Raw genomic sequence first — 272,507 nt, 5'->3', positions numbered from 1 at the left:
GGTATTGTTACATTCGCATTCAAACCATGGTAAGTGTACCTCTAGCACACGCCTTAAATATAAGACCATGAACAGGCTCAATCAAACCGAGCCTCCAACATTTACAATTTTGCCGTTTTTGACTTTCTTTAGGGATTCTTATTTTGCCTATTTTATCGCCACATTAGCGTTGTTTGTGCCGTGTAGAGACTGTAAAATGTCGCCTCGTACATTCGATCAGAGATGTCATATTTCCAATCCTTAAAGATCGTTCATCACGGCATTATTGTTGTGTTTTTGGTACTTTTAATTTTCACTTTTCGGCATTTAACTAGTAGGGTGATTCCATTATTCCTACTTAAGTAATGTTGAATCACCCTTAGGATATGTTGCATGCGTTTTGTTTCTCCCTATTGTGCGAATATGTCGAGAATCATAATGCAGTACCAGTAAAAGAATTCTTATTAGCTGGTGGTGGTTAGCATATACATTGATGCAATGGAAAGCCAAGTATTGATGCTAATGAACTCATGTTTAATAAGAAAATATCATTTGTTAATAAAGTCTTGGGAGCAAGCATACCCGTTTTTATTCTGATAAAAGTGACAACATTAATTGCATGCGATAAATAATCAGATTCTTCATTTTAGGGACTGTTTAGAAAAAATATAGAACGCAGACCTTGCATCACGAATCATTTTACTATTTTGTTATAAACGTAGAAATGCAAGGAATATGTTGAAATAGCGTCCTCTTCTGCTGTTGACAGTATGCGGACGTCACATATAATTTTTGTGTGTCAGGTAGTTACGACACATAATGACATTCCGAAGTACATACGTAGATGACATTGTGAAATGCATATCAGAAAAAATATACACTTTTTTCACAATTTTATATTTTTAAGAGTGTTAAGCTCATTCAAAGTTGTGAGTGATATTTTTAATAGAAAATAATAATTATAATTCATGTTATAGCCTTTTAATTAAAACGAACGATTTTAATACAATGCCTTAATATTCGATCAAATTCCAAATTTTATTGTATTTTATTCACTTCTCAGTCGAGTTAATCATATTATATTTCTATCACAAAAATTATTTTTATTTCAAATTAGTTTTCTTAGTTGCATTGGTTGTAAATGAAATGGAGAAACAAGTTGCATGACATGTGTGATATGTTTTTAAAAATGCAGTTTTTGTTTTTAGAGACATCGTTTCCCAAAATATATTAAAGAAGGAAATGATGACAGAACAATTGAACTCATTTTAATATTATTATTCTGCTTTATATCACATACATAGTATGTAAATTTGTATTTTTGTTTATTCTAACGACTGTGGAGTTTAACTTTGTTTCATTCCCGTTGTAGATATTGTTGTATGGTTTTTATTCAACGATACTGAGATGAAGGTTGTGGGTTCATTGTTTTTATTACCGATTGTAGAAAAGTTGTTGTTGCTTTGGTGCTGTATCCGGCGATTGTAGAATAAATATGGATTGTTGTTACTTTGTCTTTTAAAACCGTTTAAAAACTCGAATAAATGTTATTGTTACTTTGTTTTCATCCCATTATTGAAAAGTTAAGATTGTTGCCACTTTGTATCAATTACCTATTATAGAATATAGTACGATATTAATGCTTTGTTTCCATTCAATATCAACAGAGTTTTAAATACCGTTTGTAGAATAAAGATTGTAAATGTCATGTCCTAGAAATAGTACACACCCACAAACACAAAATTAGAAAATGAACTATTTCCTAATTACTTTAAATAAGATACTTATACTTGTGATTTTGTTAGGTTTAATACAGAAAATACTTAAACTTTCAAAATATAATGTCCTTTATATATAAAGATAGCACCAATATCCCTACACAAATTTGTAATCTCTAAAAATATTGACAAGACAAAATGTGTTTACAGTATTGCTCAGATCTGCGTAAGTATTTCAATACTATGTGTATATGACGTGAGATTTAATTAAGACCGATATCTAAATATACTATTCATATTGTATTCGCAAGGACATGTTTTAGAATTGTGAATGAATAACTAATACAGCGATGAGATAAATCAGACAGTAAGCTATTTTCATTTAATTGATAATTACTTTTCAATTAATTTAAATTACAATTAGTTCTTTATGTAAAGATTAATGTTGATGAAAAAGATTAATAATGATGAAAATGATGCATTTAATGAATTGCAATATACATACTTAATCAAGAACGGACAATAAAGTTTGATGCTAGTATAATCATGCACACTATTCAATGTCTTATGGCCATATTGTAAACCAAACTTGAGTTAAGTTATGCTAATGATTAATTGCATAAGACGTCTTGCAGAAGCAATGACTGTCGAGTTAAGGTCATTGACAATGTTTTCAAAGTTTGTTATTGTTACCTGTGAATACAAGTCTAAAATTCATATTGTGCAAAATCAGTTAGATACGGTAACAGAGGGTGTACAACAACCTTTTAATATGTGAAAAATATTTTTCTGCATCCATCGATTTGACTCAATACCAGATCCGCATGTCTCGCCCAAATATTCTTATTTCAGTATTTGACTTACATCATTATTGTGTCAATGTTTATCGATGATTTTGCATATAAACTTTTATGTTGAATTCTGCTTAAGCCGGATCTATGAGGCGTGGACGGTAGTTTGCACTTTCAAGTACCGTGTATGAACAGGCTCAATCGATCCGAGCCTGCAACATTTTACAATTTTGTCGTCTTGGGCTTTCTTTAGGGATTCTGTTTATCTCTATTTTATCATTGGTGATAGTAATAATTTTGTTGGTCTGACCAATGTATCAATTAAATAGTCCATTCATCCCTTCGGATGACTCATTAATTAATACATATCGTATATGAGTGCTACAATAATGTTGCATTCTATCCCTTTTAGGATAATCTCTTGATGAAAATAATCAATACTCATAATAAATATCAACTGACAGATTCAGAGGCTGTATAACTATTATCACGCTGTAAGGACCTTTTTCGAGTTATATTGTACAATGTAATACATGCAGTTGTATACAAGCCGTTTTGTTTCCACCGATTCTATGTCACGAGAACATATAAAATTACATTATTGAACAAAGTCTAGAAATGTGCCGTGTGGCGGCTGTAAAACGTCTCACCGTACATTGAATCAATGATGTTATATTTTTGATCCTCGAAGATCGTTCAGCACGACATTATTGTTGTGTATACATTTAAGATGGTATTTTTAGTTTCTTGAATTTGACCTTTTTCAACTTGGGTGGTTCCAGTTGAATACTGTATTATCAGCCTTACAATATGCTGTCTTCACTTTGATATGCAGGCTTCATAACCTCAGATTCCCTTTCAAAATTCCATTTTATTTTAGTTCCGAAAAATTTTTTTTGAAAGAACTACTAAGTAATTGAAGGCCCATGAAAACCCCCGTAGGAGCAATCTGCTGATGTTTTAAAAATTAAAAATGTCCCTTTTTGTTTTTTAAAATGTTAATTGCAAAACCCGGGTGCTAGGGCGTGGAGGGTCTTGCACTTTTTAGTCCGTTCATAAAACAGGCTCAATCAAAACCGTGCCTCCCAAATTTTTGAAAAAATTTTTGCCGTGCTAAATTTATTTAGGGATTCTTTTTTCTTTTTAAGTCAGTTTTAAAGGTAATTTAATCACAGCAGTCAGTCTGTATAAAGTCTAAAATGTCGAGCATGAGCTCTTATCGTTTACACTTTACTTTGTAAACCTTTCTTTAGAATCCTTTCATTAGCTTTAATAGCGACTGTCACGCTATCTAGAACATGAAAAATATCTTAATATTAAGATCTCCATGTCTAAACTTTATGATAACTTCAAATTATGTTATCTTGAAGATATTAACATTTCCTCCGATATAATTAAGATAATTTAATTAAATCAATTTTTTTTTGGAATTATTAAAAGGAAATATTTGTGACCGATAAATATGATTTAAAAGAAAGGCACGTCTAGTGCCACTCAAAGTCTTTAAAGTAGTGATTCTGATTTATGATTCCTTCATGCAGTTTATTTTCAAATGTTTTATTTGCACACGTATTACTAGGATAGAATAAAAGCCAAGATATGAGATGATACACAGATATACATATATATTCACATTCAAAAACATGCAGTATACATATATTTTATGCATACCTTGCAAGCAACCAGAAATTCATTCCTGAAAATTTTAAATAAAGTAAAGCCAGTCTATTTCTTTGTAATGTAAAAGAAAATATGTTTCCCAATGAAGATAAAAACGGAGGTAAGAGACTTCAGTTGATTGATGTTTTACATCTCCTGTTGTAATTGATTTTCCGCATGAAAGCATTTTCCACCCTGTTACATTCGTGTACGAATGCTAATCCACGATGACGAACATGTTTTATATGCGAAAAGTGTATCAAAGTGTCGCCCATACCCAAATCTCTTCAAGCAAGCTCTCATGCAGATTTAAAAACATGTCAGCTATCTTGAATTGAACATTTAACGTGTTTTTTGTACGATACGCATTATACGCATAATGGTAACATTGTTATTTAACAGCGCCATTGGGTTGCCACAATAGTGAATACTTGCGTGAGAAAGGGTTCTCTTTGCATTGAAAATTGTTATGATTCATGAATTGTGTCTTTAACTTTGGATGCTTTTATAATGAGGACATTACGACAGTTTGAACTAGAACAATTCACTTCTTACAGAAATTATATAACTATAATAATTTTACGAGAGTATACAGCAATTAATTTCATTCCCGCGTGTATCATGAACATAATTCTAGTATATGTTTCAACTATATCAGTTTTAGTATATTGCCTTTTCCGGGCAGTAATATTTTACTTTCTGTATTAATCAACAAATGTCACTTCCTCTTTCCATGCGTTTTTTTTTCTTCTCCCTTTTGTGTGATTATATGTAAAGAATCATGATGCAATATCACAAAAAGCATTCTCATTACTGATGGTGGTTAACTTCTGTTTGCATGAATAGAAAGCTGAGTATTGATGCTAATGGATGCATGTTTACTAAAGGAAGTACAATTTTTAACCAATTACCTTATGAGCGTTTTGTAAAATATTGCTGATTTTATTAAAATGCCTCCTGTTCAAATTGCTATGAAACTATAGAAAAGACTTTGCACACATGTTGACTTGACCATAGCCTTTGTAACGACATACTCAATCTCACATTGCCTGTTACCATGGCAACGCGGGTGCATCTCAAAATTACAAAAAAATCACTATTTTGCTTTGATTTCTCCATCATAACTGATTTCATTAATCTGCAACTTCTCAATGGATTCAGATAGAGTCAAACCTTTTATAGCGTTAGTTACACGTTACCTTAATGTCAACGTGAGGCCATTTTAACCTCTCACAAGTCCCAGATTTTTTTTGAGATTAGGGGGTCTACTGACCCCCTTCAAACCCCAAGCAGAAGGGGGCACATTCCCTTCTGGCATCCCCTTTGATGTATCTATTTGATATGGGATTGCGCCAAAAAGTAATCGCCAAAAAAGTGATCACTTTTTAACACCATTTCTAAATCTAAAAAAACTGTTTATGGTCTAAATAAGGCATTTTTATCACTATTTGAGGTCTCAGGCGGGGGTTGAACAGACGTCTATATGAAATTATGGGTTATGTAATCAGTAGTCTATGGAGCAAGTAAACCTGTCTTCATTCTGACCCTAGTGATATCAATGATTTCAAGTGATTGATAACTAGCATCTTTGCATTTAAAGAGGACTGGTCAGACAAAAGGAACGTAAACTTTGTATCACGAATCATTTCAATATTACATTTAAACCTAAGAAATACAAAGAGTATGTTGAAAGATGTATCCTGTACGAATAGCTGTAACAATAGCGTACTCATTTGCCGTTGATAGTATGCTGACATGGCATTTAATGTTTAGCTGACATGTAGAAAAAATAGATAACGACACATAATGACATTCCCAAGCACTTGTGAACTGTGTATTATACACTATCTTATACAGTTAAACTTCTTAAGATATTTTCTTAAAATTTATTACATAGCCTTAATTTAAATCCAAAGCCTAAATGTTATCTTGATAATATTCCAAAATAAGCAATCTTTTTTAAATTTTATTTACTATTTTTTCGACTTAATCATATCAGTTAAATTTTGACACTAAGTTGCTATTGTTTAAGCTCTGCGTTTGGCATTCAAGTTCCATCGGACAGCATTGGTGAGTGAAATGGAGAAAAGGAGACATGACATGTGACATTTAAGGAGCAATTGATGACAAAGCCTTGAAATATTTTTACATTTATGTTCTGCTTTATATCACATCAATGGTATATAGCTTTGTATTATTCTAACGATTGCGGAATAAATATGATTGTTAAGCTTTGTTTCATTCCCGTTGTAGAATAATAGAGATGATTGTTGTTATGGTTGTATTCAACAATACTTAAATGAAGGTTGTTGGTTAATATTTAGTATTTAATTTACGATTGTATAATACAAGATGCTTTGGGTATTCATCCAACGATTGTAATATATATATATTATTGTTAGTTTGTCTTCAAAAACCGGTTAAGAATTCAAATAAATGTTGTTGTTACTTTGTTGTCATCCAACAATTGAAGAGTTAAGATTATTGCTACGTTGTATTGAATACCAATTATAGAATATATTACGATGTTGATGCTTTATTTTCATTCATGACAACAATTTGAGACCAGAGAGTTTAACCGTGTGTAGGACAAAGATTGTCAATGTCATTTTATACAAATATTATACACCAACAAGACACAAACTTAGAAAGATAAACTTTAAATAGAATACTTATATTGGTTAGTTTGTCAGGTTAAATACAGAAAATAATTACTTTTTTTTAAACTTTAATGTCCTTCATAAATTCAGATATCACAAATACACACAAAACAAATTTGTTTTCTCTACAATATAGACCTAAAAAAGTATTTACTGGCATTGCTCAAATCTGCGTATGTATATACACGTAAATACAATGTGAATATGACGTTAGATTTAATAAAGTTCAATATCTAAATATATTATTTATATTGTATTCGCAAGGAAATGCTATAGAATTGTGAATGAATAGCGGCTAAAACGACGATGAAATAACTCCGACATTATGTTATAATTTTAATTCACTTGATAACTAAGTTTCAAATAATTTAAATTACAATCACTTTTTTTAATGAAATATATGATGTTGATTAAAAAGATGCATACAATTAATTGCAATATACGCACATAACTAAGGACGAACAAATACAGCATGTACAGTTTTATACTAGTACAATAATGCACAATATTCATTTTCTTATGGCCATGTTGTAAATCGAACTTTAGTTTAGGTATAGTAATAATTATTTGTATAAGACCTCTTGCAGAACAAACAATGACTGCCGTAAGATCCTTGAAACATATTTGTAAACAGGAACCAATTAATCATATACTAACATATAGATAGAATACAGTGGAAGAGGGTGAACAGCAATCTTATCTCATGTAATATAGTTTGTTCTGCATCCATCGTTTTAACTAAAACCAAGAACCCAATGTTTCGCCCTAATGTTCTTTTTAGAATATTTTACTTATATCGTATCTCAATCATTATTACTTGAATTTGCATATAAATTTATTAATGGTGATACTGATATTGTGTCAGTCTGACCATTTGGATTAATTTGATTGTCTTTTCATCCATACGAATGACTAATTAATTAATAGCTGTCGTAAAGGAGTGCTACAATAATGTTGCTGTCTATCCCTTTTAGGATAATCTCTTGATGATGTTAATCTATATTCATAATAAATATCAATTGACAGATTCAGTGGCTGTATAATAATGTTCATTCTTTCATTACTTTTGCGATTTTTATTGTAATACATATAGTTATATAACGTCAATTTGTGTTCACTGATCATAAGAACATATTATAATTTCATACTTCAACAAATTCTAGAAATGTGCCTTCCTTTGAAGTCAGAACATATTGAAATTAATCACATCAGTCAGTCTGTATAAAGTCTACATTGTCGAGCATGACGTTTACATTTTACCTTGTAAATCTTTCTTTAGAATCCTTTCATAAGGTTTTATAGCGACTGTCACGCTATATAGAACATGAAAAAATAACTTAATATTAACAACATCATGTCTAACCTTTATGATAAACTAAAATTATGTTATCTTGAAGATGTTAAAGGTACTCCACTGAGGTACGGCCGAATGTCACAAAAAAAAGTAAAATTTCACAAACCGATAATTTTTTGTTACCTGCGTGTTAGGGACATTGAAACAGAATCAGTGATACATTGATATGTGTTCTTTGGATTGGCAAATCGTTTGAAATACACATTTTCTCCAATTTTGTGGGAAAAGCGTTTAAACACCTTTCAGTTTGCAAATCTGAATAAAAACAACGGTCACGTGATGATTCTCGGGATGACTAAAAAGCGAAGCGGAGAATTTTTTGTGTATCAACAGCAACGAAAGTGCGAAAGTGGAATATACCAACAATCCATAAATTTAAAAGCAAATTATGGGTGTTTGTTAAATTTCTTGTTGTTCACATATGTTCTTGTGAGAAAAAATCTTTCAAAAGCAATTTCAATATATATTTAAAGCATTGCATTGTTGTAATCATGTTTTTTTTCTCCATTACAATGATGAATTTAGCTAAACGTACGGAGTTGGAAACTGACATACACAAATTTTACAAATATTCTATGTTAATTTGAGAGCTTTCGTGTAATTCTTAGATATTGTGTATTAACTTTGTAATGGTTAAAATATCATGATATCTAGGCTAAGAACATTTACTTTGTCAATCAGTGTAATGGGTCCTATTTCAAAAGGTCACTTTGGTTTATCTGATACTCGTTCTGGAAAAAAAACTTCGTAATACCTTTTATACAACGAACATGAACTTGAGTATTGTAAGCATAAAAAATCACACGCACACTCAGAATGTTATTCTAGAGATTTCTGTTTAACTCTGATCAAAGCACTGAAAGCACTGGCCTAAATAGAGAATGAATACGGCCTCATTATAGGACATTTAGGCTTCAACTTTATAAGTTTATATTTCTAATGTATGTCTAGTGCATATAATTAAAAAATTCTATAAGAAAAAATCGATCTCCTTTGCTAGAGAGATCTGAAATTTAATTCTTATCATTTTACATACATACTTGCATATTTATCCGGATTGGATGTAAACTTTGTTGATGAGAAGTTTACTACGTTTTAATCTAGACATTCAAAACTATAGGTAATTGATACCTGTTTCGTGCACATGGTAAACATTATCAAGAAGGTCGGAAAAGAGTTACAATCTGGCTCTATTAATATTATTATTATTATCATTATTGATTTAGCGGATACCCTGATAGATTTCTTATTTATTGGAAGGCCTTTGTTCTAGTGATGGGTCAATTGAGCTGTGCTATAATGTTACCAATATATTGAAGCTTCCCAGTGGAAAAGAAATGTAGAGCGTTATAATAGTAAAAAAGGAAAACTGGAATAAAGACAAACAAGGCGACGGCAACGTTCACAGGACGCAGCCCCCGATACAGTCAAGCTTCCACAGCAGGGTTATTGCCGTGACTAGTGAAATAAACTTAAAACTGATTATAAAGTTGTTGTTCTTTAAACCCTAACATTCTTTCAAATTAAAAGAAACAAACAAAATCATGATACTTGCAAGACAAATGTAAAGGGCAGGTAAGTAAAGGTAACTTTAAGAATTCAGTAAGATATTATTAACCTCACCTCAAACAACAACCATTACTTAAACTATGTTTTATAATACTTCGAACTCCTAGACGGTATACAAACCTGGGAAAGGGCAATGCATACCTTAACCATTGTTTTACTCCTTATAGCCTGTTTATCATGGCATACTCATTGTTAATAGTTTTGTAAATATTTTGATAAAAAAGGTCAGGTTCATTTCCCGACTATTTTGGAAAACACGAGTGACTGGTTTCAAAAACTGCAATGGTTAAATATTGATCGGGTGCATTACATTGCATAAATAAGTTAGGAAGAGAACCCTGCTTTTCTTCCTTTATAGCACTAAAACCTTTACTTTTCTCTACTTTTGTCTCTTCTTTCTTCCTGTTTCTCATTTTTTGTTTAGTCTCTTTATTTCTCTTTATTTACCACTTGAAAGCCTGAAATTAATTTTTTCATTGATAATTTAGCTGTGGTCCTGTGTTGCTTGGTCGTGTGGGTGTTGCATTCATTGAATGTTATCATTCCTTTTTGTATTTCTGATCGAAGACCAGGAAATACAAAGCTAACAGTCAATCTCTGACACAGCGGTTTCACGACATCCCTAACAACAAGCATGTCTTAAAACAGCTGAAAACTAGCGATTTAAAAGAAAGAAATATTTTCATTTTGTTATAAGAATCCAACAAATTACAACGCATTCAAAGTTTAAAAGTAGCTTTGGGTTATAGAATTGTCAATGAATGCACATTCACAAATTACGCGGATGAATATCATTTTAATCAATGAAAATGCTATTTTAAGCGATGTCGAGAGCGTATTTCACAAATAAATCTGACTGTCGAGTAGTGGAATATATACATGTCGGACTGTTTTGGCGAGAAGATTTTTGTTAAATGATTTACATCAATGTTAAACAACAGGTTTATCTTGAACAAAAAACCTCAAAATTAATAAGGATTACAAACCCGAAATGCAATGAAAAATCTAAATTTAGTATTACTTGATTTTATTCAGGCATTGTTCCTATATCTTCTCCGTGGTGCGAGGGTAACGCGCTCGTTTAGTGTGTCTGGGGTTCAAATAAAATTCAAGGCAATTATTTTTTATAAAGTTTCTTTGTTAAGGAAATAGCCACGATATGCAAGGGTAAAGTGTGGCTGTCATAAAAATGAACATAAATGATTTTTTTATGCAACTCTAGTCATGCAAAATTCCATATGTATCAAACTCTGGTACCAAGCAAGAAGAATTATAGTACATAAATATAAACGTATACAGGAAAATAATACAGTTATACAGTGCGATTTAGATTGCAAAGATCAGAAAATACCACAGAGCTTACAGCCTTTTGATTTATCTTGTTTTTCGTATGTATGTTCTGGAGATTAGGTTGGTTGTTCTCGTAATACTTTAAGATTTATAAGATTGTGTATTAAAAGCTTTTGTAAATAGTTTCGGAAATACTGGATATCGTTTTGAAAATTTATAGAGCTACAAAAGTATTTTAAACCCATGAACGAAAAATTTCACAGTAAGTATTTCGGTTATAGTGATTATACCGTAATCAAACGTTAAAGGTCTCCTAAGAAATGTTCTTTGGAATTAAATACTAAGTGTAAGCACTAGAACATAAACCACAAGATTGCTTGCAAAATCTTTATCGGCAGGAAAAATTGGTTCACAAAACATGATTTTTCACAGTCATGATCAAATGAACAGACTGTCATTTTCTTCCTGTTACCGAAAGATACGAACAGACTGTCATTTTTAACATGTTACCGAAAAATACACACAAGGAAGATTTCAAGTAGAAGACACGTCACTGACAGAATGTTCTTAATATTTGAATAGAAAACAATTTGCTAAAGCCAATTTATGAAAGAGAAATCTGGGATGCCACTTATAAAATTATTTGCCCATAAAAGAGGGTTTATTTTACTCGTTTAGATTATTTTCAAGAACAAAGTCTCAAAAAACAAAGGTTAGCTGATATCAAAATGTAAACCGCGACATATAAAATTTATTTACCTGTGAAACTGGAGTGAAAATGTGTTAGTTTATCAGGTTTTGTCTTCAGTGCCTTCAGCACTTTGATCTTATATGTAGTACAAGAAAACTATATCGTTTTCACCGAAAAATTATCAAATTCTAAACAAGTTTCTAATAGAATCATAAACATTTATTGTATCATAGTTTGAAGACATTTCTGTTGAAAACGTGTCAGAGTTAAATCGAATTCATATACATGCACAGTGCGTAACTGGAGTGCATGGTATGAATAAGATGTAATTGTGTGTGGAACGTGTATGTACGATAGCCTACGAAACGTCACTCATTACATACACAGATGCCCGTTTGTGCCAGAAACAATTTTGCAAAGGGCGCACATGAGTTCTTACTCCACCAGTAAAACTGAAGAGTCGCCAAAATGACCTACACAGTTTTGTGTTACGTAACCCCCACTTCATTCCAAAAACAATCAAATCAAATGAGACATGTCATTAACTGTATTTGATTTAAATAGATAGCGTTAAATACATTTATTAGTGTGATTACAATGTGCTCGTTATAGTATAAATATTACCGATGCATTATGTTTGCCTTAGAATATTGAAATTGAAACTGAAATGTCAATGAAAATAATTGTACATGTATATTATATCTTTCCGTTTTGTCTAGAAAATGTCCGCTTCGCTGGCGTTTGATTTTTCAAGACAACGAAATTGCTACCTTGATTATCTTTTATACAGTTTTTCTTCGTTATACTCAAGTTATATAAACATGATAGGTTACAGTGTTGAGAAAAAAATCAATAGAATTGTTTACCCCCGTTTACTCTGTTGTTCCAAAAATGTCCGTTGCGTATTTTAGTCATACCCGATGAATTGTGGGTAACTTCTGTACATGCCTGGGAAAACCAACTTTCATTTTTGCATCAAAAGCTAATGTGAAAATGCATTTTCTAGCATACTTGTTGTTAGAGGGTTGGTTAAAGTGTAAGTTATTGTTATTTTAGTTATAATATTGTGATTTGTGAGGAAATTTGTTTACATTTTTTTGGACACCAAATTACCTGTCAGACCTCAGTGTAGCCCCTTTAACATTTCCTCCCATATAATTTAGGATACATAAATTTAATCAATCTCTTATTGGAATGATTGAAGGGAAATAGTTGTGACAGAAAAATATGATTTAATAGAAAGACAAGTCTACTGCCACTCTTGGTTCCGATTTCTGATTTCTTCTAGTAGTCTTTTTCAACTTTGTTATTAACACACTTATTATAGGATAGAAGAGAAAGCTAAGATATGTGATGATACGCTGATATACAAATTATGCAGTATACAAGTACATTATGCATACCCTGTAAAGAATTTTCCTCAAAAATTTTAAATAAAGTAAAGCCATTCTAATTTTTTTAGAGGCTTTATTTGATTGATGTATTAAATCTCCTGATGTAATTGATTTTCAACATGAACGAATTTCCATCTCTATAACGTTTGAGAATGAATGCTAATTCACGATGATGAACATGATTTATTTTGAAAAAGTTTATCAAAGTGTAACCAATCAATAAATCTTTTCAGGCAAGCTCTCATACAGATTCAAAAACGTGGCAGATATCTTGAATTGAATATTTTGTCTTGGTATTTAGTTTGATAGATACTAACTTGGTTGAATTAGGCCAACATGTTTTTAATTAAATGTTTTACGGGACATTTTTTTTAAAAAAATTGGGTCGGGGGATAAATAAAAATTAAAAAAAAAATCAATTTTTTTATCAGTCGACCACAAAATAAAAATAAAATGACAAAAGAGGTGAACTTTTTTTATTTTCAAACATTTTTTTAACACTCCAAAAACAGATTTTTTATCCATAAAATCAATGATTTTATAGTTTTGAAGTATTTTTGACATGATTTTTAACAAAATAATTGAAAAAAATGTTTGAAGTCACTTTTGCTTTTGTTTTATGTAAATATTTAATGCTGATCTAGAATTTGTATTAGTTTGTATTTTGTTTGCATGTAGGGCAAACATGCCACACAAATTCATTGTTTAGTCCCTTCATTCCAAGAGTATCCAAACAAGGTTGTATTGCCACTCTCAAGCTTTACAATACTGACACAAGCTTGCAACCTGATAATAGTGATAGAACAACCAACCTATTATACGCTTACTGATATTTTCCTCATGGGAATCTAAATTAAGTTCCTGACAGGATTCTTATCAACAACATCACACAGGGAGAGTGATTTGAGGTCAGAAACCTTAACCATTCACAGAGGTACAAACATAATATTGTACAATGTCAGTTTCACAAGGTAAATTGAATCAACAACTTCAAATTATCTTTAAGAGAGTAAGTTCTGCATGTGCAAAAGAAATTGCAATTTCTGAAAATTATTCATATTTCAAATGATTAGTAAAATGAAAGCCATTGACAGTAAATAGAAAATCAAATGGCTAACATTGTTACAAAATCAGGGTTTTCTGCAGAAAATTTATTACAGGCAATTTTATACAAAAATGTCAAAGAGGACTTATGCTCATAATCTTACATTGAAAAAAGGACAATTTTCTCAATATTGATCTAGTATAAAACTTCTTAAAATACACATAACTACTGCCTTTAGTCTACTGGTCATGATATAATATAAACTTAATAAATGTTATAGATGACTGTGTTCAATTATAAACAAGCCTTGTATTTCAACAAGACAACAACAACAAAAATCTGTCCACCAAAGAACTTTCAGGAATTTATTATTTTGGTATTAGAAATTAATCAATTGTTTTCAAAGATTCATAATAAAGTTTTTTTATTATCAATTTACTCACATTCTACAATGTAAGTAAAATGCAAGTCCAGATTTTCCCCTTATATTTTTTCATAAAAATCTTTACATGTGTCTAAATTAAAGTGTCGAAGTTTTCTCATGGTCTGTGGTAAATAGAGCAATATTTCATTCTGACACCTTAGTCGATCAACGGCTTTGATCCCGTGCCCATTTAATTTTTACAACAGTTCTGAAAGTGAAGATGATTCAAATCAACTTATGCAATAGATGTTACTTCCCAGTCGTGCTTTCTAACAGCTTTGCAGGCTATCATGTGTGATAAAATGCTCTAATATTTATTACTCAAATTGCCATAGTTGTATTGAAAACAAGTTTCCAAAAAGCGAACTTTCATGACCCGGTGTCGCGTGATATTCACACGGGTTAATTTATTACAAGCTTGTTAAGTTATTGCCATTCCCTTTTGTTACGCCTTTTGTAGCATTCTTGTAAACATCAAAGGGCCTAACTTGTCAGTTCCTTTGCTTTACAGTTAAGTATCGTTAACAATTGAAGTGAAAAACGTGTACCATACCGAGTAACTTTTAATTTTGACAGAAGTGGGTAAGAGAGGTCGGCGGACAAAATGAAAATAAAAGTTCTTGAATGAACTTTTCTTTTTATTTGATTTTCTCTAAAAAAAATACGTTCGGCGGTCCCGTAAACATTTTATAAAAAAATGTTTGCCTTAAGTTAAATATTAGCATAGTTTTTAACCATATGTGACCTGCATTTAACGAATAATGGTAACATTGTTAATTAACAGCGCCATTTGGTCACATCAGTGCATATTTACGTGGGTCCTTTGCATTGTAATTGTCATTATTCATGGATTGTGTCTTTAACTTTGGATGTATTTATCATAAGGACATTACGACAGTTTGTACCAGAACAATTCACTTGTTAGAGAAATTATGTAACTATAATAATTATACTAGAGTATACAGCAATTGTTTTTTATTGCCGCGCGAATCATAAACATAATTCTAGAATATGTTTCAAATATACCAGTTTTAGTATATTGTCTTTCATGGCAGTAATATTTTACTATCTGTATTAATCAACAAATGGTATTTTCTCTTTCAATGCGTTTTTTTCTACTCCCTATTGTGAGATTATGTGTCAAGAATCATGATGCAATATCAGTAAAACATTATCATTAACTGATGGTGGATAACTTCTGATTGCTGCAATTGAAAGCTGAGTATTGATGCTATTGGATACATGTTTACAAAGGAAAAACTTTTTATAACCCATTACCTCATGAGCATTTTGTGAAAAAATGTTTTGTTTTTTTTCATTGAAGAGCATCATGTTATAAGTTCATATTGCTATGTAACTATAAAAAGGCTTTAATACTGTTCAAACTTGACACGACATACTCAATCTCAAATTTCCTGTTACCATGGCAACGAGAGGACATCTAAAAATTGCCAAAGATCACTATTTTGCACTGATTGTTTCCATCAGAACTGATTTCAAAGTGCTGGAACTTCTCAATGGATTGTAACAGAGTCAAACACTACTTTACACGTTACCTTAAGGTCGACCCGAGCCCATTTTTAGCCTCTCACAAGTCAAAATGTTCTTGGAGATGAGGGGGTGTACCGACCTCCTTCAAACCTCAAACAGAAGGGGGCACATTCTCATCTAGCTACCCCTTGATGTATCTATTTGATAGGGAATGGCGCCGAAAAAAACACCATTTCTTAAACGAAGTCAGGTGTTTGGGGTCGTAATAAGTCATTTTTTCACTATTTGAGGCCTCAAAAAGGGGGTGGGTGAAAAGGAGTGCAAATACGTCTATATGAAGTATTTGGTTATGTAATCGGTAAACTATATAGCAAGTAAACCCATTTTCATTCTGACTTTAGCTTATTGACATCATTAATTCCGTGTGATTGATAACCAACTTGTTTGCTTTTAAGGAGGACTGCGTAAACTTTGTATCACGAATCATTTCATCATTTTATTGTAATCTAAGAAATACAAGAAGTATGTTGAAAGATGTATCATTTAAGAATAGCGAACTCTTCTGCTATTGATAGTATGCCTACGTGGCATTTAATGTATAGTTGACAGGTAGAAAACATAGATAATGGTACATAATGACACTCCCAAACACATGGCTAAATGACGTTGTGAAATGTTATGAGAAAAAAATACATTATTTTATACAATTAAATATTTCTTAAGATGTTTTCTTTTTTCTTGAGCTTCTTTAAAATTGTGGTTGATATTCTTAATAAAATGATAATTATTATTCATGACATAGCCTTATAATTAAAATGAAACAAATTTAAATTCAAGGCCCAATATTTGTTTTGATCAAATTCCAAAGTTAAGCAATCATTATTGTATTTTTTAATCATATTAGTTAAATTACAACACTAAGTTGCTATTTTTTCAGTTCTACGTTTACATTCAAGTTCTATCGTTATAGTTATTTAGTTTTCTTTGTAGCATCGGTGTGTGAATTTGATTGTCCTCACATCCATACGACTGGCTTATTAATTAATAACTATCATATATGAGTACTACAAAAATTTTGCTGTCTATCCCATTTAGGATACTCTCTGGGTGATGTTAATCAATATTCATAATAAATAATGACTGACAAATTCAGGTTGTATAATGATTATCATTCTTTCATTACTTTTTTCGATTTATTAGCTATATAAAGTCGTGTTGTGTTCACTGATTGTACATCACAAAACAAATAATTACATACACAACAAATCCTAGAAATGCGTCGTCTTTTGATAAGGGTGAACATCATAAAAGCTAATCACAGCAGTCAGTCTGTAAAAAGTCTGCAATGTCGAGCATGAGCTCTTTGCCTTGAAACCCTTCTTTTGAATCCTTTCATTAGCTTTTATAGCGACTGTCAAGCTATATAAGAACATGAAATATAACTTAATTATAACATCACCATGTCTTATCTTTATGAGAACCTCAAATTATGTTATCTTGAAGATGTTGACATTTCCTCCGATATAATTTAGAATTCATTAGTTTAATCAATTTCTTATTGGAATGATTGAAAGGATACGGTTTTGACAGATAAATATGATTTTAAAAAGGCAAGTCTAGTGTCACTCCAAGCATTTGCAGTAGTGATTCCGATTTCTGATTTCTTCTGGCAGTCGTCTGTTCTCAACTGTGTCATTTGCACACTTGTTATAGGATAGAAAAGAAAGCCAAGACACCGATACGTTGATTTACAAAAATGCAATACACATACATTTAATGCATAACTTGAAAAGAATATTCCTGAATATTTTAGACAAAAGAAAAACCAACGAAAATAAAGACGAGGAAGAAGGCTTCAGTTGATTGATGTTTTAAATCTTCTGATGTAATTGATTTTCAGCATGAAAGCATTTTCATCTCTGTATCTCTGTAACGTTCGCGTACGAATGCTAATCCACGATGATGAACATGTTTTTGGGGGCAAAGTGTATCAAAGTGTCACCCATGTCCGAATCTCGTCAAGCAAGCTCTCGTAGAGATTACATATGTGGCAGCTATCTTGAATTATATATTTTTCTTGGTATTTATTTTGCTAGATATTACGTGCTTGAATTATGTTCAACATTAGCATATTTTTTATCCATGTGCGACATGTATTATACGCATAATGGTAACATTGTTAATAAACAGCGCAATTGGGTCGCACAATAGTGCATATTTGCGTAAGAAAGGGTCCTTTGCATTGACAATTGTCATGATTCATGAATCCTGTTTTCAGCTTTGGATGAATTTATTACAAGGACACTACGACAGTACATTTTTATTTTTTTATTTTAGTGTTTGAATAAGAAGAAAACTTGTCTTTTTATTAAAATTATATCTTTATATAATTATATCAAGCGGAAACTATTCCTCCGTTATTGTCTCGACCTATGTTACGGAACTATTATCAGTTTTATGGTTCTATAAATTTTATTTAAAGATTATGTAAAGAGTTAAATTTCTGTTCATAATTTGGACTCGTCTGGTGGTATTTATCTTGTCATTTGTGTTATATCTTATCTGATACATTCCCCAGATCATCACAGGTGTATAAACTGATAAATTATGTAAACATTAAATATGAAGTTAATAATTGACGTAACCGACTGCTTCGTTTTCTTGGTTTATGTATAATATATAAGTGATATATCAACATGCTTTCCTTGTTGTAATTATTGAAAAGGCATATCCTGTGGTTTATCAATGTCCTATATTCTTTTATTCAACCGGTTTGTTGATGACCGAACTTCTTAATCGCACCACATCTTGTATTAAATGTTAGAAAATAAACACTACAATGTTATGCAATAATAATCGGCCATACATATAGGACTATATCTACTATAATGTAACCAATTCACGCCATTTTCGAAAATTTTGTAAATCTGAATTTATTTTATATGTGGTAGTGACGGCAAACAGTCAATGGTATTTTTTTATTTCAATTGCCGTGTATTGGTGTGTCATAAAAACGTCAGTAACATATTGTTGATGTAAAACTTTCAGTAAGTGTTCCTTCCAAGAAAACAATTCTATTATTTACGATACAGGTTTATTTTCTCTTGTTTCTAAACAGTTTTTTTGTCAGCAATAGATAAAGGGGATTTTGTTGTTAGAGAAAGATATTTCACATGTTTGACCAAATTTCGTCTCACCAATGTAAGTTTTATAGCAGAACTCGTGCTTAAAACGCCAACGTGTCTATACAACGGACTCTCTCGTTGACGCTCAAAGTTGTTTATACATTATATTACAGTTTTAACTTATATTCAAAATATAATCAACATTTTCAATGTACAACCAATAGATATTGGTACAATATTAAAAATGTTCTCCTTGGTGACACGTCTTGTAAAATGAAATACTATGCTCTACATGTATATCGTTACATGTCATTCATATTTAAGACACATACGGACAATGCATAATTTCAAATTTATGCTTTAAACGGTTAATATTTAGTTTAAGGTAGACGATGGGTAATGCATTACCAGTATTCAAATAGACTAGAATCACTTATCAACTACATTTAAATTGAGGAACGTAGGTTCAAACCCCAGAAGGGGCAACTTGTTTTCTTTCTTTCCTTTTTTCTTTTTAACATTTATGTATCTTTCAGATCTCTTATGGAAGAAAAAAATGATATTTTCAAAGTTTAATGAAATAAAAACTACACTGTAAAAGTATTTTATATTTCGCATGATCAACCAAGATACTTTTAAGAAAATTTAGGCAAAGCTTGAAAACAGCCCATCATTGGGTAAATTTTAGGGATATTTTGAATAAGGCTTTTTATATAGGGAAATGGTCAAATAAGTGTTTAAAGAGGGTGGGGTAGGGTTACATTTTTATACATATGAAAAACAGTTTGTTTAGAAACAATCACTTTGCTCGTTTAATTTGTTACCTGACTGTTATTGTTTTGTTTCTTAACAATGAGCAATAGGAAAACATTTTTCATAATGATGATATTATAAATTATTTAGAGTTTCCTCATTCCTGACAAAAGCCGTTCTAATAGCAAAGTTTTAGTTCAGAATTGTATCCATAACTCATGAACAACACGGTAAATTGTATTTAAAGTTTGCAACCAGGTGACCTATAAGACACATAACTGTCCTATGTTGTCAATTTTACAGTTCCGTATAGTGCTCACTACCCATTGTCTACCTTAAACATATTTATTTTAGCTCGATTGCGAAACAAGATCTTGCTACTTATATCAATTCCTTTTCTGTCCACTTCCTGGAACTAACCAGTATTGGTGTCATGTGAGGAAACATGGTCCTTACCAAAGTAGGGCTACAACCCGTGATCCCTAGGCCACAAGGCCACTGCTACCTTTGGTTATTTTACGCCTCAAAAAGACCTATTGTTTCAAATGTTCGATGGTGTTCAGGCACTTGTTGACCTAAAATGTAAGTTAACAATATGTACACCACTGTTTTGTTTAATTGTAGAACACATATCTATGTTTGATTTTGAAAAAAAATATCAACTGCATAAACAATATATTTGTTTATTTTCATTTGATACTATATAATTATAATGATTTATTCCATGTTTTCCGGTGTTTTACTGTTATATATCAGATTATTATATTCAGATAAACAGCTAGTAAAAATTATGAAATATAATTTTCACTGTAGCCGAACTTTATATGAATGCGGATGGAAAGAATATCATAACTAAATGGAATAACAGGCATAAAAATGCCGTCATGCGTAAATTTTGCTTCTTCAGAAAATGAGAGTCGATGTCACCACAAATCATGTTAAAAATGTAACAAAATTAGAGAAATTTAACAGAACTATATTTCAAAATTGATAATGTGACGTCATGATGTGATGACATAAAAAAGGAGAATGTGCGACGTTTCGCAGTAAAATCAGTTAAAATACTCAAAATCACTTATTAAACATGAAATTAAAAGAACATTTATGTGTTTTGCATATAAGATTGAAATATATTTCACTCGTGAACCAATGCTATACTATGCCACTCGTGAAAATATTGCATCTGGTTTTTCACTCAGTGATTATATATTTCAATCTTACATGCAAAACAAACAAATATCCTCTATATATATATTTTAAGTACGTCTTTTATATTTCGAAGAAGGTGTTTGCTAGTCTAAGAGTAAAATATGGGCTATAACAGAATGAAACTGTGTGATAGAAGTTATTTAAATTTTGCAAGACAGAATGCACTTAAACATATCATAAATGCAATTAAATTTCTTCCAATGCATAAGACGATAAAACACGTACAAAACATGAAACGTCTTTAAGTGTATTCTCATTCAAACGAGCTAATTTTATCTCTAGCAAAACCCTTAAATGTAAGACTATGAAATTATTTATGAGAATCAGAATATTGTTGTTTGAGCTAAAACAATGTACTTGATACAAAAAATATAACCATAATAATTATACTAGACTTTACAGCAAATTGTTTTACTGCCGCGTGTATAGTTAACATAACCTTGGTATATGTTTCAAATATATCAATTTTAGTATTTGTTTTCTGGCAGAAATATTCTACTAGTATCTGAATTAATTAATACATGTTATTTCCTCTTACATCGTGACACATTTATTGTCTTCCTTTTGTGCGATTATATGTAGAGAATCATATTGCGGTATCAGTAAAAGATTAACTGGTGGTTGTTAGCGTCTGCATTGATGCAATGGAAAACCTAGTATTGATGCTAATGGACACATGTTTACTAAAGGAAGTACAATGTTAAATGTAATCAGTAGTCTTTGAAGCAACCAAACCCGTTTTCATTCTAACCAAGGTGACATCATTAATTCCATGTGACTGATGACCAGAAACTCCGTTTTCAAGGCGGTCAGAAAAAACACGAACTTTGTATCACTAATCATTTCACTATTATTTCAGATGTATGTAAGGATAACGTCCTTCTTCTGCTGTTGTTAGTACGCTGACGGGACATTAAATGTTTAGTTGTTAGGTAGAAAAACATATGTAACGGCATATACTGACATTCCTAAGCATTACAACAGTGATTCTTGTCTTTTCTGTTATTCTATGACATTATAAATGGTGCTTGAATGTGAAGAAAACGTATCATTTTATTAAAAAAAACGCCATGAGCCTTGATATATATGCGTAAACCATTCCCCTTTGTTATTCCGACGTCGACGTTTGCACTACAAATTGTTTATAAATATTAAGATGTTAATTTTCTGATCAAAATCTGAACTCTTCTGATGGTATTTATTATATTTTATTTGCGTTATATCCTATTTGATACATTACTGTTCCCAGAGCACCTCAAGTATATGATTTGATATAAAATGTAAGTTATAGGTAATCTATCAATACGCTTGTCACATATGGAGGCTATTCGTTGCCAAAAATCCAGCCATGTTGATCTGAGTTGAACAGTTTGTTAACGGACAAAATATAATTGTATTTCTTGGTATGTAAACTCCCAATGTAGCAATACCAAGTGTTCATCATAACATGCGGAATACTAATTGTTCGTGTATACGCTGACAAAACAGAAGTTAGTTACTTTCTTAAAACCATCATGATTCGGATCAGCATAATCCAGCTGTACACGTTCTGCAATAGCGATAAAATAAGCTCTGCCCATTTTCCCGCCCACTACATCACCGTAAATAAACGTATTTATCCGCTCATTTTCGGTATTTACCGTCAGCGACTGGTTCTCGGGGAAAAAGAACAAGCACCGGCGTAGTTTCCGTTAACCACCGTTGCAAATCATGACAGTTATTCACCAAACATAAGTCACTTGCATGATTACCATTTTATGCCTTTATTTAATAAACATCAGCGGACTTTAAATGATCATAGGCTTAAATGTTTTGGAACGTTACAGATACCACAATTCCTTAAAAAAATAATAATAAAAAATAAATAAATAAAAAAACTCACCATCTAACTGGCCAACTTGAAATGGGGTTGTTTTAGGGTAAATAGTTTTCAAGGAAGTTAAAATTACTGCTAAGACTATTTTCAACATGCGCTTTTAAGGACAAATAAATTGTACGGCAGGGATTCCAATTGCATAGGAATGAGTAACATTGACAGGTTGCTACCTGACCACTTTCAAATGTTCATGTCAACATTTGATAGAGATTTTTGCTACGACCAAATACTAATACAGACCAAATCTTGGCTCTTGGCTTTCATAGAAGTAGCATTTACTATTACGTTAGTAACCTTAATAAAAGCGTATGACTTGACAAATAAAAGCTTTTTACAATAGTAAAATTAAAACCAAAGTGGTATGTATCCTTTTGTACAGAACTGTGTTTTTAACCATATTGTATAGATATGTTTTCCCATTTTTACCATATGTTTTAATAATAATATTTAAATGAGTCCAAAGGTAAGCATTTTTATTATAAATATTTGTAAACCTTGTTCATTTTATCTCTAAGAAAGTCACCCCTTACAGAACTTAATATAACTCATGTACAGACTCAATCAAACCGAGTCTGCAATTCTTATGTAATTTTGTTGTGATTAATGCTTCCGATGGATCACTTTCTTTCCAGATTTTAATTATATTCTGTTTAGTATTTCTTTCACATAAAAATAGTTCTAAGAGAGCAAATCTAGGGAATAGCTATGGACAGCATGTATACACAAATCTTAAAGCTGTCATTGATTTAGTTAAATGCATAAAAATATGTTCGCTGAAGACCCTAACCTACGTCAGCTTAAATATATTTAACAATAAAAGCTATGACTCAAAATATCTCCAAAATGGAGGGTAACTGCGGTGACACCAAAGTGGCATGTGTGTGTTTTTATTTATCTCGTGGGAACGAGATACTATGTCGTGACCACGAGTTACAAAGTCGTGGCCACGAGATAATTAAGTCGTGGGCACGAGATAAATGAGTCGTGGGAACCAGATACAATGTCGTTGCTACAAGTTACTAAGTCATGGCCACGAGATAATTAAGTCGTGGGAACGAGATACTTAGTCGTGGACAAGAGATACTATCTCGTGGCCACGAGTTGCTAAGTCGTGAGCACAAGATAATTAAGTCGAGGGAATGAGATACTTTGTCGTGACATCAAGAAACTTAGTCGTGGGAACGAGATAACTAAGTCATGCGTACGAGATAATTAACCAAACAGATTACACTTTATATATATACTGTATGATTTTTAAACTTAGAATAATTTCTGTCACATTTCAAGTCCCATACAATAGACATTTATTTTGACTAAAAAATAAAAGTTATAGCCCTTTGGATGGACAATTCTGTGATAGAATTGGTCAGTTTGTACGTACAACGGCCTGTTAACCTTGTTTATACGATAGCTTGAGAAGGCATAAGTCCTGGTTTATTTATTTGGTAGGGACATTGCCTATGGGCAGTAGATAGCCTATAAGGATGTTTTCAGGCAATTGTCAAAGTAACTATGACACTTCATGTAAAATCCTTGGCCGAAGGAATAAAACATGGTTTATGTAACCTAGAAAGATCATTGCACCTGATTAGTTGATGACACCTAATAATTTTGAGGTCATTGGGGTCACAAATCAGGGTGACAATGATTCTAACTGTGAAATCATTAACCAATCATTAACTTTTATAAATGGCACTTTTACAGGCAGGTGAAATAGGGGCATCCGTGTACTATAGAACATGTCCAGTTAGTAAGGAAAATTCACACGACTTCCTACGACTTAGCAACTCGTGGCCACGACATAGTATCTTGTTCCCACGACTTAACTATCTCGTGGCCACGACTTAATAACTCGTGGGCATGACATTGTATCTCGTGCGCACGAGATAAATAAAAAACTCATACACATGTCACCTTTGTGCAACGGTAGTAAACAGAGATACTATAATACACTGAATATATATTTCAACCTTGAAATGTGACAAATTCACAAGTTTTTTGTTATCCAACGGAATTATCAATATTAAACATTGTATGAGTACGTGGCCATACACTTCAAAATTTTGGAGTTTTTCTACAATCCAATACAGTCCTTTAAAGAAAGAAAACACAAGCTCACTGCTCAGTTCTCTTTATTCATGTTGCCAAAAATGAGATCCATGTATCGCATTCTAGTACTGACTGCTGAATGTAAAACAAATGAGTACGAAAATTTCAACAATTTGAACCGTTATAAGATTCAAGCGATTTAAGGCATGGTGAAAAGCTAGATCACCAGTAAGAGTGGTTTGTGTCCTTATATATGGGAAACATTTCCTGATGTTAATTCATCAACTTTAGTTTGCTCATTACCAGTATTATGACGTTCTGCCAACGTTAGTACATTGTTACATTATATCTTAACTACTTTTGCATTACTTGAATATCCTGCCCTAGAATACGTTTTAACAAAAACAGAGGAGAGAATATTCAAAGTAAACAATTGATGTATGTGACATATATAACAGTTTTATTTAATTTGAAATATTTTTGTACCGTACAGTAAGAATTGCCTCTCTTTATATTCTGCATATAACGAATGGCATATCTGCCTTTAAACCAAGTTTCTCCAGCAGTTGAATGGAGTCATACATGCTAATCCATGTTTGCAGAGTCTGGTGATCGATATATATTTTAGTTCTTGAAGGTGAATTAATTAATCTATTACATCCAGCACCCTTTCCAGGAATATGGGAAAAGCAAAACATATAAATGAACAGTGGCTTCACCTCGATTTGTATTATTTCTATCGACAGAGATTCCGTTAAACGAATCTTGAAACTCCCTGCAACAATTGTAAATATATTGGCAGCTGTTAAAGATGTTCCGTATTTCATCTCCCGTATATGATTTAAATACCATCAGCCAGTGGAAGGCGGCGCGAGAGATCTAGCATTTACAATTGTCTCGTGAACATACTCAAAACAAACCGAGTCTTAATTTCTTATTATTGAGAAATGTTCTCTTTGGGGAAAATGCTTAATGTAAAACAATACATATTTGTCTACAAAAATGTGACAAAAATATCAACAAATAAAGTATTAAATTTACCTTAATAAAATCGAATCTGCCAGTCGAAAGCAAAAGTATAAGTTACAAGTGCTCACAAACATATAATATACTAGTATTCTCACGACTTTGTTTTCAGTGGATTACAAATACATAGGAACTACTATGTAAGGCATCGTGACTTTGGTCTTGATTGTTTGTAAAAAAAACACTGTGTTATCTAAATACTGATGTTTACATCTGTTATGAATATGTATGAACAAATTAAGTTTCAGCCATTAACATACATCTGTTTGTTTGCTCACTGGTCAAATCAAAGTTTTCATTTTAGGATTACATTGTTGCATATACTCTGATTTTAACAATAAATTATGTTATATTTCATAACGTTACTATGGTTTAAAGGTGTACTAAGAAACTTATTTGAAGCTACATGATCAGGTATTGAGATAAAGTTTTTGCTGGTTTTAAACGTCTAATTACAGCTGTTATCAAACTAACGACATGCCTATATGTATATGGTTTATACAGAAAAATTAAAACAAAGTGAGAAATACGTATAATGGTACTATAACGTTGTGCAAGCAGAAGGTTAATTTTAGCCATTTAAAATTAAATAAGTTTTAATTTAATGAACTGAATATGTTCATATTATATTATGTTTTAATACAATATATTATACTATAAGCAAACCTGAAGTCTTTTGTGAGTATTTGAACGACTGGTTTATTATTTCCCAACTTATGATTTAGGTAATCTTAAGTATGCAATCAATTTTGAACAAATAACTATTTCACCATTCAGTTTGTAATACGGCTTATTAAATGACTGGGGTACATTAATCTAACTTCCTGTTGCCTTAATAATATTCTGCCGATGACATATGTTTAAATGGCATGAAACATTTGAACTGATAGAATACATTGATGTTTAAACATAAGAAACGAATTTGCTCTCTAACAAAATTTACGTTTTATATGTTCAATGTTTCAACTCTAAAATGACTTATTAACGAATGATTACCTGTATCCGATTTACTAGACAATCTATTTAAAAATGTTTGAACTTTTAGGCATAAAACTTTGTCCTTTCCTTATCAAACATGTATCCGTCCATCAGAAAACACATAATATATAACATGAAATTGAACTTAATAATATAATCAATTTAACATAAAACAAATGAAGATCTCAAAAGAAATTTTAGGGTCTATTTTTTTATTATAAACAGACATAATTACTTTCTCTTCAGATAACCATGTGACAAAATCAGAGTAAAGTCCGATAATTTCAATATAGATATAGAACTAATATGGTTTTCATTGACGTAAACTGTTAAACATTATTACAGTTATACATAACTTTATCACATTCGTATGTGAATGAAACATATATAATTATATATAATGAGTTACAATGACACTTTTATCAATATTTGTTTGTAAAATATTTCAAAGAATATTCCATTATTTTAAAAAGAAATTAGAGAGGCAGTCACGTACTTTGGTTACTCTGTGCGGATAAAATCAAAAGTTCTTCATTGATCAAAGCATAAACATTTGAAATCAGACTGTGTCTCCCTATTGTAAATGACAATTACACGTGCGCATGAACAAATTTAATTTCAAAGAAACTGAAAACTGAAGGTGCATAACTTTTATGCTTGAAAGTGTAACGTCTTTTACACTGCCTTGTACCGTTTTAATCAGTTTAATATTTTTATGTTAACTTTGTTATTTGTTGATTTTTTTATTTACTCATGTGTACAATATTGTATAAACTGTTACACCGAGCTTTGGTATACGAGTATCTTACATATTCATATGAACAAATAAACATAAATTATTGATATTTAATAGTTGTTTCCTTTAATACATAAGTTGATATCTCGTTTCTTAACTTGATTTATTTAAATAAATTTTCAACCCATTTGAGAAAAATATGAATGTTGTTTTTTTACTTCTTATATATTAACATGAAGTTAATAAATTCTTAATGAAAAATGATGAAGACATTTAAATATTTGTCACAACAAACGTGTGACATAATTTCAAATAGATAACAATAATGTTAAAACTATGCTTTTATTATAAACGATGTGTATTTACTTACACCTTTATGTAGTTTTTCATGTCATTTTTATGGAATACTATTATAATGACATATTTAGTACTTTAAGTACTTTTAAGGCGTACATAATGGTAAATATAGACATATAGCAGACTGAAACTATGTGATAGATTAGTTTAAATGTGCCTTAATCTTAGAATATGCCTTAAAACTATTATGAACGAAGATATATAACTTTCGATGTATAAGACAGACAATATAAAATCATACAAAGCTTAAGAGGTCGATATGTTACATCAAATCTAGCATACGCCTTTAATATAAGACGTTGAGATTAATCATGAGAATCAGAATAGTGTCGTTTGAACTTCAATTTCATACCAGATATAGAAATAATATAACTATAATAATACAATGTAATACGAATATATACAGCGATAATTATATTATCGCGTTTATCTTTGAAGATATATCTCTAGTATATGTTTCAAATGTATACAGTTTAGTATAGTCTTTTTTGGGGGACAGTAATATTTAACTATCTGAAATAATTAACAAATGTTATTTCCTCTTACTCCTGACACGTTTATTTTCTCCCTATTGTGCAATTATATGTAAAGAATCATAATGCTGTATCAGTAAAAGCATTCTCATTAACTGGTGGTGGGCAGCTTCTGCATCGATGCAATGGAAAGCCGAGTGTTGATGCTAATAGACTTATGTTTACTAAAGGAAATATAATTTGTTTAATGTAATCTGTAGCCTTGGGAGCAAGCAAACGCGTGTTCGTTCTGACCATAGTGACATCATTAATTCTATGTGATTGATAACCAGCCTCATTGCTTTCAAGGAGGACTGGTCAGAAAAAAGGCGCATGCCAATTTGTATCGCGAATATTAAACACCTTCGTATTTAATTAAGACATACAAGGACTATATTGAAAGATGAATGTAAGAACATCGCCCTCTTCTGCTGTTGACAGTGTGCTGACGTGATGTATAATGTTTGTTTTTCAGGTCGAAACACATAGGTTACGGCACAAAATGGCATTCTGAAGTACATGCCTACATGACATTGTAAAATGCCTAATTATGAGAAATATATACACTATTTTACACAAAAAAATATTTCTTAAGAGTTTTTAGCTCATTCAAAGTTGCGACTGATATTCTTGATAAACATAATAATTATAATTAATGTCATAGCCTTATTACTAAAAGGAACGAATTATAACTTTAATTGATTTTATTATATTCAAAATTTTAGCAATCATTATAAATGTATTTTATTGACTTCTTAGTTTAGTTAATCATATAAACACTGAGATTCTATTGTTTCAACTCTACGTTTAACATTCAAGTACGGACTTGATATTTCTATCGCATTAATTATTTGGTTTTCTTTGTAACATCGGTGACAGGGCTGGGAATCAAAACTGCGTCGTATCCTACAAAATGTAAACAAACGCCGCCATCTTGGAGCGAAAAATGTATGTTTTTGTTTGTAACTCTTTTTGTTGGAAATGACTGAAAACAAGATATATGTATTAACACGCTACACTATTTTCCGCTTCGTACGGTATATGTTGCTTGCACAACTATTTTGTAAAACAAAAGTTATAGCGAACTTGCAACTCGAAGCGGGGCAGAATTTTTATGAAAATGTGTGGATACGACGCAGTTCATATTGCTTTATCTATCGTTTTGCCATCAAATCAATTATATACTCGTTTTCAGAGTTCACCATAAACGTCAAAACATAATTTTGTATCATTTACTTAACTTTCATTTAAAAGAGATGTTTATTTTCCAAGAAAATAATGATTTTTACAAAATGATACGACGCAGTTGGAAATAAAGTATGATACGACGCAGTTGTATTTTCATTGCAGGCTGAATATGGGTTAAACTATTTAAATTATGTGCTAGGTATGCCAATAACGTCCTACAACATTTCTTGTTTACAACTTAAGTCAAAAGCAGAGGTCACTCATTTGTTTCGTAAAAAAAAAAAAATTTTGAAAAGGTCTCTCGCTATCGGGAATGCGCAAATTGCATGCCTACCGTTGTTACTTGTAATGAGCAATAATTTCCGTCAATTCCGTTATTACTTATGTCTTTTACGTGCCAATTTTATTGTATTCATTTTCTTAATAATCGACGAGGACAGATGAGCTTTATTATTTGAAACTGAACATTAAATTTTTTAAATTATATTATAAATGGTTAAGCTACAATGTATTTTTGCAAGTAGGTTATGCGTTCCGTTTAGTCATTTTATGTTCAGCGCCGCGGAACTTTACCCCTGCGTTTCTTTATCGCCGATGAGGAAAGGTCTACGGAATATATTTTTTCTATATTTGCACTTAAGTATCATTCTTCTCCATCAAAAACCTTTTCAAAATCGAGTTACATATGATACAACTACAAATTATTTTGTAAAAAAGGTGTCCGTTTTGCAAAGGTATTTTACGCTATGCACCGATAAATTTGATACAGATATAGGCAGACATGATCTTTCAACAGTATTGAAGAATTATTAAGTTTTCACAATATTGAACAGAAAATGTCAGATTATCGTATCGAATTTTCAACAGAAGAGGCATGACATCTTAACATCCCTTCATACTAAAGTGTGATTTTTTATTTGATAATGAATTGCCTGAAAACTTAAACTAAAGTTTTCAGAAAATGACTTCACAGAGGATTACCCCCTGTTTACATTGAAAATTTCTCTGCTGTTAATACCGAAATTAGAAATTTAAATTTTATTCTCTTTATAATTATTTCAAATATTTATAATTTTAAAACTTCACGCCAGAAGTTAATAAAAAAGCTGCTTATTTGTACAGCTGACGTTAACAAATTTTGTTGAAAAAACAAATCAGACAGGTGTGTCCGACCGAGGCCGAGCTGTTTATGTTTACTGAATTCAAATCACTTGAACTGAACTGCTATGAATTCGAAAACCACCAGGGACTTTTTATTCTTTTGTGTGGAAAACCTATCAAGCTAGTTTCAAAATGTCGACGGTTCTCTGCAGGTACAACATTTTGCCTGAAATAATGCATAAAGGCGCACCTGAGGTCTTCGCCCCTAGTAAAGCTAATGTGTGTAGTGAAAGTTTGAAAAGAAACCACAAAAAAACAGTAATTACCCAGAACATGCAGAACCACAGTTAACTTAGAGCGTAGCTAGCCAAAATGAATTTAAGTTAACAGATTTCTACATTTTTTTTTTTTGCGAAAAAAAATAGGGATAATATTGAACATACAGGAAAATATAAGAAATTATTTCAGATATTATGATCAATAAGGTAACGTTCATGTTTAACTGAAAAGTAGCTTCCACAATGTAAACTTTCAAATTAAATGTTATATTGGACATGACACATTGTATTCTAAATAATCAACAGAACATTGCTTTACACCGCAAATGATCTGGGTTTTTATCTAGCGCAAGTGATTATTCCATAAAATAGAAATACATTGCCAAAATTATCCCTGTTGAAAAGACTGCCAAAAATACAACTGCGTCGTATCATATTTTATTTTCAACTGCGTCGTATCATTTCGTAAAAATCATTATTTTCTTAGAAAATAAACATCTCTTTTTAATAAAATTTTAGTAAATGATGCAAAATTATATTTCGAAGTTTATGGTGAACTCTGAAACAAATATATAATTGATTTGAAGGAAAAAACGATAGATAAAGCAATATGAACTGCGTCGTATCCACACATTTTCATAAAAATTCTGCCTCGCTTCGAGTTGCAAGTTCGCTATAACTTTTGTTTTACAAAATAGTTGTGCAAGCAACATATACCAAACGAAGCGGAAAATAGTGTAGCGTGTTAATACATATATCTTGTTTTCAGTCATTTCCAACAAAAAGAGTTACAAACAAAAACATACGTTTTTCGTTTCAAGATGGCGGCGTTTGTTTACATTTTGTAGGATACGACGCAGTTTTGATTCCCAGCCCTGGGTGAGTAAAATGGAGAAATAGGAGACATGGCATGTATGATTTTAAAGGAAATACAGTGTTTGTTTTTTTGAGACATTATCGTCCAAAATGCATTAAAGATGGAATTGATGACAAAACGATTGAAGTACTTTCAAATTAGTATTCTGCTTAATATCACATAAATAGTATGTAGGTTTGAATTATTCTAACGATGGCGGAATAAGTATAATTGTTTAACTTTCTCTCATTCCTGTTGTAGAATAAAGATTATTGTTGTTATGGTTTACTTCAAAGATACTTAAATGAAGGTTGCTGGTCCTTTGTTTTTTTTATATTTTTATAACCGATTGTAGAAAAGTTGTTTTTTGCTTTGCTTTTTATTCGGCGATTGTTGAATATAGATTGTTGTTTCTTTGTCTTCAAAAACTGTTTATGAATAAATGTTGTTGTTTCTTTGTGTTCATCCAACTATTGAAGATTAATTACTAAATATAGAATATAGAACGATGTTGATGCTTTCGTTTTTATTCAATAACTAGAGAAAGATTGTTTTAAATACCGTTTGTAGAACAAAGATTGTCAATGTCATATTCTGGAAATATTATACAACCATAAGACACAAAATTAGAAAGTGAACTTTTCCCTATTTTACTTTGAATAGAATACTTATACTTGTGTGTTTGTCAGGTTTAATACAGAAAATAATTAAACGTTCAAAATATAATGTCCTTCATATATTCAGATTGCACCTGGGGTCCAGTACATTCTAAAACAATTCTGTATTCTCTATAAATATTGACATGAAAAAATATGTTTACAGTATTACTCAGATCTGCGTAAGTGTGAAAATACAATGTGAATATGACGTAAGATTAAAAACAAGATCAATATCTAAATATATTATTTACATAAATAAATGTCCTGATGATATTGTGAAACCGGTAGAGGTACAATTAGATTACATAAATTAAGCAAAGGTTTGTTATTTTAACTTTTACTGTTTTATTTTATATTATTTATATATCTATTAAATTTTATATATCTAAATATATTATTTATATTGTATTCGCAAGGAAATGTTATAGACTTGTGAATGAATAGCTGCTAATACAGCGAGGAAATTAATCAGACACTACGATATTTTCATTCAATTGATAATAACGTCACAATTAAATTCAGTTAAAATTAGTTTTTGTGTAAATATTTTATGTTGATTAAATAGAGGATATTTGTTTAGTTCAGTGTAAGATCGGAATATATTTCACCGAGTGAGCACCAAAAGGTATATTTCACGAGTGGCGCAGCCATGAGTGAAATATGAATTTTTGGTGTTCACAAGGTGAAATATATTTCGATCTTACACTAAACTTATCAAATTTTCTTTTTATTATATGCAAAGAAACATTTTAAAAAGACAATAAACCTAATACTGAATGAAAAGCGCGCCAAATAATAATGCAACGTGACGTCATTTACGACGTCATGTCATTAAGTTGGTACCCAGTACTGTGCACGCTTGTATTTCACTGAAACAACGTAAGGGGCTTAAATTCAAAACAGTGAAATTATCAAAGTGGTAATTTCACTGTTTCAAACAGTGAAATTACCAGTTTTACTTCACTGATATATTTCTATAAACCACCGAAAAGCATGTAATAAAAGGTTGCATTCAATAAATTGCAATATACGCACTTAATAATGGACGGAAAATCCAATTTGGTTATAGTACAATCATATACAATATTCTTAGTCTTATGGTCATGAAGTAATGTATGCTAATGATTAATGCCATAAGACGTCATCAATACAGAAAAAATGACGGTCGGAATAAAACCCATGAAAACATTTTCAAAGTTTGTTAGACAAGTAATGGAACCATTTAATAATTTTTTTCCACTGATTCTATATCACGAGAACATATAATTACACACTTCAAAAAATTCTAGAAATGTATCTTCCTTTGATAAGTCAGAACATAATAAAAAATTATTCACAGCAGTCAATCTGTATTAAACCTCAAACGTCGAGCATGTGCTCTTATCGTCTACTCTTTACCTTAAAATCCTTTCTTTAGAATCCTATCATTAGCTTTTATAGCGACTGTCACGCTATGTAGAACATGGAAAATAACTTAATATTAACATTATCATGTCTAAACTTTATGAATGTCTCAAATTATGTTATCTTGAAGATGTTAATATTTCCTCCGATGTAATTAAGAATACATTAATTTAATCAATCTCTTATTGGAATGATTGAAAGGAAATAGTTTTGACAGACAAATATGATTTAACAGAAAGACAAGTTTAGTGCCACTACAAGTCTTTACAGTAGTGATTCCGATTTCTGATTTCTTCTGGTAGTCTGTTTCTCAACTTTGTCATTTGCACACTTATTATAGGAAAGAAAAGAAGAAAGCTAAGACATATGATGATACTCTGATTTACAAAAGAAATGCAATACACATATATTTTATGCATACCTTGTAAAGAATATTCCTGAAAATTTTAGATAAAAGAAAAACCAGTCTAATATTTTTTCTAATGTCAACAAAAATATTTTTCTCAACGAAAATAAAAACGGAGTAAGAGGCTTCAGTTGATTGATGCTTTGAATCTTCTGATGTAATTGAATTTCTGCATGAAAGCATTTTCATCTCTTGTTACGTTTGCGAATGAATGCTAATCCACGATGATGAACATGTTTTATTTGGTAAAAGTGTATCAAAGTGTCACCCATAACCAAATCTCTTCACGCAAGCTCTCGTAGATATTACAAACGTTGCAGCTTTCTTGAATTTATTGTTTTTACTAGTATTTATTTTGCTGCTTGAATTATGTTCAATATTAGCATAGTTTTTATCCATGTGCGACATGCATTATACGCATAATGGTAACATTGTTAATGAACGGCGCCATTGGGTCGCCGCAATAGAGCATATTTGCGTGAGAAAGGGTCCTTTGCATTGAAAATTGTCATGATTCATGAATCCTGTTTTCAGCTATGGATGCATTTATTATAAGGACATTATGACAGTGCTTTTGTGTTTTTTTATTTTATTTTATTTTATGAATGGTGTTTGAATGAGAAGAAAACTTGTCCATATATGTATATATATATAAAACATCATAAGCGTTATATTATGCGGAAACTATTCCTCTTTTGTTAACTCGACCTTTGTTTTTATCAGTTTTATTTATCTATAAATATTTTATATAAAAAGTAATGAAAGATTTGAATTTCTATTCATAATTTGGACTCGACGTGTAGTATTTATCTTGTCATTTGCGTTATATCCTATTTGATACATTATTGTTTTCCCAGATCATCTCAGGTGTATGAAATAATATATTATGTAAACATAAAATATGAAGTTTATAATTGACGTAACCGGACTAAACAAGTACGGCCTCGTTTTCTTGGTATATTTATAATATATAAGTGATATATATCAACACGCTTTCCTTGTTGTAAATATTGCAAAGGCATATCATGTGGTTTATCCATGTCCTATATTCTTTTATGCAACCGGTTTGTTGATGACCACACTTTTCAATCGCACCACATCTTGTATTACATATCAGAAAAATACACTTCAATGTTATGCAATAAATCGGTCATACATATAGGACTATATCTGCCATAATGTAACCAATTCAGCCCATTTTCTCAAATTCTGTCAATCGGAATTTACCTAATATGTGATAGTAACGACAAACAGTCAATTTATTTTTTTTATTTCGATTGCCCTTGGTGTGCCATAAAACGTCACAGTAACAAATGGTTGATTTAAAACTTTAAATAAGTGTTATTTCATTCTATTATTCACGATACAGGTTTATTTTTTCTTGTTTTTTTTAAACATATTAAACACTCGATTCTTAAGAGTTTATGTCAACAATAGATAAAGAGAGAAAGAGAGTTCGCATTTTTTGACCAAATGTCATCTCTACAACGTTTTATTCCAGAACACTTGCTTGAAATGTTAAAGTGTCTGTACATCGGACTCTCGTTGATGCTTAAAGTTGTTTCAACTTCTATTACAGCCAAAACATAATCAACATTTTCAATGTACAAACAATAAATGATGGTACAATATTCAAAATAGCACGTGTTCTACATGGTGACACGTTTTGAAAATTGAAATAGTATGCCCTACATGTATATCGTTAACTGCCATTCATATTTAAGATTAATCCGGAATTTTCAAATTTGAAACTCCCTTTTGTTGTTTTAATTAATTTGCAGGTAAATATGTAAACATATAATTTCTGCAGCAATTTAGTTACATCGCTGGTGAAGTAATCAAGTTCAGAAATCCTTTTCTGTATTAAAGGTTCTGTAATACTTTTTTGTGTAGAAGTGTTCTTCAGTAAAAGAAAGACTCATTGATAGTATGCTGTTATAACGAATTTTTATAACATTTATCACAATACAAAATCAAAACAACAGTTGCTTTCAAATAATCAAAACAACATAATAATAATTTCATTCTTTAAACTTATATAATGGTTGAATGATTGAAACTGGAATTTTTTAATTAATGAATGAGCAATGAGAGAGATGAAATCATTCTGTACATATTGTGACGTTTATACCAGCTGGAGTTTCAAAACATATTTGCGCATTATCTTGGTCGGTCAAATCCTTAACTGCGGTAAGAGAGCTATCATCTCCAGATTTTGTATTACTTATGATAGCAAATGTTAACATTTCAATTTTATTCTTGTCATGTTGTGTATTGGTCGTAGAAGATGACTCCTCGTTTATTGCTTCCATGCTCGGTGCTGGTGTTAATTTAGACATGGGAACAATAGAATTCATTCTGCTACTCTCTTCATTAATCGTAGTGGGAATGCTTATGGTCGCTTCCATGAATGATTTCTTGTGATACGGTTTATCAGTATCAGATGTTTGGTTTTGAAATGTTGGCTGATTAATCAATACCTCATGACAGTGCCTTATCACAGGTGATTTCTTTTCATGTATTTGATCATTTATAAGCTCCTTTCGAAACATGTCTTTATAATTTCTTTGGTGATTGAAAAAATCGTTATTCCTATTTGACGTTCTCGTCGATGTTGTTGACTTAAAACTTGTTCGATTCGATCCTGATGTGGATTTAAGACTGTTGTTACTGGATCGTGAAAATCTTGATGCAGGTTTTGTGTTAGACAACATTCGTACAAACGGTCGTCTGGTTAATGCCGTCGTTGTGTTTGGATTATTTCTTGTACACCTTACAATCATATTCTCCTAAAATATAAAAGCAACAACAAATTATTGTCACGTTAAATCGCAAGAAAAACGCCATCAGAATGTCAAAGCATGGTTAACTGTTTGTAGCCAAGATTTACAAACATATCTAAGGCATCCGTAACGCAATTTTCATAAAATCATAAAATAAATGTAAGATTAAGATCTTATGAAATAATTAAGTTCCTGTTTACTATTTTAGATACGATACGATGATACAGAAACCTAACGTTGTGATGAATTACCTGTTCATTGTTTTAGAATACGATACATTGATTACAGAAACCCTACAGGCAAAACATTTCTGTTCTTATTGACAGATTCAGAAAAGCGATTGACCGGATTGTGTCCAGGCTCGTCTAGAGTAATGACATTGGATGTTCCATTCTTGCAATTATATTTGTTTACTATTAACATGGCCATTTGTAGTAAAATGTTACATTGAGAAATATATCAAAAGCTTTAACCGTAGAAGTTATATTGAGTATTTGTACATATATTGTATGGAAATTTACATTTATTTAATTAGTCTAACCAGTTTCAATTATTTTGCATCAAAGCATCATATGAAAACCTTTTAAAAAGATTTGGATTTTAATAACACTGGTAAGATTTTTTGTAAGATGAAACAATCCTATTATGATAATTACATGCCTAAGGTATTGTTTTGTCCAACAGACAATATAACAACCTAGTTTTATGTACATAAATGTAACAACTGCTTATGTTTTCGATTCAGACATAATGGCTTTCTCTATTAAGTGTTGAGAATATTGAGTACCGCTCAAACTGGTGCTAGGGTGCGTGAGGGATGTTGAACGTGTTCATTATCCGTCATGTACAGACTAAATCAATCCTAGTCTCGATTCTCTTGTAATTTTGTTGTGATGATTAATGCTTCCGATGGATCACTTTGTTTCCAGATTTTTACACAAAAATGAAAGTGATTGAAAAATATCCTATTTGCAATCCTGAATTGATTCACTGGTTTAAAATTATTTGTAAAAGGTAACACAAGTCTGTTAAAATTCATAACGTTGAAAAGTTGCAAAAACGTCTGGAATTTTCATTGTGATATTGACAACGCTATAAAAATATTGCTTAATAATTTGACAAATCGTAAAGAGCAAATTATATGTATAAAATGCTTACATTATATATGCAAATACGTTAAGGAAAGTAATATTTTTGGAAACCCAAACGATCATACATTTATAAAATGGTTCAAGTTTTAAGGAGACGGTCACTTAACTCTATATACTACCATCAAAACCTTAGTCGAAATTAGACGTCATCGGTAGATCCTTAATCTCTTAATGGTTAAAAGTGATAATTACCATGTAGGAAATAACGCAATATCTTGTCTGGATTACAGTTTATTGGACTAAGCCTATATCAAGTAATGAAATACTCGTATACTCATTAGGGAGAAAACCTTTTTGAGAGTACACTAAAAAAAGGCCAATTTAAGATATGTTTCACACCTTGTCTAGGTACATCATATAGCTATGATGTATAATTTTATTGTATGACAGCTTTTGTTTTCAGTTATTTACTGGGAAAAAATGCACTACTGCATTATATTTGACAGCTGAGAGTACCTGCATACATATTAATTAGCGTTGTTCATGCTTAAATGTTGTTCAGTTTATTAATCTTATCAAGTTATTACATATTTAATTAACACTGTGATATAATGATGGGTCACGTCAATATATAATAATAGCAGTATATATTTCCTGACGTTATAAAAACGACAATTATATATGAAATATAGGAGGAAATGTTTTGTACGTTAAATATGAACAAATATTTACTCATAAACATTAGCTTATTTTTACTCATTGCCATGCACAATATGCTGATCACAATGTGAAATGTATTTCAGTTTTTCATTCTTATTCGATATTTAACATTTGACCTTGACAGATGAAATGCTTGGCTATATTAAATGCATGATACGTATTACGAGTAAGTCACATTAAGTCATATAAAAGGAAACATGCTTTTCAAATTTCCACGCAATCTGTACATTTTATAAATGCATGTTAGCAACCCTGGCGTCATATCTAGGCTTTATTTTCATGACCTAATAATCCTCAGTATTAGTTATACTGTTTCCAGGAGAATAATTACAGCCAATGATTGCTTTCGTTAAATGAAAAAAAACATTTGTATAACCGAACTACGGTGATTTAAACTTAATAATTTCTAAAGTTGTATACAGACTTATCAAGGAAGCTTCAGTAAAACAGCGTGAAGCTAATAACGTTATAATTACCTGTCTGGCGGGTTTAAATCTTCTACGTCTACATTTAAACATCCTCAATAGAACACAGCGGAAGCTTTTGCTTGAGTAGAAGTATAGAATTGGATTTAAGGCACTATTTGAATGTCCAAGGAATATAGTGTAAGGCAAAGCTACAAGCAATTGAGTTTGTTCAGGGTAGAAGTCCAAATATAGACTAACACAGTAATAAGGTAACCAACATATGGCAAACAACACTGCTAAAGCTATCAGCATTTTTGCAACACGTTTTCTGCCCTTCATCATTTGTTTAGCCATAACTTGGCTAGTAGCGGATTCAGTCCTTTTTAAATCCTTGTTTTCATTAAAAAGTTCGCTTCCAATTAGTCCATAACATGTACAGATAATACAACCAGGTATTATGTAAACGATCGCAAACAGCGCCAAATCATAATGTTGACGTTGGGCATCGTCAGTCCAATGTTCACCACAAAAGTAAACAGGTTCTGTAGGTATTATATCCATTACAGATATTTCTCTCACAATAATAAGTGGCACCATCAATGCTATAGAGAGCAACCAAACAATAAGAATAAGTTTAATGGCAACTGCGTTCGTACTTAGACGGCGGAAAAGCATCGGGTGTCGGATGGCTAAATATCGGTCTATACTAAGAAGAGCAATAGTGAACACGCTCGCAGCAACCGTGACACCTGGAAAATAAATAAATAATTCCTTAATAGAAAAGTTATTCATAAAACAGTCTTAGCTTATAACAAGAATTCTTAAAACAGCAAGAGGATTATACACCGACATAGGTTCTTTCCTTCTTAAAGGCGAAGGAAGTCATTAAAGTGGGCAGATGGTTTCACAGCAGAACAATGACGGATACTAGATGCTAGCAATGACATGGAAACTCTTATAAATGTTTAGTACTATCGTGAATAGAGACATTTTTATCGATTAGTCTCTTGTAATTACTATATTTTATCATCTTCGCAGAGCAAAGATTTCATCAAACCCACACATCAAGGAAAATTGTGTTTTCTCCTATCAACAAATTGAGTCTCATTTGCACAAACTATTATAGCGCTGTTTCTCCACTTCAATCAGATATCAGAATAAGAATTGTTCACAGTTTATGAATTCAAAATATTTTTAACATTTGATCGAAACAAGCTTTATAAGGATTTAAATCTTAGGGCTTAATTTCGTTTTTATATATAAAACAATCTATATTTGGCAACTTGCAATTTATGAAACTTATATCGCGAAATTTATTTATTTACTTTAAAGTGTTAAATTCACATTAACATTTATTTATTTACTTTAAAGTGTTAAATTCACATTTACATACTAAATGACCAATAAACCAGTAAGAAGAACATAACAGGAAGGGCTGCTGAACATAGTTATGCTAAACAATTTAGTCCTTTTGCATGAATTATATCATATTTATGATACTTATCTTTAAAATTAAAGCAGCACGCCTCGAGATTCATGCTAATTTTCATGAAAAAATGAAAATGTATTAACCGTATAATATTGTGAAGTTACCAAAAGTATGCAAGTTTCACATTATCAATGGCACTTACAATCCGCGTAAATTACCATAAAGAGGTCAAAATGTGCAAAAATAGCCCTTACTGCGTTAGTAACGCAGTAGAAATATAGTTATAAATACTTAAAAAAATCGGTCATTTATCGCACATAACATGTAAATTATTACTCGAATTTTAAATCTTTATACTTTTTATAAAATGTTAGTACATTTTTCTCAGGTTTGATTTTATCGAAATATTTTTGCTCATCTAGAGGCGTGCAGCTTTAAGGTCATTTTGTGGACATTATGTTTATTAACATTGAGATAAAACTGTTTCCCAGATATGAAGTTTACAAATACCGAACATATATTTTTCTCCATTAACAAACTTTTGAAGAAGTTAAGCTTTGTTGAATGTTTGAAACACCGATGAATGACATAGCATATTTAGTGTTTATACTCTGTAATTTTTTACAGAATTATTTAAATCACGGATATTATACGTTCTTTAAGGTTTCAAGGTTTACGAAGAAGGATATGACATAGTGGTTAAGGTGTTTTTACTTTAACTTTAAAACGATAAGTCAAAGATCTGTTGAATAAATATAAGGAAACGGCATAATGAAAAACGTTTCCTGTAAACTCTGGACGTAGGGCTTTGGAAAGAAAAGGCGAAATAAGGTCCGACGCAGAAAATTTTACAAACAAATCTAAAAATATTAATCCCAGAAGAGGCAGTGTTAATACGATGTGTTTGACTCAAAGTTATGTTGCTAATAAAATGGTTACTAACCTTGCAGAAATCCCGTCATTTTACACATGAACTCTCCATACAGCCATATTCTATACAAGGCTTGACCGACCGCAACAGGGATACATATAATCGTTACTGAAATAAACAAAAAAACATTTTAATTTATTTGTATATTTGTACCTCTTATCCTTGATAGATTTCAGTCGTCGCTTTCTATACAACTGATCGTAGTATGTACGACAAATAAGAAAGATGACAGACTATGGAAAGAAAGAAGATGCAAAACAGCAACCTTTATGAGGGTATCTGCCACCAAAACCTGACATAACATTATGCCTGCAACATTTTCAATTTTGCCAGTCTAAGCGTTCTTCACAGATTTGTATTCCTCCCAATTTAGTTATAAGTAATAGAATGTTCAAAAACAGCTTTTATTGCAAAGAAATAATTGTATTTTAAACGTTTATACCTTGTTTTTAATTATATAAAAGAGAACTTAACAATCTACGGGCATAATCATTTAATCACGAATTAAATTGAAATAATTTTTTTTTCACGTCACATGAATCAGTTTATAAATAAGCAAAAATTTTTAATAAATTCATAAATACTCCGGTAATGTATGTTATAGTTTTTTTGTAAAATAACAAGAATAAAGATCAACAAGCCAAAGGCAACGTTCACAGGACGCTGCCCCCGGACACACCCCGGATTATAAGTTTGACTCAATTACCAAACGTCAAAACGTCAACGTTAAAATATTAAAAGATTATATCTTAAATAAATCAGGTGCTTGTAGCCTTATTAATTTTACTATGTCTCACATATCAAAAATCAGTGGCTTCTTCATATTCGGTTTCACACGTCACTTTCCGTTATTGTGTTATAAAGTAAAATTCAATATAAAATGTGATATCTGAAGGGACCGTCATTTCTCATCCAACGAATCGTTGGTGAAAGAGAGGTTTTGAGGGTAGGCCATATTCAAAATAATGACTTTCTACTTTTAAACTTGCACATGTTAGAATAAACATCCACTCTGTACAAGGGACAACAAAATAAATTATCTTGTTCCAATCAAAAAGGTTTATAAAAGAGAATAACTGAGCCCATCATAATAATATTATTTACAGACTACATATATGATAACATGTTTGAATGTAAAAATGCCATATATCATTATCAAATGTTGCTTAACTAAACCGCTATTAAATGGAAACTACTAAAGTATCACTTTTGTTTATGTAGAACACTTTTTATTTTATTAAATAACAAGCACATTGGCTTTACATGGAAACAAAGAGGTTTTGTAGATTTATGTTTTTATCCCCAAGAGACTGTTGCTAAGACACGTGAGAGTGTAACCATTATAAAGCTGCAGATCGACTACTAATCAATGTCATGTATCATTTACCGTGGTTGTTGAGAAACTGAAGACTAATGAAACGTAAAAAAATCGCCTTCATAGCCATATCAAGCATTTAACGTTATGTATTAGATCGATTCATTTATTATAGCAAAGCAAACAACAGATTTCATTTAAAATAACAATATTTCTATGTTTTACAGAAGTATCATTTTTGACGAACAACATATTGTCTGTATAACGGTGTTTGTAAAGTTTCAAATAATCGGTTTCAAGCGCTCAAAAACATTTAAATTTTGTAAAATAATCCCTCGTGAACCGACTCTGTCTTGAAATTTGAATTATTACAAAAAAATAGTTATCTAACTATTCTTAAGCTGAATTCAAATTATCAAATCTTATCTCGAATTGTTTTAGATACGAATTTATCTTAGAGGAACGATTTATTTGAGAGAAAAAAATATATATTCCAAACATTCATTAACGCCTGAAAGAAATTAATCCTAAATACATAACAAAAGATATGAAAATATATGAAGCATAATTATTCTGAATTTTTAATGTAATTTAATTATATGCTAAACGTCAAATAATTTCTATTCTGATCTATAAGAGCATGCATAGAACATAATAATTTTTATATATGAATCAAGTCCAGCAGTAACAAATATACATGTTAGGAGGTTTAAGTAAATATTATAAGGTTAAACGAAGTTTCCGTTTTGTTACATTGTATTGCATTCAGAAGCGATCAACTTTTTATGACAACTGTAAAATTATAGTAATTGTCTCACATTTTGTTACGGTATGTTAACTTACCAGATAAATCGGCTAGTGCCAAATTACACAGAAACAAATTTGTTAAATTCCGAAGTCTTTTTTTACTCAGAATAACCACAGTGAGAAAACCATTTCCAAGTAGACCTGCTATGAATGCAGGAATATATAATACCACAAGACCATATGCAACGGACTCTTTACGATTTATTTGTCCAAAAAGATGATTTTCCAGTAAGTTTCTGACAAAGGTTTGATTTAAAGTAAAATTAAAAAATGTTGAATTGGACGCATTATTAAAGCTTGTTTCTGATAACGAAATAAGATCCTGGTCTTCCATTTTTATTTAACTAAATGTGTATATAAAGTCCGTTAATTAGCTTATCTTCAACTGCGTTTTTTCATGGCAATGTCTCCTAAAACTATTCTGTCCACCTCGGTGAATCTGCGGTAAATGATCAAGTCCTATAGAAAGATTTCCGATAGTCAGATAGTAATCTGTCTTCACCATTATTTGTTCTCCTTCAACGTTCCAATATTGGAAAGGAATAAATCAGCGTTCTTTTCTACAGAGTTATTTTCTTAAGATGTGCAATGAGGGATTACTAATAAAATATTATTTAGAATCAAATGAGAAATGATGATTAACGAAGCCAAATGCAATGTTTGAAAAGATGACAGTCATATAATAACATATTATCTCTCGTTTCCTAATACAATGTACCCGAACGCAATGCATTCATTGTTTTGTAAAACAAGTATTAAGCAGCAAGTTTGGATCGTCACGTTATTAGTAAAACCGCAATATAGTTGTATAAATGTCCTTTACTTATATCAATGCTGACAAACATGACGTCAATTGTGTGCGCTTAGTGTTTTGAACTATTTCTGACATATAATCAAGCACCCACATGCAATTTATATTTCTCAATACTTATATAAAAAAAAATGAATAAAAAGAAAGAATATTATGTCATTTACAAAACAATATGCCAGCCCTATTTTTTTATCATTTTATTCGCTACTGATATTAGATTTGCTTGCCGGTTAAATTGGAAACTTGTAAAGTGGAACTTTAAGAAATAAATTCTGAAGTTTAATTATAAGGAAACTGTCAATGTTATGTATATATGATATTCAATTAATACTTGCAAGGTAAATAAAAGATTTTCAAGCATTTTAATGTGATATTAGAGCATTATTCACCATCAAACATATGTATGTAGTTTAATAAATGATAACAATTTTAAAGATAACATTAAAAAAGTTAATGAAGTAAATATCAATCTTTTTATTTAATTAGTTACATCTCCATGGTGACATTGTGTATTGAGGTTTGACGTTAGAATGAGATATATCATTTGAATGCTTTCCTCAGTTGATTGACAACAACGAGATATATAAATGACAATGTAAGAATCAATGAATGTTCTCTCAAAGCATTATCTGTACCAAGATAATTAAATTGACCATTGTTAGCTGAATCTATAGGTTTAAATGTTGATGTATCAGTAATGATGCGAAAAATAATAGCGTAAACACATCTTTCGTATGATATTTCCATGACAATGCCTTTTTTTCATCTGTTAATCTTTTTTTTATCTTTTTTTAGTAATTACTCAACATGACCTGTTATAAAATAGCCATAAAGATTTTTCTTGACTTGAATACACAACAAAAATGAACATGAGATTGACAATAGAGGCTTATAAAAAGAAAACCTTTAAAAACACTTTAGAAAACGTTCGGTTCTATTACTCCAAAACGATCTTCAAGCTTTTTGGGTTTTCAAATGGTCCGATTATTAAACCTTTTTTTCGATTACCATGTCCATTCGAAGTGTGATTATATCGGGATATAATAATTCATAATTTCATGTGTGTATTTTTTTTTAATTTATTTATCATCAACGAACAAAACTATATAGTATTTATGTAAGAAGGAGATTCTAATTGCCAACCAGTCTGGCACAGGAACACAGCCGTAACCTACATATATTTACCTCTGGTACACTTTAAATGTATGTATGTCGGCCAACATATTTTTTCTTGCTTTGGTTGAGCCTGTTCGTGAAAGAAAAACACTTCCAGTCACACCCTGTATCACCGACGTAAGCTGATATTTTAACATGAAAATAATTGCGATTGTCGATATAAAAATATCTGTTAATGTGATCATATAACGGTTAAGATGGAACATGCAATGTGACACTTTACTTGATTCATTTAAACATGATATGGGCAAGCAAACAATCAGCGGATGTAAAAATGTTTCAAAGTTAAAATCGGATTGGCCGCACGTGCCTAATAATGCAATCAGTCATATTCATTATATCATTTCTCTCTGTCTCTGTTTCACTAAGTGTTGTATTAGAAACTCCGATAAAAAAAGAATTGAAACGAATGAATGCAGCAGGGAATCAAAAATGCGTACAAACTTCGTTTTGAAAATTACTCTCTGTCTGATATTTACGCTAAGTCGATCTCAGTCCTGTCACGCTACGTTTAAACCAAGCTTTATTATCATGAAAGCTTTTAATGGACACGTCAGGAAATGACTTTACTTGTAATGACATTTTTTTCTCGTAGCAAGTCTTAAGGCTTTTCGATACCTTGCCTATCGTTAGTTCAAAAAGTCGTGTATAAATGCTTTTGACAATTAAAAAGACATTTATTTCGATTTTCTGGAGGGGGATATTTTAAATTTATGACAGCAAAATGGTTAAATAACCAGAGTTAAGCATAACGAAAAAAGTCATTGTTGTTATTTATATAGCATGCGCTTAAAACCATTCTAAGATACTTTAATGCGCTAAATGCTCAAGATTTATGATACAACATATTATAATCATATCAATTTGTCCAATATTTAATCAAACAGTATAAATACACTATTAATATTCAAAATATTAAAAATAGATAATAATTCATTCATTGACAAGTGCGTTTCTCTATTCACTTGTTTTTATTCCATTTGACAAACGCAATTAATGTGACATAAATTTGACTTCTTTTAACAGACGGAAACAATCATGAATATGCCAAAAAAGAAGATTGTTGCTTTAAATTTGCCTTCCTGTACAATTTGTGAAAAACATATATGTGGCGCTCATGTAGAAGTCAATTTACAAGTCAACCTATAGATTGAAGCTCCTTAATACAACAATAAATACAATATTTCCCAATCGGGGTCATAAACATGTGGATTTAAAAGGAAACATCAACATGATTGTTCGTTCCAATTAACATGCGAAGCCGTATTATAAGTCAGCAATAGCAGATTCTAGTCATAAAGTCAATGTTCTCCGTCGCTTTGGCGCTTGAAGGAAAACACAAATGTGCTGTCGTGTACAGCCTCGCAGAACTTCTAATGCGATTTTTAGATGAATTCGTATTGATGAATTGCCTGTAAACTCAGTTTTAAGTATTATTATATTTATCCCAAACTTATTCCTATTGGAATTAAATAAATCAAAGCCAAGGAATTCATTTCTTTTCTAATCCAGGAATTATAAATGACGGTAAACGAAAACTCAAAATTTTTATCTATTTTCTATCATCTCATTTGTTGTTGTTTCTTTTTTTAACATCTAACTTTATCATGACATTTTTTTTAAATTAAATGATAAACAGAATAGATAAATAGTCCTAGGTTTAAATTGTAAACACACTTATGTGGATTAGCATCAACATTATATTGCGTACATCTTAAAATGTTTTGACGTCAATGCTTATGACGTTGTGACAACGTTCATTCTGCACCGCTTGCTTAAATATGCATGTGGTGAGCATAAAGTGTTTAATTGTTATAATTATTGTTTCCCTGTAACGAGGATGTATTACGCATTAATATAGTGTTTGTTATATGAACATTTAATGTATACTTTTAAATTTATGGCTTAATTCTTGGTATTTCATAATTGATCATCACTCGTAAATATAACTTATCAGGACATGTTTAATCCCAATCTGTTTTTATTAATATAAACACTCATTTGTTTTACTAATTGGTCTGTCTAGTACAATATGTCATCTATCATTTCAAATAGAGAAGCTTGATTTCTTTTCTATTATGGTGTATATTTTATATAATTGTGGTTACTTTATTGGCCGTTTAACAATGCACATCCAATAACTAGTTTTCTAAAAACTTAATTGTATGGACAAGAGTTTTCTGTGCGGGTGGTTTAAGTTGGCGATAAGATTTGATTTCAGATTTGATTAATCAGTAAAACGAATAATTTGGTAAAAACTACGAAATATCTACAATAAGATATATTTGTAATGTTGTCCGAAGAGGTATCACAGACTTAATTACCAGGGTTTTTATTGCACACAGGCCAAAAATATGCTGTTATTGTCAATAAAAATAAACAATGCATCGGCAGTTTTATTCTTGAATGATGACTCCGAATTTTATTGTATACACAGCTTCGTCTTAATCGCTAAAGCAAAACAAAATAAAATATTTCAATAACAAGCTGTTAAGCCATTTTGACATTCAAGTATTTAAGGCAGGAATCTTAACTTTATGGTATTGAGGTGTATACAATGTATCCTTCTTTTTCAAATATGTCATTACAGTCCTAAGCAATAAAATAAATCACTGACAGACCGTCTATCAAAAACACACCAAACAATAAAACCCTTAGGAGTATATTTATACCATTCCATTGCTTTTGATTATAAAGAGGATGAACAGGCAGAATTTACAGTTGTAACAAGTGATCATTTATAACAACATAAAAAATTTAATAAATATAATTATACCTTTGTTAAAAAGCCTTAAGTAATTTGACGTAACATTTTTTATTACAAACCATTTCATTTTCTCATATAACTACCACTTGTTTGAAAGGGTAGATCATTGGAAACGCAAATGTTACCCAATTCAGTATTTTATTATTGTTTTATTATATGACCATCTAATTAAAGAATAGTGTAAGAGAAATGTTCGATACATGTATACAGTCATGTTTCTTATTTCCAACTGAAGCCGCGCATATCATTTGGCGGACAATAAATTAACTTAAACTTAAGTAAAAAATATAAACGGATTTTTTTACCTATTTTTCTTGCTTAGTGACTAAAAAAGCTGCCAGACATTATTTGTAAACGTTTATTTCGCAACGACAATGCTTTCATTTTTGCTTAGATGATATAAAAAAGTAGGCTCTTGTTTATCACACGTTAATAATCATATTTTGAACTTCACATTTGTTTCATGTTTTTAATTTTATGATTATTGTAATCAGTTGTAATACTCATGAAAATCTAAATAATATTATTATCTGTAAACTGTGTATTATATTCTTTTCATAATTGTAACACTTGTACATGTAAAACCAGTTATATTTGTCTAACTGCAGCGTCATATTTTAATCTATACCGAGAACATGCTTGCTATATTTTGTGTACATTCTAATGATCATAAAAATAAATCTGCTCAGCTAATGTCTAATTTAAAAGATTATTTTTTGTAATTATTCTAGGCAATGCTTGCGCATTATAGGTCTCATATCAAATTAAATGTAATATTTTGAGATATTTCACAGATATTGCTACCTTTAATTCATTCAAAAACAGTATATAATCGTATTTTTTGTCTGATTATCTGTTTTTCATTCCCTTAGATAACAGAACAGCGAGCATAAATGGAATATATAATGGAACTTATTTGGTTCTCAATAGACCATTTCAACAGGAATATTAGAAAATCGTTCTCTATGTGGGAAATCTAAAGTGGCAATAAGTTGAAAATTCAAATGACGTTTTGAATAAAGTGGCTTGTTCAACATATTTAACATGACATTTTTTTACACACGCAGAGGAATAGTGATGTTTTACTAGATTTCGTTTTTCGAGTCATTTATTGAGAGCTTAGCTGCATAATGTTGAACATTTATAATTTAGCAATCGTGTCTGTAGCGTTGAGCATAACATTACCAATACTTAACTTCATAGAAATATGTTTTAATGGTACAATAAAGGTATGGATTGTATTTCTTGTTTTTTCGAAAGAACACAAAGATTGTCACAGTAGTATTATCAATTTATATTTTCCTTCAACGTAAACTGACAATATGGCCAATTAAGAAAAAAGAGCGGATTAATGTCAAATAACACTCTGTGCCATTCTTTGTTTTCGCTTTATTTTTAATTTTAAATGAATGATGAGAAGCCCAAGTATTTTTCTGTAAACAGTATTTCAAACATAACCGATTAATTTATAAAGGGAATTGTGCAGTTTTTACGAGGTACAATAGCGGGGAAAAACGTCAAAAGTGTTTGCGTATTTTATTTTTTACCTTAACATTTGTCATTATTAAAGGTTACTATACAAATTTAGTTTACTATTTAGTTTATAAAGAGTTTTCTTTCGTTTGATTGTGTTGAAAGCTATATGTTTATATACACACTCTCAAAAGCAATAACTTTTTGTCAATAACCATCCAAATTGTCAATCTTTTGAAAGTTGTAGCTAATAAAGCTCCATTTGACATAGACGGAATGAGCATAATATTACTTTAATTACGATTTAAAGACGAAATATAGATATTAATTGAACGAAGCTGTAGTCAATAAGATCTTTTGTTGCAAACATTCATGTATTAAGTGCCCCGATCGCACAATGAAAAAAACGAAATATCACATAATGCTTTTCAAGCAGAAATATCAATTCATTAATTTGACGTACAAATTTGTAAGTGGTTGGCTGGCGAACAGTTTTTATAATTTAACACATTGGTATGAATTATTTATGCTTTTCGTTGGATTACTGATTTATCCGTGAAAATAATGTTTGATAATTTCACAGTGAAAATTGTCTAAATATAATTTCACACTTTCAATGACGAAACTACTTTTTTAAGATTTTCCCAATGTGGTACCTCAATTTTATTTTTGCTAACAATTCTGACAATGTCAGGCTGTTTAAAGAAAAAGCAAAGCTAAAATTGATAAATAATTTAAATGTCAAAAGTAATAAAAAGAAGAAAACTTACTTCTATTCATTCAAATTCCAATCACCAAATTCCGTCTTTAATTTTTTGTTTGTTTCATTTTTACAGTCCGAAAAATACATTCCTTCCACATGCAAAACTGCTCTTGATGACATTTGGGCATATTAAAGTATCTTACGAGCAAAAACTGCCGTATGCTTTATGAAAAATTGAAAAGCAATGACAGCCATCGGCTCGAAGAATAATAAAAAACAACCCAGCGTTCCTGAGCCAGCTTCAAAGTTTTCCATTTGCCTAGCTGCTTTTTATTTTTTGTCTGTTACAATCTTCAAATAAGTTTTCTTTCTTTTGAAAAGGTGTTTGACTAACAAATCCAAATGAAATCCCTCTGAATCAAACAAATTTTTTCCCTCCCGTGAAATACACATCTTTAAAAAATTGCTGCCGCTTACATTTAACAAAGCCAAGTCTTATATAAATTCGCAGTAAGTAACAGAAATATGGATGGATGGCTGGATTTTTTCTCCCATGAGAATTGTTTGTTTTTATTATTAAAACAAGCGATCATTCATATATTTTTTATAAAATGAATAATATCACCGTCATTTAATGTTGATTGTCGAACTTATTTTTCAGCTCAAGACTTCGTGTATTTAATGAAAATTTCCGACTAAATAGGGCTCTCAATGGGGAAATTTTAATATTAACGTTAATATTATAGACATTTCGTTTCAACTTGTTTTTAAGCATAAAATAAAAAGAAAATTTGTTTGATGTAATTTTATTTCATCTCGTCAACTTTAAAAACAGTATTCTCGTGGCTACGCCACTCGTGAGGAAACTGTTTTTGAAGCCCTCTCGATGAAATATAATTTCATCTTACACACAAACAAACAAATATCCTCTATGTAATCCGTCAAGCAAAACATTATTTTGTTCGTGTACATTTAGCATAACATAAATAATCAAAGGTTTTGAGACTTTGCCAGATATCAATAATTGTTAACACGACTTTGTACAAGATGTTGAAATTTAAATGTGCATCCCTTTTAGTAGTTAGGTAACATTACACTTATTTATTCTTAGAGGTAGGACAAGCTTAAATTGTTTAAGGACCATTTTAACTAATCAATCACAAAAGCAATAGGGGTCTTATACTCAAACATATGCAAACTTCCGTAAAAGATACATAAATCCTCATTTATTCTCTCTTAAGTAAATAATTGGGCAGAAAATGTTTTACGGACGTACAGACATACAGACAAACCGGTATGGACTGACTCCATCACAGTAGTCTCTGGGATGAAAGTTATGATAGACATTCAGCGTTCTGCTGTAAAATCAATTATTTATATAAAAGGTATAATCAGGATATTTAAGATTTTAAGCTTATACGTGAACTATTAATTGATTTCCCAGCGGAGTCATTAGCAGGAAACTAAATGCTGTCTTTGATATTTATCAGGTTGATGACCATGCTGTTGATTCTTCACACAAACCGTTACAGTGTATATCTAGGATTTCTTACCAGAGTGAGTGGGGGGTCACAAAATGTAATGTCGGCAAGATGTAATGCATATTCTAGACCCCTCCCTTTTTCTTTGGATCCGCGCATGCTAAATGTATGAGCATCAGAATTATGATATTTACATGCCTTTTAAAAGTAACAAGTGATGCAAACATAACCATACTTATATCAGCCTGCATTGTTATGTTCTGGGCTTAATAAAACACATATGTAACATCCAATAAAATCATATATTTAAAAAAATACGTTTTGGCCTTAACTTGTATATTTATAAATATTTATAGATAAAATTTTTTGTTTTTTTGTTGTTGTTTTTTTCCAGATAAAATATACACAAGTCAAGATAACTTTTCTTATTAACGTCAGAATAACCTAGATATTGTTGTTGATGTTCATAATTCATATCAACCTCAATGTGTTATTTCTCAGCTATTTGTATACCTGCAATTTATTTGCCATCAATGTGGAAATGTTTTTCATCTGAATACGTCATTAAATGGCACTTCTTTTGTTGTTATAGACTATTCAAACAGGAATATAAGCAGATCCTCCTCACTTTATAAAATACAATTTGTTGTACATTAAAATGATGTTTTCCACAATTATGTAGCAAGAAAACAGTTTTTCATACATATAAACCGTTGAAAACTAGGCTACTGTCTCTACAAGCAGACACAATAACGTGTTTATGCGAATGCAAATTATTTCTCTCTACATGTTTTTTATTTAAAGTTTAAAGTTTTAAAATTGAATTTTAAGATGCATAATGCTGATACATGTTTACCTCCATAATGCTTCTGGGATGTTTCATTACACGTAAAAAAGAATCATTAAAATAGCGGTCACGGTAATTTACTCTAAAATCATATGTTTTGAAAAGCTTCATTTAAAGAAAGAAATAACGTAAATTTCGCTATTTACTCTTGATGACATAAAATAGAAATAAAAAAATAGAAAAAAAGGAAAAAAGTACTTAAATACTAAATTCGAATACATGAAGTTTTTTTCTCTTTTTTTTTAGACTTAACAAACCGCATACTATCAGTCAGTGTAATATAAAACTTATTTCCAAATAGAGCTTAAGTTAAAATATCATGCTATTTGATGAAAGAAAATAAAATTATCTTATTATTATGAAAACAATTTTCATACAAAGTCCTAATTGTGTTTTAAATCGAACAATCCAATAAAAATAGCTTAAGCAGGCCTCTTTTAAGTTAATTTCCCATCTGAGCCATTAGCAATGTTGCCTTTGATATTTATCAGGTTGTTGACCATAGAATTATATTTTCAATCATACCTTAGATATAACATACGTAAAGTACACTGTATTAGCAATCAACAGCAGGAGATTTTTAACCATACTATTAAAGTATTTCTGGTCGTTTGTAAAACTAGAAAATCAAAGACTATGTGCCTTTAATCACGCGCTAAAGTTTCATATCATCCTTTTCAGGATAATTCTCCTTTAATGATAAAGTAAGTCACAATTAAGCTATTAAATGTGGAATTCTGAGAAAAAGGAGAGTACGTTTTGGCAAACTAATAAAGCAAAAATAAAGTATTTTTATTATTCTTTCAATTAGTGACTGAATATGAATTGGACGATTCATCGCTGTCTGTTATCGTAGTAACACGACGTTACCATATTTATTTGTAAGTTACAAAATAATTATTATTAATATTTAACTTATAAATCATAATTTATATATTATTTGAAAATGACTAAAAAAGACTTTCTTTCTTTTCATGATATGTCAGTAGCGATTATATCATATCGAAGCGTAGATGCTATGTAGCAACTTTATATATGGTATTGTTTTAGTCATTCCTGATCATTGACTCTCATTGTCTCGCCAGTGCATGTGGGGTGTGCATTTCGTATAGAATATGAATATAGAAATCAATAAAATTAAACTTAAATGTAAGGCATATATGGTGTTTAAGATACATTTAATTAGGCAGTTCGTCATCATGTTGTGTCAAGAGGTATCTGATACAATCATTTTGTAACCAAATAAAGTGCATGTCCAACAATTGTTTTTCACTGTTGTGTCAACCTGATAATCCTCTTTTATACATATCATATGATAGCTTAATTGAAGTTACAACAATTGAACAGGGCAGATTTAATTATTTTTTGACGGATTTTATTCTATAATTCATTATGAAAATGTTATCAATATAATTTTGAATATTCCATGACATAAAATGGAGGCGTGAAATATGTTTAACCTTATATTACCAATCGAACCGATAAAAATATGTATAAATCAATTCAATTCAATTCAATTTTTTATTCAGCATATGAACATTGCATGATCGTCGCCTTTAACATGATGACGGGGGTTTAAATATTTGAGAAGAGCATGGTAGTATATAAACATACATAATCAATTCACATTACACTATGTAAAATTAAGTATGTCTACCAATATCTGTACAAACCGGCTCCAGGTAAGTCATTAAAAAGGTATTAAACCTGTGAAATATGTATACACTTTGGATATTCATTTTAACTTGGTTACTTTCAAATTATCATATCAGCCGGTGTATTCAAATAATGGTTTATATAATTAGTTAAAGCTATGCTACTTCAACAGAGTTACTGTATAGTATGAGAAAAAAATAAGAACGATTTACTTATTGATCACAATTACATATAGAACAAAGTCTTAAACGAAGGGTGCTATTCTAGTATCTTTATTTCATTTATGCATCATATTGTAGGAGTGACCTCCCTTATACTTATGTGCTTATCTTATAAAGAATTGTAGTAACAATTGTATGTATGCAACAAAAATTACTGCAGCATTACTTCATGACTGCACTACCAATGTTTCTTACTTCTATGACATTAATACTAAGCAATAAGACTAGTACGTTTATTATCAGCCAAGAAGACGTATTAAGTTAGTTTACATAACAAGCCAGATTGACTGCAAGTTAACAGTATTTGAAATTTCTGAATAGTTGACCAATGGCAATAATATTTTGAAAGACATTGATTTCTTATGTACAATACAACGGACAGCCAAATACAAAATGATACTCGTCTTTTATGACATTCATTTAACAAAAGATACATTTCCTATCCGCCTTATCAGTTTAACGATAACGACCCTCTTCGATTGCAAGTTTATGACCAGAGCACCGCAGTTTAGTTGATGCTATGATATGCTTATTCATTTTAACACATAACAAGTATTTTTTCAATATCAAAACTTCTTTTTATAATTTATATGTACTAAGTTCAGGCATAGTCTCTAAAATGCCAAAATGTTCTGACAAAATTGACAATAAAGGCATTCTATTACTTTATTTTATTGAAGGTCAGAAACAGACATATCATTCCATAAATAACTGAATAAACAAAATAAAACAGTATACATATTTATTAACAGGCTACATATAATTTGTACGGACCTTTCAGTAAGCCGATGAATGATGAAAATTATTCAATTCTGTTTTCAGAATTTACCCTTCAAGGTGTGTTTATTCTATTTCCATTTGCTTTTAGATGTCGGAATTCTAAAATCCTTATTATGACATTTTGACTTTTAATAATTTATATCTGCATAAAACAATTAGTCTTTGGGATTTTTCACTCACAGATAATAATAATTATATCATTATGAAAGTAAGAAAAACAACAACAACCATAATAATAATAATAATAATAATAATTATAATAATAAATATACATCGTCATCATCATCATTATCATCAAAAACAAGAACTACAACATGAACATCATCAAAGTGACCACCATAATCCTCATTATCAACAACATCATCATAAGCAACAGCACCACAATCATTAGCAACAACGTCAGTTTTTACAACCATAATGATGTTATAAACCATCATAATTACCTAAATCTCTCACGTCTCAAATGTATGTATCATTAGCAAAGAAGATTGATCTTATTTTCTTATATGAATGTTTGACTTTTTTTATCTCTCTTCACAGTACAAATTATTTCAAGTCTCAGAAAAAAGCCAATGCTTGTCTTAAATGCATGCATTGCGAATCATGCTTCATACGTAATATCATCTGATGTAGACAATTAAGTAATGTCTGTTGATCTTTGAATCTCTTCCTTAGATTGCATGATTCTATCTATTATCGATAATGTGAAAATAAACACGAAAGCAACATAAAACGTACCACACTTTAGAAGCTAAGGTAATATATGACATGTATGATGTTGGTACTATGTCTTATATTTCAAGTTTAAAGTTGTTGTTATATTTATCTTACAGGTTAATGACCCCAGTCAGTTCCAAGCATAAGAATAATAGTAATTTTATTGAAACAAAAATAAAATACAGCTGACTTTAATGTTAACAAACTGTGTTTCACACCATCAAGTAATCAGAACAAAAAACATATAAAAAATATATATCATAATTATTTATTTATCACCCCGAAAAATACAATTTGGGTTTAGGGTTTGACTAAGCACTGTTAATTCCAACTTAATCGCTTATGTTTACCAAAATGTATTTGTAAAACATCATCTCTCAAAATCAAAAAAAAAATATGCACAAGATGAAAATATTAATCAGTAAAACTTCATACAAATTTGCAAAATTGCTCAATTGTTTCCCAATTATTATCATAATAATTAAAATATCGATATAATTGTTGGTGATAAAACTAGGACGAAATGCTTTCTTAGAAAACAAATCACACAATTACTATTTAATGAACCAACCTTTAAATATCATTGTAAATAAAATGTTGGTGCTTAAGTTCGTTTATAAAGAAACAAATTGTAAATATGTTATCATGTTATTGCATTGCATTGATAGTGTATTTTTGCAACACAAGATAGCTGTGAATAACATGTTTGTTTGTTTGATTGGCTAGTTGGTTGGTTTTACGGCGTACAAATACAATTTCGGTCATATGCGGGCAAAACAGAAAAAATGATTTTGATTAATCTCAGGTGTTACAAACTTAATGTAACACCAGGGGTCAAATCCACTTCACCTGCTGGACCTAATATACGCATAGACTCAAATCCTTCAACTCGATTTAGTCGCCTCCTACGATAACACAGGCATAAACAGTTGCTACAATTCTGATGCCTTAACCCTTTTAGGCAACCCCGAAGCCACAACATATTTAGCATTTGGTTGACTGAATAACTGTCATGTTGAACTGCGTATTTTCTTTTGTAATGATTAAGTAATATTAAGTATTTATATAATAAACTCACACTAAATCTAGTTAAGATCTTACCACGTTGTTAACAATATACATTTTAGACCAACCTGTCAATGACAATATTGTAAACATAAAAAAGTGGCACATGCCACATAGCTGTGAATATCTTGTTCAAATATACACACGACAGTTTATGGCACTTTTTATTTATAGGACTTTTTTCAAGCTTAATAACATTGAAAAGTTTAGAAAAGAAATTTTAAAAAAGATCACAATTATAACGGTGTTAATAAATTATTTTCGATATCTATATTTTAACAGTTTACATAGTCTGTCAAGTTCTCCGTGTTGTCTTTCACCACCCTTATATTCTAGTTCTACTCTGTATCTATCGTTATGTATAATGAAGTTTGCAGCCATTCAAGTGACCTTTAACAGCTTCCATATCTATGTTTGTATATGCAAGGGTCATTTCACGTTCAGTATATTATAAGATGATATATTATAGTTCAGTAGTTCAGTGTCCTCTCTGTTTATATGCGAATACCTATAAACGTGACTACATGTGATTATATTTGGAATGTTTTTCATGATCTACAATGAATCTCGAAATATTTATTTGAAATGCTGTATTATATCCTATTTTTCCCTTTACAAGGTGCAAAAAGAAGAACATTTATTACAACTGTGATTTTGTGACCTTGAAAAACCAATAAGCGGCTATACTTGCTTAGCTATCCGTTTGCTTACACATTTCCCCCCGATATATCGAACAGTTCGAAACCATGACATACTCACCCCACCGGTAAACAAATTTCTCAGAGTAACAGAGCAATGTGAATTAAACTATTTAACTATAAGCAATCACGGTCCCAAATTAGGCGCCAAATGTCATAAGGTGCGAAATATGTGTTGCCTGACCGGGACTCGACCCCAGTACCATTGGAATACCATTCCGCGGCTCTACCTACTAAGATGTCCGGCCGCTTATGCATCTCACGTAAATAGGGAACAATTCTGAACCGTGACATTTTTTGTCATAACTGTTTTGCTTAGTGTTACTAAATTTGGAGATCATATTGACATTGCCACTGTTACAATGTACTTTTATTGCTCAAAGGTCAAATGTAATCATTAATTTAGTAATATAAATCAATCAAAGTGTGTTATTCTTGTTCTTTGCTGGGTTTTAATTACCGTTGAGGGACGTCTTTCCTTCATAACATTTCTTGTATGAACATAATAAAGGAGTGTGCCACATTGTTTCTATTCGCAATTATTGTAGATTTTCTTAACAAAATACGGTCATTCCAAACAAAAGAAATGGACAATACAGAACATTTATTTGTCAAGCTTGAACATTGACAACTAAACAGTTCCTACAAAAAGTTAAATGTAGTGATACATCCGACCAATGTATGTGTAAGTTAGCAAAAACAGTGCAAGTAACCTGTAGCTTCTTCAATAAATTAATTAAATGAATCCAAAATGTCTATTGCATCTCACACGATTGGTATTACAAAAGTCATATTTATTTTACTCGAGCAAACCTATTAAAAAAGAAATAATACATTTATATTGGTGACAAGAATTCATGCTAAAAATATCCTTAATAGAAAACTATTACGAACTGCTATAGAAATTCGCTGTACAACAATGAACATTCGGGCGAGTTTAAATCCGTGCCAATGAAAACGAAATTTGAAAATGCGGGCGGATAGCCTATATTTTGGAGTTCGCTATAAAAGTGTTATTTTCTGTACTTTTAACTAAATTGGGACTAATTGGGAATTGGGAAAATTAGTTCCTTATAAGCGAAAATTCCCTATAACCGTGTTCGCTATAACCGTATATTTTTATATTAAATCAAGATGGGCAAAATTCGGGCCAAAATAAATTGTTCCTTATAGCCAGAAGTTCGCTATAACCGTGTTCGCTATAAGTGAAGTTTACTGTATTCATTTTCAGATTGACTATTGACATAATAAAAGATGATTTTGTGTTAATATTCAACAAATTCGTGTTCTCAAATGATGTAAAAATAACTGCAAAAAGTTATCCCAGCGTTTCTGTACATACATAAATGTTTGTATCGCAATGTTGTTTAAGCTAACAATACCTGACTTTTATTATTGACCGACCAAAATAAGGAGCTGTTATTTGGCTATAAATATACGAAGGCAGTATTATTGAAAATAGAATAGAAAATGTCCAAGGATTTATAACCTATGCATTCAACTGATCGATATAAACGCAACAGATATATGATATCTTCAAACTTGAACTTATTGAATTTCGCATTTACTTATTGTCGAAATAACCATTAAGAACAGGTAATAAACATAAATTTATTGGGAAAATAAACTTGTTTTGATGTGAGATAAAATGTTCACATTAAAAACTAATTGCAGTAGAAAAAGAAAAAGCGACAATTATCGTTCGTTAACAAGCAAGCAAATCATTCCAATGTCTGTCAAAAATGGATCATATATTTCAGAGCGAGACAACAACAAACCAACAACAAAAGTTAAGTTATGCTGTTGATACTAATTGAAACGTATTAAAATTTAGCGTAGATGATATATAGTGGTTGAGTTATTAAGAGATACTTTTCTGTTTTAATTAGCGTCTTAATGTTTCACTAGATAAACAGATACACATGTGTTTGTATTTTAAAGGGTCAAATATCGATATTGAAACATTAATGTCAACGATATCAAAAACTAATTTATGTCAGTAATGGATGAAAAAGATTAGGCAGTTTCAAAAAATGCACACATGAAACTATTTTATAAATAGGGGGCGTGAGGGATGTTGCACTTATTCATAATCCCTCATGTACAGACTCAATCAAACCGAGTCTGCAATTCTTATGTAATTTTGTTGTGATTAATGCTTCCGAGGGATCACTTTGTTTCCAGATATTTGTAAAAAAAAGACAATATTGAATTACGTAATAATACCTGTTATATATCATAAATACAAATCATATACCAATTCTGCAACATTTACTTTTCATCCATCCGCTATTTAAACGTAAACAAAGTTCTGATAATTATCAAATTTCAGTAAAATATCAACTATCGCACGTGTGTAGTAAAAACATTTTTACACACTATACTACCAAAGTTAGTATTTTACTCAAATAATTTACAGAATGTTCCAATTATTATAATTAATTGCATTTTAATAAGCTATGGAAACAAAGCTGACCCTCTTTTATAAAAGGTCGTCTCAATTTGTAACGTTTTGTACAAGCGTTTATCCGTAGTAACCTCTAAGAAACCATTGAAACACTCATTCAAGAACCCTTTTATAGTTATTAAAGGACAGACTACTCAAAAGATACTTTCCGTTCGGAGGTAATTGCCGGTTCTAATACAAATGACCAGTACAAAGTAATTAAACTATTGAAAAAATAAGAGAGTCACTGTTTTTATACATTAACAATGCTTTTATTAATAGGCACAAACGTTTCATATTTTCGCGACAGAAACCAGGGAAGAATATAACAACAGATATTAGTACTAAATAAAGAAGAATACCTTTTTACAGGCATAAAACAAGTACAAGTGCAAAAACAATCAAGGTCTCATATGAAACAATATTCTTCATCCTTTTATTAACTATGTGACTAAGTTGTGTATATAACAGAGAAAAAATGCACTGTTGCCTACAATACCCTAACTCACTTTTTAAATGATCAGTGAGACTTTATATGAACGAATAACAGGGAGTGTGAAGAAGAAATTATTCGTTTCTGTATATGGACCATTGAATAACCAGTTTGTGTAATTTAAACATAGCAAAAATTAATTTCTTTAGCAAATTATTTTGTTTCTTTTCGAGTGTTGATTAACGCGTGTTTTATGTACTCGCTTTGAATGTATAATTTAAATGCATAGTAAACAATTTATTTTAACTGACTTCAAATACAATCGAGAGATTTCAGACATGATATACTCGCACGTAAATGTTTTGGACAGGCGACAGGAAGAAACCTGTCTATTACATGAAAAAACTATTTATATTCAAATCTGTTTACAGTTCAATGCCATCGACCGTTGTATGATGCCAGACAGAACTCGCATGACTTGCATATCTTTACATTTATTACATCCGACTAATTTATATGTCATCATTTGCTAACTTCAGACAAAAACTGGAAGTACTTTGTAGCAGAACGTTGATAATTCTAAAGGGAATTCCATTTCCCTTTAATGTTACGCATGCCGCAGTTCAATAGAATAAGAAAATAAGCCACCAATCTGATAATAATACGTTGTGTCATCACAAATTATACAATCGTACAAACATTTTATACAACGGCTGTAACAAAATGCCATGTACAAGGTTTGCGCATGTACAGCAATCAATTGATTGAACTTTCACCTGAAGGTGATCCTTTGATCTTTTAAACACTTACAGATATCACACATTTCGTAAGCATGCGTTAAGGATTTTTATTTAACAATGCGTTGAAATAATTGGAACAATTTGTAGCTACCGAATGTTAACATAGACATAAGCTACATTACAAGAGATATTATCCATACAAGTTGGATTCTTCAGCTTTAATATTATGTTACTTTCATTAAGAATTTGACCAAAATTAATTTTTTCTCCGGGGACTTTCGCAAACTTGACCTTTTGTTACCCATAAGGTAGGTAACTACATACATATTTTGTTTCCATGTTTGCTAACCTTTCGATACAATAGAAAAAAAGATTACTTAATATTCAATAAAATAGGTTATTTAATATTCAAACGCTTTATGAAAAATCACGAAATAATTTAACGTTTATCACATATCTCATTTAAGTGCTCATATTATCTGAATAACTTTATATATCATTTTCAAATCAAATTTGTTAATGAGTATTTAATGATTAAAATATAACTAGAAATTCTATTCTTACAAATATTTTCTACCTAGGAAATTGTTCCAAGCTCCCTTATATTTCTGTTACGACTTAAGATCAATACTTTGTATCTGAAAGTGACAGTCGGTAGCTCTAGACACACGCTGTTTTATGAAGTAATGCTGTAGACAAAGGGAAGCAAGTAAAGGTAGACGCTAAGCAGTTTACAGTTACAAGTAATAGCATAACCTTATTTCAAAATTTAATTTGCAGTTTGACAAAAGCCTCTATTTGCAAAAAAGTACTTAATATGTAAATGTTATATACATATTAATGTGAGGATATATTCACGTTAAAGTACGTAATATGTTTATAATGTTTATAACTATGTAATTAACTGAATTGAAAACCATTAATTCAAAGTACATAAATTTGTCTTACACCTTAATTATTCTTGATATATAGTTTTTTCCCTCTCAAAGTAAGTGAAGAGAAAAGGTTTTATTGTGTTTTAAACGATTGGTCTTTTAGCAATTTATTTTAGTTTAACATGAAATAAATCTATTAATTTATTTTAATCAGACTGCCTCCTTAACAATTTGCTACGAGCAACTTATTTGATAAACTTATTTGATATTGAGCCATTTTCTCATAGTTTGATGATTAGCTGATACATCGATTTGATCATAAATTTTAAGATATCTTCCAATGCATCGAAAGAGTTTCAAACGAAACGAAATCAAAAGAGCAGTATTTAGATATGTTAAAGTGTATGAATCTATATCTTATGAAAAAGTTTCAAAAAGTTTATCAACAGTAAAATTATATTGGTTCCATAATTGTATGGTTGTTTCCCGAAACAGATGTAACATAGAATGTCTCTGTTATTTAATATACATGAATAATGTACGTAAACAGAAAAAAATGGTCTGGAACAAAGTACTATTTTGCTATTTTAATTAGGGTTATATCCGTTTAGCAATGACTGTGTGCATGAGCCACTTGCTTTAAGGCAATTTATTGCCATTTTTATTTCATACAAGCATTTTGGAAGTATTATTATATATAATATATTATACACTTTAAAATATCAATTGTTTATCTTGATAAGTGATATAAATTGTTTTATAAAATGTTGTGTTTAACTACATCTATAGCATTTTTCATTTCATGTATTCATTTATTCTTTGCAAAAATATATGGCTTGGTTGAAAGACAAAATATGATATTTGTTGCTGTTTATGTTCTACACTGTAGTAAGCGTAGTTTTTATTAGCGAATAATTAAAGAAATATACAGTGTTACATTGAGATGAATTGTATTTGTATCATGTATTTGTTTTAGAATTTAAGAATTTAGTAAGTCTATAAGACATATATTGCTTAAAAACTTTCAGCAAGAAACAAAACATAATGATTATAATTACAATAAAGAAATAAAAATAACACCCTCATCCCAACCGCCCCCCCCACCCCCCCCCAAAAAAAAACAACAAATGAATAAAAGAATAAAAATAGTAAAAATAATAAAATCAATAACGAAAAAAGAACAAATAAAAACAACACAAGTAAAAAACAACAAAAAAACAACATAAACAAAAACACTACATAGATAATAAATATGATAGATACACATTTAGATTTTGTTAATTCATAGGAAAAGATAAGATAGTCTGAAATGTATGAGAAATCTTCAGCACTTTTGGCGTCTATATGTATAGTTAAATGGCTATAAACATTTTATAATCTTTATTTATGTTACTTTAATGTTATAATAATGTAAAAACCTATCTACTTGTCTAAAAGCAAATGTGAAAATCGATAGAATAGACAAAATTTTCAAAAGCATATAAACACATATATTGCTGTTTTTATACATGAAAGCATTAATTTAATTGTGACAAGCTTATATCGGTAATGTCTTTCAGATTTTAAACACATTTTACCGAATTCGAATTCCTTATTTTCTTTGTTCTTCTCTCAGTGTATCATACATGAAAAAACACATGACGTATATAAACAGTAATAATTTGATAAAACACAGCGGCCTATAGCATATCATTTTATGAACAATCAGAATACATAAATGCTTTTTGTCGATCATATAAAATGTGGGATTTTAAATGTAAAGATTCTGCAGCACAATAGATATAATTATATGACTATATTTCATAGTTCATGTAAAGATGATATTCATTACATTTGACCTCTTGTTAATTAACTCATTTATGACACATATGTATTATATCATAGTTAAACCGATATAATTAACAAGGTATGATATTTCGCTAGAAAATTCATGTAAATTATGAATACTCGTAAATACTACGATAGTACAGTCGAGTTGAGAAATATCCCTTTCAACAGAAAAAATGTTTATTTCAAAGTTACCAGGCATGGACAGAAAAAAATAAATTAGGCTTCGTGCATGTTTATTTACTGAAAAGAAAATTTTTTGATTATATATTTTATTAGTTGTTTACCCAAACAAAATCATGGTGAAACAAATCACGTGAATGATGAACTATCCTAAAGTCATTACGAAAATATTATTGTTATTAATATCAAGTTGAAATTAAATGCGCGCCATATACATTTTTAGCTATCATTTTGTCTTTTAAAATCAGCACATGAATCTGATAATAGATTTTAAAGACGCGGTCCATTCTCGTAACGCACATACAGCCACTAAAACCAACACATTTCAGGTAATGTTATTAAATCTTAATACCATGATGCCTCATCTTATTCCTTAATAAAAAAATAGAGATGTTGATGACCAAAACCTGGTCTGAATAAACAATTCAAAACATGATTAAAACACCGCTTTTTAGTAGACACAGTCAGTTCGTCATTAAACTAAAATTGAAAAGGAATTTATAAGTATAACATCATTTAATGTTTAAGCTTTCCAAATACAATTTGATTTGTATAAGAACAAAATATATAGCCTAATTAATCTACTATTTGCTTAAATCACTGCATTGTACTTGGTTGCCTTTTACGTATTATTTTTTGTATTATAGTTTGATGCTCACGAATGATTTCGTCCATCCACTTTCCCCGTTACAATGCATATGTATGCTTTCTAATGGAAAGCTAATAAACCTGCATGGTCAATTATGTAAACCAACCACCCCCGCTACAACATCAAGAACAAATATGCTAAATAGATTTGATCGTTGTATTTATTATACAACTTATTATATATATCTATCTTTTTAGATAACAGTAGGTTGTATGTTCTGATAGTTTGTAATTGTGACGGCTAGACAGAATTATTTACATAAATTGTAACTATGGTTTATAATATCTCTAACAGAAATAAACTATATTACATAGAAATTTTCTCGAAGATAAGTCGGCATTTAAGGATACACAGTGCTCATCTCTGAAAATAATACTTTTATTGCAGAAATGTATTAAAATCTAGGAAATACGTACTAAAAAATCAATGAAAAGTTAACCATCGCATATTTTCACAATTTATTACACTAAATTTGTCAGTATTTTCCTAAACTAAGTATACAGAATTCCACTATAGTCAATTCATTTTAATAAGCGTAAAAATTCAACGCTACCACAATAAAGCGGACTCTCAATTTGTAACGATTGTACAACCGTTTATTCATAGTAGCCTTTATGAAACCATGCAAACGCTAATTAAAGAAACCTTTTCTATTAATTAAAGAACAGAACTGGAAAAAAGAAGTCTGTTACAGAAGTAATCGCCGAATCCAATACAAATGACTAGAAGTATTAAATAGTAATAAAAATGTGTATAAGTAATGAAAATTGTAGAAAAAACAACAAATAACAGAGTCACTGTTTTTATACATTAACGATACATTTATCAACAAACACAAAAGTTTGAAATTTTCGCGACAGAAACCAGGGGATAATACAACAACACATACAGATATTAGTACGAAATAAAGAAGACTACATCTTTACAGGCATAAAACAAGTACTTAAATCACTTACCAATTTTGGGATCACTTATGGAACAATCAAGGTCTCATAGAAAATAATACTTTCCATCCTTTTATTAACTATGTTATGAAGTTGTGTAAATAACAGAAAAAAATGCACTGTTGCCTACAGTACCCAAACTCATTTACTAAATGATCCGTGAGACTTTATATGAACGAATAACATAGAGATTGAAGTCTGAAGAACTAATGCGTTTCTGTATATGGTCCATAGAATTACCAGTTTGTGTATTTAAAACATAGCAAAGATTTCTTTTAGCATTTTTTTTATTTTCGAGTGCTGATAAACACGTGTTCTATGTACTCGCTTTGGATGTGTAGTTAGATGCATAGCAAACAATTTATTTTAACTAACTTCAAATACAATCGAGATGTTTCAGACATGATATATTTGCACGCATATGTTTTGGACAGGCGACAGGAAGAAACCTGTCTATTACATGAAAAATCATTAATATTAAAATCTTTTTACAGTTCAATTCCATCTATCGATAGCTGTATGATACCAGATAGAATTTGCATGACTTGCATACTAGCATAATTTATACGTCATCATTTGCTTAACTTTAAACCAAAACTGGAAGTACTTTGTAGCAGACTGTTGTTAATTTTCAAAAGTGAATTCCATTCCCCATTCAATCTTACGCATCAGTTCAATATAATAAGAAAATAGCCACCAATCTGATACTTATAATACGATGTGTCATCACAAACTATATAATCGTACGCACATTTTATAGAACAACAATAATCTCAGACTGTACGAAAAGTCATTTACAAGGCTTCCGCATTTACAACAATCTATTAATGGAAATTACACCTGAAGGTGATCATTTGATCTTTTAATCACTTAAATTGTCATTAATCAAACTACCGAGTAACAGATTGTGATCATAAAATATGATAGCACACACTTCTTCAGACATGCATCAAAACTTTCATTTAACAATACGTTGAAAAAAAACAACAACAAAAACAATCTGTAGCTACAGAATGTAAACATAGACATAAGCTACATTACAATAGACATTAGCAATGCAAGTTGGATTGTTCAGCTTATATATCTTTCTTTGATTACTATTTTGGCCAAAATATTTTTCCCGAGGGACTTCGGCAAACTTGACCTTTTGTTAAATATATGGTTTGTTACTTCATTAATATTTGGTTTCCTTGCTTGCAAACATTTCGATACAAAAACAAAAATAAATGTCAATGCGTATTTACTGATTAAAATATCACTAGATATTTTATTCTTTATATTATTTTTTCTGCCTCGAAGGAAATTGTTCCAAGCTCTTTGCTGTTTCTCTAACGACTTGAAAGCTCTAGACACACGCTGTTTTATAAAGGAACACTGTAGACAAAGGGAAGCAAGTCAAGGTAAACGCTAAGCAGTTTTCAGATACTAGTACATGTAAAAGAATTGCCTAATTTCGAAATTAATTTTGCAGTTTGACAAAGGCCTTTATATGACACGTGGATTTATCTGCAATCAATTACTAATGTATTTGATATATACATATTAATATGAGGATATATTCGCGTTAAAGTACGGTATATGTTTCTATGTAACTAACTGATTTGAAAACCTTTAAAGTATATAAATGTGTCTTGGACTTATTTGTTTTCGATATATTGTTTTTTTCTCTCTCTAAAAGTAAGTTACGGGAAAAGGTTTTATTGTGTTTTTATACGATTGGTCTTTTAACAATTTGTTTAAGTTTAACAAGACATAAAACTATTAATTTATTTTAATCTGACTGCCTTCTTCACTGTTTGATACGAGCAATTTATTTGATATTGAGCCATTTTCTAATACTTTGATGATAAGCTGATATACATCTTTTTTTTAACATGAAGAAATCATAAATTTTAAGATACATTCCTGTACATCAAAATAGTTTCAAACGAAACGAAATCAAAAGAACTGTGTTTTAGGTATGTTAAAATATCAATTGTTTATCATGATTATGATACGATTTGTTTTACGAAATGTTTTTTGTTAACTTAATCTATATCATTTTTCATTTCATGTCTTCACGTATTCTTTACAAAAATATATGGCTTGGTTAAAAGAGAAAATATGATATTTATCGCTGTTTATTCTTCTTTTTATTTAGCGTAGTTTTAATAACTGGAATATTTAAAAAAAATACATACACAGCGTAACATTGAGATGCATTTAAAAAAAATGTATTTGTTTTTAAATTTAAAATTTAAATAAGTCCATAAGACATATATTGCTTACAACTTTTTAGCAAAGAAACAACAAAAAAGCACAAAAATAATAAGCAACAAAATAAAGAAATAAAGATAATACCTTCCGCTCCACCCGAAAAAACAACAACAAAAAAACAGTAATAAATAAAGAAATAGATAACGAAAAAAGAACAAAAACAACAATAAAAAGGCACTACATAAATAATGAATATGACAGATACACATTAAGATTTTGTTAATTCATAGGAAAAGATGCGATAACCTGATATGTATTAGAAGTCTGCAGTTTTGTTGGCGTCTGTATGCATAGTTAAATGGCTATAAACCTTTTGTAATCGTTATTTATGTTACGTTCACGTTAGATAAACGATAGAATAGGCAAAGTCTGCAACAGCATATGAACACACATATTGCTGTTTAAATATATGAAAGAATTATCTTAATAGTGACTAGCTTAATTATATTGGTAATACTTTTCAAATTAAAAACAAATTTTACTGATTTAGATTCGAATTCCTTATTTTCTTTGTTCTTCTCTCCGTGCATCATACATGCAAAAAATGAGACATAGAAATAGTAATACTTTGTAAACACAGCGGCCTATAGCAAATCATTTTATGAGAATAATCAGAATTATTATACATTGAAATTAGATTTTTCCGATCAATATGAAAAATACCGGTATTATGACATTTTGAATGTAAATATTTTGCAGCAAAATGAATATAAGTATATGACGTTTTTCATATACAGATGGTACTAATTATATTTGACCACTTGTATTTTACCCCATTGATGACAAATAGGTATTATATCATGATAGTTAAATCATTAACCGGGATAACTTACTAGATATGACATTTCGTAAATTATGAATACTCTAAAATACTTCAATATGCAATCGAGTTTAGAAATTTCCCTTGCAACAAAAATTGTTAAAGTTACCAGGCATGGGCAGAAAAGTATCAAGTTAAGCCTAATGAATTTGCAAAGCTGACATGGTTATTTACTGAACGATAAAAGTCTTATTATGTAGTTGTTAGCCCAACAAGAGATCATAGAGGAACAAGCTTTAAGTCATTGCGAAAACATTATTGTTTATAACAACAAATAATTATTAAAATATTATGCACGATTTATTTTTAGATATTTCATCTTGTCTTTGAAAAATCAGCACATAAAATTAAGAGGCCTAGTAAAAAGACGCGAAAAATTCTCGTAGCACACATAAAGTCACTAATACCATCACATGTCATGTAATCTTATTAAATCTTAATACCATGATGCTTCATCTCGTTAAACAAAAATACAACAACATAAAAAGGAATGGAGATGCTGATGACAAAAACTTGCCTGAATAAACAATTCAAAACATTTTTAAAACACCGCTTTTGAGTAGACACAGCAAGTTCGTCTTTAAACTAAACTTAAAGAACATGCTAGATTAAATAAGAACTAAAACTCACGGTGTGTTTACACAATAAAACTTGTTGAGTAAAAATAGTTTGACTTTTTTTAACATAATTACCGGTTTTCTTTAAAAGACTTTTTATTGGTTTATTGGAGCTCTTTGTGGTGATTTCAAAACAGCTAACACTCGTGACTGGAAATGCATGTAATACAATCATGAATAATGGACTTCCTATGTTAACTTATTATGTCTTCTTCTGATAACTGTAACAGGTAACTTTTATTACTTCTAAAAAGAAAGAAGTGTAACATCATAATTTTAATGTATATGTTTCCCAAATGCAATTCGATTTCTATAGGAAAAATTATAAAGTCGTACAAACCAATTAGTTGCTTAAATCACACTACATTGTACTTTGTTGCCTTGTGCGCATTATTTTGTGCCAACGAAATAAATCGTTCATGCACATTTCCTGTTATAATGCGCATTACTTTTAATGGAGAGTTAATAGTCGTGTAGTGTTAATTATGTAAACACAAGAACAAAACATTTTACATCTACCACCCTCGCTTCCACACCAAGCAAGAACATGTATGCTCAATATATTTGATTTTTGTAAATTTGTTGTGATAAATGCTTCCGTGGGATCACCCTCCAGATTTTCATTTGACAACTAATTATATTCATTTGCCTATTTAAGACAGAGTTGGTTGCGTGTTCTGTTAGTGCGTAATTGTGGCTAGACTGAATTATTTATAGAAAATGTAATTATGGCAAAACATATCTCTAATATAATTTAATCATATTACAAAACGATATTCTCGAAGATAGTTCGGTATTTAAGAATATACTCATCTCTGAGAAAAATACTTTTATTGCAGAAATTTATTTAATTTTAAGAAATGCTTAAACACTTGTTTAATTTGAATAAGACAATATAAACACTTTGTTTGGGAAGCTGCATTACCTAATACTAACTAGTCAAATTACTTTAGTCCTTTCGTTAAAACAACTCTCAGCTTTTAATTACACTATTTATCTATTCTGTGTGACCAACAGTGCACAAAGTTAAACATATCAACACTTCTTTGTTTAAACTCTGTAAATTTTACATGAGAAAAGAGATAGCAATAATCACCAATTTAACATATCACATTTTAGCATAATTGATCTTTAAATTTCAACAAAAATAGTGTGTCTACATAAACATATACTAAGTTATGCAACAGATATACAAATTAAGTTAGAACTTTACATGATGTTATTTTGATATTGGTTTATTTTTATTTATTTCTGCATTAAAAACATTTTTGACAATTGAAATTGTTGCAAAGGTGTAATTTGTTGATTTTGAAAGTTGTGAGAAATACAACCATTTTACTTTTGATAGATAATTTTTACTCCCATTATCACGCGCAGTAACTCATTTCAATGTGTTTTCGAGAAATACAATTTTACCCTTAAAGGAGACGATATGTTATTTGTTTAACCTACAGATAGAATAATGTATGTGAACATAACATAATAATGCTGATATTGACACATTACAAAAACTTATGACAATGAAATATATTTTTAGATACGGAGCAGTGATGACAATAGTATTGTTCATATTGTTAAGCAATACTAGAATAAGGTAGTGTCAGGAGAAGCTTTTATCTGACAAAGACATGATAAAGGGTTTCTTGTTACGAAAAATCACATTTTTTTGCAATAATTTTAGCAGTTCTTATTTCCCGTTTTATGTTCTATGTAAAGCGATAAGAGGTACAATACAGTCGTTTGAACAATATTTGAATTAAAATATTAATTGTAAACAACATTTTACACACTCGTATTAGAATATTTTTATATTGTTAAATGTTCACGTAATTGTGCCGATAACACAAATCAGTAAATGTTGTAACGCATATTGACTAATCAAAAAGGATCTATCATCACAATAACTGTTATTTTCAATTAGAACAAAGCTTACTTGTTTCGTGTTAGATTTGAGTTTACTAAAGATGAAACAATAACTGGTACTGTTATGAATATAAACTGCAATGTAAAGAATACTATTTCTTATTCAGAATGAACATTTTTCAGATTTTATATTATTAAAAACTGGGTAGGAATGAAAAAAGAGAATATGTAATAACACACAAATAATCAAGCGAGCAGGTGCCGTTTTTACAGGATTTTAAACATGCGTGATTCAGGTGTCAGGTAAAATAAGCTGATTGTAGTATGCCTTATGATGCTCGCGGTAGTTGTATTATCAAAGCAAAACAAAGCTGTGACATAACATGACATTGCGCATTTAAAGCATTACGATAAAAACAGTGTATATTTAATAGAGAAACAAATAATATAACACGAAATTTCCGGCTGTAACGTTACTTTTATGCAAAGATATTACTTATTCATTTCTTTTCGTGCAACAACATCTGCGGAAACCCCCGAAGGATTTATTTAATCCGTCGCCCTGTGGGCTCATGGTCTTAATGCTTCATTGCGCTTCCGCCGATGTTATTACACGAAGACAGGTGCAATAATCCACTACAGAGAATTGATGTATTTGAAGGATGATCAGTATTTTCAAAGTGCATTTTTAATGATAAGATAATTATCGAGAAACAGTCATGAACTTAACCATAATTGCATTATGCCAATTAAGTTGAAAGATATTTAGGCAAACATTCAAAAAGAACAAATTAATCAGGTCATCTCTAATTATGATACAACTAAATCAGTCTAATGTTCCTATAGATTTGATTCCTATTTAAATTCCGTATTGTAATCCCCTCTTGTTACATATTTATATTTATACCTGGCTACAAGAAGACTGGTATTATATGCATTCTCTTTGTAATACTTCGGATTCCTCTTTAACTCGTGGGCGATTTTACCAATCTTTGTAGTATTAGCAATATATTACATTTAACTACAATTTAGATTTTTAAGAACTTTTGATATTGATTGATGCTTTGCAAACAGTCTAAAGGTTTCAAAACATTCAATCCTGTGAAAAGATGTGTATGCACAGAAGATAAAACTCAATACAAAAAACAGCATTTCTTTATGAAATAATTTGGTGCATGCAATTATAAGTTTCCTATATACAAAGCAATGACGTTTCAGTTAAATATAATTATATGTAATCCTAAAAAATATCAAGGGTTATTAAACATGGTTGTATTTTTAGGGTGAATAAACCTTCATTAAAATGTATCCGAGGCGACAAGGTAAGTTAAATAAAAAATGTTTCTCATTTCTAAATAATAGTTAACTGTTTAATTGTAATTTAGTTTGTCACATTGGCGAAGACTTAGCAACGTATATGGCGTTTTTTCTTCCTTTATTGATAAAAAGTTGAAGTAGATAAACAAGTCCTTAAACAATCATCGTCGTTAACGAACTATCCCTTTTCGTCGTGAGTTGTACATGTAATATGTTTTAGGTAATGAAAACATAATTTGCATATCAAGCAAATGACTTTGATTCAAATAAAGAATCACTATTTTGACTCACGGCTTGATTGAAACGTAAACGTATGTGACTTGGTTACATGTTTACTGATAAATTCATATTTTGAATAACATCGGGACATGTTATACGATTTTTTATAATTAAAGAAACCCACTAATCTTCATCTAAGAGGCATATTGCTTTCCTAAGTTAATTACTCTTTGACTCTTATGTCAAATAATGTCTTTGAGAGAAGCATGAAAGTCAATTGTCTGGGGAATATTTGTAATAATGACATTACGTCGGAGTATATTCTTAAGAAAGGAGAATGAAAAAGAAACGTAATAACTCTGAAATTGTTTTAGTATTTCGATAAAGTTCTCAATGGAATGAAAAGATGTCTTGTCAGTCAGGTAAAGATAACTAGGGTTATTTGGAAATCAGTGTCAGTCTAGCTTTAGTTCGTGAAAATCGTTCAATGTGTACGAACCCACCATATGTCAGACGTATGCTGACTACTTTCACTCCCGTTTGCTCTGTGTAAATATATTGCATAACGTATATATTGCACTAACCATATATTAGATACTAGGTGTGTGTTTAAAATAAGCGCATAAATAAAAGACCGGTCGCAACTTGACCAATACTTCTACATCAGTTTACTGTGATGTAATGTGCCTGTTTACCCGTTTAAACATTATTCGTAGCTGTACTTCTTACCTTAATTTACTTGACCACTTGTGGTTAAAACAACATTGCGTAAAGCCATAACAAAAAAGATATGAAAAACTTGCATTTATTTACAATTGTTAAGCAACAAAATGCAGCAAAGTTATACGAACATAACTACATAAACGTGACAAATACACAATTAAATTTTAAGTTTAATCTAACTTAATCTGCAAATATAACATGATACATATCAGATGTTTGCAGCCTTATTGGCGTCTAAATACATTGTAAAATGGCTATTAACATTGCTATGAACATTTAATAACCGTTCTTCATTTAACAATACTGCTAGAAATATATAAACACAATTTCTTGTCTAAAAGCGATGTAAATAACAGAGAGTCGAGGTAAGTTATTTAATATATATACTCTTTTTTACAGTAAATGATAAATCGTATATCGTTTAATTTCTCTATGAATATAGTGTCATAATTGCGACTGGTTCATATAAACATTATGTACTGGTAATGTTTTATAGTCGAAATGGAAATAATTACAATCATAACGAAGACAGCTTACCTATTTTAGTATAAACTTGACTGGAATACCGATTCTCGATAAAAATGCTGCAGAATCAATATATATATAATACATATAAAAGTATAATATGTTTGAGTTTAAATGATCTATTTTTATCAAATTTGATGTGTAAGCTTTGAGGTCGTCAACTCAGGCTGACTGTGTATTTAAAGTTATTATGGAACGGTTAAGCCTTACAGAAGCTGCTATCCTTAGAAATGTTGGTATTGAAACAAATCACATGTGAAATGGTAAAGAATCCCAATTCATAAAGAAAATAAGTTCATAAAATCATATGTGAAAATATATTTCTGCAAATACAAATTAAACGATAAATTTGGTTTTTGTATTCTCTAGTAACTGTAGAATATCTTCCCTTGCATTGTTTGCAAATACAATTAATACCAAATGTTGAAGTTCATATTTCAAAAATACTGAAATGATTCATGTTTTTTTTTATTATTTTTCTCTTTTCTTAAAATACAGCAGCGCTCAAATCTGACCGCATAACGACGGGTTCTATTCTCGTTACATACATAAAGCCACTAATACCAACAAATCTCTTGTAATCGTATCAAATCTTAATCTGGATGCTTCATCTTATTCCGTAAACAAAAATATTATAGGAAATGTTGGTGACAATACGAAATGTCCCTGAAGGAAAAGAAACAGCAATTCTTGTTGATGTCCTATCTTCAACGTATCTAACACAGTGTTTAAATCTTTTCTTAAAATTGAAAAATGTAATAAGCCACATAAAAAACTGTATATATCATAAATATGTTTGCAATGATGAATAGAATTTAACCTTGTTGACGAGGAATAGTGTTGAATTTTTCAGAATAGCATTCTAAGTAAAAAAAACAGTCACACAATTGATGGAATTCCTCTGATACTTATTATGTTTTCTTATGATGAATGTTACGCAGTACGTGATGATCGTCAGAGAGCCTCTTTGATAACAGTATACTAGATTAGAAATCTTCTTTACAATATATTAATTAACTAAAAGTTTTAGAGGATATAAAGCTATATCTAATGCAATGTTCTTATGAAATCTTATATGGTAACAAGTATGTTGTTTCCATAATGAATTGGACAATTTGCAAAAGTATTGTGAAATAAAATGTCTCTGTTTTTTCTTACGCATGAAAATCGTTCATAAACTGATAAGAATGTTCCAGAACAAAATATTGTGCAGCATTTTTTGTAAGTTTATAACCGTTGAGAAATTATTTCCTGCATGTACCTATCCGCTCTTTAGGAAATTTACAAACATATTTCTATTACACAGCTATTTTTTAATTCTTCAAAATCAAATAATAATAATACAGCACATATATGGCCTTATACAGTAAAAAAAACCTATTTTGTCAAATGTAACGTAAGTTACGTGATCAAAAGAGCTTTATCGTCTTATATAACACTTCAAAATAAGCGCATTACAATGACTGGAACATAGAACCTTTTTTGACGAAATTTATGCTAAAGACTTTAGATTTAAACAGTTTTATCCAATGTTATTAACATTGGAATTCCTTATTTGTAAAACATGTCCAATGGTAGTCTTTAAAACAAGCCAAGCATGCGTGCAATCCATAATAAAACAAACAGGTTTAAGTTGCTTTAAAGTCTCTGGAATGAGAGAGACTTATGCTTCAATATTAATACACTTTCAATGCTAGTGTTTTTATCTAAGCAGGTAGCTTCATCAAACTAACAGGTTTGTATTGTTTTACAGTTGCAATCATAAGACGTTGCGTTGTGACTTTTTGACCATGTTAAAATGCATTCATTCCATACGGGAAATATAACAGAGCTTTATTTGTTAGCAACAGTAATAAATCAGTGATAAAGCGGTATTACTAGTAGAATTTGTACGCCCACTGTTCCTGTTATAATGTAGTATTGTCAGGAAAAGATTACAATAATGAAAAAGACAAAAACAACAATCTAACAAATACATCAATTAAACCTCGCTATAACGCCAAGAACGGGTGTGTTCTGTGACCTTAGCTTTTTGTCCGTCATTTCAAGGTGTTTTATAAGGTTGTTAAAATACTTGAGATATCTGTTCTTTTGAATTAACTCAAATTAACTATCTTTGACTCTGTTGATATGACCAAATATATCTTTCAAAGTAGTAGTTGCTCGATAAAATGGTACTTCATTAAGACAAAAAATGTAATTAATTCGGTTTCTGAATTAACGTTTCAAAATAAAGCGTGTAAATGTAGGTATCAATAAAAACATGTAACTAATTGAGTCATAATTCATGTTAATGTCATAACTTCGTTTAATATATAATTAATGTTTTAAAAGCAACCAAAACATGCAACAAAAAGATAAATTTCAAGAATTTTAATGTGCTGGAGTATACTATATGTCTTATATGGTCACTTTAAAAGTTGTTGAAATAAGTGCATATGCTGTCCCACTAATTATTCTTACTTATATAAACCAAATATCTTATTACATTCAAATAGTGCTGAATGTGGGAGTCCGTGTTGTTTTTATAACTATCATCATTAATCATCAGTTGACTACATGTGACGACAACTGTACTAACAATTTGTATCAACAATGTGTACCTTGAGACAAAAAATAATATACGTGTGTGCATATGATTCATTCAAAGTTGTCATTTGCAATAACGATTCCTTCAAAGTATATATAATTTTATATAAATGAAATTGTGTCCCTATAAATCTGCATACACGAGGCAACGATCATGATTATACCGCTAATACTGTAATACTTAACTAGAATTTGGCTGTCAGTATGTTTCTGTCTGTAGCCGAGGATGAGATATGATATGTTTCTTGTTCTATTTATATAATTTACAGCGGTTTCTTTTTCACGCCTACTGAAAACAATTTCATTTTGACAAATTAAATAAAAATTAAATATACTTCGTTTCATCATGAGAGTGAGAACATTATACATATTCGTATTTGGTTAACGTTTTTAAAGCTCAATGACCTCCTTTTTTTGCGTTTGGCAACATTGAACAATTTGTAAGGTAAGTTTGATTTATCAATAAAGGAAATTGTATATTATTCTTAAAAGGTTCCCAAATTATTGAAATTATTTTTAATTAAAGCAACACCATATTATTTGTCTTCTAGACAAATGACTGCTTGTTTGGAAATTAATATGAAATGTTTCTATAAATTAGACATGAATGAAATAGATATGTAATGTAATACTGAAAAAAGTACCCTAAAATTATATTCTTTATATGCTTATAAGATGATAAGCTGAGATATCATCATCTTTTAAATCTATAACAATATCGTTCCAAATTATTTGAGACATTTGTTGACACACATTGAACAGATATACCAATATACAATTTTCAATTTTCATTTATGACCAAACATACAAATTTCAGTTTTACGTATTGTATTCGCATTTGTTTTTATTATATCTTTTTTGACAGAACATTACTGAAAACTTCGTCCCTCCTTATTTGAGTATGTTCAATGAAAGTAGTATTTAAATTCAAATTAAATCTTGTTTATGATTGACTTTTGAAATAGTAAAATAGCATTGCTCATAGTCGAAATACGAACATTTATTTGTATTTGATGACAAATTACACCATTTGACATCGTTTGTTTGGATACCTTACTGAATATGTATTATTTTTGGTTGTTGTTTTATTATTGTTTTTGTTGTTTTTGGTATAAGTTGTGGTGTGGAACATCACAATCTTGAATATTACAATCGTTGTCGTCCTCTGTTTTGAAACTAAATATTTGTTGTTGCTTGTTGCTATTTTTTTTATTAAAAATAGATATAATTGTTTATTATATATTAAACAGTAATAATCATATTTGCTTGCCATAAGAGAATGAGATATGCATCTTTCTAACAAATGTTTTAAATTCTATCAATTATGTAGCATAAGTGGTTTATGAATGAAAGCAATAAGTCTCAAATTATATCCAGTATTCCAGACAAATTCGGGTTTTATAAACCAAAACTCATCTTAACTTTTACTCGCTTTTACAAAAATACTGAAGATATAACTTTAGACCCGTTTTAATTCATAACATATAAAACTTAACCTTTACAGTATACATTCTCTATCCAACATTTAATTATTTGTTTTCAAAAATATCAACAACATCATGTCAGTAATGCTAAACAAGCTTTTACAACAACGCATTTTATTTGTCGTGACTTTTACGTTGACAATGTTGCATGCAAGTAAAAGTTTTAGTTTAGTTTTTAGACGGTGTAATCTTTATGAGGGGTGTATTCAGCAGTACTGCAAAAGCAAACATATTCAAATAATTTTGTTTATGATATTACAAAACATATCGTACGTTAAGGAGTGGTGCCTGGTGTATTGCGTGAGTATAGTTGTTTTTAGATCCATCCTATATGTATCCTGTTACGTCTTATGCAAGCACCAAAGTTATAATAATCATTCATAAACTAATAGCATGCTACTTTACTAGACACATCTATGTTAATTCTAAAATTATTAAATGTACACTTCGTCCTTCTTCAGAGAGGTTTCTTACGTATTTGAAATACAACGTTAACATAATCAATGACTCTTAACACTTCTAAATGGTCTTTATATGTTGATTTTTTTGAACAGCAAAGGCTCTATTCTAAAAGAATAATTACACTTTCTCTGAAAATCATTTACACCATCAACAATCAACAAACCTTATGATTTTTTGCTACTTTTTACATTATTCTGTATCCTCTTCTTTTGTAACAATTTATGTGAAATCAAGAAAAAAATGCCTAACTTTTGGTACTTTGTTAATTTTTGTAAAACATGGTGAGGTAATATGCTAAAACAGAAAGAAATATTTGAGCGTGTTTAAAAAAAATCGCGAAGTATAATGATGCAACTAATTCCCAGTAGATAATTACGAACGCAATTCTAGAATGTTTAAGAACCTTCAAGCTAAGCAATAAAATATTTTCCTTTAAGAAACAGAAGAAAAAGAAACAAGGGTTTTTAAAAGGCATGTATCTTTTTATTATTGAAATGATAAAATATTGAATATCATTTTAGACGGTGCTAGGGGCGTAGTTAGTGTTTCACATTTCTTTGTTCTATTACATGTATAACCGGAATAAGACGATTCTAGAATTTTCACATTTTTAAACTGTGCCCATTGCACTTGAGAAAATCTCCCCCGTTTCATATGTTTATTTAGCATATTTATACAATATGTTACTGAAAATAAATCTCACTGTGCTTCACGGTTCGCTATTGCTGTTACTGGTCATTGTTTGAAAGGGGGTTGCTGAATAGAAAAGAAAACGGGTTTTAGTTACTTATTCACTACACAAATTTTCATAAAATACAAAAGACAACTGATATTATTCAAGCATTTTTATATAAGCTTTAAGACAATTTCTGTGCTATATAGAATAACCACTCATTTTTTTACAATTGAATCTAGGTTCAAAGCAAAATACTTTGTGAATACAGTATTGAAAATGTTTCCAATGTTATTGTGACAGAACAGATTTCTTCTGACGTTTACAGTTCAAACATCTAATGTGTAAAAATGTTAAATTCTATTTGCGGACATGTAAGCAATAAATAAACTTTAAACGCTATATTATAAGAAATTACCTTTTCAGAGTCGAACAACAAATGTAATAATTTACAAATTTGCAATAAAACGTAAGCTACAGGTCGACAGACACTGTATCAATTCTATGATTTGTTCGCCCACTCTTGATATCGCAATGCTATTTGTGGCAGAGAAGAGGTATTAATCGATCAATTTAATGAAATAAATGACACTAAGAACAATCTGGTATATCTAATTAAGCTTAATCATTACGTCGGATGAATTATACGTTCTTGTTTTTTATGTTTAAACTCACCTGGGTGTCTTTAGTATTTTTTGTTACATTTGTTACGACTATTATAAATCATGAGTTTCGTATTTGGCGAAATAAGGGACAATTACATTGAGTCTCATAATAATATGCTTAATTTTTATTTGAAAAAAAAATCATGTTTGTTACTTACACTATGCATACCATATAATTATCAAAACATAGAAAAACGAATGAAACTAAGAACTTTGCAATATGATGTTGTTTCTACGTAAGAAACTCAGTGAAAATTTGTTGTTTTTCTTAATAATGTGCTAAATGTGTTGCATTTAATGCAGTAAATACCTTTAAATTCGCTTAACAATTTGTTGGTGTTTATTTTCTTGACAAGGTTTTACGGTACCCCCATTTATAACAGAAACGTTGGCCGAAGTATTTAAGTCATCTGTCGTTATTATATTTTCCTCCATTAGTGATTACATCAAAGAAATAATGACTAAATTATTATGGAAATAAGTAAAAAAGCTTTCATAGCATATGAATCCGTAATTCATTGTATCATCCCAAGGGAGAAAGTTTAACTGATAATATAATGCTATAGTTATTGCTTAATGATCTTCAGGTTTATCATCAAATGCTTCTTAAGTTTTTATTGGAAGTAGGTCGATAACACTACGAAAAACAACCAACTTTTTTTTCAAGGATATTTATTTGAGAACAATATTTTAATCGAGTATTGGATTTTATAGTTTTGAAGATAATTTCTACAGATATCAGTTTAATTACTTCTGAAATATAGTTATTAGAAGTCTGAGAGAAAAATTATTACAGTATGTAATGAACACTCATTATCGGCTACTGTTTAGAATTGTAACTGAGCATTATATGTTATATCGTTTGTTGCATAGTTTGTTTTTGTTAGCGTTAAGCTAAATATATTTCTTAGACTGAAATAACAATTACTATTTACCCATTTTCTCATAATATTCTGACTTTGTTCGTGAATGAAAAGTATCCATGATATCATGCTACATTTAATGTGAAACTTTGGCAATAAAATGTTTGTGAAATATTTGAACATGCATTAAACAAATAAGTGTCTGTGTATGTGCGTATAAAAGGTTGTAACAACCTTACAATTAAACGTATATGACTTACCCGACAAATCGGCAAATGCAAGGTTACAAAGACAGAAATTTGTTGCATTCTGAAGACTTTTCCTCCTCACAATAATTGTTGCAAGAAATATACAACAATATTAATCCAATGTGGACAGAATTATTCTCCTTTTCCAGTAAATGATCTTTAACAATTTTTCTTACAAATGTTGCATTTAACGATGTATTACTAAATTCTTCGCGAAATGATGTAAAATTATACGCTTCATCTTTGAAACTGTTATTATTTTCCATCGTTTTCATAATTCCGAATTTATTCGATGACTATTTTGATTCATCAAAATTAACTTATCCTTTTTAAGCGTTTTATATTTTCATCCTTGCACACGCAAATCCAGTTCAAATCGATTAATTACAGAGCCCAATAAAGTAGATAATGTCTAAAGCATTATTATGGCCTGTGAGATACACAACAGAAGATTTCCAATACTTGTTTCCGCCACTAGATGTTCTTTTATGATTACAAAAAGTACAAACGCGAAAATACGCAATGAAATTATCAAACGCAAATGATGGTTTATGTTTTGCCTTTTATAATTCTTACAGACGGAAATCAAAGAATTCTAGAATGACAGGTATAGTGAAAGCCCTCTATTGCAGACTGGCAAATTGCTGCAATTTTATGTCACTGGGGATTCAAGAAATATGTTGATTGGCTGTTGATGTCAATACCTGATACCAGATTCGTTTAAACCTGTAAAATTATCTTAATGAAATTTGTTTTCATTTTTTAACATTCCAGATCATAATGAAGGTCCATTGTAGCTGAGATGAAATTATAATTATTTTCTCTCTTTAGTTAAAACAAATGATGCACCTTTTCAATGTCGATTTTCATTGCATAATCAGTATATATTTTCAAGGCTGTTGAACATTTGGAAATTGACTCGTAAAGGAATGTCAAAGAAGACAGACTGTTGATAGGTCACGTGACCGTGTAAAAGAATCATTTTCCATTTTACAACCCTTTATAATGGGCTTTGAATTTTAGAACTTATGTAATGTATGTTTCGTCTTTCAGGCATCACACACAATTGTTCTATTTTATATGATACAATTAAGTAATAATTCATAGACAAATGTTGTATATGTAAACGCATGAACTTTTTAAACCACACTAAATTGCAAAACATAAACGACAGAAAAGCACCAGCTTATGAATGTTTTAAATAAACAAATAAATTAAAAGTTTAAACCCCGCCTTTCCATATATTAACCTGTTACAAAAACCTTCAAATTGCATATTGTTTGTACATGTAATTGTTGTGGACAAATACTCTACTCAAAGAAAAGTAAGAAAGATTTAGCCTAATTAAGATTTAATTTAAATTAAAAAAAGAACATGAATTCAATAACTTTAATATCGAGTTCCATTCATGTTGACCTTTTCTTAAACAGCAGAACTTCGTTTTGATTGACCAAATGATAACTGCATTGCTTTCTATACGACAGCAATTGTTATTCCAAAAAATAAAATTACGGAAACGATAATCGCGTCGTTGGCATATTTATAAAGCGACAACAAAGAATTGAGTATCCATATCTCATTAACTATTTAGAATTACAGAAATTTCCTACATCGCATACTTAGTAACTATAAATGGTTATAAATTAAAAAGAAAGACTGAATCAGTTTAAACTCATATCATTCCTACTTCTTATCGAACTTGAAACTATGAAAGCTTATATAAACTGCCCTTTCTAAAGATAATGTTCAGTTTAAAGTAAAGTAATGAAAGTTAATTTCGTGTTAAAATGTGGATGCAATTTGTTCTCAATTCATTTTTGTTGACATTTTTGCGATAACAGTAGGTCAAGAAAGACTTAAACAAAAAGCCAGAAATTATGTATGTTCGTATAACGTGAAATAAAATTTAAAAGTAAGTATTAAAAAACGAAACAGTTTAATTGAAACTTATTTATCAGTGTAATTAACACGTCTAATGTCAATTGCACGTTGGAAAAGTAATTTATATATTCACAAGGCTATAGCAGGACATATTTCCATAGTTCACTAATGGAACTTTCAATGTAGTAAAAAGCCATTGTGTAAAACATAATTGATGGATGCCGACTATGATATTGGTATTGTAGAAAACAGTGTATGCAGAGATAATGAATAGAGTGTAATAGAGTGTAATAATAAAATTATCGAATGTCAACTGATATTTTCATAATGTAGATACATTTACATTAGAATGAACTTTAGAATATAATATAAATCTGTAATGCATACCAAAATTTAAGATGATGTCATACAATGTATAAAAAGATACTGTCAAATGCAAAAAAAAGTTTATACTGATCACATATGAAGAATGGTTTTATAATTAATGATATATAGAGAGTTTAGAATAACAATTGTTGGATGAGTAATTTTACATTGATTGGTTACGGTGTATTGTGTTTCAAGAAAAAAACATCAATGGGGATAAATGATTCCCATACTTAAAGAACTGAATTTTTAATACTGGTAACATACTATTTTATGCTTTTTTCATGAAATCTTTAATGAACAAACTTAAACAATTCGAATCTGCAATTTTCATCTTTTAATGTTCGTTTTCATTGATTTAACATTCTAATAATCAGTATCGATGCCGCAGTCTCGGAAATATCTAAATGTTACTATAAATAATAAATTATTTATATAATATTTGGTAGATTGTTTAGCTATTGATGAAATTACAATGTACTCGTGTGCTTGAGGAAAAGAATGAATCATCTTATACACCTTAGATTGGGTTAATTCAATTTCAAGTCGATAAATCGCCTCAAAACCCGAGGAGACCTACTTTTCTGCGACATGACTTAATTGTAAATCAATTAATTTGATACTATATGTCTAATTCTTACTAAAATTGAACAATTTTCTAGGCGGATAAAATTATCAAAAGACTGGTGTATTATAGTTTAGGCGTTGCGTTGGCGGATATTACCGGAAACAACGACATGAGACACAGACTGAAACTTTCAATTTAATAAATTTTACCTTGCAATTTATATCCATGTGAACAACTTTTTATCCCACAAAACTTTACTTGGGGACCATATGCCGCCATGATAACCGCCATATGAACACATCTGCGGATGTTTCTAAATTCAAAATTGTACCAGTTCATGTTAAATGTTGAATTATGCTTAAGCCGGTGCTAGGGGGCGTGGACGGTAGTTGCACTTGCCAGTACCGTCAATGAACAGGCTCAATCAAACCGAGCCTGCAACATTTTCAATTTTGCCGTGTTTGGCTTTCTTCAGGGATTCTTGTTTTTCTCTATTTTAGCTTCATTTATTGTGGCGTAGGAGAAAATGATTTACACAGATTGGATTTCAAACCTTATTTAGCTCTGTTGCCAGATATGAAATGGACAAGAAACCACTTTAACAGCTTTGGTACAGCATTTTGCAATAAATATACCAGGTAATGTTTTTATAATTCCCGACGTGGTGACACAAAAAAGATGTTATGATGAAAATGTGTTTGACGGAAGACCGGCTGACAGTTCAGTGTGCTAAGCTGAGCATAAAGCGTTCATAGCAAGAACGCTTTTAAGAAATGTTTTGAATTTGCAAACAAACAGGGCCAATAAATTCTAATTAATTTCTGAGTACAAAAATATCAGAGAATTCTGCGCTCAAATTTTGTATCGTTTTAATAATTCTAGAATCGAAATCGTAACACTTATATTTAATTAGGCAATCTCGTACTGAAGTTATAAGGAATATTAGTATAAAAACAAATACCAAGTTATCAAAACATTTCTGTTACAGTTCGGCAATAAATATTATAGTTTTCCAGCAAACTAGGTGTTTTATTTTCATCTAAACCTTTAGTTATTCTCGTTATAAAATATGAACACAATTTTTAGATACTATTATGCGAAACATCAACACTATTGTTGCAAATTGAGGAAATGAATTGAAAATATTTATAATTATATGAAATCTCCTATGAACAGTTCAATGAACGCCGATTGTTTTAAAAAGGAAGACAATGCTTTTAATGGAATTGGATTTCTATTGTTCTGAGTGTTCATCAATAATTTTTTGATTGATAAATTGGACAGAATTGGTTTATTTTTGCCTCATTATTAAAGCACATTAAGAATAAAATGCTAATTCTTTTATTTGTCACAACCGTTTCATTTTTGGTGTCATGTTTCAGTTTCCAAAACGTTACTCATTGACCATATGGAGCCATTTTTGTAATAAATACAGTTATATTGATTTAGTGGTTTGTATGGAAGTAGCAATACTACTTTGATTACAATAATTGTGTTACCATTATTACTTATCATATCACATTTCGTCAGTTAGTAAACATCCGACATGTTCTAAATTTGTTAAAAAAAACTTCATTTAACACACGTTTGTCTTTGTACAGAAAGAAAAAGAATACTTATTTATGAGGTCTTTAATGTTATAAATGTTATGGTCAAATTAACTAAAGTGACTCAAGTTAAATGACTACAATATGAGAACTACAAAGGGATGTAACCAACAGTCGTTTTTGCCGCATAAAGTTCTAATATCTTAATGGTTAAAACAGACCAGTGGTGAAAATGCTTTCAACAAAATCATCAAACGCAAACTATTTTATATGTACAGCCTTTCATAATTACAGCATAAGGAAATCAAGGAAATCTAGAATGACAGATATAGTGACAGCATCCCGTGGCTGTCTGAGTTTGGCAAATTACTGCACATTAATCCCACTGGTGATCTTATAAATAATTTGATTGTCTGCTGATGTCAAAACCTGAAACCATATTTGTCATGACGCGTTAAAATATCTTGATGAGATGTTCCCAACTTACTTTAATTGTATCAAAGTTTGGAGTACCTTCTATTGAAATGTATCAAAGTTAAATCGTATACCCATAAATGCACAATGCGTTAACTGGAGTGCATGTATTAGCTATCTGCACTCGATAATAGTTATTTGCACGCTAGTTATCACATTGCTTGTTTGGAATAAAAATAGAGCATGCTCGTTGATTGGCAACATTGTGTCCGGGGTTTAATTATTGTGACGACAGGAAAATAGAAAAAAGATATTAAAGTCATGTTCAGATGCTCGTACATTGGTTCATTTATTCTGGGGTTCCATATTGCTAAGCAAAAGATAAAAGTCAGCATTGGAAAGTAATATTTGACCTATCTAAAGAGTATTTTTGGTTTACAGCTTTTTCTAACGTCAATATTTACGTTTAATTTTGGACGTACAATCTTTTATAACTACACATAGTGCAATTTGTGCTGAACCAATGTCTTTATGTCTGTATTGAAAGTGAAAGTAGCCATTTTATTGCAAGTGTCATTTTAAAGAATATAGTAAATAAAAGGAAAGAATAATTATAATAGCAAATAATTTATCGTCTTATTATATATTTTATTTTTTAATGTCTTGTAATCCAAAAATTAATTTTCATTTTCAAACATCATTAATAACAGAACACTTAAATGTCCTTTATTTCCCTATTAGTAAATATATGATATATATGCATACCATTGTTATATATTAAATATGTGCCTGCATAAATATTCCTTTAAAATGCAAATTGCTGTAACATAAATATGGATGACGATTTAATTGTTAATGTTATTGAGATTAACAATAAAAATAGAAGTAATTTTCGGACAAGAACCTTATTATTTATTATTATATTGTGTGGTTATTACATCAAAGTTCTCATATTGTTCTGATATTTCCAGATTACTGATCATAATTTCAATAGTATTGAATAATAAATATGATTTAGGCATTTTCGATAAATCATATCAGCAGACACAATAAAAAATCAACTTTTGATTAATGGTCTCTTTGCCCTCGAAGAGTTTTTACTTTCTTTTACGTTTCAAATGCTTTTTTGTTATTTTTGACATTTATAATTTATCTAAGTAGACCAAAGAGACCTGCCTTTCAGAGACATGTCTTAACTGTAAATCAATTCATTTATTATATGTCTAATATAATTCGGTCTAAAGTCAATTATATTTTCTTGTCTGTTAAATCATCAAGAGACTAAATTGCAATATTTATTTTACGTTGCGTTGGCGTATATGACATGCACCGAATAAAAGAAAAATTGGCCACGGGCTTATGTCATTAACTAAAATAAAAAAAATCAGTTTAGAAGTTTCTTTTAAATCAGATTATTTTAAGATTTATATTACAATACAATTAATGTGTTATATTGTTTCAAGATGAATACTGCTAAATTATCATGTTTTAAGGGAGTTACATTCTACTTCATGCATCTGGTCTCGCCTTTTATCCTTTATTCCTTTAGAATCATAGACGGAGCTGAATTGTACATAAATAGCTTATTTTTTCACATATATAAATAATATAAACACATGATAATATAAACACACTGTTATCAAATCTAACCTAAAAGTCAAATACGATGTACAATTTAGTTATAATTCGGTTCGGAACTGTTATATGTACAGAGAACAAAATAGCATAATCGTTTAGGTGTTGACTAAATTACTTAAATGGGAAGAGGCATTATTCAATTTTTGCTTTTATGTTTAGATCAAAATCAACAGGGCTGTCGTGAAATTATTACTTTACATACACGTATCTGCGTCGTGGTATGTAGATATTAACAATTTATTCACGCTTTAAGCTGAATAAATGACACACAAAGCCATCTGTGGCGCCTGTAGACGAACACAATGAACACTTGATGTGATATTTCTAAACGCAACCTAATTATATAAATAAAAACGTATAACATAATATTGTTAATGGAAATGAAACATATCGTACAGTTTGGAATATTGTGTATTTTGCCGTAACTTTATCAATTATGATAGACGCGTTTTACAATCTGTCTTTTCTTACCAGAAACACACATACTGAATGGGAAAAGAAAGCATCTTAACTAACAATGTTCAGTGTTGTAACGTTTTACATAGTTATGTTATTGTAATCTTTTAGGGTACATAGACAGGAGATTTATTTCCATTGAAATCAGAATACCATCTTTAGCTAGTCACAACTGATGAATGAAACAATGTCGTCCATTACCTTGGAACAAAAACAAAATAGGGCGCTTGTAAAATACTTTTTTTGAACAAGTAAGCTTTAAAAGTTGCCAATGTATGTCTGTGTACCTAAGTATCTAAGTATCAAAGGATTTCTTAAGGCCTCAACAGACGGTAGGATTTAGTTGTACAACACTTATTAGAGATATGATGTACAATTTATAAAGCAATACTACACTTGCATTCAGACTGTAATTCTGCATTGAAGGAATCATCAGGTTTCCCTAAAAAACAGTTCCCTCCCAATGGATACTTTACATACTTTACTCACTAAAAATATATATTTTTTTGTCCATGAGAAATGATTAAAAACCTCCATTTTTTATAAAAAATAGTGTATAATTGTAACAGGGGGAGATTAATGTGCAACCTGACCGAGACCCAAACCTGGGACCCTCGGAATACCGAACTGCAGCTCTACTGACTGTGTAACAGGGGGAGATTAATGTGCAGCCTGATCGAGACTCGAACCTGAGACCCTTGGAATTCCGTACTGGGGCCCTACTGACTGAGCTATCCGGCCGCTTACAAACTACCCACCACCTCAATTAGTGAACAGTTCAATACCGTGACATTATCATTTTCTGAATGATTTGGTATTTGAGCATACCACAACTTTGGGTCTTCTGAAGAGTTTTTCAACATCATTTTTACTCCATCTTACTACTTTGTTTACATTTTAGCCCTAATTTTTCTGGAATTTCATTCATTAAATTAAAAAACATTATCAGGCGATAATTGGGAAATATGTTATCTGTCCTCGTGGGAGATCTATACAACAAGTATTAAGAGATAGAACATGTCCTATCCTGTAAATCTTGTATTAAGTTGACAATGTATGAATTCAAAAAATAGTAGTCTTCACACATTAAGATTTGCTTGTACAGCTTAGTTTTAATTGGTGTTATACCGCAAAATCCTACCGTCTGTTGAGGCCTATCATTTCTTTTTCTCCAGAAATGGTTATCTTATTAAGCACGTATTCAAATGGGCAATCATATTATCAAGCCTTAACACCTGGTGTTTTCTGCAAAAATCATAACATTATCAGAGATTAAAATAAACTGTATTTTCATTATGTAACGGTACTTTCTATTATTATATTCTATAAAAGTGCTGCAGTACTTTCTCTTAATATGACAATGTGTGTATCAATAACATCTGAGGTTTAGATATCGGAACACGCGATATGAAAAGTACAGACGAAGGCATTATAGCAGCATGCCTCCAGATAAATGCTTATTTTCGTGAAAATTTTTGAAAATGTTATTAAAAGTATAATGTTATTAAGTGAACAAAGAAAGTAGTGATTTACACATTGCAAACCGCATTTATAATACACGTCTAACTATATATTTGAATTGTTTGCAGCATTTGGTACGTTTAGTGGGTAAATAAATTCCTCCGCCCAAACACAAACCCTCAATCCCAGATACCTAGATAGCAGTTTTCTTGATAATATGATTTATATTTTAATATATTTTTACATGTTTTAAGGACAAATATATAACAGACACATATGTTACGAAATGTTGCTGAATCATCATCGTCATTCTATGCTATGTTTGATTTGCTACCATTCGTTGTATTGATTTTAATTATTATACTATGAGTAATTGCTTTTAATTACATTATAGTGACTTTCCGACAAGAAATGCTTTGGTGAAAACAAAGTAGATTAATAACTATAACGATTGTAACAATCTCAATCGATACACCTACATACAATAATTTAATATGCCCCTATATATGTGTATTATATAAAATTTACAAAACAGAACAGAGCTCTTATAACAAAACATAACAAAACACTAATCATAGCTAACGTTTATACATTGCTTTCATACATTAGCATCGTTTATTATTAGCATCACCAGACAATCTGTCTGAAGCTTATGCAATACCATTTAATGTCAACGCAAATAAAGTAGGGTTAAAATGACAGACTTAATGAGAATTTACTACCGCTATCAAGACTATTTAGTCAGTGATCATCCAGCAAATGTTTTGATTTGATGCAACTGTTGCCAAAGATTGATTCCAGCTATGTCTGGGTGTATCATTTCTACACTACGTTTTTCAGCTGACATTTCTTTTTTGAGATGCTACATTCATAGATTTTTTAATCTTTATTATTATCATTTTTGTCAACACCAAAGAAAATTCAAATGAAAATGATATCAATAATATTTGCGTGTAATAGTATAAAGGCAATGCTTGTACTGCCAATATTTATATCAAATGCAGACATCCTTCTAAACATTGTAAACCTTTGATCATATAAACTTTAATCATATGGAGAACATCAAAGCGAAGCAAGGTTATTAAATTTCAGGACTCATGATGACTTAAAAAGAGTAAGCTTTGATTTCTGAGAAGGGAAGGTGAACATTATTATTTCCACTTACCAGCTGATAGTTTGTTGATATACTATTACATGTATATCAATTTAACATGTACGTGTATCTACAAAACATGATTAATTATATTTCATATTTAGTTTAACAGATCTGAAAATGTCTTCACAGAACACATCTATGTTTTGTCCAATTATGTTTCCCGTTGAACTTGTTTTTACCCATTAAATATCACATTTGTTGACAGAAAACTATATTACATGTCATAAACAATTTAATCAACCACAAAAACATTAAAATTAATACATTCACGTTGTATAACTATAACTTGAATTTTATGTTAAGATATTATATTTCACTTCTTAGTTCTATCCAATGTTTTGCAATTGTTCTTTATAATATGATTCCTCCTCCTTTTCTGCAGGAAACTTAAAGTTTTTTTTTGTGGCTCACACATTTAAGATTTCAATATAGCGTTATGATTATTCTACGCACGTTTGGATATACTCTAAAATGTCAATTACATCGTTGAAGATGTATCGAAATGTTGCTAAAGATTAAAAGGGATTGACTCTAGACATAGGTTTGAAAAGAACATGAATGCATTACGTCATAGCAGTGTCATCGATCATGTTAACTGTATACACTTAAGTTTCGATGTTACGCCAGTACACGTATCTTGCTGGGATATGATAGTTAGTAGAACTACATTTTATTAATAAACACTGGTTCGAAAACAGGGATATTTTAGTTATAGATATCTTGAAATTTGACTTAATTGACCTATTAATTTTCTACGGAAATCCTCTAAATTTTCCGAAAAGAATAACAGAGGAGGCTGTACACAGTTTCGGCCGTTTTGTTTCGAATTGGCTAGGGTCAAATTTACAAATAAGATACCATTTTGTAATTGAAGTTGATATTTGAGCTTCTAAATATCTAAAATATGATAAACAAGATCAACAAGGAAAGGCGGCGTTCAATGAACGCAACCCCCATATGACCCAGCAACAAGAAAGTTGCCATATTTTAAATTTGAGTGGCTAGTATTGTGTTTCAGTTATCAAGTTAACTTTTAGTGGTGTTTGACCAATACATTGACCAATACCTGTCAGATTCGAATGTATGATCCATAAAGCTAGCTCGGTAATCAGCTCTTCAACCTAAAAGGTATGCAGATAATTTAAAATAATGAAAAAAGTAGCTGCATGTCACCCCATTTGGGTGTCATTTTTAAGTTGTGCATTGCTTAAGAAGGAAAACACACTGTAGCTTGTGATTTAATTCTTTAACGTTAATATTGTGAATCCCCTAATCCACTCATTTTGTCGTTGAATTTCGCGACCAAAACAATGAAAAACACAGGGCTATGTGTCAGAAAACTAAAAGGTGGACATGCAATTTTAATTTTTTGCTGTGAGATACAAATGTATATGTTAAATATGAAATGCATTTATTTCAGGTGTATGATTACAGACTTGTGTGTAAGGTTTGGATTGTTGCGCAGTCAGTTGTTTGCCGAGAAGCCTAGAAAACTGTGAATTTCGCCAAGATGCTATCACAAATCGTTTCAAATACATAAATCCCAGAGTCAGGCTCGAATATACACGTAGGCTCACAGCTTTAGAATTATAAAAAAAGAAAACCAAAGGTAAGCATGGCCCAGGATTCATTTTCAATAACCATGTTACCAATACAAAGTCGGTCCATTTACCATTTTCTACATGGCTTTTTAAAACTTTCATAATTTGTATGGGGACAAATGGAGAGGTCGCTCCCCAATACATAGTCTATTCTTCTTTGAAAATACAATCAGTACATTTGTCGTACAATATCTGATTGACCAACATGTGGTTGAACTTAACAACAGCAATTTTTGCCCCAAACATTTAAGTATATTTTTTTATTTTCATTAGAATGAGCAGCTACACTACACTTTATCCCATTTAATACAATAAATAAATAAAATATTAAAAACAATGTGGTGAAAGTGGTACCTGGACCTCCTTTTGAATTGTTTTTTTTTTTGTGTCATGTACATTACAAATGTGGCATGTTTTATGCACTGTGCCTCAGCATCTTAAAATTTTCAAGAACCATAAATTGTACTTTAATAGAATACACAAATATTTTATAATGTAGTATGTGTTACTGTGTGGTTGGGTATTCGCTTTCAATAAATATGAAAAATTGTAAGGTAAACACATTTTTATGTATTATGGAGTCATACACAAGCGATTGCTTGAAAAGGTCAAAGCTTTTGTAGTTTCCTATTCAAGTCTAATATGTCTGGAAGACTGGACAATGTTTCAAATGATATAATAATGATAAAAACATCAATTTGACTACGAGAGAAAAACGGCTGATGTCCTAAGCATTCGGATAATGGAATCTTTATCAAGACTGCATTTCGACTTGATTGCAAAGAGTTATATAGAGTGTCTTCTGTGTTGTATAAACGAAAATAAACATCGAACATAATGCATGGATCAGTGAAACAGTCATTATTTAGGGCCCCTCCCCTAAAATACTGTCTGTTATGTTCTTTAAAATAGAAGGGAAATAGACATATGTAAGGTATGATTTATTAAATTTAAATCTTATTAAAAATTACTAGAGAAAAAAAATGTGATAAAATACATTTTATGATATTTTGAAAACCACCCGGCCTACTTACAACAGCAATTATTACTATGAATTTCGACAGTTGTCAGTAGCCTTACTAATTTGTGCAGAATAATAAAAACAAAGTATAAAAAAGATCAAATTTTGTAAAACAATCGAAACTTGTTCGTCCTTTAATAAAATGATGAACATGATGAAATAAAAGCATGTTTGAGAATAATCTAATGTATTTATACCAAAAAGTAACTTTCGTGTACTGAGAGAATGGAATTCTCTTGTATTACTAAAACGTTCTATCTTCTGATGACAATATTTTTGGCATTGAAATAAAACAAAAGCGTCCTCTTTTAAAGCACCGTATTCACATGCTGGATTTTGTATAATATGATTGTTATATAAGTCTGAGTTTAAATATCTGACCTGTATTGTGTGCTGTTGGTGAACACTAACCGTTTAAAAAGTAAGACGGAATAATGTGAGTTTATATTGCCTGACATTTCATGATGAATTTTTAAGATTTAGAAAAAAGGAAATCATTCAGGTTTTCAGTGTTAAACACGATCAAAGCAAACAATAGATAAATACAGAATCCCTAAAGAAAGCCCAACACGGCAAAGTTGAAAATGTTGCAGGCTCGGTTTGATTGAGCCTGTTCATGGACGGTACTGGAAAGTGCAAATTACCGTCCACGCCCCCTAGCACCGGCTTAAGCAGAATTCAACATTTAAACGTGAAATAGTAAAATTTTGAATTTAGAAACATCCGCAGATGTGTTCATACGGTGGTTATCATGGAACCTTCAATGTGACACTACCGTGCCATTCCATGAAAAGCGGCGTAAACCATTTCCATACAACATCGTGACGAAATTTGATAGGTGTAATTTGTCTTCCCACTGCATTTCTGAGGATTCTGCATTCAGTTTAATGTTACAACACAAATATAATATTACACTTTAATTACGATTTCGTGACACGTAATATTTTGATATACCCAAAGCATTAGATATTTTAAAATAGGTTGTGCATTTGTTTTAACATGTGATAATCTGTCAAAGATGAGAAATGCACTGTTTAAGTACAGTCTAAATAAACACGCTTCTAGTTTATGATATCCAAGAAAAGTTTGATTATAAAACAAGTGCAAAAAACCCATTAAAATGATTGCATATATTGTCCCGTTAGACAGAACGAAATTGCATTTTAGAACCGTTTGATTGATACGTGTCTTTAAAGGCCCATGAGGATTAAAAATGCAACATCTTTATTTTCCATATGCTTTTTATTTCGGTATTACAATTTCTAAAAAAAAGTAACTCATTGACCATAACACTGAATCATTTCTTCTACTTTTGCGTTTGTTGGTCAGTTACAGTTATAGTTATTAAGCATATTGTAAGGAAGTCAAAATACAACTTTGCTTTTATTTTGCTACCTTTATCACAAATTATTTAAGCTCCATTCTCTACAGGAAATAAACATCTCACATGACTGCTCTAAATTCATTCAAAGATCAACAAAGCAGAGCCTCATTCACCAAATAGATAAATACAGAATCCCTAAAGAAAGCCCAACACGGCAAAATTGAAAATGTTGCAGACTCGGTTTGATTGAGCCTGTTCATGGACGGTAATGGAAAGTGCAAGTTACCGTCCACGCCCCCTAGCACCGGCTTAAGCAGAATTCAACATTTAAACATGACATAGTAAGTAAAATTTTGAATTTAGAAACATCCGCAGATGTGTTCATACGGCGGTTATCATGGAACCTTCAATGTGACACTTCAGTGCCATTCCATGAAAAGCGGCGTATGGTCCCCAAGTAATAAAAAGCGTGTGCCCTAAACGAGAAAACAATGGGCGGAACTAAATAAAATGGAATTTTGAAAGGGGATCAGAGGTTATGAAGCCTGCGTATCACAGATAAGACGTCAAAAGACAAATTTAAAAAGCAGGCAACATATCCTAAGGGTGATTCAACATTATTCAAGTAGGAATATTGGAACCACCCAATTAAAAAATGCCGAAAAGTTGAAACTAAAAATACCACAAGCACAACAATAATGTCGTGCTGAACGATCTTCAAGGATCGAAAATATAACATCATTGATTAAATGTACGGGGAGACTTTTTACAGCCGCCACACGGCACAAATAACACGGATGTGATCATAAAATAGATAAATACAGAATCCCTAAAGAAAGCCCAACACGGCAAAATTGAAAATGTTGCAGGCTCGGTTTGATTGAGCCTGTTCATGGACGGTACTGGAAAGTGCAAGTTACCGTCCACGCCCCCTAGCACCGGCTTAAGCAGAATTCAACATTTAAACATGACATAGTAAAATTTTGAATTTAGAAACATCCGCAGATGTGTTCATACGGCGGTTATCATGGAACCTTCAATGTGACACTTCAGTGCCATTCCATGAAAAGCGGCGTATGGTCCCCAAGTAATAAAAAGCGTGTGCCCTAAACGAGAAAACAATGGGCGGAACTAAATAAAATGGAATTTTGAAAGGGGATCAGAGGTTATGAAGCCTGCGTATCACAGATAATACGTCAAAAGACAAATTTAAAAAGCAGGCAACATATCCTAAGGGTGATTCAACATTATTCAAGTAGGAATATTGGAGCCACACATAAACATTACCATAAACATATCTTTGCCCTTTCCACAGAATGAGAAACTCATACATTACTGAGGCTAAATACACCTATAAGTAGAGCTATGTCCAATATAAAGATTTTCCTTATTACATAAATGTCGTACATTGTGGGAAACATTTGTTATTAAACTATAATATTCCTGACAGCATTACAAGATACAGCACAAAAGAAAAGAGATTATTATATTATCACAGGGGGGAAATTTATTTGGCTTTTGATGTAGAGTACATAGCAAATTAATCTTTCATGCAGAGTAATTTAAAATTGGTACAACAAACTATACACAGTTTTAACTTTTTATATGTCTGCATGTATTATAAATAACCTTATTTTAGCTATTTATAAGACACATGCATTTGAATACAAATCCAATGGACCATAAAAGCATTAGGTCACCAACATTATATAAAGGATACTTAGGTGTATGCATTGTTGTTAAACCAACCTTTGTTAATTAGCCATGATGTTAAGACTATTCGACGTAACGAGAAGGCGAACAAATTGATCGAGAAGCCAATGCATTTACAGTTAATTGCCTTTCAAAATTGCTAAGGTAAATAAAAAAATTAAAAAAATAGTTAAAAAAAAAAATAATACAAAAAGATAAATTTTTAGTTTAAAACCAGTGTGGTGTAAGTGTCTTCTGTATACTTCCAATATAATTTTGAGTTTTAAATAGTTGAAATTGCAAAGAGGAAAAACAAATAAACCATTAATCAAAAGTAGGTACCTAATGTGATTATAATAAGTTTCCAGACGGTGCTAATGTATCAATATTATTGTAAGAGGACTAGTACTATTTTACAATTAAATTTCTTTTCTTGTTTGTTTTACACTTAGATAAGTCAGGTTTATGAATTATATTGATAACATTCTCGAATTATTATTTACTTGTTCACGAATTAGTTTCATTTTACCTGTTAAGGGCGTTCTTTAGGGAACCTGTTTTTTTTCTTCTCAATTTTATTTACAAATATGATTTTTAACTAAGTAAAGGAGGGGCCTAGAAATTATATTGATAATCGATGAATCCAAATTAAATTGTTTTTGAGAAATTAAGACGGTAAAAATGTTTCCTTATATCACTACCTTGTAAGTAACAATTTCTTTGGCTTGGCAAAAAACTGCTTTTAAATTACTCTTAATTAGTAATTAAACGATCATAATGAACACATGACATTGATGGTTAAAGTGAAACTCCGACATTGAACAAATATGGCTTTTCCCAGCCTTGCCCGGGGTGCAAACAAACTTTTACAGATACAACATGGTATATATTTCAGTAAATAACTCACTATCTTTCTATTGTGAACGTTTGTGCATCTTAAAACTTTTATGGTAACACTTCATTTGTAACCCTGGTTAGGATTGAAAAAATGCCAACAATTGTTGAGTACCGGATATCATGTATTATGTCTCAGTTGTTAAAATACATATTTTCATTTATGAGCGGTCATTGTATTATCTAAGATCTCAACCTAAACATACTCTAGGCATGGCTTGAAAATAAAAAGTGCACAAGGTTGACGTCTTATACAGTCTATTTATTCACGCCTACAGTGTCTCGAGGACCGGACACTGTTTCCTTTTAGTGCATTGTAAAATGTTAGATATTGGCAGCTAGAAATGGCTATCTATTTAATTAAGGTAAGCATTAATCTGCTAAGCGATATCTTGATTTCTTGATAATATAAACAAGATGACTGTATTAAACCTAAAAAATTTGTTAAAAGGCATCATGTGTTTTAGACATACATAACCAACAAAATATTAACTAATTTGATGATCTGAAATTTCTTTCCACAATTTTTGACAGAATCAAAATATTATTATTTACATACCACATTTAGTAGGACCAAAGCAGTCGCCTATATATTCAGATTATAACAAACAGTTGCACAACTGCATAAAAATATTTAATTTACATCTCTATTCGTGTGTTTACTGGCAAAACAAAAACGATTAATTATGAAATTAAAAAATATCCGGATTTTGATAATGAAAAGTCATAATCTAACAAAGACAAACATCTGCCTGAAGTAACATATGCACAATAATATGTGACTTAATTAAACTAATGATATATGCCCATAAAATCGCTATAAGTACATAATTATTTATTTGATGCAAGTACAAAATGAAAGGGCCTTAAACTGTTATTAGTTCTATATATATATCATCATCATAATCTGCGGGGGTATTAATTAGTATTATTTTTATTTTCAAACATGCATTGCTCATTTATCAAGACTGTTTTGATTAAACAAGGCTATTTTCATTAAATATTTTGTAATCAACAGATGCCAACTATTAATTTTCCGTTTTCTTTTCTCGATTTACGACAAATAACTAACACAATTAAATTAAAAGAGATTTCAAACCATTACTTAAAAGATGTTTCAAAAGAAACTCTCTTGTGCCTTTCTTTACAAGAAATACAACTGTTACAATCAAAACGCTAGTGTTGTGAAGAAAACATATTTTGTTCAGTAGTCAGAAAAAGGATTTTTTTGTATTCAACACAAAAGGATATTATAGACATACTTTGTAATGATACAATGATAAAATATACATACTTTGTAATGATACAATGATAAGATACCACATGTTTATCTCAGATTCATAATCATTTTATGATATTGCTTTGGAATAAATTTGAATGAGCTCAAATCTAAGAACACACAAAGACATTTAAGTATGTATTTTCAAATTTGTATGACATTTTAGAAGTTTATTTTTGATCACCATTTATAAAGTTTAATTGTTTTTGTTAGATTATTTCAAAGAACGTTAAGTCGTTTACAACTATTAAAGTATGTTTAAGAAACACAGTATCAATATTCAATACTTATAAACAGATATCATACACTGAAAGTATTGGCATGCAAGAAGGAACAATGACTTGCAAATACGACCATTATAGAGCTTAGTCACAGTCCATTTTGTTATTATTAAAATTTTAACAATACTCTCTTTGTTTCCCGTTTTGAGCATTTTGATGTTCTTTTCACTAACAATAAAATGAATAGTTAGTGCAGATCAAAATCAATTCAACAAGTAAAGGAGTTGGGAAGTATGTAGACATACATGCGTAATTGCATAGAGGTAGGTTTTACACATCAATTTTAGAGAGCTTTACAGACGGAAGTATCGCTGGTTAATAGCAAGCAACAATTTGTAGCACTATACTCATGTTGACTTATATAGTAATAAACAGTTTGTGACGTTAAGTCAAGATCAATAAATTTAAATACAAAATTGTTTCTGAAATATCATTTGTGACATACATATATTAAATGGCTTAAAACGTTCAATGCCCCACAAGCAATTTTCAAAAACAGATTATGCTGACCTAGCGGGTTAATGCTTTAAATAGATTATTTAACACTTGTATTTATAGAATGGAAACGAAATTTAATTATTTACGACACAACAACTTAAAACAAAAGCGACTTAGGACTACAAAGAATGAAAAAGTTTGCTTCTGACGGATACCAAAGACAGTATGTCTCTTTTAATTTCTTTAGAAACAAAATCTATTTTAACAATTCCCTGAGGTTGTATAACAGCAATTGCAAAACGTTTCTTTATTTGAAAAGCATTCACCCCATGTTGAAATCAAAAAGTCAAGTGTGAACTTTAGATAATGTACTAAGATATGCGATTTAAATTTATAACTAAATGATGTTTACATATAAGAAGTTGTTTAAAATTTCTTCCAGTAATATTTTACTAGAAATTCAATTAAAAATTTGGATTGTCCGATATACTTTATCATATGGACTTTTCAATCTTCTATATAAGTTATTTCCGTTATCAATTTTGCGGATACAATGATGAAACTTTCGGTGAACAAAGAGTAATAACGCCTGGTTTACCATTCCTAACAATGGCCACAATGTCGGTAAATTTCTCAGTTTCATCAGAATCCCTGAATATAGTGTGCATATTTTGCTTTCCTTGAAGTATTCCGATATTAATTATTCCGATGATAAGTTGAGTGTTTTCTGTTTGTGATAATGGTTCGTAATGATTTATTATAATTGAATAGAAAATTATACGAAAACCAATTATTTAGAAACAAACGGACAACGGCAAATTTTTTTAATTTATTTTTAAATTTTTAACCACGATGACAATTTGTTTTAACTATATGTCCTTATCGTACCTGTGTACATTGCTGTATATAATATCTACAATTTCAAAACATTTGGTTTAAAGTTCACTTTTACATCGATAATTTTTAAAAAAGCACTTTCGAATTGCGTAAGTTTTTATGTTTTTTTTTTATTTCATAATATGTTTTTATTGTTGAGTACAATTCTATAAATACATGTATACTATCCGTGATAATAATTTTAAAAAGTGACCACGTTTATTATATAAAGAAAATATGCATGTGAATATGTTAATAATGATTATGATGCAAAATAACCACATGAGTATGACAACTTTAAGAAAGCATGTAAAGCCTGTTAACTTCTACTTAAATTTCTGACATGGACACCTGAAAGCAAGGAAACATCATTTATTACAGAACAAATTAACTGAGGGAAAATTGAATTGATTTTGGCAGTTAATCCCTCAACTCATGCAAACAACGTTGAAAAACACCTTGTTTTAAACAATTGTCGAAATCAATAACGTTACAGATGATATATATCTCAGCATACGCATGCACATAAATTCATGAAAGCTAAGGGGAATATATAACTTTTGTTTTTCTAAAATGAGTTATTGCAGCTTGATAATGATTCATAATTTGAAAATAATCTAATCGCACATAGGTGTAAAACAATTGTTCATTACAACAAATGACATGTTAAGCAGTAGAAAGAGTTCATAAATACGCCCAAATCAACAAAATGAATTTTGAATATTGTAGGACCGATTTGAATAAACCTGGTCACAGACTTAATTAGTGGTTAATGCAAGCTTCCGAAAACATCAACATATGTGTTAAAATCAAATTTGAATTTCAAATAAATCACAAAAATTAAATATTAGAAGCACTTTAAGGGATGTTGAAAGACAACCAACAGTTGTTGTTGTTGCAAAAATATTCCTTTTTTCATACTAACAAATTTCATTTATTTCAGGTTTTGCCTACAACTGATACTGTACTAACATACTTTCTAACATGAACATGTTTAAAAAAATATTTGTTTTACCATACATCGAACAAGTATATTCTGCTAAGGTGTTCATATATCATCACCATCTTTCCGAAAGTAAACATTTGACTCGGTTATAAAATATGAAAACAAAGACCAACAAGGAAGATTGGCATTCAAGTAATGCACTCCCAACAAAAGCAAGCAACACAGGACCAACAGCGAAAAGCAACCCAGCAGGAAACAAAAATGATAGCTATTCTGATATAGCAATATATTCATATAATTATGTGAAAGGGTTTTTCAATTCAAATAAAACAATTTTGTATGTAAGTTTGTATCATTTAGTGTCAGATATCTAATATTAAATCATTCTAAGTCAACATAAATGCAATTCATAGAATGTTTCTAAACGGTTTTTAGAAAAGTAGTACAAGATAAAGAAAATGCGAATCTGCAACAAGTCCTGACTTAATGGATACTCACAGCATAAACTGAATTATATAATGATGTGCATAGATATCAAATACTTCACTTATTTCACTCTAATGGTAAATTCTTATAGGGTATTGCAACATAAATATTATCTTTCCATTTATGAATAAATTATGCCAATTAATTAATAACGTTCATTTTATTACGCTGATGGTTAATTTTTAATATTGTGCCATCTGCTTTTTTTCTGAAATGTATGACAGTCTGACATTCAGCCTCTTGTCAGAATTAAAGGGAAAGAAATAACAAGAATTCTTTCATCAAAACGTCAATAGGAGTTGTCGTTAATTGATATACGGAAGATGAAACTACTTTCTACAAATTTCGATAACACAGTACACATACGTTTTCTAGTTTTGTCTCCTGTTGAAGTTTCGATATATCTTTACGAAATAATGCTAGATGAATGAAATGTAGAAAAAGAAGAAAACAAAAGGGATAAAAAAAAATATGTTAAACGTTTTTTCTATTAATTATCAAATGTTATACATGTAGTTACACACAGAATTGCAAAATAATTCGTTATGCAAGTGTCATGGTCTATTCATAAACCAATCAGTATACATTACTTAACTACACCCGTGAGAATTATACTGTTTAATTTTAAAAAAATATGTGTTGTTTTAGTGTATTTTAACTGACTGTTTGATTGAAGCATTTACAGTAACATTACAAATCAATATGCAGTTGTAACATAATTCTTAAAACCATTGTTTTTTTTTTAAATTTAAATGATGACTACTGCTTCAGCCGGTGAGGGCTTGGGAAAGACTGCAGAAACCTTGAGTTACTACTGCCGTATATTATGAGAATCAAGTGTTTTACTACCTTTAAGATTATTTTATTATTGTGTTTTCATATTACTAATTTTAATAAAGAAGCTATGTATTCTTTGATCAAGAGACATCTAAGTTACTTTATAGAGTGCACTTAGTCTTGTTTCTTTTACGTTAGGACTACTTATGTCAATACACCATAGCACATTCCAATTAATCTAATCCTTGCCAAGATGATAAGAATCCATCCGATCGTAAAATTAGTATGGTTGTCTAGACTAAAAACATGTTAGTCAATAATGTTCCCAAAGTATTTCTTCACAAATGCAAAACAACACTAATTGCATTTTCCATAATCTAAGTTGTTACATTCCTTCAAATTTATTCCTATTATTGTCAAGACATTATACTACCGTTTTTTTTCATCATCATCAGCATCATCATCATTATTATTGTTATTATTATTATTATTGTTAATATTATTATTATCTTCTGCAAACATTAATAAAAACACCATTTTATTTACCTGAAAATGAATGTTATAAATGCTCTCATTTCGAGACATAACAAGCACTGTTGTTGAAAACCCGAATTGGCCTTGTTCACTTATAATGGTTTACTACGATGAAAACAGTTGGCGTATATCAATTTCCTGTTATTGGTGTAATGAATCTTTTGAAGGTAAGATAGAGAACTGCAAATCACTTGTTCTTGATTAATTTAGCAGACAATAAAGTCGCAGCTATGAAAGGCTTTAGAAAGTATTACACAATTAATTATTTGTAGCCTGTGGCGCATAAAGTTATCGGAATATAGCTTTTATAAGAGGAGCTATTCTAACTGTCTCCTCTGGCTATAATTTCATCATTTTATCAAACCGATTAAGATGTGGTTACATGCATAGAAATCTGATATGTATAGAAGAAACAATATAATCATATAAAGCCATGTTTAATTTTAATACACACACCACTTCACAACTTGAAGTGATGCATTTATTGATTTTTTTTAAATAAACTTATATAATTATGCCATATGTTCTATATACAGAAAAATAAAAGTAAACACCAATGCATTAAGAAGTGCGCTCAAAACAAATGATAGAAAACATTAAAGCCTAATAAATACAGTTTCAAATAAGTATTACAGAAACTTTGATTACATGAACATTGAAATAGCAACACGTTTATAAACTTTGAATCTTACGATTATTAAAGATCCTGTAACACATTTTTTCATGGTTTTATTTCATAAATATGATGCTTAAATTAAGATTTGTCAATATTGTAAGTTCCAATAACCATTATTTATAAAGATATTACCGAACTTAACATTTCATGTAAATAAAGGGAGGAAATAAGAAATTTATTTTCTAAAAATTTTAAGTCAAATTTTCCTATAAGAAATGAATGCATTAATTTATTGATTAAATATAATGTGCACAAATATACACAAGTACACATTTTACATATTCTTCGATGTTTGAAATGAAAATTGTTTTATTTGCATAATTATATAGTATTACATATAATTTTTGTGTGGTATACATACAGTAACAATATCAATCACAAAATATACAAGATCTTTAAATGTATTATCCTATAGACCTGTTTTCAGGTTTCAATATATAACAAGTTCATCATCACTTTAAACAAGGTCATAGCAATGAACAATCGTAAATTGACAGTCCCTATTTTGTAAACTCAACAGAAATGTTTGCTTGTTTTACAAATAACATGCATACACACGAAACTGTATCGTTGGTTTGGATGTTATTTAGATTTTTATTATTCTGCACGTTTGTAAAGACGCTTTTCATTGGCTAATCGTGACGTTTATACACGGGTGAAGAAATATATTTTTTGTTCGTCTTGAAAAGGAAGTGTCTTGTATACTACTTGTATACTACTCAAAATTTGCTAAGGATCACCTTTTTGACATTGCATATTTTAGTCCTATTATCATCATATTAAAATCATATTTCCACTAACAAAACACCTGTACGGGGACCTCATAATCGTGTACTTAAGTTATCGATTTGTCACGTACACTTTGCACGATAAGCACGTTGAAAAGCATACCCATGGAAATTTGGTGTTTTATGGTCATGTGCTATCACTTAAACGTGTACAAGCAGCAAGACTTCTCTCGTTTTATTGTGAAACTGTGTTCAAAATTAATAAACTATGGCAAATCGACTAGTGAAGATGAGATGGACAAGGGTATTAAAATGTTGGAGGCTGGCCGGTCACAAAGACAAGTTGCCCATGTCCTTGGGGTATCCCAGTGCGTTTTCTCCAGGATGCGGTTCTCGAACGCTACGACCTTACGTACCGACTTCCAGAATGCAAGAGGTGTACGTATAAGCACACAAACTGTTGGAAACAGGTTGCATAATGCTGGGTTGAGGTCATGGTGGCCAGCATTTGCATTCTTTTGACACAACGCCATATTCAAGAGCGTTTGCAATGGGCGCAGACTCATGTTACATGGACAGTTAATGATTGGACCCCGGTTCTCTTCACTGATGAGTCGTTATCAGTTAAATGTTTTTCTTCCCTTGATATTAAACTGATCTGGTCGTATTATAAGTTTAACAACAAAACATATAATCCTGTAATCCAGTACCGTTAGCATTCAATGACCTTAAATATCACCGGTTTCAATGACCTTCAAAAACGGGATTTTCAAATATATTTAGACTTAAATATAAATATGTACTTTTTTACAACTTTGACACCTACACACATCTGTATTATCATAGGATGTCATGACATTAAATAGATAGAAAACTATTTATGGATATTTGACACCGTACCGTCCTTTGAACCGTCTTCTCGCGAACTGATTTCGGATTGAAAATGCAATGCACATGACATTCAAATTAAATTGCTGACGATCTCGTTTGTCTAGAAGTGAACGTAGAATGATTTTTCTTTCGAAATGTAGGCCGTCAAGTTTGATTCTAATGGATGTTAAAAGTTGGTTTCAGTAATTGGAAAACAATTTCAATAAAATTTAGAGAGATTTAAGATGACAATTTGCAAATATAGTTTTTGAAGATTAGCAAAAATGCTGATTATATGTTGCTGAAGTTCCGATGTTAATGGCTGGATTTCCGTGTTGAATAGGAATAAGACAATTTAAATCAACGATATTTAATTCTGAAAAATAAAAAAAATAAAAAAAGAAGCAATAAACGGCAAAAACATTTTTCCGTCAAGGTCCGTTCATTTGTTCATTTCCAATGCACGATTTTCAAGGCCATTTTGTTAATTACGTTGACAGCGAAGTCTTACAATGGCTAGTGTTTTACTTGAGCAACATATCATTATTCCTTTCAGTATTGACCGATACCTTGTCTCATTAATCGTTCACAATGTTTGACCCTATTACTCCTATATCAATATAGATTTATAGTTTATCTTAAAACATGGCAACCAAATATTACCAGCTTACAATCTGCGTAGGCATTTCTCAGCACTGAACAATACATTACAAGGAAGTCAACACGGGTGTCATATTGAAAAAACACGTATCCAATTAATGTAACCTGTCGGACACTTTCAAATTAAATAGAAAACCGTCGCACATATGTTATTTTTCAAAGCGTCATCTGTATTATGATGATACAATTAAAGGTCACCACTTCTAAAGTTTTGATTAATAATTAGAATAGGAAATGCAGCATGTATGCGGCGTAATAAGTGCAAAGGAATTGGGGTATAAAAGGTAAAAGCATTGTGCAAAACATTAGATATTTACTGCATTAAAGAGCTTAAGGGCTATGCATTTCGGTAATTTTTTAGTAACGCATGGATACCAACTGTGCTGTTGATGCATAAGTCAGTACAATTAAAATATGTAAAAGTTAATAAAATATAGTGTGTTGACATTTGTTTTACATCAAATAAAAATACTGCAACTGTTAAATGCATCTTTGCTTTGACAATGCAACTAAACATATAGCAATATTATAAAACAATAATCATTACAATAAATATATTTTGTCGCATAACTGAAAACACATAATTTATAGCAAATCAATGCAAAAAAATGCAAAGTTAGTTACAAAAAAAATCAGGATACATGTTAAGGTGCGTCTTTGTCATGTTATAATTTATTAATACCAATGGTGGTATCACGTTTTGCACGGTATGCATCAACATGTGTATTTTAACGTGCTATGGGAGACATGCTAGCACGCATGTTGTGTTAGGCATTGTAAAACAATACTATATAATTTGTTCAAATTTCAAAACGAATGTAGTTTTGTGCACCTACTGATCTGATTAAAATTCTGAGAACATTCTCTTATTAGTTGATAAATGTAAGGTACAGGCAAATCAAGCCAGACTGACGTACAGTTATTATAAACGGTCACACGTGTAAATAATGCCGAACGAATTTCAAAACATAATGTTAATGCGGCAAAATAAAGTTTGATTTTGCACATATACTTTATAACATTATTTCCACTTTATTACCACTTTAAAATAATACGTAATTATAAATATTTGATCACTATATTGTTGTTTAATGCAATATCTATCAAGATAAATCTGTAAGAAGGGTTAAATTGGTGAAGCCGACATGAAGATATTTTAGTTTAACAGTATTAGCCAAGATCAATATAAATTACCCCCCTCCAACGGAATTTTGAACTATTGTTAGAACAGCTCGAATATATCAATGAAGTCACAAGTATCAGTTTTAATATCCTATTCTGAAGAAGTGTTGCACTCACGTCCTATAAAAGACGCCCCACTTGTATTCTGTGATTTCTGTTCAAACATTAAATAAGATAAATGACATAATTCTTATCATAGGGTAGTCTGTGTTACAAATACATACAAGTCGATTGAAAATTACTAAGCTATACATACTACCTTCACAAATTTCTAATAAATTAAACAGGAATGGACATATGTAAGAATATTTGACATAAATTTCATATATATGTTGCATACACTCGTTTTTAAGGAAATGTCAATACGATGAGCCAAAGTTGATATCTCTACACTCCAATTGTACCTTTTTAATTATGTTATCAACAAATCTGATTTAAAAAACGATACCAAGTAATTGCGTTTGGTGAATATACTGTCAACAATTTGTCCTTTTGGCATAAAAAAGCAAACATTTTAATATACACTTTATTTTATATTAAAAAAATCATTAATACTTCTGTATATCTACGTATGACCCCATTCACTCAAAGCATTTTACCACGTTCATCGCATCAGTAATCCTATGAATCATATTTCCAAAAGGCGACCGCGCCACAATTACTCTTATCGATTGTAATAATGCTATAAAAGAGGAGTTAAAATATCAATGACTGATGACGTTTATGTAGCGATAGATATACCATTAAGTTAACGTATTAACTTTTAGCCGTATGGTATAGATTGGCACAGGATTTATATCAGTATATTGTCTGTCTGAAGAGCAATATTCTTTCTATCATCAAGAGCATCGCACAAGTTTAGTCTGCACTAAGTGAATGGTAAAAAGAAGTTTATATAAATTGAATTACGTAAAATACTTTTATTACAACTATGTAAAAACTGCGTTGTAATGCGAAGATAGCCTTTTGAATCATTTACAAAGCATAACAAGTTTAAGCAATTTACGTTCTACTAGACATGTAACACAGTTAGTATACAATATTTAAACGAAAAAAGATGAGCTAAATAAAACAACGTTCAGAATTTCTTTTAATAAAAACGGAAAAGAAAACTTAAACTAAAAAAGTTTTGTTTCTGTCCCTTTTCGCATAAGATGTACCCTTCCAAAAGATATATTTGTAAAAGGTACAATACAATCAAATATCGTTAACGTCTCATGTATCTTATAGAATTGTAATAGACCTGTTGAAACGCACTATTAATAGAATATAGAATTGAAAACCATATATTGATTTTGATGATAACTTGATCATGCATTTTAACGGAATAAATACCTTGCTACCACAAAAAATTGGCAATGCAAAAAACAAAATAGACAATGTATAGTTAGTTTGCTTTTGAGTTGCTAAATGGAATTATCTCATTCAATTTAAATGTCAGAGAGGGATTATCTTCTTTCATATCTGAAGACAAAACTCAAGTGTCGTTTATTTCTGTTGATGTATTTATTGATCATGTTTTTAATCTTTAGAATAGTGATTAATTTCATTTTTCCATAGAGAATTAATATTTTCTGTCAAATAAATAAAGAAATGAAAATTTACTTATGGTCCTTTTACCTTTCAAGTACAGGATAATTTTATTGTAATCATTTTCGAAGCCTTATGTGTTATGGCTTATCAAATGTATCTTGACAAGATTTAATCACTTTATTGCAAAGTGTTCTGTTCAATGTTTTTTTTTATCTTTTTCAGTTTATAACAGTTCAGTCTACAATGATCTACTTAACATGCAGACGTCCTGTAAAAAACAATATTTTATACGTTTTTGCCGACATCAGACCGTGATTGTTAACGTTCCCTAATGAAATCACTGCAGACTTTCCCAGACGGAAAAATATCGGCTTCCTCTTTTTGAAATTTAAACTTGATTTAGAATTGTCGGATTTATTTAATCTTACGTGTGTTTATGAAAAGTTGTCAAAGTCTATGTCATGTGTCAGCAACGAAATGTCAATAAATCTGAAAAATCCTAGGAAGAAATGAAAACATTAGTACCATATGAAAATTGCAGATTCAGTGTCATTGTGCTTTTAAATGAGAGTTAACGTGAAGGTGCAGCATCTAATACGCCACCTAGAACTGGCCTAAGCCGAAAAGTAAAATATAATAAAAAAAACATAAATCTTATAAAATGATTGTTTACAGCATGTATACTTTAACTCAAAAGTTAAATAAAAAAATATAAGCATGACACAAGTAAATAATTTTATGACATACCATAATCAATCTTGTAAAACAGTAATGAAATATTGGTTCCTGTAAAGGTGTACATTTGTAATCTAAATATTTAGGACAATGCAATAAAAATTATTCGGATATTAATAGCATATTTTATCTTATTGTCAGTGCTATTTAGACTTATACTAAACATTAATCAGTAAAACAGGTAGTTCATGATATGAATAATAACATTTTTCTTCACTTAATTAAAAGTTGCTTTCTGCTTAAATAAAAGCCGGTGCCATGGAGGTAAATTTCTCACCACCTTCTTTTAAGTGACTCAGCCAAGCTGAGTACATTTCTTTATCTGGATACATTTGCGTGTTCTGATATATAACAGATAAGTGTCCAAAATATCATACTCAACTCATCTTAACAGTCGACTACTTATTTGTTATTACATTTGGCCACTCTTAAGAATTACAGTTCCAAGCAAACTGGTGAATAAATAGGTAATTAATATTTGTTACAATATCTGGTTGTAGGACCTGTTACATGTACAAGGTAAGCATGATGTAAAATGAGAACTGTTGGCACTTTAATAAATGAAACAGATCGGTATGTCATTGATATTTACATCTATTTGTTGACATACGACATTTATCATGGGGGGGTTGCGTTCATTGAACGCCGCCTTTCCTTGTTGATCTTGTTTTTCATATTTTATACTGAAAGGCATAATTGACGTAGGAACAATAAACGCGCGAAGGGTTTTAAAAAAGGGTGGCGGCTGTAAAAAGTCTCCCCGTACATTTAATCAATGATGTTATATTTTCGATCCTTGAAGATCGTTCGGCACGACATTATTGTTGTGCTTGTGGTATTTTTAGTTTCAACTTTTCGGCAATTTCTAGTTGGGTGGTTCCAATATTCCTACTTGAATAATGTTGAATCACCCTTAGGATATGTTTCCTGCTTTTTTAAATTGTCTTTTGACGTCTTATCTGTGATACCCAGGCTTCATAACCTCTGATCCCCTTTCAAAATTCCATTTTATTTAGTTCCGCCCATTGTTTTCTCGTTTAGGGCACACGCTTTTTATTACTTGGGGACCATACGCCGCTTTTCATGGAATGGCACGGAAGTGTCACATTGAAGGTTCCATGATAACCGCCGTATGAACACATCTACGGATGTTTCTAAATTCAAAATTTTACTATTTCACGTTTAAATGTTGATTCTGCTTAAGCCGGTGCTAGGGGGCATGGACGGTAACTTGCACTTTCCAGTACCGTCCATGAACAGGCTCAATCAAACCGAGCCTGCAACATTTTCAATTTTGCCGTGTTGGGCTTTCTTTAGGGATTCTGTATTTATCTATTTTATGATCACATCCATGTTATTTGTGCCGTATGGCGGCTGTAAAAAGTCTCCCCGTACATTTAATCAATGATGTTATATTTTCGATCCTTGAAGATCGTTCGGCACGACATTATTGTTGTGCTTGTGGTATTTTTAGTTTCAACTTTTCGGCAATTTCTAGTTGGGTGGTTCCAATATTCCTACTTGAATAATGTTGAATCACCCTTAGGATATGTTTCTTGCTTTTTAAAATTGTCTTTTGACGTCTTATCTGTGATACGCAGGCTTCATAACCTCTGATCCCCTTTCAAAATTCCATTTTATTTAGTTCCGCCCATTGTTTTCTCGTTTAGGTCACACGCTTTATGTTACTTGGGGACCATACGCCGCTTTTCATGGAATGGCACGGAAGTGTCACATTGAAGGTTCCATGATAACCGCCGTATGAACACATCTACGGATGTTTCTAAATTCAAAATTTTACTATTTCACGTTTAAATGTTGAATTCTGCTTAAGCCGGTGCTAGGGGGCATGGACGGTAACTTGCACTTTCCAGTACCGTCCATGAACAGGCTCAATCAAACCGAGCCTGCAACATTTTCAATTTTGCCGTGTTGGGCTTTCTTTAGGGATTCTGTATTTATCTATTTTATGAAACAGATATGGTTTAAATTGATGTTAAGAGGAGAGATTTTAATTTAGACATCCAGCGGCAGGCTATCGTTTAACTGATTCTTAGTGCCCGCCAATTTTTCTAAGCCAATCACCGACGAAGATTTTTCAGGTTTCAAATCTTAATAAAACAGATTTTATATAAACTGGACGTTTTATATCATAAACGCAAGTGGGCGCAGCTAAGTTTCGAAGAGCGCTAAAGTGCAATATACGCATGTGCAGAGATCTTGAAGTTTACTCCTCCTACTAATCAATATTTATGCATCATGTTTTTTCCGTACACGCACATGTATATCGTCACTACGGCATAGATTTAACAAAAAAAAGGTTCAAAACAGGCAAAATAACAGTACAAAAGTTTTATTACCTACGGAACCAGTATCATTTTATAATAACAGTAAAAATGTTTTATTACCTACGGAACCAGTATCATTTTATAATTTCCAAATAAAAAGTTCACTTTATTCCAACAATTTTTGTCACTTTAATCCAAACATTTAACACAATGTAAACATATGTTTATTTTCAGTTATCATAAAATCCACTTGATTTTTAGCTAAAGATCCTGTTTCAAATAAAGTTAAACATCCATAGCAATTTTGCGACCATCTTTCATCAGAACTATTTTTTTACAAATTTCGGCACTAGAGTTGTGAGTGTACTGGCACTTGAATCGTCCTCGGACCCCGTACGATCAGAGTGCAATGGCACGGGGGATTCTGATTTAACGGGCGGTAGATATAACTAGATAAATATTTCAGATCAAGTAAGTTTGTAAAAATTGGTTAGTGAAATAAATTGTCAAGAATTCTGTTTTAACTAATGTGTAGGGGTGGTCGCTATACGTTTCCATTTTTTACCTAGACAGAAAGCGGGAATTAGCTATGCAAAACACGTAACCCGACAATGTGTACCGCTTCCGTCTTCCAAATATGGTTATACACATTTAGGCTATCGTGTGACGTCACGCAGTGTGTTGGGCGGAAAAAATTGGGCGGAGCACTAAGCCGGTTAGAGTGCATATTGGGTGTTCTTCGTAAATAAGAAAGCTACAGTCGCTTCGCAAGCTCCGCTCCTTTTTAGCTTTCTTATTTACGAAGAACACCCAATATGCACTCTAACCTTTACTTCTAAAGGAAGAGAAATGAATAGTTTTTCTTCATTAAAGTGACCTTATGCAAGTGCAAGAGTAAATAAATTTTTACTCATAAAAATTCAAAAAACTTGACATTTGGCAAAACATGTTTTCAAATTTACATGTTTGCTATGGTGTGACGTCACGCAGTGTGTTGGGCGGAAAAAATTGGGCGGAGCACTAAGCCGGTTAGAGTGCATATTGGGTGTTCTTCGTAAATAAGAAAGCTACAGTCGCTTCGCAAGCTCCGCTCCTTTTTAGCTTTCTTATTTACGAAGAACATCCAATATGCACTCTAACCTTTACTTCTAAAGGAAGAGAAATGAATAGTTTTTCTTCATTAAAGTGACCTTATGCAAGTGCAAGAGTAAATAAATTTTTACTGGTAAAAATTAAAAAAACTTGACATTTGGCAAAACATGTTTTCAAATTTACATGTTTGCTATGGAAAAGAAAAACACACACAATAACCCATTTGCCCAATTGAAAGTGTTATACATACAGGTAACGTTCAATTATTTAAAAAAAAATGGGCAATCATTTTTATAATTTAGGTAGTTTTTATTTTGTATCAAAAACAATTTTCAATTATTGATCAATCACATTTAAATATTCAATCTTTTGAAATACATTTCCAATTCGTCTCAACTTGTCGGCGAACAAATAAGCATAGAATTACTTTTCCTGACTATCGTTGGTTTGAGTACAACAATCTATACACTTTATTAGTGTAATGATATATTTTCATAAATTGATTCAACATTGAATAGAATATAATTCAAGTCTTAATTCAAAGTTTAACATTGACTTTTTCAAATACTTCCATTACTTACAAGAATAATCGTTAAATGTGTTTCAAATTTATGTTCATGTATATGTGTATCATTTATTTGTTAAATAAGCTATATGTGCTGCGAAATATTATCAATGTAGTACATGTATAGTTTAACCTTAACGGTTTGAATGAATAAAAAAAGTTTCCAACACAAAAGTTGATAAAGCGAAGTGAATGAGCGAGTGAGTAGGCGCTTGGTCAGTTAGTTTGTCAGTAAGTTTGTAATTAGAAAGCTTGAGGCCGCTTGATCAAACTCGAACAAGGTGATATTTCTCCCGGGCATTGAGTGAATTTTGTGGAGAAGTCTTTGTAGAAATTTTATATGCAGCATCCTTTCAATTAATGTACGTTAATATGAGTCTTGTCAATATTAATACAGAGGTTCAGCCAATAACTGACAATTCAGCATAGCAATATACAATTTAATAGTTTGATTATCTTAAAATATAGAGACGTTAATGCACCACATTGACAGATTTGTCAAGAACATGATATGTCAGCCTAGACAAAACGTCTGCTATAATCTAATTTAAGCTATAGTATGTATTTAAAAAGGCTTGCCCCCGGGCATGGACATTTTATTATTTGATATTATTTTTTAATGAATAATGAAATTGAAACTAGATGTATTTACAACAGTAGTGATCTAACAGACACTTACCGTTCATCTTATATTCAAACTTGCCTGTTCGGTCTGTGTTAAAAAAAGGCTTTCTCATGAGCATGAACTTTTTATTGTTTGATATTATCTTTTTTTTAAACAAATCATAAAATAGATACTAGATGGGTTTAAAATAGTAAAGCATTAACAGAATCTTACTTTCATCATATATTAACATGTGCCTGTTCTGATCGTGTTAAAAAAGGCTTGGTCCTGGGCATGAACTTTATATTATTTGATATTATTTTTATTTTAAATTAATCATAAAAAAGATACTGGATGTGTTTAAAATCGTCATGAATTATCAGACGCTGATATTTCATTTATATTTAAAATTTATTGACGGATGATTATTTTCCATAACATATTTTAGCTTAATTTTACTGAAATGAATTCATTAATGGCTAAACAATTTGAAGCACTTCCGTTTGTAAACTATGTTTTGCAGCTAATAGATGAACAATTGTTTTTAATTCTTTAAAAAGGTAAGTGACAATGTTGCAATTGAAAAATCTTATCAGTTTTACATATAATGGCAAATTATAATGGTAGTTTGGGTGTGTCGGGGGGGGGGGGGGCGCTACGTCCTGTGAACGTTACCTTCGCCCTGTTGATCTTTATCCTCTTTTTTTTCTTCCCGTTAGGATTTCCATTTTTTCGTAATTGTTGTCGTATTTTATAATAGTGCGATTTAAGATTTTGATTTTGAGAATGAAGTTAATTAGCCTAATTAATTCGGCGTGAACGGTTTGACCCATTTTACAGATTTTTTTTTCTTACTGTCAAACCGTTACGCCTAATTTTAACTGTCAGTTTTACGCACGGAAAATCATCGATAGTTTGGACTGATTTTTACCGCTTAAACATGAAAGTAACTTCAGTGTCCTCTAAAAATCAATAGAATATAAATTCTTGTACTAACTTCTCCTAGAAAAAATATTAGATTGTACCTGTCTTAACGCATACATGCGATTTATTTCAAATTTGTACTGTCTACATTATCTTTGGCGGACATGTTATGACGTCATCGTAAAAAATCGATTCCGTGAAAGCTGGTAGTACCTACCAGTGTGTCTAGCAGGTAAGGGTAACGCAGGAAGATTAACTTGCAAAAAATAAAGGGGAAATAAATCTTTTCATTATTTTGTAATAAATTTGTTTATTATTAAATACTAATGAAAAAATGCCAATGTGTTTAACAAACAATGCAATGGTAGTAAATAGGCTCTGTACAAGTACTGTTGTTTAATATTTTTTAAATGTTTTAATTTACAGTAACATATGTGCCTTCTTGTTTACTGCTAATGACTGCCAATGTCACTCTCGCATAAAATACTGACTTCATTTATACATGCATATTTATATGAAAATTAAGAACGTAAAAGAAATTTAATATTTATGGAAACTTTTTGAATGCACATCAAATTATTCAGTATTTGTACAAATAATATTTCAAGAGTTCTGAAAAACTTTTTCACCAATTGCCGATAAATAATACCATATCAAACCTACTGATGAAGATTAATGTCTTCTTGACATAGTTACTTTATTAATTTACTAAAAGGAACTTTATTGTGATCCAGCCATATGCTGTGTAACTACTATAAGGGTTAATTGAAATAGATTTTAAAAAGAGGATATTAAAAAAGGTCATTGAGAAGATAAAAATTTTCAAATGAACAGATTAAGAGACTTGTACATGTTTAAGGTGTATGTCTTGTTGTTTTATACTGCTTTGGTGCACTTTTGTTTGTGTCCTTTGTTTTCTCGTCTATGGTAAGTGTCTTCCTTTTGCCCCTAGTTTTATTTCTTTATTTCGCCCCCTCCCCCTTCCTTGAATTTCCTATCCCCTTCCCATGTTCTCGTTTACTTAGAGGCCCTATTAATCATTCATTTATTTATTTTCTTTGATTTTGATTTCCTTGTCAGTTACCATTATTTCTTCATATGTATCATTTTAGTAAAAAGCCTGACCGTGCTCTCCCTTGCGCCCTGTCTTGTTTTTGTTTAGGATCCTCCTGGGTTCCTTGCCAATGGTTCTTGTTCGTGGGTCGTGTTGAGGTTGCGTTCATTGAACGTCACCTTTCCTTGTTCATCTTGTTTAACATATTTTATACATGTATACCGAACCGTAACAAACACATAATGATTATTGATACAAGGTTCGGCAAGCAAGCAAAGAAATGTAAAGAAAATAGAAAAAACTTATCCACCCATCTCCCCGTCTTAAAACCCCCACAAAAAACGCCTAAAACTGCAAAACCGAAACATAAATACACATAAGTGCCCAAGACGGCACTGTTAGGTGCAAGTGCTCCATTGCGACGGTTTAAACATAACTTAAACATAATAATGTTGAATTTTTTTAGTCAACACCCACAGATGTGTACAAAATACGGAGATAATCATGGAACTTTCAACGTGACACATTCGAGGTGCCGTTTGAAATGAAAAGCGGGCACTAGATAACATGGAATTTTGCGACAGTCGTTCTAACAGACGACTACAATAATTTAAGCAGACTATCTGTCTTACATTGTTATGTTATTCTACGTCTAAATTACGGTCACTAAATTCCCACTTGCTGCGTTTTTATCATGAACCCCGTCATATCTGTGCGACAATTGCATTTTCTGAGAGCTGTAATTTCTTAACTTGAGAAAAGGCCAGTCTGAAATTTCATTTTATAGTGTGAAATTTTTAGTTGTTTTTTTCAGAATTTTAAGTTATTTTTGGTTACTTTGAACTTCTTCTCCTACGCAACTGTCCTCAATATTGTTTTTAAGATAATAAACTAGAAATTGATATGGAGTATAATACAAATTGAAATTTTTCTTTGCTTCATCATGTATAGTATTGATAATATAATTCATTAAGATGTATCTACAATTACATTGTATTTTCGTATGTGGGGAATCAAAGGCAGTTCAGAAATTTCACCTAATGATCACAGATGTTGGAAAACCCAACTGTATAATATCTAATTTGACAGTTTTATTTAAACGGACTTAAATGCAGTATGATCCTATGTCGGACATCATAAACTTATTTAATTTCTAAGTAAGGTTATCAGAATTTCCTTTTTACATTTTATTTTTAATGCTGAAATATTCGTGTGTGAATATAAGAGTTATTCCTGCAATAATTCACACCAATAACATAAACAATTGTATTATAAGGCTTGCGTATACAATCGATTGCCACCGATACCTGTGTTACACCATGAAATGTCACAATTTTACCAGGACACCGCTTCCAATATGGCCGCTTTCAATAATGTTCAGCGATTTAAAAAAATAAAGTGGAATATTTAGACTTCTGTTTGCATTTCAAGTATGATAATTTGGAACCTTATATAAAAAACGGTCCTCTTTCAGGTAATGTAGGCTGTTTCTTTAAAACTTTTCTAGTTTTCGCTCCCAACAACTTCTAATTGGGAAGCGTCCGTGCATAAAAATGCAGTTCGTGGTTGGACTTGGAAAAAAGACAGCGCCCGTCCAAAATTATCTCGGTGTCTCTTTGACAAGTCTAATTAGTTGGACTAGAAGTTAATATGCTTAGATCAATAGACATCTTAGTGACTTTTATTAAAAAGTGTACTTAGCCTTGTTTCGTCTACATTAAGACTACTTATGTCAATTCACAATTAAAATAATAGCGAATTCCAATTAATCTAATCCTTGACAAGACGGTTAGAATCCATCAGACCGTAAAATTAGTATGTTTTTTTTTAGTCTAAACTAGTCAATAATATTCCAAAAGTATTCCTTCACAAGCGCAAAAACAACCCTAATTTCATTTTTCTATAATTTTAATTGTCACACGCCTTCAAAGTTATTCACATTAATGTCAAAATGTTATACTACGGTTTTTGCTTTATTATTATTATTATTATTATTTATAGCAAAATGATAATAATAAAATCACCTTTACATGGGAAGGAATGTTATATATGCTCTTATTTTGAGACATAGCAAGCACTGTTGTTATTAACCAGAATTGACCTTGTTCATACAACGATGAAAACAGTCGGCGTATATCAATTTCCTGTTATTGGTGTAATGAATCTTTTGAAGATTAGATAGGGAACTGCAGATCACTTGTTCTTGATTAATTTAGCAGACAATATAAACGCTATGAAAGGATATAGAAAGTATTAGGCAATAAATTATTTGCAGCCTCTAGCGCATAAAGTTATTGTTATATCGTTATCATAAGAGGAGTATTCTAACTGTCTCCTTCAGTTACTGTCTCCGGATCTAATTTCATCATATCTTGTGGTAACATGTATATAAATCTAATTATATAAAAAAAGAAACAATATATAAAGCCATGTTAAAATTTTAACACACACACCACTTCAAAACTTACTAAGTGCTGCATTTATTGATTTTGTAATGTGCTTAAATAATTTTGTCACAAATAAAAACAAACAGGCATTAAGAAATGCGCCAAAAACAAATGATAGAAAACATTTCAGTTTATGTCTGTTCAAATACATGTTCCAAAAAGTATAACAGAAACTTTGATAACATAATCTTTGAAATAGCAACACGATTTTAAACTTTGAATAGTATGGTAATTTCGAAATAATAAGTTATAAATAACAAGTATTATCCTAAAGACATATTACCAGGTTTCAACGAAAAGTAAAATCTGGTAAATCTTAAAAAGCATTCGATAGATCAAAAGATCAAATTTATATATAACAAGTTCATCATCACTTTTTACAAGGTAGCAATGAACAATCTTAAATTGACAATCATTATTTTGTTATCTACAATGTTTTCCGAAAAGCATGTACAATGTATACACAAAAAAACTGTATAGTCTGTTTAGATGTTTTTTAATTTTTTATTTTTCTGCACGTTTGTAAAAGCGCTCGTGACGTTTATACACCAGTGATTTTTTTGATCGTCTTTAAAGGAAGTGTGTTGTATTATGAATTCGTTATAAAGCTTCTTGGCGGTTCGGGTTATATATGCAAAAAAACGTTTATATAAGGGCAACATTACCTGTCAAAAATATATAACAAATAGTGTGAGACCTCGTATTTTTTGACATTACGCTTCAATCGTCCGAAGATTCTCAAGATTTTATTATTGGATGATATTTAAGAACGCCACTGTCTGATTGGTTCCATCAAAATGCAAACATCTTAATATAAACAATATGACAATAGTGTGAAACTCATATTACAAAATAATACTTTTAGATTAAGTTTAAACGAAACTGGCGCTATAAGTTATATGTTTTTCTTTCCTTCTTATTAAACTGATCTAGTTGCATTATAAGTTTAACATCCACACATATAATCCAGTATTCCAGTACCGTTAGCATTCAATGACCTTAAATGTATACAGGTTTCATTGACCTACAAAAACAGGAGTTTTGAATTAAGTAGACTTTAATACAAATATGTTGGGAACTTTTTAAACTTTGAACCTACACACCTGTATAATCATAGGATTTTATGACATTTAAATGGGAATTAGCCTCTTTATCGATGTTTGGCGTCGTGCCGTTCTTTGAACCTACTTTATCGAAAAGAAAATGCAATGCAAATGATATGCAAATTACTCTGTTGACGTTCTCTTTTGTCTAGAAGTAAACGTAGAATGATTTTTTTCATTCGAAATGAAGGCAATCAAGTTTGATTCTAATGGACGTTGAAAAATGGTCTCAGTAATTGGAAAACATTTTCAATAAAATTTAGACAGATTAAAGATAACAAATTGCAGTTGAAACGGATTCGAGATTGTTTTTAAAGATTAGCAAAATGCTGATAATGCTGTTGAAGTTCCGATGTTTATGGCGGAATTTCCGTGTAGCATAGGAATAAGACAAACAAATTCAACAATTTTCAATACAAACAAACAAAAAACAATACACGGCAAGACAAATTTTCCGTGATACGTGATATCCAAGGCCACTTTTGTTAATTAACGGTGGCAACGAAGCCTTACAATAGATAGTATTTTATGTGAGCAACCTATCGTTATTGACCGATAATCTTGCCTTATTAATCGTTCACAATGTTTGACCCTATTACTTCTATATCAGAATAGATTTATATTTTACCTTGAAACATGGCAACCAACTATCACTAGAGGCTTTTCTGGGCACTGAACACTATATTACTATCAGGAAGTAAACACGGGCACACGTATCCAAATAATGTTACATGTCGGACACTTTCAAGTTAAAGGAAAATTGTTGCATATATGTTATCAATCAACGGATTAAAAAAGACAAAATGGTTCTACGTAGTATGCCATCTACCACGTTCTATACCAACATTGATGCATAAAAAGGTTACCACTTTTAAAGTTTTGATTAATAATAACAATATGAAAAACTACATGCATGTTGTGTAATGATTGCAATGATTTGGCGTATAAAATAAAGGTGCATATTTGTGCAAGGCATTAGATACTTACTGCATTGAAGAGATGAAGGTATTATATAATACATAGCTATGCATTTCGGTAAGTTTTAAGCAAAGCATGGATACCAACTATACTATTGATGCATAATTCAGTACAATTGAAATATGTAAAAGTGAAAATATATTGTGTGATGACATATGTTTTACATCAAATAAAAATACTGCAACTGTTAAATGTATCTTTTCTATAATAGGGCAACTTATAATATTTTTAATATAATAAAACAATAATCATTACAATAAATGTAATTTGTCACATAACTGAAAACCATAATTTATAGCAAATTAATGTAAACATTCAAAACTTACAAAAAATAATACATGTAACTAAATATACAATGTATTTTAAAAAGGAGAAATTCGTTCCCCCTTTTAAAGCACTATTTTTACAATTTTCTTCAGTAAAAGTAATGGTATTGTTTTGTGAAAAGTAAAAGACGAACTGCCAATTTGAAATTAACATCCATTTTTTTCTCTTTGTTTCTTTTGCAAATGTTTTCAGGAGAACCGTTCGACTTAAGAACGAAAGCCATGTACAGAATATAACATAAATGCAATAATTCAGAAATAAGCGATACATCATGCTTCCGAGGGAACCGTTCCGTCATCAAATTAAAAAATAAATTTCAAACCTTATCTCTATCGTTCCCCCCAAATCAAAAAAATATAAAACAATTTGATCAAATAAGATGCAATAATTTAGCAATACGAGCCACCCTACCGCTAAGAGGGAACAATAAAACAAATTTCAAAACTTGTCTTTTACCCATTTTCTAAAGTGGTACCGTTCCCCCTTAACATAGAATTATGAAGATTCGACTTTCTAATGTTAAAATCCACGTTTTAGACGGTATGCATCAACATGTGTATTTTAACGTCCTATATGAGACATGCTCGCACGCATGTTATGTTAGGCATTGTAACACAATACTATATAATTTGTTCAAACTTCAAAACTAATGTAGTTTTTGCACCTACTGATCTGAGTAAAATTGTGCGAACAGTATCTAATTAGTTGAAATGTGAACGGTAAATGAGGATCAAACCAGACTGATGTACATTAATTATAAACGGTCACAAGTGTGAATAATGCCGAACGATTCCAAACAATAATGGAAATGCACTTTTTGTGTAATTCCGGCGAAACCAAGTTTAATTTTTCTTGCATTTCATTGATACATATTTGGCACATATATTTTGTAACATTATTTCCACTTTGTTACTACTTTAACATTATATGTAATTATATATATTTGATAACAAATATTAATGTTAATAATATATTTATCCAGATATATTTGTAAGAAATGTTGAATTAGTGAAGCCGATATGCAGATATTCCAGTTTAACACTATTAGCCAATATCAAAATTAATTACAAATCCATAGGAATTTGGAACTATGCTTAAAGAACAGCTTTAACCCGAATACATTAATCCGGTTATTTATGCTTAAGATAATTTGCATGCGCTTATGTCCTACAAAAGACATCTGAGTTGTATTTCTTTAAATTCTGCTTAAACATAGAATAAGACATAATTCTTATCATTGGGTTGTATGTTTTATGTAAACACAATGAAAACTTACAATGGTATATACAGTGCACACACGTCTAATGATTAAATTGGTTTGGAAATATAAAATAATATAAGTAGTTTGTACATAAATTTCATATGCATGTAAAAGTTGCATACGCTTTTACCTTGAAGGAAATGTCAATTATTTAAGCCAAAATTGATATCTTTACATTCACATTGTACTTTATAATGATGTTTTTAACAAATCTGATTAAAAGATGTACATCAATTAATTGTGTTTTATGATTATTCTGTCAAAAAATCCTTTTGGAATACAAAGCAAACATTTACAACACTTTCATTTATATTAAGAAAATCATCAATACGTCTGTATATATACACCAATTTGCTCAAAGTATTTTATCTCGCAGCGGTAATCATGTGAGTCGTCTTTAGAAAAGGCAACCGCGCAACAATTACCCTCATTTATTGTGATAATGCTATAAATTGGGAGTTAATATATCAATGAATGATGACATTTATGTAGCGATAGATGTTCCAATGAGTTAACGTATTAACCTATTGCCATAGGGTATTGTTTGGCACATATTTTATATCAGTATATTGTCTGTAAGAAGAGCAATATTCTTTCATCGCAAAAATTTTTCTTCACTTAGTTAAATGTAAAAAGTTTATTTGAATTAAAATAAACTTTCTTTTTCATTACAAATATGTCAAAACTGTCAGGTAATGCGAAAACAGCCTTCCGGAACATATACAAACAATAGAAAGAAAGTTTAAGTTTAAGCAATGAACGTTCTACTATAACACATGAAGTAAACAGAAATATTTATACAAAACAGATGAGAAAAGCAAACCCAATGTTCAGAATGTCTTTTTAAAATATTTAATGGAAACGAAAACTGTAACGAAAACTTTTTGTTTCTGTCCTTTTTCGCATACAAATCTTCCCTATACAAAAGTTTATATGACAAAATGTTGTAATAACTAAACGATACCACCAAATATCGTTAAAATCTCCTGTATCATAAAGAACTATAATAGACTAGGGGACTTGCACAATTACTCAATAAAAAATTGAAAACTATATATTTATTTTGGTGTTAACTAAATCATGCATTTTAACGAAAACAATACTTTGCTACCACAAAATATTGGCAGTGTATGGTTACTTTGCATTCGAGTTGCTAAATGGAATTTCCTCATTTATTTTAAATGTCAGAGATTATTTTATTTCGTATATGAAGAAGGAACTCACGCAACGTTTCTTTCTGATGAAGAAAGATGCATTTTAATGATAGTGTACTAAAATCTTTCTTTTTTCTTTTTTAGATTTACCCTTTCTGTCAAATAAATGAAGAAAATGGAAACTTACTTACGGTCCATAATTAGCGTCTTTTCCCCTCAAGTTAAGGGTAGTTTATTGTTGCTCAAATCATTTAAATCAATTTCTTTCTAAGCATTGTGTGTTATGACCTATCTTGGTTATCTTGATAAAAGTTAATTACTTTATTGCAAAGTGGTCCGTACAATGTTTCTTTTTTTCTTTACAGTTTTTAACAGTTCAGTCTAAAATGATCTACTCAACATGCAGACGTCCAGTAAAAAGCAATATTTTATACGTTATTGCCGACATCAAACCGTGGTTCTTAACGTTCCCTAATGAAATCACTGCAAACTTTCCCAGACGGAAAAATATCGGCTTCCTTTTTGAAATTTATACTTGATTTAAAATTGTCGGATTTATTTAATCTTTTGTATGATTATAGAAGGTTGTCAAACTCTTAAGTCATGTGTCAGCATAGACATATCAATGAATCTGGAAAATCCTCGGAATAAATGAAAACAACAGTGTAATATAAAAATTGCAGATTCATGTTGATTGAACTTCTTAATGAGAGCTGATATAAAGGTGGAAAATATCTTACGCCCCCCTACCACTTATATAAGCTGCAAAATAATGTTTAATGATAAAAATAATTCTTGCAAAACAGCAACAATAAATTCAAAATACAAATAAATAATTTCAAGGCAGATCATAATCAATCTTATAACACAGAAATGACATAATGGTTTCTGTAAAGAATAACATTTGAAATTTAAACATGCAGAACTATAGAATCATCAGAAATAGACTTCTTTATCGTATATTTTTTCAGTTATTTAAAAGGGAAACTGTTGGCACTTTGATGAATTGAGACAGATCGGTATGACATCTATATTGACCTCTATTTGTCGACATCCGACATTTATATCACTTTCATTGAAAGGCATAATTGATTTAGGCACAATATACGCGCAAAAGGTTTCATGAAAAGGATGTGGAATTTCTTCGTAATTTAAAAAGGATGTTAAGGCAACAAGAAAAAACATATCGTATAATTAGTTCTTCTTAAGGAAGATGAATGAATTTTTTTTCCTTTATTAAAGTGACATTTTGTTAATGCAAGCGTAAATGTTCAATGTACTGGTAAAAATCAACATAACTTGACATTTGGCAAAACATCTTTTCAAATTTTTATTTTGCTATGAAAAAACGGCAGTAAACGATTAATAAATCCATTTGACCAATGGAAATTGTTATACATACCGATAACGTTCAATTCTTCAAAAGAGCTGGGCAGTAAAATTATAATTTAGGTCGTTTTTATTTGATATCAAAAACAATTTCCATTATCAATTATAGGTCAAACACATTTAAATAGTCATTTATTAAATATATTTCCAATTCATCTAAACCTGTCGGCGAACAATGAGCATTTTAAACTTTCAAAACATAAATGGCTTTCGTAGGACGAACAACAATTCATACACTATACGAGTGTTATGATATCTTTTATAAATTCATTCAACATTAAATAGAATAGCTTTTAAATTTGAATTCAAAATTATACATTGACTTTTTCAAATACTTCCATTACATATAAACGTTATTGTAGGTACGTATTTCTTCCTTTTTACATCCTTTTTATGTATATGTATACAAATTTACTTGTTATATACAATTTTATTAACCCCAACCTCTGTTATTGACGGTTTGAACGAATAAAAAGAAAGTTCCAACATAAAAACTGATTAAGCGGAGTGAATTAGCGGGTCCGGTCAATAAGTCAGTAAGTTAGTTAGTTAGTTAGTAATTAGTAAGTCTATCCTCGGACAACATATTTGACACAATTGATCTCGAACATTGAATGATTTTGTGGACGATTCTTTATGCAGCATTCTTGTATTTCAGGTACCTCAATGTGATTCCTGTCAAAGTTAACACAAAGGTTCTGCCAATAACTGACTGTATACCATAGCATTATACAATTTAATATTTTGATAGACTTATAACAGACAGACGTAAATGCACCACATTGACAGATGTGTCAGGAAAATGACAGCCTAGACTTAAAGTATTTTAATCTAGTTTTATCTTGCCGGTTAAGTCTGTGTTTCAAAAAGGCTTTCTCCTCGACATGGAATTTATATTATGTGATATTATTTTAATTTTAAATTAATCATAAAATAGTAAGGTAAAAGGTACCAAAATAGTAAAAGTAACTAGATGTACATTGTATTCAAATTGTACTGAATTAACAGACGCCTAAGTTTCATCATATATTAAAGTGTGCCTGTTCTGTCTGCGTTTAAAAAGGTTTGCATGGACTTGGCATGGCGGATGATTATTTCCAATAATTGTATGTTGTCATATTTTACTTAAGTGCGATTAAGATTTTAAGAATGATTTTTTTATGCTTGGGTCAAGAGACTTCTTAGTTACTTTAAACAGTGTGCTAAGCCTTGTTTCTTTTACATTAAGATAGAGAAAAACAGAATCCCTAAAAAAGTCCAACACAACAAAATTGAAAATGTTGCAGGCTTGGTTTGATTGAACATGTTCATGGACGGTACTGGAAAGTGCAAGTTACCGTCAACGCCCCCTAGCACCGGCTTAAGCAGAATTCAAGATTTAACACAAAAATGGTGAAATTTTGAATAAAAAGACATCTGCAGATGTCTTCATACGGCGGATATCATGGAACCTTCAATGTGACTGGGGAGTGTCTTTCCATGAAAAGCGGCGTCTGGTCCACAAGTTAAAGAATGCTTTTGACCTAAACGAGCAAGCAATGGGCGGAACTAAAAAAAATACTAAGTCTTATGTCAATACACAATTGCGAATTACAATAAATCTAATCCTTGCCAAGATGGTCAGAATCTATCCGATCGTAAAATTAGTATGGTTGTCTAGACTAAATCCTTAGTGAAGTCAAAAATGTTCCCAAAGTATTTATTCACAATCGCAAAAACAACCGTAATTGCATTTTTCCATAATCTTTATTGTTACACGCCTTCAAACTTATTCCTATAATTGTCATGACATTAACGTCTACCGTTTTTGCAGTATTATTATTATTATTTGCAATTATAATATCACCTTTACAAGAAAAGGAATGTTATATATGCTCTCATTTTCAGACATAACAAGCACTGGTGTTATTAACCCGAATTGGCCTTGTTCATTTATAATGGTTTACTTCGATGATAACAGTTGGCATATATCAGTTATTGGTGTAATGAGTCGTTTGAAGATTAGATAGAAAACTGCGGATCACTTGTTCTTGATTAATTTAGCAGACAATATAAACGCAGCTATGAAAAGATATAGAACGTATTACGCAATCAATTTTTTTCACAAGTTATCGAAATATCGTTATCATAGGAGGGGATATTCTTACAGTCTTTCATTTACGGTCTCCAGCTCTTTTTTCATCATTTCATCAAACCGATTTAGATATGGTTACATGCATATAAATATAAATATATATATAAGAAAATATATACATATATATATATAACAAGACGATTAAATTTCAATACACAAACAACTAATTAAGTGCTGCATTTATTAACTTTGTCATATATTTATATAATTATTTCACTATCTCTATGGACAAATAGAAACAAACCCCAAACCATAATGAAATGTACCCAAAACAAATAAATGAAATAATTTCAATCTATATTTTTCTTCAAATACATGTTCAAAGAATTATTGCAGAAACTTTGATAACATCATTGAAATATCAACGCGTTTTTAAACTTTGAATCTTATGATTATTTTGAATAAGCAATTAATAGATAATAAGTTTTATTTTTAAGACAAATAATTGGTTTAATCATAAAACAAACGAATATTACTATATCTGCCAATTAAATAAATGTCATAAATTATTTTGCTTTGAATATAACAATTTATTTAAATTTACAAAATCTGCGCGTCAATGGTTTTCATTGCACAGAATTCTAATAATGGTATGTTTGTTATTTTATTTCTATAGTGATATCGCGAAAAAAAATTAATAAAGGTATTTTAAGATATGTGAATAAAAAACTCTAGTTATGATATTTACAATAAAAGGAGCATACAACATTTATTTAAGGTACCAATTAAAAGTAAAATATGTTGCTAGATCATAAAAAGATTAAAAAGAATTCTTATATTATACGTTCATCTTCATGTTTTACACGTCGCAATGAAAAATCATAAAATTACAATTATTATTTGGTTAATTTTGCATCAATATTGTTTGCTTGCAACAATATTGTTTGCTTTGTTTTACATATTACATCAATACACATAAAATCTATCGTCGGTTTGGATGTTACTTAGATTTGTATAATGCTGCACGTTTGTAACGTCGCTTTTCATTGGATAATTGCTCCAATTTTTGAAGAAATCTCCTTTTTTGCCTTAAAATTACTATCATTAAGATTATAAAGCTTCTTGATGGGTTATATGGTCTTGCAGCTCCGGTTATATATGTAAACAGCCGTTTATATAGGGCCATATTACCTATCAAAAATCTTTATAATAACTAAAAGTGTAAGACCTCTTTATTTCTTGACATTACGCGTCAATCGTCTGAGGATTCTCAAGCTTTTATTATTGGATGACATTTGACTATGACATTTGTCTGATTGCTTCCATCAAAATGCCAGCATCTATGAAAAATATGACAATAGTATGAAAGTCATATAACAAAATAAGACTTTTCATCTGATTTTAGGCGAAACAGACCTTACGAGTTATATATCTTACGTCATAGGATTTTATGACATTAAAATAGGCAGAAAGCTATTTATGGCTGTTTGGCACCGTGCCGTCCTTTGAACCTTATTCGCAAAAATAAATGTTTGAATTACAGTTTCGAAATGAAAATGAAAATGCAACGCATATGATATGCAAATTAATTTGTTGACGATCTCGTTTATCTAGAAGTGAACGTAGAATGATGTTTCTTTCGAGGCCGTCAAGTTTGATTCTAATGGATGTTGAAAGCTGATTTCAGTAATTGGAAAACATTTTTTGTAAAATTAAGACAGATTTAAGATAACAATTTGCAGTAAACACGGACTCGAGATCGTTTATAAAGATTAGCAATATGCTGATTATGTTGTTGAAGTCCGATGTTAATTGCTGAATTTCCGTGTTGAATAGAAATAAGACGATTTAAATCATGACAACATGACAACAGTTTATTCTGAAAAAAAATCTCAACCGCCCCAAAAAAAACACCACCAACAAAAAAGGCATAACAAAATTACCCTTTAGCTACACTCATTTCAAATACATGTTTAATCTTCAAGGGCATTTTGTTAATAACAGTGACAAATAAGCCTTACAATATGGGTAATAACATATAGTGAGTTGACATATGTTTTCATAAAAAATACGGAAATGCTAAATATATCTTTTCTGTGACAAGCTAACTTAAAAGAAAATGATGTAATACAAAAGTATCATTACAATAAATGTGAATTGCGTTATTGCATAACTGAAAACAGATTATTTATAACAAGCCAATGCAAAACAAAAGTTGCAAAAAACAGGATGCATGTGAAGGGATGTTTGTTATAATTCATTAATACAAATGGTGACATCACGTTTCTAACGGTATGTATAAACATGTGTATTTTAACGTGCAATGTGAGGTATAGTAAAACGCATGTTGTGTTAGGCATTTTAACACAATACTTTATAATCTGTTCAAACTTCAAAAGCAATGTAGTTTTGTGAACCTACTGATCCGAGATAAAATCTGAGAACATTATCTTATTAGTTGATATATGCAAGGCAAAGACAGAAAAGGTCGGGATGCATTTGGTTACCAAATATCATTAGGTTGTGATGTTACAAAAATGTTTACCATTGACCATTAATGTCGAAAATTTAACTAAGTTTTTAAACAGGAAATGGAGTAGCAACAGACCTGAATTCAAAACATACTTTATGGGACCACTAGTTGATGCTGAATGCCAATTTTTAAGAGGTGATAAGTAGTAGAAAACTGTTAAAAAAATTCCTATCATTGACCATTAATGTCGAAACTTTAACTAAGTCAGTAAACAGGAAGTGGATGAGTAACAGACCTAAAATCGACTCCCATAGTATGGAACCATGTTTCAATGCTGTATGGTAAATATAAAGATGCTGTGATAAGTAGTTGCTGAGAAAACTGTTACGAAAATTTGTGACCGCCCGCCCGCCGCCCATTATTAACCATACTATAACCCGGTTTTAAAAATGTGAAACCCGGCCATAAATCATTATACTCGTACTTCTGCATATCTACGTATGACTCCATGTACTCAAAACATTTTATAACAAAACATCGCAGCAGTAATCCTATGAATTATATTTCAAAATGGCAACCACCCTACAATTACTTATTGATTGTGATAATGCTATAAAAGAGGAGTTTATATATCATTTATGTAGCGATAGATGTTCCATTCACTTAACGTATTAATCTTTTACCATAGGGTATAGATTATGTATCCGTATATTGTTTGTCTGAAGAGCAATATGCGTTCTATCATATAGAGCATGACAAACATTTTTTTTACACTTAGTGAAAGGCAAAGAGAAGTTTATTGTTAAATCAGAATACCAAATGTTATTTCCAGCAAATATGTAAAATGTGTGGTTACGCGAAGATAGCCTTTCGGAACATTTGTAAAGCATTAACCTTTTAAGAAATTCACATTCTACTATAACACATGTAGTAAATAGAAATATTTATACGAATAATGATGAGAAAAACCAATGTTCAGAATGTCTTAAAAACAGAAAAAGAAGGTTATGTTTATGTCCTTTTTCCTTTTACCCAGTACAGAATATATGTTTGCAAAATTTCTAATAAAAATAAAATACCACCAAATATCGTAAACGTCTCATGTATCTTAAAGAATTGTTATAGACCTGTGGAAATGCACAATTAATAGATATTGAATTGAAAACCATACATTGATTTTGATGATAACTTCATCACGCATTTAAACGGAATAAATACCTTGCTACCAAAAATATAGGCAATGCAGAAAACAAAATGGAAAATGTATTATAGTTACTTTGCTTTTGAGTTGCTAAATGGAATTTCCTCATTTATTTTACATGTCAGAGATAATCTTATTTCGTATCTGAAGAAAGATTCTTTCTAATGAAGAAATATATATTTTATTGATCATGACAGTTATGTTCTTAATCTTTAGAATAGTGTTTAATTTCATTTTTCTATAGAACATTAATATTTTCTGTCAAATAAATAAAGAAAATTGAAACTTAGTTATGGCCTTCAATGTGTGTCCTTGGCCTCTCAAGTAAAGCATTATCTAAAAAATGTTCAAATAATTTTTTTTCTAAGCCTTATGTGTTTTGAACTATCAAAATATATTGACAAGAGTTAATTACTTTATTGCAAATTGCTTGTTGTCTTTTTTTTCATTTTAGTTTATATTAGTCAACTCACTACAATGATCATCAACTATTCAACATGCAGACGTCCTGTTACTAGCAATATTTCATACGTTATTGTTACCGTTATTGTTAACGTGCCCAAACGAAATCACTGCAAACTTTAACAGACGGAAAAATATCGGCTTCCTCTTTTAAAATGTATACTTGATTTAAAATTGCAGACTTGTTAAATCTTATGTGTGTTTTTAGAAGGATGTCAAACTCCATTTCATGTGTCAGCAACGACATGTCAATAAATCTGGAAAATCCTCGAAAGAATTGAAACCAATAATCTTATATGAAAATTTCAGATTCAGGAATGACAGATAATGTCAAGGTGCACCATATCTTACGCCCCCTACCACTTACATAAGCATGACGCAGTCAAGCTGTGTACGTTCCTTTCTTTGGCAACATTTACGTGTCGAAATAATTACCAACAATGTGTACAAAACACCTCACTAAGTTCATTTTAACTGTGGGCTATTTATTTGGTAATACATTTTGCCATTGTTCAAAGCAAACTGGTTAATAAACACGTAATTAATATGTTGTTAAAGGACTTGTTACAAAATAAGCATGATGTAAAAGGGGGACTGATGGCCTTTTATTAATGGAGAAAGATCGGTATGACATTTATATTGACCTGTATTTGAATGCTTACATCCGACATTTATGAGACTTTTTCTGAAACGCATAATAGACGAAGGCACAATTTCCTTGAGAAAGGTTTTATGATAAAGATATGAGCTCTCTTCGTAATTTAAAAAGGATGTTAAGAAGAAAATATTTAAAGTGAGATAGCAAGAAGCAGGATATTGTGAAATTGTTTCTTCTATAAGAGGATGAATGAATAATTTTTCTTCGTTTAAAGAACATTATGCCAATGCAAGCTTATATATTAAATGTACTGGTAAAAATCAGAATAACTTGATATTTGGCAAAATATGTGTTCAGATTTACAGTTTTCTTTTTTTAAATCTATTTGACCAATGGAAATACGTACCGTTACCGTTCAATTGTAAAAAAGAGTTTGGCAGTCATTTTATAATTTAGCTCGTTTTTATTTTGTATCAAAAACATTTTCATTATAATAATTGGTCAATCATATTTGAAAAGTCAAACTATATTAACAATGCATCTCTACCTATCGGCAAAGAATGAGCATATTATCGCTACTACTGGCTGTCTTGGGTCCGAGTATAATAATTCATACACCATATTAGTGTAATGATATCTTTTCATAAATTGATTCAACCTAAAATAGAATAGCTGTAAAGCCTTTATTCAAAATTATAAATTTACTTTTTTCAATACTTCAATCACTTAGTATAATGATTTTAAAGTTTATAAGTACGTATTTACAAAATTAAAGTGGTCAGGTGTGGCACAGCCGCGCTGCCAATTTAATTTTGTTTATACTTACTTATAAATTATAACAAGCTTAGTGTTTTAAATTATTTATATGAACACTCGATAACAGTTTGCCGATTAACTGCAGTAAATGTGTGGCGATTCATTTGAAATACTGCAATCCTATTGGACAACAAATAATTTCAAACACTAACAAGAGTAATTGTAGGATTGTATTTCAAATATCTCCTTTTTATGTATATGTGTACTATTTTATTTGTTACATGAAATGTTTGTGATACAAAATATAATTAATGTAGTATCGTTTAACATCAACCTCAGTCATTGACGGTTTGAATGAATACACAAAACCTGATTAAGCGAAGTGAATGAACGATTGAGAAGGCGGTCGATTAGATTGTTAGTCAGTTAGTAGTAATCTGATGGTCAAAGGTCGCTTTCCTACAAGGAGGTTAAACATATCCTTGAAAAGTGATCTCGGACACTGAGCGATTTTGTGAGACGATTCTTTATCGAAAGTTTTACAGCAGCATTCTTACAATTAAGGTACCAAGATTTACAAAAAAAATCTGCTAATCACCCGATTTTTCAAATGTTACGGAGTTCTTATGATAACTTTTGTTACTGCCAGTGTGTTTCTTGTGCTTAATTACGGCACGTTTAAGCGTATTTTATTAGTAAGTAAATGTGTAAATCATTATGAAGCATAGTTCGCTTATCATTTGCACAAAAATTTGGTTATATAACGTTGGTTTTGATCGTGTTTTAGTTCCTAATTAAATTTGTGCGAAATCACATTGACATTATAAAACCCAACGAATGCACTAAATGTTTAACTGTGTATACTGTTCGTCAACAAAAGTTTTATGTCATAAGTTTCCGCAAATGCAACATTGAGGCCATGTGGCAAAATTAAAACACGGTCATTCAATATATCTGCAGAAGACATGAAACTGCCCTGGTGTACAGTTTACATAGGATAAACAGGTGCTAAGCTATCTTCAGGAACGACCGCCTCCGTGATCGAGGGGTTTGAGTGCAGTTACCTCTCTGGCGTGGGTTCGATCCCCGGGAGATGCTTTGGTAGTTTAGCACAGAGGAAGGTAGTCTAGTACTGGTGTAACTCTCCAGGAACGATGGTTAGGAAACTACCCGCCCATATGACTGAAATACTGTTGGGAAAAGGCGTAAAATGAAACAAACAAACAAACAAAACTCAGGTTTTCAGGAAAACCTGAATCAGCGGTAACCTGTATTCAGCAGTAACATGGCTTAAACCGCCAAGGAAAAATTGTTTTAAACTTTTTTTCTCAGTTACATGTTTTGAGCAACCGCCTTTCTAAAGCAGACAATAAGTAGTTGGGCTTCCCTCAAGAAGCGGCTAAGTAAATTGTATCATTATATACCATGTATCGTATATAACTGGGATATCCTTCACACCCATGCACCCGAAATGTTTGATCTTTTCATGCATAAAAATCAACCGATTACTACCGATCTCTTCGACAGATTGCACGTGCCCTACGGGTTCGAGCGAAAGAAGTTCAACAATATATTTTTGTAATCAATTACAGCAAAAGTTGTTGCAAAATTTCCACTAGCACTCCAACTTTGATAAGAAAAATGTATGCAGTAATTTTCCGAAATATGGAGATTGCTGTACGTTACGTGATGCTACATTGGATTTATCAGAGAAAGGAACAAGGTCGATAAACGGCTTGAACCTTACGGTGACTCAAATATCTTATTGAAGACTTACTTTCTATCTTCATATCAATGTCATAGAACTTTATACGTTTCTATGACAAAAACTGATACCTTTTAGAAATTGAAATACCCGTTGAAACATAAAGACGACATCCACCTCATTAAATTTAGATAAAGGTAGTGCATACTACCTCCTATTTTGCTGAAAACCATTACATGCATACCGATAGCATAGTTAATTAAAGTTCTCTATAAATGCCAGGAATAATGTATACATGACGAAATCATGATTCAAAGCGTATTTTTATCCTGTAAGTAAATGCTCTACATCAAGTATGTTAACAGTCATTCCAATAAAATATTTTTTAAAAAAAACACACACACAAAAAGACCAAAACAAACACAAAAAAAACCACAAGAAACGGAGGTAAGAAAAATATCTCTTGAACTGAAAAACACGATCAAAACTAACGTTAAATAACCAAATTTTTGTGCAGATGATAAGCGTACTATGCTTCATAATGATTTACACACTTATTGTCTAATAAAATACGCTTAAACGTGCCGTGATTAAGCACAAAAACACACTGGCAGTAACAAAAGTTATCATATGAACTCCAGGACATATTTTGAGTTATCGCAAGAACTCCGTAACATTTGAAAAATCGGGTATAAATTTATTAGCCCGGGCTTTATGTTTGCAACTCTCCAAAATAATTAGGTGATTATGTATAGCAACGAAGAAGATCACACATGAAAAAGTCAATATGTACGAAATAGCAAGTAATTTGGAAATTTTTCTCAAAACTTCCAGATTTTTTTAAACGGCCACGAAAGATAGACTAAAAGATTTTTTCTGAAACATAATACAATATGTAGGGCAAGCTTAATTATCAAAGTTTAATTTAGCACCTCAAACTCCCCATTTAAAGTTAAAAATAACCATTTTTTACGCGAGTTCTCCAAGTATATTGAAAAGTTTTCCACAGAAATCCGTAACGTTTTCCAGGAACTCCGTGACAGTTATCATAAGAACTCCAAACAAGTTATCATAAGAACTCCATCCTTCGTGTAACACTTCCTCCCCCGTGAATAACTGACAGCATGGCGTTATTCAATTTAACAAGACAAAACTAGACAAAACGTTATAATCTAGTTTTAACTTCAGGCAATGTTAAAAAATAAACTGCTTGGCATGGATTTTATATTATTTGAAATAATTCTTATTTTAAATAAATCATAAAATACATACAAATTGTAAATTGTACTTAAAATAATAATGAATTAAAAGCGCTTACTTTTCATTATATATTACAAAATGCCTGTTCTGGGCTTGTTCAGCGGCATGGAAATTATATCACTTGATATTTTTTATTTTAATTAATCATATAATGGATACTAGATTGGTTTAAATTGTAATGAATTGAAAGACGTTTATTTTTCATTGATATTTATGGTGGCATATTTCTGCCACCAGATAACCCTATAACTAACTAGTTAATTAAAATGCTAACTAGTAACGTAACTAGTTAACCTCTTAATTAACTAGTTAGTTATCAGGTTAACTAGTTACGTAACTAGTTAACCTCTTAATTAACAAGTTAGTTATCAGGTTAACTAGTTACGTAACTAGTTAACCTCTTATTTAACTAGTTAGGTATCAGGTTATCTGGTGGCAGAAATATGCCACCATAGATATTTAAAGAGTTATTGACGGATTATTTTTTTCAATAATATTTGCAGGTACACCAATAGGCTAATAGAAAGACAAAACAATCGTCTTGAAATGCTGTTAAATGTAAATGACAATCTTGCATTCAGTTTTACATATGATGGAAAAGAATAGATTTTCAATATGCAAGATGTTTATCATTTTCATTCTTACAGGATGGTTTTTGTCTCCCGTAATCTTCATTATTATATTGTGCAGACGAAGACTTTCTGGTACAAGCAATGTTGCATGTAACTGTTTCACACATTAATTTGAGAAGTTCCCTTGTGAGTTGATGAAAACTGTAAACAGACGTTAATGGGTATGAAATTTCAAAGAATAAACTTAAAGTGGTCTTTATTTCTCGCTTTTTTATCACACATTAAAAAAAACCCAAAAACATTCAGTCATTTCTTATCAAACTATAATATTATGTTATTTGTAAGTTTCTAAAAGATAAAATATTATGGTGATATAAAAGCTTTAGCACGTTTCTGCTTGCACAATGCTAATATCAAACCTGCAAAGTGTAAGCTAGCGAAACAGTGTACTTGATATATTATTTAACATTTAAAATTATAAATGGAAATAATATGTTGCATGATGTAATTAAGATAAATCATTTTACATGTTCTGGTGATATTTCATAAAATACAAATAAAAATAATAATAGTCTAAAAGAACGCCAAGAAAAGAAATGTTGCAGGCTAGGGATTATTTGAGTATGTTTAGGTAAAGCATGCTACGGTCAAAGACGTTAATGACGTTAATAAGATATTAGTATTTTGTGAATTTTTTTTGTTCATAAAATGATAATCAGAGATGTTTGTCTTTAACACTATTTGTGTAACTGAATAATAACACATGTTTAGACTGTTAGGCCTAGAAATGTTTTTGATAAAAACATGTTTTTGTCTAGCAAATAATACGCCATATAAAAGAAAGGTCTCACATATAGGTATTTCCATTTATATTTTTTTGTTATTTTGTGGGTATAACTAATTTCCCGAACAATCGGAATTAACACGATGCTTAGAATTGAGTATGTAAGTTTGTTGTTTTGCAAAGTATCAAAAATAAAAACAAAACAAAAATGTTTTTTTTAAAGATAATCGGCCGAAGTAAAACTGGTTAACATGCAGAATTATGTTATTTCTAAGTTTTCAAAACAAAAGGAAATATTTGTAATGCTTGCATAACAATGTCATAAAAAATATTTCTTGTAGCTAAGAAAAACTCCAATTTTGTAAACATTTGGATTAAATTATAGCATATTAATACTGATAAATGTTAAAAGTAGGGTCCCTTTAACTTGTTTTACGTTAGACATTATAAATTCTGTAATCATAAAAGATAAAAAACTATCCTCATTCTTGTACATTTTTTAGAACTATCATTTGCATTTTATTTTATAGAGGCAAAAACTATCCCTAACATTTAGTTTCAGTACTATTCTTAAAATGTATTTTAGAATAGTAAGAACTATCCTTTACATTTTAGTTAAGTATGGTTGGAACTTTCCTTTACATTTTATTTTTAAATGACTAATGACATTCACCGATTTCAGTTTGTCCTTTTAAAATGAATAAATGAAAATTATTGTCTTATTTTGCACTTCCCGGTAATTTTTATTTGAAGTCAAACTGATAACAGACGGACTTCGTCAGAAAAAAGTCTGTGAAAACTGTGGGGGTTGCGTTCACATAACGCAACCTTTCCTTGATGATCTTGTTCATCGTATTAAATGACCACACTTCACATTTGTGTTTAATGTATGCACATATTAAAATACCGGAACAAAAACGCACTCGAAACGTTATTATGTCGAGTAAGTTCAGATAGAACGCTCGGTTATATTTAAAATAGCATATGCCTACATTTCATAACCCAGTTTAATAAAATTTGATTTTGACTCTTTTAAACATATTTCATACCGTGCAGCCATGTGATCCTACTGTCCTTGACGATTTCATTTTTGCTGAAATAGCAATTTCGTGGATAAAAAATTGACTTGCTTTGAGAAAATTGCATTCCTTATTCCAGGAATAGTACAAGGCTTCCATGTGTAATCGAGTGTCTCTTGTGTGTAATTACACCGCCTGTTCAAATAGGATAATTCATGTAAATGAAATACTTGTTAAATTTCAGAAAACCATTTATCATTTGAAAAAGACAGGGATTGATGTTTGCAACTGCATAGAAAATGACGAAAAGCAGAAATGCTAGTCTCAGTCAAAAAATATGTTTATTATAAGCATTGCGTTATGTTTTATCAAAACGTGCTGTACTTGGGTTGTTTTCAGATGAAGTGATGTAACTTCTTATCAAATTTATAACAGTCTGCAACATCTACGTAGCATTTACAATGTAGGTATCCTGTAACAAGCAATATTTCATATATTCACTGTTTCTTATTTATAGTAAATCAAACATTTGTCCATACTTTCGGCTTCTTATTTGTTAATACATTTTTCCATTATGCATTTACAGTTTCCAGAAAAAGTTCAAACATACTTGTGAATTAATAGGTAATCAATATTTGTTTCAGTATCTTGATAGGGCAACTATTACAAGATCAGCATGATGTAAATGGGTACTTGTGACACTTTAATGAATGGAGACAGATAGGTATGACATTTTCATTGACCTCAATCAGTTGACACATCCGTTCTTTATCGGACTTTTGCTAAAAAAAATAATTTACGTAGGTGCATTGTACGTGTGAATGGCTGTAGGTTTCCTAAACACTGAGATTGATTTATAATATATTAATATTGAACGGATGCTTATTCTGGTTTCGTATAGTTGTTGTACGAACAGTTTACCTAATATTTCTTCATAAGCAAGTTATATTGTTTCTGAGTACAATCATCTCTTGCACAAAATAACTGTTTACAATGGTCAAATGATAACAAGTTACAAATTGATTCAAGATTGAGTTAAGTTTAAGTTTAAAAGTCAAAATTGTTCCTTTACTTACAAGAATAGTTAGTTGGAAGGTGTTTCAAATATTCTTATATTTTTTTGTTTCAGTACGAACTTTATCCTCATTGTTATATACGATACTTATTTTGTTACGAAAGAAGACAAACTAATATACTTTCAAGGTGCCAGACCTAAACCATCAACCGGATCACTTTTGTCTTTTTTCACATTTTCGTTTATCATATTGCGCAGACAAATACTCTTTTGTACCGGCACTATTGCAAATAACTGCTTCACACATTTATTAAATATTATCCCTTGTGAGATGATGAAAACTGTTAACAGACGTTAAGTATCACCTGTCTGTCTCGTGAGGCATTATAATGTCAGGTTCTGATGCATGTGGAGTTATAACAGACTGACTGATTTCAAAATAATATAAGATATTCTTAAACGAAAAACAACGATAAAATGTCATAACTAATCAATTTACTAAAGACAAAAGACCGTAGCCTACAATAATACATACAAATGGATAACAGAATATGAAAGAATGATGCAAAGTACGTTTTTCACCCGCAGGGGGGTAAAGTCGTTTCTTATAGTAAGTATGATTGATATATAACGGAAAGAGATGGAGCCTGGAACAATCATGCAACACTTTTCTTTTCGAACAATAAAAATTATTGTTATGTACAATTCCTGAAAGCTACATTTATTCCGGCACCAGGAATAGGATATTGAAACAACAATATCTGTTGGAACGGATCATTGAACATACTCTATCTGTTAAAATGGAAACTGATGTAAATCAAGTTAAGAATGAAAGGTCGCATGTTAAAAATGAATTCATTAAATTGGTACCTGTAACACATATATGTATTTTATAACGTTATTTTACTTACACTTTTCTAAGAAGGTTTATGGTAAAAATAAAAAATAAATGAATGATAAAAAAACTAAACACTGCCGAAATGACAAACTTGATAATATAATAACATTCGAGAATGGGCTTGCATAAGCTTGTTCGTAAACAGTTGCGGTAATTGAAAGCTACAATCAACGCCTTAAACGACATTATTTAGAAACAAGCATTTGTAAATGATCTTAGATCATATATTGATAATAAGAAAAGTGTTTACTTAATACTCTGTCCTCGTATCTGAATGGATAAAAGCACCTATTAAGACACTTGTGATCCAGACAGATATTTTACAAAAACTCTTTGCCTTGTGTCGAGCATATGAAACTCCGTTCTGAACAAAATGCTTTCTCAGTTATGTGTTTTTGTCTCACTAATTTCGATTGTCTATACAAAGGATTTGAAGACTACAAGCTTGCTCATATACATAATCTGTTATGTTGCAATTTAGTAAGTTGAGCAAAATACCAAAATTAAGTAACGTTTTGTCGCTTTAATATGTTTTACAATATGTAGAATTTCCGTTGATAGATATGTTTGATTTAAGATAAAACTGACAGACTTTGGCGAATACGAATGAGGTGACGAAAATATAGCAAAGTTGAATACTTAAAAAGAAACATTTACGAGTATTTACACAATCGGATTTTATGACCAAAAACAACATGATGATAGTAATCTGTGCAAGGTCAAAAAAATTATGAAACAACAAAAAAGTGAGTGTGTTGGGAGGGGGGAGTGAGTGAATGAGTTAATTGATTTTTTTATTAGTTAGCTAGTAACTTCGTTTGTTAGTGCGAAAAAATCCCTTAACGCTGCATTGTAAGTGCGAAAAATTTCGTTAAGGCTGCTTATTATTATCTGTGTAAGCAAGTAAAGCAAGTGCTTTTAAACTGTCAACACTTACCAGATAAATCACATATGATTTACCTGTCTATCTATAAAATCTTGTCTTCTTTATATCAGAATGTGTGTACTGCTGTACCTTTATTACGTACAGTGGAATGTTTTGTACGCATTCCTTAGTTCTTCGGTCGGCTTTATATCTTTATGTAATGGAAATGTCCAACGGATATATAGTGATAGAAATCTTAAGTACTAAAACTTGTACAGATAATTACCTGTATACTAACACAATAATATGATGATTAACAAATGAGTAATTGACAACAAAAATACAGGTTAATATGTGAGCAAAATATTGGTAAAATATATTGTAGTTTTCGCCATTGTAAAGGTATCGAGATATACCTTTTTTGAGTTTAACTTAATTTGATTGTAACATAACGCATTCACAAAAAAACTACCAAGCTGGGCAAATTATTCAGGTGATACATGTAATTAGGTGTTTAAGAAATAACAGAAATATACCACCATAGAAAGGCTGAATTTGTGTACGATTATAGAAGTACACTTTTCATACCTTGTTATGTCAACTCTCGGATATAGGACAGAAATATATCTTTTTTAATTGTTCAATTGGAATCAATGTTTTAGTACATATTACGTGGAAATATCATCTAAAAAGTCCATAGTTGTGTTATATCTTACATAGATGCGCATGTATATGTCCTTACAAATTTGAACTTGACTTGTGTTTGTAAGTTGAACTTAATTGATATGGTATGTAGAATATGAAACTTGTGCATTTCAACATTTAATGATAATTAAGGATAAATAAATAAAGCACTTTGAAGGTTCCGATGTAATGTGCCTGTCTAATTATTATCATAAGCAGACCGTGTAATTAGTAAACATATGTAAAGATATGCCAAGAACATATGAACATACGCCAGACAAAAAGTGCATAAAAACGTCACTTTGATTGCTGTCTTATGTCTTTTGCAAGCTTCATAAATCGTTCGACAGATCATAAATCGTTCATAAGCCTTGATAAACAAGATCACACAGAAATAGTAGCATGTGCCATTTGTTATTGCATAAGTACATCTGGAAGTGTTGTTACACATTCTTCATTGTTTAAAAGTACATTATGCCGGAGAGATTTTTTTTTTTAAATAATGTAGAAATGTCGAACATGTGCTTAACAATGCTTAAATATGATATGACAAATTGGATCTAATTAATGAGAGGGAATAAAATTCAAATATTCTAAGTACGAAGCTTCAATCGTAACGTTTTGTTTCATTTTGTTTATAAGTTATTTATTTTTTGTAAGATAATAAATTGGAGACACTATTTCTTTCTGGTTTGTTTTCAGTTTATTTAATTTTTTTTATATTTTATTTTAAAACAAAGTATTATTTTGAACTAAATACAAAATAATAATCACTTAAAATATACCAATTGGTAAAGCGCAAAAGGAGCAAAAAATACTTTACCTTTATGGTGCAATGAGTAACTTCTTTTGGAACTGTAAGATCAAAAAAATAAATTTGAAGCTTTTGAGAAGACAATATTTAAGGGGATTAATAGGCCTTTTAAATAGTAACACTTGATAACACTTGGCAACCTCACACAAATAACAATTGCTCAACCGTTGACACTATGAAAGAAATCAAGTTCTTCTACATAAATTAAAAGTAATCAAGCTCATAATGTAAAATAAAATCCCCAAAGAATATATTTTATAGAATGTCATCCTATACTTAAAAATGATACAACAGGATGATTTAAGACGTTACGATGACATAAAAATTGCATGTCATATGATACAGACATTAACTACTGATAGAAATTTACGATTTTACTAGCAAAGGGCACGGCAAATAACTTTTTTCTTCTTGAAAAATTAAGATAATGCATTATTTATGAGATCATTGAAATAAAAAAGTCAAATCGTTTTCTTTCCCATCCTTTTTCCGTTGATATTTTCAAACACACTTTTACAGCTAATACGGTGGAATAAGTCGGTGCTAGGATGCGTGTGAGATGCTGCATGTTTCATTATCGTCTATGCATAAACACAATAAAACCGCACTTAAACTTCCAATCTTATCTTCATTTGTTCCAATTCGCTATGCTTATAATTGTTATTGTGCAAGAAGTTTAAATTATTGCCAAAAGATTACGCAAATGCCTGAGAAGTTTAACTCTTCGTGTCAATGCCGATCAAAAGTGTCAAGTATCATTTATAAGCGTTTGCATATTTGAAAACAGTCTAGGACATCTTTCTTTTGTATTAACGTTTATTATATAATCGAGATATAGCTGCAATCTCATTGGTCCAAATAGTAGTCCACATAACTTTTTTATAAAATCATATTCACTAGGTGAAGTATCATATTCACTGGCTGAATCGGGTTTTCCCAGTTTAAACTAGATTGAGACTCATATTCAATGAACATACATCGTAGACTGTTACTTGTGCGTGTTAATTAAATAAATTTTCAGCTGTCACACCATAAATAAAGTCGAACGAGTAAGGGCAAATGAAGCCTCAAATTATCCAATTATTATTGAAGCACGAACCATGTAATATTTTTTTATATTTTGTATGACTATGGCTATTATGTCACTTGCTCTATTGTCTTAAAGTTAGGTAATGTCATTTAAATATTTTGTTGCAATCAAATACATGCTGAAGAAAAGGCTTCATTAAATGGAGTATAATCAACTTTGTCTGAATAAAGTTGTACGATTTTGTGTCAAATATTTGTTTAAATTTGAAAAAAAAAAGTTTGATATACTCGATTGTACGTAAGCACACTGGTCAAATGCTGCTTTCTCTTGCTCAACATTATTCTGAATATTGATAGAAAGTATCTTTGTACCACATGACCCAAAAGTTTGTAATGAGAGCTAGAAAAAATTTGTATGACTTAGCAATCAAAATGTTAATAATTATAGAGATTGTCCACTTAAGACAAATATAATTGTACACACTGATTATAATGACCACGAACAGCCTATAATTTGATCTGGAACCATCACATGACAGTCTTTGACTTAGCTGTTAAGTCAATTTAATCACCTAAGCAAATGCTTGATCATATTATATGCGATAATGAACTACCGATATAAAATGTTAAGTTATAGTACCATTGCTTTAGTTCTGAGCGCAAAAAATGTTAACACCTTAAATTGTGAACTTTTCCCAAAGTAATTGTATCTGTCAATTATAAAATGATATAAAATATTACGTTACCCTTTTGTTAGATATACTTCTTTTATACGAACAGACAGATGTGTCCAGACAATGATGTGTTAACTTATACAATTTATCTTATAAGGCATCTTTTTGGTTGATTAATAATTGTGGGTGTTCACGTTTAGAAAGTATTTACAAAATCCTTATAGTAATATGTAGGAAAACTACAAATATGTAGAATTAATTATGTGTTTTAAATCTTATAATGAACTAAATGTTTTGATTGTGCATATTTGTGTTTGAAGTCGTTTTATTTTCAGAAATTGCTGAAAATAAGGAATAATTTATTATCAAATGTTCTTTGTGCAGCCTGAGAGTCCTGATTCAAATATTTTAATTTGGTTAGGATCGACAAGATTGCTATCCTTTCTATAACAGCTTTAACATTTTATTGTTATAAATGCAGTCATGTGTTACAGGAAGAAAACAAAATTTTAAACGTGATTTATTCTACAAAAAATTAAACCACATCCAAATGTATTTGCTTTTGGGAATTAAAGCAATTTTGTAGAAGGAAAACATAAACATTTCGCTATTTGATTTATCGATGTAAATTAATGCTTTATAATATTATTTCGCTTAAATGTTAAACTGTTAAAGCAATACATCAATTTGATATTGCATTTAATAAAACAAATATCTTTATTGTTATATGGTATGTTTAAATTCATTTCAAATAAGATGCAAGTAAAAGGTTTTCAAAAAAATGTTGTTGAAAAAGCATTGAAGACGCTGTCCGGTATTTTATTTCTTTAACAGTATAATGTACATATTAAAATTTCAACAGCCATTAAACCGCCTCCGTGGTCGAGGGGTTAGAGTCGATGACTTCTAATCCAGTTACCTCTCTGGCGTGGGTTCGATCCCCGGGAGATGCTTTGGTAGTTTAGCACGGAGGAAGGAAGTCTAGCACTTGTTAACTCTTAGGAAACTTCCCGCCTGTATGACTGAAATACTGTTAGGAAAAGGCTTTAAATGACACAAACAAACAAACAAAATTATGTAATGTGTTGGATATGCTACAATACAACCCGCATTCTCTTATCATCTTAACTTTTTTATCTATTTAATCAAATAATGTAATATTATATGCAAAAACCATCCGTATAGAAACTAAATGCACTTTTTACATTTTTGTCCGTACATTTAGACTAAAAAAGATGATATTAAACTTAGTGGGTTGAAACCGTCTCCGTGGTCGAGGGGTTAGAGTCGATGACTTCGAATCCAGTTACCTCTCTGGCGATGGTTCAATCCCCGGGAGATGCTTTGGTAGTTTAGCACGGATGAAGGTAGTCTAGTACGGGTGTACCTCACCAGGAAAGATGGTTAGGAAACTACCTTCCTATATGACTGAAATACTTTTGGGAAAACGCGTAAAATGAAACAAACAAAATCAATGATATTATGTAATGTGTTGGATATGCTACAATACAACCCGCATTGTCTTATCTTCTTAGCTTTTTTATCTATTTAATCAAATAATGGAATATAAAATGCTCAAACCATACGTATAGAAACTAAATGCACTTTTAACATTTGTGTCCGTACATTTAGACTAAAAAAAGATGAAATTAAACTTAGTGGGTTGAAAAGAGACGAAAATAATAATTTAATAAAGAAGACCTTTTATTTCTCCAGAACAAAAACCTCTATATTGCTTTCATCCTTTTAAAGACCTCATTTAATTAATCACTTGCGGAAATATTTGGAAAATGCTCGGGAAATGCACCAGTTAACATGTTCAGTTTAATAAGGATGATATTTGAAAATAAAACTAATCAAACAAAAAATTTAAGAAAATGTGATGCTGCACAGCGTCTGCATGTAAAACAGTGATGTCGTAGCTATCACACTAAATATTGTTACAGCCTTCCAAATTTGTCATGAAATATTAATTCTTAGTTTGCAAATTCAGACTTTGCATTTGCCGAGTAATAATTGAATAGTCATTACATGCTAGGCAGTGTACGTGCAACATAAAACATAATAACATTGTGTTATTGAATTGATTTTATGTATTTATATGACATGAATTCATAAATGGTTTTATACAAAGCATTACAACTGACAAATAAAATAATATCCTCGACAAGATTTTTTACTAATGATACTCCTATATAATCAGTTCAATGAAAACAAACGCTTTTTTATAAATGATACTCAAAAATAGATGATTTTATTATAAGTTGTCTACAGTTGATTCAAGATTTTCATATCCAAAGGATGTGATTCTGAAATAAAACATTATTTTAAATATTTCTAATGCTTTATATAAATCATACACGAAGACAGTAAAATTGTATTATAAAAATCTGTAAACAAAGTGATCCCTCGAAAGTATTATCGTTAAGCCGCATTTTCCTAAACATGTTGTGGTAAATATGTTCCAATACTTTGTTGATATTTTTGTTTGTTATATTTTGTTGATATTACGCTGGAGTTTGAGTTTTACAGCCAGCAAAATTTTAGTTCAGAGGAAAATTACATTTAAGTGGGTTACATTGATACCGGCATGGGATAAAAGCGTTTATTTTCGGCATGTCAATGTCAAATACACAATTATATTTCTTATAAATGACACCGAACAATTCTTGAAAATGTAATTTTAGTGTGTTCTGTAACATGGCATGTTATTTCTTTTTGCATTTGCAAACTGCCAATGAATTTTATGAATAAAAAACGACAATATTTGCATTTAAAAAGGCACGAATTTAAATATTAGAATTAAATCTTTGTAAATACATTTAACCTTATAAGAAGTAATTGACTGTTGAGTTGTTAAACATGCTGAATTTTGTAATTTTGAATATGACATCTCAATTTATGAAATCAAATGCTGTTTCACATCACAGTAAAGTTAGAGCAAAGAATGAAGTATAAATCGGTTTATTTTTATTTATTTATTTTTCTTTTAACGAATATTTTGCAAAATCGCAACATACAAATGAAACATTCGTATACTATGGAACGCCATAGCTGCCTTATATAAACACTTCTAAAGTGGTCATGTCCTTTTGACAGATATTGCTGTGGTTCTGATAAATGGTTATGTGGTTTTAATAAATGGTGATGTCGTTGTGATAGATGGTCCTGTAGTTTAAATAAATGGTCCTGTGGTTTTTAAAAATGGTTATGTTGTTTTGAAAGATGGTGCTGTAGTTAAAATAAATGGTGATGTTGATTTAATAAATGGTGCTGTGGTTTTGATAAATGGTTATGTCATTTTGACAGATGGTGCTGTGGATTAAATAAAGTGTGCTGTGGTTTTCATAAATGGTTGTCGTTTTGAAAGATGGTGCTGTAGTTTAAATAAATGGTGCTGTGGATTTAATAAATTGTGTTGTGGTTTTGATAAATGGTCATGTCGTTTTGACAGATGGTGCTGTGGATTTAATAAATGGTGTTGTGGTTTTGATAAATGGTTATGTCGTTTTGAAAGATGGTGCTGTAGTTAAAATAGATAGTGATGTGGATTTAATAAGTGGTGCTGTGGTTTTTATACATGGTTATGTCGTTTTGACAGATGGTGCTGTAGTTTCAATAAATGGTGTTGTGGATTTAATAAGTGGTGTTGTGGTTTTGATAAATGGTTATGTCGTTTTGATAGATGGTGCTGTAGTTTAAATAAATGGTGTTGTGGATTTAATAAGTGGTGCTGTGGTTTTGATAAATGGTTATGTCGTTTTGACAGATGATGCTGTAGTTTGAATAAATGGTGTTGTGGATTTAATAAGTGGTGTTGTGGTTTTGATAAATGGTTATGTCGTTTTTACAGATGGTGCTGTAGTTAAAATTAATGGTGTTGTGGATTTAATAAGTGGTGCTGTGGTTTTTATAAATGGTTATGTCGTTTTGACAGATGGTGCTGTAGTTTGAATAAATGGTGTTGTGGATTTAATAAGTGGTGCTGTGGTTTTGATAAATGGTTATGTCGTTTTGACAGATGGTGCTGTAGTTAAAGTAAATGGTGCTGTGGTTTTGATAAATGGTGATGTAATTATGTATATGGCGCTGTGGTTTTGATACATGGTGCTGCAGTAATGATAAATGGTGATGTCGTTTTGATATATGGTAGAGTCACTTTGGTACCTGGTGTGGTCAATTTATATACGTTGTTGTTGTTTTGATAACTGGTGCTGTAATTTTCATAGATGGTGCTTTTGTTTTGATAAATGGTGCTGTGGTAATGATAAATGGTGATGTCGTTTTGATATATGTTGGTGTCACTTTGGTACCTGGTGGTGTCATTTTATATATGGTGCTGTTATTTTTATAAATGGTGCTGTAATTTTGCTATATGGTGATGTTGTTTTTATAAATGGTTATACTATTTTGATGTATGGTGATGTTCTTTTTATAAATGGTGATACTATTTTGATATATGGTGATGTTCTATTTATAAATGACGATACTATTTTAATGTATGGTGATGTTATTTTTATAATGGTTATACTATTCTGATGTACGATGATGTTCTATTTATAAATGGTTATACTATTTTGCTATGTGGTGATGTTCTTTTTGTACACGGTGATACTTTTTTGATGTATGGTTCTGTTATTTTTTATTACGATGATGATGATCTATTTATAGATGACCTTTTTGTTTACTGGAACATTTTGATCGGTTATTTTAAATTATGGAGACCTGTGTTTTTCGCCAACTTTTATACACTCTAATCTGAGTTTCATCATATCTTGACTGTTATTTATTCTAAAGTATTTCATTTCCTGCATAGATAACTTGCAGACAAAATCAGGCATGATCTTTTCATATTCAAAAAATGTCCACAAGTTAAAGGTTTTTTCAAAATTGCTTCCATTGTTTTCATCAGTTAAACATTTCAATTTTAATTTTAATTTATCAATCTCAGAGAAAAACATTTAACTCTTTCCTTCATGAGCATATTGTGAAAAATGACCGTTTTCATTGAAAAGCCTCCTGTTACAAGTTCAACTGCTATGGAACTATGAAAAATGCTTTGATACTGATGAAAATTGGCACAAGTGTTGACTGGACAATAGCCTGTGTCTTAAATTTCCTGTAACATTGGCAACAGGGGAACGTCTCAAAATTGCCAAAAATCACTATTTTGCATTGTTTTTTCTTTCCATCAAAACAAACTGAGTTCAAAGTGCTGCAACTTCTCAATGGATTGAGATGGAGCAAAAGGCTTTTCAGCGTTGGTTACACGTTACCTTACGATCGACCTGAGGCTATTTAGCCTGTCACATGTCCAAAGTTTTCTTGGCAATGATGGCGACTGTTGCCTACTTCAGCCGCCCCCCACCCCCCCAAAAAAAAAACAGAAGAGGGCACATCCCCTTGATGTACCATTTTGATGGGGGCGCCGCCGAAAAAATGGTCACTTTTTTAACAACATTTCTCAAACGAAAAACAGTGTCTAGGGCCTAAATAGGGCATTTTTTCACTGTTTAATGCCTCAAAAAGGTGAGGGGGTCTACAAGCCGTCAAAACACGTCTATATGAGGTAAAGGGTTAAAGGAGGTTTCGCCATATTTTTCTCAGAAATAAGTAAATGACCATCTCCACAGTTCAGAAAGACATCACCATGTACAAAAAACACAGCACCATGTATAAAATGACAACACCATATACCAAAACAGTATAACCATATACCAAACGGCATAACAACATTTCAAAACGACATTACCATTTATCAAATCCATAGCACGGTCTATTGAAACGACATAACCATTTATCAAAATTACAGCACCATCTAACAAAACGACATAACCATTTATCAAAATAACAGCACCATCTATAACAACCACAGCACCATCTAACAAAACGACAAAACCATTTATCAAAATTACAGCACCATCTATAACAACCATAGCATCAACTAAAAGATCGACCTAACTATTTATCAAATCGACAGCACTATCTAACAAAACGACATAACCATTTATCAAAATAACAGCACCTTCTATAAAAACCACAGCACCATCTTACAAAACGAGATAATCATTTATCAAATTCACAGCACCGTCTTTTAACATGACTGCACCATATATCTAAATTACATCACCATCTATCTGAACGACATCACCATATATGAAAATAACATCACCATCTATCAAAACCATAGCACCATCTATAGAAACGACATCATCATTTATCCAAAGGACATTACGACTTGATAAGAGTAAATATAAGGCAGCTATGGCGTTCCATAGTATACAGTGTTCTTAGAGTAACAAGGCAACCCTGTTACATAGAAACAAAGGTAATAAACAAAGGTAATAAAGAGCAGATTGCAGATAAGACTGAACAAAGGCAGACTATTGCAAAAATGCAAATAAATTAAAACAAATCCGACTAAGAGACAGATATGACTTTTCTAAATGGACCCCTACTGACTGAACATTTGAAACCGTATACTAAAATTTCAAGTAGGCCGGTGTTAAGGATGTGCATTAAGTCCGGTCTTCTAGCAAACAGGTCATGATTCTTTTACTTTTGGTGACATTCAACAAATTTGGCTTCTTATTTGTTAATACATTTTTTTTCATTGTACAGTTACTGTTCTAGAAGAAGTTCAAGTACATTTGTGAAATAATAGGTGATCAATATTTGTTGAAGAATATTTAAAGGGAAATTATTACAAAATCAGCATGATGTTGATGGGTACTTTTGACACTTTAAGGAATGAAGACAGATCGGTATGAAATTTCCATTGACCTCAATCTGTTGATATCCATTATTTATCGGACTTTCGCTATAAATATTAATATACGTAGGTGCAATGTACGTAGGCACTATGTACATGAAAAGGTTGTATAAAAAGTACAGACGTTTCCTAAATACTGAAATCGATTTATAAATGCATGTTTATCAATATTAAAAGGATGTTTATGCTTATGTTATCTAGTTGTTTCGTCTTAGGTGAGGCGATTTGTTTACCTAATATTTGTTCATAAGCTGGTTATAATGTTTCTGAGCACAACATCTCTTGCACAATATAACTGTTTACTTCGGTCAAATGATAACAAAGAAATAGAGAAAGTAAGTACGAATTGATTCATCATTTAGTTAAGTTCAAGTGTTACTGCGTTCATGTATATCAAAAGTATACATTCGTTTAAAAGTTGTTCTATTACTTACAAGAGTAGTGTACGTAGTAGAAAAGTGTTTCATATATTCGTTTTCTTGTTTCAGTACAAACTTTACACTCTTTGTTATTTAGAAAACGTATTTTGATACGAAAGAAGACAAATCTAATTTACTTTGAAGGTGTCAGACCTAAATCATCAACTAGATCACTTTTGTCTTTTTTCACATTTTCGTTTATTACCGTATATTGCGCAGACAAATACTCTTTGTACCGGCAATCTTGCATGTAACTGCTTCAAACACTAATTTGAAATGTTCCTTTTTAAGATAATGAAAACTGTTAACAGACATCAAGTATCACCTGCCTGCCTCGTGAAGCATTATAATGTCATGTTTTGATGCATGCTGGAGAGACAACAGACGGAATGATTTCCAAACAATATCAGATATTCTTAAAAGAAAAACAACAATAAAAGTTTATTTGTAATCTAATCGTCTTAGACTAAAGAACAAAGACTGAAAACAATAAGAATACATACAAATGGATAAGAGAATATGATAGAAATAACTAAAAGGGTGCTAATCAAATCATGAAACAGAAATTGTTTCGAATAGAAGGTGCGATTATTGGATACGTGAAGAAATATTTCTTATCGAACTATTAAAAAGTATTGTTACATGAAAGTTCCTGAAATATGCATTTATGCTGGCACCATGTTAATATCGAAACCACAATATATGTGGTAACGGATCATTGTACATACTCCAACTGTTGAAATTTAAAATGATTTAAGATTCAGTTAAAATGTAAGGTCACATGTTAAAAGATTACTTATTAAGTTGATACATGTACAAATATATATCTTTTATAACGTTAATATGTTTAAACTTTCCTGAAAAAGTTTATGATAAAAATGAAATAGATTAATAAAAAAACAGAGTCCCTTAAAACACGGCAGAAATGACAAAACAAATAAACGTATTCGAAGTAAATGAAAGCTACCGCCAACGCCGTAATCGACATTATTTAGAAACGAGCATTGTGTAAATGATCTTCGATTATATAGTGATAATAAGAAAAGTGTTAGCTTAATACCCTATCCGCAAATTTGAGTGGTTAAAGCATCTAATATGACACTTGTGATCTAGACAGATATTTTACAAAAACTTTACTTTGTGTCTAGAAAATGAAACGCCATTCTAACGAAATAGCTTTCTCAGCTTTGTGATATTTGTCTTACATATTTTCGATTATTTATACAATGGTTTTGAAGACTACAAGCTTGCTCATATGCATAATCCGTTTATCATTACTTATGTTGCAATTAAGACAATTGAGCAAAATCCCCAAAAAAGTAAAGTTTTATCGCTTAAATATTTTTACAATATTTTGAATTTCTGTTGATAGATATTTTTGCTTTAAGATAAAATTGACAGATTTTGGCAAATACGAATTAGGTGACAATACATTTAATGTAAGCTAGATACTAAGAAATATTAACCAGTCTTATCACAATATGATCTAAACGATGCTATCCATTGAGTGTCCATGCTTGCTTTGAAAAAAATTAAACTAAGCATTAGTAGCACTTTATGACCAAACACAGCATGAGTTTTGTAATCCATGCAAGGTAAAAAGAACAAAAACAAAACAAAAAAAAACTAGAAAAACTAACCCAATAAACGAATTATGACAAGTAAAAAATGAGTGTGTGGGGGAAGTGAGTGAGTGGATCTGTTGATTAGTTGGTTAGTAACTTCGTTTTTGTAGTGCTCGATATTTCCTTAACGCTGCTAATTATTATATGTGCAAGCAAGTAAAGCATATACTTTAAAACTGTCAAAACTAACCAGATAAATCACATATTATCAATCTCTGTATCTATAAAATTCCTGCTGTCTTTTTAATATCAGATAAGTACGGAATTCCATAAACGACAGCCTACTGCTCACTACCTACTGCTAACTGGACAGCCTGCTGCTCACTGCCTCCTGCTAACTGCTTATTGACAGTCTAAGTCTATGTATGGATCAAATAGACGTATTCCGAATGTACACACATGTGCGCCCGCCATTTTGTTGAAGGTAAACTTTGCGGAAAACAATGGTAAGTAAATTAAAAAGGATTATTTTATAGCCTAATAATTTGTAATTTCGAATTCATTGCAATGACTTGTGTATGTCCCACCATTGCACACTGCTTTGATTATGTTATGAAATGGTTCCACGTGCCTCTTGCACAGGTGTTTATATAGGACTCATTTTAGGGTAAATCAACTTAATAATAAATTATTCACAAAGAATCTGTGTTCAACAATCAACATTGACGGGCCTGAGCCCACTATTCCTCGGTTGAGAGGCGGAGATCTGGACCATTATGTCAACACTCCCTTATTTTATTTAAAATTTCAATGTTTATATAACTTTCATTTGACAACATTTCTAGAAGAATATCTGTAATATACTGGTGAAATCACTGGTGAAATTTAGGCTAAATATTCTCTTATTATCAAACATGTGTGAGTTCATTTACGAGATCATTTTGGTTCAGTTTTCATTGGCTCTTAGTTATAGCTTATAAATGTGTAATTCCTTAATATTAGATGTTATGTTATGCTTATGTAATGTTATGTTATACGTGTTGGGCTTTCTTTAGGGATTCTGTTTTTCTCTATTTTATGCATTTATGTTAAGTTGATTGCTACTCTTGATAGTTTATGTTGCAAATATATGTGCTTTGAAGGTAATTATAGAACCAATTTTATTCCAGTACAGAGGATGATAAATCTGACAGAAACAGTTCAATGGAGGAACAGCCTATAGTTCATTGACTTCACAGTCAAGTAACAGAACCAATACACCTGTATGAAAATATTGAAATAACAGTGGAAGAGGAAAAGGACTACATAAATGTATTTGTGCTTATAGACGAGTTTAACTGGCTTCCTTCTGAAAGCATAAACAAAGACAAATTTGGCTGCATTCAAATTTTTTAAAAGACTTTCAATATTTCAATGACATAAAGAGTGCAAACATGCATGAAGTGATAAATTACAGCTGGGATCAGCATAATTTTCTTTTATGAAAAGCCATTGTGTTATTGAAAAACTCTGAAAAATAATAGATTCTTAACTATTTACATTTACTTAAAAATTTCTAATAGACAAAATGATCATGTTAATGTTACAACATATTTTTTGACGTGTTTGTTTTAAAATCCATCTTTAAAATTTATATAATGTTTATAATTATCTTGTTAACAAACACACTTAAAAGTGAACTTTAAGGTTGGTTATTTTTTCTACTTCTTTTTGCAATTACCGCAAGTAAAACCAATGAGCAAATCTGCCTTCGTATTTGCCAGAATCACCCAATGAAAGTCATTACTATTTCTATCAGGGTTCTAGAAGTTTGACAACTAAAGCTACAGTCTCACTTACATCCCGGCAGATCCCCGGTAGACGTCCGGGGTGATCCGGGAACGACCGGGGTATGACCGGGAACAACCGGGGTACATCCGTAACTCTGCCGGCAACGTCCTGGATGATCCGGGAACATCCGGCATTCGACCCCGGATGGAATAAAATATTTGATAAATATCACCGGGTGGTCCGGGATGATCCGGGAAGTTATAGCTTTGCCGGCTTCATCCTTAGCTCTGCCGGGAACGACCGGGGTTATACCGGGAAAGCACCGTAGCTCTGCCGGCACAAACCGGGGATGATCCGGGGTATGATATAGCCGGTAGAGCTACGGTAGAGCTACGGTAGAGCCCCGGTATATGCCGGCAGAGCCCCGGTAACTACAGGCAGAGCCCCGGAGGATAAAGGTAGAGCTACGGTTGATCCCGGTAGAGCCCAGGCAAATCCCGGATCATTTCAAAAGAATAACGACAATTTGCGATGATTGCATTAAAAGCTTTCCCATTTCCCTTCTATCCAGTATGGCATAAGGATTTTTTTCAGAAAATCATCATGAATTACTATTCTGGAACAATAGATAATATATTAAATAAAAATTATGTATCAATGTTATCATTTTCGGACGTTTTCAATCCACCGGGGTTCTACCGGGGCTCTGCCTGGATTGTCCTAGCTTTGCCGGGACTCTGCCTGGATCGACCGGGGCTCTGCCTGGGTCAACCGGGGCACTTCCGGCGTCATCCGGGAACGACCGGGGAAGCAATGGCATGAATCGTAGCTTCACCTGGGCTCTGCCTGGATGATCCGGAGCGCATCCTGGGTGGTTAGTAGGGAACTACCGTAGTGCTGCCGGGGAAAGTGTAACCGCAACAATAATTTCATCCCGGATCGTCCCGGATCATCCCGGTAACTTACCGGGATGGTCCTGGGCTCTGCCGGGAGTAAGTGAGACCGAGGCTTAAGGTAAACAGTTCTAAGACATCGTGATAGTGTAGAGCTTTTCTTACAACATGTATATCAATTAATATTGCAGAGTATATTTACATTAATATGATTAATCTCATAACAATTATATAATTCATAACATAACTTTGAATTATAATCCTGCTTTTATATTAATTACTTCCCTGAAACTTTACAAATTTGTTATATAGATTTTGAATTTTTACAGGCGTGTAATAATTTTTATTTTTAAATAACGGTGTATACAAGAAAATATGAGCTTACTGGTCTCATTATTGGGACCAAACACTTTTTTTATGTGGTGTTATAATCAATAAGTGTATTTTGTTTTTCATTTAAATTGTAAATAAAAAATTTCTTTAAAAATAAAATATCATAATTTTCTTGTAATTTTGTTTATGTTTAGCTCCCCGGAAAACAAAATTATGACAAAATTAAATGAAAATGGTTATATATATATGTGAACCATGAAGCAAAATTTGTTTGTTGAATGTTGTGACATGACCAAGTTGGAAAAAAATAATATTCAACATTGTCCACATTTAAATAGTGTCTTAGTCTATCAATTTTAAATGCACAGGATCGCGAAAAGTATGTATTAGGAAGATGAAAATTACGTTATATTATTAGTTCCATAAGAAATACACATGGAGCTCCAATATCTGGCAAGTTAACTGAATATTTCTCTTCAAAACAGCTTAACAAGTTAACATAAAGACAATGAAATAAAAAGACAGCCGTCCAGCAATATTGATTGATCTGTTTTCTTTCCTGTGGTTTTAATGCCTTTATCATAAGTCATAAAAATCAGAATGGAACACAGGCAAAACTGCAAAAACTTAAGAATTACATGCGGAAGGCCTCAAATTTAGGATACCGCAGTTCATCATATCGTTAAACAATTACTTATTAAATAATAATGCCCACGTAACTCAAAGATCTTTCAATGATTTTATTATGCATCGACTTTCCAATTATAACACAATAATTGACATGTTAGTCATCTTGCTTCTGTCGAATATTTTTTTAACATCTATTAAAGAAACATTTTCTTGGGGCTTTGTAGAAGTACGGTCTACAATCACCAGAACAAGTATTAACTTATTAGATACAACTAAACGTTTCCATGCATGATTTGGTATACTCTCCCAGTACGTTTAACGGTTATCAGAATGAACTACTGGTAATCCGAGACGTGACTGGTATATATAATTTTGTCTAAAAATCGTTTTGAGCACCATTATCTAGATAATTTTCGAACAAAATATGATAGCATTATTTTCAAAATGCGAACATAAAAATGACCGTTGTAATTTAAATGTAAAAACAACGACGCTCTTTAAATTACAAGGCCTCCGTTTTAAAATATCTTTAAGCACTATAGTTATAGGATAGGGTCAATATCATCTAATGAACAAATATAATAATATAATGTATATGTTATATGGTAGATGTATCTAAATGACTGTCTTTTACAAGCTTGAACAGGGATACACATGTATAAATAATTCAACTGGCAGTTTTATTTGGTAGCTCAAAATTACCGAACAAGATTCAGTGACAGAAAAAAACTTGTAATATTTGGTTTGATAACATTTTATAAAGTTAACAGGTCTATGATTGGGAAAAGTTCCAGATGCCCGCAAAGATATATACTTATATTTCTGCTTAGTATAACGAGAATTATACATGTACATGTATAAATGTAACGAGTCCCAAGGTTTCAGTCAAAGTCTTCATAAATGATACAGAGTACTGTAATTCCTTGACCAATACTGTTTAGTAACATATAAACACATTGGAAGAAGTACGTAAAAAGCCAACATTTACTTTCAGGCTGTTTTGGGTATTTGACAGGTGTAACAGTTGGCATACATCAATGAACATCAAGTAAGCATTAAACAGTCGCTGTAAGCATTAAGCAGTTGAAAGTAAGCAGTTGACAGTATGCAGTTGACAGTAAGCAGTTGACAGAAGGCAGTTGACAGTAAACAGTAGGCTGTCGTTTATGGAATTCCGTAGATAAGAATGTGTGATACTCGCTAAACATTACCTTTATAACGTACTGCGGATTGTTTTGTACGTACGTAATGGATTTTTCCAACGGATATCTAGTGATAGAAATTGTAGCTAGTTATACTTGTACACATATTTATCTGTATTTGTAATTACTAACACAATAATATGATGATTAACAAATGAGTAATTGACAACAAAAAATACAGGTTAATATGTGAGCAAAATATTGGTAAAATATTTGTAGTTTTCGGCATTTTAAAAGTTTTCGAGAGATATCTTTTTGTGTTTAACTTAATTTAATTGTAATATAACGTGTTCACAAAAATTTACCAAGCTGGACAAATTATTCATGTGATACATGTAATTAGATGTTTAACAAATGGCAGAAGTATACCACCATAGAAAGGCTAAATGTGTGTACGATTATATAAGTACATTTCCTTACCTTGTAATGTCAACTCTCGTATATAGGACAGAAATATATCTTTTTTAAATGTTCAATAGGAATCAATATTTTCAGTACATATTGAGAAAAGTGTCATCTAAAAAGTCCATATTTGAGTGATATCTTACATTGATGTACATGTATACATGTATGTCCTGACTAAAGAGAACTTGACTTGGGTTTTGAAGTTAAACTTTATCGATATGGAACGTAGAATATGAAACTTGTGCATTGTATTATTTAATGATAATTAAGAATAAATTAATATATCACTTTGAAGGTTCCGACAGTAAAGTGCATATTCAATTCATGTCATAAAGCAGACAGAGTACTTAGAAAACAAAGTAAAAAATATGCCAAGAACATATGAACATACACCAGAACAAAAACTGTATAAATACGTCACATTGGCTGCTTCCTTATGTTATTTGCAAGCTTCATATATCGTTTGACAGATCATATATCGTTAATGAGCCTTGATAAACAAGATCAGTACAGCAAATGTAGAATGTGCAATTTCTTATTGTTTAAGTACATCTGAAATTGTTGTTACACATTCTTCATCGTTTAAAGGTACTTTATGCCTCAGATATCTTTTTTAAAACATTATGTACAAATGTCGATCCTGTGCTTAATAATGCTTTAATAATATGCTAAGCACATATCATATGTTTAATAATTGGCAAAAATAGCGCTGGACATGCAACAATGTATGTATTAAAATTAATTTCTTTTATGTCTTCATAACCTGCAAAAGGTATTAGTTTTACATAGAATTATGATATGACGAATTGGACCCTACCTAATGAGAGCGAATAAAATTCAAATATTTTAAGTTATTGGTACGAAGATTTAATCGTAACGTTTGTTTCATTTATAAGTTATTTATTTGTTGTAAGACAAAGAATTGGTGCCAATATTTTTTTCTGGTTTGTTTTCAGTTTAGTTTATTTTTATATATTTTATCTTATAACAAAGTAGAATTTTAACTTCAATACAAAATACTAATCACTATAAATATACCACTTGGCAAAGCATAAATGAAGCAAAAAAATGGGTATCCTTTACGGCAAATGAGAAACCTTGACGTAAAGGGGCCTTTGAATAGTAATACGAGTAATATTTTTTAATATTACTATTTTTTAATAATACTGAGACGCACACGCCTCAGTATTTTAAACCTTCGGGTCAATACAGAGTATCATTTCCAAGCGTTTACATATTTGAAAACAGTCTAGGACATCATTCATAGTTTATGACTATTCTAATCGTCAAAATGTTTTATCAAAACCAATGTATAACTATTTTTTGATAAGATGTATTATTAAGACAGAAAAAAACATACATATCACGGTATACCAAAGCAGCAAAGTAAGTAACGTATACAATACTTAAAAGCATTCACAAACATAAAAGGCAACTTGCGTTCATTTCCACTATATGCTCGTACAGGCTTGATTACAACTTTGTTTTTATTAACAGAAAAGAAAATATAGAAGATTCTTCTTTAGAATCAGCGTTTATTATATGATTTAAATATAGCACCAATCTCACTGGTCCAAACAGTAGTCAACAGAATTTTTTATTAAATCATATTCATATTTACTGGGTGTAGTATCATATTCACTGGCTGAATTAGATTTTCCCAGTCTAAAATAGATTGAGACTCATATTAAATGACCAAACATCGTAGACTGTTAATTGCGCGTGTTAATCAAAAAAATAATTATTGCGTTTTGTTCTTAACAATAAATTGCTAGATTAAAATATCAATACTTTACTTTTATACTCAAAAGCTACACCGCAATGATGAGCATAAACTTCAATTACTTTTGTAAGCGCAGCGTTCATGTAGTCGTTGCACGCCTTAAACGTGCTTCTGCGTTCCTGTGCTTTAACCTAGGAATCATCTCTCACAATTATATTACACAACAAATTAAAGAATGTGACTGTAATCGCCCTGTTTCAGTCTAAATGTGTAACGAGATACTAATATATTAAATATATTACTGTCATAAAGTCAAATTCTACGTGAAACAATTGATTAAATCTTCTTAATAGAGCTAATATAGTAGCAAAAACATCATTTATCAGTCCCATTCTACTCTTAAAACGGGACTTGATTAAACAACCTACAAAGATAACAGGCAGATATTCCGGAGAATCTTAACTGCTTGCAGATATAACCGTAAAGTGTTTTAATGTCCCGTATTTAACTATGACCGAATAAAATACATCTTAGTTAATTTAAAACGCTAATTTATCAATCTTGTGAAAAGCCGAGTAAATGGTCCTATCTCTTTTACATGGTATTAGATTAATTTAGAGTTTATAAACCTAAAGGCATAAATTTACGACATTTTTCTGAATAAAATAACTGTTCTTTTCTTAAGTCGCTTTTTATAGTGTGTCCTTATCGTAAAATGCGTGAAATTTATTGAAATGTAATGTTGTTCATTACAATTATGATTGTGGTATGCAGTTTCGGGCAAAACCACGAACTGATTTAAATGTAATAAAAATGTATATCATAATCCCTCACCGTATTATAGCTGATTCACAATACTATAGCCTATTTACGATTAAAAATAGATTATAATTATATATCAAATAGCTTTTGCTACCTGCCATTTGTGCTTTGGTTTTTATCAATTAACTTTCATCTTAACTGGCATGGACCATTAATGTATATGTGACCTTTACAGGACCACTGAATGTGTTAAAACAGCGTTTATTTTCATATACCACCACTGCATTGAAGAAGAGTAGAAAATTGTATTTATCAATCGTGTGTTATTTTGTTAATTCCAATACATTAACTGTATAATACGATGATGTATTTTACATATTTTAAAAGATATCTTATTTTAATATCATCCTTTTTAGATTATTGTTTACGATATGGATGTGATGATAATTGCATTGCTTGATAAAGGTTAACGTTTTAACTGCGATACTAGATTGAACTCCATTGAAACAGGGTGAACGACACGTGTGTTGTATATCAGTATGATTCATTACCAAATATTGACCTTTTGTACTACTGCTTCTTGAAACTATTATAAAATATATATTTTTGCAAAATTATAAATACCTGATGCTATCATTTAGCAAAATGATTTAAATATTCATTCATCATTTGATTCACATATGAGAGGCAAGAAGATTTCTAGGTAAAATGAAGACCACATAGAAAAAAGTTGTATGACTTAGCAATCAAAATGTTAATAATTATAGGGATTGCCCTCTTAATGCAAATATAATTGTACATGCTGATCATAATGACCGCGAACATCCTGTAATTTGATCTTATTTCATTTGGGAAACACTATGATAGTCTCAAAAATAAGCTGTTAAGTCAATCTAATCACCTTAGCAAATGTCTTAGAATATTATGTACGATAATGAACTAACAACATAAACTTTTAGCTTAAAATAATATTGCTTTAGTTCTGAGCGCAGAAAAATGTTACCATTTTAAAAAGTGAATTTTCTTTCAAAATCATTGTATCTTTCAATCATAAAATGATACATATTACGTCACATATTTGTTTTACATTTTGCTAGATAAAGACTTGTTCTAATACAAGCTGACAGATTTGTGAATCAGCATTTCTATTATTGTTATGATTGAAAACTATTTACTCATTACAAATCTTAACATTCCTTTTCAAGACAATGTACTTTCTGTTATATATTCTAAGTATCATATTGCACTTTTGTATTATCATGATCACGTGATGTGATAAAATGTTTATTTATCTATTTACAAGTCTTAAATAGAACGTATATTCCTTTGTGTTCTCATATGTTAACCAATGTAATTTGTCTTATTAAAATGTTTTTGGTTGTTAAATAATTTAGTTTGTCCTTGTTCACAAATCATTTCCAAAATGCATATGGTATTATTAAAGACAATATCAGATAGTAAAATTAATTAAGTTTTAACTAGAAATGTGTCCATAGGACACTGATGCCCCCACACGCCACTGTTCTGTCAATCTTATGACTCTAGGTCAAATAGTTTTTGGACTACATGTGCCACAAGTTGAAAACTAAAAATCAACAAAGGGCCATAATTCTGTTAAATTTGGTTGCAGCAAAAAATCCTTCCTTTACTACCATCTACACATTAAGGTTGTTCATCCCTGGAAGTTTAAGCAAAATCTGCCATCCGGTTTAAGAGGAGTTGCGTTCACAAAATTTCTATATAGTATATAATGAAAAAATCAACAAAGTGCCATAATTCTGTTAAATTTGGTTGCAGCAAAAATTCCTTCCTTAACTACCATCTACACATTAAGATTGTTCATCCCTGGAAGTTTAAGCAAAATCTGCCATCCGGTTTAAGAGGAGTTGCATTCACAAAATTTCTACATAGTATACAGTGGAAAAATCAACAAAGGGCCATAATTCTGTTAAATTTAGTTGCAGCAAAAATTCCTTCCTTTACTACAATCTACACGTTAAGGTTGTTCATCCCTGTAAGTTTAAGCAAAATCTGCCATCCGGTTTAAGAGGAGTTGCGTTCATAAAATTTCTACATAGTATAGAGTGAAAAAATCAACAAAGGGCCATAATTCTGTAAAATTTGGTCGCAGCAAAAATTCCTTCCTTTACTACCATCTACACATTAAGGTTGTTCATCCCTGGAAGTTTAAGCAAAATCTGCCATCCGGTTTAAGAGGAGTTGCATTCACAAAATTTCTACATAGTATATAGTGAAAAAATCAACAAAGGGCCATAATTCTGTAAAATTTGGTCGCAGCGAAAATTCCTTCCTTTACTACCATCTACACCCTAAGGTTGTTCATCCCTGTAAGTTTAAGCAAAATCTGCCATCCGGTTTAAGAGGAGTTGCATTCACAAAATTTCTACATAGTATATAGTGAAAAAATCAACAAAGGGCCAGAATTCTGTTAAATTTGGTCGCAGCAAAAATTCCTTCCTTTACTACCATCTACACATTAAGGTTGTTCATCCCTGTAAGTTTAAGCAAAATCTGCCGTCCGGTTTCAGAGGAGTTGCGTTCACAAAATTTCTACATAGTATCTAGTGAAAAAATCAACAAAGGGCCATAATTCTGTTAAATTTGGTCGCAGCAAAAATTCCTTCCTTTACTGCCATCTACACATTAATGTTGTTCATCCCTGTAAGTTTAAGCAAAATCTGCCATCCGGTTTAAGAGGAGTTGCGTTCACAAGATATCGGGACGTACGGACGGACGGACGGACTGACGGACGGACGGACTGACTGACTGACTGACTGACGGACGGACGGACAAGTGCAACGCTATATGCTCCCACATTGTGGGGGCATAAAAATCTAATCTAATTATGAACTAAATGTAAGTAAATGTAATTATTAAATTTTAACCAATGAAATATGGTGCTATATCAGTCAAATATATTTCATATTTTTAAAAAAAATAAATATGAAATATAAATATGAAAGTGGGCGGAGTCAAAACTCATAAATTTATTTTAAGGGACTTCTTTCGCCGTTTTGTTTGAAAAATCTGATAAATACAAAACAACTTTTTCTTGAATATTGTTTTGAAAACTATCTAGCATGATAGAAAATGGTCTAGCAAAGAAATTAATCCGAACACCAATATCTTTAATTCAGTAATTAACGCTGTACAGACGTTTAAAGAGTTGTTTACATGACGTCACAATGTAGCGCCAAACAGCGCGTGCTTACGCATAAATTACTGGGCGCTGTACAATTGCAGATGGTAGCAAGCAAGGGGATTCGTTTCCATTTTCTTTGATAATGAAATTAAGTAAAATGGTTATTTTTTCGTTTTTTGTGAAATATGATATATATGTTCACGAAACATGATAAAATGCCAAATATTTTCACCTGCCGTACCGGCTCGTGAAAATATGTGGCATTTTATCATGTTTCGTGAAAATAAATTCCATATTTCACGCAAACGAAAAAATATCCTCTTAGTATTATGCATTGGTTTGAAGTCGTTTTATTTTCAGAATCGCTGAAAATAAGGATTTATTTATCATCAAATGTTCGTTGTGCAGCCTGAGAGTCCTGCGTTGACTATTTTAATTTGGTTAGGATCGACAAGACAGCTTTAACATTTTATTGTTATAAATGCAGTCATGTGTTACTGGAAGAACTCAAAAATTTAAACGTGATTTATTCTACAAAAAGTTAAACCACCTTCAAATAGATTTGCTTTTGGGAATTCAAACAATTTTGTAGAAGGAAACATAAACATTTTGCTGTTTGATTTATCGTTGTATACTAATGCATTATAATATTGTTTCGCTTAAATGTTCAACTGTTAAATCAAACAAATACATCTTTTTAACATTGCATAAAATATCTTTATTGTTATATAGTATGTTTAAATGTGTTTCAATCCAGAAACAAGTAAACGGTTGTTAAGATTTTATGCTTAAAAATGCATTCAAGACGCTGATCGGTATTTCATTCCATTAACAGAATAATGAGTATATGTGTCTATCATGTTCCTGAGTTGGTTGCTACAGTACTACACGTACTGTTTAATCTACTTAAATTCTTTATTGACTTAATTAAGTTATTGAACAATTTATACACAACCCATTATTTTCCCGTTAAGGGTTCTACTATATACTCAGTTCAATGAAAACAAACGCGTGTCATCAATTATTCTATAAAATAGATAATTTTATTATAAGCCTTAAAGATATTTCAAGATTTCCATATCCAAAGGATGTGATTTTGAAATATGATATTATTGTAAATATTTCCAATAATGTATATAAATGATACAGGAAGTAAATAAAATTATAAAATAAGACACATATTCCTAAACATACCGTGGTAAATATGTTTGACATTTCATTTCACATACCTCGATTTTACAGATTGTCTCATTGCTGAATCCTCTGTGACATTTATTGTTGATATTACGCTGGCGTTTGGGTTTTATTGCAATCAACTTTTAAGTTCAATGGGAAATTACATTTTAGTGGAATACATTGACACCGGTATGGAGTTAAAAACGTTTATTTTGGGCATGTCAACGTCAAATTCACAATTATATTTTTTAACAATGATACCGAACAATTCCCCGAAAATGTAATTTAAGTGTGTTTTGTAACGCGGCATGTTAATTCGTTTTTGCATTTGCAAACAGTAACTGCCAATGAATTTTATTAAAGCAATAACCAGACGACAGTATTTGCTTTTTAAAGGACACGGATTTATATAATAGAATTGATTTTTTAAAATAAAATAAATACAACTGAATATATGTTCATTAGTTAAACACGCTATAATCTCAACTCAATTTTAAACTTGCGTTTAAATTCATATATAAGATATATTGCATTCGGAATATTGGCAAACTTTGCATCTGCTTAAACTTATACTTGTACTTGTACGAAGAACGAATCTGTAATTTTTACATGTAATTTATACACGCAAAAATACCAAAAATCAAATAATTATAAATATACAATTTCACTTTACAAATTATAGAACAAATTATAGAACATAAAAAAACAACATTTTTTGTTGATTGTATCGTATTTTATAATAATGATATTACTCCTACTTTTACAAAAATAATAGTTAAACGTTAAAGTATATTGGTTGTTTCAATATTACACAGCATCTATCCCAGACAAATTATATACTTCATGTTTTATAATCATATTAATTACAGTTCCTATGACATAATCAATACTTAAGCCAAAGATAAAATGCATATTAGATATAATAAACCAATATTTACCATCGGATTACTGAAGCGGACGTTTTTGTGTCCTCAAAAAATTGCTTTGACTAACAAAGAATCATATCCACATGCACATACAGGTGTGGTCGTACTCATCATCGTAATATCAATCAATTTTGATCCATTCCACATCTATCTCTATTCATACAAAATTTTTTCACCAACATCCTTTTAAAATGACAATGTAACCCTTTTTTAAAGAAACAAATTGCTAAATATTTTGTATAATGTTTGATTACCGAAAGACGCAATACACGTTGGTATGCCTACTGGTCACTTCAAGTTGTCTTTACAACTAAGTCTTACTCCGAGTATATATTCAATTAAGAGATGCAACTTAAATGTATGAAATCAGATAATTAAATTAAACGATAGAAAATGACAAAAACTGTCCAATTTGTTACGTGAAAATACATAAAATGCATTAACTTCGATATAAATTGATTTTTTCCATTTAACCTATATATTGGAACGACAAAAAAGTGGGAATTGCAGCTAGATATGTTTGTATTACATTATCAAAATAGCAATACATTTGTTTAATTAAGTTTATTGTGCACGTCTTGATTACCCTCATATTTGGAAAAATCTGTATGCAGTGTCCTTAAAAGTAAGCAAGATAATGCTTGGACAAAGATTCAAATGTGATAAAGATCAGTTTGCTGATTAGTCTTGACAAAGGCAGACTATTTGCTATGCACTCGTAGTTTTCTTATTGAATTTATTGCGTCAGAACATTGTTATTAGTGCGCTACAGTAAAGTTGTCTGTGCCTGATAGTCTACGATAAAATGATATGCATTTAACTTGTTAATCAACTCTGTTTCAGATGTTTCAGTTACCTGGTCATTATCATGGCTTTCGTAATTAAAACAAATTGATAACAACGTTTATGTCAGTTATAAAACCGTTACAATACCACGGCGATGCTTTTAAAAATAATTACTGAGTAAAATGCCTTTAATTATGTCACAGACAATTCATTTAACTACAGTTATTATGGTTATTTTTTATCGATAGTTACTTGATTTTTGATTGAACGTGTATTTTACATGTATTTTACAACCTAATTGCATGACTGTGTTGGTACTACATTTTATTGTAGGAAATAATATATTTTAGGAAAATCATTTGTCTATATATCGAACTAATACATTATTCTAACAAACAAACAAATGGTAAAACACGTCTGCAGAGGCCACGATATAAGCCTGGTAAGATTTTATACTATAACTTTTCTAGTTGGGTGGTTCCAATATTCCTACTTGAATAATGTTGAATCACCCTTAGGATATGTTGCCTGCTTTTTAAATTTGTCTTTTGACGTCTTAGCTGTGATATGCAGGCTTCATAACCTCAGATCCCCTTTCAAAATTCCATTTTATTTAGTTCCGCCCATTGTTTTCTCGTTTAGGGCACACGCATTTTTTTACTTGGGGACCATATGCCGCTTTTCATGGAATGGCACTAACGTGTCACATTGAAGGTTCCATGATAACCGCCATATGAACACATCTGCGGATGTTTCAAATTTCTAAATTTTACCAGTTCATGTTAAATGTTGAATTCTGCTTAAGCCGGTGCTAGGGGGCGTGGACGGTAACTTGCACTTTCCAGTACCGTCCATGAACAGGCTCAATCAAACCGAGCCTGCAACATTTTCAATTTTGCCGTGTTGGGCTTTCTTTAGGGACTCTGTATTTATCTATTGCTATCAAATTGCTACAGTTTAGATCACTATAAAAACTGTCGAAACAAAAATCACAGACATTGTGTAATATCCTACAGAACAGTTCAAAACAAGATTATTAAATGGCCAAACGTGAATATTCCTGTGTTCTAGAACAAGCTTTATATCTAATGTACAATGCCTAACAATGCTTGAAACGAAACAAATCTTTTTCAGCCGTACTGAATTCATAATTAAACTGAAATTAAAAAGAAGCTATGAAATATTTGAATGCTAATAATATGACTTTGATTGTTTCCCTTTTATTGTAGACAAACTGATTGATGAACTTAATGCATACATTCATCCCTGGAGAAGCAAGTGTACCAATGGTCTTGTTTTGCCGTCGTTGAAGTGTACATCTTTTGGCTGACCTTTGACTGTCTAAAAGTTACACAATGCAATAGATTTTAAAGATGACTTTAAATATATTGTTGTTACTTAATCTGATCTCATAGTTGGTGAAATGTTTTCATGTTTGGGTAGGTTTTCTTGTTATCACGACGATTTTAACACAAATGTTTGTATATCTAACTTAACTTAAAACAGCTAATAAAACACGACTTACGGATAATTTAAGATTCATCTTTTATGATTTTATAATTGTTGGTAAATATATGCTATCAGTGAATTTATTTCCAACCCACTTAATTCAAGAAGAAACGCATCGGATTAGTAATCAAGGGGTCGCTGATTCATTCTTCGGCAAGGCGAAATTTTTACTTCACATTTTTTACCTTGGATATTTAATGGTCTAATGATCCCCTGTCTCTAACCGTGATTCAAAATCTTGTTGGATTTGAAATCAGTTTCTTTAGAGGAAATCGGTTGGACCGATTGATTTATTAAATGAACGGTATTTGTATCAGTACTAAACATTCCCGTGCATCACAATATAACGTACCTTTCAAACGTGTAACTCTCATTCATGTTTCACTGCCCTAGATCATATTTCAAAGATAAAACCGGAGATAAAAATACGCACGTATCACGCAGTTGTTGTACCACATGACCAAAGATATTTAATAACCACTGGTTAAATTTGTATGACTTAGAAATCAAACTGTTTGTTATTGTCAGGTTTTGTCGCGTATTAAACCAAAAATACTTGTATATGCTGATTATAGTGACCTAGAACATTCTGTAATTTGAGCATGTTTATTCGAGATACAACCATGAAAGTCTTTGAATAAGACAATTAAGTCACCTAAGTACATGTCTCATCATTGCTATTAATTAGGATTATTAGCTACCAATAAAAGGTTTTAAGTAACAAAAATAAAGTTTTTGTTTTGAGAGGAAAATGTTGAATTTTGTGCAACGCTATTCATCTCATTATCATGAAATGACAAATGTTGCGTCACAGATTGGTTTTATGTCCTGTTGGTAAAAGACTAATCCACTTCAAGCTGACAGATGTGTCAAGACAATGATATGTTAACCTATACAATTTTTCTTATAAAGCGTCATTTTGATAGCTTAATATTTTCGTTTTGTCTACAATCACATCTCATTTTAAGACGGACAAGTTGCTCTTGAGAGTGAATATATTTTTTTATATAAACGATCCTGATGGCAGGTATTATCAAAACCGTTTACAGATATATAAACTTAGTGATTCTTTTGTTGTTTTTATTTGGATGATGTGAACCATCTTTGAATTTGTTATTTAGTTTTAAGGAAACTGCTAAAAATAGTAATTATCAAACAATCTTTCTTTTGCCTCAAAGTTCCGGTTCAAATATTTTGTTCTGGGATAGAATGGAGAAAAGTGCTATCTATAACATCTTGAACATTGTATTGTTATAAATGCAGGCATGTGTTACTTGCAGAATACACGCATTGAAACATGTCGTATTCTAAAAAAATAAAACCACCTCCAGAAAATATTTGCTTTAATTGCGGAAGGAATACTTTGCATCAATCATTCCTCTATTGACAGTAAAACAAATTATAAAATAAAAAACAAATGCCACTTTACAAGCAACAAACACTTAATACAAGACCAGTAATGAATTTACCCAATTTTTTGTCTTGCGCTGGTATAACATTACTAAGGTAACTAAATGACCATTCCTTTACACGACACGCCGGTTACTCCGCTTTTTCTTTTGTTTTCTTATTTGAGACAGATATCCCCTTCAAGTAATTTATAATTCATGTTTTTCTATCAATAACTCTGACGACAATAACTGCAGTGCACAAATTTTTTGGACAACCCTCGTATTATCGCTATGAAATTTATCAATGTTTATTTATCTCTTGCAATATCACTGCGGTATACCGTACCCCGGATATTGCTCGATATTATGAGGACTTTCATCCCATTTCGCGACTTTGAACGGGGAACGAAGGTAAGTTCAGCGACGATATTTTCCAAACTAATGGCTATTTCATTTATCTAAACGGGTTATATATATCTAGAGGTATTTTTGTAGCTCTAAAAGACGTAAAGGTATTACAGGTATTTGTAAAATTTATTAAACTACCTCTAAACGATCCGCTGCTCACTAGCAAATACTGACCGCGATACTGTAGAATCGTTAGAAATTATTATATTACCAATATAAAAAAAATTGAATCGAGCAATTTTTTTATTCACAACCCAAGTATGCCTTGTCCAAATTTCAGGCAAAAAGTGTGAAAGTACAAAAAGATACAGGCTAAAAAAGATACAAGACAGTGTACCGAGTATTGATTTTAAGTGTACAGAGTATTGCAAAATAGCCCAACTTTAGTGTACAGAGTATTGCAAAACAGAATGAGCACATTAGTATGGAAACTCGATATTTTTGTCTTATTTTCACGTCTGTTTATCGATTCAATTTCATTTTTCTGATAATGTACTGTTTATATGATATTTATTAAAAAATTTCAGATTCAACAGTGCATTTTCAGTGTTATTACTGTTCTTTTCCTACGGGCAAATACAGAGATTTAATTTCCAATTTGGTTGAAAATCACACTATGGATGAAATTAAGTGTGTGCAGGGTCGGAAGCAGGGTAGAACCATCAAAATTGACGATAAAAAACTTTAAATACATGTCTCAAGACACTTTGATCAAGGAGACCCATCTCTGAAATGGACAAGAATAAAAAAAAAATTATTTAGATGACATTGATAATAGGTTTTTACAGGGCATGTTTGCCTTAAGAAACATATCGACGCACTTAATAAAATATTGGCCTGAGGGCTTATGCCGTCCAAGCATGCCGGCATCGTCTTAACCTTTTACTGCATGAGCATAATGCGAAAAATGGCTGTTTTCATTGAATTATAATTAAGCCTCTTGTTACAAGTTCAAACTGCTATGAAACTATAAAAAATGCTTCAATACTGATCAAACGGGGCACAAATGTTAGCTGGACCATAGCCTGTGGAATAGCATGCTCAATTTTAAATTTCCAATTATCATGGCAACGGGGTAGGGGCGTCTCAAAATTGCCAAAAACCTCTATTTTGCGTTGTTTTTTCCCATCAAAACTGATTTCAAGGTGCACCAAAAGTCTTAGGTTTTCGGCGTTTATTACACGGTACCTTTAAATCGACCTGAGGCCATTTAGCCCCCCACAAGTCCCAAGTCTTCTCGGCGATTAGAGGGGCTACTGCCCCACTTCAAACCCCCAAACAGAAGGGGCACATCCCCCCCCCCCTGCGTAACCCCCTTGATGTACCTTTTTAATTGGGGTGGCGCCGAAAAAGTGATCACTCTTTTGAACAACATTTCTCAAACGAAAAAACCGTGTTTGGGGCCTAAATAGCGCATGTTTAAAAGGGGTGGGGTGTAAAGCCTTCAAAACACGCCTTTATGAGGTAAAAGGTTATAAGGAACATAACCTTTTTATTGCATCTGCTGCCCTTTATCATAATCTTATCAAAATCTATTATTTTTATGCTGTACCCGCTCTGCAGTCATACGGTAACTCATTGCTAATGGCGTAACAAAATTTCACGTGCAGACGATCTGCCGTTGCTAGAGTGCAGGTACAAAATGCCCGAAAGTTACCTTTATATGGATTTTTGGCATAGTAGGAAGTCGGTTGATATTAGATATTGGCACACTTGCTCAACACCGTCTTATATTGACAATATTGAGGCAGTATTAATGCACTTTGGATGCATTTTTTTACTATTTAAAGTAAGATTTGCAATAATTATTAACAAATTCTGGAAAGGTTGATCCTTCGATAGCAACGAGAACATTTTAAACACAGAAAATTGCTGAGTTCGTTCGGCTGAGATTTTTCACGAGCAGGAATGTAAATCTGGATTAATCGCAGATGTTTCCAGTAAAGTACCTCCGAATTCTGCATATTCTGCACATATAGTGTAAATAAGTATACACAGTAAGAAATATTTAAAATTAAATGTGGTAAATACTTTGTGTTTACTACTTGCATTTACTCTTCATTGATAACCAATACTCGTTACACTAAAAGCAATACTCGTGACACCGGCGGGCAACTCCTACGCAATTCTCGGTACACTGACATGTGTATTTATTCTCAAAATGCACTGTCATCTGAGGTTCTATTGTTGATTGAACATTTACAACATAAACATTATCACCATTATCACATTTCACTCGATTCAAGTTTTTCTTTTAAGTATATGCACAAAAACATCAAATTTGACTGATCCGAGCTCATTTATCACGTGAGCAAAGAGACGAATTTTACCTCCTAATTATATTTCAAAGCTATTTCTCAACATTTTTGGGGTTTCAGTAACTAGAGAAATTATCGTAGTATTTATGTTTCTACAAAATTTACATCAAACTAATTCAAAATGACTAAATATCGTCACTAAACATACCTTATTTCCTCGTTCAAAGTCGCGAAATGGGATGAAAGTCCTCATAATATCGAGCAATATCCGGGGTACGGTATACCGCAGTGAATATTGTTCATTGTAAAGGATAAAATTTAAACCACAACATTAGACCGACATATTGACAAACTATTTTTTTGTTAAATTTGTTTTGTCGACAACAGAAAACATAGAAAAGGATTTAACCCTTTTATCGGTATTTCTTTCCAACAACATTATTTTTCTTTGGATTTAGCTCAAAACAGTATTGGTGCAGTACCTCTAGACGCTTGCAGAAATCATGATCACAAAATAGACAAATATCGTTTTTTTCGCCGATTTTTACATTTTTCATTAATTATCATACATAAATCGGTGTAAAAAGATGAATTAAACCTATTTCAGTTCATTCCGTTGGTTGAAAAGGCAAGCTTTTAGTATTTTATGATTCAAGCGCCTTGCCCGGTATATACCGGAATACGGTATTTAGTGTGGTGCAATCCTTTTTTTAGTCTCACTCTTTTTCTCTATCGATTTCATGGTCATGTAGTAAGTTAGATCTACTAAAATACTTCCCACATTCTATAATATACCCATAGCGTATTGCTTGATTTAAAAAGACAATGATAAGTAAGATAAATCGAGACAAACTATTTGTATAGACACCGGAACTTTTTACAGTCTGTTGTCAATATTTATATGCTATAGTTCATTGTTCTGTTGACTTAAATACGGTACATTATATATAAGCGATAATGACATAAACAACGAAAATCATTCCTCCCATCTCTTTTGAATGTCTACCATATAATATGTTGGTTTGTTTTTATTTCATACATTGATTCCTGAGTGCCATTATAACACTGTTTAAAACATAAATTTCAAATTAATTAAGTCTGGTAAAATTTTGTGATTTTGTTACATTTTAAAATTAGACACACAACGTCTTGAAGTATGGTGGTGGTTTATAATGTTTTGATTCAAACAGGAACTATCAAACTAAGCTCAAAATAAAATGATGTTACATTTTTTAGCAAATTTACGTTCAGATAGTTACATGTAATTGTACTTTTATCAACTACAAAATCAATGCCCCCTTTAAAAAAGTACATCTTCTCTCCTAATAAAATTCTTATGTTGGCCGTTTTCGGTATCATGTTTTTTATAACAAGCCATCATTTAGAAAAAAAAATAATGAAATATCATATTTCTTGAAGGCGTTTATAATTATAGTAAATTTAAATATTGATTTATTTAAAAGATACAAACATTATTTTTATTCCTTTTCTTTTATAAATATTTCTTTTTAAAGAAAGAAAACTTTTATTTTGAAATAACGCCTTTAGAGGCCTTATAAAACAAATTCACTTGAGAGAATATTTGGAAAAATGCGCGGGAAATACAGCAGCTAACTCGTGCTGTTTAATCAGGTAAATACGGGTGATAAATGCTTTTTGTCAAATAAATCAGATTAAACAAAACAGATTAATAAGGTCTGATGTTAAAAAGGGTCTCCATGTAATACGATGTTTATTAAAGGCTTATCAAATTTGGCATGAGCTGTGTATGCATAATTTGAAAATTCAGACTTTGCATTTGTTGTATTATAATTTCAAAACTATAACATGTAAAGTAATTCACGTTACTTTTACCATATACTTATCATTAATTTTATTTAATTAATTGGTTTCGCACTGCATATGATTATTTTTCGTATATACTACATTACAAATATTGTATGATAAATAAATCATACCATTGGCAAGTCATTTTATTTTGACACTCCAATGAAAAAGACTGGATATAAGAAGTTTAAAAGTGATTCTAAATTTTCATGTCAAATGGACGTAAAAAAAAACATACTTTTTTAATTCTCTTATCATATGTTTACAGATTGACTGACAGTGAATTGATTAATAAGCTGCATTTTCATTGATGTCTTAAACATGCTGTGGTAAAATATTATATGTCGTCATTTTAGTGCAAAAACAGGTAAGAACCTTTCAAATTTGATAGGAGTTGTTAATCAGTTATAGCACTAAGGTGACAATTTTTTATTTCCAAGTACTCGATTTTACTGAATATCCGAATGGTTATATCCTCTACGACATTAATGTTAATATTAGGCTGGTGTTTGGGTTTTATAGCAATCAACTGTTAAGGTCAATAGCAAATTACATTTAAGAGGATTACGTTGACACTGACAGGGAGCTAAATCATTTATTTCGGCATCTCGATGTCAATTTCACAATAGTTCTTTACAATTAAACTGAATGATTCCATGAAATAATTATTTTGGTGTGTTTCGTAAAGTGCAGTTTTAAACTGCCAATGAAATTTATTAGTAAAAACAGACGACAGTATCTGCATTTTTATGTAAAAAAGACATGAATTTAAACGTAAGAATTAAGGGTTTTTAAAAGCATCAAAAATGTAAGAACTCAGTTGTAAAGCGTTTATTTATGAATTAAGGCTAAGCCTTTTGATTTTAAAGATGAAACCTCAATTTATGAAACTTAATACTGTTTTACATCAGATGATTGTTGAAGCAATGAATGAAGAAAAAAAATTTCATTTTCTTTATGTCCGTTTAACAAATATTTTGCAAATTTGTGACATAATTATGTATAAGATAATTGTTTTACCGAGGAGATAACTAAACCGTAACACAATCGGCCCGAATGTGATAAGCCTTTGCTACTTGTTAACATATACATTCATGCAGTCTGAGATTTTTATCTAAAGATCATCAATTTGTATGGATCTATATCGTAAATCTGATGCTCAAAAGAAGATTAAACTATATTGTAAGTTCCAAAAAGTCATAATTGGTAAAGATATAACCGAATTTACATTTCATGTTAAATAAAGGGAGGTAATTAGAGATTTATTTTCTATTAAGTGTAAGTCAAATTTTTCAATAAGAAATGAATGCATATATTTCAATGATGAAATATAATGTGGGTACATATTTGCAGTACATATTTGACATATTCTTCGATACTTGAAAATTGTTTTATAAAAAATATGTACATACATAAAATTTCATTTCAGTGCGGTAACAATCTTAAATAAAACATACAGGATATTTAAGGTAGCTCAATGTATGTACCGGTATATTCATATTCAGTCAATTAAACTTTACAGCTTTACAGGTGGAGAAAAACCTGTTGTGTCCCACTGTACACAAACGGGCACCTCAGCAGAATCACCGACGTTCAATGAGCTGGTTGGATAGCTTCCACATGAGATTTCCGAAAACGGTGGCGGGGCTTGAACCTGCAGCAGTGACATGCAAGTGGTTTAAAGTCAAAGACGTTTACCTTTTGGCATCTGACGGCCATCTATTAACGTTTAAATGAGTTGTAATATCAAATTTAGAGCAGGCAAACAAAAAACAAAACCTGACCGTTTTAGATAAAATGCAGGTATCGCTTTATTGGATTCATTTTGCTGACGATAAGCAAAAGTCACTAATAGGGCAAAAATGTCATTAATAGTTTGTCACGTACTAAATCCCTTTATGACCTATGTGTAGTGCAATAACTTGTATTGAAATAACGTTTTATTTCACACATTATGAAAAATAACCAATGCACTTTCAGCCTTTGAACCACTGTATGTTCTTATTGAAATCTTTATCTGATTAACCAATATATGTATATGCTCGTTTACATTTCCATAGTACATACAATGTAACATCTATATCCAATGCCTAATAATATGATAAAAACTTGTCATTGAATTACCAAATTGAAGCACTTGGTCCAAAACAAAACAAACTAAAACAGGGATTATTGAGGCGTATATCTTATTATTTGACAGATGAAATGAAACGGTTATTTTATGATACATATACAAAGTCATAAATAAAGAATAAAAAGAAAACAATAATTGTATTCAGTTATTCAATTTTGAAATTGAACGTTTTGTTTTGTTGATTTTAATTCAAATATCATTTATTATAACGATATTTGACGAATTTTTCGACAACTATATTAACCGTGGGATTAATTTTTGGAAAAGAAATATTTTATTCGAAATAATGGCACACTTTTAAGTTAAAAACGTCTACATGTATATAAGAACAAAGAAATGTGTGAAAAGAACGAGTCTGCCCATAGACATACTTTCAACATCTATTTTAAACAAACAATATTGACAAAAAGATAAATATGTATTATGATTTGGTAAATTTAAATTCCACGTTAAATTTCCACAGCATATTTTAATTTATTTATTTAACTCGACCATATAGTTCTCCTTTTACCAAAAAGTGATTTATTGAAAGATTAACATCTCTTTGTTGCTTAATATTAATCTGTATCTTTTCCAGACAACAAATGTACTTCATATTTATGATGATCATAGAAATTTTACGTTCCTATAAAATAAGAATATTTAAGTCAAAGATAAAGAACTTTATAATGTTATTAAAATGTTTACTCTTGATGAAAGCGGAAGAAATTTCTGAACAAGCTTCACACAATCATAATAAGTTTGTATTAGAACCAAAACAAAGATAATACATTGTTATAGGAGATACATTATTTAAAAGCGTAATGACCGTCCGTAGATAAGCTGTTAAACACATGAAAACATAAAAAGAATTGCACCACAAACACACACATGACTGGTGTGGCGTTATACATGATTTCGATAATAATAAAGTTTGATTTATATTTATCTCTCATTTTATCTATAAAACCAAATTTAACCAACACCCTTTTAAATATAATCGTGAACATATCCTGTAAATGAAAGTTTAAGGAAACAAATTCTAAAATGTAAAATATTTTCATATACTGTTTGATTGTCAGTCAACAGACATGTTCTGCTTGAAGTTATTGGAAACGTCAATAATAACACGGTATCATTATTATTGGTATCGTCAGTTTGCTTTTACAACTAGGTCGATTAATAATTACTTTTCCGAGTGGTAGGAAATCAAACAAATTACAAATCAGAAACTGAAATGAAACAGGCACAGGATGTCCAACACTTTTCTCATTCATGTTTAACTGATAAGAATTTAGAAACTAAAACGTCAATAGTTTATTTTCTATTATTTTTATTTTCTTATTAATTCATTATTTTTTTGTCATTCAACCTCAGACAAGGAAAGAATGCGCCCAAAAGTGTCGGTAGCAACTATATGGATTTATGATGATCCATTATTTACAGCCATAGAGCTATAGAACATTTATAACCCTTGGATTTCTAGGTATCCGCCGTCTATGGTATACCAAACTGATTATAGCTTAAATGCTGATAAATGTATGTTGATTTAATGTATATGTTTTACGTGCACAAAATATGAATGATTTTGTAGTAATACTTTTGTGTATGATAACTTTGACATTAAGTACGAAATATGTCAGAACCTAGAGAGAAATAAAAAGAAAACTAATTAATTTTTCACATTTTAAACAAAACTGAAGTGTCCCCAAAAGAATGCAAGATTATCCTTAGGCAAAGAAAGATGAGATGAAGATCAGTTTTAAGATTAGTCTTGACAAAAGAAGACTATTTGCTGTGCACTTGTAGATTTTATTATTGAATGTATGCTATCTGTTCACTGCAGTAAGCTTGTATGTGCCTGCTTTTGCACGATAAAAAGATATGCATTTAACTTGTTAATTAACTCTCTGATATTCTTCTGTTTCAGATCTAACCTTACGGGAGCTTTGTTTCACTTGTTTCGTACCAAAAACTTCAGATTTGATCACAACGTTATGACACTCTATTTGTTAAGACATAAATTGTTACAATAACAGTAGTACTTTTAGAGATTTTTACTGAAATTAATTTGATCACAGTCAATAAAACAAAAAAATAACGATATTAAAATTGAGTAAAATGACATTTTGTCCAAATTCTTAAGCAAGCTTTCAGCTCTGAGCAAAAATGCCTTTTATTATTGTTTAAAAGACAATATTGAACTTTTTTTTTATCGATAGTATATTGGTGATTGTACATGAATAATGCAGCCCGCTTTAAAGACTGTTTGGTAATACAATTTGCTTTACTAAAATTCTGTGCTTGTAAAAACAAGCGTAATACTTCATTCCAGGAACTAATGAAAAATATGTTTGCATCGATACTTAGAAAGTAAATGTTTTTGACTCGTCTGTATATTGCTATAAGATTGCTTTAATTTAGATCACTATAAAATAGTTCCGGCAAAATTCAGAGACAATTTTTATATACTTCAGAAAAGTATTAGAAAATAACATTTTATTTAGTGACACAATAATGGTAATCTCAAGTTCTAGATAAGCTTTGTATTATTCTGTATGTTTCATTTTAAACAATACTTTATACATTTCTGGCAAAATCAATTATTTTAGCCGAAAAGGGAAAAAGAAAGTTAACTTGCAGCATGTATTCTAAGATTTAAGTCATGTACTTGTACCCACTGATTTTAGGTCTATTTATTATAGTCTTCGGGTCGTATATACCCACGTCGCCGTTAAACACAAACAAATGAGATGTGTTACATCTAAGTACGTTCCCTTTAAATGTAAAAACACTGTCTACAGATTGTTTGTTAAACATATGCACTGATTCATTGCACAGGCAGCAAGTACAGTGAAGTCACGTCTCATGTCAAGTCTCAAAGGATGGTCCACCCGAACGGCATTCCTTGAATAATTTACCAGTAGTTACCAATGTTCATGCAAGTGACCAACTAATTTTCCGAATGATTTCTGAAGCAACGGTAAGAGAATTATTACCATAAAAATGAATGTTTAATATCAATTGTTTCAGAGGAATTTCGAAGATCGAACCAGCAATCACTTGATTACAAATTCGATCCTTCCTTGTTTAACAAAGCAGACGATATAATTTGAAAATGCTTATTTCTACATTTTCTTGTTTGAATGTTGAAGTATTCTTAAGCCGATGCTACTTGGCGTAGACAGAAGCTTGCACTTCCCGAATCGTCCTTTAACAAGCTCAAGAAAACTGAGCAAGTAACATTACATTGTTGTCGTTTAGGATTTTCTATAAAGGGAAGTTTTGAAAAACTGAAATGATGGACGCCATTCACGTTTACATTTCAGGTGGATAGAGTTCCTTCTTTGGAGTATGAATTAAACACTATCGTCTTATTACTAAGCAGCGTTGACATTTAAATGGCACTTCAATGGCATTGTTATATGTGAACTGGAAACTTTCACATCCAAATGAAATTACAGCACAGTGTTCAAAATAATTGACGTTTAACCGAAATACTAAAAGAAAAAACATCTTTATAATGAAGAATGCCGGCGATATCTTATAATTTAGTATTATTCAATTCAATATTTTTAGGTAATACTAAATCATTTTAGTTTGGTTCTGGTTAATTGAAATACTCTTGACTCCGTTCCCGAATCCAACCTGTACTAAGCAAAGAGTGTAACGTTTCCTGTCAAACGGAAACAACGGTTTACCCCTGAGAAGGTTTAAACCCGAGATTTCAGCAATCCTTATATAACGCATTCGATTTGTAACTATTAGAGCCACACCACCAACATCTCTATTTTTGCATTCAACAGACTGCCGCAACTGTCATACCGTTTTCATTTGTATAACCCCTTTTCGTCAGATCTTGTTCTTAATTATTATCAATACACATAAAGCTGTCTATATCTGAGATATACAGAGAGTGATAAATTAATTAAGAAAAGGACTCAGTCATGAAATTCTACTGTAAACCACACACAAATAAAGTGTCTCTTTATTAGTCTGTAAAAAGCAGATTACAATAAACTGGATTCAGATTTAACATGACCAACTTTCACGTCAAGCTGTTATGTATTGATGACATATAAATTGATCTTGCAAATCATTTTAATACATCATTTAACTTAAAGTGTTACATGCTTTGAAACGTGTGGTTATAGCTCTTAATAAAAATAAATGTACATGTATCTCTTATGATAAATATTAAGTCTCAGATTGGTTTTATGTCTTGTTGGTAAGTTACACAAGCTGAAAGATGTGTCAAGACAAGACATGTTAGCCTTTACAATTTGTATTATATGGCGCCATTTTGATTGCTTAATATTTTTTGTTTGTCTGATTTCACAAAATATTTCCATTATTATAAACAATCCATATTGTAATGTAAAGACATTTAGAGATATTTAGATTCCATCAAGTCTTGTAATTTCTGATAAGTTATGCAATGTGCTGCATATATTTTTAAAGCTGTTTTGGTGTCTCGGAAATTACTTAAAACGATACCTTTGCTGTCTCTGAGTTCTGCTTCAAATATTTTAATTTGGTTAGTATCGACAAATCTGCTATCTATAACAGCTTTAACATTTTATTGTTAAATATGCAGGCATGTGTTACTTGAAGAATTTATAACATGATAATTATATTCCTTAAAAAAACATTCTTGGGAAAACATTTTCTTTAGAGAATAAAAGCAATTTTGCAGAAAGGAGACATAAACATTTCGCTGTTTGATTTTAAATTAATATTGTTTATAAATGCTTTGTAGTATCTATGAATTTAAATTAAACCAGCAATATGTCAATTACATCAAGATTGTTGAATATTTAAACCAGTGAACAAGAAGCATTTAAAACTGATTGGTATTTATTTTATTGACAGCATTTTATATCTATTTCAACGGACAGCAGACACTGGATGTACTACACATACACTACAACACGTCAATACTACAGGTATTGTGGTATATACTTAGCTCCTTTATTTATATAATGAGATAATGAAAGGAACAACAATCGGTACGAACCATTCGTTTAGAAACTTATTGATAATAAGTTTTTAATTTTGCTAGCATTTTGAGGTTACAAAGATGAAATTATCTGGAATTTGCACGGATTGGGTTTTGAACGCCTGAATTGATTGTCTCGCAAGTATTATTATAAAACAGAAAAACAATGAAATCTCTGGTCTAATTTTAGAATAAAGCTTAAATAAGAACATTGAGCTGACATTGTCTTTCTTCCATTTTCAAATTCAATAAGTTGATTTAATGTGTATGCCCCTTAAAACAATGAACATACATCTGTTTCGGTACGTCCCATTTTTGTGCTATTTAAAAACTCTTTAAAACCGATTCGTTATTTTTAAACTAAAGTAAAATATTATATAAATGCTTTCAAAATATTATTTATTTTGAACTGAGCTGATTGAAAGTCATCAAAAGGAAATCGGTCCTTTCGATTTTGTCAGAAAAAAAACCTTTCAGACTGACATTGGTTCACAAAAATAGAGGAAAACGAAATCCAAAAGATGGTGTTGTAAAGTGCAACTTACCGTCCACGCCCCCCTGGCACTCGCCTAAACAACATTCTACGTAGTGAGTATTTGTATTCAAAAAAAATATGCAGATGTGTTTACACCTCGGATTTTTCGGGCCGTTCTATGAAAAGCGGCATATGGACACAATGTAAAAGAGAACGTGTGCCATAAACGAGAAAACAATGAGCAGAACTAAATAATATAGGATTTTAGAAGGGGATTAGAGGTTACGAAGCTTGCATATCGCATTGAGACACCAAAAGAACCATATTTTAACACATTCACATTAGGTAAACTGAACACACCTAAGTTGAAAAACGTCAAATAGGGATGACTCAAATACCACAGACTTGGCACACATGACAAAAAAGACGCACTGAACGATTTGAAAAAGACCTCATTAAATTTATACACTTGGGAAAATGTCTGGTAATATTACCAAATATAACCAAAGCGGAATGTGTTTGTAATCAAACAATTATTATAAAGAGTATGCATTCAACACAAAAATGATAATGCATTTTTGAAATAGATTATTTCAAAAAGCGAATTTACTGTCAGCCGATACGCTGTTGGCCACAAGAAAACATAGAAACAAAGTTTCACCATATACTTTTTGGTGGTATTAACCATTTCGATAAATAATAAATACAAGATTCGTAAGCGAAAAGCTAAGAAAGATATTAAGAACTTTCAAGTAGTTTCGTATACTTTTTGATTTAAGAACAACATGTAATTTGTTATAATTGAAGAGCATATCAATTATAACAATTAAAACACGGTTTCAAGATTTTTACATTCCTCACTTTAGGTAAAATTTTACAAATTTAAAAATGTTTAATCTAAAATTGAGATTAAACAAACAAAACCTCCTCAACAATTGTTTAACGTTTGTATAAATATATAAATTCAATTACGTAAAACATCGATTTAAGAAATAACATCAGCCTGAGAGGTGTATATCGGCTATTTAACACCGGTTTGGAGTTTTGATGCGTAGGAATTGACCACGAAGGCCGTAGGCCTGAGTGGTTAATTTTGTCGCACCTAAACGACAAAACCGGTGTTAAATAGCCAATTTACACCTCTCCGGCCGATGTTATTTCGATTCTTACACGATAAAATAAGGAAAATCACTAACGTTATTTTTCAAGCGGAAATAACTTCCGGTGCCGATTTTCGTATAACGCTGTTCAATGTTCGCACACTACTGTTGCAAAGATATATAAATTATTAAACAAAAGAAATAATAATAAAAAAAAAACGTTATTTTATGAATTTTTCAAAATAAAAACTTACGTCGTATTGTGGTTACATCAGTGCCCCATTTATCATTCTTGTTATATGAAATAACGTCAGCTTGTTTATGAATGAATTGTTTACTTAGGATGACGTCATTACGCTGCTTATGGATTGGCGCCGTTTTGTCAAAATATTTATTAACTGATATGGATCTAATATGTGACGTTAGTGTATGTGAGTTATTATTTTGGTATTGTATGAAAAGAAAAAAAATATACGAACTGAAAATATAAATTTAAATGCTTTTTATTGTTGCTTTAAAATGCTTTGTAAACTATACAATCGAGGGTGAAAACATAAGAGCGCATATACAAGTAGTCCCTAAACGGTGTTTATTGGAAGTTTAACACCAGTTTTTTCCTTCTTTGTCTAACGTGACAAAATCACGTGAGTGTTCGAATGTATTTTTGTCATTCTACCTAAAGAAAATACATAATGCGTTTAAGGAGAAATGTGTAGCAAGCAACTATGGATATATCATTAACATCAACAAAATATGAACTATTTTATAATAATAAGAGGTTAATACACGGCAGGAGAGGGCCGGAAGGTGATAATCGGCCCGCAAAATGAATAATGGACCCGAGGGTTTTTTATGTGAAACTGTGATAACTCTTATTTATGAAATATTTAAGAAATCGGAGGATGAATAAAAATGATGAAAACAAAATTTGTATGCAGTGTCCCTAAAATTAAGCATGATAAGAAAAATGTGAAAACGGCCAGTTTTAAAATAAGTCTTGACAACTACTATGCATTCGTAGCACTTTTATGGAATTCATTGCGTCAGAAATTGTTATCAGAGCACTGCAGCAAGTTTGTCTCTGCCTGATACTATACGATAAAAATATACGCATTTTACTTGTTAATTAACTCACCGATTTTCTACTGTTTCAGATATAACAGTTGACGCGTTCCTTATCGTGGCTTTGTATAACTTGTTCAGATTTGATAACAATGCGTATGTCAATTGTAAACAATGTTACAGTAACGGTGGTGCTTTGTGAGATTTTTACTGAAATTAATTTGATCGAAGGCAGTAAAAGAAGAAAATATGACAACAATGCATCTTGTAATTGAGCACATATGAGAACACGAGTATTTTGTATAATGAATTTAAAAGGTTAAAAAATAGGGTAATTTTTTATTTAATTATCTTGCCACAGCAAATTTAATTGACTATCAGTATTAAAGTATCCTTTATCGATAGTATACTTGGTGTCTGCTAGTACATTTATCAGGCAGCCTGTTCTAAAGAATGACATTTTACTTAATATTATAAGAATAATTTGGTGAGTGTATACGTATCCATTCCAAGAAATGATAAACAAATGGTTTAACACATCTGCAGAGACACCAATATTAACCTAGAAATGAATTTTATTGGTTCGTCTGTAAATTGCTTTAAGATAGCTACAGTTTAGACCGCTATAAAATAAACTAGATAAAAACGTAGAGGCGTTGTAAAATCTTCACTCAGAAAAGAAATACGAAAACAACATTGCTAATTATGTCACAAAACGTTTAGTAAAATCGTCTCCTACAAAAATGTGTTTAATTTGAACAATACTAGATACGAAATAATATGATATATGATATTGCATGCTTACTATGAGTAATATCAAACAAAATGACATTTTTAAAGTACTATTGCATTTCAAACATGTTGGTAATTTTTGTTTATTCACTTTTTCTTCAGTCAGCTATGGACAACTAGTAAACTCTTAATCACTAATTGTATAAAAGCAATTTGAATCATACATTTTACTACACCAAACCGCTTTATTCAATACGGAGAGCTTCGGGTTTGTAATAAAGAGGTTACTGGTTCTCTGGACAGGTACGATATTTGTACGAGAAGATTTTTTCTATATATATCTTCTCTCAAGAAATCAAAACTTTTTCGGCTAAAAAGGTTTATTTGAAAACGCAATGCTTCACTTGATAAAATATTGGAACGTCTAAATTAATTTAAAACAGAGAATTGAACAACAAAACAAAATTGTGATACAATTTCTGTTTTGAGTATGAATTGAATGCTATCGTCGTCTTTCTAAGACGATGCTGACATTTAAATGGTAAAAGTCAGTCAATAGTATTGTCAGCTGTGAACTGGAAACCTTCACATAAAAATAAAATTACAACACAGCATAAGAAAGTGTGAGGTTTAACAAAAACCAAAAAATACCAAAACATAAAGCAAGTTAACGATATTTTATTTTCAAGGTTTATATACATACAACTTAGTACACAATTTTGCAAATGATAAAATGACTTCATAGTCTAAGTTCAAAAGGATTCTCGTGTTTAATATATATACAACACAGTTACTTTGGTCATTTATTCACTTACTGTTTAGTTACCGGTTTTACTTTTTTTCAATCTTGACATAAAATTGTGTTACATATTAGGGAATAAAGCTTGCATGCATAATAGAGTTTTTTTTTTAAAGAAAAGTATATCGTTAACATTAAATAGACATTTCTACCTTTAACTTTCAGCACACGGTCGTAACTATTATCCCATTTACCTTTGTCTTATCCATTATTGTATAGAATGAAGCTTTTCATCAGATTGCATTTTGAATCAAATATATATATATTATCAAATATGTAAACATTATAGTATAATATAAATAAGATGTGATACATTCATTGCTAGGGAAGGGGAACACAATCTCGAAATTTTCATCTAGCGATTGTTTGTTAAATAACCCATCATTGTATATATATTTTGCTGATTTAACTGTTAACTGTTAATAACATTACGTGATGGAACACAATGATACTGAATTGGATTACATTTTGACATGATACACTTTAAACGTTTACCGTTTAGTATAGACATATTAATTGTCGATCTTGCAAATTGATTGGAAGGCATCATTGCACGTAAGAGTGCAAATGCTTTGAAATACAAACAACGAGTCCGTAATTTAAAAATGGAATATATATTTCACTTGAATGAGTTGGTTGATATTTGATAAATGTCTGAACGACTGTCTTTTCTAAAGAGGAAACATTCATAAATATCTGCACAGAATATGCAATTTTCCAACGTATCAATCTATAAATTTTGTTACTACCGCCTACGATTGAACTTTCAAAATCGTTACGTGTCGCATTACCATAATTACTTTAATAGTTTTGATTTTTATATCACAATAAATCAGGTTTTCTTTATATTAAGACTCAATTCGTAAAAATTGTGTTCAAATTAAATTTTCATTTTATAACTTATTACACCTGATCACTACATGTTATTTCTTTAAATATAACAATTGCAGAATTGTAGCATAGATTCCTTGTCGATGAAATCTAATTAAACTTCCTGTAAAAAAGTTAAAACTAAGGATAACATTTCTCTCCTGTCTAGCAAATTTGCATCAAATTAACTTAAGTACCAACAGTCTGCTGATAATAATGATGAATTAATAACAGTGCTTTTAAGCTATTTACATTTAAAAAGGCTAGTTATTTTATCTGAAAATATTTGTAAGTGATAGATAATAGATTAGGTACACCGTGATATATAATTTTGCTTCGTAAAAGAAACATATACTTTGATTTTCAAATCGATATTAGGCTTTCATTTAAAGACATTAAAGAAAATATTGCTTTTTAAAATATTTGTTATTTACACTAGGTTGATAAGTTAGTAATAAAGTTCTTCACCTTTTACGACTTTCATCTAAATAATTTGATATCACCCAGTCATGTGTTTCGGAAGAAAAACAAAATTCAATTTGGACACAATATAAAATATCATAATATCAACAAACACTATTATTAATTGCATGACACATTTGCATGCGAATATATTAAAATTTCAGTCCGTTGAATGATTTAAGTAGTATACTGTATCTTTGAAGACTTAAAAGCTTCGATTTTCTTATAATAATAAAATAGAGATTCCCTATAGAAAGCCTAACACGGCGAAATTGAAAATGTTGAAGGCTCGTCGGTTTGGTTGCGTTTTTCATGGACAGTATTGGTAATTGCAGGCTACCGTCCACGTCCCCTAGAACCGGCTTCAGCAAAAAGCAACATTTAACATATACTGGTAATAAAAACCTGAATTGTGAGACATCCGCATATGTGTTCATATAGCGGTTATCATAAGTCATACTTTGTACATTTTTGTAGTTTGATGATAATAAAAATCGAAAAAGAATGTAAGCCTTAAGGCCAACAGGTCATCGAATACATATAGCAACATTGGTATTTAATATCTTTATTGAAATAAAAGCATATAATACAAACTGAACCAACATTTACATAACATAACATAACAGTATATGTCAAAACATTTAAAGGTAGACAAAGATGCAAAAAAATATCCCTTCGTGTAAGGTTTAAAACAGAACATGCATGCAATGTCTCTGAAGCATAAATATTGATACTTAAAATAGCACAATAAAGAGTATTTTGCATGATAAGTATTGACATAGAATGAGATTTAATTTCAGCAGTCATCTTATATCTAATTATGTGTTTTGATAAATATGGTGCCATAACTATTATTATAGTTTATCACTATTGTCAAGACTTTGTCGTTAGACAGAACTACCATTCGTCATGTAAGTTTATAGTATGGAATTTACTGACGTTCTCATTGAAATAAGAAATCTGAGAAAATAAACGTACAATTTCAGACACTGTCAGGTAGGGTAGATCTAATCACTGTATTCTATTAAGGATGGGATCTAACTTTTTGTCACGATTTTTGTTGGAAATAGTTCTTACTGGTGAAACCGTTAAGATGAAAAGTTTCTTACCTGCCGATGAGATAAAAAAAGGATAATAAGTAAAATTATAAAAAGAATAAAAAGTATAAAAGTATTAAAATGTAATTCCTCTTAAATTTAGAAGGAAATCGATGAAAAGAATAATTTCCAGAAGTTATACAAGCTAATATCTGCAACGCATGTGAAGCAATATTTATGACAAAAATCATTTAGCTATTTTGTAAACGTAAAATCGGAAACATGTGTTTATTTTGCTCAAATTTCAACAGTTCATTTCTAAAACATTACGCTTTCATGGACTACCAATATAAAAAGATGTTAGGTCTTTGTTAATACGGCTCATACCCACAGTAACTTAGCTACAAAATAGTCGACTTAAGGAGTTGAAATATGACTAAATGTTTAAAATCCTTCATTAGCGAATTTATTGTTATCAGTTTCATAATTATTTCATTATGTATCTATTTCTCTCAAGGGATAACCCTTTGACGTTTCCAAGAATTACGCCACCCACTAAAGTACCCTTATTTTCTGCTGATATGTTTTAGTTTTCGTCTGCATAAAGTGTACCATATTTTGTTTAAATAAACATTTTAGACAACCTTTGACAGTGGAAAACTGTATTGAAACTGTATTCTCATTTTTAAACATGTTCTGTTTTATCATGAGTGATTTAAAAAGTCTCTTATTTTAGATCAGTTATTTAAATTACAATTTGTTTCCACTCAACTTCACTTCAAGACAAAAGATGAAAGAATAGGTTTACGAAAATTTAAGACTTACATCTAATTCCGCGGGATGTAACTTCGCAAATTTAGCGGAAAAAATGTTGATTGCACGCCTACACTCTACTCTAATGAATGGTTTTCACATGGCCATCTCTTTACAATTCATCAGACCATTGTCGACTTTTTTCCAGTAGCAATCAGACAATAACATTATTAAACGTGGGTTCAGAAAAAAATGTCTACAAAGACCTTAGATATTCAGGACTTATACGAAACTGAACATATACAACATATGACTTTTAAAGAACTTTATTGCACATACATCTCTGACTATTCAGTCCCAACCAAATCGAAGAAATGACAAACGTTTCTGGCATACATGCAATGCTTAGAAAATTTCCGAATATTTTACAAAGCAGCAGATTTGGTACACTATTCTTTACATTCAAGTATTAAATTCGAAATAACAACAGTGTTAAGCGGAAGGGAGCCGATGCAGGCAGCTAGCAATTTGTCCGCCGTTTTTAAGACAAGGTACAATACTTATACTGTTTTTGAAATATTGTAACATTTGCTTACCATCAGAGCATTTTTACTTTTACATTCACAATTAAATGACAAACATGAATTGTTAATTTTCAATTAGTTTAATAATAATTCGATTGTGGATCACTAAAATTCAATAGTACGAAGGCAAGCAGAAAATTTGCCACGTTTTTTAAATGTTCTACATGTTTGAAATGAATAACGTTTACAAACTGCGCCGTTTAAATCATAGACATCTTGTTACATGACAAATAAAAATAAACATGATTACTACTTCACGGAAACAAGCAATGTGATCAAGGAACATAAAACATACTTGTAATCTTATTCATATGTATGGAATAAACGATATTGTCCAAAATAAACAGGACTAACACAAATCGCGTAAAATAATTGTTTTTTTTTATTATTCGATAATTAACGTCGATGATAGGGAATGTGTTTACACATTCTTGAAGTCTTTATTATTGTTATTATTATTCTAATGATACCAATATTATACTTATGATAATGGTGAAGATGCTGATGACAAAGACACTGGCGTGTGCGACGCTATTGATTCTTTTCCAGAATCTTACAATGTAGAATTAAACAAACAGACTTGTCAGTTCCTTCTCCCGTATTAAAGTCGTACCTTATTTGCCGATATAAAATTAAAAATAAAAAACATGTACAAAAGAGAAAAATAATGCCTATATCACGTATAGTAAAGTTAAGAATGCCATGTCAGCATATATATACAATCAGAGTTCAGCAATAGTAAAATTACGTATTCAACAGTTGTTGTGTAGAAACGAAGTCTGCTGCAAACAAAAATAATCTGAAGAAGCAAATTATGAAAATCTGACTCCTCCCGATTTTCTTATGAGAGAATAATCAGTTCTTAACAGAAAGTGTTTACAGCAAATTATCGTGGCATTCAAAACAGCATTGCACTCGTTAGTTTGTTTTGTATTAATTTATTGAGGGTGCATATGCTATGAGTTATGTGCAAATCGGTGTGTTATTTCGTAATATGATTAATGGCAACATACGGTCCGTAAAACAACATTTACATTATTTTATTTTCTCTCATTCTTTCCCTACGCTAAACTAAACAACCATTTGCATATAACAATGCTATTACGATTTTACAAGACACTTTTTAAAGACCAAATACGCAATACAAGTCATTATAAAACAAAACAATTTATATTCATTTTAACAATTTATATTTATTTCTATGATTTATGTCCGATAAAACGTGTATTTTAAATTACCATGCAAAGATTAAGAAGGAATAATTTGGAAATCGAAATAAAGAACGGTTAGTGAAACACAAGTACTATTTTCTTACAAAGCTGTTACCTACAGTTGAGACAGATATATTTTACAGTTGTGTAGGAAGCTTCGAGCAAGCACGTCTTTAAAAGATAAATGGTTACAATGAAAGATATTAGATAGGGTTTTATTTTACAAAATCCTCAAAATATTTTAATGCCTTTTTTACATTTATTTAGTTAAAAAGAAATTTATTGAGCCGAGGTATTTTGAAATTTTTAATGCAGATCTTAATGATTATATATTCCATATTTCCATTTTCATGGCAAATATGTATTAGATATACAAGATTTTAATGGCTTTTTTATTTTAGACAATGAGACAATGAGATGTAACTCATACAGTTTTGTAGATATATTTTTAAGACACGCGTTTCGGCGGCAACTTGTATGTACTAAGCGCAATACTCTAGGAAAAAGACTTTCCAAATTATGTATAATAGAATGACAAAATTGACAAATTATACGACCATGAATCTTTTATTTTCAGCATCCTATTTTAAGAAATAATAGATCAGACAGTTGTCATAATTCTAAATGACAGAAAAAAATACGTTTTACTTTTAGAAACACGAATTATACTATAAATATACATACATTGTATTGTAAAGCATTGAAACGTTCACATGACATTCAAAATTTTTATACTGTGGCTTAAACCGCTTTCATGTTTTCTGGAACAAAGTATGACTTCAGATTGTCTACCAAGTCTTATATTCGTTTTTTTTTTTTTCGCTATATTTTCAAAATAGCTTCTTTAGTAGCTATTTAAAAATCCCGTCATTTACGAACAAATCATAAAAAGGCACCATTGCGTTTGAGAACAATCATCATGTTAAGCTGTATCAAGAGAATAAAATCATTTTGTAAGCGCTATATTATTTCCATTCCTTAGTAGCTAAAAGTACTAATCAATAAGCACACAGACAAACAAACTTCAGAAACATGTTTTATTACTGATTTACTTTAAACCTTAACGAAAATAGACATTTATACTAGTAATCAAATTCTAACCGGGAACAACTAAAAATAAATGGCTTTTAAATCGGTTGCGTAATACTAGTATCTATTGTTAAAATTTACTTATTTAAACTGAACATAAATTTATGCCCTAGAGTATCATTGTACTTATTTTCTGTGCATGTTTATTATTGCATTCTGCCATAAGGTGAAGTGAATGGCTGTAATTTTCCTCTTTATTAGAATCTATAAATTGTTGTATTAATCTAATTCAAATAAAATAACAACATATTTACGTTTCAATAATGATTTAATAGTTATACGCTTATCGTATTTACGTTCGAAACAATTCTATAATTGCTTAAAAGGCGATTACTAGTATAAAGTAAAAGGGCATATGTCCTTTTATGTGCAGCATACACATTATTGCAAGAAAACATTGCTCTTTCTTTGTTTTATTTTCAGAGAAAAATGTATTTTTAAAACTAATTTAAAATCAAATGTATAAATATAATGTACATTATATTCAACAACGATTTCTTTACTTTTATATAAACATACAACTCTTGCATTTTTATAATTATCTTGCATTTATTGGAAGAACACATATTAAAATGGGAGATAAATTTGATAAAAATGTCGATGTGTTGATTCTTAATTTTTACTTCAAGTCTTACTTTAAAATAGATTTCTAGTGATTATTCAAAGAAAAACGAACATTCAATAACTACATTCTCAGGACTATGATTGTATAATCAATATTGTTTTTAAATCATAACATAATATAGCCGTGTCCATCTGTTTATTTTTTATAACGTTATTTTATTGAATATAAATATAAGTAACACGATGAGTTCGAAATTAGAAATAATGTTACTTATCAATAATTAATTCCCATAGATTAAATTAACTAAATGTTTTTGTTTTTTTTTAAGATTTAATTACTGTTCGAAGCTTAACATTTTTCATTATGTATATTCTAAACATTCATGTTAAACTCCTGTTTCACGTCGATTTTCTCTAAACAAAAACTTCAATGCAATCAGAACAAAGAACATTAATAACATTTTGATTACAGTTGACGAAAGGAACAATAATAAACTGTTTATAAAGCTCACCAAAAAAGGCTTACCACGTTATATTATAAGAAGCAAAGATGTAAAGATATCGTATGACCTTTTTCGATTGTATGCTGTGGAATTTGTCGTGCTGTTTGTCAGTTATTATGCCAGGAAGAAGTATACTACAGTATCAATCGACACTAGCAAATTTATACAAATTATACAATTGTTCTTTTTTTATCTTTGCGTGCAGGGATACACAATTATAATAATTATGCAAATGTTTCCCCAATCAAAGTGTCATAAAATTAATATTTGCTGTATGGCATCTTGCAAACGTAGATTAGTCAATTCAGTTTTCATTGCAAATAGCTTGAGTGCAAATAAATATATTGCATTGTTTGTTCTGAGAAACATATGTCATTCGTTAATACATATTATCAAAAAACATATTGACAGTTTCTTTTTTTGTTATTCACTTTTGAATATATAATGTTCTTTTCAATTTATAAAATTGTTATAACTTATGAATATTAAATGAAGCTCGGCGAATCTTGAGCAGAATAAATTAACTTTATTACTCTAAACTGATCATGACTTTGTGATCAAATAATCGTTCGAACCTTTAAGATTCTCCAGTTTACAGGATTCTGAATAGATATGCATGATAATTGTGAAAATCTGAATACATAGAAATGATAGATACAATCAGGCCCAGTATTCAAATTCACTCACTTCTTATGTTTTCATTGTTATTGTGTTATCTCTTTTATCCACAAAAATAAAACAAAATTGTTTATTGACACTTGGAATTCAAAACTTGATGTAACGACATAAAATAAGTTGTAGACGCATCTTGATTAAACCATCATTATGGAAATAATATATATTGGCGTATATCAATTAACTACCGACAGTGACAAAATATGAAATGTATAAAGTTATAACATGCACATAGAGCCACAAAAAGGTTATATTATATGTACAAAATTTGTGTTTTACTTATAACGCAGTCAAGGCTATTTTTTCGAAAAGAAAGTAACATTGTCTTTTTTTTCTGTATCAGAATAAATTGATTATAATTGTTAATTTGAATTGCCATGAAAAGCAAATTACATGTATACATCCAGGTTAACGTGAAATATATGTTTTTTTTTTATAATAATTAAAGAGCACCATATATTTTTATCTTCAAATGTTTAAGATCCTGTTATTCAACTTTTTTATGGTTTTATTCTGTCCAGCGTCCTGTGAACTTTGCCTTGTTGATCTTTATTCTTCTTGTTTTTATATCATAACCAAAATGCTCAAATGAAGATTTATCAATATTGTAAGTTCCAAAAATCAATATTTGTAAAGATGTTACCAAACGTACATTTCATGATAATAAAGGGAGGTAATTAGAGTCTATACAGTATTAGTGAAGCTTTTCAGTAAGAAATGAATGCAAATATTTTAATGATTTCATATAATGTGGACACATATTTACAGTTCATATTTTACATATATTTCGGTGTTTGAAAATTGTTTTAGAAGCATTATTATATACATATAATATATATAAAATTTCATTTAAGTGTGGTAACAACCTAATTTCAACATACATGATCTTTAAAACACATTTTTAAAGATAACGAAAAAAGACGCCAATAAGAAGTAAACATGTACGATAAAATTGGTATTTTACAATTAGACACAGATAAATGTATTGCATTATAGATTAAGATACTTAGAAATGAGCAAAATTGGAAAGATAGCTTCATAAAGATTTAATTTTCACTTAATCCAAATACTACAATACAATAAGTATGCCAGCTTATGTCTTTGTCACTGGTGTCATTTCAAATTATTCATTGGTTACCATTTAATTATAACTCTCTTAAAGAGAATAGCATAGTTCAGTATTCATTACGCACAATTTGTCTTTTAATCAAATGTCTTATTTTAATCCATTTTAAGAAAATATATAACTTTATATATAAACGTAATTTTTGGTTATCGTTATAAGGGTAAAAAACATTCGTGAAAGTATAATCCTCTGCAAAACTATACCAGTTAAATTGTATTTCTCTGTTAATTAAATTTATGTTTAAATTGTATGACGCTAATTGTATGTAATTCCATGACAATTTGCCAAATGGTTGTTTTAAAAACCAGTCTGTAAAAGTAGACAACATGATTTGTACTTTTACAGAGAACACTTCAAGACTTTCTAAGTGAAACTAATTTGTAAAACAATGATTCTAATGAGCTAGGATTAGAGCAATATAAACAACAGACAGAATAAAACGACTTGTTTCTTACTAGAATTCGCCTATAGTTATTTATAGCACTTTCCGTCCTTGAATTATAATAAGATCTCTATCAGGCTAAAACCTTTAGACATGATTCTCATAAACAAGTTTTAAATGATACGGAAAAATGTTTTGCGGTAAGGAACAAGGAAACAAGTTGCTAATTCCAATTAATATTCTCTGCGTTTGATGATCTTTTTTATGTTTTTACAAGCAAAACTCAAACTTTTGCCTGAACCAGTTAATACGTGCAATAAGCTAGAGAATATTTTGGCCAATAAAACTTACATGGCAACAACCAATATTAATACATCGAATACTCCTGATCTTGGTATGTTTATAACAACTTTGGATACATTAAAGAAAATAGCTAATTTATGCGTTAAAAATGTGTTTAAAAATGTTATGAAATGTTTATCATGTAGCATACACATTTCATGACCTTTTGCATATATTCCTTTAGGTTTGTAGTACACATGCGATTAAAATCAAATTGAAATATTATTTAATTAATCTAGGAAATTACTCTTTTTATATTTTATAAATGAAATCCTGTTAAATATGAAAGACTTCATTAAACATGTTGCAATTTTTTCTTTTCAGTTTTCTTTTCAATTCTCCATTAAAACCTTGTAGAGGAGATTATAGAGGTTATAATGAAAGACGATGACATATTTTAAGCGGACAATAGTTCATTGATACCTTTAATGATTTCAAAGGTAAATTTGCACAGTTAATTAACTCAATGAATATTTTATATAATAAAATAAAGTAAAACCTAACTTCATTAATCATAAAATATCAAAACTAAGGTACAATTTTATATATTCTAACACAATTCAAGTTCAACTATAGCTTAAAATAGAAGTTTGGTATCAGCGAGTTTATGAATGACTTTTGACGTCAATAAATTATGTGCGACTATATTATTGGTTAATGGGCTTATTTTCTTTACAGGGTGATTTTCAAAATAGTATGTCATATTTATAAAATACCTTTTGAATGTAGTTCATGAAAGTCTTTGCTTGTATAAATTTGCATTGCTTTCACTGTTTTTTGTTTTGTTTTGTTTTTTTTATGGTATGCCTTTCCTGACTTAAAATGCTATATAAATCAGTAAATTAGTCAGGTGTTTTGAAACATAAATTATTTTTCTTTAAAGATTCTTTGATCTGATGATACATCAAGAGAATTAAAGACGGCGATTTATTAAATTGCTTATTAATGTTGAGTTATCAGATTCCTTAAATATGTTATCAAGTAAAAGATGAAAGAAATTTATTAAATTTACCTGCATATAATATTTAAAGTCGCTTCATTATCTGTTACGGTTTAATAAAATAACTTATTCATTGAAAGCAATCAGTTTCCTATTTTTATACAAGAAGGGTTAAAAAATATAAAGATATATCTTTTTAAAAGCAACCAAATCTGTTTTACATTTCATTAGCTCGTCTGGGTTTGCTGGAATTTGTTTGTAGGTATAAATTTTCAATCAAGGGACCTTGTCGTAAAAGCTTATCAGACGGTATATAAAACGATTTTATCATGATCAATTTAATTATAAAAGATTGCGGGAAGAATCCCTTAGTTAAACCATTATAGCAAAAGAAAAAATCAAATTATTACAATCGAATGTTTACATTAAAATGACTTATTCAAATAATGATTTTTGATAGTAATTGCCAAAAAAATTGTTCCAAAGCACAATACATTTTTAAGTTATTACCTGAAAGGTCTGCCATTGCCAGGTTACAGAGTAAAAAATTAGTAACATTCCTAAACCTCCTTCGAGCCAATATGACAATCGCTAATAAACTATTGCCAACAAATCCTGCTAAAAATGTTGGAACATATAAAATCACTAATCCCAGAGCAACACTTTCGTCTTTATCCTTGTGATCTAGGAAATGATCCTCTAACAATGCACGCAATAATGTTTCATTTAAAGTTCCATTAAAAGAAGTGTTACTTAGGGAATATTTATCCATAAGAGATTCCATAATCCGTTGGTTTCCTAAAGCACTGGTAGCACTTCAAAGCTAAGAAAGTTCTGCCTCTTAACGACTCATTCGAGGCATCACCAGTTGAACGTACTAGGCATGTGTCTTTGTTTTCCGATAGCTTTAAGAACACTGGAATAAGAAATTTGTATCTCTGTTTGAGAGAATTGTGCTGTTGCGTTACATCTTTGTTAAATCAAAACATTTGACATTGCATTAAAATCACATTATTAGCGTCTGTAAACCTAATGTTTCGCTGAGATAACATACAAATCTTATCAAATGTAGCATATCTGTGTCAAACAATAATAATATATTACATAAGTACTATATAATATAAAAATATATTGCAATGCTATTTAATATAACGATAAGAATGCTCTTAGCAATTTCGGAAAAAGAATAGAATACAGGCAAACACTTTAATTCTTGAAAATATTTTTTCATGAATATTAATATATGCTGTTGTTGTTATTTGTGTTTGTTTGTTGTTAATTCATTCTCTTTTTTAAAAACAATACATTCCAATTTTGCCGTTTGTTAATGATTCCGTTTTGTTTGACATTACTCACTGCAAATTTTTAGACATACGATGGATCTGTCCATGAAGCAAAAATCCAAGCAGCGGTGAAGTTTAGCGTCTGTATAGGGAATTGCCTTCAAGTAATAAAGCCGGTTTAGGTGACGTTGATAAAAATAACATCAAAGACGACTGCCTTTGTTTTTCGTAAAAGCTACGGAAATTCCATATGGGTCTGCATGTTTGGCTCAAACTTTTCTTTTCATTTATTTTATTTTTCAAAAACATATAAACACAATCATTCACATTTACATAGAAATTCAACACAGAAAAAAACAACAAAACTTTCAAAAAATTCAGAAAGAACTTAAAAAACTATCATTCTTACACTAAACAAAACACACACACACCACACACACACAAGACAGGAGGGAAAAAAAAGACAAGTGAATCAGTTTCATTTAATTTTTTACGTTTTATGGTTTATACGTTTAATTTACATAATATTATTGTTTTAGTCATCAGTATTGTTTGTTAAAATGTTAGATAATTTACTCCATTTTTGTTTGTACGATTCAATTTTATCATTTAACAGTGCAATTGCTTCTTCAATCTGTATCCTTAACAGCAAAAAGTTTTTAAAAATATCAAAAGTGGGATTTCTTCCTTGATATTTCATTTTTAAAATGTAATATTTCATTAGAATAATGATATAATTTACTACATTACTATTTATATTGGTTGTAAGTTCTCCAAAAAACACTGTTTCTTTACTGTATGAAAAATGAAGATTAATGGATAAGAGAAAGGAATGCAAGTTTGACCATAGATTTTGCACAATATTACATTCCCAAAATAGATGATGAAGTGTTTCTAAACTACTGCAGCAAAAATCACACAAATTTGAATTGCATAGATTATATTTGAAAAGCATAGTGTTTGTTGCAGTAAGTCTATGGATGAACTTATACTGAAAATTTCTTAATGTCACATCTATAGTACATTGTAGTGGTATAGTGTATATCTTTATCCAATTCAATTCTATATCTATTTCTTTTTCCCATAACTCTTCATTTTTATTTTTTTCCTTCTCATCATTTTCAAGTTGGATATTATATAAAAGTTTATTTATTGTTTTGGATTTTTGAATTTTATAGAGAAGCGTATCTTGTTCTTCCATATAAGTTGTGTTATTTTTTAGTTTCTCAAGGTATTGTTTTGGTATATTGTTTATTAGCATAAAGTATCTTAAATAATCAGCATTTTCTATTCCGTAAATTTCTTTAAAATCATCATATTTATAAAAGGCTTTTCTCCTATAATCATAAAGATGTTCTATACAAAGTATGCCTTTATCATGCCATGTTTTATAATAAACCAGTTTGTTGTCAATTTTAATGCTAGAATTATTCCATACTATGTCTTTAACATTATCTTTGTTTTTATTGTCCTCATGCTGAATGTGAAACCAAGACGAAAGAACATTATTCATGAACGAATTATGTGGATATAAATTATTGATATCATTTTTTGAAAGATTACATTGGAAGATAAAATCATTACCATTTTGCTTTATCTTGTGTTTTACAAAAAGTTTCCATGAACTCTCATTATCTTTGTTTATATACCTTTTAACCCAGCTTGCTTTTACTGCATTAAGATAATATGTAATGTCTATCATTTTTAGTCCACCATTTTTTATATTAAGTTTTAAAGTTTTGCGTTTTATTTTTTCTGGTTTTCCTGCCCATAGAAAGTGAAACATCGCTTAAGTTATTTCTTTCATCTTATCATTGGATGGGTTTGCTAAAACTGAAAAAGGATATATTAATTTTGGCAATGCAAAAGTTTTTATCACTATTACTTTTCCCATTAACGTAAGCTTTCTGTGTTGCCATTGCTTTAAGCAATTGAAAAAATGTTGAAGTTTATGATCTAAATTTATGTTTGTATTTTTCTTGTAATCTGACGAAAATAAAAAAGCCTAATGTTTTTGCTGAATCAGATGTCCACTTAAATTTTCTATTTTTACAATATCCCATGTTAGTATCTTTAAATGACCCGACTCGTAATATTGTTGATTTCTTTGAATTAAGGTTTAAACCGGAAAATTTTCTAAATTCTGATATCACATAGACAAGTTTTTCGAAAGACTTAACTGAACCATCGTTTGCGAAAGTTACATCATCTGCAAAGAAGGATTGTTTTATTTCTTTGTCCTTAACTTTTATTCCTTTTATTTAACTATCTTTTTCTATGTAATTGGATAAAATTTCTAAACAAACGATGAATAATGATGATGATAAAGGACATCCTTGTCGAACACCCCTTTCTATGGTAAAAGGTTCTGAGAAATGACCATTATTTACAATAATACTTGAAATTTGGCTCAAACTTACCAACATTTGAAACGTTCATAATTTCGCTGGTCTTCTCGGCTCTTCAGTGAATCTGATATGATAACATGCGGTGAAATATGGGTATTATGGTATAACCGGAAATGAAACAGAAGTTTGTTATATAATTAGTGTATTGAATGATAATTTGCTTGTGGTTCTTCATCGCATCGAAACAATTTAGGTTATATGGCGCCGCAACAGGACATGTATCTGGTGTTACAAACTAAGGGCAACACCAGTGGTCAAAACTTCAAAAATAATGTCAATAATTTTGCCAAGAATACAAAAATGTAAGCATGATTGATGAATTGAAAACTATAATCATAATAAACATTATTCACATTACATCAGACCGTCAGGTTAAGAAATATAAATGTTAAGATGTGTGTAGTTTTGTGAAAAATGATATATCTGCTAGATATGCCTTATTTATACTCACATTAATATAATAAACAGTAGACATAGACATATTTCTTTATGATGATGAAGATGAAATTTGACCATTGTTCAGATTTCCCAAAGGAATAAAAATGACTAGTAATCAAGATAACATTGTGTATAAAAGCAAAAAATAAACTATTGATACCTGCACTTCTAACAATTCTATCTGACCCGTGCTATACTAAACATCTTACATTGTCTTGTTTTTCCTTAAATTGTTGTTCCTCAAATTTCGTTTTCGTCTAAAAAAATTTGGCTGACTTTATGTGAATTTAAAGTGCTTTATCTACAATGCATATTTGTATGAAATTCATGACAAAAGTACATACACAAATGTTTTGATTCAGAAAAAAACGAATGTGAAGTAAATTTTATAGAAAAATCAAGGTATTGCATTGATAATTTAACTTCAGTTGCAATGATTTTTGTTCCAGACCTTTTACGGTTTTAATATCACGTTTTATAGTACTAAATATTGTTAATCATTTTACGTTTCCTTCTTTATTTTACGAAACATTGTTTTATAATATTTAATTAAATAACTTGATGTTCACCGACAGACGTAGTCTATGTCTCGAAATAAGTTTCAAGTCCTGTGTCTACTTGTACGTGTTAACAAACAATTGCAAAATCTAATTCAGGTTTATCAAATGTTGCAGATTTTAATACGCAAAAGTTTCTTTTTACCTAGAGCATTTATTAAATACCTACTTATCATTGCGTTCAGCATATATCACAAGTTCTACACAAAAATTTACTCATAAAAAGTTAATGCAAATATATTTCGTCTAACAGCAAATGCCATGAATTTATTTTATGTCTTTTCTTATAAATGTTAATAAATAGGTAAAATTTAAAATGAAAAATTGTTTAAGGCGTGCAGAGCCATCTTTGGTGCTTTGAGACTAATTAAAATCAAATTTTATATCAAAATGATAATTGTATGGCATGAAATGGCAGAAATAAATAAAATTCTTAGGGCGTATAATGAGCCACAGTCTTAAAGAAAACAATTTCAAATTTACAAACTGGTTATAAATATTACAAATTTATAAGTTATATGACAATTTAGATAAAATATTAATTTTGCACATCTGACGTTATGTTTAATTGTTTATTCCTCCATTTAAAGATGAGAAATATACTGTTTCTTTAATTAAAGTTACGTACCTCCAGATAAGCTCAATGTGGAAGAAAATCAAATATGGCAACAATGTACTACGATTTTGAGAAAAGTAAAGGGATTCACGACTCAAGTGATAGTTTACATGTGGTGTGCGACTAACGACTGATTTTACAGTATTTATCACCGTATTTCTGCTGCGTGACAAACAAGGTAGGGACTGCTTTTTGAATATTTTGAACTCGTTTTGTTATGAAAGAAGAAAAGAAAAACTTGCCTTCAGTAATCTGATAGTAAATATTGCTTCATTATATCTAATAAGTGTTTTATCTTTCTTTGCCTTAAGTATTGATTATGTCATAGGAACTGTAATTAATATGATCATAAAACATGAAGTATATCATTTGTATGGGATAGATGCTGAGTAATATTGAAACAACAAATATACGTTAAAGTTTAACGAAATTTGACTTAAAATATGATATAAGCCAAAATATTTTACTTTAAGATGTTTTACGAGTTTACATCGAAAATTGAATTTCGGTATTTTTGCTGGTATAAATTACATGATGAAAGTGCAGATTGGTTTTTCGTACAACTACGAGGTTTTGGGAAATGCAAAGCATGCTAATATTCAGAATGCAATATATCTTATATATAAATTTAAACGCAAGTTTAGAATAAGACTGAAATAACGATTCAAAAAATAGTATTAAATGATATGTCAATTAATCAAGAAGTTCAATTAAATATATTTTCTTTCAAAGGACGGATGGCAATGGAACAGCATCGTCTTGCTTTTCATATTTATCACATAGGTAAAATAGTAAATTTCTTTGTTATTAATATTATTATAAGTATTAATATTAGTTTAACCTTATGCACCATGAATGGATTTAGTATGTTAAATATTTTCTATCACATGTACTTTGATCTCTGTTTCCACCTTAACCAGCTTGATTTAGGATATGAAGGTGTCTTGTTCTAAATGGATAATAACTATACAAGTAAAAATACATGGTCTTCATAAAGTATAGAATGGCGGCGTGGCCGAGAGGTTAACGCTTGGGACTAGTAATCTAAGGATTGCTGACCGCGTGGGTTCAAACCCTGTCAGGGGCAAACCGTTGTTTCCTTGAGCAAGAAACTTTACATTCATTGCTTAGTACTGGTTGGTTCCAGGAACGGATTCGAGAGTGTTTCAATAAGCTTATAGCTTCCAACACAATCGAACTAAAATAAATTTGTATAAACTAAAGTATAGAACATAGTCCGACTACACTTACCACCTTCAGTTCGAGCATGTAATTGGTAAATGCAATGTTGAGATCTTTAATCAAACATTTATCTGCATGTATTTACCCCACCTTTTTCATTTGTAGGTCGCGATGTTTTAAAATATTCTTTAAAGAGAAAAAGAAAAGAAATCATTTATTCTTCATCCATCGCTGATGTTAACAGCATTTAGTTTCACAAATTGAGATATCATCTTCAAAATATAGAGTTTAGCATGTTTAACAACTCAACACTAAATTAGTTTTTAAAATCATTTTTTAAGATTTAATTCTAATTTAAATTCGTGCTCTGTTAAAGGCAGATATTGCTATTTTTTATTCATAAAATTCTTTGACAGTTTGCAAATGTAAAAAAAAGAAATAAAATGCCACGTTACAATACACACTTAAATTACATTGTCAGGAAATTGTTCGGTAGCATTGTTAAGAAATATAATTGTGAATTTGACATTGAAATGCCGAAAATAAATGTTTTTATCTCCCTGTCGGTGTCAATGTAATCCAATAAAATGTAATTTTCCCTTGAACTTAAAAGTTGAGTGCCATAAAATCCAAAAGTCAGTGTTATATGAACAAAAATGTCACACAGGATTCAGCAATGACAAACAATTGTAAAATCGAGGTATTTGAAATGAAAAAGCAAACCATATTAACAACAGCATGTTTAGGAAAAAGAGGTTTATTTAACAGCCTTTTAATGTTTCATTTATATAAACCATTAGAAATATCTTAAATAATATTTTATTATTTATATTTTATATCGAAATCACATTCTTTGGATATGAAAATCTTAAGTCACCTTTAGACACATTATAATAAATCATCTTCATTGGAATATCATTAATGAAATGGCTTGTCGAGGATATCAATTTATGAGTCAATTTTAATGCTTTAATTAAACTATTCATTAATTCATGTAATAAGATAAAAGCAATTAAATAACAAAATGCTATTTTTGTTTCAAGTTGTACGTAAACTGCCTAGCATGTAATGACTTTACAGTTATTTTTCGGCAAATGCAAAATCTGAATTTACAGATTAAAAATTTAATATGCAACATCACCTCTTGTTATTTTTTTGTTTTGTTCGATTTGTTTTATTTTAAAATATCATCCAAATTAAACTGAACGAGTTAACTGATACATTTCCCGTGCATTTTCCAAATATTTCCCTAAGTTAATAATTTAATTAGGTCTTTAAAAGGAAGATAGCAAAGAAGAAGTTTTTTATCTGACAAAACAAAAGATCTAATTTATTGGTTTCGTCTCGTTTCAACCCACTAAAAAAAAACATCATCTTATTTAAATCTAAATGAACGAGAAAAAATGTTAAAAGTGCATTAAGTTCTTCATTGACGTACTGGAAACGGAACTGATATAAATTGTAAATAGCTTTAAAATGGCCCACCTAAGATCATCAATGAAATCATTTTTAGACTGTTAGCGTTAAAATCAAATAATCAAAATAAATGTTATTGGCCATAATCTAAAATTTAAAAATATATACAATTATAATTTCTGATTAACTCAAAAAATGTTACAATTTCGATTCGATAAGGTCTACGAAGTGATCTTTCTTCTCCATATGAGGTATATTATATAATGATATCTTTTTTTAATAAAAACAACTTAACTGTGAGAAAGGTTAACTCCTATACGATCTTAGAAACTGATTATTATTGTGTTATTCTTCTATGTTATTTCCGTCATCCCATAGAATATACTGAAAATTGTTTATCCATGGTTTGTAACATATACGAGTCAACAGGTCATTTTAAAGCTAACAAAGGTAAATACCACAATTTTATATACGGATGGTTTGTGCCAATTATATTCCATTATTTGATTAAATCAGTACTGAAGCTAAGAAGATAACACAGGACGTGTAGTATTGTAGCAGAACTTATTAAATAATATCTTTGTGATCCGTTGAAACATATACACATTATACTGTTGATTAAATGATATACCGATCAGCGTCTTGAATGCCTTTTTCAATATCAAATATTAACACTCTTTCACTTGCATCTTGGTTAAAAGTAATGAAAACATACCATACAAAAATAAAGAATTTTGTTTTATTAAATGGATTCTTTTTCAGATGAATTGGTTTGATTTATGTTGCCGATTAACAATTTAAGCAAAACGCTATCATAACGCATTAATATACAACAATAAATCAAAAAGCGAAATGTTTATCTTTCCTTTCGCACAATCACTTGATTTCCCAAAAGCAAATACATTCTGGAGGTGGTTTATTTTTTTGTAGAATAAATCATGTTAATATTTATTGTGTTCTTTCAGGAACACATGACTATATTTATAACAATAATATGTAAAAACTGTTATAGAAAGGATAGCAATCTTGTCAATCCTATTCAAATAAGAATATTTGAATCAAGACTCTCAGGTTGCACAAGGAATATTTGATAATTAAGTATTCTTTGTTTTCAGCTAATTCCGAAAATAAAACTCCAAACAAATACATACACGACACTTACATTTAGTTCATAATTATATATTTAAAACTTAATTTATTCTACATATCTGTTATTGTTGTCAGAATAATCGTACAATTTAACTGTAGATATTTTTTTAATCCTACAGCGTTGAACCGAAGTGCAGTGTATTTATTTATAAACCTGTTGCTAAGCTTTAAATTTCTACATATAAATGTCACATAGAAATATGCGAGTTTTGGGGAAAGATTTTACATCAGTTTAGGAGAGACACACTGATAGTGTGTAGCGTTCTTTTTTATCATTTATTAGAAGAGAATTTGTTGTTTTGACGGGAGTTTTGTTGATTTGTCGAAGTTGGTTGAATGTTATTGTGGTGATCTTAATTGATCAAGGTTAATTGGTTGTAATTAAGTGTTTTGGTAGTTGAGTTATATCTGTTTGGTAAGATATACTTCGTTGAAATGGGTTGAATGTTTGGAGTGATTTTGTCTGGTCAAGATTATATTAGTTGAGGCTTTATTTTGAGGATATGTGTCTACATTTGGTGCTTAAGCTGGTACTGACTAGATTTTGTGAAGATTATACTGTTGGTTGAATGTTTGTGGTTAAAACTGTATCTTAGAGTTGTATAAATATTCATATTAATTTTGTGTTACTCATTTTGTGATGATTTTATTGTTTTGTTTGGCCATAAGTTGTTAAGAGCTTGGGCTCGCCAGGTATCTAGTATTGTTTCGTATAAAAGGCATATACGTGGAAAGATATTTCGTATAAGTGGTTGATAAATGATGTGTGTTTGTTTTTGGTGTAAATAATAATCAGAGTTTGTTACTTAAATGTATATATAGATTTGAGATAGAAAAGATGAAAATACCAAAAAAAAAGTGTTAACTAAACAATAACACGCTAGTCCGGCGGTGCTGCCCAGCGCCCATATCTTGGAAATTGGTTCTAGTATTTATTACTAAATCTTTCCTTAGATTGAATATCATCAAGGCAGTCATTCTCCTGACAATTGTCTTAGATATTACCATATGGATTTTGGAAATGATTTTTGAAAAAGGACATACACAATTATCAACCAACAAAAGATGCCATAAAAGACAAATTGTAAAGTTTAACATACCATTGCCTTTACACATCTGTCAGATTGTATTAAAACAAGTGTCATCTAACAAATCGTTTAAACCAATCTATGAAGTAATCTTTATCATTTTTTGATTGAAAGATACAATGCCTTTGGAAAAAGTCACTATTTAAATGCGCTCAGACCTGTGACAAGTGTGCTTCCATATCAAGCAAATTTATTATGCTAAACAATAAGGCATATTATCAAATGTCACAATCTTATAAAAATTTACAAGGCTGGAAATTAAATAGGTAGTATTTCCTCGACATTTATCATTCTAACTTTATATACAGCTGTTTTATCATTAATAAAAGTATGATATGAATGATGACGTCACTCTTGTATCAATACATGTCAGTTAGTGCAGATACTATATGAATTTGTATTTCTCTTAAATCAACTCAGATATCAATACGGTGGCACAAAGGTGACATGGGTGTTTTAATTTATCTCGTGCGCACGAGATACTATGTCGTGGCCACGAGATACTAAGTCATGGGGACGAGAAACTATCTCGTAGCCACGACTTAGTAACTCGTGGCCACGACATAGTATCTAGTGGCCACGACTTAACTATCCCGTGGCCACGACTTAGTAACTCGTAACCTTTGTGCCACCGTTAATCCACTATGCTTTATACTTCTGTAATAAATACAATCGCATTGTATGTATTATATATAAAGATCTAATTTCATAGGATAGACAAAAATGTCCCATAATGTGGTTTTCATTTTACTTTTATTCAAATCGAAAAAATGTTCATGCCTACAATATGCGGTACTAATGAATTACGAGTATTTAAATCATTTTGATAAATGATAGCATTAGCTATTTATATTTTTGCAACAGTGTAAATCTATACTAGTTACAAATTCAAATAGCAGCAGATAAGAAGAATAAGTGCAGAAGCTCATATCAGGTCAATATTTGGCAATTCATCATGCTGCTCAACACCACAAAAGTATTTCATTCCTCTTCACAGTGAAGTTTAAACGTAGACCATTATGTAAAATACTTATAAAGCAATGAAAATATTATCAAATAAATATCGTTCACAATAATCTAAAAAGGAACATATAGCATTAAAATAAATGTTCTATCCCATATATAATTTTACTTTCATCATATTTACAAAGTAAATTCTCTACAATTCTCCAGTGTAAGGGTAGTATCTTAAAACGAACGCTGTTTTAAAACATTTAGTAGTCCTTTAAAGATAACATGTACATAACTTGGAAAATGGCCCATGTTAAAGAATTTTGCATGAATGTTAGAGCATCTGCACCGATGAAAATTGATAAAACAATACTAAAGCAGAAACGACACAAAAAGCAGGTAACAAAGGTCATTTGAGATATTCGAATCTAATTTAAATCGAACATCTCCTTTAGTATGGTGGAGTCCAGAAAACAACGATTTTAACGCGAAACTACGGAAGCATGGAGAGGACATAGTCGATTTATTTTAATAATCTGTGGGAACAACTTATTTGTCGAAATATTTTTTATTAATCTGTGGGAACAACATGTCTTGTGAGAAAAATCTTTTTTTATTCTGTGGGAACAACATATTTTGTGAGAAAAATCTTTTTTTATTCTGTGGGAACAACTTAATTTGAGTAAAAAAAAAAATTATTCTGTGGGAACAACTTATTTTGTGAGAAAAATCTTTTTTTACTCTGTGTGAACAAACTATTTTCTGCGATATTTTTTCAATATCTTGTTTCCTCAAGATAATAAGTTGTGCGAACAAATTAATTATGTTGTTCCCACAACATAATTCAACCAATCAAAATAGCGATTGCCACAAAGAGTGACTGCAAAGTTAAGTCCCTTTTTAAAAAGTCGCCATTTGCACACAATTGCAATAATGGCAGAAGAAATGTTTAGAAAATTATTAGAATTCCTACGTTCTAGAGAATTTGATTGGTTGAATTATGTTGTGGGAACAACATAATTAATTTGTTCGCACAACTTATTATCTTGAGGGAACAAGATATTGAAAAAATATAGCAGAAAATAGTTTGTTCCCACAGAATAAAAAAAAAAAAATTCTCACAAAATAAGTTGTTCCCACAGATTAAAAAAAGATTTTTCTCACAAAATATGTTGTTCCCACAGAATAAAAAAAGATTTTTCTCACAAAATATGTTGTTCCCACAGAATAAAAAAAGATTTTTCTCACAAAACATGTTGTTCCCACAGATTAATAAAAAATACTTCGACAAATAAGTTGTTCCCACAGATTATTAAAATAAATCGACTATGTCCTCTCCATGCTTCCGTACGAAACTGCATATTATTGATATAAATCAAAACACAACAAAAACATTAAAAAATGTTCTAAAGTTATGGGACAATTTTAGTTGATATTTCAATTAATGTTACGCATTAACGTAGAGAATACAATTTAAAAAATCGACTTGAGGAAAAAAACAATTATTTATACAGAATTGTGTCGTAAATGTACGATTTTAAGTTCAAATTAATATAGTATGACATAATATGTTGTAGTTCGCTAACAAGATTAGATTATTTACTCAGCTTGTTACAAGACTGAAGAATTCATATTTTAAATTAACGATGATGTATTTAGTATTGTTATGATTAAATACAAAAACGTTTTGACATTTTTCGGTTAGTTGTGCAAGCAATTTTATAAGCATCTCGGGAATATCTGTCAATCTGGTTTAATCAAGTCCCGTTTAAGACTAGAATGAAACTGATTATGTATGTTTTGCGTTATATTAGTTCTATTAAAAAGATTAAATATATCGTTTCACGTAGGATTTGACTTTATTGCAGCAATATATCTAACAAAATAGTATCTTGTTACACTTTAAGACTGAAACAGGGCGATTAAAGAAGTGCAAACATATACACACTCAATTACTTTGTATACATTTGTGAGAACAGAACCTTAAAGAACGACCAAAACGCAAAACTGAAAATGTTTCAGACTCGGTTTTATTGAGATTGTTCGTGGATGGTACAGGAAATTGCCAGCTATCGACCCCTCATCCAGGACCGGCTTAAGAAGAATTTAACTTTTTTACATAAAAAAACAACATTTAGACATAAGGAGCTTAGAAATATCCGTTATTTGTGTTCAAATCCTTACATTCCATATAGTATTATTCTCTACAATTAGCAATATTGATCTGATAAATGTTTCCTGATTTTCAGATTATTTGAAAATTCACACAATTTCAACTAAGAGCACAGCGTATCCCATGTCCTACTCAAAACAATTTTAATATTAACACTATTGAATGTTCTATAAACTTCCATTCCAAAACACAAAGTTTTACGTATTTGTAACAATCTTGTTATTTCACTTCAATATTTAGTATAGTTGGAACTGTTCTAAGTATATCTAAATACTAAAAGAATAGCTAACTTTTTCTTGTTTTAATAGTGGTTTGAATCAGTATCAGCTTATCTTCATCTTCATTAAATAGTCAAGTTTTGCAATATTTTACTGCACAAGTCTTTTTTATTCATATATGACTATAATAATTTCGAAACTAACAAATACTTTCGCATATGTTCATCTTTATTCTTAATAACTTCTCAAATTTTGAAAGTTTAATTGCTGAAAATGTTGTTGTGATACATACATAATCGCGCTTTGATTTCGTAACTACAACTTCTTTTATAAATGTTGATCATTTTATTGTCAAACTGCAGACATAATTTTATTGCAATTTCTTCTCATAACGAGTTTTACAATTAAACGAGATAAGGGTTTCGTAGAATTAAAAATATATTAAAACAAAAATGTGTCCTGAATGAAATCACAATAAATTAATCCTAACGTTATGATATATACATAATAATGGCGCGAGCAAAATCTAAACATACAAGATGTATATGGATATTTTATAGAAAAAGACGTTTGATCGCAAAACTGGTTGTGAGGAAATTACAACAAAATTATGTAATCGCTTTGAGTTTTGCATTAACTTTGTCGACATATGCTGGCTACTGTAGTTGTAAGTTCCTAAATTAAATACGATTATGTACATGTACTATGTATGTTTCACAACAATGTATTTGGCAAAAGAAATTTTGCAAAACTTGATGATAAAGATGAACTGATGCTGCATGAAATTCATTATCTTAACATATATTGCAATTAAATATAAGTGTTTTGTAGCAGGGAAAGAAATTTATAGACGCGACAGAAATTACTACATATAAGTCATTGAGAAAATCTATGTGAAACTAATATTTTGAATATAATTTAAACATAGAATTTCATTTTAAAACTGGTTGTGATAGAATTGCAGCAAAATTATGTCATCAGAACAAGTTTTGCCATAAATGTGTTGCAGAACTCGTTTTATTGCGAACCCGATTGTAACAGGGTGGCGTTCAATAACGCAACTTGCTTTTAAATGTTGTCACTGCTTTGAAGTATTACATCAATAATGTCGGTACTTTACTTTTACCTTTTTATAAAAAATTAAGAAGGTCAGCATTTATTAGAAACGATTGGTATTTTATTTCATTATTTTAAACATTTCGTATTTTAACAATTATAATCACGTCTTGAATTAGGGAAGATTCCTCTAGAAAAATGAAATCAAAGTTCAAGTGCGGTTTTATTGTGTCTATGCATAGACGATAATGGAAAATGCAGCATCTCACGCGCATCCTAGCACCGACCTATTGCACCGTATTAACTGTAAAATTGTTTGAAAATATCAACGGAATAAGGATGGGAAAGAAAGCGATTTGTCTTTATGTTTTAATGATCTCATAAATATTGCATTATCTTAATTTTCTTAGAAAGATTAAGTCATTGGCATGCCCTTAGCTAGTTAAGTCGTAAAATTCTTTCAATTATTAATGCCTGTATCGTATGACATGCATTTTTATGTCATGCTAACGTCTTAAATAACCCTGATAAGATGATATATTGCTTTAAGTAAAGAATGACATTTTATGAAACATATTCTTTGGGGATTTTATTTTGTGAAAAAAGCAAATTTATAAATAATATAAAAAGCAGTTCTCAACAATAGCTTAATTATACTCATAAGTGCAATAACATCTGTAGATAAATGTGAAACCAATTTTTGTTGCAGGTTTTAAAGACAGAAACACTTTTATTTTCACAAATCTATTGTAACATTTACCCAATATTGTTGCATGTCAAGCGCTTTTTTCGTCAGTCATTTAACATCTTATATGATCTTAACCTATTATTGAAGGATTGTTAAGCACATGTTTAACATTTCTACAGAATCAAATAAGAAAGTAAAAGAAGAATTATGAGGCTAATGCACTTTTAAACAATGAAGAATGTGTAACAACACTTACGAATATACTTTAGCAATAAATAATAGCACAATTTATTTGCTGTACTGATATTGTTAATTAAGGCACATAAACGATTTATGATCAGTCAAACGAATTATGAAGCCTGCAAAAGGAATAAGGAAACAGTCAAAGTGATATTTTATACTCTTTTCGGCTGGCATGGTTTATCATGTTTTTGGCATATCTCTTAATCTGTTTTATTATTATTTTGCTTGCTAAATATAATAGGAATTGAAAGTGCAATTCTTGTCGAAAACTTATTAAATTCTTAATTATCTTTAAATATCAAAATGCACTTACCATAATCATCATGTGATATGTGTTGAAAAATTTGATTTCAATTGAAACCTTAGATCTTAGATCTCTCCTATATTTAGGAGTTGACAATGCTCAGCTTGGAATAATATACTTATATAATCGTACAAAAATGCAGCCATTTTTAATGGTGGTGAATTTTTCTAAAGAATCTTATTGTTGGTCTGAGACAAATATTTCTAGAAAATAAAGCATTTTGATTTACCGGTTTACCGGCACCCCCTCCTTTTTTATTTATTTTTATGTGTTTGATTTTTATCTCAATAACAGTTGTTTTGCTGTCATTTGTTATTCGTTTGTTTAGCAAATCAGCCACAAACTAACTTGTATACTCGATGTAAGCATGGAGACTTACCTGCTTGTTTCATTTTACGCCTTTTTCCAACAGTATTTCAGTCATATAGGCGGATAGTTTCCTAACCATAGTTCCTGGAGAGTTACACCAGTACTAGACTACCTTCCTCCGCGCTAAACTACCAAAGCATCTTCCGGGGATCGAACCCACGCCAGAGAGGTAACTGGATTAGAAGTCATCGACTCAAACCCCTCGACGCGTATATAATACTTTATTGAAATACTCGTAGATTAAATGGAGACAAAAAGTATTCTTATTTCTTTCTTTTTTTCTTTTATTTCTTTTTTCTTGGTAGAAAAGATATTATGATATAGCGCTTTCAAAGACTTCATAAAACTAATCCATTTAAGAAAATATCTGTAATATGCCCGGGAAATACAGCAAATAACTCGGATAAAGGATAATATAATATATAGTTTTGTAAAAAAAAGATTAAACACAACAGCTTTAAAAGTTGTGATGAAACAAAGCCTATTCATGTAATGCAATATTTATTTAAGGCGTTTCAAATTTGTCATTATTTGAAAGACCAGACATCGCATTTGCTGTGTAATCATTTCAACGTTATTTTGTGCAAGGCAGTTTTTACTTTTTTACATGGCATTGGTTTCGCATAGTTATACTATGATTATTTTTCTTATATACCGCATTACGAAAGGCATATGATAAGTAAATCATAAAATTAGCAAGTTTCATTTTTGACACTTCGATGAAAAAGACTGGAATTAAGTAAGTCAAAAGTGATTCTATATTTTCATATATAAGGGACATAAAAAGAAATTATATTTTTAATTATCATATAAAATATTCATATATTGACTGACAGACAGTAAAACTGTTTAATAAGCGACATTTGTCGTGAAATTTTTGATATGCTGTAATAAAAGTTTCGATTTTTATTTCCCTAGACTCGATTTTACTGAACACCAGGATGGTTAAATCCTGTACAACAATGTTGTTAATATTAGGCTGAGTTTTGAGTTTATATCAATCAACTGTAAATGTCATTAACAAATTACATTCTAGAGGATAACATTGACACTGACATTGAGATAAAGCATTTATTTTTTGACATCTCAATGTCAAATTCACAATAGTTCTTTACAATTAATCTGAAAGATTCACTGAAACCATTATTTTGGTTGGTTTTGTAAAATGAAGCTTTAAACTACCAATGAACTTTTATCAGTAAAAACAGACGACCGTATCTGCCTTCTTTTTATTTAAAGTCGAATAAAAAAGACATGCATTAAAATGTAATAACGTTCACAGTAAATAAGATAAAACAATTCATAAACTTAATTGAAAAGATTTACTCACAGATAACTTAAGCGGAATAATTTTGTTATCAAGCTCAAAATATCATAAAAGTTGTGCATTGAAAACAAAAATGATACTACTTTGTTATAAGAGATGCATTATTCTAAAGCGCTTTGAATGTCAGTAGATAAGCTGTTGGACAAAAGGAAGCAAAGACAAAAAATACACCACAAACACACACACATGCCTAGTGTGTTGTTATACACGGTTCCGATAATAAAATAGTTTGAACATTATTCATTTCTCAATTTATCTTAATATCTATAAAGCGAAATTTAGCCAACACATTTTTATATAATAATTGTGAAACTATCCTAGAGGAAAGTTCTGAAATATACAATATTTTCATATACTGATTGATTGTCAGACAATAGACACATTCTGCTTTAAGTTATTGGAAACGTCAATAATAACACGGTATCATGATTATTGGTATCATCAGTTTGCTTTCAAAACTAGGTCGAATAATATTTACTTTTCCGATTGGAAGGAAATATAACAAAATACAAAACAGAAACTGAAATAAAACAGGCACAGACTGGTCAACAATTGTCTTATTTATTTATAATTGGTTAGAATTCATAAACTTTCAATGATTGTTTTGTCATTCAACCTTTCAGACAGGGATAGAATGCGCAAGTGAAAAGTGTGTATGACGCAACTTTATGGATAACGTGTACGAAATATGAACCAATCTGTAATAATATTTTTGTGTATGATAACTTTTAAATTGACATTTAGTATGCAATACGCCAGAAATCCTTGAGTGAAATAAAACCAGGCAAAACTGCAGTGCAAGATTACTCTGAGGCAAAGACAAATGTGATAAAGATCAATTTTGGTTCCAGATGTTTTAACATAGGGAGACTATTTGCTGTGCGTTTTTATTGAATGTATTGCGTCAAAACAATGTTATCTAAGTTTGTATATGCCTGACTGCATGATAAAATGCTTTTAACTTGTTAAGTAACTCTCTGATATTCTACTGTTACAGTTAACATGTTCCTTATCGGGGCTTTGTTTCACTTGTTTCGTAACAAAAACTTCTAATTTGATTACAACGTTATCGAACTTTATGTGTCAATTATAAAAGTATAAAATAGTTACATAATAGTAGTACTTTAAGAGATTTATACTGCACCGAATTTGATTACAGTCAATAAAGTTGTCACAAAAATATCAAACTATTTTTTATCGATGATATACTTGGTTTTTGATTACAGCCCGAAATACATTTTGTTTACAAAAGTTCTGTGCGTGTAAATAAAACCTTAATACTCTATTCCAGGAAGTAATGAAAAAGATGTTTATACCGATACTGAGAAAGTAATTATTTTGACTCGTTTGAACATTGTCATAAGATAGTTTTAATTCAGATCACTATAAAATAGTCCCGGCAAGACGCAGATACATTAGAAAATTATGAGAAAACAACATTGCTAATGTTGTTAGTGACACAACGTAAGTAATCTTTTGTTCTAGATAAGCTTTGTATTATACAGTATGTTTTTATTTATAAACAATACTTGATACATTTCTGTCTAGCCAAAATAGGAAAAAGGAAGTAAACTTGCAGCAGGTACTCACATACTTTTACCAACTGTTTTTGGGTCTACTTAATATCGTATTCGGGCTGAATGACAAGTAATGTCCCCCGTCGCCGTTAAACACAAACAAATGAGATTTGTGATATGTTAGTAGATTTCCCTTCGAATGTTAAAACATTGTCTACAAATTGTTTGTTAAACATATGCATTTATTCACCGTACAGACAGTACGTATAGTGAAGTTCACATCTCAGGTCACGGCGGTCGGTCAACCATAAACGACTTTTCCTTGAATAAATAACCAGAGTTACGAATTTTGCGCAAGTGATTAACTACTTTCCCTATATGATGATATCTGAATCAGATTTCTGAATCAGATAATCTTTGAGAGAAATACCATCATTAGACTGAACGTTTAAGATCGATTTTTATGCAGGTATTTCGCCTTGTTCCAAGATCGACTCAGCAATGCCTGATTACGAATTCGAACCTTCCTTGTTCAACAAGGCTGTAGACTATATAACTTAAAATAGCCTTTGTTCACCATTTGCTTGTTTGAATGCTAAATTCTTCCTCAGCCGATGCTACTGAGCGTGAACGGTAGCTGGCACTCCCTGTATCGTCCTTAAATAGGCTCAATAAAACTGAGCCTTCAACATTTTATTATTGTCGTTTTGGACTTTCTGTAGGGATTCTGTTTCTCTATAAAGGAGAGATGTAAACACTGAAATGATGAACACCATTTATGTCTACATTTCAGGTAGAAAGAATTCCGTTTATTGAGTATGAATTAAACACTAACGCCTTATTACTAGGCAGTATTGAAGTTTAAATGACATTTCAATGGCAGTGTAAAATGTGAACTGGAAATTCTCGCACCCAAATGAAATTAAAGCGATGTGTTCAGAATAATTGGCTTTTAAGCTTTTCTTAACTATTATCAATAAAAATATAGCTGTCTAGATCTGAAATATACAGAAAATGATAAATTGATGAAGAAAAAGAAAGAGGACTCAATTATGAAATACCAACTAGTGAAAGCCATACACAAATAACGTTGTTCTTAAATAGTCTATAAATAGCAGACGACAATTAACTTGATTCAGATTTGACAGGAATCATCTTTAACGTCAATCTCTTAAGTACAGATGAAGTATAAATCGATCTTACAAATCATGATCAGTTTTAATACATATTTAACTGAAATGGTCAGATGCCTTGAAGCGTATGGTTACAGTTTCTTCTGAAATGAAGTTAATGTATCTTTTATGATAAATATTGTGTCACAGATTGGTTTCATGTTTTGTTGGTAAGTAATACAAGATGAAAGATGTGTCAAAACAATGACATGTTAACCTTTACAATTTGTCTTATACGGCGCAATTTTGGTTGCATAATATTTTTTGATTGTCTGCTTTCACAAATTATTTCCAGAAGGACACGTTGCATTTATTATACACAATCCATAAAGTAATATCAAATACATTTAGTGATATGTAGAATCAATCAACGTCTTTAAATTTCTAAAAGCATTAAGCGGGATGCATATATTTTTGAAGTTGTTTTGGTGTCTCGAAAGATCTCTATTCTGCCCCCGATTCATGCTTCAAATATTTTAATTTGGTTAGGATCGACAAAACTGCTATCTAAAACAGCTTTAACATTTTATAGTTTTACATGCAGTCATGTGTTACTTGAAGAATTGAAAACATGATATATTCTACAAAAATATAACAATCACCGGAACACATTTGCTTTAGAGAATAAAAGCAATTTTGCGGAAAGGATACATTAACATTTGGCTATTTGTTTAAATGCTGTTTCTTGTTGCTGGGTCATATGGGGGTTTCGTTCAACGCCGCCTTTCCTTGTTGATCTTGTTTATCATATTTTATAAATGCGTATATGAAATTAAATTAAAACAGCAATATGAATAGGAGCAACATATCAAAATTGTTTGTTAAAATAAATGTTGAAACTAGTAAACATAGAGCATTAAAATTTTTGATTGGTATTTATTCCATTAATAGTATATTTTTTTATCTATTTCAACTGACAGCAAGTATACTCTTTTAATAATGAGTTGGATGCACTAAATTAATGAACGCTCGTATTATCGTTTCTACTTAGCTACTTTATTGAGATAATGAGATAATGAAAGAAACCGAGTTTCGATAGCATTTAGATGTCAAAAAACGATGAAAATTTCTGACATTTGCTCTGATTGAGTTTTGAACGCCTGAAATGATGGTCTCGCAACTATCATTATAACACAGAAAACACTTGGTCTCGTGAAATATCTGCTCATATTTTAGAATTAAGCTTAAACAAGCGTATTAAGCTGAAAATATTTTTCTTTAATTTTCAACAAGTGAACGTTCAAATAGTTATTGTAATAGAAAGAGCATCAAAACAGGAGGCTATCTCATTTGTATGAGGGGGGCGTAGCCCCCGAGTATAAATCAGATTACGAGTGTTTTAATGTTCTTTCTTTTCTCTTTTGCAATATAGGCAAAAATAAAAACACGTGCCTCATTGTCACAATATCAGAAAACCACAGAAAAAAGTAACACATGAACGAGCATCTAAATATTATAATTCTATGGCAATCCCTTTCTCTGCTGTCACAATATGTAAACCCCAGAAAAAATGAGCCAATCAATGGGCATGATCTGCAGTTTTTGTAACTCATACCTGCATTCCGGGTAACGCACTGTGTATGTATATGTATTTGATTTTACACATTTTCATCAGAAAGGTCCTAAAACAACGATACAATTTTTTTCATATTCTTTTAAACAATGTACATACCTCTGTTCTGTTGGTACAATACTACATTTTTGACTGAGCGTCAAAAGTTATAAATATATTTTCTGTTTCCGGTATGACCAATGTATGTGCTTTTGAAAACCGATTTGTTATTTTTAATCTAATAAATAAAAATTGAAGGCTTTCAAAATATTATTTATTTTAAACTGAGAGGTTACGAAGCTTGCATAATGTCGTGAGACGCAAAACCATAAATAAAAAGCAGGAAACATATCCTTAGGAAGATTATACAGTATTCAATTAGGAATACTGATAGCACCCAAGTTGGAAAAAAACTTTTAATAGTGGAAACTAAAATACCACAAACATGTACACATAAAAGAACTGACGCGCTGAACGATCTTAAAATGACCTCATTAAATTTATACACTTGGGAAAATGTCTGGAAATCTAGCAGTTGCCCCAAACACTTTAATCCGTTAAATAAGGACGACATTGTCAAATAAATCAAATTAAAGAAAAAAAGATGTGATGCAGCACAGCGTCTGCATGTCATTAAATAATCTTCAGATCATATTGATTCCACTATCACCCTTATACAGTTTCCTATAGCCTTTCATCACCAAATTTCAATTGCAAATTCAGTCTTTGAGTTTACTGTATAATAGTTCCCAGTCATTACATTTTACTCATGTAATGCAAATGTACGTACTACTTATTTTATCAGTAGCATTAAACAGTTATTAACATGTATACCACATTAGAAATATAACATGGCACATAAATTTATTCTCGACAAGTCTTATCATTTAAAGCATTCCAATGAAGATGGGTTTAATATAAATAGTAGTCTAAAAGTCATTCTAGATTGTTATGTCCAAGGGACTCAATTTCAATATTATAGTAATATTATGTTGGGTATTTCTAATGTTTTACATATTGATAAATAGTAAAATTGTATAATAAAAATCTGGAAACAAAGTGATCCTTCGGAAGCATTAATCACAACAAAATTACAAGAGAATTGCAGACTCGGTTTGATTGAGTCTGTACATAATAAGCCGAAAATATCTTAACAAGGTGTTATTTTTTTCCTTCTAAATTCTCGATTTTCATTTCTACATCAGTGTTGATATTACTCAGACTACTTTTAAGGTCAGGGGAAAAATATATATTTTAGTGGGTAACACTGACACCGTCATATGTCTAATTCACAATATTTATTTACAATTGAAACGGAAACATTTCTTGAAAATATAATGATTGTGTGTTTTGTTGCGTGACATGTTATTGTTTGCAGTTGCAAACTGCCGAAAACAGACGACAATATCTGTATGTTTTGTAAAATTAACAAGAGGATACGTCAGACATTAATATTTCAATTCATCACATTTGAAGAGTTTTGAATTTAACCTAACAGTAATAAAACATTGTTGAAAGGTATTATTTCAGAAACGTATATACTGTCAGCAGATAAGCTGTTTGACACATGAAAACACAGAAATAAAGTTTTACCATTAACACACAAAACACAAGTGTGGTGTAATTAATCACTCCAATGAATAATAAATATTCTATTTTATCCATATCCATCCCTTAACTTTATGTATACCAAATTGCACCAACATCCTTATAAAGTTCACAGTATTACAAAATTCGTAAGACGCAAGTTAAAAAACATATTAAGAACTGACAAATATTTTCGTTAAGAATGAAAATGTAATCTAGTTTAATTGAAGAATATATGTCAATTATATCAATTAAACACGGTTTCAGGATTATTACATTTCTCACATAAGGTAAAATAACACATTTAAAAGAATTATTAATGTGAAACTGAAATTAAACCAACTTTCGTCTAACGTATGTGTAAATAGATAAATTTAATTACATAAAAACATCAATTGTATTCTTGTCATTCTTCCAACAGAAATAAAGGAATGCTTGTCATACATATATATAACATTGATCTAAAACATTCAATTGTATAACCAACAATCCCTCTTAACTGATTCAAAAATCATATAAGATAAGAAGTTAGTTACTTGCTGATGTAACTACCGGTTACTTGTTAGCGTGGATCAACACCTAGATATGACTTCAAAAGTGTTCCTACATTTAAACGTTTACCTACTGACTTTTAACAAATCTGATATATCATTTGCATACTAATATTTATTAAAGTACTATAACATTTCAAACATGTTGGAAATTTGTGTGTATTCACTTTTTCTTCAGTCATAGATCGACAACTAGATAAACTCTTAATCACTAACAATATAAAAGCAATTTAAAAAATTTAAATTAACAAATTTAATAAATTTTACTACGCCAGACCGCTTTATTCATTACGGAGAGCTTCGGGTTTGTAATAAAGAGGTTTCTGGTTCTGGAGACAGGTACGATATTTGTACTAGAAGATTGTTTTCTTTATATAACATTGATCTAAAACATTCAATTGCATAACCAACAATCCCTCTTAACTGATTCAGAAATCATATAAGATAAGAAGTTAGTTACTTGCTGATGTATCACCGGTCACTTGTTTACGTGGATCAATACCTAGATATGACTTCAAAAGTGTTCCTAAATTAAAACGTATACTTACTTACTTTGAAAAAATCTGACATATTTTTGCATCATTTCACATTTTCTCTCAAGAAATCAAAAACTTTTTCGGCTAAGCAGGTTTATTTGAAAACGAAATGTTACACTTGGCAAAATATTTGAACGTCTAAATTGAATATAAAACAGAGAATTGAACAAGAAAACAAAATGACTGCCGACATCTATGTCAACACTTCAGATAATACAATTTCTGTTTAGTATAAATTGAATGCTATCGTCTTCTTACTAAGACGCTGTTGACATTTAAATTTTAAAAGTCAGTCAATGGTATTATTGTCAGCTGTGAACTGGAAACCTTCACATAACAATGAAATTACAACATAGCATGAGACAATACGAGGTTTAACAAAAATCTAAAATTACCAAAACATTCAGCAAGTTAACGATATTTTATTTTAAAGTTTTATATACATACTACTTAACTATACAAGTTTGCAAATGATAAAGAGACTTATTAGTCAAAGAGCAAAATGATCTTTGTGTTAAATACGTATATTAACAACACAGTAACTTTGACTATTTTATCATTTACTGTTAAGCTACCGGGTTTACGTTTTGTTCAATCTTGACAACAACAAATTAAAATTGAAACATATTAGGAAATAAATCTAACATAGATATTAGAGGTCTTTAAAAAGCATATAGTTAACATTAAATAGACATTTCTATTTATTACTTTCAGCAAACTGTTGTAACCATTATCCCATTTGCCTTTGTTTTATTCATTATTGTATAGAATGAAGCTTTTCATCAGATTTCATTTTTGAATCATTATCAAATATGTAAACATTATATTATAATATAAATAAGAAGTGATATATTGCTAGTGAAGGGAAACACAATTTCGAAATTTTCATCTTACGATTGTTTTTTAAATGACACATCATTGTATATACCTTTGCTGATTAAAAGCTGTCAATAACATTACATGATGGAAAAGCAAACACAAATAACCTTTCTCTTAAACAACCTTTAAAAACAGATGATACCGAACTGGGTTACATTTTGACATGATCCACTTAAAACGTTTACCGTTAAGTATAGATATTAGATATTATTCCACGATTTTGCAAATCGATTGGAAGGCATCATTGCACTTAAAAGTGCAAATGCTTTGAAATACAAACAACGAGGCCGAAATTAAAAAATGGAATATATATTGCAGTTGAATGGTTTAAACCTCATGATATTTGATAAATGTCTGAACGACTGTCTTTTCTAAAAAGGAAACATTCATAAATATCTTCACAGAATGTGCAATTTTCCAACGTTATTATCTTTAAATTTTGTTTACTACGTCATTCGACTGAACTTTCAAAAATGTAACGTGTCGCATTACCATAATAACTATTATAATAGTATTGATTTTTATATCAGAATTAAACAGGTTTTCTCTATATTGAGACTTAATGCGTAAATATTGTGTTCACTTTAAATTTATTACTTTAAATATTACATTTGTAGAATTGTAGCAAAGATTCCTTTTCGATGATTCCTGTAAAAACAGTTCAAACTATGGATAACATTTCTCTCCTGTCTAGCAAATTTGCATCAAATTAAGTTAAGTACCAACAGTCTGCTGATAATAATGATGAATTAATAACATTACTATTAAGTTATTTACATTTAAAAAGGCTATTTATTATATCTAAAAATAATTGTAAGTGGTAGATTTTTGATTCGGTACACCTTGATACATAATTTTGCTTCGTTAAAGAAACATATACTTTGATTTTAAAGCCGCGATATTCGGCTTGATTCAAAATAAAAGGTTTTCATCTAAAGACATTAAGGAAAATTTTGCTTTTTTAGAATAATTGTTATTTACACTACGTTGATTAGGTATCAATAAATGTATTCACCTTTTACGACTTTTATCTAAATAATTTGTTATCAGAAGAAGAGAAAAAACAATTCAATAGATAAATACAGAATCCATAAAGAAAGCCCAACACGGCAAAATTAAAAATGTTGCAGGCTCGGTTTGATTGAGCCTGTTCATGGACGGTACTGGAAAGTGCAAGTTACCGTCATTATGGAAGCATAATAAATTATCATTATATCAACAAACAATATTAGTAATTGCATTACACATTTGCATGCGAATATATATATAAATTTAAATCCGTTGAATGATACAGTAGTACACTGTATCTTTGAATACTTAAAAACTCCCGTTTTCTTTTTAAAAAATTAGATATAACAGAATCCCTATAGAAAGCCTAACACGGCGAAATTGAAAATCTTGCAGGCTCGGTATGGTTGCGTTTTTCATGGACAGTAGTGGTAATTGCAAGCTACCGTCTACGGCCTTAGCAGAATGCAACATTTAACATGTACTGGTAAAAACCTGAATTTTGAGACATATGCATATGTTATTTGTACCGTGTGGCGGCCGTAAAATGTCTCCCGTACATTTAATCAAAGATGTTATATTTTCGATCCTTGAAGATCGTTTAGCACGACATAATTGTTGTATATTCATTCCTAATTGAATACTTTCTAATCACCCTTAGGATATGTTGCCTGCTTTTTAAATTACCTTTGACGTCTTATCTGTGATATGCAGGCTTCATAACTTCAGATCCCCTTTCAAAATTCCATTTTATTTAGTTCAGCCCATTGTTTTCTCGTTTAGGACACACGCATTTTTTAATTTGGAACCATACGCCGCTTTTCATGAAATGGCACTACAGTGTCACATTGAAGGTTGCATGATAACTGCCGTATGAACACAAAATTTCACCAGTCTCGTGTTTAAATGTTGAATTCTGCTTAAGCCGGTGCTAGAGGGCGTTGACGGTAACTTGCACTTTCCAGTACCGTCCATGAAAGACTCAATCAAACCGAGCCTGCAACATTTTAAATTTTGCCGTGTTGGGCTTTCGTTAGGGATTCTGTTTATCTCTATTTCATATAACGGTTACTTTGCATCAATAATAAGTACATTTTCTTAGTTTGATTATAATAATAATCGAAAAAGAATGTAAGCCTAAAGGCCAACAAGTCATCGAATACATAAATCCAAATTGGTATTTATATTTTTATTGAAAAAAGCATGTAATACAAACTGAACCAACATTTACATAATTGTTAAGGATACATGACTCCTTTGTGCATGACAGTATATGGCAAAACATTTAAAGGTAGACAAAGATGCAAATAATATTCCTTAGTGTAAGGTTTAAAAGAGAACATGCATGCAATTTCTCTGAAGCATAAATATGGAGACTTAAATTGCACAATAAAGGGTGTTTGCATGATAAGTATTGACATTGAATGAGGTTTAATCTCAGGAGTCATCTTACATCTAATTATTTGTCTTGTTGAATATGGTTCTATAACTATTATTATAGGTTATCACTATTGTCAAGACTTTGTCGTTAGACAGAACTTACAATGTACATTCATCAAGTAAGTTTATAGTATGAAATTTACTGACGTGTTCATTTGAGATCAGGCATTTTAGAAGACAAACGTACAATTTCAGACTCTGTCAGGTAGGGTAGATCTAATCACGGTATTCTATCAAGGATTTTTGTTGGTAGTAGTTCTTACATGTGAAACCGCTTAGTTTGTTTGCTCCTGGTGAGATAAAAAGCATTACATAAAAATGTTATTCCCGTTAAATTTAGAAGCAAATCGATGTAAAAAATAACTACCAGAAGTTATACAGGCTAATATCTGCAACACATGAGAAGCAATATTTATGGCAAAATTCATTCAACTATTTTGTAAACGTTAACTGAAAAGATGTGTTTATTTTGCTTAAGTATCAAACACAATTTTCAACAGTTCATTTCTAAAACAGTACGCTTTCCTGGCCTACCAAGATGAAAAAAGATGTTAGGTTTTTGTTCCATACGACTCAAATCCACAGTAACTAAGTAACAAAATAGCCGACTTAGAGGATTGAAAGATGACTAAATGTTCATTATCCCTCATTAGCTAATTTATCGTTATCAAATTCATAATAATTTCATTATGTTACTATTTCTCGCAAGGGATAACCCTTTGACGTTTCCAAGAATTACGCCACCCACTGAAACACCTTTATTTCCTGCTGATATGTTTTAGATTTCTTGTGCATAAAGTGTACCACATTTTGTTATAAGACAACCTTTGACGGTTGAATACTAGTACTGTATTGAAACTTATTTTATAAACATGTTCTATCTGAGCGTTATTAAAAGGTCTCCTATTTTAGATCAGTTATCTAAATTACCATTTGTTTTCACTCAACTTTACTTCAAGAAAACATATGTTAGAATTGTTTACGAAGACTTATATCTAATCCGCGGGATGTAACTTTAGTGGAAAAATGTTGATTGCACTCCTACACTCTTCTCTCTAATGAATCGTTTTCACATGGCCATCTCTTTACAATTCATCAGACCATTATCGACAGTTTCCAATAGCAATCAGACAATGACAATATTAAACGTGGGTTCAGAAAAAATGTCTACAAAGTCCTTACATATTCAGGACTTATATGAAACTGAACATATACAACATGTGACTTTTAAAGAACTTTATTGCATATACATCTCTGATTATTCAGTTTCTAAGCAAATCAAGGAAATGACAAACGTTTCTGGCATGTTTAGAAAATGTCCAAATATTTTACATAGCAGCAGATTTGGTACACTATTCTTAACATTCAAGTATTAGATTCGAAATAACAATAGTGTTGAGCGTTAGGGAGCCGATGCAGGCAGTTAGCAATTTGTCCGCCGTTTTTAAGACAAGGTACATTACTACTACTGTTTTTGAAATATTGAAACATTTGCTTGCGATCAGAGCATTTTTACTATTACATTCACAATTAGTTGACTGACATGAATTGTTAATTTTCAATTAGTTTAATTATCATACGATTGAGGGTCACTAAAATTCAATAGTACGAAGGCAAACAGAAAATTTGCCATGTTTTTTAAATGTTCGCCATATTTGAAATGAGTTGCGTTTACTAACTGCGCCGATTAAATCATCGACATCTTGTTACATGAGAAATAAAATAAACATGATTACTACTTCACTGAAACACGCAATGTGATCAAGAAACATAATGCATACTTGTGTAAATAATAAACGTTATTGTCCGAAATGAACAGGACTAACATAAAAAGCGTAAAATAATTGTTTTTATTATTATTCGATAATTAACTTCGAGTATAGGGAATGTGTTTAAACTTTCTTGAAGTCTTTATGATTGTTAACAATAATAATTATTATTCTTATAACACCAATGTAAAATTATGATAATTGTGAAGATGCTGATGACGAAAACACTGACGGGTGCGACGCCGATGATTCTATTCCAGAATCTAACAAAGTAGAATTAAACAAACAGACTTGTCAGTTCCTTATCCCGTATTAAAGTCGTACCTTATTTGCCGATATGAAATAAAAAAAAAACATGTACAAAAGAAAAAATAATGCCTATATTACGTATAGTAAAGTTAAGAGTGCCATATCAGCATATATATATACAATCAGAGTTCTGCAATAGTGAAACTACTTATTCAACAGTTGTTGTGTAGAAACGAAGTCGGCTGCAAAAAAAATCAGAAGAAGCAAATTATCCAAATCTCACTCCTCCCGATTTCGTAATGAGAGAATAATCAGTTCTTAACAGCAAGTTATCGCGGCATTCAAAACAGCATTGCACTCGTTAGTTTGTTTTTTATTAATTTATTGTGGGTGCATATGCTATGAGTTATGTGCAAATCGGTGTCTTATTTCGTAATATGATTAATTGCAACATACGTTCCGTATAACAATACTTTAATTATAATTTACATTATTTTATTTTCTTTCATTCTTTTCCTACGCTAAACTTAACAACCATTTGCCTATAACGATGCAATAACGATTTTACAAGGCACTTTTTAAAGACCAACTAAGCAATACAAGTCACTTAAACAAAATACAATTTATATTAGTTTTATCAATTTATATTTATTTCTATGATTTATGTCTGATAAAATGGGCATTTTAAATTACCATCGAAAATAGAGAAAGGCTTTCTTAAAAAGCTGTAACCAACAGTTGAGACAGATATATTTTACAGTTGTGTAGGAAGCTTCTTGTAAACACTTCTTTAATAGATGAATGGTTATAAAGAAAACTATTTTAAGCTCATATTTAGATAGATTACAAAATCCTAAAAATCTTTCAATCCCTCTTTTACATTCGTTCAAAAGAAATTTATTAAGTCGAGGTATTTTAAAATTGTTACTGCAGATCTAAATGATTATCAATTCCATTTTCATGGCAAATATGTATTAGATATACCAGATTATAATGGCTTTTTTATTTTTGACAATGAGACAATGAGATGTTAAACATAAAGTTTTACAGATATATTTTCAAGACACGCGTATCGGCGGCTACTCGTATGTACTAAGCGTAATACTATAAGAAAAAGATTTTCCAAATTATGTATAATAGAAAGTCAAAATGACAAATAATACGATCATGAATCTTTTATTTTCAGCATCCTGTTTTAGGAAATAATAGATCAGACACTTGTCATAATTCTGAATGACAGAAAAAAAACCGTTTTACTTTAAGAAACACGAAAACTATAAATATACATATAATAAATCATTGAAAAGTTCATATGACATTCAAAATATTCATACTTTGGCTTCAATCGCCTTCATGTTTTTCTTTAACAAAATATAAATGCAGATTGTCTACCAATTCTTGTTTTCGTTTTTTCCGCTATATTTAAAAAAAACTTCTTAAGTAGCTATAATTTAAAAATTGCCCGTCATTTACGAAAAAACATAACAAATGTTTTTGAGAACAATCATCATGTTAAGCTTTATTTTACTTTTTATTCAAAGAATACAACGATGCTTTTGAAGCGCTATATTATTTCAATTCCTTCTATCTAAATGTACTAACTAATAAGCACACAGGCAAACCAACTTAAGAAACATGTTTCATTACTGGTTTACTTAAAACCTTTATGAAAATAGCTATTTATACTATTAATCAAATTCTAACCAGGAGCAATCTAAAGATACAACGCTTTTAAATCGGTTGCGTAATACTTGTATCTATAGTTACAATTAATTTTCATAAATTGAACATGAATTTATGCCCTAGAGTATTTTCGTACTTACTTTCTGTGCATGTTATTTTTGCAGTTTGCCATAAGGTGAAGTAAATGGCTGTAATTTTCCTCTTTATTAGAATCTTTAAAGTTTGTATTTATCTAATTCAAACACAATAACAACATCTTTACGTCTCATAAATGATTTAATAGTTATACGTATATCGTATTTACGTTGGAAACAATTCTATTGTTGCTTAAAAGGCGATTACTAGTATAAAGTAAAATGCCATGTGTCTATTTCTGTGCAGCATACAAATTATTGCAAGAAATCATTGCTCTTTCTTTGTTTTAATTTCAGAGAAAAATGTATTATTAAAACTACTTTAAAATTAAATATATAACATTATATTCATCAACATTTGTTTTATTTAATAAACTTTAAAATGGGCGATAAATTTGATAAAAATGTTGATGTTGTGACATTTCCCAGGAGAAAAAAACGATATAGCTTTGGAATAAAATAGAAAATCAATAGATAACTAAATATGTCCTGCTTTATTTAAATGGACAAAATTTGATTCTTTGATTTTACTTCAAGTTATACTTTAAAATAAATGTCTAGTGATTATTCAAAGAAAAACTAACATTTTGATTTATAAATTTACTTTTTAATATCTACATTCTCAAGACTATGATTGTATAATCAATGTTGTCTTTAAATCATAACATAGTTTAGTCGCGTCCATCTGTTTATTTTCTATAACTTTTTTATTGAATTGGTCTAAATATAAGTAACACGATGAGTTCGAAATTTGAAATAATGTTACTAACCGATTATTAATTCCGATAAACTATATTACCAAATTTTCATTTTTTTTCTTTTTAATCAAAGACCTTAATGACTGTTCGAAGCTAAACAATTTTCATTATGCTTATTCTAAAAATTCCTGTTAAACTGCTGTTCCATGTCGATTTCTCTAAACAAAAACTTCAATGCAATCAGAACTTAAAACATTAATAACATTTTGATTACAGTTGATGAGAGAAACGATAATAAACTGTTTATAAAGCTCATCCAAAATAGCTTACCACGTTATATTATAAGAAGCAAAGATGTAAAGATATCGTATGACATTTTTCGATTGTTTGTTGTGAAATTTGTCGTGATGTTTGTCAGTTAATGTGCCAGGAAGACGTATACTACAGTATCAATCGACACTAGCAAATTTATACAAATTATACAATTGTTCTTTTTTATCTTTGCGTGCGGGGATACACAATTATAATAATTATGCAAATGTTTCCCCAATCAAAGTGTCATAAAGTTTATATTTGCTGAAAAGCATCTTGCAAACGTACATACGTTAATTGAGTTTTCATTGCAAATAGCTTGAGTGCAAACAAATATATTGCATTTGTTTGTTCTGAGAAATATATGTCATTCGTTAGATATATATATATTATCAAAAAACATATTGACAGTTTCTTTTTTTTGTTATTCTTTACAATTTATAACATCGTTATAACTTTTGAATATTAAATGAAGCTCGGTGTATCTTGAACAGAATAAATTGACTCTTTTACTTTTAACTGATCATGATTTTGTGATCAAATAATCATTCAAACCTTTAAGATTCTCCAGTTTACAGGATTCTGAATAGATAAACATGAAAAAGATCATTGTGAAAATCTGAATACATAGCGAAATGATAGATACAATCAGGCCCAGTATTCCAATTCACTTATTTATTATGTTTTCAATGTTTTTGTGTTATCTCTCTTATTCACAATAATGAGACAAAATTGTTTATCCACTCTTGGAATCTACTGGGATACCCTCAAAAATAAATGAAACGGCATAACATGAGTTGTAAACGCATCTTGATTAAACCATCATTATAAAAATAATAGATATTGGCGTATATCATTTAACTACCGACAGTAATAAATTATGAATTTTGTAAATAGAGCCACTGAAAGGTTATATTAAATGTACAAAAACTGTGTTTTACTTACGCAGTCAATGCCATTTTTTTAATTACAAGTTAACTCTGTATTTGTATCAGATTATAATTGGTAATTTGAATTGCCATGAAAAGTAAATTACATGTATATATCCAGATTTACGTGAAATATGTGCTTTTTTATAATAGTTAAAAGCATCATATATTTTTATCTTCAAATGTTAAAGATCCTGTTACTCAACTTTTTTATGGTTTTATTCTGTCCTGCGTCCTGTGAACTTTGCCTTGTTGGTCTTTACTCTTTTTAATATCAAAACTATAATGCTCAAATGAACATTAATCAATATTGTAAGTTCCAAAAACAATATTTGTAAAGATGTTACCGAATTTATATTTATGATAATAAAGGGAGGTAATTAGAGTATTTTTCTATACAGTATTAGTCATTTTTTTCAGTAAGAAATGAATGCAAATATTTTAATGATTTCATATAATGTGGACACATATTTACAGTTCATATTTTACATATTTTTCGGTGTTTGAAAATTGTTTTAGAAGCATTATTATATACATATATAACAATTTCATTAAAGTGTGGTAACAACCTTAATTACAACATAATTACATGATATTTAAAACACATTTTTAAAGATAACGGAAATAGACGCCAATAAGAAATATACGATAAAATTGGTATTTACAATTAGACACAGATAAATGTATTGCATTAAAGATTAAGTTACTTAGAAATGATCAAAATTGGAAAGATAGCTTCATATAGATTTAATATTCGCAGCGTTTAACGATCGTTTTATGTTTTGACAAGAAAAACTCAAACTTTTGCCTGAACCAGTTAGTACCTGCAATGAGCTAGATAATATTTTGGCCAATAAAACTTACATGGCAACAAACAATAATTATATATAATTTAAATTAGTAAATTAGTTAGGGATTTTGAAACATACATCATTTTTCTTTGAAAGATACTTTGATCTGATGATGAATCAAGAGAATTAAAGACGGCGATTTATCAAATTGCTTATTAATGTTGAGTAATCAGATTCCTTAAATATTTTGTCAAGTAAAAAATGTAAGAAATTTATTAAATTTACATGCATGTAATATCTGAACTCGTTTCATTATTTTTTTCGGTTTTATAAATAACTTATTCATTGAAATTAATCGGTTTCCTATTTTTATAAAAAAGGGTTAAAAAATATAAAGATATATACTTTTTAAAGCAACCAAATCTGTTTTACATTTTATTAGCTCGTACGAGTCAGCTGGAATGTGTTTGTAGGTGTAAATTTTTAATCAAGGGACATTGTCGTAAAGGCTTATCAAACGATTATATCTGGAACAATTTATTCATAAAATATTGCAAATTTAAGCTGCGTGAGATTCCGGAAAAAGAAAATATGAACCATATAATTATATGAATAGATAGTTTTTATATGTGGTTGAAAATGTATATATCCATTCTTTTTTTAAACAAATTTATTTATGCTGTTATTTTTCTAATTTTTCCTTTGATATGAAACTACTTTTGGCAATTATTTTGGAAGAAGCATAGATTTCCAATAACTTTAGTCCTATGCACGTGTTTAAGATGAAATAGAGAAAATAAGAATTCCCTAGTTAAACCATTATAAACAAAACAAAACAAAAAGTTAGCTGTTATCTCGTTAGCTACATAAACTTATCAACATCAGTGACAAAATTAAATACTGGTTGCACTTTTTCACTGTGTGAATTGATTTGTCGCACAAGCACAGTAAAGGCCATATAGCGACTTTCCAGTTTACTGTTTACCGACGTTCGGTTAGCTAGCTGGATAGATACCATGTACTAAGTACGATTTTAATTGGAAAGGTAAGAGGTTGAGCATGCCTTTACTAACGAATGTTTTATTGTTTGTTTGTTTTTTTACCGATCGAATTTTTCATTGCATCACTATAATATTTCATAACTTGAATTTGTGCATTTAAAAATTTATATCAATTTGATTAAAGATTTTAAGAAATGTTACAATTAAGACAACTAAATTACGTGCCACGGAACAATATAATAATATTACTTGATGTTTGAAAGCAATTCAACTATCTTTCAAATATAGATGCAATATGGTCTTGAAAATAATTACTATTGTGAAACAAAATATTTATTGGGAATTGATTAATTTAGTCAAAGATTGTGAATTTTCCGAGTCATATTGTTTTTCACTGGTTTGGTGTAAATGTTTTACCTCAAAATCAAACAAATTATTACGATAAAATGTTTACAGTAAGAGCACTTTTTGTAATAATGATTGTTGCTAGTAATTGCCGAAAAATTGTTCCTAAAGCACAATACATTTTAAGAAATTACCTGAAAGGTCTGCCATTGCCAGGTTACAGAGTAAAAAATTAGTAACATTCCTAAACCTCCTTCGAGCCAATATGACAATCGCTAATAAACTATTGCCAACAAATCCTGCTAAAAATGTTGGAACATATAAAATCACTAATCCCAGGGCAACACTTTCGTCTTTATCCTTGTGATCTAGGAAATGATCCTCTAACAATGCACGCAATAATGTTTCATTTAATGTTCCATTAAAAGAAGTGTTACTTAGGGAATATTTATCCATAAGCGATTCCATAACCCGTTGGTTTCCTAAAGCGATGGTAGAACTACAAAGCTAAGAAAGTTCTGCCACTAAACGACTCAATCGAGGCATCATAGCTTGTATCACCAGTTGAACGTACCAGGCATGTGTCTTTGTTTTCCGATATCTTTAAGAAAACTGGAGTAAGAAATGTGTATCTCTGCTTGAGAGTATTGTGTTGTTACGTTACATCTTTGTAAAATCAAAACCTTTGACATTGCATTCAAATCACATTATTAGCTACTGGAAACCTAATGTTTCCCTGAGATATCATACAAATGATATCAAATGTAGCATATCTGTGTCAATGAAATAATGATATGTAATGTAAGTACTATATAATATAAAAAATATATGGCAATGATATTTAAGATAACGATAAGAACGGTCTTAGCAATTTCGGAAAAAGAATAGAATACAGGCAAAATCTTTAATTCTTGAAACTATTTTTTTTTCATGAATATAATATATGTTGTTGTTTGTGTTTGTTTGTTGTTTATTTATTTCTCCCTTTTCATTATATTTTGAATTTATACCCCAATTTTGCCGTTCGTTAATGATTCCATTTTGTTTGACATTACTAACTGCCAATGTAAAGACATCCTATGAATTTGCAATACTGCAAAAATTTCCAAGCAGCGCTGAAGTTTTTCGTCGGATTAGGATTGTCGGCTACCAAAAAGAATACGAATTTGATAAAGGTTGAATACAAAGGATACAGTCTTCTGAATACTATGTTCTTCAAGTAGTACTATATTAAACTTTTTTCTCCATAATCTAAAGTTCGAAACATAGTTTGACAATCAGTTACTTGATTTGCCATCAATTAATAGAGCCAGCTTAAGTGACGTTGATGAAAGATAACATCAAATACGACTGCCTTTGTTATTCATAAAAGCTACGGTAATCCCACGTGGGACTGTCTGGATCAAACTTACCCAAACGTTCATGAATTAGCCGGTCTTCTCGACTATTCAGTTAATAAGATATGCTTATTTCATGCGGTGAAATATTGGTAACACGGCTTAACCGAAATGAAACAGAAGTTTCTGTCTGGGTTGAATGATAAATTGCTTTTGGTTTTACATCGCACCAAAACGGTAATATATGGCGCCGAAAAAGGAAAGGTGATTTTGGCTAACCTCAGTTGTTTCAAGCTTTCAGCAATACCAGTGGTCAAAACTACCTCGCCTGCTAAAGATGGAGATGCACAGACTCCAGTAATTTATTCGAATTAATTAAGTCAACCATAAGGGGCTTAAATGTACAACATGCCGTTTTAAAAGCTAAACATAGGTCGACTGCTGCAAATCCATGTACAATATCAATTTTACTCTCTTATCAAGTAATATTCTGATTTATTATATACATGTACTTAAAAATGAAATATTGAGAAATATTGATGAAATAAAATGCGTAATTTCATTTTTATATATTTTCACAGTAAAGAATTGTTTTTCACTGCAGTGAAACATATTTTCAATGGTGAATGTCAGACTTCTTTTTTCTAAACTCTGCCAGTACACAAAAGGGAAATTATTTTGAAATGTAATGTCAAAAAGAAAAATGTATATGATAAACAGAAGATTCGTGTATTATTCTATAAATATAGTATATATTTTCATATTTGCCGTATAGACATTATCATATTTCACTCGTGGCTATCGGAACTTATGAAATATTTATTTGTATACCACTCAATGAAAATAAATCCTCGATAGAAAATGCTTAAATATCCTCTATACATTGTATATTTATTTAGGTTGTTTCCTGCTTAGGAAATATGCTACACTAAACATAAACTTAATATATTGATATTTCACACATTTCGTTGTCAGAAATGGTTATAAAATAAATTGAAATTTCCACAAAATAAGCATAAATGATTTATCAGTCTAACAGATATGAATCTTAACATTCAATGCAATACATGCATATCACAATGTTGTATTTTACATTGTCTTCAAAATGCATGCACTATATTTATTTCCTTATAAATTTTCACTTTCAACTTTACTCAATAAAGCTAGTATTATTAGATTTGTAAATGTTTTAAGATCAATTATGTCAGTGTAACTCCGAGTCATTGCCAATCATTCCCTAATAAATGTAATTTCATTGAATGTACTCAGCCTGAAGGTATACTTTAATTTTGTTTCCTTAAAATTATATAGAACACTCTTTCTTGAAGCCAATGACTTGCTGATTTAGATCATGTTTTATCACAATGAATCAGGAAGTAAAATATTTCTAGAATATCAAGGCAAATGTCGTCTGAATAATGCTGTTTGATGTTATTTTTGCATGTAGGTCTTGCTTAATCTTTTCAAAATACATATTTGTATTTTTTTGTCTTTTAAATGTTTTTCTTGCAGACGTTGAATCAGATTAACTTAAATGAAACTAAAGTAGAAACAGAAAATCCATTTTCTTCCTCACCGGTATTCGCGTTAAAACTTTTCAACCAAAATATGCATTTTTGTGATACACATTTACATCTGCGGTATAAGAAGTGTTGTTACAAATTTTAGCACTTCTTGAAAAACTAATTGATATGTTTAGAGTTAGTATTATTCGTTAGGCAATTTGTACTGAAATATGATGTTTTAACTTAACATACGCATTTGATTACCTTTTTTGACAGACTATTTTACTAATTCTTAGTTTTCCGTACTGCTCTTTTTAATGCATCTTTAAATTAAAACAGTTCTTTCCGTATTCATTATTCTAATCTGTGTAGGCACAGTTTTACTGATAACAAATAAAACTTTAATTTAATTTTTTTTTCAATCCACGTAAATAAACGAATTAATAAGTATAACCATGAAAAACACTGATAAATGGAAGCGTGGGATGTGCTTAACGTTTTACTTCCTTTTTTTTCAAGGAAATAAAGAATTGATTTACAAGAGAGACAATTTAAGACTATCTTTATTCATCATGAAAATTTAAACTTAACTGTTAGAGAGTTTAAAAGTACAAAATGTTATAAACAGTCATTTTCTTGTGTTGATTAATTGCATTTACGTAAGGAACACATGATAAATTATCCAATAAATGTTTTAGGGACATACTATATATTTTTTATATTTGATTAAGGATAACACATTCATCATGAGTGTTCATCATCAAGTATAACTTTAACACAAGTTTGATATGTGCTTTTGTCCTTAGATATCTTATATATTATACTTTTTCAGTAATCTAACTTAACGTTTAACTTCCTTAATCAAGAAAATAAGGAATTGGTCTACAAGAAAAACAATTTAAGACTATTTTTATTCATCTTGAAAATTTAAACTTAGATTTTAAAGAGTTTAATGTAAGTACAAAATGTTATAAACAGTCATTTTCTTGAATTGATTAATCGATTTATGTAAGGAACACATAATTATTTATGCAATAAATCTTTTAGTGAAGTATTATACAAACTTTAAGTTTGATATGTGCTTTTGTCCTTGGATATCTTATATATTATACTTTTGCAGTAATCTATTGAAAATGTTGAACGCTTTATCCATATCAAACCCAAGACAAATATTTAATTCGTATTGATTTTTTATCCTATTCATAAAAGAAATGTTTCTTACATTTCGTTCTTTCCTCGAATAATCTCATTGAAACATGATAGGCCTCTGAGAAGATGACATTTTCTACAAAATGTTTTGATTCAGATGTTAAACATTTGATATGCTATAAGAATGAACAATTATTATCATACAGAGCATACTAAATTTAATGAGTGGGGACAGATAACAACTATTAGTCGAGATAATTAAAGGATATTAGTGTGAAAATAACTGTTGGGGCTAAAATTTTACTTCGAGATACTGAAAATATCAAAATAAATATCGAAGTAAAGAAATATATTTAAATTATAGAGAAAGAAGGAAGAAATCGGGACTTTCAAAATTTCATCGAGATAACGAAATATCGAGAAAGGCAATGTCGAGATAACGATAGTTGACCGTATATCATTTTGTAATTTATTCTTGTGAGAAGTAAACTTCTGACGTGATTCATCTTTATTAATTAAGTACTCACACATTGTTAGAAGTTTTGAGATAAAGTTTAGTTGCAATAGCAAAGAGGGAACATAATATGAAAAAGGCAAAGCCTCAAAGCGAGCTCGATTATCTTTTACCGTAAATTGTTTAAAATAATGCCGGCTCGCCACGGCGAGCCGGTATTACGTTAGGATTTTACTGAAAAACAACCTAAAACTCCGAATCCATCCAAACATTTTATCGAAGCTTGGCTTCCAGCTTTCTACAAAATTTATCTATCAAGGCTAGGATCCAAAATTATTTAGCCAATCAAATTAATCTTACATTGCGTCAAAAAACCTTCAATTTTCACGCCATTTTTAAAAAGCAGCAAGTATTATATTGAGCGCAAAGATATAATGATGATTAAAATGTTTGTTTTCATGAATTCTTATCAAAAAATCATATTTACACTGACTTTTGATTTAGCGACCTCACCTGTTCCTCTGTAGTAAGTTTTCGTTTGGTTAATTAACATAAGTGTACATCTGGTTCTGTGCATTTTTTTCTTTTTCCTTTTTTTCCGGTCATTTTATCCTTTCCGGGTTTTAGTGTATATATTTACTGGCCGGGATCCGGGACGCCTGGACTGGCCGGGACGCCCGGACTGGCCGGGATCCGGGATCGTACAAGATATAGAGGTAAAACTAATAAACTATATTTGTGTTGATTATTGTCGTAATGAAAGGACATTAAACGTTAAGTTTTTTTATTGTATGTAATGAACGTTAAATTAATTAAACTTATGATATAAATATATTTAGAGCTATTTATTAACAAACTTAAAATGGGGAAATCCCAATACTTATAATTATATGCCTAATTAATTGGAAAAATCAAAGACTACATTCTTGAATTGGTCAAATCCCGGGATCCCTTTATGTTTTAATGCGATCCCAGCTTTTCTGAAAACTATATTCTTGAACTGGCCAATTCCTGGGATCTCTTTATATTTCAATACGATCCCGGCTTTTCTGAAAACTATATTCTTGAACTGGTCAATTCCCGGTATCCCTATATGTTTTAATAGGATCCCGGCTTATCTGAAAAACATCTTAGACTGGTCAATTTCCGGGATCCCTATATTTTTAATAGGATCCCGGCTTTTCTGGCTGAATTGATTGACAACTTGTGTTTACTTTAGGACTTGTGTCTGTCACTCATTCCAATACTAAATAACATATTACAACATAACTTCGTAAAAAGACACATCTTTATGAATTCTACCTATCTAACATTTATTTGGTCAAGGTCAACAGGCCATACAGTAAATGTGCATAGACATAGGGACTTCATTCTATCTGTTTACATGCATCTTCATATATACTCATATTCCTCTTTGTTAAACTGAGAGAACTGGCTTCCATAACTTTATGTCACTTTTATTTTGATGTTCGCTGAAGTCTCTTCAGTTAACAGAACTGTCATTTTTACATTTAAACGCACCCCTGGAAAAAATTACAAAGCGAGTCGCTACTAGCTTTTTTAAAAGCTAACCTTGTAATCATTTTTATTTCACATTTTCCGTTTTAAAATTGTCATTCGGTATTTTATACACTGCTTCCGTTCATTCTGGTTCCCCCTTTCTAATATGGCTCCTATATAAGTGCGCAGGATAACATTCAACGCTTCCGTTTTTAATCAGAGTACATTTGGCTTTTATCGGTTTCTTGTAATTCGAAAAGTTGCAAAGTGTCAAATCGTACTTCGGACGAAAGCTTTCAAATCCATCACTTAGCAGGTACTCGCGTTACCCTTCAGGTCAGCTCGTCGAGCTCGCTATTACAGTAAACAGTTATTTAAAAATGTATTCCTGTAAAGCGTTTTACCCTAAAATATGATAGGTGACAATATAGGTATATATATTTTAAATCTAGATAAGTAACTTGTACAAAAACGCAAGATGAAGCATTGTTGTCCACAAATACACATATATAATTAGTTACCCCTGAATTGTTTTGTATGTTTATAAAACATAAACTGCAATACGTTTCTAAAGTAAATTAAACCATTAATTAAAAATATATCCATGTGTTGCTATGATGTTGAACTGAATAACTTAGTTAAATGTGGGCTCTAAAAATGATATTTTCCGCATTTTTGTTGGTTGCTTTGTCCGCATTTTATCATTGAATAAATATATTTCCACCAAAATAAATTATGACTTAAACTAAGATATTCAGGTTAAGATAAGGTTTTTAATGTCACTGTTATAGTGTACATCATAAGAATTAATGTTTTGATACATATAAGGCGGAAGAGAGCGGTAAATAAAATAGAATGTACAATTATATGAATTTAAAGATAAATATGAGTATAACTGTTCGTAAACTCTTCCTAGAAAAAGTTTAAAGGAAAAAAAAATAATGTTTTCTAACCTACATAAAAACAATAAGATATATAGCACACAACTTCTTTAATTTTTAAATTACCAAAAAAACACATATTGAAAATAAAAATCCAAACAAATGAAGATATAAATGAAATCGACAACAATGAAAGAAAATGGAAATTATAAAACAGATTTTTTTGTTTTTGGTTTTTTTTTGTTTTGTTTTTTTCTTTAAAACAATTTTGCAGCAACTTGTCGCAACATGTTTCCAAATAAGAAACAAATAAATAAATGAAAAAGAAGTAAATAATAAATGATGATTTCAAATAACCTAAGTTTTAAGTGCACTACCCGCTGCTTTGTTCAATAATTGTATTTATACTTGCTTGACTAGTTTATCAATGCCATGCTTTAACGTCACTTAAAAAATGATGACAATGATTTTGCCCTGATTAAAAAATGTTGATGAATATAAAAATAATAATAATATAGAAATAGATAAATACAGAACATCATTTACATAACATCAGACCTTCCGATTAAGAAATGTGAACCTGTGAGGATGTGTTCAGTTTTTGACAAATGATTTATCTTCTATATATGCCTTACTCATACTTTCATTAATATATAAACAGTAGACAGGGACATATATCTTTATGATGATGAAGATGTCATTTGGCCATTGTTCAGATTTCCCAAAAGTATAAAACTGGTACCGTGTTTGTTACTAGTAATCAAGATTACGTTGTATTTTATAGCAAAAATTAAACAATTGATACGTGCACATCTAACAATTGTATCTACCCCTGCCACACTAAACATCTTAGATTATCTTGTCATCCTTTTAATTGGTGATAGGAGAAAAAATGCCTTTTCGTCTTAAAACAATTTGGCTGACTTTATGTATGTGAATTTGGAGTGTTTTATCAACGATGCAAGTTCGTAGAAAATTTATAGCAAAAACACATACACATTTTTTATTGAGAAAAAAGAATGTGAAGTGAATGATTTGAAATATCAGTTTTTTTCAAGGTACTATACTGACAATTTAACTTCAATTGCAATAATTTTTGTTATAGACTTTTTACTGTTTTTTAATCTCAAAGCTGTATATAATAATACTCAATATTGTTATTATATTACGTTTTCATTCTTATTTGACAAACTTTTTGTTTATACTATTAAATTAAATATATTGATGTTCACTTACAGACGTAGTCTAAGTTTCAAAATAAATAAAGAGACTTATGTCTATGTGTTAACGAACAAATGCCAAAATCAAATTCAGGTTTATAAATTGTTACAGATTATAATGCAAACAGTTTTATTCTCTAAAGCATTTATCAAAAACCTATTTGTCAATGCGTTCAACATATATCACAAATTATACACGAAAGTTACTCACTAAAAGTAAATGCACACATATTTCAAAAGGGTGACATCAAACCGCAAATGTCATTAATTTATTTTATGCCTGTTCTGAAGAATGCTAATGGAAATGAAATATGCAGAAACAAAAATGTTTAAGGCGTACAGAGTCATCTTAAGTGCTTTGAGACTAATAAAAATCGATTGTTTTATCAAAATAATGATCATATCAAATAAATTGGCATATATAAATAAAAATCATAGGGCGTATAATGAGCCACAGACTTAAAGAAAACAATTTCGATTCCACAACTGGTCATAATATTACAAATTTATACGTTATACGTATCTTAAAAATAACAATTTAGATCAAATATTAATTTTGTACATCATACGTTATGTTTTATTGTGCTTCCGTGTCTCGACAAGGAATTTCTCGATACATAGGTGAAAAATATTATGTTTCTTTTATTAAAGCTGCATGTTTTCAGATAATCCAGAACATTGCACGAAAATCAACAACAATAACAACAATTTCTTTGTTTTAGTAATGATCAAATGTTATAATAACGCTCGAAAGAGAGTTAAAATGTTGTCTTTAAAGGCGGTATTTATATGATATAAAACAAAAAATGCAATACTATAATGTCTGTTTTGTCATAATGTACAGAATATAACATGAATATATGGCATCCTGATTATATATGCAGACACTTTATGTCAAGCAATTTCTGAACTATGATATGACTGATTTCTGGGTAGGCTAATACTCTGAAGTCGCTTAATGTTATATGTTGATTTAGTTTATTAAGAAAAGCAGTGTTCTCCATTGTTTTAGATATTAGCAAATTATTGGCGTCTAGGTTCGGAAAGCATGATTATCTCTCTTTTTAAAGCGATCGGATCTGTTGAAATTTATTTCATTTGTGTCTGTGATTGGTTTGTACGGATATTGTTTTTATCAAATACAACACCCAAATCTGTCAATCTAGACAACTTCTTATATCTTATATACATATTAAGTTTCTTTAAACGATGAACACTTGTACACTTTTAAAATATCGGATGGTGTTTTAAAGTAACTGATAAAATTACTCAGTATGATATTTACGTGTACATCAATAAAATGCGACGTCATTGCCAAAGAGTATGATATAGGAACATTCCTGAATCTCCTTCGAGCTAACATAAACTTGTTCTAAAAATCCCACAAAATAAGTTAGAATGTTGTTAACATTTTTTTAAACGAAACATTTGACATGTATTCAAAATAATATGGACAGCATCTTAAAACTTAGCTTTCATGGCATGGCCTCTTTGTGCCATATTGAAGGTTCTATGATAGCAGCAAAATATTCATGTTTGAATTCAGCTTAAGTCGGTGCTTGGGGTTGTGTACGGGAACTTGCACTTTAAAGTACCGTCCATGAACAGACGCATTCAAGCACTCTGCAATATGTTTGATCTTGTTGTATTGGGGTTTTTTGGTGTTCTTTACTGATTCTTAATTTTATTTACTATGACATATTTCTTCTTTATCAAAATAACGAAGTTATATCAATTCAAAAGATAGATTAAGTGTCCTTGTACACAATTGTTATTGAACTCCGAGTCATTGCCATCAACAGAAATGCAATTTTAAAGGAAATAACATTTTAGATAAAGATCTCAACTTAACAATTCAAACTTGATGTTAAAGAAAAAATAGCTTTTCAACAAAATGAAGATACATTTCAATGAGCTTTACACTTTTCACTTAATATTTTAAAAAGAAAAGACCTGTAAAGAAAGTTCTATAGATCCTTTCTGCAAATACGATATCGTATATCCTAGGCCTTGCCAAGTGCACATTCATTATAAGCAACTAAGCATAGATTTATACATTTGTCTTTTTTTATAACAGTATAAAGATAAACTGCTTTTAATCTGAACTTCATTGACAAAGTTGCTGACTTATTAAATATTTATTTTTCTACTGAGCGCTCAAAGGCGGTGTCCCTCTATATTTCTTCACACAAATGTCTTGTGTTGTTATATGTGGTTCGGTGCCCAACTGGGTGACTGATTGTGTACTGTTTCTTTTGGACTGAATAACTCACTGTCTGAATTTCATTTAGCGAAATTGAAAGAAAAACTTTTTTCTGCAACAAAATTTATCAACGATAATATTTTTTTCTGTGGTCACTTTAACAAATAAGCACACACCCAAGGATTAGACTGATTTTACGTTTTAATTCTAATTCAAAGCATATAAACAAAACCGAATAAACCTGAAACGGAACGAAGCATGGGATCTTATTTTCTGATTGTTTTCCTAATATTTCCAATAATTCACGGTTAACTTTGAGAAAACTTTGATATGGTACAAAATTACGTCAGGATACAGACAATTTCTGATTAATTAGTTTTTAATTTATTTTCCAGGAAAATTTATTTAATAAATAGGTGTAATACATCATGAGCACAAATGGTACTTCTGTATTCTTAAGGAAATAATATCTTTTTATCTTATTTAATCTCCCCCAAGATATTTCTTTTAAATATTAATAAATTATAAAACATCCAAAATACCATAAATTATTCTAAACTATAAGAGAATGATAGCAAAGATCAACAAGGCAAGGCAACGATCACAGAACACAGTCCTCGACACAAAAATGCAACACTAGCACGGTACTCAGAATGCACCGAATCAAAAAACGGGAGGAGACACAAGGGCGGTGAAAGGAGGGAGGGACGTGTAATAAGTGAAATGATATGAGCTAACAGGACCAATACGGGTAAGAATACGACAAGAATTGGGTTTTAGGAAAAAGGGTGAAGGGCACACAATGGACACGAGGGAGGGATTAAACGGAGATACCACTAAAAACAATTTAAATGAGTTCAATAAATATTTACTGACCAAATAAGTTGTTTAACTTTCAAATAAATTACCTACCGAATGACCTACATAATACTTACATATTTCTTTTAATCTAAAACAAGACAAAATACCAGTTGCTGTAAAAGATGTGGGAGTATAATTATTTTTCTTCTTTGAAAATACTTCTTTGTTGTGATGTTTCTACGTTTGTGTCTAATCAATATATAATTTTCAAGTTGTCACTGCAAATCAAAGGCAATGTCATCATAATATGGCAAGTTCTCGAAATACAAGACGGTGGATCCAGATTCGCAGTCTACATTGAAAAAGAACAGACATGACTGTATCATTTGAGCAAATCATTTAACTTATTGAGCTTATCCACGCAAAATAGTTCGTTCGTTTTTTATGAATGATGTATAAAAGTGCTCCATAAATATTTAATATGAAAACTAAACGCTTTACAACTATGATATAAATCTCGTTTAATAAAAAAATATGCTATCACTGTGAAAACAATTAAAAGCCTAAATTAATCGAACATTGATATAACAAAGACTACAATAATTTATGCTGTCGTGTTATAAACTTTCTCTGGTGAAAACTTATATCACTTTGACCCAAAGGCTGTGTTTCATCAATGTCTTTCAAAAAATATTTGATATGGCAGAAACAATGAATATAAAACGCATAATCTAACACAAGTAGACCAAAATACCCTACAATGTCCCTGTAAGACGCAAACAACAATGATTATATAATAGTAGAACAATAAACATGAATGTACAGGAAATAAAAGACAAAATATACATAATGATTTAATTACATTGCATTAGTAAGATGTATTTGAAATTCTAAGCTTCAATTAACATTAAACCGATGCATTACATTTGTGTGTGGTTCAAACTATAAACCTTCAAAAGTATTATATTGTGCACTAAATTTTGTTATACAATTATGTTTATAAGAACACAACATATTCAGATGAATTATATAAATTGTACATTATTTCCGTATATTATACAAAATTTACAGTTATGAACGTATACGAAAAGATGTTGCATATAAATCTTTCTTATAAAGCTTTTTATATTATCTATAGGCATTTCTTAAGGGAAGCATTTATCTAGACAAATGCATATTGAATATCTCAAAATCTATATAAGAAACTTGTACAATGATACAAGTTTAAGCATGGTATTCTAGACACATAATTCAAACCAAGATAGCTAAACCTCAAATTTATGAGGATATATCTTAAGCTTCAATTTATATAGAAACTAAAATAACATAAATTTAACTGGTAAATATATAAAACCTTTGCTTAAAGGTAATTACCTTCAATAGATAACGATTGTTGTCTCCTAAAGTATGGTTTTGCACTTGGTATGTGGCTTTCACCATTTTTACACCATGTAGAACAAATTATACGCGTATAGCTTCCACTCGATATGTGTATGTTATTGTATCTTTAATTGTATCAATAAGACCAAAGTCTAGCTAACAAGATGTTGACTTCGAAAGAATGGCTTCATTATTTGCCTCACTTGGTTTTCAACATCTTGACTAATAATTTGTGTGCAAACTTTCACATCATCTGCCCATAATAATTATTCGAATTGTGAGAAACGACCCAAACTTAGAAACTTACAAAACATTCACTAACATCGGACTATAAAAAACACTAAAATACGATTTCCAATTTATTTTCGAGTATATTTGTAAACTATCTATTACATTTATTTTTGTTAAAAGTGCACCAGCTGGTCTATATAAGAAATGATTTTTTTATGATTTAGGCTTTTGGACCTTAGTGAAGTTCCTTGGACATTTTGTTACATTAATAAAAGAGAATATTTAGCCATCAAAGTAGCATTTTGTGCGTCATCACAAAACACAGATTTGCCCTTTCTGTTTACTAGGTGGTTAACTGTGTTCATGGCTGATGCTCAATTTGCCTATTAATCTAAAGATTAATAAGTGAGATTTTCAATGAAATATTTTAAGAATTTTGTTTCAATTTAAAAATAGCATTTGAAAATGTAAACTAAAGTTATCAAGAGATTTGGTTCAGGAAATTATGATGATTAACGTTGACAATCAGGTCTTCATCCTAATTTGCTAGTCAGAATTCAAAGACAATTAAAATGACAGTATCTACATAATTTATTTTCCATTTTGATATCTTTTTAAAGATACCTTTAAAGTTGTTGACGGTCAGAAATCAAATATTGTGTAATATTATTAAATCATAAATCAAATGATCGACAGCGAAAATACATATACATAAAATACATAACTATGTACGTTCATGTAAGCAGAGCCAGTGATGCACATAGTTATATTTTTTATTCTAGTTCATATGGAGAATATGTCTCATTGTTTTCCTGTTTTGTAACAGCATAAAAATAAAGAACAAGAACAAAAAATAAAAATACCATGTTGTCTTTTATCATTTTAAGTGTTCACTAAATGCATATTATGTTATTCATTTCTTTTATATCATCAATGTTACAAAGGAAATACATCAATATTAAATAAAAGAAATGTATAACAAATTGGTCCCAAACCAGTGTAAATTCGTAGACTCAGTTTTTTGAGCCGTTTATTAGATTGCAAAACTTGAAGGAAGTTAATGTTAACGCCTTGCCAGACATAGTTTGATGGATATTTGGTGCGTTATCCGTTTTACTACACAATACGTTGGGATACTCAGAAATTTGTTTATCTTATATCAGTTCGAAAAAAAGTTAATTTTATTCTGTAAATAAACTCCATTTCTCGTTAACAAATCAGATAAATCGGTATTGGGAAAATGCAAATGAGTGTAGAAAATAAATCTTTTAACTTAAATTCAAAACAAAAAATTATTAATCGACAAGTATGGACATTTTTGTCAACAAATAAAAAGAATAACCTCTGAACAGAATTGGATGAAATTGAAAATGCTTAACTACTTTCCCTCTATCCATAAAACGTGTTGACTTTACGATACGACTTCCTCTAAAAACCTTTAATGACACAAAACGTGTGAAGCAGAAACAAAGAATGTACTGATTAACCGCCAGAGGGATGAAACTCTAGTTACCTAGTTTTTTGAAGTTATCTCGATTTCCATTAAAGAACGTCAAGTCAAAATTTGTTAGATGTTTGAAGATACTAACAATGGAATATATCTTATTTTTAAGTCAATGTCTGAGACATATACTTAAATATATTTTACATTCAAGCAAATATTACTGGATTTATTTGTTTTTAATAACCTTTTGATAGTTTTCTTGATATGAAAATACCATAAATATTGTATGATTAATTCACAGCCTTTACTTGTTGGTTTTGTTTATTATATTTTATAAAGTCTTATTACTTATAGTAAAGTTTTGCATTCTATCGTACGTTAGCAAAGGAGATTTAGCCGAAGGTTTGACACAAGCTAGCACTGATGACGTGTCATGTGATTTTGAGTGATTTAATAAGTACAAAATACAAATTAGTTTAGACCGTCTTATCAAAATTTATATAAAAGCTCTTAAATAGTTTAACGATTTGATTTTTATTTAACTGATATTTGTTGAAAAGTGGCAAATATTTCAGACAAGTAAGATATGTTCAAATGATAGTTTTGAAAAATGTATAATTATATTAACTAGTAACAGAAGGTTGAAGGCTGGAATATGTAATGTGGCTATTTAGTTGATTTTGAAGATTTTTATAACAAACGAGGCAATAATGTACATAAAAACATAGTATTTCCTTGCAACTTTAACTGGTCGTTTGTGTGATTTGAATACTTTGATCCAGAACATAACTGAAATCCGGCAGTGAGTACAACAGTCGTATACTTTATAAAATATGCTTAAATCATAATAAAGTTAACATGTATGATCTAAAATACATAACATATTTATGTCTTAGCATTTATAAATTCAGGTTTTTGTTTAAATTTTTAGAGATGTATAATTTAGTGATTTTAAAATTTAAAATATAACTTTTATCCATTTTTATGCATAATACATTGAATTGCCGACAAAAGGCACTCATAACTGCCTATTTCCTCCTCAGGATTGTTCGTTCATAAGGGTGATTACATTTTTAAATACTCGCTATATGTCACATTTGCCAAAGTCAGATAAACTGCTGTTATAATGATGCAAACTGGTTATTACTCAGTATGGTGTGATACAAATAAAATGATTGTAAGCTGTGCGTCGCATATGTATGATAACTACATATTTATTTGTATAAATATAATAAAACTTTAATAAAATGTATTTCAAAATAAAGATAATCGACGTAACTGCAACAATTATCATTGTAAAGATACACACACCTTGACAGTGGTTACCTTATTTCTGTAATCGAATATTGAAATATTTCATTTCTTCTATAGAATATAATATTTAAAGTACCTTTTTTATGAAATAACTTATATAATGAATATGAATGGAGGAAGTGCGGAAATGATGCTTTGCAGCGAGTAATGTCAACTTTGAGCAATATGCATCATTTTTTATTGTTACAATAATGAAAATGATTGATCTTATGAAGGTACTACCATAACTTATTGTTATATTTCATTTCCTTCTTAGCATTTTATAATCTATAATTACTTCAAGTTACCTCCTCTTTGTAATATGTTGTATTTTTGCTAGAATGCGAAATAATAATTAGATTCCCGCAATGCACCTTGCTTATAAAACGGTAACGCGATTATGCTTCCAGGAATTTTAAGTAAGAGATATAAATTATTACTTTCATATTCAATTCTTTTTCAGTAGAAAACGTAGGTGATCATAAGTACCGGTGACATGTAATAAATAATAACATCCATATTTAAAGGTTTAGAATGTACAAATTCACATCATTATAAGTAAATTGTACGATCCATATTTACAGCAGTAAATTAAAACAAAGTGTCCAATTATGTGAATTTATTGATAAGTATCTCCTTTAATTTTCTGAGAATATTAATAAGAAATAGTTTATAGAAAGAACGATATTGTGTCAATGTAAGAAACATGACAATATTATTTTTACAACTTCACATTATTTTTTACTAGGAATATTGTATGAGCCATATGTAAAAGACTCCTAAACGAAAAATGAAATAAATTAATAAAACAATCGGTAAGGCATCCTCCCCGACAATTGAGCTGATAAAAGGTGTTCTTTTAGAAAGTGTTGGGAAGAGTCAAAACCACCCTATCTGCTGGAACTAAGAGATACATACAGCAATGATTAGAATCCATTTAGTAGCCTGTTCCGATAAGGTAAGGATGATGGCTGCAATTCTGATGCCACAGCTATAAAAAGACAACGTCTTAGCCACAAGAAGAAAATAATGTTCAGATTAAATTTTATTTTGGAAAACCTGATCGCACATAAGTGTATATATACATGCTAGATTTTGATTGACAATTTCATGACCTTCATTATTAAAATACACTCACATTGATTTTGCGTGGAGATTATAAATCAAATAATAATAATCGCGAATATAATGTGCAGTTCTGCTGCTTTACTGGTACAGTAGAAGCAATTTTAATGTGTCTAATCAAGGGACAACTGATGTATCTTTTGGATATGTCGTACTATTACTAACATTAATATATCAACATTAGACTTAGACGAATTTCTTCATGTCGATACAGATGTCATTTCACCATTGTTAAGATTTCCCAAAAGATTGAAACCGATACGTTGTTTGTCTCTAGTTACTCTTAAAAGCAACTGTTAATGGCAACGAAAATATACCGATGAACAATGTGAATGGCTAACATTTTAATACATAATATTGACAGTTCATTTGGTCATTCAAATTACAATTATACTAGAATATTATATTAATCCTTTATCATACAACATGAAAGAATGTACTATTTAACTTTAACGTTAATCTCGCTCATATTTACATGTCATATATGTCTAGTTTTATTTTCTTTATTTATCACATTGTACCTTCGTGGTGTACGTTTCTTTAACTAATGTTTGTTAAAAATAATAATACTATGCAGGAAGATTTTTATTTGGCGACAATAATGACAAATGAAAACATCTGTAAAATGATTTGTGATGTAAAAGAAGGACATAAATTAGAATAAGCAGATATATGTCAATTTTTCTGCATTTCTAGTTAGAATATTGCTATATTGTATCATAGTTTGGGGACCTTTCTATTAAAATGTGTAAGGGTTTAGTTACCCGCACTCGAGAGCATGCCCATCGATTGGCTCATTTTTGCTGGGGTTTACTTATTGTGACTGCAGACAACAGAAAAGCAATAGAAATATAATATTCAGATGCTCGTTCATTGGTTACTTTTTTCTAGGGTTTAATATTGTGGCAACATGGAACGTGTTTTTATGTTTGACTATGATACAAAGAAATCAACATCAAAACACTCGGCAATCAAATAAATACTCGGGGACTACGCATCCTCGTACAAAACAGATAGCCTCGTGTTTCGATGTTCTTTCTATTACAAAACGAGTTAAAAGTAATTCACTCCTTCTTATTTTCTACATTTCAAGTTTCTTTTATTTATCTCTTTAATAAATCTGTACAAGAACTCATTTAGAATAAACGTTACATTTCCTTTAAGACAAATATATAAACAGAAAAAGCTGGGACAGCAAACTGCAAACTAATCGATTGCATTGTTAGTATTAATAAATCTGGATTCCATAATTTGTTTGTGTGGAAGATTTAAATGTGTATGTTGTCGACAATTGTATATCGCCTTGCAGCAGTGAAATCAATTAACACATTTTAAAACAATTTATATAGATATAAGAGATAATAAGATTTTGAACAATTTTAAATAGGAAGTCTAGAATTCTTGCAGACTAATCAATCACTCAGTGAATGTTTTGAAATGTTTTGAACGTCTCAATATACTTCGAGGAATTGTTTTAGCGATTTTACTTTTTAATAAGTATTAAATACAATAACTTTTATTCTAGACGTCTCATTATATCTACTTCAAACTTTTTTGATAAAATAAACTTTATTTTATTTCACTTCCTATAAATCTTAACAAGATATTGCAAGTCAGATAAATAAAATAGTCTACAATAATTATTTGTTTTCCAGTCATGTTCTATTATCAAAGGAAACATAAGCTGACATATGCAATAATAATAAACATGCACTATTGCAACATTAATCAAATTCGTTCAAATTATACATTTAAGATACCAATACACGTACAAATTTAAATGTACAATTGGTGCAGAAAAATGAATGGCGTCTTAACTACTTACTTGTTAAAGATGTGATATGCTTCTATAAATTTTATATAATTGGCCAATAATCAATTTAAATGAAAGGAAAATGCAAGGAAGCTCTTATGAGCAAACACGATGTAAGTGTCGAATTGTACACGCAAAATACTTTGAAATATGTGTAAAATGGCTTTGCATCGCGGATAAAACAATTGCGTTGTTGGTTGTACATTGTTCATACTTAATCAATAGTCACTATCAAAGTGTCGCAATACATCAAACGTAATACGAATCATTTACAAGTTCACGGAGTAAACACATGATTACAATATCTCTAAACAATTTTAATGGAATGAATTCATGAATTTATTTAAACCCATAATTGCTTGGTATTTATTTTGAATAGGCAAGTGTTAGATAGAGTAATATATTTTAAGTTTGAAACCATTAAGAAGAAGAAGATAAACGGTGTATCTGCAACTTGATACAGAGTGTTTCCTTACTTTACAAAAATAAACATTTTATTTGTTTTACATATATGTAATCAGGCTTAAAGTTGCACTGTGGGCTGCAAAGTAGTTAACGCGTCGGATTAGTAATCTTAAGATTGATGGTCGCTTGGGTGGTACAAACCCCGTCAGCTGGTGGAAGCTGTTGTTTCCTTGCATATTCTCATTTTTCTTAGAACTTCTTAGAACTTCTTGACTCCAGAAAGAATGTTTACATTTATTTGCTTTAATTATTCTCCTGTGGCATATGCATTTAAATGTTTAATTGTTAATCAACCAAAATGGTTTCCATTATATGATATATGTTTGAAAGAAAGACAATATTTCATTACTACCGCAAGATATACGACCCCGCTCTCAATCATTGTCGGAATTACTTAGTAAAAGTAAACATAAAAATTCTTTCATTGATAATAACTACATCACGGAGTTGAGCTATTCATATCTAATACTGTAGCAGTAAAATGATGTCATTTTATATTTTCTTTGATAATATATCTTTATGTCATGATATCTGCTGAATTGAGACATTCAAAGCTATAAGGACTTTAAATTGTCGGAATAATCGGTGTGTTTGGCAACACGAAAATTTCTTAATTTGAAAATTATACGTGGTATCGGTTGATTTTCTAAACAAGATAACATAAAATGCTTTTGTGCATCACTGTACTTTATATATGCAGATTTTGATGATAAATTCACCATCAGATAGCTGAACATAGCTTGGAACGGCCAACATTTACCGACAAAACAGAGAAACAACCTGCTCTAGGATCTGCAATTAGGGGCATAATTATTTACTATTAGAAGATTATTTCTCAGAGTTAATGCGTAAAAGTGCATCAGTAATATCTGTAGAGCCTGCACGTTGTTAAATTGTTTGTTTTCTTCCGAATAACAAGTACTGAAACGTGTTTATTACAATTTAATTTTGAAAACCGTATGTCCTGTATTTGCTGTTTAATGTATTCTACTTTGATACATTTTTTCTTTGCTTGCACCGGGATAAAATATCATAGGCTTAGGCTTAGAATTGCTATATACTTGTAGTTTTCAAATTAAATATTGAGCACTTTATAACGAGAATATTGAAAATGATATCTTATTTTGCTATAAATGTATCCTAATTATGCACTTTTGAACTATTCTTGTCATTTCGGGTAGATGCTTTTATTTTTAATTTAAAAAAAACGAATTCGACAATTTAAAATTCATACTTTCTATCAAAAATGCAAATTGTACTAATTTATTTTAGGAAATAACAGTCGTCTCTTAGATGATATGGCCATTGCGGAACAACTCTTTATGTGTTATTTTTATAAGGATTTTGAAATATAATAATACTTTTAAAATATGTCCTTTTATATTTTTTAGATTTATGCAATCAATTTTGCATATTGATTAAAGAAAACCTATTACCTTTTAATGAATTTGAAAGTTTTGTGTTCAATAGCTAATGCCAGTAAAATTCGCTGAACAAGATGTGAAGACAATTAAACAATCGAATTCTTTTTTAATCTTATTTCGTTGAAAATGCTTGACTTTAATTGCAAAGCAACGATCAATCGTCGAAAGATGCCGAAGGGTGTAAAACGTTTTCTGTAGGAAACAAAATGTGCACATTTGAAGATTTATTTTAGGACGTTTTTCAATGACATTGTATTGTTTTTGAGATTATACAAATGAATGGGGATTGGCATAATTTAAATTTGCCTCATTTCGAAATTGAGGCATTTTATCAACATAATTAATAATATAATAAAAGCTGTAATAGTATATACATTTATATGACAAACATTTTGATTAAATAAATATTTTATGTCAATATGAAAAATATGTAAATGAAATGAGCTCTATTGTTTTCCAAGTTAGAAAAAGGTTTTCATGTTTTACAAATAATTATCATGCATCTTAACTTTTACGTATTATAGTTATGAGTTAACAAAACATTTTGCAAACCGACGACCAAAATCTTATGCAATGAACTAACTTGTATTATAATAAAAATAATAATTACATAAAATAATTATTTTCCGATAAAATTGTCAGATATTAAATTGATCTGTAAAATTAAAAGACTTTAAACTATTAAATTGCAAGATAGCACTGTCCTTCTATAACCATTAACGCTTACAAAAGTGAAATATAAAATATTGAATTCATCATCTGCTTTTGCTTAACAGCTGTTCCATGTAAGTTCGCTTTTGATTACTTTTTGTAGTGTATGTGCGTAGTACTGTCTGGCGTAATGGCAGTATTAAAGGTTATTCACTATGCTATTTGTATACAAATAGCCTGAATCTCTGATATAAAATGTTTATTCCAATGCCGCTATGCAAGTGTCATTTGAAAGGACACTGAGAAGGGTATTCAAATTTATACAGGTCTTTTCGAGAAATATTCCTACAAATTATGCCATGATGAAAATATCAATATAGTGAGACATGGCCTTCATGTGTTGCTTCATTCGTCACACCATTGCCTGTTAACAATTTAACCAATTTAAATTCTGATGTTATATCTTACTACGTATACAAGGGTTGCTTACCAAAACAAAATTGGCTGTTATAGTCTCGTAAATCTACAATCAATACTATCTGGAAAACACAATTTATTAAGTTCACTATCGTCGGAAGCCAATTTGCCGTTAAGTGTTTAAGAAGAATAAATTCCTTATTTTTGAACCTGAGTCTAACAGCCTTCGAATTATATCGCCTTATTGGTATCTTGCTGACCAGTACGAAAACAGAAGGATAATAATTTAGAAAAACCAACATATTTACGATGATTTAAAATATGTCAAGATACATTAATCAGAATTGATTTACAACCAGTTTTCTGATTAAGAATATTTAAAAATTTGAATTGTTTGGAAATATTTAAAATATTGCATATAAATCTTTCTTATTCAGCTTTTTTATGTTATCTATAGACATTCCTAAAGAGAAGCATTTATCTAGACAAATGCATATTGAAAATCTCGAAAGCTGAATAAGAAACTTGTACAATCATACAAGTTGAAGCAAGCATGGTATTCCATACACATAATTCAAATTAAGATTGTTTAACCTCAAATTTACGAGGATATATCTTAAGCTTCAATTTATATACACACTAACTAAAAAAAAAATTAACTGGTAAATATAAAAAACCTTTGCTGAAAGGTAAACGCCTTCACTAGATAACGATTGTTGTTTCCTACAGTATGGTTTTACACTTGGTATGTGGCTTCCACCGTTTTTATACCATGTAAATCAAATTATACGCGTATATGGGTATGTTATGGTGTCTTTAACTGTATTAATAAGACAATAGTCTAGCTGAAAAGATGTTGAATGCGCAAGAATGGCTTCATTGTTGCCTCACTTGGTTTCAATATCTTGACTAATAATTCGTGTGCAGACTTTCACATCATCTGCTCATACCGTTTTTCCATAATAATTATTCGAATGGTTAAAAATGATCCAAACTTAAAAAGCATTCACATAAACCGGTCTATAAAAAGCACTATAATACAATTTCCAATTATTTTCGAGTATATAACTATCATTCACATTTATTTTTGTTAAAAGTGCACCAGCTGGTCTATTTAAGACATTTTTATGTTTTTAGGCTTTTGGACCTCAGTGGAATTCCTTGGACGTTTTGTAACATTAATAAAAGAGAATATTTAGCCATCAAAGTAACATTTTGTGTATCATCACAAAACACAAGTTTTCCCTTTCTGTTTACTAGGTGGTTAACTGTGCTCATGGCTAATGCTAAATTTGCCTATTAATCTTAAGATGAATAAATGAGATTTTCAATGAAATATTCTAAGAATTTTGTTTAAATCTAAAAAATAGCATTTGAGAATGTAAACTACAGTTATCAAGAGATTTGGTTCGGGAATTAAGATGGTTAACGTTAATCACATCTCCATCCTTATTTGCTTGTCAGAATTCAAAGACAACTTAAATGACAGTACCTACCTAATTTATTTTCCATTTTGATTACTTTTTAAAGATACCTTAAAAGTTATTCACGGTCCGTTATCAAATATTGTTTAATATTATTAAATCATAAATTAAATGATCGGCAGCACAAATTACATATACTTAAAAATACATATCCCTGTCCGTTCATGTAAGCAGAGCAAGTGATGCACATAGTAATATTTTCATTCTGGTTCATACGGGTAATATGTCTCATTGTTTTCCTGCTTTGTAACAGCATAAAAAGAATAATCAATAACAAAAAAAAAATAAAAATACCAGTTCCTTTCATTAATCATTTTCAGTTTTCACCTAATGCATATGATGTTATTCATTTCTTTTATATCATGAATGTTACAAAGGAAATACAACAACATTATATAAAAATTGTTGTCAAACCACTGTAAATTTGAGACTCGGTTTTTTTAGCCGTTTATTAGATTGCAATACTTGAAGCAAGTTAATATATGTTAACGCTTTTCCAAACATAGCTTGAGGGATATGAGGTGCGTTATCCGTTTAACTACACTATGACATTACACAAAACGTTAAGATACTCGGAAATTTGTATACCTTATATCAATTCAAAGAAAAGTTGACTTTATTCTGTTAAAAAAACTCAATATCTCCTGCAACATTAGGGTTAACCAATCGGATAAATCGGTATCAGGAAATGCAAATGAGTATGAAAAATAAATATTTTGACTTAAATTCAAAACAAAAAAATATTAATCGACAAGTATGGACATTTTTGTGAACAAATAAAAAAATAACGTCTGAACACAATTGGATAAAATTGAAAATGCTTTAACTACTTTCCCTCTATCCATAAAACGTGTTGACTTTACGAAACGACTTCCTCTAAAAACATTTAATGACACAAAACTGGTGAAGCAGAAATAAAGAATGTACTGATTAACCGCCAGAGGGATGAAACTCTAGTTTCCTAGTTATTTCATGTTATCTCGATTTCCATTAAATAACGTCAAGTCAAAATTTGTTAGATGTTTGAAGATACTAACTATGGAATATATTTTATTTTTACGTCAATTTCTGAGACATATACTTTCATATATTTTACATTCAAGCAAATATTACTGGATTCATTTGTTTTTAATAACCTTTTGATAGTTTTCTTGATATGAAAATACCATAAATACTGTATGCTTTATTCACAGCCTTTACTTGTTGGTCTTGTTTATTATATTTTATAAAGTCTTATTACTTATAGTAAAGTTTTGCATTCTATCGTATTGATTGATCTTATGAAGGTACTACCATAACTTATTGTTATATTTTATTTCCTTGTTAGCATTTTATAATCTATAATTACTTCAAGTTACCTACTCTTTTTAATATGTTGTATATTTGTTAGTATGCGAAATAATAATTAGATTCCCGCGATGCACCTTGCTTATAAAACGGTAACCTGATTATGCTTCCGGGAATTTTAAGTAAAAGATATAAATCATTACTTTCATATTTAATTCTTTTTCAGTAGAAAACGTAGGACATCATAAGTACCGGTGACATGTAATAAATAATGGCACCCATATTTAAAGGTTTAGAACGTACAAATTCACATCATTATAAGTAAATTGTACGATCCATACAGAAACAGAGCCGTAAATTAAAACAAAGTGTCCAATTATGTGAATTTATTGATAAGTATCTCCTTTAATTGTCTGAGTATTTAAATAAGAAATAGTTTATAGAAAGAACGATATTGTGTCAATGTAAGAAACATGACAAAATCATTTTTACAACTTTCACATTATTTTTTACAAGGAATATTGTATGAGCCATATATAAAAGACTCCTAAACGAAAAATGAAATAAATAAATAAAACAATAATCAGATAACATCGAACGGCATCCTCCCTGACAATTTTAGAAAATGTTGGGAAGAGTCAAAACCACCCCATCTGCTGGAACTAAGAGATACATTCAGCAATAATTAGAATCAATTTAGTAGCCTGTTCCGATTAGGCAAGGATGATGGCTGCAATTCTGATGCCAAAACTATAAAAAGACAACTTCTTAGCCACAAGAAGAAAATAACGTTCTGATTAAATTTCTTTTAGAAAACCTGATCGCACATAACTGTATACATACATGCTAGATTTATTTGACAATTTCATGAACTTCAGTTTTAAAATAGGTTCACATTAATTTTGCATGGAGTTTATAAATCAAATAAACATAATAATAATCACGAAAATAATATTAGGGTTAACAAGTAAAGTAGGAGCCATTAAATTATGTGCTTTTTTGCTGCTTTACTGGTTTAGTAGGAGCAATTTTAATGTGTCTTTTCAAGGGAAAACCTGATTGCACATAACTGTATATATACATGCTAGATTTTAATTGACAATTTCATGACCTTCATTATTAAAATACACTCACATTGATTTTGCGTGGAGATTATAAATCAAATAATAATAATCGCGAATATAATGTGCAGTTCTGCTGCTTTACTGGTTTAGTAGGAGCAATTTTAATGTGTCTTTTCAAGGGACAACTGATGTATCTTTTTGATATGTCGTACTATTACTAACATTAATATATCAACATTAGACATAGACGAATTTCTTTATGACGATACAGATGTCATATCACCATTGTTAAGATTTCCCAAAAGATTAAAACCGATACACTGTTTGTCTCTAGTTACTCTTGAAAGCAATTGTTAATGGCAACAAAAACACACAGATGAACAATGTGAATGGCTAACATTTTAAAACATAAACAAAAGTTTATTTGGTCATTCAAATTACAATGATACTTGAATATTATATAAATCCTTTATCATACAACATAAAAGAATGTACTATTATATGGAAAGCCATGGCTGTCTGATATTGTTCTTTTTCAATTTATGTAACCATTTGGATAATATATTAGTTCACTTCGACTATATATGAATTGAAAACACATTCTTATTTAACCGGAGTCCATTATATTAATTCACAGTTACAATATATGAAACCATACTGTCAGTGAATGAAACCGAGTTAGCAATATATAAGTTGATTTTCTCAATATATGATTCCAATTCTTCAATATATGTTACCAAAGTAGCCATGTATGGAACCAGATGTCCTTATATGAAACCGAATTATCAATATATCAATTCATTTTTACAATATATGAAACCATTTTATCAATGTATGGAACCAAAGTAGCAATATATGAGTTGGTTATACCAATTTTTCAATATATGGAACCAAAGTAACAATGTATGGAACCAGGTGTCCTTATATGAAACCAAATCATCAATATATTAATTCATTTTTACAATATATGAAACCATTTTATCAATGTATGGAACCAAAGTAGCAATATATGAGTTGGTTATTACAATATATGATACCAATAATTCAATATATGGAACCAAAGTAACAATGTATGGAACCAGGTGTCCTTATATGAAACCAAATTATCAATATATTTATTCATTTTTACAATATATGAAACCATTTTATCAATGTATGGAACCAAAGTAGCAATATATGAGTTGGTTATTACAATATATGATACCAATAATTCAATATATGGAACCAAAGTAACAATGTATTGAACCAGGTGTCCTTATATGAAACTAAATTATCAATATATTAATTCATTTTTACAATATATGAAACCATTTTATCAATGTATGGAACCGAAGTATCAATATATAAGTTGATTATCACATTATATGATACCGGATCTTCAATATATGGATCCAAGTAATTCATTTATGGAACCAGATGCCCTTATATGAAACCGAATAATAAATATGATAAATCAATGTTACAATATATGAAACCAGTTTATCAATATATGTAACTGAAGTAGCAATATATAAGTTGATTTTCACATTATATGATACCAGTTCTTCAATATATGATACCAAAGTAGCAATATATTGAACCAAAATGTCATTATATTGACGGGACTTTTTTTAAAGGCTGTATTCTATCCTTGCACCGGTATTACAGTTTCGCGCCAATATTCCTTGTTTAAAGAACAGCGTGCTTCACTGACTACATACTGCACATTTTCTGAATAAGGAAATATTTTAATTTAACGTCACATTCACTTAAAATGGGCTGGGCAGGCAAAACTTATTGTTATATATGTAGGAGTTGTATGTCATAATTTCAGCTAGTGAGTCGAACTGGCCATTAACAAAAACATATTTAAAAAATAAGTTGATCTCAAACTTTACCTTTGATCAAAAATAGGCATGGCCAGAAGTACACATCAATGTTAATCTACTCACAAAGTTTAAAAAATAAGCAGTCAAATAATAATTGATTTCATGAAAAAGTGTATGCATTGTAATATCAGAACCCAGTGACCTCGGCCTTTAAATTGTTGACTTGAAAATAGGCTATTTTTGTTCCATATAATGAAAATTGCTATCATAGAATGTAACATCAACTTATATACTAGCTGCTACTTTGGTTCCATACATTAATAAAATGGTTTCATATATTGTAAAAATGACTTAATATATTGATAATTCGGTTTCATATAAGGGCATCTGGTTCCATATATGGCTTCTTTGGTACCATATATTGAAGAACTGGTATCATATAAAGTGATAATCAAGTCATATATTGCTACTTTGGTTCCATACATTGATAAATTGGTTTCATATATTGTAAAAATGAATTAATATATTAATAATTCGGTTTCATATCAGGACATCTGGTTCCATATATGGCTACTTTGGTACCATATATTGAAGAATTGGTATCATATAATGTAATAACCAACTTATATATTTCTACTTTGGTTTCATAAATTGATACATTGGTTTCATATATTGAAAAATGAATTAATATATTGATAATTCGGTTTCATATAATGACATCTGGTTCCATACATGGCTACTTTGGTAACATATATTGAAGAATTGGAATCATATATTGAGAAAATCAACTTATATATTGCTAACTCGGTTTCATACACTGACGGTATGGTTTCATATATTGTAACTGTGGATTAATACAATGGATTCCGGTTAAATAAGAAGGTGTTTTCAATTCATATATAGTCGAAGTGAACTCATATATTATCCAAATGGTTACATAAATTGAAAAAGAACAATATCAGACAGCCATGGCTTTCCATACTATTGAATTAAAACGTTGATCTCGCTCATATTTACGTGACATATATGTCTAGTTTTCTTATGACAAGAAACAAACGGCGATCTTGCGCAAAAAGAAAACAGCAAAAGACTCATAGTTATTATATAATAATACATGTAGGTCTATTGTTTCTTCCTAGGTACCTTCCATTTTTATATGCAATAAAATACTAAAAGGATTACAATGTCTTTAGTAATATTTTACAATTCATATTTTAATTGTTTCAGTCAATTATTTACTTATGGTAGACCATGGGTAATGTATTACCTCCACTTTGAAAAGTAGTCAAATAGGCTAGAATCACTTGTCAACTGCATTGAACTCGAAGGGCATGGGTTCAAACCCCAGAAGGAGCACCCTTTTTTCATTTTAACACTATTTAGGTATCTCTCAGATCCCTTATGGAAGAAAAAAAGTATCTGATTTTAATTATGTAATAACTGTAGGTATTTATTTGCTAACTAATGCCAAATTTAATAGCTAATATGATACCAGATATTTTCAAAGTTTAATCAAATAAAAACTACACGGTAAAAGTATTTATATTTCCCATGATCGTCCAATACACTTTTAAGAACATTTAGGCAAACTTTGAAAACAGTCCCACATTGTGGTAAGTTTGAGGAATGTTTTGAGCAGGGCTTTTTAATGGTCAAATTAATGTTTAAAGTGGGTGGGGTAGGGTAACATTTCTATGCATATATAAAACATTTTGTTTAGAAACAATCATTTTGCTCATGTAATTTGTTACCTGAATGTTATTATTTGTTTCTTAACAAAGAGCAATAGGAAAACATTTTTCATAATGATGATATTATAGATTATTTAGAGTTTACTCATTTCTGAAAAAAAATTCTAATAGCAAAGTTTTAGTTCAGAAATATATCCATCAGTCATAAACCGCACGGTAAATTTTATTTAAATTTTGCATACAGGTGACCTTCAAGACATAGAACTGTCCTATGTTGTCATTTTTTCAGTTCCTTATAGTGCCCATTACCCATGGTCTAACTTAATACTGAACATTTTTATAACGATTAAGACAAAATATGTTCAAAAACACTTAAATAAAGAGCTACTTTTGAGGAACATGGAAAGCAAACAACGTTTATGTGTTGCAGTAAAGAGTTGCCAAGTTTCTTATCAGAGTGTTGTTACATTATTCTGATCGTCCGGTGTGATTGATTCCAATTCATTAAGCAGCGTGTGTTTATCCGGTGTTTGGGGAAGGGCGTGAGAAATGTAAAACTTTCCATTTTCTCATAGAAATACACTCATTTACACCTAGCCTGTAACTGCAAACTTTTTCTGTTTGAATTGCAATCGCGGGAGCCCTGTTTTCAGATTTAGTCAAGATTTACGCTTCAACATCAGAGTTCATATACGTGCAATCTTTGATATAATATTTGAATTGTTAAGAAGTGGAAAAATAATGTGTTTTCCTGATTTATCACATTGTATAGATAGATAGATTTATTTCGGCAAAGGAAGCATATACATAGTTGACAATATAACATAGGATAAAATAATGAGCATTATTAAATACTATATCACATATGAGTAAAACTATGACATGCTCACCAAAACCAAGGATAACACAAAAAAGGACAAAAAAGCTCTTATTTCCATTGTGGTCCTTTGTATTGGCGGCATGACATAGAGAGGCAAACCTTAATATAATCATGTTTTAAAAATACTAATAAATCATAAAAATGTATATCACAGTCAAATCTTGAGTTAATGATACTCCTGTTTACAGCTAGGATTTAAAACACATTACTAAAATTGTAATAAGATAAATGGCAGACAATTCAAAATCCTGAGCCGAAATATGTAAAAATATGTTTAAATTTTTTTTTTTTAAATACTGTTCATAAGATGACTTTTGATGGCAACCTTAAAACTTTGTAACCTGTTGATCTCCGTTAACTTTACAGGTAAATCATTCCATAATTTAATACCAGAGAAAGCAAATGATTTAGAACCCTGGCCTTTGACCTCAGGTAGACAATATCCACCCTTTTGACTAAGTCTTGTACTATAATTATGAATGGAATCTTGTGAAATAAAGTGTTCAGACATGTAATCCGGAGATAGGCCATTTTTTATCTTAAAAACAAGACACAACATTATCTGTTCAACTCTTTTGTGGACCGGTAACCAGTTAAGGGACTTTAAGTGGGATGGGTCAATGTGGGCTCTACAGTCCAAGTCAAGTACAAATCTCATTATTTTGTTTTGACAAGTTTGTAACTTATTTTTTTAAGACTGTGTCAAGCTATTATACCAAACAGAGCATGCGTAATCATAGTGACACTGAATAAGAGACATAACCAGAAGTTTCTTGGTATGCTGAGTAAGGAACTCTTTCTTGCGGTAAAGAAATTTTAACCGAGAGTTGGCCTTCTTAAGAACAGACTCGGCCATGGCGCAAAATGACAGATTTTGGTCTATTGTAATCACAAGATACTTGATAGATGAAGTTGATTCAATGGATGTACCAGAACAGGTTATATGCAGGTTAGATTGTGACCTAAGTTTTTGCCTGGACCCAAATAAAATTGATTCGGTATATTCGTGGCATGTGTTTCTTTACCTAATAATTGTTAAAAGTAATACTATGCAGGAAGATTTTTATTTGGCAACAATAATGACAAATGAAAACATTTGTAATGATTTGTGTTGTATAAGACAGACATAAATTAGAATAAGCAGAAGTATGTCAATTTTTAGAATATTGCTATATTGTATCATAGTTTGGGGACCTCTCTGTTGAATATGTGTAAGGGTTAAATCGTATTCGTATACGTGACCAGTGCGTTAACTGGAGTGCAGGTATTACTTACCCGCACTCCAGAGCATGCCCATTGATTGGCTCTTTTTTGCTGGGGTTTACTTATTGTGACTGCAGAGAACGGAAAAGCAATAGAAGTATAATATTCAGATGCTCGTTCATTGGTTTCTTTTTTTCTAGAGTTTCATATTGTGGCTACATGGAACGTGTTTTTATGTTTGACTATGATACAAAGAGAAAGAACATCAAAACACTCGGCAATCTAATAAATACTCGGGGGCTACGCCCCCTCGTACAAATCAGATAGCCTCGTGTTTCGATGCTCTTTCTATCACTTAACGAGTACAAATGTAATTCACTCCTTCTTATTTCCTTCATTTCAAGTTTCTTTTATTTAATTAATTAATAAATCTATACAAAAACTCATTTAAAATAAATGCTACATTTCTTTTAAGACAAATATTCAAACAGAAAAAGCTGGGAAAGCAAACTGCAAATTAATTGATTGCATTGTAAATATAAATAAATCTGGATTCCATAATTTGTTTGTGTGGAAGATTTAAAAGTCTGTTGTCGAAAATTGAATATCGCCTTGCAGCAGTGCAATCAATTAACACATTTCAAAACAATTATTATAGATATTAGAGATAATAACATTTTAAACAATTCTAAATAGGAAGTCTAGAATTCTTCCAAAGAAATCAATCACTCAGTGAATGTTTGGAAATTTTTTGAACATCTCACTATACTTCGAGGAATTGTACTAGCGATTTTACTTTTAAATAAGTATTTAATACAATTACTTTTATTCTAGACGTCTCATTATATTTATTTCAAACTTTTTTGATAATAGAAATTTTGTTTTATTTCATTTCCTATAAATCTTAACAAGATATTGCAAGTCAGTTAAATAAAATAGTCTACAATAATTATTTGTTTTACAGTCTTGTTTTATGATCAAAGGAAACATGAGCTTGCATATGCAATAATAATAAGCATGCACTATTGCCACATTAATCAAATTCGTTCAAATTATACATTTAAGATACCAACACACGTACAGATTTAATTAAATATACAGTTGGTGCAGGAAAAGGAATGGCGTCTTAACTATTTTCTTGTTAAAGATGTGGTATGCTTCTATAAATTTTATATAATTGGCAATTAATCAATTCAGATGGCAGGAAAATGCAAGGAAGCTCTTATGAGCAAACACGATTGAAGTTTACTGTTGTAAGTGTCAAATTGTACACGCAAAATACTTTAAAATCTGAAATGGCCTTGCAACGCGGATAAAACAATTGCGTTGTTGGTGGTACATTGTCCATACTTAATCAATAGGCACTATCAAAGTGTCGCAATACATCAAACGTAATACGAATCATTTACAAGTTCACGGAGTAAAGACATGATTTCACTATCTCTAAACAATTTTAGTGGAATTAATTTATGAATTTATTTAAACGGACCCATAATTGCTTGGTATTTATTTTGAATAGGCAAGTGCTAGATAGAGTAATATATTTTAAGTTTAAAACCATAAAGAACAAGAAGATAAACGCCTTATGTGTATCTGCAACTTGATACAGAGTGTTTCCTTACTTTACAAAAATAAACATTTTATTTGTTTTACATATATGTAATCAGGTTTCAAGTTGCACTGTGGCGGCAAAGTGGCTAACGCGTCGGTTCGTAATCTTAAGATTGATGGTCGCATGGGTGGTACAAACCCCGTCAGCTGGAGGAAGCTGTTGTTTCTTTGCATATTCTCATTTCTTAGAACTGCTGGACTCTAGATTCGAGATTTTGAAATAAGCTTTTAGCTTCTAAACAAATCGAACTTAAATAAAATCATAAAGACTAAAACATTTTGCACTATAACACTTCTACACAAAAAACAACTTGAAGTTGTTAAACAATTTTCGTAAAATTAATGTTGGACACTCTGGCTACTATTTTGTTATCTTATTTATTATTTGTTATCTAATTTATTATTGATTTACGTAGTTTTCGTAATATGAAGAAACATATTAAATAAATGTTAATGAAATTAGGAAAGTAAACAGTTTATCAAGGAAATTTTTCTGGTTACTTTATTTATTATTGTTATTTTACCGTTTAGTACTGCAGAGCTCATAGCGCGTTGTTAACATTTATTTGCTTTAATTATTCTCCTGTAGCATATACATTTAAGTGTTTAATTGTAAATAAACCACTATGTTTTCCATTAAATGATATCTGTTTGAAAGAAAGACAATGATGCATCACTTCCGCAAGTTATACGACCCCGCTCTCAATCATTGTCGGAATTGTTTAGTAAAAGTAAACAAAACAATTCTTTCATTAATAATAACTACCTCACGGAGTTGAGCTATTCATATCTAATACTATAGCAGTAAAATTATGTCATTTTATATTTTCTTTGATAATATATCTTTATGTCAAGACATCTGCTGAATTGAGACATTCAAAGCTATAAAGACTTTAAATTGTCGGAATAATCGGTGCGTTTGGCAACACGAAATTTCTTGATTTGAAAATTATACGTGGTATCTGTTGATTTTCTAAACAAGACAACATAAAATGTTTTTGTGTATCATGAATATTATTTATCATACCATTCTATGCGAAGATTGTCTGTACATATATGCAACAACGTGAAATTTTAAGACAGCGTACACTGAACTTTATTTATGCAGTTTTTGATGATAAATTGACCATCTGATAGCTGAACATAGCTTGGTACGGCCAACATTTACCGACAGAACAAAGAAACAACCTGCTCTTGGATCTGCAATTAGGGGCATAATTATTAACTATTAGGAAGTTGTTTCTCGGAGTTATTGCGTAAAAGTACATCAGTATTATCTGTAGAACCTGCACGTTGTTTAATTGTTTGTTTTCTTCCGAATAACAAGAACTGAAACGTGTTTATTACAATTTAATTTTGAAAACCATATGTTCTGTAATTGCTGTAAATGTATCCTACTTTAATGAATAAGTATGCGAGTATTCAAGCAGCTTAAACAATACATTGCACGAATTTTTGTTTTACAACAGTAATGTCGATATATTCAAAATATATTGCTAACGCCGGAATAAAATATCATAGGATAATCCTTAGCACTGCTTTATACTGGTAGTTTCAAATTAAATATGGAGCAAGTTATAACGAATACATGTTACTCCTAAATACCGAAACGCAGCGATAATTTTTTCCAAGAATCAGAACAATTTGGAGAAATGTTCCGGGAATTAATTTGGGAATTTTGAAAATGATATCTTATTTTGTAATAAATGTATCCCATTTATTCATTTTTGTATTATTCTTGTCATTTCGGGTAGATGTTTTTATTTTCAATTTTAAAAGGTCGAATTTGACAATTTAAAATTCATACTTTCTATCAAAAATGATAAATTGTACTTATTTCTTTTAGGAAATAAAAGTCGTCTCTTAGATGATATGTGCATTGTGGAACAACTCTTTATGTGTTATCTTTATAAGGATTTTGAAATATAATTATAATACTTTTAAAATATGTCCTATTATATTTATTAGATTTATGCAATCAATTTTGCATTTTAATTAAAGAAAACCTATTACCTGTTAATGCATTTGAAAATTTTGTGTTTAATATCAAATGCCAGTAAAAATTCGCTAAACAAAGCCAAACAAAGCATCGCATTGCAAACTATGTGAAGATATTTAAACAATAGAATTCTTTGTTAATCGTTGTTTGTTGAAAATGCCTGACTTTAATTGCATATCAACGATCAATCGTCGAAAAATGCCGAAGGGTGTTAAACGTTTTCTGTAGGAAACATAATGTGCACATTTGAAGGTTTATTTTAGGACGTTTTCTATGACTTTGTATTGTTTTTGAGATTATACAAATGAATGGGGATTGGCACAATTTAGATTTGCATCATCTCGAAATTGAGGCATTTTATAAGCATGATTTTTATTTAATAACAGCTGTAAAAGTGTATACATTTATATGACAAACATTTTGATTAAATGAACATCTTATGTAAAAATTTGAAAATACTTTACTAAAAGATTTTAAACTATTAAATTTCAAGATAGCGCTGTCGTTCTATAACCATTGACGTTAATAAAAGTGTTATAAAATATTAAACTAAGCATCTGCTTTTGCGTAACAGTTGTTCCATGTAAGTTCGCTTTTAATTACTGTTTGGAATTTATGTGCATAGTACTGTCTGGCGTAGGTACAATCTTTATAATGGCCGTATTAAAGGTTAATCACTAAGCTATTTGTATACAAAAAGTCTGAATCTCAGATATATAATATTTATTTCAATGCCGCTATGCAAGTGTCAATTTAAAGGACATTGGAAAGGGCGCAAACTAACAGGTATTTTCGTTTGATATTCCTAGAAATAATAATTTAAACTAACTATCAATATAATGAGACACGGTCGTCTTGTTTATCTTCATTCGTCTCACCATAGCCTGTTAAAAAAATTGGCTGTTACCACAATTATAGTCTCGTTAATCTACAATTGAATCATAGTTTGGGGACCTTTCAGTTGAAAATGTGTCAAGTTAAATCGTACAAATATACATGCACAGTGCGTTAACTGGAATGCAGGTATAAGTTACCAGCACTCCAGAGCATGCCCATTGATTTGCTCATTTTTTCTGGGATTTACTTATTGTGACGGCAGAGTAACGGAAAGCGACATAAATATCATATTCAGATCCTCGTTCATTGGTGACTTTTTGTCTTTGGTTTCATATTGAGACAACAGGGAACGTGTTTTTTGTGTTTGACTATGATAAGAGAAAAAACATCAACATCAAAACACTCGGCATTCTGATTAATACTCGGGAACTACGCCCCTTCGTACAAATCAGATAGCCTCTTGTTTCGATGCTCTTTCTATTTCTTACTATTTGGATAGCACAATTTATTAATTTTACTATTGGGAAACCAATTCGCCGTTAAGTGTACATATAAAATTTTAAGAAAAATTAATTCCATAGTTGTTGACTGAAACATTTGAGAATCTGAGTCAGCCTTCGAATTGTATTGCCTTACTGGTATCAAGCTGAGCAGTACGAAAATAGAAAGATTATAATTGAGAAAAACAAACATATTTACAATGATTTAAAACATGTCAAGGTACATTCATCAGAATTGATGTAAAACAAGTTTTCTTATATAGAATACATTGAAATTTAAATTATTTTGATGAACAAGAGTATGCAGCCTGAATTCACCTTGCACTGTGTCATAGGCTTGTAAAAGTTCGTTTCTAAGAGAATAATTTATATCGATTTGATCAGTGCTAAAAGATGTATGAGGTTTTTTGGTTTTGATGTAAATTTTCCGTGCATTTATTACGATAACTCAAATATTCAATGTATATCGTGAATCGAAACAGCTGGCAAAATTATCTCGAAAATTATAGCTAAAAGCTTTTTCTTGAACGAGATTTCTGTCTTCTTTGTTTACTTTGTGCACCTTATTAGCGAAATTGAATGTTTTGTGGCGTTCAAGATGTAAAGGTAAGGAACGTTAAATCTAAAGTGAAAACCATATTTCCTCGCAGAGCAATAAATGATTAATCATAAGATATAGTAGATTACAACTAAAATCTACGTTTCTATCAATTAGAATTATTATTTTGTAATTAAAGAAATCTAATCTTCAGTTCACCAGCAAATAATGCATTCATAATGCTATTGCTTATTAATAAAGGCGTTCAAAGTGTTTCACTTATTTCATTAACTGCATTGGTTGACACTAAAATATATTAAGTAATTATATGTATAACATTGACAGATAAGAATATAACGTTCAAAACTTAATAATTAGAATATAACGCTCAAAGCTTAAAAATAAGAATAAAATGTTCAAAACTTAAAACCAAAAATATAACGTTCAAAGCTTATAGCACTTGTGTACGTTGACAGCTGTAAGGAATATATAAGATTGCAAATAGGTTTTATCATAAAGCAGCACGCGTTAAGATGGTAAAAGCAAAGATAAAAATACAAAAATAAAATAACAAGTTAACGATAGCTTTAATGTGATAATTCATCATACCGACTACTCTATTCAAGTTAACAGAATCTTCAGTAAAATGCACGATTTTCTTTGCACGATTTATAGCGTTACCTAACGGAGTAGCCGACACAAATAGAAATGATAATTTATATAACAATTTTATGTGCCACAATAATAGATGTTGAAAAAATTTCCGAAGTCCGGCACGCGAATGATCGTGGACAGTTTTAAGAGTAAGGCTGGAATAGCTCTGAAAATATTTCAATTTCAATTTTAAACTAACGTTATAATATGTTATATGATGTTATAATTATCTATAATCTCCTATTGCCAAAATGAACGACAAGTATCTAATCAAAAGTCGTCTATTCGTTTCCCTAAATGTTTCAAACAATCTCGGATCACAGGCGTTACGGATCAGCAGGCCTCGACACTAACTTTTTTAGCAGGTGGTACGCCGGACCACTAGATTTGAAAGTTAGGTGGTCCTTCCAGAAGTCAGGTGGTCAGTTATCATTACTATATCATTTTACTGCAAATGTAGAAAAAAAGATGTATTATTAACCTTTAAAGAAAATAGATATTTTTAGATATATATTTTTCATCTAATCAGAAAAGGGAGAGCAAGTCAGTAGGTATTTTATCGTAGAGATATTTGTTTATTTGTTTTTATCTCAGTCAAAAATACACAACAGAGCTCTTATTTATGTTAACTTTTGTATTAAAGTGATTTCTTCCTCAACTCAAGTTAGGAATAGTGAAACCATTTGTGTCTGTTGTTTTCTTACTGTTAATAAATATTCATTGCTGATCGTGGTACGTCTTATAAATCATGATAATAAAACATAGCATCTTTTATAGATTAACATTTTTAATGGAACTAATAAATTTCTTATTCTTGTCTTTAAAAACAAGGAAATATCTAAATTATTAAACTAATGACAACGTTATTATTTACTATATAACCTTACTATTTTTCTCGCAGATTTATCAACACAGATTTTACCTCCCTGTTGCTTTGTTGCTGATATTTCATTTTTGCATTGGGTATTTTTAACCTTTTTAAAATATTTTTGAACTTAAGAAGAAACAGATCTCTTATCGTTTAACAGTTAAAAAAAGATAAATAGCATAGAATTACTAGATTTTTTTTTTCCAGTTCCCTTCATTTGCTGCCGTTATTCCAATATCTGAAATTAATGTTTAGCCAATATCATATAATTGACCATCATCGGATATCACGGTTGATTAACATGTAAAACATAACATAAATGTAATGGTTCCGCCGTGGTTATCAGACGATGCATAATTACTAGCACCATTTGAATGAATTTTGTACTAAATTTATATCACAAATGAACCATATACATGTACATCGGACATAGATTTTAAATAAAAAATTATTATAACATGTTTTTGACCAAATCGCCCATTCTCCCAAATGAGCCTTGCGATCAACCAGAAAATTTAAGTGGTCCGACGGACCAGTGGGTTTTAAAATTAGGTGGTCCTTGCCAAAATCAAGTGGTCTCGGACCAACGGACCACCGCTAATGTCGAGGCCTGGATCATCTATATACACTACCGTCATATGGTATAATAATTACTAATAGCCTAGGGTGAAATTTTGCTGTAATTTATTTAAAGAAGGAATGTTTCGATTGCAGGAAAACGTAATCTATATTCTGTTTACATAGCAAATTAAAAGCGCACTTTAAAGCTACATTTCGATTTTTATTTCATTTATATTATGGATTTGAATAGACACTTTAGAATCTTAGTACATCGGTAGGTTTTCTTTTCTGGAGTCATACTGCTATAAGTTGTCGAGTAGTTTCCACTACTAGTGTGTATAAATTATTTGTATGTAAAAACATTTTATCAACAAATACAATATTATAATACTTAAAGACATTTTACAAACATTGAAAATGTTATTTCATGATATTTTTTAAAATGTGTCAATATGATAGCAAAAGAGACATTAATGCGATAAAAAAATGAATACTTAGATACCTGAAAGATCCGCCATTGCCAGGTTACACAATAAAAAGTTAGTAACATTCCTAAATCTTCTACGCGCTAATATCACAGTAGCTAATAATCCATTACCTATGATTCCCGCCAAAAATGTTGGGATATACAAAATCACTAATCCGAAAGCAATACTTTCGTTTTTATTCTTGTGATCTCGGAAATGATCCTCTAACAATGCACGTAATAATGTTTCATTGAGAGTTCCATTAAAAGAAGTGTTACTTAGAGAATATCTATCCATTAGAGATTCCATAATCGGACCCCTATTTGACACTTATGACAAGAAACGATCAAGTAGATTCTGTCGCATTAACACTTATTTATATCATTACAAACTTTCATCACAAACAGATGAACCAGTTACTTGTCTTCTAGTTTTCCGATAGCTATAATCCAAGTAACAAGAGTTGTTAGTATCTCCTACTGTAACGTTACCAATGGACATGTGTTATAGGTGAATGTTTTTCTTTTCAATGGTAATATAATGTTATCAAATAAATCATATCTTTCCATAAAACAGTTAAAATATCAATTGGAAACGTTATTAAACCTAAAATCCGTTATAGTTATATTTTTAATTGCCCAATTAATTTACGTTTATTTTATCATCACTTCTATCTATTTAGTTCTATAGTTCTTATCATTATGAACAATAAAAACAGTAACTATCATTAACAATCAGAAATTTGTTCTAGAATCTGTCACATCATCGAAAATTTAAAATATACGTGGGAGTAATATCGAAATAGCAAAACGTGTTACACTCTACTTTTAAATCATAACATCATTTTTATAATGTAAATTTGCACGTAGAATTACACCATTCTGGATGTCATCATAAGAGCTTTTATGTGTATAATTTGTTCGACAGGAATTTGCGTGTTGCTTTTCATTCATAAATCTTGAAAGGGTCTTTGTTGTTTATTAAGCATGAAATTACAAGTTATATACTCGCCATGCAATATGTCGTAACATATTTGTCCGCTGTGACGTGATGAAGTATTCGTTTGAGTAACTTTGTAATATGGCTATTAATGGTACATGTAACAATGAAATCATGAAAAGAGAAATTAACGTAACGATTTAAACAAGAGCGATCAGTAATCACATGTGTCGTCTCATGATGGCCAATTTCATGTTGGGACAAATTTTGTGACAGACGGACAGACAGACGGACAGTGCACAACTAGACTTGGTACTGATCATTCCTGTAAAGTTTGGATAAAATTGCACCAGTAGTTTATGAGGAGTAGTCCGGACAAGCTTTTGCGTATCTGGCAACACACAGAAAAAAAACAACTTTTTATCAAAGGGCTATAACTCAGCCAAAAATCATTCAACCGGAAAACCCGTGCAATATGCGCAAGGACTTGAGCTACAGATCAATCCTGTAAAGTTTCATTGAAATTGCATAAGTGGTATAAGAGAAGTAGTCCGGACAAACTTTAAAAATAAAAATTATTAAAGGGCCATAACTCAAACAAAAATTCATTGAACCGGAAAATGCTGACAATATGCACAACTAGACTTGGTACTGATCATTCCTGTAAAGTTTGGATGAAATTGCACCTGTAGTAAATGAGGAGTAGTCCGGACAAGCTTTTGTGTACCTGGCAACACACAGAAAAAGAAACCTTTTTATCAAAGGGCCATAACTCGGCCAAAAATCATTCAACCGGAAAACCCTTGCAATATGCGCAAGGACTTGAGCTACAGAACAATCCTGTAAAGTTTCATTGAAATTGCATTTGTGGTATAAGAGAAGTAGTCCGGACAAACTTTAAAATTAAAAATTATTAAAGGGCCATAACTCTGACAAAAATCATTGAACCGGAAAATGCTGACAATATGCACAACTAGACTTGGTACTGATCATTCCTGTAAAGTTTGGATGAAATTGCACCAGTAGTAGTTTATGAGGAGCAGTCCGGACAAGTTTTGTGACGGACGCACGGACAGACAGACAGACAGACAGACGGACAGACAGACGACGGAGAAGTGATCCCTATATGTCGCCACTACTCCGTAGAGGCGACACAAAAATTAAATGGTTTAAGTATGGTGCTAATTAAATAGAACATTTTTGTTTTGTTTTGTTTTTTGTTTTTTTGTTTAGAATTAAGTAATTTGAATCTTCCAGGTAATACATTTTTAAATACTTTTGTCTCGTTCATTTCAATCAATAAAAAGTTTATCCCTATATACGATAAGCGATTATGCTTATACGTTTATTTACCGAAAATAAGCCCAAACGAATTGTATACCTTGTGCATAATCATCTATTTTCTTTCAATAAACAAACAGTTTGAAAACGAAACACAAAAATAACTGCTGTACAACTAAATCCTACCGTCTGTTGAGGACTTTAACCCTGTGAAATTTAAA

At 30.4% G+C, this 272,507-nt stretch overlaps 1 protein-coding gene across 2 annotated transcripts; it reads right to left on the bottom strand.

Moving 5' to 3' along the window:
- Positions 1-35,861: 35,861 nt before the first annotated feature.
- On the bottom strand, positions 35,862-270,409 carry LOC132750431 (QRFP-like peptide receptor). Of its 2 annotated transcripts, none has more exons than XM_060740415.1 (4): positions 270,102-270,409; positions 41,952-42,047; positions 39,649-40,328; positions 35,862-37,367 (listed from the first exon to the last, which is right to left on the bottom strand). In XM_060740415.1, the coding sequence occupies exons 1-4, from the start codon at positions 270,373-270,375 to the stop codon at positions 36,681-36,683; spliced, it is 1,737 nt and encodes a 578-aa protein (XP_060596398.1). In that variant the 5' UTR covers positions 270,376-270,409; the 3' UTR covers positions 35,862-36,680. The 2 variants fall into 2 exon arrangements, with proteins under 2 accessions (XP_060596398.1, XP_060596397.1); XM_060740414.1 differs by lacking the exon at positions 270,102-270,409 and adding an exon at positions 196,213-196,560.
- Between the last annotated feature and the right edge of the window lie 2,098 nt (positions 270,410-272,507).

The sequence above is a fragment of the Ruditapes philippinarum genome, unplaced genomic scaffold, assembly GCF_026571515.1.
Source record: "Ruditapes philippinarum isolate M1 unplaced genomic scaffold, ASM2657151v2 ctg317_1_1_1_1, whole genome shotgun sequence".
Classification (NCBI taxonomy): Eukaryota; Metazoa; Mollusca; class Bivalvia; order Venerida; family Veneridae; genus Ruditapes; species Ruditapes philippinarum.
This window is presented reverse-complemented; position numbering and strand designations above follow the sequence as displayed.

Bases quoted from the DNA above. Each gene is read 5' to 3' on its own strand.
- LOC132750431 (XM_060740415.1), bottom strand. From the start codon at position 270,375: ATGGAATCTCTAATGGATAGATATTCTCTAAGTAACACTTCTTTTAAT. The intron at 42,048-270,101 runs GTATCTAAGTAT...TGTTTATTTCAG, and splicing joins GGCAATGGCGGATCTTTCAG to TAACGATTATATGTATCCCT. The intron at 40,329-41,951 runs GTTAGTAACCAT...TTTATTTTCCAG, and splicing joins AATGACGGGATTTCTGCAAG to GTGTCACGGTTGCTGCGAGC.